The sequence below is a fragment of the Haliotis asinina genome, chromosome 1, assembly GCF_037392515.1.
Source record: "Haliotis asinina isolate JCU_RB_2024 chromosome 1, JCU_Hal_asi_v2, whole genome shotgun sequence".
Classification (NCBI taxonomy): Eukaryota; Metazoa; Mollusca; class Gastropoda; order Lepetellida; family Haliotidae; genus Haliotis; species Haliotis asinina.
In genome coordinates, this window is record NC_090280.1 from 91507523 (window position 1) to 91780679 (window position 273157).

Here is a 273157-nt window from a genome sequence, read left to right on the forward strand (position 1 = left end):
GGTTCTTGTGTCTCATTGTCTGTCCATTGTTGTCTATTACTCTAAATATGGAGTTGTGTTTGTTTAATTGGTTTGTCTAGTGTCGGCTGCAAAATCTAGCGATGGCTACTAAAATATTTGCCTTGCATTCCAGAAAATAAATTTTGACCAATTTTGACGTTCAAATGTAGCACCTGTGAATATTAAGACGGGGAATTTGCTTTACTAAGATTATAATTGATGGAAAACCAGAAAGATGCAAGATTCGAATCGTTTGTTCACACAGGTTGGCTGAAGTGTGCAATCCGATATCCATGTCTCAAACAGTTAAAAATTAACATTGAGGTGTTCGGTAAGAATAAAACGTTGTTCAAGGGTCCCTCGGGGCCCATGGGTTGATGCACCCTCGATGTTTGTTTATGTTCCCCTCCCAAACGGGGTAAACATTCAAATACATTTACAATACCATAATATGTGATGATAATCATGTTATTGCTCCACCCAAGAGAATTTATAGGTCAACTTCCTATGTGAATGCTTCCCGTGATATTGCCGTGATATTGCTGGGATATTGCTAAAAGCGGCGTAAAACCCATCTGACTCACTCACCCACTCATTTATTCTCTCACTAAAGTGATGCTAACACTGATAGCAAATCATATATTACTAATCAAAATAAACGTAATAATCCATGTCTCTTAGATGAAAGCATTTGTGTATATGAATCATCCACCCATATCCATTTGTGTATATGAATCATCCACCCATATCCATTTGTGTATATGAATAATCCACCCATATCCATTTGTGTATATGAATAATCCACCCATATCCATTTGTGTATATGAATCATCCACACATATCCATTTGTGTATATGAATAATCCAGCCATATCCATTTGTGTATATGAATAATCCACCCATATCCATTTGTGTATATGAATAATCCACCCATATCCATTTGTGTATATGAATAATCCACACATATCCATTTGTGTATATGAATAATCCAGCCATATCCATTTGTGTATATGAATAATCCAGCCATATCCATTTGTGTATATGAATAATCCACACATATCCATTTGAGTATATGAATAATCCACCCATATCCATTTGTGTATATGAATAATCCACCCAAATCCATTTGTGTATATGAATAATCCACCCATATCCATTTGTGTATATGAATAATCCAGCCATATCCATTTGTGTATATGAATAATCCAGCCATATCCATTTGTGTATATGAATAATCCACCCATATCCATTTGTGTATATGAATAATCCACCCATATCCATTTGTGTATATGAATAATCCACCCATATCCATTTGTGTATATGAATCATCCACCCATATACATTTGTGTATATGAATCATCCATACATATCCATTTGTGTATATGAATCATCCACCCATATCCGTTTGTGTATATGAATAATCCACCCATATCCATTTGTGTATATGAATCATCCAGCCATATCCATTTGTGTATATGAATCATCCACCCATATCCATTTGTGTATATGAATTATCCACCCATATGGAAGTTGCAAGTAACATTGATGCTACATTATAAGTCATGGGTTGATGTATCTTCGATGTTTATTTATGTTCATTTCAATGTCAGAATCATCCCGAAATCTTTCGACTTTAGGCTGATCAAAGAACTTGTCATTAAGGAGATTGAGTATACTTGCGTGGGTAGATGCGTGTCACTGTTTGTCTCACAATTCCCTGATGTTACAGTATCAGGTAACTTCCTAATAATGTATCTTGGAACTTCTTTAACACCATTGGCGGTTTGCACAACGAACAGGTTAAAAGAACTTCGAGGTTGTGTAACACCGACAACACGATCCTTTAGCTGCCCATCTAAATGACTATTGATTTGGATGGGAGAAGCCATGATCTTGTTTTCGTATGCGAATGTGCTACCTAAATTAATGTTTGCTCATCACAAATCACATATTAAAGTACATGTTGTGTGAAAATTTGCTCGTTTGTAACGCTTTGTAACATTTAATTGGTTCGTTCTCGTGGCAGTGAACATTCATAGTAAAGTTGAAAGTTGTAGTAAAATGTAATGAATGAAAAAAGTAGTTCCACATTCCAATGAAGTCGTGAAGGTCATGGTCGGATAACTGGCCAATGAAATCTATTTTAGGGTTGATTACACGAGTGCAACGTATGCTTTTCATGTACTCGGATATGTTTCACTGTATAGATAATAGATAACAATGAAGATGACAACTATGATATTTTGAAAAATGATATACAGATCATATACAGCTGAAGTTAGACCCATCTCCCTCTCCCCAACACGTCAGATCATATACAGCTGAAGTTAGACCCATCTCCCTCTCCCCAACACGTCAGATCATATACAGCTGAAGTTAGACCCATCTCCCTCTCCCCAACACGTCAGTTCATATACAGCTGAAGTTAGACCCATCTCCCTCTCCCCAACACGTCAGATCATATACAGCTGAAGTTAGACCCATCTCCCTCTCCCCAACACGTCAGATCATATACAGCTGAAGTTAGACCCATCTCCCTCTCCCCAACACGTCAGATCATATACAGCTGAAGTTAGACCCATCTCCCTCTCCCCAACACGTCAGTTCATATACAGCTGAAGTTAGACCCATCTCCCTCTCCCCAACACGTCAGATCATATACAGCTGAAGTTAGACCCATCTCCCTCTCCCCAACACGTCAGATCATATACAGCTGAAGTTAGACCCATCTCCCTCTCCCCAACACGTCAGTTCATATACAGCTGAAGTTAGACCCATCTCCCTCTCCCCAACACGTCAGTTCATATACAGCTGAAGTTAGACCCATCTCCCTCTCCCCAACACGCCAGTTCATATACAGCTGAAGTTAGACCCATCTCCCTCTCCCCAACACGTCAGTTCATATACAGCTGAAGTTAGACCCATCTCCCTCTCCCCAACACGTCAGATCATATACAGCTGAAGTTAGACCCATCTCCCTCTCCCCAACACGTCAGATCATATACAGCTGAAGTTAGACCCATCTCCCTCTCCCCAACACGTCAGTTCATATACAGCTGAAGTTAGACCCATCTCCCTCTCCCCAACACGTCAGTTCATATACAGATGAAGTTAGACCCATCTCCCTCTCCCCAACACGTCAGTTCATATACAGCTGAAGTTAGACCCATCTCCCTCTCCCCAACACGCCAGTTCATATACAGATGAAGTTAGACCCATCTCCCTCTCCCCAACAAGTCAGTTCATATACAGCTGAAGTTAGACCCATCTCCCTCTCCCCAACACGTCAGTTCATATACAGATGAAGTTAGACCCATCTCCCTCTCCCCAACACGTCAGTTCATATACAGCTGAAGTTAGACCCATCTCCCTCTCCCCAACACGTCAGATCATATACAGCTGAAGTTAGACCCATCTCCCTCTCCCCAACACGTCAGTTCATATACAGCTGAAGTTAGACCCATCTCCCTCTCCCCAACACGTCAGATCATATACAGATGAAGTTAGACCCATCTCCCTCTCCCCAACACGTCAGTTCATAAGCAGCTGAAGTTAGACCCATCTCCCTCTCCCCAACACGTCAGTTCATATACAGCTGAAGTTAGACCCATCTCCCTCTCCCCAACACGTCAGTTCATATACAGCTGAAGTTAGACCCATCTCCCTCTCCCCAACACGTCAGTTCATATACAGATGAAGTTAGACCCATCTCCCTCTCCCCAACACGTCAGATCATATACAGATGAAGTTAGACCCATCTCCCTCTCCCCAACACGTCAGTTCATATACAGATGAAGTTAGACCCATCTCCCTCTCCCCACACATCAGTTCATAGACATCTGAAGTTAGACCCATCTCCCTCTCCCCAACACGTCAGTTCATATACAGATGAAGTTAGAGATGACACACACACACCCTAACCAACCCACCCACACCCTGCAACAGCCTCAAACAACCAGTGTAGTAATGAGTCAGCAACTCATGCTTTTTCGTCAGGTTCTGCCAGCAAACTAAAATTTAAAATGGAATATGGACTAAGAAGAAAAATTCGGGATCCTGAATTTACATCTCTTTTAAATAAAGCTGATATAATTGGCCTACAAGAAACAAAAATGGATTCTCTGGATGAACTAGTTATTGAAAATTACAAATTAGTATGTTCATCACAGGCTAGGCTCCTTAGGACCAATCGGAATGTTATTATAACAATAATTCATTCAATCATTTTTGTAAATATACCATTTCATAAAATAAAAAAATACTAAAATGTTAACTATGTATTATTTTGCATGATCATCAAGGTTTTTCAGACTAATATAACTGTATCCGTTCCTTAGCACTGTGGTAAACGTGAAAGTAATTCCTTTTAAAGTTGATTTGAACGTTACAGAATAGTTGCTAAAATCACAATTACTCCCTCACAAAATTATAAAGCTTCACAACGAGTTCACTCTCACTGTGACCAAGTTCCCTAACAGTGAACGGTGTCGAAACGAGATCACAACGATAAGCCTTGATTTGGAAAATAATGAGAAAAACGTAAACGCTTTCAAAAATCAAAACGTTGGTATAATAAAAGAAAGACTGTTTCTAATAAGGTTTAATAACGCCGATGTTCAAAATAATATAAGAAATGTTTGAAACACATAAACAAGAATGAAAATGAATTCCCAAAAAGCATTCCCAAAACAGAATTCTGGAAAACAGTAACAAAGTAACAAATGCAATAATTCTGAAATACTAATCTTTTTCAAAATTTTAAGTATATCAATAATGAGAGGACTACTTTTACGTTTGAAATAAATCAAGAAATAAGAGATTATAATGATCACGTATATAAATGATTATGATATTACCTTGATAGAAATCACACGTGCTATTAAAATGCTATAGTGAAATAATTCTTCTGGAATCGATGGCATTGAAAATGACTTTCTTATGGATCTACTTGGTTCATTGTTGACTATTTCTGTTTAATATTCTTAAAGGAATAATGTCTGATGCATGGTTGACTGATGTATGGTTGACTGGCTATATTAGACCAACGTACAAAGATGATCCCAATGCCTATAGACCAATCATTATTTAAAGCTGCTTTGGAAACCTTTTCACAAGTAAATTCAACAACAGAGCATTTTCTTGGAACCAAACTATATTTAACCCCTGCAAAATCAAATTATATTTTTCTAAAACTTTCGACAATGTATAGAGGATTGAACTTTGACAAAAATCGTTAACAATGGAACTACAGGTAAGGTTTTCACGCTTATACAAAATATGTATGCAAATTATCAAATCTTGTGCATCCTCAAATGATAACTCAGATTCCTTGTTATTTGGGTATCCGCCAAGGTGAAACTCTTTCACCTCTTTTAATGACTAAAACATTAATGATTTAAAACAATGTCTCATAGATGACAGTTGTGAAAGTGTTATGCTTTCGAATGTAAATGTACAGTTATGTTCATAATTTATTGTATTCCTTTATGCAAGCGACACTGTTCTTTTTGTTGATTCCGCACTCGAACATAACAAAGTATTTTCGATTATTTTTGAAACTATTGTAAAACCTAGAAATGGTTTCAACCAATTTTCCTTCACCATACCTGTATAGGTGAACAAGCCTAGTGGCTTATGTGAACGCCACTTCAGTGCATTGTTCCAACAGATGGATACATAACTGATACCATTTAACAACAAGAGTAACATTGAGACAAAATAACAGATATATGATTGAATAATGAATAGCAACGAAATGATCTGCCGCAATACATCAAAGTCTATAAAACTTGTCTTACATTGAATATGTAGTTAGGTAGAGGTGATAATCACTGGAAGCGGTTGCTTTTTGAAAAGAAATGGCGTCATGAGTTCATAATGTCTCTATTTGTTGAGTTATTCAGTGTGCCGTTAACATGTAAAGTAGTTTTAACATGGTATTCTTGACTATATAAATACATCGTTGTTCTTAAATTGTGATGGTTTTGACATGTAAAATGGTAGCAAATAACGTCTTCGTTATAATGAACACATGAACATTTTGATGTTTTCGAAAAATGTCGATTGGGCAAAATGTAGTCCCAAAATTTAAAGCAAAGTGATTCTGAGTTTCTGCTGGGTTGATCGTGGTCTTAAATTAATTCAGAGAAATCGCGTTAACAGCTCCACCGGGCAATAAATTCCACGACACAATCGTTCTCTCAGAATCACTGAGAATGTATTTGCACTCTACAGTTTAAGTGGATGTACTATTTCTCAGATTAAAGTTGCTTTGTTGAAATACTCTACCTGGTACAAGATGATAAGATGATAAGAAGTAAGACCATAATATAGAAAGTTATGAGCTTAGAGCGTTCTCGTCTTTATTTTAGTGTCCTGTAATTGGTTTCCCTGTAATTTCATCGTAATTGGTGCCACGAACAACACGGCATGTATTCCTAATACGTCTAAATGTACATTGTCCAGCACACTCACCTGTTCTATCGCACAGTTATGAGAGCAGTAAGTACAGAGTGGTAAGATAAAGAACTTATAAAAAGTATTTCGCTTTTTTACAGATAAAAGGTATTTCGAACAACTGATCAATGGACTGATTTTCGTAATCATGTCACTTATATGACTTTCCAAGAACAATCGTTATGGAGTGTTTTGCGTAAGTGTATACGCGTATCAACTTATTTTATAGTTTTACCATTCATTATTAATAATAACTCCTAACTTGCCAATTTCTAGCCCAAACTGACTTTACGTCAAATCATTGTTTATAATTGAGTCTGCTGTAATACGATCATCTATTATAACATATATTGATGTATCATCGGCAAAGAGGCGAACGTTGATGTCTACACAGTGTCATTAATATGAATCCTGAACAGAAGCGGTCCTAAAACGATACCTTGAGGAAGGCCAGCTTTCACAGACTTGATACCTGAACTACAGCCATTTGTCATCACTTTCTTTTCTCGAAATAACGTTCAAACCACTCCAAACGTTCCCCACGTATACCACAAGCACGAAGTTTATGAAAAATGCATTTGTAGCAAACTTTATGAAAGGTTTTGCTTATATTGCAACCGGTTCTGATTTCCTTTACTTTGTCTACAACACTTCCATAAACCTGGAAATTAGAAGCGAACTTTGATAAAACTCAAGAATAGTCAAGTCAAATTTCTTTGAACAATCTCCAGCTGAAGCTGCTGATAACTATATATGCTTATCTTAGAGTGGCAATTAGTATAAATGGAAATGTAATTATAAATTTTAAAGATAAACTAATTAAAGATAAACAATATATTGGGCATATGAAAAGTTAAACATAATTAAAAAAAATCATTTGAAATTTCTAAAATTAAGAAATTCCACCCCTACTTTTGAAAAAAATGAAGAACTCTGATGACTTCCTTGAAAAACAGCGCGTATTATATGTTATTTTCATAAACTTTATAACCCATGAATACAGCAGAAATTATCCAAATTGATTAATAACTATGCATATCTAAAAATATACATGAGCATTAATTAAGCACCTCCCATTTTCTTGCTATAAGATTGTGTTTAACACAACACACTGGTTACATTCATGATATGGAAACCACGCACATGGTCAAAATTTAGTCAACTGAACCATCAAACTGTCAATCCATCAAATACCAGCACTGCTGCTACTTTTGGCTGTAATTTATTGACGGTCATATGGGGCACTAAAAACGCTATCAAAACGTTATGTCCAAAACTATGGTCACCCAGACAATGGTCTGTGGTCCAACGTACCCAAAGCTCTCAAAAAAAGCAAAACAAACCCAAAACAAAACAAACAAAACCCCAAAAACGTTCACTGTTCAATTCTACGCCAACAGTAATGGTGACATCAGTATCTGGTGTATCCTCCCCTCGTACGGATAACTGCTGCAACCTCCTCCTCTTGTTGGAAATCAAACACCGAATGAGCATCCCTGGAATTCTCTGCCATTCCTCATGAAGAGCCTGGCTTAATTCCTGCAGATTTTGAACAGGTGGATCCCTAACTTGAACTTGAAGCCACAGATGGTCCCATAAATGCTCCACTGGGTTGAGATCAGGGCTTCTCGCAGGTCAAGGTAATCCGACAACTGCGTTGTTCTGCAAGTATGCGACAACAGTTCTGGAAAGATGGGGCCTAGCACTCTCGTCCATAAACATTGGCGAGGGGGTGGTTATCAAAATGTGGGACAACAACAGCTTCCAGTACTTGCTGTTGGTATCTCTGACCATTGAGTGTCCCTTGAATGGTGATTCGATTCTGCTTACAGTCACAGAGGATACACCCCCAACACCATTACAGAGCCACCGCCAAAGTGTTCAGCTGCATTAATCATCCCCTGTTGATAAGCCTCATTACTCCTTCTCCAAACTCGCCAACGGCCACCAATAAAACGAAGAAAGAAAACGGCTTTCATCGGACCAATGGATCCTGCGTCATGTCCTCAGATTGTGGTTTTGCCGTTGATTACACCACGCCAAACGTTGAACCTTGTGTCTATCAGTGACTAAGGCACGTCTGATTGGACGACGTGCACGGAGTCCAGCGGACCTGAGCCTCCTTCGGACGGTGCTGGTGAGAGACGAACACCCACTCTCCATTGTTCTCTGAGACCTTTGGTATGGGCCATCGGCCTGCCTCTCACTAGGCGAACTAGGGAACGGTCATCACGAGGAGTGGTCTCTCTCGGCCTTTCTGATGGTGGACGATCCTTGACGTAACCAGTGCATTTGTATTTAGATATAACTGATTGACTCTGTTTTAATCCCTTTTTGTTGCAATCGACAATTGTTTTTGGTGGTACTTAATTAATGCTCATGTGTATATATACTAGTATATTATATGTTTAACTTTCCCTAGTACCACCAAGTGTCATTTATGGACTACTGAATAGTGGATGGTACGATCATATCAATTCAGGTAATAGTGTCATTTCAATGGACGATTCAGTGTGATGGGTAGCCTCGTGGGTAAAGCTTTCGCTCGTTACGCTGAAAGTCCAAGTTCGATTCCGCACATGGGTACTTTGTGTGAAGCCCATTTCTGTTGGAACACTGCTAAAAGCAGAATAAACTAAACTCAGTCACTCAAAAGAAGATTGAGAAATCCGAATATTCTCCCTCTGCTGGTACCTTTTTCAGAATCAGAGAGAACCATCAATGACTTTTCCTAATGAAGGCATGCAAGAGACATCGGGTCGTTCCTTTGGTCTGCTTACTTCGGTTCAGGAAATATTTAAGCACCCGCCCTATGGTACGCGTATTTAATACCTTTAAGATAAATTTGTCTAATTCAGACTGGAATTCGAAACTCGCGAAACGGGTCATTGCTTAGTGATGTTAGAGTTGGCGTTTACAGTTATGTGTATAAAGAGATTAATAAAATTGTTGCCAAATTTTATTGCGTTTTTTGTGTCAATGAAATATTTTAGACATGTTTCTCTGTTTGATCTGTTGTTAAACAAAGCCTCAAATAACGATCATTTTTATCAGACACTAACCAATTCCGAGTTAGCTCCCTTTACGGCCGTTACAAGGGCCTTACAGTTACGTACACTTTTTCAAAATACCTGTAACTAAAAGTGTATTAATTATTGTCTCAAATTTAATATTGCCGCTCCTTATATGTCACCCTAACTGTGTTAGTGAGCAATGAGCAAACCTAGATTGCAGACTGCTAGATTGAAGCCATCGGTCAGTACGATGGGTACAAACGATGACTTCATTTTTCAATTAATTCGAAAACTAAACTTCATTTCAGTCTTGTTGATCAATGTACGCCCATATACTACCAAATGCGCTTGCGAGGTGGCGCAGGAGAGATCGCTACCTAGTCAATGAGATATCATGGGGGGTAGTCTGTGAAGAAACACAATAACACTAGCAACCAGTCCACGGAAATTGCTCTGGGTCAGTGCCCTTTTATTAAAACTGGTGTTACCGGGACTACAGATGTGTGTGGCTTCAACTGTTTGGCCTGTATATTCTTTAATATTTTCATATTCCGCGTTGAGTTGCTCATATCTGCATAGTGTGCTTTATGTGCGTGCGTGCGTGCGTGCGTGCGTGCGTGCGTGTGTGAAACCGAGAACCTTATGTGAGTGTGCTGGATTGCGTGAGAGCATGTGTATGAGCTTTGTATGTGAGTGCGAACGTGTCTCTACATCTTCACAGAATATACATATGTCAAATACTTGCTCATGCTTACATACTAGAGTAATATATCCTGAAAACCTCTTATCGGAGGTGCTTTTGTAGCCTAATGATTACAGCGTCTGCTAGTCTCGCCGAAGACACGTGTTCGATTCTACACATGGGTACAATGTGTGAAGCCCATTTCTGGTGTCCCCCGCCGTGATGTTGCTGGAATATTGCTAAAAGCGGCTTAAAACCAAATTCAATCAGTCCTCTCTTGTCATACTATACTGAACAGCAAAAGAACGCAACGTTTTTGTCAAGTTTTAAAATAGAAGACATAGACACGAACGCTCACTTCATTGAGATTTCATTGTTGCGAAATGCTTTTCTTCTTTCTCTTGCTCTTCAGTATGCATACAGGTCCAAGCAGTGCCCTGACAATACCAGTAGGAAATTCACAATCCACAATGAGAAAAGAAACAATCAAAATGGCATGCAATGTACATCGTACTGTTTTATTTGACAGCAGTTCTCAAGGGCCGTGAGAATAATGTGACGAAACACAGTTGACGTAGAGCTGAAACATAAAGTGTTACAGTGAGAGATTAAGTATCTGATTATCATGACACAGCGAAAGATAGGTATAGGTCAGCAAAATGGGACGCAATAAGAACAATTATGTCCCTATTGACAAAAAAACTAATGACCAGGGAGTCGTTGTTCAAAACAACATTAGCGCTAATGCTACATTAAGTCTATGATAAGGCACGGTATGATATGGGAGTTAAGGTCACTTTAGCGCTATGATCACTTTGTACAGCGGCACTAAGGCGTTTAGGTCAAGACTATGACAAAGTTTACGGCCACTTCGAATGACAGTCAGCCACCATTTCAGCAAGTTTTGGCATCTCGGACAAGCCGGACCATCTCTGTTGCCGCATTCGGTGAACAGCAGGATGTCTCCGGCATCGTTTTGATTTTGAAATCAAAACTTGCAACAAACGCCATCATGTTACCGGAAGTACACTTAAACCGTAGTGATTTGCGCCAACTATTGGCGAAGCGGTAAAGGGAGATAACCGAGGAATGTTTTTTTTTCCCATAGGTTGTAACATTAAGAATGTTTTGTTCTAATTCGTGAACTCGACATAACATAAGACATTTACAAATAATCACACAACTCTGTATTTGGGTACGACCCAGCCTCTTAATTACATTCCGTGTGCCAAATACGCGCACGTAAAATCTCCAAATCATCAACCTCATCATTATGTTCATCCTTCATGCAGCGACATATACCATCATCGAAATCCACCTCTGAGAATACAACGACCTTTTAATAAAAGGTTTCACAATATGCGTTAAAATAAAACTTTTCCTTAATAATGCGATAAAACTGGATAAAAAACAACACGGGGATACCTGTCGTTTTTTGACGTGCCAGAATTGGAACATTTTGTGCCCCTTAAAGGATTGAAACAGATCGAAAATGTTCGACCCCACCAGTCGACATGTCAGTGGACGCCAGGCATGAATATTACATACAGACTCCTTCTCTGTAGTACTCTGCTCCTCGGGCTTCTCAGGGCTAGAGTACTGGTGGAATCGACAATGATAAATACACCACTCACCTCAACACCACCGGCTTCACTTTGTATTGTAGGTGAAATATGTGTTTTGTCAAAACTCTGTGACGTCACCTTTGCTTACACGTCGAAAACTGGACACGTTTGCCCTACCAAGTAAGTCTGTAATTTTCTCACTGCTACTAACGTCTGGGGTTGTCGAGTTGAACCCAGGACCTCTGAGTAGGGAGCTTGATGATTGAAAATCAGCTATAGTTGAACAGATTAAGGATTCAGAGGAAAGGTTATCCAGAGATGTGAAATCAATGAAGGAGGACATAAAATCCCTCAAATTGTAAATGACGGATTTGAGAAGTGAAATGAAAACAAACAAAGAAGAACAGGAGAAAATGAGGCTTGATATTGAATCAATTCAGGAGAAAAGTGATAGAATAGAGACTCATATGACAGCCAGACCAGGAAAGACGAAACCGGAGAAACAATATGGTACTATATGGTGTGCCAGAGAGCAGAAATGAAACCTATACTGAGAACAAGAGTAAGGTGTTAGAGATTCTGAATAAAGAAAGAGAGCCGGCAGATCTAAGCCCATTAGTACCGAGAGACATAGAAAGAGCTCACAGGATCACATCAAGTAACATCGGTAACGCCAACAAGACAAGGCCTATTATCATAAGGATAATGCACTGGGAGGACAAGTGGAGATGTTTGAAGTTGAGAGACACTCTCAAGGAACAGGGATACGGTAAACACGATTCCACTCACACGATTCCAAAGACAAGAGCTCTACAGACTCCAGACTCAGAACCAAGACACTAGGTATTATTTTAAATGTAATAAACTTGTGCATGAGCTGAAAGGAGATAGGAGCGAGAGAACACCAGACAGTTCTGAAGACCGAGGACAGGCCCTGATGCCTGGAAGCTCACGCAATCTCCGATCTACCTCCAGAACATCAGACAGGGGACAGCCACGATAGGGTTGTGGCCAGGGCCAATCGTCTGACAATGACGTTCCGAGTGACAATAATAGTAACTATAATCAACCACTTACTAGCTGTGCTGGTGGTGTAACATTCATATTTTGGAACAGCTCATGTATTTCAAACTAACTGACTGACAGTGACTTTATTAACTGTATTACATCCTTTGAAATTTTTGGTGTAACAGAGACATGGAACAATAATCCTGATCTTAGTTATGTATTTACTGATTATGATTCTGTTTGCAAAGTGCTGATAAATTACCATTGTGTGGAAGACTGTCTGATGGTACACTAGTTATGGTACGAAAAACGCTATAACATCACATGAAGTGGTCCAAAGTAACGGTTAATACAATATTTATCTTATTTGATAAATGTTTCTTTGATCTTGATGCTGACTTATTATACAGTTGTACCTCTATACACCCAGAGGGATCTTCCTGGTATAATAGTGAGTGAGTTAATATTTAACGTCACATCGGCAATATCTCAGCCATATCGTGACGAGAACGTTAAATACTGAAATGAAATATATGGATACTATAAAAACCTGTCAACGACGGACAGTAAAACAACTAGAATATCACAACTGGGATTAAAACTAGTGTGGAATGTTAAAACTAATATCACTATTCCGACAATACAACATAAAATCAGGCTATAGATTGCCAACAACTGAAGGTAGATCACCATACCAGGGGCCATGGGGACTTACAGTACCTTTGCTGCCTGCATGGACCCTAGTTGGATTTACATCATCCCCTCAGCTGTCAGCAATTTAGTCACATCTAGCCAAAAATTAAAAATACACATATACTACGATTAAGAACAGTGGAAAGTTTAAATTTACTGTGAATGCTTTTGGACTTACGTACCCTCTCAGGAGGACAATAATTTTACAATACTTCAACCCCCTTCGAGGGTACAGCCACCAACAATTCAAGTTACTAATCCAAACTTCCAGTAATTAAAATACATCTATTTACACAACATAACATTCAAAATTCAACCAAAAAATCAATCTCTTTTAAAAAACCAATAATTAAATATGAATTAACGCTAGTAAAAAGATCCTTCATTGTTTTAACTGTAAAATACTTATCCCTTGTGATGGAGAATTCAACACAGTCAAGCAGGATATGCTTGACCGTGGTTCTCTCATCACAAGGGATGCAAAACGGAGGATCCTCACCTTTCAACAGATATGAGTGGGTATATCTAGTGTGGCCAATACGACATCGTCGTAAAATAATCTCTTCAAATCTGGACTGACAACCCAAGTGGGTATAACCAATGTAAGGTTTTATCTCATGTAATTTATTTATACCCAACTGGGTGTCCCACTTCTTCTGCATCAGATCACGGATATAAGATCTAATGTTAGCTTTATAATCAGTGTATGGAATAAGAAGTGGTGTCACAGATTTGTTGAGTGCCGCCTTGGCAGCAAGATCGGCCATTGCGTTACCAGAAATGCCCACGTGGCTGGGTAACCAACAGAAGACGATGTCGTATTGGCCAGTAGCAAGAGTATTATACAATTCAATAATTTCAATTAAAAGTGGATGTTTACAAGAATTATTTTTAATAGCCTGAAGGCAAGAAAGAGAATCGGAATAGATTATATATTGTTTACGTTTAGGGTGTCTTTGAATATATTTAAGAGCTGTTAATATGGCGTTAGCTTCTGCTGTAAAAATAGAACTATTATCGGGTAATCTTGAAGATATTGTTCTGGATCCAATGACAGTGGCACAAGCCACTGCGCCACCGTCCTTGGATCCATCTGTAAATAAGGGTTTGTAATTGCTATATTTATGTTTTAATTGATGATATTCTTGTTTATATTGTAATTCATTAGTTTCTGATTTTTTAAATGTAGTTAATGTTAGGTCAACTTGTGGCCTAACCAATTGCCAAGGAGGAGAAGAAGGAAGACGGGAAGGTGATATACCTTCCAGCTCAATACCGGCAGAAGAAATAAATGGTTTAATTCTGTGCCCAAGAGGTGGAACAAGAGAACATTTTTTGTTATACAAATCCTCATAAAGGGGAACACACAGTTAAAGGCAGGGTTAGATTCATTAGAATATAATTTAGTAATATATTGTAAAGACAGTTTTATACGACGTTGAGTAAGAGATGGTTCATCGGCCTCAACGTAGAGACTATCAATAGGTGACGTTCTGAAAGACCCAAGACAAAGTCTTAAGCCTTGATGGTGGACGGAGTCAAGAAGTTTAAGATTGCTTTTGCAGGTTCCTCCATATACGATGGAGCCATAATCAAGTTTCGAACGCACGAGTGATCGATATAGATGTAAGAGGGTTGCTTGATCCCCTCCCCACTTTGAGTTGGAAACAACTTTCAACAAGTCAAGAGCCTTCAGGCATTTAGTTTTAAGGGACTTAATATGAGGCAGAAATGTTAAGTGGGAGTCAAAGATTAGGCCCAAGAACTTGGCCTCTTTTACAACTTTGATGGGAGTGCCATCTAGAGATAGTTCAGGGTCTTTATGTGGCTTATATTTTCTGCAAAAATGTATACAATTAGTTTTGGATTTAGAAAATTTAAAGCCGTTTTCAAGACACCATTTATTTATTTTGTTTAAACACAACTGCAGTTGCCGTTCAATAGTATGCATGTTTTTCCCACGACAAGAAATATTGAAATCATCCACAAATAACGATCCATCTATTGAATCGTTTAAAACTTTTGATAAACTATTTATCTTTATGCTAAAAGTGTGACAGACAGAATACTGCCTTGTGGAACACCCTGATCCTGAGTGTAATGATCAGACAGGGTAGAACCCACTCGAACTTGAAACTGTCTATCCTTTAAAAAGTTGGCTATAAATTGAGGTAAACGACCTCGCAAGCCAAAGTCATGTAAATCTCTTAAAATACCATATTTCCAGGTTGTGTCATGTGCTTTTTCTAGATCAAAAAAGATAGACACAGCATGTTGTTTATTAATTAGTGCATTTTTAACAAATGATTCTAAACGCACTAAGTGATCAACAGTACTTCTGTTTTTGCGGAAACCACACTGTATATCAGTTATAAGGTTATTAGTTTCCAAGTACCAAACAAGTCGATTATTTATCAGGCGTTCCATGGTCTTGCAAACACAGCTTGTTAATGAAATCGGACGATAATTGGATGGATCGGTATGATCACGTCCAGGTTTAGGTATTGGTACTACTATGGCGTCACGCCATGAAGGAGGAAAGTTACCCGATGTCCAAATACCATCAAAAATATTTAGGAGAGTTTCCAGACAGGATTCTGGTAAATGTTTCAGGAGTTGATGATGTATGTTATCAGCTCCTGTAGCAGTATCATGAGCTTGATCAAGTGCAGTATGGAGTTCATGAATAGAAAACGTTTCATTATAATCTTCCCCATTATCGGAATTGAAATTAATAGTTTTCTTTTCTTCTTGTTTTTGATATTGCTGGAATTTTGGTAAATAATTTGAAGAGGAAGAATGTTTAGCAAGGGTTTCACCCAGTTTATTAGCAATATCTGATTTATCAGTAAGCAATTGATCTCCATGTTTAAGATGATGGACTGTAGATTTAGTACCTTTACCTTTAATTTTCTGGACCATGTTCCACACCTTGGACATGGGTGTCCGAGAATTTATTTTAGATACATAATTTTGCCACGATTGGCGTTTGTTCTGTTTAAAAGTACGCCGTGCTTTAGCATTTAAAATTTTAAATTTATTTAAATTATGCACCATAGGATGGCGACGGAAATAATGTTCTGCCTTTTTCCTTGCCTTCCTAGCTTGTTTGCACTCATCGTTGAACCATGGTTTTCGAATATGGGGAACTGCAGAGGAATTTGGTATACACTCATCAGCTATAGAGTTCAATTCATCAGAAAAGCATTTAATAGCATCAGGAACGTCAATAAAACGTTCGGGTTTAAGTTTTTCAGCACACAGTGTTTCATATAAAGCCCAGTTAGCCTTTTTAAAATTTCGTCTTGATGATGGAGGAACATCGGATGGAGTTATAGCTTTTAATATAGTAGGAAAATGGTCACTTCCACAGAGGTCATCGTGGACTGACCATTCGAATTCATTTAGTAGTTCAGAATTTGTCAATGACAAGTCGAGAGCAGAATAAGTCCCTGTACCAGGATGTAAATATGTGCTGGAACCATCATTATAAATACATAAATCATTGTCAGAACAAAAGTCCTCCAACAATTTCCCTTTAGTGTTTATATTTACACTACCCCAGAGTGGGTTGTGCCCATTTAAATCTCCCATTATAATACAGGGTTTTGGGAGTTGGTCATAGAGAGCTTGCAGATCAGTTTTGGCAAACGTCGAAGACGGCGAAATATAGAGCGAGCATAGTGTAAACGCTACATGTAAAGTAATTCTCACAGCAGCAGCCTGCATATTAGTATTTAGTGAAACAGGGCTTTGAATAACGTTTTGTCTGACTAGAACGGATGACCCACCAGTGGCTCTATCAGCCGGAGGTGAAAAAGAATGATATGCATTAAAATGACGAAGGTCAAATGTATCTGTTTGTTTTAAATATGTCTCTTGGAGACATATGGCTGAAGGTGTGAAATCTTGGACTAATAGCTGTAATTCATGTAAATTAGTCTTCAGTCCTCTGCAGTTCCACTGTACAATATTATTAGAATAAACTATCTTTTGGGGGGATTTATTGGGGATCTACCCCGCACTCTTTTGGAGGGCGACAAGCTATGTGCCCTAGAATGGACGTTTTCAGAAACGTCCATGTCTTCAAGAGACCCATATTTGTTGAACAATTGAATTCTATTTTGTGACCCTTTAGGAGCTCTGCCACTTTGTTGTTTTGAGGCATCAGACTTAGGCTTAGATTTACTTTTAACAGTTTGCTGACTGTCAGCTGTCGATTTAGACTTCGAGAGTGACTGAGATGATGATGGTTTGTGATCAGAAGACGACTATGAGGTACTAGGAAGTGATTCCTCAGTCTGAGATGATATAGCAGGGTACAAAAGCTGTGGAGAATCGCAATTCACCCATGTCAAGGTAGTTTGGCAGCCTGTGGATGATTTTGTTCTTTTTGAGCTTGACTCAGATGCTGTTTTTGCTACTGTAGCATAACTTTCTGGAAGATCAGATCTCTTTACCAGTTTTTTTGCCTCGGAAAAGGAGATATTTTGAGTAAACTTTATTCTATTTATCTCCATTTGCTCTTTCCAAATTGGACACTGTTTAGAAAATGACGAATGATCGCCTGAGCAGTTGGTGCATTTTTTATAGTCACAATCTTCTGTTGTGTATGTTTTCTCACCACAGTGAGCACACACAACAGACAATGTGCAAGTATTTACACCGTGTCCATATTTCTGACACTTAAAACACCTAAGCGGGTTGGGGATGTAAGTGTCAACACTGATATTACAATATCCTGCTCTTACTGATTTTGGAATACTTGGAGAAGAGAAGTGGAAGAGATATGTGTTAGTAGGTTTTGTTTCTGAGTTTATCCGAGTTGTAAATCTTTTAACAAAAGTCACCCCTTGATCTTTCATTTCTGATACGATGTCAAACTCAGTCATATCTGCAAACAATTGATCTCGGTCTCTAACAATGCCTTTGCTCGTGTTCAGAGTCTTGTGTGGAGTAACTGAAACAAAGAGCTCAGTTGACAACAGGTTGGTTGATTGCTGTTTCCTGCTACATTCTACAAGTAGGGAACCTGAACGCAGTCGTCTGATATTTCGTACCTCACCTGCTATGCCATGTATACCTTTAGATACCGCAAATGGGTTTAATTTGAAAGGTGATTTGTCAAGAGTCTCGATCACTAGAAATCGTGGCCAGTATTCAATGGACGGAATAGACGGTCGTAGTTCATCATCATCATTGTCAAGTTGACGCTTGTTTCTTTTAATGGGGGTTGTGTAAGCCATAGTTACTTTAATATGGTTCATCATCTGAGCTCCCCACCCACCACGGAGTATCACAAGGACAATGCTAAAAACAAGTGGGCCTCCGACTTGCAGCACCAAGGATACTCAGATGATATACTCCAGCAGAAGAATTATAAATAATTGATCTACCAGATTGGCCCATGAGCCACCGCCTTCGGGCATAAGACTCTAGGCAAAATTCATATTATCATATTTCACAATCCAAAACGTTAGAGATCAAAAGTAGTGCCAAGAAAATTCGAACAATTCAAAATAATATTTGTGCAATGACACATACACAGTCCATGCACAGGGCTTGGCATGACCAGCCGATTGGTCGAACCGGGCCCATTCGACCACCCGTCTAGGCGAAGTCAGGGCCAAAGTGGTATATTGAGCAAGAGGAACACGGTTACAGGTCCCTATTGCCCTCAACCACCAGGATCCCCTCCTCCGCCGACACAGGGCCGCAACCCACGGCAAACGGGTTGGTGGACCAAATATCCCCCCGGGTCCACAACGGGGGTGTCGGCGAGCTCTTGGCGTTACCCAGCACCCACCACGAGGAGGTGGCTCGCCACGGGTGCCCCCCTGGTATAATAAACTGAATGCATACTGCAGAAATGGTGTTACAATTTTCCAGGAGAAAGTGGTACAGCTTATATCTGATTTACCAATTTCAATGCCCGAACAGGTACTAATCCCAATTTTTGTTGATGATGATATCATTCTTCACACTGAAGTAAATATCATCCGATGTGTGATTCAGTACTTTATAACTTTGAGCTTGAACGATTCTCCTGTGATCAGATTGTGAACCATTGTGGTAGATGCTTGTGAGGTATATGTACTATACTAAATATTCACATTTTCAATGGTAGATGTGGATCGGATTCTAGTATCGGCCAATATACACTTATTGATACAAACGGTACTAGTGTTATTGACTACGTTTTAGCATCGACTAGAATTTTTGATAGCATACAAAGTTTCAACATACCTCCCCGCGCTGAATCATCTCATTTACCACTGACACTTAAATTACGTGCGCATCGATGCTGTGAACGTAATGAAAGCGATACAAATACCGAAGCATTCAAATTTGTCTGGGAAATAGATAATTTAACAGAATTTAGAAACAATCTGCTCACCGATGAGATACAGGATTTATTTTAAAAATGAACAAAAGTGTAGATTTCATCTGAGTCTAGCAGCTTCGGATATGAAAAAAACCAAAAAACCAAAAAACAAGTTTAACCCTTGCCAAGGGGAGGTAATAATAGTAGAAATAAATGGTGTGATAGTGATTGTGACTATATGAAAAAGAAACGATGCAAATTATTAAACGCTTTTCGAAAACAGAAAACAACTGAATCCCCCGAGAGCTATCACAGAGCTAGAAATATGTACACTGAGACTTGTAAACGGAAGGAGAAAGACTATTTTGATCAGAAAAGGATATACTTAGAACCAAATAAAAACGATTCGAAAATATTCTGGTCAGAATTAAAACAACTTAACCCGAAAAACAACCCCAAAAATACTATAGGAATTGAAGATTGGTATGCATATTTTGAAAGTCTTTTTTCAAAATCGGAAATAAACAACGACATTGTTGAAAACAGTGAGACACCAACACACTTTGTAAATACTGACCTAGATTTTGTCTTTGACACCCATAGATAGATTCTCAAATAATAAGAGAAAGTATACAGAACCCCAAGTGCAAAAAGTGACCAGGGATAGACAATATTCTCCCTGAATTTGTTAAACATTCGTCTGATATATTACTTCCTTACCGTGACATTTTATGTAATGTTATACTAGAAACTGGTTCTTTTCCTCCATCGTGGTCAACTGGTATTATTGTTCCTATACATAAACATGGTGATGTAAACAATCCAAAGGCCTATCGTCGAATTACTCTCCTTAGTATCTTCGGGAAACTTATATATCATATAACATATATCATAAACAAAAGATTAATTAAGTGGGCTGACACTATGGATAAAGTATATGAGGGTCAAGCTGGATTCAGACAGGGCTACACCACAGCTGATAATATATACTTCAATCCATTGTCTAAAAAATTTTGAATTCAAGAGGTGGAAAGTTCTATGACCTATTTGTTGATTTTGCTAAGGTATTTGATTCTAGCTTAGCCAAAAATGAATAAACTTCTATATAGTATATATGAAAATGTCAAAGTGTGTGTAAGAGACAATAACGAAGTCTCAGAAACTTTTACTTGCCATTTAGGTGTCAGACAAGGCTGTATTTTAAGCCCGTTTCTGTTTACATTTTAATCAATGAATTAGTTGTGCAAATATGTGATAACTGTAGAAACAGGATCCAGTTACACCCCGACTTAATCCAATTACTCATCGCTGATGATATTGTCTTATTTTATAGCACCGTAAGTGGCCTACAGAAACAAATTGATCAACTTGAAATCTATTCTGATTAATGGAATTTGGCAGTTAACAGGAGTAAAACGAAGATCACTGTTTTTAACTATGGTGGAAAACTGTCGAAAAGGGAAAAATGGACTTTCAAAGGCGAAAAACTAGAAACTACAAACTTATAGAAATATCTTGGTGTCTATTTTTCTAAGCATCTTTCTTGGACTAACCACACAAAACAGGCATCTGTACAAGCCCTTAACGTTTTGATAGACAGAGAAATCTCAGCATTTTGGGGGAAATATCATACCAAACTTTCAAATATCATACCAAACTTTCAAATATCATACCAAACTTTCTTCAAAATATTTGATACTAACGTATGCCCATTACTACTGTATGGATCAGAAATATGGGGTCTGAAAATTTATGAAGCTGAAGAAAAAGTTCATTTATATGCATGCAAAAAATACCTCGGCGTGAAATCTAACACATGTAGCACTATGGTGTACGGCGAGTGTGGCAGATTTCCGTTATGCATATATTCTTTAACAAAGTTATAACGTACTGGTTACGTTTGTTAAAAATGCCATGTCATAGATTTCCTAAAAAATGTTATAATATGATGATGATGTATGACAAAAATGGGACAAGAAATTGGGTGACTAATGTAAGGGATTTTTTTTTTATTCAAAACGGGATATGGTTATGTTTGGAATTATCAAAACACCCAGTCAGAAAACTATTTCATTACGTAATTGACCCAAAGAATGAAAGACATCTATCAACAAACATGGTTTGAATCAATCTATTTATCCCCGAAATATCTGTATTATAAACATTGGAAGTCTGAACAATGCAAAGAATATTATTTATCAAAAATCACTGTAAAGAAATTCCGTGTGTCTTTATCTCGTTTTCGCTGCTCATCGCACGAGTTGTTTATTGAAACTGGTCATTATATTAATATTCCTCGTAACCATAGAATTTGCAACCTCCGTAAGGATAATGTTGTAGAAGATGAATACCATTTTCTTTTCATATGTGTCGTCTGTGGAAACCTTAGACAGAAATATATAGCATCCTACTATTGCGCTCATCCAAATGAAATAAGAATGACTATGTTATTAACAAGTGAAAACACTATTGAATTACAGAACCTGTCAGTGTATATCTATTTTGCATTTATACACAGAAAATCTACTTTAAACTTGTAATTTGTAAATATTCCACACGTGCTTTTCTGCTCCTCAGTTGTAAATATGTACATGTATACATGTACTATAAGCCTGTGGTCTTTTAAGTACCGAATGAAGTTTTATTGATTGAATAATGCGTCGAGCCTGGGTTTGATTCCCCGTGTGGATGCAATGTGTGAAGCCCATTTCTCGTGTTACGTGCCGAAGACAGACTGATACTGTCGAAGACAGACTAATACTGTCGAAGACAGATTGATACTGCCGAAGACAGATTGATACTGCCGAAGACAGACTGATACTGTCGAAGACAGACTGATACTGCCGAAGACAGATTGAGATTACCGAAGACAGATTGATACTGCTGAAGACAGATTGGTACTGCTGAAGACAGATTGATACTGCCGAAGACAAACTGATACTACTGAAGACAGATTGATACTTCTGAAGACAGATTGATACTGCCGAAGACAGACTGATACTTCTGAAGACAGACTGATACTGTCGAAGACAGACTGATACTGTCGAAGACAAACTGATACTACTGAAGACAGATTGATACTACTGAAGACAGATTGATACTGCCGAAGACAGACTGATACTGTCGAAGACAAACTGATACTACTGAAGACAGATTGATACTACTGAAGACAGATTGATACTGCCGAAGACAGATTGAGACTACCGAAGACAGATTGATACTGCCGAAGACAGACTGATATTACCGAAGATAGACTGATACTACTGAAGACAGACTGATACTACTGAACACAAACTGATACTACTGAAGACAGATTGATACTACTGAAGACAGATTGATACTACTGAAGACAGATTGATACTTCTGAAGACAGATTGGTACTGCTGAAGACAGATTGATACTGCCGAAGACAAACTGATACTACTGAAGACAGATTGATACTTCTGAAGACAGATTGATACTACTGAAGACAGATTGACACTGCCGAAGACAGACTGATATTACCGAAGACAGACTGGTACTACTGAAGACAGATTGATACTGCTGAAGACAGATTGACACTGCCGACGACAGCTTGATACTACCGACGACAGCTTGATACTACCGAAGACAGATTGAGACTGCGGAAGACAGCTTGATACTGCCGAAGACAGACTGATACTGTCGAAGACAGATTGATACTGCCGAAGACAGATTGAGACTACCGAAGACAGCTTGATACTGCCGAAGACAGACTGATATTACCGAAGACAGCTTGATACTACCGAAGACAGATTGAGACTGCGGAAGACAGCTTGATACTACCGAAGACAGATTGACACTGCCGAAGACAGATTGATACTACCGAAGACAGCTTGATACTACCGAAGACAGATTGATACTACCGAAGACAGCTTGATAATACCGAAGACAGACTGATACTGTCGAAGACAGATTGATACTGCCGAAGACAGATTGAGACTACCGAAGACAGCTTGATACTGCCGAAGACAGACTGATATTACCGAAGACAGCTTGATACTACCGAAGACAGATTGAGACTGCGGAAGACAGCTTGATACTACCGAAGACAGATTGACACTGCCGAAGACAGATTGATACTACCGAAGACAGCTTGATACTACCGAAGACAGATTGATACTACCGAAGACAGCTTGATAATACCGAAGACAGATTGAAACTGCCGAAGACAGATTGATACTACCGAAGACAGATTGAAACCGCCGAAGACAGATTGATACTACCGAAGACAGATTGAAACTGCCGAAGACAGATTGATACTACCGAAGACAGATTGATACTACCGAAGACAGATTGAGACTGCGGAAGACAGACTGATGTTACCGGAGACGGACTGAGACTGCGGAAGACAGACTGAGACTGCGGAAGACACCAGAAATGGGCTTAACACATTGTAGCCATGTGGGGAATCGAACACCCGTCTTCGTCGTCATCAAGGTTTTAACTGCAAGCCATTTCCAAAGCCATTCTAGTGTTAAGAAAAGAATGCACTTTTTGGACGGACACCTTCAGTTTCAATAGAATGGAAAGTCTCAAGTCCAGGATTTTGACTGTGTTATCATATTTCACAATTTCAGTAACATGTGTGTGCGCTAACTGGCGAAAACAGAATAGCAGACAGGTGTCTGGGAAAATGTATGACATGATGCATCAATGAAACCGTACTGTCACGTGACTTACGTTCTTCAAGAAAGACTGGAACTCTGCGATCGAGACTCGTCCGTTTCCTTCAAAACACAAAAAACAAGCATTATAGCGAAGGGAGACAACTCGTTCCCTCGCTCGCAACATGCATCCTTTATTCCAGGAGAGTTAAGCCAAGGATTTCCATGTTTGCTGAAAATGTCAGCAAGCGTTTCGCCTCAAAAGGAATATGGGCTTGTATGAATAAAAATTTCCGAACTTAAGTGGATATGACTTATTTTTACCAGACGCTGTAAGACGCTCCATCGTTGTGACTGAGTTTAGTTTTACATCACACTCAGCAATATTCCAGCTAAATGGTGGCGGTCTGTAAGTAATGGAATCTGAACCAGACAATCCAGTGACCTACGGCATGAACATCCATATACTCAAATGGGAATGGATGACACGAAGGCATGGATTACTGGAGATCAAGTTTAACCAGGATGCTGTAACCAAAAGGTGTCGAAAATGGATCACCCACCGTCACTATCAGCTCCTTTAACAAAATTGACGATGTCGATGGCGGTCAGTTTGTGGTCGTCGTTGGAGTCGAAGTGGTGGAAGAGGTAGCCGGCAAAGTCATGTGCGTCATGGTACTGGTGATGCCATTGTTTTACAAACTCATCTTCGCTGACATCGCCGCTGTCTGAAACAACATGGTGACGTTGTACAAAGCGACTTTAGTTCTGTGATCGGAACCCTCATATTTTCCATTCACCTGTGACAGCCATAACGCCAGAGATTGTTTCGTTCAGCAACACCAGGGGCCAGGGCCTAGACTTTCGAAGCGCTAAGATATCATGTCAATGTTCATGTATGGCACAAACGGCGGCCTATAATACTTAACAACGACTTACAACTGTCGTAGTGCTTCGATCGCCTTACGAAAAGGACCTAAACTGTCTTAGAGGTACGATAGTCATAAAAGTCAGACATTAACATTAAACTTACGACTATGTTAGCACAAAGAGAACATCGAAAATCTATGTACTGGGCTTTGGATCGCCATCGCTTTGTGAAATGGGGTCTTGGGCCTAGATTTTTGAAGCTCTCTTAGCGCTAGGTTAGTCTCAAGTTAATGTATCACATTTACAACTATCTTAGCTCTAAGGGAGTTTCGAAATCATAATTCATGTCATACTTGTGAATTGTAAGCGGAGACGGAAAATTTAATGAACAAACTGAAATGTTTCATCTATTATCACCAGCATTTTTACCAGCACTGGCACATATACTCTCTCTTTTCTTCAATCAGTTTCTGAAAGGATTTACTCAACAAAAACCGACGCTTAGTACACTTAAAAAACTACCGATTTCGGTCAACAATTGACAGAGCCGTTTTGTCAAATCTCAGTGTTTACATTTGTATTTCCACCATTAGACAGGAACTTCAATATTGTACATCATTGTACATTTGCTGGCCGTACGTAGATTCGATGCCCCGCGAGGACAGGACTTCGTTAAAATTATCCACTCCAGTACGATGGAATTTATAATGCTACACGTTTAGGGCAGAAGGAGCATGTGGAACTGTTCGCCGATATTTATAAATTTCCATTTCATTTAAAATTTTCAAGCCTGGCCAGTTTGTTCAAATTGAGCCACAACTGGTTCGCTGGTGGAGAAGAAATTCGATGTGACGTCATCCATTGCTCATCAAAGGTGAACTGAAAGTGATTCAGGGAAGCCCTCCTTCCCCTTGGATTACTGAAGATCATTTCTAACCTGCATCTGCACAAGGGCCCAGAGCTGATGATGACCTCCATCAGCCTGACTATGCCAGGATCACACGAACTCTCGCCGCCGCATTATTGATCTTAATTTGTAAATGACAATGACGACAATATCTTACTGTCCTGGTCATACTTCTGGACAAACTCCTGCTCGACCTCCGTCTGCTCCACGATGCCGTCGCCGTCTTTCTCCATGTCGGCGATGATGTTGACGATGACCTGGTCCGCCTGCAGCTGCTGGTGGTTGTTGTGGATGCAGGAGTGGTTGTGGTGCGGGCCGTGGTCGTGGTCATGGTCGTGGCCTTGACCCTGGCTGAGGACAGGGGAGTCCCGTGATGAGACTGAGACATCTCTCAGAATTATACCACTAATATAGTGCGCTGGGAGTGAAGGCTGGTTTTAATCCAGTCCTTGTTTACCTCTTTGGTGAAATAAAGAATCATAAGGTTTGATGCGGACAATCTACAACCCTAATCAGTTCAAATCTATGAAATGAATCCAAGTTTAGCTGATCATGGCCTAGCTAAGGAACGCAACTGCTGAGTGAGAAAAAAACAGGACTTACACGAAGAACGAACAGATGAATGTCTCCATCGGGTTAAGCATCAACAAGAAACAACATAAACATAGTATAGTTGGTATTTGGTTGGTTGTAACAGAAAGTCTGAATATATTATATATACTAGCGGAATAAGGTAACTTTGCATTATTTAATGCAATATTTTAATAAAAAAAATTAATAATTTGACGTGTTTATCTTTGACAGGAAAAGATCGAAATCTGTATGATCTGACAATATGCATCGTGACATTCCCTTGAGGGCATGTGGTGTCAAACAAAAGTCAGTTCACAAATTTAGCATCGTGTGCCCACTATTGGCGTTGATGCACGACGTGTAGACAACACTAAGCGATTGAAGAAAACCTGGGGAGTGATGCTCCAAGTCTGAACCAACACTTGTTCCATTTCAGCTAACGTCAACAGCTTCTGATTCTGAGTTAGACGTAAACGTCTCTCCATTATCTTGCTAAAGCTTGAAGTTACGTCTCTGTCTTGGAATGCACATAGGGCCCAATAATGCCATGTATGTATCGCAGTCAGATTGCCACTGACAACAAGTTGGGTCGGACCATGAGATGTGATTTCAACCCATACCAGAAAGCTTTCGTCACCAAGCTAACGACGCTGCTCAACGCACACGTTAGCACACCCTTTCAGCATCACCTTCTGTACGTCCTTTGTCCTGCCGTCTGAACTGTCAAAAAGAAATAGCGACTCGTCACTGATCAAAACACTTAATCCTGTGTTATGTGCCAAAGATGTTGTCTGGACCAGGCAAGACGTGCCTGTCGGTGATGTTGGAACAAAATTGGACGTCAGGGCCGGATGCTGTGCTCCCTAATCGTTTCTGATTGGACGTAGGCCGGGATGGTCCGAGTAGTCAAACTAGCACTCTGGAATCGATTCCTTAGATGGGTCAGCCGCATGTAGCTGTGTTACTGGCTTGACATTTAGCGTGGAGACAGATCTCTCGTGTTGCCACATTCACAGGCCACTTCATTGTGGGCCGTTCCAGTCAACAACATATCCACGGCGCGGAGACGCGGATTTTCTATAAACCATGGCATGGCATACACGAAGTTCAGGTTGAAATTAATATGTTATCCACAAAATTCAAACGTCAGAGAATAATCAATGGTTCTTCAATTTTCAATATCACGTGTGTAAACTTGAGGTGTCAAAAAGCATGCAAAATGTAAATAAGTTCATTGTGCACAACCTGCACGTGCCCTGCATGGTAAGTGACAAAAATTCCTCGCAAAGTGCTTTGTTACATGTTTATTTAGGATTGTTTTTAAAACTTTTCAAATAACGTTTAGTTTATGCAATTTTGGTATGCGCAGTTACCTTTTCCCGTTAGTATATTTCATGACGTAACTTAAAGTTCTGTATCAAAATCTTCACAATGCTGTCAATTTGGCTAAAAAGACCGATAATCGGAAATATCGTCAATAGGAATCGTTAACGGTTATCGATGTGAAATCTGTTGATTTATTACATGTTTTACTTAAAGACACTTCTCCGACATCTATCGATACCGATCGCTCTTAATGATGTATGAACATCGACAGCCAGTCCTACTCTCAATACAGCAGTGTGTTCATTAAAGTTAAAGTATGGTCGGTTGGGCATAAAAGCTAAACACTGAGGCTAACCTTCCTCGTACCGCAGGTGGAACAAACATATATCGTAATAAGTACTGACAGACAGTGGACACAAATTTAGAATGCTTTGTGTCAGTCGCGACTTGACCCTCGCACAGTGGCTAACCAAGTGGACTGACGATCGCCTTTGAGGTCCTGTCTGGTTGTTTCTAGGGTCACTTGAGTGAGTTAGTTTAGTTTCACGCCGCATTCAGCAATATTCCAGCTATAATATTATGACTTTGAAAATAATCTAAACCAGACAGTCAAGTGATCAAGATCATGAGCATCGATCTGTGTAATTGGGAGCTGATGACATGAACCAGCAGAAACTCGATCCCAACACTTTTACGACAAGCATGGATTGCTGAAGGCCAATATTCTAACCTGGACATTCACGGATGTGTGGACATCTACCAGACAACAAATAACGCGTTGTTGACCTACTCATACACCGTATACTCCTTATCCCAACGTTAAGTATCAAGTATAACAGTGAAATGTTTTTGAAACTGTTCTGTGAATGATCGCAGTAACCGAGGCTACCAGTCAGTTTCTGGATGTAGTCCAGGAGGAGGCAGCTGAAAGATTTGAAGTCGTAGCCTCCCCAGTACTGATTTTGTTTCATACTCTTTTCAGTTAGTATGATGTCTTGAGCTCATGAAAAGGCCTGTAATACTCTCAGATTGTGGTATCAGGGGTTTTTTGCACAGGCCATTTTATGTGATGGAGGTCGTTGAGCATTTTCATGACATTTGGTTTGCTCAAAGTTATTCATATGTTTACTACTATCAATCTGATCACTTTCATTTTGACTTTCGTGGAAAGGGTGTAGAAATTATTTGACATATTTTTGTTTTTGAAAAAAATCAAAATGGTCACCATTTTGGCCACCATCTTGAATTATTGTACGATGCCTTCTCAGCACTCAAATTTTACACACAATAGAACACCGAATGTTTCCATTTACATCCAAAGTTGATACTTTTGATGTTTTTTGACACTTGCCTCTTCTAGAGTGGTGGCTTGGGGACAAAACAAGCAATTCTGTATGGTCATGTCGTGGTAAAATAATGTTTTACAGCTTATTCTTTGAGACAGGGGAATTTAGCGATTCTCAGACTTTTCATGGATATGTGTGGTGGTGATTTATTTATTGAAACTTAACATTATTCTTGTAACTAAAACCAGATGTTTTTGTTACCTGTTTACTTCTAGAGTGACGACATGTTATGTGGAATTGTTTCATATTAACCAGAGTTCAAAATGGCTGCCAAGAAGGCTGCCATTGTAATTGTTTTACTTGTATGTAGAAGAGGACTAAGTTTTGCACTGGTATATTAAACAGACAATTCATTTGGTGTCACATGTTGAACCGTATAACACAGTATATCAAAATATTTCAGTGGCATGGTTAATGAAAGCTTCACATTCCTAAAATATTTGATGAAATAGCATTATCCAAAGTGTTAGAAAACTATGCTTCATGGCCGATAACTGCGTCTACGCTCTTGTTGTAGCTATCTAAAGTGATCTGTCAGATACCTCCTAATCATTTTTGATACATTCAGAAGATTACAATTAACTCTCCTCTTCAGTTTCTTTTATATCACATGAGTTACATCATGTCAGAATTAGAGTCATGTACAAGTCAAAGCTGTTCGGGCACCAATCACCTCCATACAAAAAGACATGTCTGTGTGCACAATAGATCAGCCTGTCTGTATTGACATAGATCTCTCTGCTGGCATACTGACTTTATTGCATTTACTCGATGTCACTTCAACCAATTCATGGGGAGCACAATCTCTCGACATCAGAACATCAGAAAAGGGATGAGCTGACCATCACAAATGCTCCAACCATGGTCAACCGGTGAAGGAATATGATTGGCTGCAGATACTGTTTCCAAACATGCACTTGGTAGTTTACTTACTCAGTGTGATATTTTAGACTCAATATCCCGTGTTAAGACTACGTACTGCGGTCATCGTGCTTTGGGACCCGTGAAGGATCCGCGATGGCTGTTGATCACTGGATGGTCTTGTTCCGAAGCGATCATTTATAGAGCGCCGCCATACAGTTGTAATATTGCTGAGTGGGGCATAAAAACTAACTTCACTCACACACTATCATGCTTTGGTGAATATAACTAGTATGTAGTTTGCACAGGTTATCACAGGTTGTCATGTCTCAACTGTTTGAATGGACTCGATTATTCATACACAGCTGCCACACAGCTAGAATAGGACAGAGGGTGGCGTGACGTAAACAAAAGATAAACAAACAAACACTGAAATCATATACTGTAGCTTGTAGCACCATCACATAACACACTTCTCGTCAGATGTAGTCACCCTTCTCACTCACCCGTAAACTGCCACAGAGCCGATTAAAACTAGGAATGCTATCATGGTGCTGAAAGTCAAATAAAACAGTTTTAATTGTAACAGTAGTGTCTTTAGGTGTGGTAGCAATTTTTTGGACAGAAATAAAACTGCTTTGGAAGAGTTCAGCAGCGCCTTGCAGATAAGATACAAACAGGTCTGTACAGAGCACCTGGACTCCGTTTCACAAAGCTCTTGTAAACCTAAGATCTCGTAAGTTTTCTCGTAACATTCGTACCTCCTATACTGCAACTGTTGATTTGCAATAGTCGTGGAGCTATTAGAGTTTGTGAAACGGGGTCCGGGTCTCGCATGGCTAAACTGTCATAACTTTCCTCGTAGTATTCGTACCGTATTTACTGTAACATAGGAAGTAAGGATGGTACGAGAGTAGTTACGAGATCTTGGGCTTACGAAACTAAGCTGTTAACTTTTACTGTAAGTTTTATGAATGCGTTTAAGACGTTCGAAGGGCTACGACTGTTTCGAGAATAGGGAGTCTGGTGAACCCGGATTCCTAGGTCTGGCTTGAGCATCTTGTGTCGCAGGTGTTTGGTACCACTACCGTGCTAGAGTATGGAGGTTACGAATGTGGTAAGACCGCTTTGTGCAAGTGGGTCCTGATGGTAATAAACTGATAGCAAATCCTGTGCCTAGATTTTCGAAGCTCTCTTCGAGCTAAGATAGTCGTAAGTTAAAAGAGCCATATTAACAATAGGACAACTTCGAAAATTTAGGTCCAGGGCCCTGTTTCACAAAGCTCTCGTAAGCCTAAGATCTCGTAACTTTTCTGGAAGCATCCGTAGCTCCTGTGTTACAGTATAGGAGGCACAATGGCTACGAGAAAACTTACGAGATCGTAGGCTTACGAGAGCTTTGTGAAACGGGGCCCAGGTAGATAGGTAGAACTACGAATTGATACAACTCTGGGTCTTTACCTTGACGAGAATACAGCTGGTATTCCACAACGTTGTCCGGCTGTGAGTGAATTCAATATGCCGATTTCACTGCATATAAGCTGTAAATTGTGTCATATGTTTCAGAGGAGTGTCACTTTATAAAATGTAATGCGTGACGTTGTACATCTGTGCCTTCACAGATTGGTCAGTGTCATGACATATCAGGTTGACGTCAGTCCTTCAGAAGATAGTATATTGGGATGGACTCTGTGTGAGACACTGATGACAAAGGTGAGCAACATTGCAGATTACAGATCAGACGGTTACCCTGTTCTAAAGATGACGCACATGTTTGACCTTTGACCTCCTCACCACCTTATTGTCCGTTTGGCTCACCTACATGGTCTGAATCGCAATCTAGCTCTAAAACTAATAAACGTACTCAATGAAACGATCATAATCAACACATCATAGCAACTATGTGAGTTTTTTGCAGAATTTATGTCCTAAGAATAAAAATGTTGTTTAACAAACTATCATTAAAATACTGACACACTTCACTGTTTGCTACTAGAGAGGAGTGCAGAGAAAGGGACAGCCAGGTGTTCGAGAAACACGTGCACAATTGCCGAGAAAGTCCCCTTCTCTGCACTCCTCCCTCGTAACAGTTACTGAACTGTGTCAATATTTCAGTGATAGATTGCTAAACAACTTGTTTATTTTTATTCTGCAAAAACGTCACAGAGTTGGTATGATGTTTTGATTGAGATCAGCGTTTCACTGGGCATTGTATGTTTATTAGCTGTCGAGTTAAATTGCAATTCATCGGTCCGCTTTTGCGCCAAACGGGCAATAGTGCATTCATTCTATGTTCTGCATCAGTGGGGCATTAGGGTGACCTAGTGATTAAAGCATTCGCTCGTCCTGAGTTCGATTCCCCACATGAGTACAGTGTGTGAAATCCATTTCTGATGTCGTCGTTGTATTGTTGCAGGGGGTCTTTCTAAACGCGGCGTAAAGTCATATTCACTCACTAAGTAATATACAGATAATCTTGTGGAAGTCTAGAGCTATACACTACTTGGAATATCTGTCCATCTTGAATCAGTCTGTTGTCAATGGTTTAACCACCAATTCAACCTTAACCAATATCCCTCGGAGCCGGTTTGTTACTTTCAAGAGGTCTGTATTGCATAACAAATATCAATCACTTTTATTGCACATTAGGTATATATACATATTCTGACCAACAAGTAAAACTGATAGCAAAGAAACCATAAATCATTAAATTGTTAGAAAAAGTATATATACACAGTCTAAATTATGTAAGTTGAATATATAGTTTTACATCCATAGCACACGCATAAATTCTGTGTTTTTTTCTGCAATCAGTGGTTATTTTGGCTGAGTGACTTCGACCTTTGGGACTTGAGTGGAGTTGAATGACTGTGTATTTCCGGTTGAGCGGTTGATGCGTCTCATCACCATATGCTTCAGCTCGTCATGGCTCAGCGGACGGAGTTCAATTTCCTCATTAATCTCATTCAAGTCTTCTTCTTCCCTGAAAATATATTTCGGCTTTGAAAGCAGGAAACCAGTGCAGATCTCGGTTAGAGTTTATTTTCAGCAATCTATGTGTGCCGTTAGTGGCCACTTTGGTTGTTATAACAAAGAGTGGTCAGACTAAAACCTTACATTGTCGTTCAATACATTACTGAGTAAGGACTACTGGTGCTCAGGGCATGAATGGGAGAGAATGTTGGTTTGGGTCACATCAACAAGTCTGCTGTTTCCCCTCAGTTTTCCTCACGCAAAGAAGGGCTAGTCCAAACACAAAAGATCAGAGTGGTTTTCCAAAGGTTCAAAGGTGTGTACCTCCGGTTTCGGTGGACATAACTACCTGCTCAAGACCTGGAGGAGCTACAGTGTCGGTGTTGGTGGGGAAACTGCCTACTTAAGACATGGAGGAACTAGAGTGACAGTGTTGGTGGTGGAACTACCTACCTTGGCCTGGAGGAGCTAGAGTGACGGTGTTGGTGGTGGAACTACCTACCCTGGTCTGGAGGAGCTAGAGTGACGGTGTTGGTGGTGGAACTACCTACCCTGGTCTGGAGGAGCTATAGTGACGGTGTTGGTGGTGGAACTACCTACTCAAGGCCTGGAGGAGCTAGAGTGACGGTGTTGGTGGTGGAACTACCTACCCTGGCCTGGAGGAGCTAGAGTGACGGTGTTGGTGGTGGAACTACCTACCCAAGACCTGGAGCAGCTATAGTGACGGTGACTGAGGTGGGAGGTCTTCATATCTGGCTCCTTTGTCTTTCCCTCTTTTCCTTTCTCCTTTTCCTTCTTGGGAGTTAAATTCTGCAACACGTACATTAAAAAACGTTGACGAGAATTACACACAATGAGTGAACGTTTCCAAATACAGACCAAACATGTTATATACATAAATATATCCCGACCCACATTTTTGTGTGCTACATACTCTTCCACTCCACATCTGTCCAGTCATTCCACCCTTGCCCCTCCAGTCAGTCTCATTTGTGGTGGAGTACAGATGCGGTTAAAGAGCATGCGCGTTACACCGGAAATCCGCGATCGATGATGCCCATGTACAGAACGATGCTCTTCTCCGTGACGCCTGCTTCGCTCCCCAACATCTCATTGATAGGGGTCCTATTGCAGCCCAGACACCGGAACGGGGAGGTAACTCCATTTGTCAGCTCGTCAAGGATCTCCACGATCTTCTTGTCCGCTACATCTGCCTCCTTACCCGACTGGGTGCTCTTGTCCTGTAGGTGTTTGGATCAGTACTGAGCTATTCATACGAAAACCATTGGAAAAGCCCAGCTAAGTGAGGGTCCCTTCTCCTGCGTCAAGTTGACATTTCCGTTATCTGTTCTAACTAATGTATGAATCATCTGCGTGACGTCTATGAACATGAACCAGGGCCCCATTCCTAAAAGCGACAGTAGCGCTACGACAGTCGTAAATCTATGTTAAAGCAAGGGAATTGATATCAACATAGCGCTCTGTGATTGCTCTAAGGAAAGGGTCCCAGTCCTAACCCCATCGGATTAAGCATCAGTTTCATTCCTGAATAAACATCACATCCAGGTGTCTCTCTCTCTTGAAAATGGAAGCCCTTCGCCGTGATTAACTGAAGAAGAATTATTCTGGCCTTGTTCAAGCGATACAGAGAGTAGAACAAGTGGTCAACAGACTGGTACAGTCCAATTTGGGCCCTCCTGGAATGTCCCAAGTTAAAAGGAAATGGGAGGAAGACAACTCTGATGTGAAGAGACCATATCCTCTGTCAGAATGTGACTATTGTGGTCAAGTGTTTAGCAGTAACCATAACTTACAACGACATTTACATGACAAGCAATGTCCTGTAATGGAACAGGATGATTGTGATGATGATGAATCATTAAGCAATGTCGACAACAGGAAAAGTAAGATGGCTGATCTCGAAGAGCAAGTTATCCGTCAAATGTATTTACGGATACGTGAGCTGAATAGAGGTGTACTGGATGAGAAACGCCAGCTGTATAGGAAGAGATGTTTTAGCGAGTACGTAATCCAAACCAGACTGAAAAAATAACCTCGATCGCGTTGTTACTTATCTGTATCATATCCAGTGGGACCCCAAAACACAAGGAACATTAATAGAAATAAAAGATAGCAATAATGTGTATGACGATGTGTTTTCCAAATTGTACAAGTACAAGGGTTGGGTGGAAGGGTTGACTGAGGATGATTATGATACAGACACCCTATGAGAGACAGAGAGCGAAAGTCAGGAGGAGGAAGAACAATGACATGTACAGTAGACTATTGGGCGTGCTCCTATCCCATAGTTTTACTCATTTGAAAACGTTGCTAATAAACCATGAAATCTATATATCTTTTGTGTTTCTTAATGTGTGGTACCCATCTTTAGTCACAAGGTGTGTGGCAAGTGGATGGTCCCCATGGAGTTGTCCATTGAGCATGGGAACATGCAACTGTTTACACCAGTGCGTTGTCCGACACATAAAAACTTTCCAGATGGATGTCTAAGGAAGCGCAGATACACGGCAGCTATAGGACAGAGCAAAGTTAGAACAAAAGGTATACATCACTATATGAGTATATTCAAATTATTCATTGATTTTTTGTTTGAAAATGTCTTATCATGAGGCATTCATTCAACAATCCTCTTTAGCCAGAGCAAATTCATAATTCCATCCTAGTAACACTGTGAAAGGCATCGTACGCATACACTCAATGCTGCCTATCGCCAATGTAACAGTCGACAGAAACGTGATAGTCCCTCCTCGCTAGAGTAATGTGGGTCGCCACATGTTTAAATGAAGCCTACCATATAAATGCAGCCGACCCTAAAGGTTAAAATCGTTGAAACTCGTAATTTATGGTAATTCTATCTAGACTAGCGCAGGGCTGTGCATCAATGGTTTGTGATAAAACTTATTAGAGACTTGGGCCAGTCTACCCAAAATTTGTTGGCGCTAATATGTGGCGGTGACTGAGAGATACACAGATGTGTATTTTCATCTCATGTGCTTTGGTGGTTGATTCATTCCATACAATCACAAACATATGAGGTTTGGGTTTTACATGTCAATATCATCCTTGAATTCGCACCTCGCACATTGGATACACTGGTTTAGTATGAAACAAACATGTTGCCATTCTCAGGCAGGATACCAAAAGGATACGGAAAGTAACCATGGCATAACGGTAAGGCATTTTGATTCGTTTAAACACAGGCGTTTGTAGTATGGCAAATGTGTCCTTAAGCCGGCGAACTATTTACATCTATGCGTATTTGATCTCTGCATATGTATGGATCCAAACAAACCACAGCAGGCAGAAAATATAACATGAGAGAGAACAATTTTAGGAGATATCATATGACACCATGGCTGAGTGAGCTCTCTCGGCTGTAGGCTGAGAAAGCACCATGCCTCAACGTCACGCACTTTGAGATATGCGACAGAAAAGCTGATTGAGTATGGAAACATGTAAACATAGTGTAAAGACAAGTCGAGTGATTATTGTCAGCGGAGTTAAGATGAAAACCAGATGAAACTGGTTCGTAAACCAGTAAGTATTGATACTTGCTGATTGGTCCAAATCAATGGGGTGATGCCATGGCATGATGTGTCATACCGGTTCCCACGGGGTGTGCGAGCCAGATGGTTAATTAGGTCCTTGGAGCACCTGAGTGAGTTCGATACTGTACGGTGATTGGTAAATTATGGCGTGATGTGATGGCGTGATGCGTCATATCGATTCCCACGGGGTGTACGTGGTCATTGACCTCAGTGAAAAGAGGTCACGCAGGTGTTTGGTCATGTGATAAAAAATGTTTTATTTACAGTCCTTTATAACAGGGTCAGATATATCACCGTGACATCAGTAATGGTGACATCAGTATTTGGCGTATCCTCCCCTCGCACGGATATCTGCTGCAACCCTCCTCCTCATGCTGAAAATCAAACGCTGAATGCGCATCACTGGAATCCTCTGCCATTTCTCATGAAGAGCCTGGGTTGATTCCTGCATGTTTTGAACAGGTGGATCCCTTACTTGAACTTGAAGCCACAGATAGTCCCATAAATGCTCCACTGGGTTGAGATCAGGGCTTCTCGCAGGTCAAGGTAATACGACAACTGCGTTGTTCTGCAAGTATGCGACAACAGCTCTGGAATGATGGGGCCTAGCACTCTCGTCCATAAATACTGGCGAGGGGGTGGTTATCAAAATGCGAGACAACAGCAGCTTCCAGTACTTCTTGTTAATATCTCTGACCATTGAGTGTCTCTTGAATGGTGATAAGATTCTGCTTACAGTCACAGAGGATACACCCCCAACACCATTACAGAGCCACCGCCAAAGTGTTCAGCTGCATTCATCATCCGCTGTTGATAAGCCTCATTACTCCTTCTCCAAACTCGCCAACGGCCACCAGTAACACGAAGAAAGAAAACGGCTTTCATCGGACCAATGGATCCTGCGCCATGTCCTCAGATTGTGGTTTTGCCGTTGATTATACCACGCCAAACGTTGAGCCTTGTGTCTATCAAGGAATAAGGCACGTCTGATTGGACGACGTGCACGGAGTCCAGCGGACCTGAGCCTCCTTCGGACGGTACTGGTTGAGAGACGAACACCCACTCTCCATTGTTCTCTGGGATCTTTGGCATTGGTCATGGGCCTGCGTCTCACTAGGCGAACTAGGGCACGGTCATCACGGGGAGTGGTCTTTCTCGGCCTTCCTGATTCTTGACGTAACCAGTGGCCGCATTTTTTCCTTTCCAGGCAACTAATGACAGTGTGATTGACATTCAATGTGGACCCAATGCTGCAACAGAACAAACCAGCTTCATGCATACCATTAGTCTGCCATGTGGTATTTTCTGCAAGCCTACGCCTCGACATGTCCAAAAATGTTCAATTTCAGCACAGTTCACGTATTGATGCGTCGATAAGAAAGCAATGAGGAAACTTCATTTCACCTTTTTATACCCCTCAGTCGCTTGTACCATGACAGAACTTCAGCATGAAAAGCATGCATTTGAGTCAGCACGTGAATTTCATGCTAACTGCATGTGTAAGTAGATATAACTTGTTGACCTCTGTGTTTGTTTTGATCGCTTTTTGTAACAATCACCAATTATTTTCAGTGGTGCTTAATTTTAACATTAAAGGAGACTTACCTGGAAGTTGAAGTTTGATGTAAATTCCACCGACCTATAAAGTACTGAGGAATAACATGAGATGTGCGCATGCGCAAGTAGGAATCAGTCTTTCGCTGAAAATATACTTCTTTGTAACCCAGGGTTGGGATGGGAGGGCATGTTATTCCTCAGTACTTCATAGGTCAGTACTTCATAGGTCGGACCCGTGAAGGTCCCGGGGTAGAATAGGCCTTCAGCAACCCATGCTTGCTATTAAAGGCGACTCAGCTTGTCGTAAGAGGCGACTAACGGGATCGGGTGGTCAGGCTCGCTGACTTGGTTCACACATCGGCGTAAAATTAAAACTCACTCACTCACTCATAGGTCGGTGGAATTTACATCAAACTTCAACTTCCAGGTAAGTCTCGTTTAATGTTAAACTTCCACCTCCCTATTCCGAACTTCCGGAATACCATGAGATTTTTAGAGAAAGAAGCAAATTTTCTTCAACCAATAGCAAGGCATAAGTATATCAAAAATTTCTTTATTATTTAACAGTTTGGCACATGAGTAACCAACACTCATAAGAAATAGTGTATGCTGTTCATCAGTACACAATTTAATACTTAAACTAGGACCAGACAAGCCTGTCTACAACACAACCACATATTCCTCAAATTAACTCAAACTGGTTCCCTGAGCACCTCTCATCACAGCAATCCGTTCCTAATCCTTTCACTAAACATTGACGAGAAATAGGTTTCTTATAGAACTGTCTAAACACGCAGTCCCTGCTCAAACCAGCTGTTCTCAGGATAGTCTGTAAGGGTACTTTGGCACAAGCAGCTGCTGTCGTAGAGGCTGCCCTGACACTATGGGGCTTGAATATGGAAATATCAACCCCAGCCTGAGCCAAAACAGTCTTAATCCATCTACTGAATGTAGCTTTCGATACGTTTGCTAAAGCTCACAAGGCACCCGTGGCGAGTCACCTCCTCGTGGTGGGTGCATGGTAACGCCAAGAGCTCGCCAACACCCCCGTAGTGGACCCGGGTGAAATTTGGTCCACCAACCCGTTTGCCGTGGGTTGCGGCCCTGTGTCGGCGGAGGAGGGGATCCTGGTGGTTGAGGGCAATAGGGGCCTGCAATCGTTCCTGTTGATCAATACACCACTTTGGCCCTGACTTCGCCTAGACGGGTGGTCGAATGGGCCCGGTTCGACCAATCGGCTGGTCACGCCAAGCCCTGTGCGTGGATTATGTAATTGCACAAATTTGATTTTGTATTGTTTCAATTTTGGTCTTGGCTGTTCACTCATATAACACTTGTAGATTTGAAAAGTGATGTTATTAACTTTGCCTAGAGACCTATACCCAGAAGGCGGTGGCTCATGGGCCAATCTGGTAGATCGATTAATTTTCTATTAATCTTCTGCTGGAGTATACCATTTCAGTATCCTTGGTGCTGCCAGTCGGAGGCCCACTGGTGTATAGCATTGTCCATGTGATACTCGGTGGAGGGTGGGGAGCTGGGATGGTGAACTTTCTATTATTAACCATGGCTCAACCCAAAAAACATAAACGGGCACTAGATGAGTGTTTGTCCTCTGATGAGGAAAATATCACAAACAGATATCCAGATACATGGAGTAGAATCTTGGTTGTATCTTCGACGGATGGTGAACCACTCAAGCTAAATCCATTTGCCACATCAAAAGCAATTTATGGACTTGTTGGTGATGTCCAAGCTGTTAGAAAAATTAGATCAGGGCTTCTCCTCATAGAGTGTAAAACAGCAAAACAATCAGCTACCCTCATAGCCACAAAACAGCTTGTAAATACTGAAGTTTCAGTTTCTCCTCACAAGTCTTTGAACAGTAGTAAAGGCATCTTGAAGGGACAGAGACCGCTGGCTTGCCCACGTGAGTGAAAAGGAAATAGTTACTGAACTGCAAAACCAAGGAGTCACTCATGTTAAAAGATTCACGTTTAAGAAAAATGGAGAAACTTTGAATACAAACACATACTTAATTTCTTTTTCTCAACCCCAACACCCAAAGTACATAAAAGCTGGATATTGTAACATCGAAGTGGAACAGTATATTCCAAACCCACTTCGTTGTTACAAATGTCAAAAGTTTGGTCACGGTGCCCAATCCTGCAGAAATCGTGCAACATGCTATAGATGTGGTAAAGATGATCATGAAGGTTCTGACTGTTTGTCTTTCACCAAAATGTGTCAATTGTCTTGGAGATCATATGTCTTCGTCAAAGTCATGCCATGTCTGGATACGTGAACAGGAAATTGTCAAAATCAAAATCCAAAAGAATGTCACATATCATGAGGCAAAGCGTTTAGTTAATGTAGCCTCGACTCAGTCATCAGCTGTACCATATTCTGCAGTTGTTGCTCGACCTAATACTAAGTCTGTTCTGTCAGTTGCATGTCAGACAGATATCACCTGGGTAAAAGCTGACAAACACACTTTAATTGCATCAGATTCTACTGTTGATAAACACCATGCAACATCAGCTTGCCAGACTCAAACAGTATCTCCTGTTGTGAAAAATCCTTGTCAAAAAGTAGATTACAGAAAAAAAATGATCGAGTACAAAAAGGATCACGTCATCCTGTATAAATCTATAACAAGTTTCAACTTTTAGAAGACATGGACGTCTCTCCTCATCCCCGTGCGCGAAATAGAAGCAGTCCGCCTCGGAAGGGGAAAAGTCGGCCCCCAGTACTACCACCTGCTATAAAATGAACAATAACTCCTTAATCCAATGGAATTGCAGAGGACTGGGGGCCAATTTTAATGAAGTACAATTACTAGCACAGGATTTAAAACCATCAGCATTTAGTTTTCAAGAAACGTACTTGAAACAAAATGATAAGTTCGAATTGCGTTAATACCATTCTTATCATTCTTTTCCACCCCGTTGTGACAAAACCACTGGTGGATCTTCCATATTGCTGTGACATGGTATTATTCATAGCCCTGTTCCTCTTAAAACCAATCTTCAGACCATCAGAATGATATGCAAGAGTTGTATGACCAATTACCAAAACCCTGTATCATTATGGGTGACCTCAATGGACATAACCCATTATGGGGAAGTCCTGATACCAACAGTAAAGGGAAAGTTCTTGAAGAGTTTATATCTGATAATAATGTATGTATATTCAATGATGACTCTGACACATATTTACATCCTGCAACGGGAACATATTCTTCCTTAGACCTGTCACTCACTGATTCAAACGTTTATAATGAATTTGAATGGTCAGTCCATAATGATCTTTGTGGTAGTGACCATTTTCCAACAGTACTTACAGCAATTAAGCCTTCCGATGATCCACCTGTAACAAGATGGAATTTTTCAAAGGCCAATTGGCCATTATTTCAGGCCACCTGCCTTAAGGAACTTAAACCAGACCTTTTCATGGATGTACCTGATCCAATTAAAAGGTTCTCGGACAAACTAAAACATATAGCTGATGAAACTATTCCTAAGTCCTCTGTAAATCCGCACATCCGTAAACCATGGTTTAATGATGAATGCAAACAGGCTAGGAAAAAGAGGAAGAAAGCAGAGAAATATTTTTGTCTTCATCCCACTGTTCATAACTTAAATAATGTAAAAATCAGTTACGCTAAAGCTCGACGAACGTTTAAACACATTAAACGTCATACTTGGAAAAATTACGTTTCCAAAATAAATTCCCGTACTCCCGTGTCAAGGATATGGAATATGATCCAAAACATTAAAGCCAAGGGTTCCAAATCCAGTAGTATGCAGCATCTCAAAAATGATAATCACATACTAACTAACTGAAAAATCTGATATTGCAAACAAGTTGGGTGAAACTTTGGCTAAGCATTCGTCCTCCTCAAGTTATCATCCAAAATTCCAGACTTCTCAAGCACACTAAGAGGGGAAAGCAGTGAATTTTAAATCTGATAATACAAGTGTTATTTCACTTTGGTGAAAGCCCGGTCTTGACTGTTTCAACAAGTCACCAAATCCAAATTTTACCACATTACATAGATTCCTACAATCTGTCAAATGCAAAGTCTGTACTCGTTGTCCCGACAACAACATCAACAACACGGCTAACTTAAATGTCAAGTGTTTTAAACCACAGTCTTCCTGGCTTCTCAGATGCTGCAGCACCATAATGTGACATTATATCTGGGTAGAGCAGGTCTCAAGGTAAAAATGCCCTGCATAAACCTTATCACCAAAGGGTGTTGGCCAAATTTCACTCCTACACTGGCAATGGTAGATAAGGCTGATCTAGCAGCATTTATTGCAGAGTAACTGAAACCTTGTTGAAACAACTGCTCAAGGAAATTCAGCCCATCTGTCAAAGGTGGTGAAATGGTACTAATATTCCGCGGACGGCAAAACAACATCCACTTGCTGATATATGACCCATATTGTTTGTGTGTTGCACTTCTCCATGATCGCAGTATAATATTTGCAACCGACTCCTGAATGCCTTTATATTGTAGGTCTTTCCTGATAGCTTGAATGCCGCAAGCCTCATCTTGTTGTGAAAGGGATGTGTCACTTCTAGCTGGTTTACCAGTCGTAGAAGTCGCGATGATTTGGGGAGCAACCTGGGACAATCGCTCAACAATTCCAGTAGCTTGCTAAACCAGAACTGAGTCGGCCATATCGGAGCAATGAGCAGGATGTCGGTTTGGTCCATCTGAATCTTCTGCAGAACTCTGCCGAGTAAACTGAAAGGGCAGAATATGTAATAATATGAATCTCTCCAGTATAGAGAAAATGCATTCACTTCTTCAGCAGTAGGATCAGGGTGCCAAGAGACATATCTCACCTGCTGATTTTTCAGCCTTGAAGCAAACAAGTCTCTGACTGGCTTTCCAAATACATAACAGATTTTGTCAAACACATCACTATTCAATTTCCATTCCTTATCATCTGTAATGTTTCTTGATAACCAGTCTGCTTCTGTGTTCTCTACCCGCGCAGTACATGCGCAGCCGACAACCATACATCTCTATCTTTGCTCCAGAGCCAAATCTCCCTCACAATATCATTGCCGCTAGATTTTGTACCTCTCACGTTGTTAACATATGTCACAGCTGTGGTATTGTCCATTTGTAGACGAACATGTACATTCCTATGATGGAAACACACAGATTTCAGTGATAAAAATGAGGCCAAACGTTCCAAACTATTAATGTGCATGTCTTTTTCTGTTTGTGTCCATGGACCACCTGTTTTATCACCTTCACACACTCCCACAAACCTCTTTTGGAAGCATCTGTGGTGACTGTAACTGTAGGCTGCACCATGTCAATAGGTTGAGGAAATTTCCCTGCATTTGCAGTCCACCACATCAAATCACTCGTGCATGTTCCATCCATAACCACTTTTCCATGATAATTTCCCTTCGCACCTTGAAGACTTCTGTTTTTGAAAATTTCCAACCGCTTATAAAAAAAGTGGTGCAAACTTCATACCACAGCCAATTGCATTCAACTGTCCTATCATGGTCACACTGTCTGCTTTTACCATCTGGTGACAAGCTGCCACAATTTTTTCTGTCCTTTCTTGTGTTAATGTCACAGTCATTGTTTCACTATCAATCACCACCATGTGGTAGACTTGGTGTGTACAATTACAGATTTCTCCGGGTGAACTGTAAATCCTAAGCTATCCAGTTTTGTCACTGTCCGATGTACATTTTCTGCACAATGCTGTTCATCCTCACCCACAAGCAGAGAATAATCTATAAATGATGTATTTGCAAATCCTTCTTGCCTTAAGTATCTTGGTAAAGATTCTAGGGACTAAAAGTCCATTTGGCATACAAGTGAAAAGATATAAGGTCTCATTCCAGTAGAATTTGAGATATTTCCTGTCTGATTCATGGATAGGAATGGAAAAAATAAGCGTCTTTCAGATGAATGGATGCAAAGTAACAGTCCTTTTTTACTAAATATGGGGCAAATTTCAGTGTCTTCATTTTAAAATGATTTGTATCAACAATGTTGTTGAGAGATTTGAGATTTAAAATAATCCGCAAGGGAATTATCCCGTTTCACTCTTGTGAAAATGTTAGAATTGTACTCCCCAACAGAGTGTTCACATTCCTCAATAATGCCTTTCCTAAGCATTCATTCAATTTCCTGATCAACCTGTAACCACTCATAATCCTTGAACAATATAGGTTTGGGCACAAAAAGCTGTCTTGGTATACAAGTGAAATCTATATGAACTCCTGCTACGCATGCAAGTATCCATACATCTGAGGTAATGTATTTCCAATTTTCCACATAATTCTGTGTTTTGCCTGCACAAACATTTTCCGGTGTATTCTCTAAGTTCAAAGTCCTCACCTTAGGTATCTCCCCTCCCGTGGAGGGTGAACCAGCTACTGGCCAACTTTACATTCAGTTCTTTCTTGTGTAATACGACAGACATGAGGCTGTCTGTCAAGCGCACCAGGGGAATCATGGCCTTAGAAATAAGCCCCTGTACTTGCTCAGCTCTAATGTCTCTCGATTTTGTGAAGGACTTGGCCTTGCCCCAAATTTTCTCGTTTACTTTCTGTACCTGCAAAGACTCACAGTTTGTATTTCCCTGCCAAACTTTGGAATCTTAAGCATACCCTCATTCACAGATTTCGCGAGATCAGCACCGATACTCTCTGAAGTATCATCGTCATCGCCGAAGAAATCCTGCATCAGCTTGTAGACTGCACTTACGTCCTCCTCGCAGTCATCCCCAACTGCCGTTGTAGCCTGACTGCATCTCGCCACAACTGCGTCCATTATGTCCTTCTCCTCTGCTACCAACTCTTCTGGCGAAGACACAAGTAGACAATCGCCGTCATTATCATCGCTATCACGTGTGATTGACTTTTTTCCCCCAAACTCTGTTTGAAGTCAATTAGTGCACTGCCGATCTGTTGCATAGTTGCAGACTGCTCCTTTTGGTTCTGCATCATCATCATTAGCATTTGTTCCATAGGCGATAGTACCGCACCCGACTTCACGGCCTCGCCATGTACTGTCGGTAAAAGTGCCGACTCAGCACTTCTTTCGGTGGCAGCATGATTTTCACCAAACGTATCTGATTACCTCTGTCCAGTTTGGGCGATTTCCCCATTCACACTTTCAACCACTGTTCCATGGCAATTTACTTTGTCTTGTGCAAGACAACCTGCCACATCAAACAGGTTTAGGCGTGTCGCTTTAACGACCTTCTCGCCCAGCAGTTCTTTGTCTCCCCTGCGGGGTGACGCCATTGTTTGATCAGGCGAGACTGACCACAGCCCGCGGCTGTAGGGCAAAAGTTAGATGAATAGCACAAGTAATTCAATCCAAGTTTTTATTTGCACTACAACCACTAATTGCACCCCGAACGAACGTTCTTCAGTCTCACTGGAAACGCGTAAATCCAGAAAAAAAACCAATTTAAATCCTTGCTGACAAAACTTCGTGTCCGATTCCTTACAAAGCACAAGCGAACTGATTCCTCCTTGCGCATGCGCACATCTCATGGTATTCCGGAAGTACGGAATAGGGAGGTGGGATTAAAGGGGCACTGATGCGGAGCAATTTCCGTGGACTGGTGTAAACTTTTGTTATTGTTTTTCTCCCGTGAGTACCCGGATGATATTCCAGAATTCGTGACTGGTTCGTGACCTCTGCTGCGCAGTCCGTAAGCGCAATTGATAGTTTAATCATAGACAGATCAACTGAGGTGAAGTCATTTGTACTTCATCACAAATGTATTATGAAAACCAATGAAACACTTTGAAGGTTAATCATCTGCCAGTGGTAGAAATGGTAAAAAACTATTAGGACGGAAAACAACGAAGCCAATGTACGTCTCTATATTTTGTCTCATAACCCTAATTAGTTTATTGTCATATTTGTATGATTCTGAAAATTAATAAAAGAACACACGATTTGCTTATACTCATCGTAAATTTCTAACATAACAGCAACATTTATACATTGTATAGATTGCTAATGTGGATCCTATTTCACACACATGCGCGATCTAGTGTGTGTTTTCTGTCATACAGATTCTGCTGAATGCTACAACAAATAAATTAAAACAAACTGCAAATAATGAATGTAAAACAGACTAATTTTATAGCAACAATGTCAGGCTACTACCTTGTTCAGGAATGTATCCATCAATATCCACATAAAAGAAATCGTATTCCATTCATCTGCAGCTGGTAAATAATCCTGCTCTGTGTCGCGTGTCTTACAACTGTCTCATTTGCGAAAAAGTAACACATCGTTTCACGTCTTTCGTTGGTGAAAACTAGATAAACCTCTCATTGGTCTCCCAAGATAGCACACCTGGCAACTAATTGTATGATGTCCACTATTCCAAGTAATTTAGTTAACCAATATTGAGCAATCAATCAATCAACGCAAGGGTGGTTAATTATTTGAAGGGAGGATGTTGTTTTTGCACTCACACTTTACGACAGGGTGTAGTCATCTACACACATTGCCTTTTGACAAATCCGCTAGAAGATAAAAGTAATTAATCAATCAGTGTGTTATCGGTTAATCCTTTGATCGATGCTTGTTTTTGTAACTCAGCTGATAAACCCTCTTGCATCACTTACATGCACATATTACATAACATACAATACATTTGCCATTACAGACCTTAATTTATAATGTTGAGTATTTACTCCAGACAGGAGAAATGCCAAATGGGAACCTTTGTTGAGTAATCGAAGTGGTGTTGCTACTAATTATACCTGTTATAAATTCATGAATTGACCATCAAGAGAATGATGACAAATAACACGTGTAGGTTTACACCATCAAACGCGAGTTACAGCAAGGAAGATGCAGCCTGAAAACACTTATGGGCCGAAAATGTTTTGAGGATACCAACTGAATTTCGTTACATAAGGAATACACACAGGCATTTGCTGTGTACTTTGGTAAATAGGCGAAATAAGGTTTTTTTTTACGTAAGACAATTTTCAGATTTCTCTACCAAAGGCAAAGTCATCGTTTTTTTGTTTACGAATTCAAATAAATCAACTGTGTGTTTTATTATCATAAATAATAAACTATTGTAGCTACCATAGCTACCAAAATGTACGTAAGCTATTTGCTATCACAGCTCAACCAACACTCAAAACTACCTAAATATAAAGCTTTGCAATCTTCCGTACTGAAACAAATGGCTTGCTACGTGCCTGTAGACATCATATTTTCACGTAACATGATTAAATATCGAGGTTAAAAACACAGAAATAGGATCAAATTGGATCAGTAGGTATACCATCCAAGCATCCGAAAAGAACTACACTGCTGGGATATATGGTTACGATCAGACAAGGAATACCATGGATATTTTTAAAAATATGGCATGTGATGGGCATCCGGCCTCCTGACTGTTTAGGTTAAGAAATTCTGCTAATATGGACAGGAGCCCAGTCCCTTTGCCCGTCACGGTCGAAGGAGTGGGCGCTGACCAATTTGCGGTCTGCTTTCGTAATTAGACCGTTGGCGAGAAGCATTATTCGCTCCGCATCAGTGCCCCTTTAATGCTCATGTGTATATATACTAGTATATATGTTTGACTTTCCCTAGTACCACCAAATGTAATTTATGGACTTCTGAATAAGTGATGGTCCGATGAGTAATCTCATTTGGATCCCTTGGTATTTAATCATATCAGTTCCGGTAATAGTGTCATTTCAATGGACGATTCAGTGTGATGGGTAGCCTCGTGGGTAAAGCGTGCGCTCGTTACGCTGAAAGTCCAAGTTCGATTCCCCACATGGGTACTTTGTGTTAAGCCCGTTTCTGTTGGAACATTGCTAAAAGCAGAATAAACTCACACAAAAGACGATTGTGAAATCCGAAAATTCTCCCTCTGCTAGTACCTTTTTCAGAATCAGAGAGAACCATCATTGACTTTTCCTACTGAAGGCATGCAAGAGACATCAGGCCGTTCCTTTGGTCTGCTTACTTCGGTTCAGGAAATATATTAACACCCGCCCTATGGTACGCGTATTTAATACCTTTAAGATAAATTTGTCTAATTCAGACTGGAATTCGACACTCGCGGAACGGGTCATTGCTTAGTGATGGTGGAGTTGGTGTTTACATTTATGGGTATAAAATGATTACTACAATTGTTGCCACATTTTATTGCGTTTTTTGTGTCAATGAAATATTTTACTGTGTTTGACTTGTTGTTGAACAAAGCCTCAAATAACGATCATTTTTATCAGACACTAACCAATTTCGAGTTAGCTCCCTTTAAGACCGTTCAGGTAAAAAATCTCTCAAAGATTGCATGTTGGTTTGTACAAATAAAGAGACAGACCTTGAGGGTAATGAATTCGTAACACGATGTTCTGAGAGGGTGCACAGGACTGGAAATGCGGAATTTACAAGGGCCTTACAGTTACGTACATTTTCTCAAAATACCTGTAACTAAAAGTGTATTAATTATTGTCTCAAATTTAATATTGCCGCTCCTTCTGTGTCACCCTAACTGTGTTGGTGAGCAATGAGCAAACCTAGATTGCAGACTGCTAGATTGATGCCAAAGGTCAGTACGATGGGTACAAACGATGACTTCATTTTCCAATTAATTCCAAAACTAAACTGCATTTCAGTCTTGTTGTTCAATGTACGCCCTTATACTACCAATTGCGCTTGCGAGGTGGCGCAAGAGAGATCGCTACCTAGTCAGTGAGATATCATGGGGGCTAGTCTCTGGAGAAACACAATAACAAAAGCAACGAGACCACGGAAATGTCTCTGGGTCAGTGCCCTTTGATTAATACTGGTTTTACCTGGAATACAGATGTGTGTGGCTTCAACTGTTTGGCATGTATATTCTTTAATATTTTTATATTCAGCGTTGAGTTGCTCATATCTGCATAATGTGCTTTAAGTGCGTGCGTGCGTGCGTGCGTATGTGCATGGGTGAAACCCAGAACCTTATGTGAGTGTTCTGGAATGCGTGCGAGCATGTGTATGAGCTTTGTATGTGAGTGCGAACGTGTCTCTACATCTTCACAGAATATACATATGTCAAATACTTGCTCATGCTTACATACTAGAGTAATATATCCTGAAAACCTCTTATCGGAGGCGCTTTTGTAGCCTAATGGTTACAGCGTCTGCTAGTCTCGCCGAAGACACGTGCTCGATTCTACACATGGGTACAATGTGTGAAGCCCATTTCTGGTGTCCCCCGCCGTGATGTTGCTGGAATATTGCTAAAAGCGGCTTAAAACCAAATTCAGTCAGTCTTCTCTTGTCATACTATACTGAACAGCAAAGGAACGCAACGTTTTTGTCACGTTTTAAAATAGAAGACATAGACACGAACGGTCACTTTAATGAGATTTCATTGTTGCGAAATGCTTTTCTTCTTTCTCTTGCTCTTCAATATGCATACAGGTCCAAGCAGTGCCCTAACAATACCAGTAGGACCTTCACAATCCACAGTGAGAAAAGAAACAATCAAAATGGCATGTGATGTACATCGTACTGTTTTATTTGATAGCAGTTCTCAAGGGCCGTGAGAATAAGGTGACGAAACACAGTTGACGTAGAGCTGAAACATAAAAAGTGTTACAGTGAGCGATTAAGTATCTGATTATCATGACACAGCGAAAGATAGGTATAGGTCAGCAAAATATAAGAACAATTATGTCCCTATTCGCAAAAACTAATGACCAAGGAGTCGTTGTTCAAAGTCTATGATAAGGCATGGGAGTAGCAGTAAGATCGCTTTGCACTGCGGCACTAAAGCGTTTAGGTCAAGACTATGACAAAGTTTACAGCCACTTGGAATGAGAGTCAGCCACCATTTCAGCAATGACATCTCGGACAAGCCGGACCATCTCTGTTGCCGCATTCGGTGAACAGCAGGATATCGCCGGCATCGTTTTGATTTTGAAATCAAAACTTGCAACAAACGCCATCATGTTACCGGAAGTACACTAAAATCGTAGTGATTTGCGCCACCTATTGGCGAAGACAAGGCCTATTATCGTAAGGATAATGCATTGGAGGACAAGTGGAGATCTTTGAAGTTGGGAGAAACTGTCAAGGAACAGGGATACGGTATAGGAAACGACCTCACACGATTCCAAAGACAAGAGCTCTGTAGACTCGTAATAAACTTGTGCATAAACTGAAAGGAGATAGGAGCGAGAAAACACCAGACAGTTCTGAAGACCGAGGGCAGGCGCTGATCCCTGGAAGCTCACGCAATCTCCGATCTATCTCCAGAACATCAGACAGGGGACAGCCACGATAGGGGTGTGGCCACGGCGAATCGTCTGACAATGACGTTCCGAGTGACAATAATAGTAACTATAATCAACCACTTACTAGCTGTGCTGGTGGTGTAACATTCATACTTTGGAACTCAAGTATTTCAAACAAACTGACTGACAGTGACTTTATTACCTGTATTACATCCTTTCATATTCTTGGTGTAACAGAGACATGGAACAATAATCCTGATGTTAGTTATGTATTTACTGATTATGATTGTGTTTGCAAAGGTGCTGATAAATTAGCATTGTGTGGAAGACTGTCTGATGGTATACTAGTTATGGTACGAAAAACGCTATCACACCACATGAAGTGGTCCAAAGGAAAAGATAACACAATATTTATCTTATTTGATAACTGTTTCTTTGATCTTGATGCTGATGCTGTTGTGAACGTAATGAAACCAATATAAATACCAAAGCATTCAAATTTGTCTGGGAAATAGATAAATTAACGGAATTTAGACACAATCTACTTACTGATGAGATACAGGATTTATTTAAAAAATGAACAAAAGTGTAGATTTCATCTGAGTCTAGCAGCTTCGGATATGAAAAAAAACCCAAGTTAAACCTTTCCCAAGGGAGGTAATAGTAATAGAAATAAATGGTTTGATAGTGAATGTGACTATATGAAAAAGAAACGATGCAAATTATTAAACGCTTTTCGAAAACAGAAAACAACAGAATCCCTCGAGAGCTATCACAGAGCTAGAAATAAGTACACTGAGACCTGTAAACGGAAGAAGAAAGAATATTTTGATCAGAAAAGGATATACTTAGAAACAAATAAAGAGGATTCGAAAATATTCCGGTCAGAATTAAAACAACTTAACCCGAAAAACAACCCCCAAAATACTGTAGGAATTGAAGATTGGTATGCATATTTTGAAAGTCTTTTTTTCAAATCCGGAAATAAACAACGACAATGTTGTAAACAGTGAGACACCAACACACTTTGTAAATACTCACCTAGATTTTGTCTGTGACAGTTTAGATGTCCCCATAGATAGATTCTCAAATAACAAGAGAAAGTATACATAACCCCAAGTGCAAAAAGTCACCAGGGATAGACAATATTCTCCCTGAATTTTTTAAACATTCGTCTGATATATTACTTCCTTACCGTGACATTTTATGTAATGTTATACTAGAAACTGGTTCTTTTCCTCCATCGTGGTCAACTGGTATTATTGTTCCCATACATAAACATAGTGATGTAAACAATCCAAATCTCATCGTGGTATTACTCTCCTTAGCATCTTCGGGAAACTTTTTACATATATCATAAACAAAAGATTGATTAAGTGGGCTGACAAAATGAATAAATTATATGAGGGCCAAGCTGGATTCAGACAGGGCTACATCACAACTGATAATATATACTTCAATCCATTGTCCAAAAATATTTGAATTCAAGAGGTGGAAAGTTCTATTTGTTGATTTTGCTAAGGTATTGATTCTATCAAGAGAATTAAATTATGGGGCCTTTTGCAAACTCATGGACTTGCCAAAAATGAATAAACTTCTATATAGTATATAAGAAAATGTCAAAGAAACTTTTACTTGCTGTTTAGGTGTTAGACAAGGCTGTATTTTAAGCCCGTGTCTGTTTACATTTTTATCAATGAATTAGCTGTGTAAATATGTGATAACTGTAGAAACCCCGACTTAATCCGGTTATTCCTGTTACTCATCGCTGATATTGTCTTATTTTCTAGCACCGTAAAAGGCCTACAGAAACAAATTGATCAAAATGAAATCTATTCTGATTAATGGAATTTGGCAGTTAATAGGAGTATAACAAAGATCATTGTTTTTCACAATGGTGGAAAACTTTCCTAAAGGGAAAAATGGACTTACAAAGGCGAAAAACTAGAAACTACAAACTTAGAAATATCTTGGTGTTTATTTTTCTAACCATCTTTCTCGGACTAACCACACAAAACAGGCATCTGTACAAGCCCTTAAGGTTTTGATAGACATAATTAGAAATATCAACATTTTGGGGGAAATATCATACCAAACATTCCTCAAAAAGTTACTAAGTCCAATGCTACTATATGGATCAGAAATATGGGGTCTGCAAAATTATGAAGCTATAGAAAAAGTTCATTTATATGCATGCAAAAAATACCTCGGCGTGAAATCTAACACATGTAGCACTATGGTGTACGGCGAGTGTGGCAGATTTCCGTTGTGCATATATTCTTTAACAAAGTTATAAAGTACTGGTTACGTTTGTTAAAAATGCCATGTCATAGATTTCCTTAGAAATATTATAATATGATGATGATATATGACAAAGATGGGAAAAGAAATTGGGTGACTAATGTCAGCGAATTTTTATTCAAAACGGGGTATGGTTATGTTTGGAATAATCAAAACGCCCAGCCAGAAAACTATTTCATTACGTCATTGTCCTAAAGAATGAAATACATCTATCAACAAATATGGCTTGAATCAATCTATCTATCCTCGAAATGTCTGTATTATAAACACTGGAAGTCTGAACAATGCAAAGAATATTATTTATCAAAAATCACTGTAAAGAATTCCGTGTGGCTTTATCTCGTTTTCGCTGCTCATTGCTCGAGTTGTTTATTGAAACTGGTCATTATATTAATATTCCTCGTAACCATAGAATTTGCAACCTCTGTAAGGATAATGTTGTAGAGGACGAATACCATTTTCTTTTCATATGTGTCGTCTGTGGAAACCTTAGACAGAAATATATAGCATCCTACTATCGCGCTCATCCAAATGAAATAAAAATGACTATGTTATTAACAAATGAAGACACTATTGACTTACAGTACCTATCAATGTATATCTATTTTGCATTTATACACAGAAAATCTACTTTAAACTTGTAATTTGTACATTCCACACGTGCTTTTCTGGAGCTCAGTTGTAAATGCCGTGTATATATGTATACATGTAATATAGGCCTGTGGTCTTCTAAGTACCGAATAAAGTTTGATTGATTGAATAATGCGTCGAGCGTTCGCTTGTCGCGCCGAAGACCTGAGTTTGATTCCCCGTGTGGATGCAATGTGTGAAGCCCGTTTCTCGTGTTACCTGCCAAAGACTGACTGAGACAGCGGAAGACAGACTGAAACTGTGGAAGACAGACTGATATTACAGAGACTGTGGAAGACACCAGAAATGGGCTTAACACATTGTAGCCATGTGGGGAATCGAACACCCGTCGTCGGCGTCATCAAGGTTTTAACCGCAAGCCATTTCCAAAGCCATTCTAGTGTTAAGAAAAGAATGCACATTGACGAACACCTTCAGTTTCAATAGAATGGAAAGTCTCAAGTCCAGGATTTCGACTGTGTTATCATATTTCACAATTTCAGTGACATGTGTGTGCGCTGACTGGCGAAAACAGAATGGCAGACAGGTGTCTGGGAAAATGTATGACATGATGCATCAATGAAACCATACTGTCACGTGACTTACGTTCGTCAAGAAAGACTGGAACTCTGCGATCGAGACTCGCCCGTTTCCTTCAAAACACACAAAAAACACAAAACAAGTAAACGCTTTATAGCGAAGGGAGACAACATGCATAATTTATTCCAGGAGAGTCGAGACAAGGATTTCCACGTTTGCTGAAAATGTCAGCAAGCTTTTTGCCTCAAAAGGAATATGAGCTTGTATGAATAAAAATTTCCGAACTTAAGTGGATATGAAGCCAAATTTCTTTATAAACTGACATCTGATTGGTTCGATAAATCAAGTCATTAATTTTGCTTTGGCGGTTCAGCTTGCGGAACGTACAACGTGACCCTCCAAGGAGTATCAAATTGGATGAAAAAGACTGACAGCTAGTGTTTTTAATGGAGAAAAATGAAATAAAAAGGAGGCCAGGACTTTCTTCTTTTTCAGGAAAATGTTGTATTATAAACTTGCCTCACATTCTAGACTAGTTACACATTCTGGACCTGGTGCAAATTATGGACTGGCCAAACATTCTAGACTTGCCTCACATTCTGGACTTGCCACATATTCTGGACTTGGCGCACATTCTAGATTTGCCACACACTTTGGACTTGGCGCACATAGTGGACTGGCCACACACTTTGGACTTGCCAGATATTCTGGACTTGCCACACATTTTGGACTTTCCACACATTCTGGACTTGGCGCACATTCTAGAGTTGCCACACATTCTGAACTTGCCGCACATCGTGGTCTGGCCACACATTCTAGCGACACTAGCGACACATTTAGTTACACTGAGTACATTTGTTTCAGATTCTATTCTTCTTGGTTACCATCTGAAGATATTGCACACGTTTGTAGACACCCCAACAGCCATCATTAAATAGCTGAATTATTTTTACCAGACGCTGTAAGTGAGTTTAGTTTAGTATTATTCCAGTTGTATGGTGGCGGTCTGTAAGTAATCGAATCTGAACCAGACAATCCAGTGACCTACGGCATGAACATCCATATACTCAACTGGGAATGGATGACACGTGTCAACCAAGTCGGCGATCCCGTTAATTGTCTCTTACAGCAAGCATGGATTACTGGAGATCAAGTTTAACCCGGATGCTGTAGCCAAAAGGTGTCGAAAATGGACCACCCACCGTCAGTATCAGCTCCTTTAACAAAATTGACGATGTCGATGGCGGTCAGTTTGTGGTCGTCGTTGGAGTCGAAGTGGTGGAAGAGGTAGCCGGCAAAGTCAGGTGCGTCATGGTACTGCTGATGCCATTGTTTTACAAACTCATCTTCGCTGACATCGCCGCTGTCTGAAACAACATGGTGACGTTGTACAAAGCGATTTTAGTACTGTGATCGGAACTCTCATATTTACCATTCACCTGTGACAGCCATAATGCCAGAGATTGTTTCGTTCAGCAACACCAGGGGCCAGGGCCTAGACTTTCGAAGCAGTAAGATATAATTGTCGGAAGTCAATGTTTTTGTATGGCACAAACGGCGGCCTATAATACCCAACAATACTTAACAACGACTTACGACTGTCGTAGTGCTTGGATCGCCTTAAGAAAAAGGACCTAGGCTTTCGAAACTGTCTTAGAGGTAAGATAGTCATAAAAGTCAGACATTAACATTAGACGATCGCCTTACGAAAAGGAACTAGACTGTCTTAGAGGTAAGATGGTCATAAAAGTCAGACATTAACTATCTTAGCACAAAGAGAGCATCGAAAATCTAAGTACTAGGATTTGGATCGCGATCGCATTGTGAAATGGGGTCTTGGATCAAGCTTTTCTAAGCTCTCTCAGCGCTAAGTTAGTTAATGTATGACATTTCCAACTATCTTAGCTCTAAGGGAGCTTCGCAATCATAATTCATGTTCAGACTGATCCACAACTGGTTCGATGGTGGAGAAGGAATTCGATGTGACGTCATCCATTGCTCATCAAAGATGAACTGAAAGGGATTCAGGGAAGCCCTTCTTCCCCTTGGATTACTGAAGATCATTTCTAACCTGGGCCCAGAGTTGATGATGAACTCCACCAGCCTGACTGTGCCAGGATCACACGAACCCTCGCCGCCGCATTATTGATCTTAATTTGTAAATGACAATGACGACAATATCTTACTGTCCTGGTCATACTTCTGGACAAACTCCTTCTCGACCTCCGTCTGCTCCACGATGCCGTCGCCGTCTTTCTCCATGTCGGCGATGATGTTGACGATGACCTGGTCCGCCTGCAGCTGCTGGTGGTTGTTGTGGACGCAGGAGTGGTTGTGTTGAGGGCCGTGGTCGTGGTCGTGACCGTGGCCTTGTCCCTGGCTGAGGACAGGTGAGAATGAGACATCTCTCAGAATTATACCACTAATATAGTGCGCTGGGAGTGAAGGTTGGTTTTAATCCAGTCCTTGTTTACCACTTTGGTGAAATAAAGAATCATAAGGTTTGATGCGGACAATCTACAATCTTAGTCAGGTCAAATCTGTGAAATGAATCCAAGTTTAGCAAATCATGCCTAGCTAAGGAACGCAACTGCTGAGTGAGAAATAAACAGGACTTACGCGAAAAACGAACAGATGAATGTATCCACCGGGTTAAGCATCAACAAGAAACAACATAAACATAGTATAGTTGGTATTTGGTTGGTTTTAACAGGACGACTGATATATACTAGCAGAATAAAGTAACTTTGCATTATTTGATGCAGGTATGGGAGCATTTTAATGCAAAAAATAATAACTTGACGTGTTTAACTTTGACAGGATAAGATCGAAATCTGTATGATCTGACAATATGCATCGTGACATTATCTTGAGAGCATGTGGTGTCAAAAGTCAGTTCACAAAGTCAGCATCGTGTGCCCACTATTGGCGTTGATGCACGACGTGTAGACGACACTAAGCGATTGAAGAAAACCTGGGGAGTGATGCTCCAAGTCTGAACCAACGGTTGTTCCAATTCAGCTACCGTCAACAGCTTCTGATTCTGAGTTTGACGTAAACGTCTCTCCTTTATCTTGCTGAAGCTTGACGTTACGTCTCCGTCTTGGAATGCACATAGGGCCCAATAATGCCACCTGTGTATCGCAGTCAGATTGCCACTGACAACAGGTTGGGTCAGACCGTGAGATGTGATTTCAACCCATACCATAAAGCTTTCGTCACCAAGCTATCGGCGCTGCTCAACACACGCGTGAGCACACCCTTTCAGCATCGCCTTCTGTACGTCCTTTGTCCTGCCGTCTGAACTGTCAAAAAGAAACAGCGACTCGTCAATGATCAAAACACTTAATCCTGTGTTATGTGCCAAAAATGTTGTCTGGACCAGGCAAGAAGTGCCTGTCGGTGATGTTGGAACAAAATTGGACGTCAGGGCCGGATGCTGTGCTCCCTAATCGTTTCTGATTGGACGTAGGCCGGGATGGTGCGAGCAGTCAAACTAGCACTCTGGAATCGATTCCTTAGATGGGTCAGCCGCATGTAGCTGTGTTACTGACTTGACATTTAGCATGGAGACAGATCTGCCGTGTTGCCACATTCTCAGGCCACTAAAATTGTGGGCCGTTCCAGTCAACAACATATCCACGGCGCGGAGACGCAGATTTTCTATAAACCATGGCATGGCATACACGAAGTTCAGGTTGAAATTAATATGTTATCCACAAAATTCAAACGTCAGAGAATAATCAATCGTTCTCTAATTTTCAATATCACGTGTGTAAACTTGAGGTGTCAAAAAGCATGCAAAAAGGGAATAAGTTCATTGTGCACAACCTGCACATGCCTCGCGCGGTAAGTGACATAAAATTCCTCGCAAAGTGCTTTTTTCCATGTTTATTTAGGATTATTTTTAGAACTTTTCAAATAACGTTTAGTTTATGCAATTTTGGTATGCGCAGTTACCTTTTCCCGTTAGTATATTTCATGACGTGACTTAAAGTTCTGTATCAAAATCTTCACAATGCTGTCAGTTAGGGATGCCTAAAAAGACCGATAATCGGAAATATAGTCGATAGGAATCGTTAACGATTATCGATGTGAAATGTGTTGATTTATTACATGTTTTACTTAAAGACACTTCTCCGACATCTATCGATACCGATCGCTCTTAATGATGTATGAACATCGACAGCCAGTCCTACTCTCAATACAGCAGTGTGTTCATTAACGTTAAAGCATGGTCGGTTGGCCATAAAAGCTAAACACTGAGGCTAACCTTTGGTACCGCAGGTGAAACAAACATATATCGTAATACGACGCAGTACTGACAGACAGTGGACACAAATTTAGAATGCTTTGTGTCAGTCGAGACTTGACCCTCGCACAGCGGCTAACCAAGTGGACTGACGATCGCCTTTGAGGTCCTGCGTGGTCGTTTCTAGGGTCACCTGAGTGAGTTAGTTTAGTTTTACGCCGCAGTCAGCAATATTTCAGCTATAATATTATGGCTTTGAAAATAATCTAAACCACACAATCAAGTGATCAAGAACATGAGCATCGATCTGTGCAATTGGGAGCTGATGACATGAACCAGCAGAAACTCGATCCCAACACTTTTACGACAAGCATGGATTGCTGAAGGCCAATATTCTAACCTGGACATTCACGGATGTGTGGACATCTACCAGATAACAAATAACGCGTTGTTGACCTACTCATACACCGTATACTCCTTATCCCAACGTTAAGTATCAAGTATAACAGTGAAATGTTTTTGAAACTGTTCTGTGAATGATCGCAGTAACCGAGGCTACCAGTCAGTTTCTGGATGTAGTGCAAGAGGAGGCAGCTGAAAGATTTGAAGTCGTAGCCTCCCCAGTACTGATTTTGTTTCATACTCTTTTCAGTTAGTATGATGTCCTGGGCTCATGAAAAGGCCTGTAATACTCTCAGATTGTGGTATCAGTTTTTCTTTGCACAGGCCATTTTATGTGATGGAGGTCGTTGAGCATTTTCATGACATTTGGTTTGCTCAAAGTTATTCATATGTTTACTACTATCAATCTGATCACTTTCATTTTGACTTTCGTGTAAAGGATGTAGAAATTATTTGACATACTTTTGTTTTTGAAAAAAATCAAAATGGTCACCATTTTAGCCACCATCTTGAATTATTGTATGATGCCTTCTCACCACTCCAATTTTAAACACAATTGAACACCGAATGTTTCCATTTACATCCAAAGTTGATACTTTTGATGTTTTTTCACACTTGCCTCTTCTAGAGTGGTGGCTTGGGCACAAAACAAGCAATTCCGTATGGTCATGTCGTGGTAAAATAATGTTTTACAGCTTATTCTTTGAGACAGGGGAATTTAGCGATTCTCAGACTTTTCATGGATATGTGTGGTGGTGATTTATTTATTGAAACTTAACATTATTCTTGTAACTAAAACCAGACGTTTTTGTTACCTGTTTACTTCTAGAGTGACGACATGTTATGTGGAATTGTTTCATATTAACCAGAGTTCAAAATGGCTGCCAAGATGGCCGCCATTGTAATTGTTTTACTTATATGTAGAAGAGGACTAAGTTTTGCACTGGTATATTAAACAGACAATTCATTTGGTGTCACATGTTGAACCGTATAACACAGTATATCAAAACATTTCAGTGGCATGGTTAATGAAAGATTCACATTCCTAAAATATTTGATGAAATAGCATTATCCAAAGTGTTAGAAAACTATGCTTCATGGCCGATAACTGCGTCTACGCTCTTGTTGTAGCTATCTAAAGTGATCTGTCAGATACCTCCTAATCATTTTTGATACATTCAGAAGATTACAATTAACTCTCCTCTTCAGTTTCTTTTATATCACATGCGTTACATCATGTCAGAATTAGAGTCATGTACAAGTCAAAGCTGTTCGGGCACCAATCACCTCCATACAAAAAGACATGTCTGTGTGCACAATAGATCAGCCTGTCTGTATTGACATAGATCTCTCTGCTGGCATACTGACTTTTACTCGATGTCACTTCAACCAATCCATGGGGAGCACAATCTCTCGACATCAGAACATCAGAAAAGGGATGACCTGACCATCACAAATGCTCCAACCATGGTCAACCGGTGAAGGTATATGATTGGCTGCAGATACTGTTTCCAAACATGCACTTGGTAGTTTACTTGCTCAATGTGATATTTTAGACTCAATATCCCGTGTTATGACTGAGTACTGCGTTCATCGTGCTTTGGGATCCGCGAAGGATCCGCGATGGCCTTCAGTACATGTCATCTGATCCCATTTGCTTGAATTAGTGCTGTTGATCACTGGATGGTCTTGTTCCGAAGCGATCATTTATAGAGCGCCGCCAAACAGCTGTAATATTGCTGAGTGGGGCATAAAAACTCAATTCACTCACACACTATCATGCTTTGGTGAATATGCATACTATGGAGTTTACATAATAAGGGGCAAAGACAGGACATATTCAAGAGTTGCCACAGATTCCTTATGATACCATTTTCTGATATAAGGACCGATGAAGATCCCGGTTAGAATTGGTCTTTGGCAGCCCATAACTTGTTACAAGAGGATCGGGCCAGGCTCGCCGACTTGGTTGACACAGGTTGTCATGTCTCAACTGTTTGGATGGACTCGATTATTCATACACAGCTGCTACACAGCTAGAATAGGACAGAGGGTGGCATGACACAAACAAACACTGCAATGAGATACTGTAGTTTGTAGCACCATCACATAACATGCTTCTCGTCAGATGTGGTCACCCTTCTCACTCACCCGTAAACTGCCACAGATCCGATTAAAACAAGGAATGCTATCATGGTGCTGAAAGTCAAATAAAACAGTTTTAATTGTAACAATAGCGTCTTTAGGTGTGGTAGCAATTTTTTGGACAGAAATAAAACTGCTTTGGAAGAGTTCAGCAGCGCCCTGCAGATAAGATAGGGGATAGGCCCCGTTTCACAAAGCTCTCGTAAGCCTAAGATCTCGTAAGTTTTCTCGTAACATTCGTACCTACTACACTGTAACTGTTGATTTGCAATAGTCGTGGAGCTATCAGAGCTTTGTGAAACGGGGTCCGGGTCTCGCATGGCTAAACTGTCATAACTTTCCTCGTAGTATTCGTACCGTATTTACTGTAACATAGGAAGTAAGGATGCTACGAGAGTAGTTACGAGATCTTGGGCTTACGAAACTAAGCTGTTAACTTTTACTGTAAGTTTTGTGAATGGGTTTAAGACGTTCGAAGGGCTACGACTGTTTCGAGAATAGGGAGTCTGGTGAACCAGGATTACTAGGTCTGGCTTGAGCATCTTGTGTCGCAGGTGTTTGGTACCACTACCCTGCTAGAGTATGGAGGTTACGAATGTCGCAGTGGTAAGACCGCTTTGTGCAAGTGGGTCCTGATGGTAATAAACTCATAGCAAATCCTGTACCTAGATTTTCGAAGCTGTCTTCGAGCTAAGATAGTCGTAAGTTAAAACAGCCATATTAACAATAGGACAACTTCGAAAGTCTAGGTCCAGGGCCCTGTTTCACAAAGCTCTCGTAAGCCTAAGATCTCGTAACTTTTCTGGTAGCATCCGTAGCTCCTGTGTTACAGTATAGGAGGCACAATGGCTACGAGAAAACTTACGAGATCGTAGGCTTACGAGAGCTTTGTGAAACGGGGCCCAGGTAGATAGGTAGAACCACGAATTGATACAACTCTGGGTCTTTACCTTGACGAGAATACAGCTGGTATTCCACAACGTTGTCCGGCTGTGAGTGAATTCAATATGCCGATTTCACTGCATATAAGCTGTAAATTGTGTCATATGTTTCAGAGGAGTGTCACTTTATAAAATGTAATGCGTGACGTTGTACATCTGTGCCTTCACAGATTGGTCAGTGTCATGACATATCAGGTTGACGTCAGTCCTTCAGAAGATAGTATATTGGGATGGACTCTGTGTGAGACACTGATGACAAAGGTGAGCAATATTGCAGATTACAGATCAGACGGTTATCCTGTTCTAAAGATGACGCACATGTTTGACCTTTGACCTCCTCACCACCTTATTGTCCGTTTGGCTCACCTACATGGTCCGAATCGCAATCTAGCTCTAAAACTAATAAACGTACCCAATGTAACGATGATCACAATCAAAACATCATAGCAACTTTGTGAGGTGACTTTTTGTCCTAAAAATAAAATGTTCTTTAAGAAACTATCATTAAAATACTGACACACCTCACTGTTTGCCACGAGGGAGGAGTGCAGAGAAAGGGACAGCCAGGTGATCGAGAAACACGTGCACAATTGCCGAGAAAGTCCCCTTCTCTGCACTTCTCCTTCGTAACAGTTACTGAACTGGGTCAATATTTCAACGATAGATTGCTAAACAACTTGTTTGTTTTTAGGAAAACATTCTGCAAAAACGTCACAGAGTTGGTATGATGTTTTGATTGTGATCAGCGTTTCACTGAGCATTGTATGTTTATTAGCTGTCGAGTTAAATTGTTATTCATCGGTCCGCTTTTGAGCCAAACGGACAACAGTGCATTCGTTCTATGTTCTGCATCAGTGGGGCGCTAAGGTGACCTAGTGATTAAAGCATTCGCTCGTCCTGAGTTCGATTCCCATCATGAGTACAATGTGTGAAACCCATTTCTGATGTCGTCGTTGTATTGTTGCAGGGGGTCTTTCTAAACGCAGCGTAAAGTCATATTCACTCATTAAGTAATATACAGATACTCTTGTGGAAGTCTAGAGTTATACACTACTTGGAATATCTGTCCATCTTGAATGAGTCTGTTGTCAAAGGTTTAACCACTAATTCAAACTTAACCAATGTCCCTCGGAGCCGGTTTGTTACTTTCAAGAGACCTGTATTGCATAACAAATATCAATAAATTTTATTGCACATTAGATATATATATATATATATATATATATATATATATATATATATACATATTCTGACCAACAAGTAAACCTAATAGCAAAGAAACCATAAATCAGTAAATTGTTAGAAACATTATATATCCACAGTCTAAATTACAATTATCAAATTATATAAGCTGAATATAAAGTTTTACATTCATACCACATGCATAATCTCTCTGGGTTTTTTTGGGGTTTTTTGTGTTTTTTAAATAGCAATCAGTGGTTATTTTGGCTGAGTGACTTCGACCTTTGGGACTCGAGGGGACTTAACCGGAGTGGAGTTGAATGACTGTGTATTTCCGGTTGAGCGGTTGATGCGTCTCATCACCATATGCTTCAGTTCGTCATGGCTCAGCGGACGGAGTTCAATTTCCTCATTAATCTCATTCAAGTCTTCTTCTTCCCTGAAAATACATTTCGGCTTTGAAAGCAGAAAACCGGTGCAGATCTCGGTTAGAATTTACCTTCAAGAACCCATGTGTGCCGTTAGTGGCCACTTTGGTTGTTATAACAAACACCACGCGATTACGTGGTCAGACCAAAACCTCATATTGTCGTTCTATACATTACTGAGTAATGACGATTGGTGCTCACGGCATGAATGGGAGAGAATGTTGGTTTGGGTCACATCAACAAGTTTGCGGTTTTCCCCTCAGTTTTTCTCACATATCAAGCAGTTTGTTAATCTCAGCAAAGAAGGGTTAGTCCAAACACAGAAGATCGGAGATGTTTTCCAAAGGTACAAAAGTATGTACCTATATTCGGTTTCGGTGGACAGAACTACCTACTCAAGACCTGGAGGAACTACAGTGACGGTGTTGGTGGTGGAACTACCTACTCAAGACCTGGAGGAGCTACAGTGACGGTGGTGGTGGTGGAACTACCTACCCAAGACCTGGAGCAGCTATAGTGACGGTGACTGCGGCGGGAGGTCGGCGGAACTTCTTCATATCTGGCTCCTTTGTCTTTCCCTCTTTTCCTTTCTCCTTTTCCTTCTCGGGAGTTAAATTCTGCAACACGTACATTAAAAAACGTTGACGAAAATTGCACCCAATGAGTAAACGTTTCCAAATACAGACCAAACATGTTATATACATAAATATATCCCGACCCACATTTTTGTGTGCTACATACTCTTCCACTCCACATCTGTCCAGTCATTCCACCCTTGCCCCTCCAGTCAGTCTTCATTTGTGGTGGAGTACCCATGCGGTTAAAGAGCATGCGCGTTACACCGGAAATCCACGTTTCTTTCGGATTTCCCTGGAGCACATTTCTGGTTGCCGTGATGTTGCTGGAATATTGCTGAAAGCGGCGTACACAGACCTCCCTGACTCCTCTCATTCCAATAACTGACCCTCATCTCTATGAAGTGCTGCAGGTGTAGAAGCTCCATCGTCCGCTGTTCGATGATGCCCATGTACAGAAGGATGTTCTTCTCCGTGACGCCCGCTTCGCTCCCCAGCATCTCGTTGATCGGGGTCCTATTGCAGCCCAGACAGCGGAACAGGGAGGTAACTCCATCCGTCAGCTCGTCTAGAACCTGTGACATCTCCACGATCTTCTTGTCCGCTACATCTGCCTCCTTCCCCGACTGGGTGCTCTTGTCCTGTAGGTGTTTGGATCAGTACTGAGCTATTTATACGAAAACCATAGGAAAAAAACAGCTAAGTGAGGGTCCCTTCTCCTGCGTCAAGTTGACATTTCCGTTATCTATTCTAACTACTAATGTACGAATCATCTGTGTGACGTCTATGAACATGAACCAGGGCCCCATTCCTCAAAGCGACAGTAGCACTAAGACAGTCGCATGTTAAAGCAAGGGAGTTGTTATCAACATAGCGCTGCGATCGCTCTGAGGAACGGGGCCCAGTCCTCTAAGTTTAACGTAATCTCGACTCCATCTCGCAATATCGTCAGTTTGGAGCGTGCAAAGGGTAAACAACCTTAGGTTTAAATGATATATATATCACTGCTTCGCAACGTAAGTGACATCTTCATACCAGAACTTCAAACAACCATGATTGTCAAGGAAGGATTTTATCAGCAGTGCATCCCTTCATGTATTTGTGGACGCTGAGTTATGTAATTTTCTCTATCTGATATACCGATCTCTGCTTCTGCTTGATCTCGAGCAGTGAGGTGGCTATTCCTTTAATTACCCACAAGAAATAATCGAGTTAAAAACAACAGCGATCCTCTCACCTCCAGCTCCTTCAGCCAGACCTTTCTCTCAGCCTCCATCTGGACATCCTCCTCCTCAAAGCGGACGATCTCCGACTTCATCAACCCTATCTCTTCCTGGAGCTTGTCCACCTCGTCGTTCAGCTCGTTGACGTAGTTGAACAGGGCGAAGTTCTCGTCCTCCCGCCGCAGGAACTCGGTCATGATTTTGAAGATGTCCTCCTCTCCCGTGGCTTCCCTGATCTCAGCGAATGCCTCCTCGTACGACAAGATCTGGTTGTTCTCGATGTCCACATCTCGCTCTCCCTTCACTGCAAGTAACGGAAAGACAACTCAGCCAAACATCTCGTCCACAAATGGGGTGGTGGGGAAGCCAAGTGGTTAAAGCGTTCGCTCGTCACGCCGAAGACCAGGGTTCGATTCCCCACTTGGGTACAGTGTGTGATGCCAATTTCTGGTGTACCCCATCCTGATAGAAAAAGCTGGAAAACTGATAGAAAAAGCGCGTAAGGTTCAATTTCAGTACTCTGTACCAGACTTGTTTGGGTTTTACTTAGCCCGGGTGCAGTCTTAAATTCATATTTTACAAGACGTACGTAACGTCTCAAATTAATTTAAGAATTGTGTTTTTATATCAAGCATACTTGTGATGTTGACAAAGGAAGAGTTTCAAAATTACCGACAAGGGCACTGAACAAGTCAGATAACCCTACTATATTGTATGCATTGGTCTACAGGCTGTATTGTGTACAGTGTCGGCTTTGGTTGAAGCATGTCATCACATCTCAGTTACTGATATCAGTTACCCGTCAAATCAGTCTGTGGGTTGGGTGGTCCAATCTGATTATTTACAATCCGTCGTCATGAAACTGGACTGTGTCGGCGTTCAAAAACAACCCAACAGGCTCACTTGCTAACCGCTTTGCATCAATCTATTGCCGTCACGTGAGCATTTGTCTAACGCTGTGTAGTCTTCGTAATGTACCGTGTGGCAGTGTTGTAACCACATGTCAACAATGCAAACATCAACGGTCTACCGTGCAGAGTGTGCGACCGTCTACTGGTTGTGTTGCAAGCATAAGTCTACAACGTGATCAGCTGGACCTAGATTTTCGAAGCTCGTTTAGCGCTACGATAGTCGTAAGTTAATGTTAATGTATGGCACTTACGACTATCTTCGAGAAAGCTTGGAAAATCTAGTCCCAGTGGTCAAGCCACGACTATCTGCCTTGCTCCACTTACTGCCCTTCTTCTTCTTAGCGTCCTCCTCCTCCTTGTACTCGCCGCGGTCGTTGGACTTGATCATCATGAACTCCTTCAGCTTGTTGTCGTGTTCGATGATACGCTGTAGCTCTCGCATCTCCATCTCGTGCTGCGCTGTGTCCTTCTCGCTCCTCTCCTTCAGCGCCAGCATCTTGTTGTACGCCTCGTCCCTGCCACAGTAAGTGATGATGTGTTTGAGTGAGTGGTGACGCGTTTGAGAGAGAGATGGCGTTTGAGAGAGTGATGATGTGTTTGCGTGAGTGGTGACGTCTTTCAGTGAGTGATGGCGTGTTTGAGAGTGAGTGAGTGGGAAAGTGCTTGAGTGAATGAGCCGTGTTTGAGTGAGTGCTTGAACGAGTGAATGCGTATGCGAGTGTTTGAATGCGGGAGTTTTTTTAAGTGAGTACGTGAGTGAGTATAGTAAGATACCCGGTGCAAAAACACTTTCGAGAATAGACTCAGTTATACTTTGGGGGTTGTTGCTTCCTCTACTCCTTTATGCGAAAAACATGTCGCTGAGACCCATTCCTGGATAGGTTTGCTGTCATGTGCTCAACGATAAACCCATCTTGATGTCCTTACAGGGTAGATGAAGTAGCTTACTGGTTAAAGCGTTTGTTCGTCACGCCGAAGACACGGGTTCGATTCCCCACGTGGGTACATTGGAGCCCATTTTAGGTGTACCCGGTCGTGATGTTGCTGGAATAGTGCCACAAGCGGCGTAAAACTAAACTCACTCACTCACTCACTTCAGGGTTACGTGTTCCAAGGAATCTCCCAGCCATTAGCACTTTGGTAAATTTCGACATTGTTTTGTTGCTTTTGAAACGGCGATCACGGCATTGTCCCTTCTGGGATTCCATACGCACTACACATCACTAGACCCCCTATGCATACCTTTCCTCATACGCCTGGGACGCCTCCTCGATGATGAGTGACATGTCTTTGCGCATGTCCTCCAGGTCAGTGTTGAGCTTCCGGAACAGAGTGTCGAACACAGACTTTTCTTGCCGAAGGTGGTCGATCTCCTCGCGGAGACGTGTGTTCACCGCCAGCTGGTTGTTGAACTTGACCATTGCCTGGAGTAATGTCATTTTGGATTTTGGATCAAATTTTGATTATATCAAGAAGATCTTCGTGCAAAAGACAGAAAACATATTTCCAAGAATTACTAAGCAAACGAAAGCAGTCGTTTCAGAAATGATCAAAAAGCATAATTAGAACCGAAATAAAGATACTGCTAGCTGTACAAACAAAACAAAAACAAAACAAAAAACCCAAACAAACAAACAGCCCCATAAAAACAAAAGCAAAACAAAACAACAACAACAAACAAAAAACAAAAAAAACCCCAGTCTATCGTTACCTGAACGGCCCAAAATGGGTCCGCTTGAGTGCGCAAGACTATTGTTTCAAAATTCTTTTGTATAAAGTGGATGAGTGAATGAGTGTTTTACACCAATGCAGCAATGTTGATGTAATATCATTTCAGAGGACACTAGAGAATGTGGTGTTGCTGTGTTAATGAACATACATACGTATACTGTTATTATAGTTGAGGTATCATTTACAGCGTTTCACTTCATTGAGTTCTTTCATATATGGAGCATATAAACGTGAAAACGCGTTTATCACTCACCGGTTGAAGATATCGCTGTTTGATAATTTTACAAACTTGTCACACATTGTGCAATAGCATCGCGTGATGCCGTAGGTATGTCATCAAAGTGATTTACTGTTATGACGTCATAATGCTGACACCTCTGTCACAATAGTATTAGACCTTGCTTGACTCGCGGAAAGCTGAGTGTCACATCTACTCCTACTTGCTTTCGTTCGTTAGATACCAAACCATTCACTCGTTTCATAAATATGGTAATACACAGGACATAGTTTAATATTCTTTATGCATGCGCATTCCATAAAATATTGAAGACACACATTATGCCAGCATCTCATGGCAAGATCTTTCTACACATCTAATGGTAAAAAACTGTTAAAGAAACATGTATCAAAACGTATCAGAACCAAGTTAATGATTGGCTGCTCTACGTTTATAACCTCAGGTCATCTTAGGAGGTACTACATTCCTGATTGCAGTTCTTTGGTGCGTGCGCGGCTGTCGAATTCACCCACATTTGTGTCGAAACTCTGGCCCCAATTTCTAGAAACAAACTTACGTTTTGCCTCAAAGCTCAAACTGAGGTTGACAATTTGAAACAGCTGAATTTTAAACCAACTGCATGTTTTAAATAAAAAAAGGTTCAAACCACTACTGAAATCTGTCCACAAAACTCAGATTGTGTACTAAGTTTGAGTTTGATACCGATTTCTATTCATTCTGTAAAATGAATGTTCCTGTCTTTTCTCAAATTTGAGCAAAAAGCTGAAGTCAAAAGTTTGTTGCGAGAAAGCGGGGCCTGATGTCCGAGTGTTATAAACACCAACCTTCACAAGTCACCTATCTTGCTTAAATCCTTCGTAAGTTGAAGGTCACACCAAACATGGTCAGAAATCTGTAAGCCAGATGGCTTCACTTATGACACCTTTGGGTTTTTAAAAAATGATATTCCATATGGATATTGTGAATGAGTGAGCTCAGTTTTACGCCGCGTTTAGCAATATTCCAGGGCATCACATATCGTGCCCGTGTGGGGAATCGAACCCGGGTCTACAGCGTGACGTGGGAACATTTTACCCACTCCACCGCCCCTATATAGATATCGATAGATATGTAATTATCGATGGGAATCCCTCCGACTGCACATTGAAGCAGGGCTGGACAGTAACACGCCTACACCCGTTGAAATAAGAACTTGTCCCCTCAGTGAAATTGAAGAATATGATTTTTTTTTATTAAATGTATGTTAGTTTGTACTGAATTAAGAACAGCTTTGGTTTCAGTAATGCAGCACTTGATGACAATAAAGATCTTATTTATCAACTTCTTTTAGCTAGCATGCTTTTATCATACTCTTACCTGGGTGAAGGAAAATCAAGTTCTATGGATAGTCAGCTTCCTTGTTGCAGTGAGTGCGACGTTTAGGCGCAAGTACTAACGGCGTTATCACGTTTCGGCGTAGGTACTAACGGCGTTATCACGTTTCGGCGTAGGTACTAACGCCGTTGTCACGTTTCGGCGTAGGTACTAACGCCGTTGTCACGTTTCGGCGTAGGTACTAACGCCGTTGTCACGTTTTGGCATAGGTACTAACGCCGTTGTCACGTTTTGGCATAGGTACTAACGCCGTTGTCACGTTTCGGCGTAGGTACTAACGCCGTTGTCACGTTTAACGGCATGATAACGGTGTTAGTACCGACGCCGAAACGTCGCACTCATTGTAATAAAGAACTTGACTCTCCATAGACTTCGTTTTTCATTCACCTATACAACTTCTAAATGTCTCTCGCAGAAGTCTTAGCTGGACTCCGTTTTGACAAAACTCTCGTAAGCCCAAGATCTCGTAACTTTTCTCGTAGCATTTGCACCTCCTATGTTACAGCATGCCAGGTACAAATGCTACGGGAAAAGTTACGAGATCTTGGGCTTACGAGAGTTTTGTGAAACGGGCCCCTGGGTGGTAGAGACAATTCTTAGCTGGGCTCCGTTTTGACAAAACTCTCGTAAGCCCAAGATCTCGTAACTTTTCTCGTAGCATTTGCACCTCCTATGTTACAGCATGCCAGGTACAAATGCTACGGGAAAAGTTACGAGATCTTGCGCTAACGAGAGTTTTGTGAAACGGGCCCTTGGGTGGTAGAGACAAGTGAGCGATTTTCTGTCAGATACCAGTTACCTTAAAAGGAGTTGGTTCAAAATACGTCTGATGAGATGTAAGACAAATCTGATACTCATGTAATTATCTCTGTGTGCTAGGGTCCCGTTTCATAAAGAAATACCTGTGCTGTCGTCTAGTACTGCTGCAAGTTTACGTTAAAGTTCAAGAGTTAGACAACCTCAGCGATAAGAGTGCTGTGTATAGCCTTGCCCTGCTCCATAAACGGTCCTTCTACATTAAAGTTCAAGAGTTACCTGCTCCACAAACGGTCCTAGGTTGCTATTCTTCCATATTAAAGTTCAAGAGTTACGGTCAACCTAAGCACAAGAGATCGCTTTGTGAAACTGGCACCCGACCTTGGTGTCTCACTGACCTTGTCGTGTCTATTCTCTATGACCTTTGTCTTCTTCAGCATCATCTTGTACATGATGGGTCCCGATTTGCTGCCGTTGAGACTCCTTTGGTGACAGATGTCTTTCTTCACTCGGACTAGCTGGGAACAAAAAGGTGTAATACCGAAACTGTCCCTCGCTAATGCTCCACTCTACCCTACGAGTTTTGTTCATCTGATTCTCAAGATACTTCTGCTGTGCCTACCTCATCTAACCTCCCTCCCAAAATATGAGTTACTTGCACTCTGTCGTCAGCGCAATTTAGTCAAAGCACGCCATGCCGAAATTTACATCTATTCTGTCAGTAGTTCAACACATGTCCACATCCAGGTTACAAACACTCTGTCCCTCAGTCAACTGAGATAAAGCCACGCCCAAGCCCACGCCAAAATTACAAATATTTTGTCCTTCGGTCAACGAAGACGAGACACGCCCACACCCAGGTTAAAACAAATCTACTCCCAAGTTAAACATATTTTGTCCTGCGGTCAATTAAGACAAAACCCGGCCATACCCAAGTTACAAATACTCTCAGTAAGCTAAGGCAAGACACGCCCACATTCATGATACATCTAGTTTGACTCTAGTTCAACTAAGACAAGTCCCGCCTAAAACCCCTGTTACAAATACTCTGTCCCTCGGTCAGCTAATACAAGACACGCCCATATCCGTGCATCGATGATCATCGAATTACGTACATCGATACTCATTATGTCAGTCACTGGATTACCTGTACAAACAAGGTTATTCACAGACAGCGGGCACATAGCTGGAATACACCAGAGTGTGGCGTTAAACAAGCAAACAAACAAACACCTCTGACTGTAGCTGGGCGATCTTGCTGCGCTCCGTGTCACACTGAGAGTTCAAGGTATCCGCAGCTTCTGTTAGTTCCTGCAGGCGAGCTGTGTTGTCCTCGTCCTTCATCTCGTTCCTGTCGCTCTGAGACAGACGCAGGACCGTGGTCATCTCTCCATTCTCTTGCTGCAGAGCCCGGATGACCGACCTGTGCACACATGCACATTGTTGTCACGTACCCTCGAGAGCTATTACCATACCCTTTTTAACTATTATTTTCAAAGGTTTGAATATGAAAAACACATATGGTTAGCTGTTCATGTATTTCAAGTTTGGGAATTCAGTAGTGTTAAGTCAATATACCATCATCTCTCATTTATTCACCCCCGAGCTCCCTCACAGTGTTTCGTGTGCTCTTAGGTCCTTTATCCAATTACCTCAATTTGAAATTGATCCTGTATCTCACAAACGAACGGATATGTACGCCTATTTTTTTCAAAATGCCATCAAAACTTTCACAAATGAGCAGTATGATGTTCAGTGAACCTTGAACGCGCACCGGAAGGCGCACGGTTTCAGGAGCAGTGAGCAGCGCAAGAATACATGACATCACAAGATGTGATGTCATAGACAATAAAAGATAGCCCAGTTTCACATGACTCCTATCCTGTCAGAAGCCCAGTGTCAATCTCTTCTTGGTTTAGCTGCCCTCGTGCCCAGAAACCTGAGCTTACAACGGTACTGTGCAACAATTACGTTCCTCATTGCTAACCTGCCACCAACCCCTCTGGAAATCTTTTTTATTTCCGGTAGAGCGACCTCCACCTTGAAACACTCTACTCTAAGCCCACCAACCCACCCAGTATTCATAACTCATTGCTTCTCGACCATCCCCGTTCATTGTACACTCTTTTCTCTTGTACAGTACTCCGGTACTCTTTCCTCATGTCCCACAGAACGCCATCCTGCCCGGTAAGTGCCCCCATTCCCCCAGACCACCTTCCGGTGCCCTTTGCTCAAGCCACTTACTTCTGTTTCATGAGGACGTTGCATGTCTCCTCTGTGTATGCGCGCCTGTCCCCTTCCAGTAGTCGTAGTTGTCGTTGCAGCCGGGCCAGTTCCTGTCGCAGTGTCCCTTCCTCTCCGAGGTCCTCTCCTGAGTCGGGGCGCTCCGCTATTCCCCGCGGCATCTTTGAATCTGTTGTGGCCTGTGAAAATAGTTCAGTAAGTATTGTTTTCCGTCGCGATCAGATGTGACACGTCGTTTATTTGATCACGAAACGTGGATTGCGCAAACCAATGGGTAATAGCATCGACATAAATTACAACGGTGTAACATCTTTGTGTTACATTTTCAATCATCTGAAAGACCCGTGAAGGTCCGGGGTAGAATTGGCCTTCAGCAACCCATGCTTGCTATAAAAGGCGACTATGCTTGTCGTAAGAGACGACTAACGTGATAGGATGGCCATGCTCGCTGACTTGGTTGACACATGTCGTCGGTTCCCAATTGCGCAGATATAGGATCATGCTGTTGATCACTGGATTGTCTGGTCCGGGCTCGTTTATTTACAACCGCCGCTATATAGCTGGAACATTGCTGGGTGCGGCCTAAAACTACCCTCATTCACTCCATCAACTGAAAAAGATAAAAAACCACATCCACTATAACGGAATACAGATTAGTTAATGCACCCGAAACCACCGTCCGCACCAGCCCAGTTGCAAAAACGAGAAGGATACAGGCAAGGGCAAGGGTGACAAAGATAATAAAAAGACTCGCAGCTTTTTCCCGTACTTTTTCCCGTTCTACCATGCATGTCTAACGATATAGTAAGTATCACACCCAGTCGGAAACACAGTGGCCCAAGTATACATGTACCTAGACCACAAGGCTCTTAACAACACCCGAAACGTCAAGGTTAGAACTGATCTTCAGCAGCCCGTGCTTGTCGTAGGAGGGGGATCGGGTGGTTAGGCTCGTATCCCAACTGCGTAGATATAGGGGATATTAAACGAACTGTAATACCAATTTTATTAAACGAACTAATGATTTGGAATCAAACGAGCGAAAGTTCAATAAAAAGGGTATTACACGGTTAGAGTGTATTATTCTGTTTATTACGGTAGAAACATAAATTAAAACTTTAACATTAAAAACAATTATCTTAAATTAAATTAAAACAATAACTATTATGACGTCACGCGTCAAGCTGTATTACACTAGTGTAATATATAGAGGATATTAAACGACCTTCCGTGTAATACCATTTTTATTAAACGAGTTAATGATTTGGTATCAAACGAGCGAAAGAATTGGTTGGGATGTTTTCGAAAATACACTTAGTGCGCTTTCCGCCATATTGGATAGTGTTTACAAAATCACGTTTCGACAAGGCCGATATTGAGACGCCTATTATATGAGGTATACTTCATAGTCTGCTGCGACAAATGCATCATTGAATTTTCCACACATCATAGAATCAAATTACAAATGGTCTTTGTCACCAACACCAACAGTCTACATAAAACGAACGAGAACGAACGCGGTGCTCGAAAGACTGTGTTTCAAATGTAAACAAAGAAAAAATCCGATTTTACACTACGTGACATTTTCGGAAATTTTCCAGCATCCAGCAGTGTAATCATTGCTTACAATGGTTAAGTACGCCTAGAATATTAAGTTGAAGAGTATCGCAGCAAGAAATAGCAAGTTAAAAAAATATACAATGCAATAATTTAATGATTCATAAGCAACTGTCAAAGTATCCGTGCAACGTGACGCCATGACTGACGCAAAATCAAGCAGAACGACAACGGTACGTATCGGCATTTCTGGCTTCTCCCGTCATTTACATTGAAAACGATAAAATCATATAACAAAACACAGATACTCAGAATAATTCTGATTAGTTACATCTCAAATTTATGTTCAAAAGATCCCTGAATCAAGGCAAGAGTCCTCGCAAAATCCGATGTACCCTTGTCAGCAAAGCCGCCATTTTGAAAGAAATCGGTCATGGGTAGTGATGTCACACGTCAACATTGTTGCACATATTAGACAATTTCTTTGAGGTGAAGGTCGGTTGAACAAGAGTAAACACAACGTTCATATCATTCCGATTGCACTTTCAGTATTGTGATGTATATTTTGCGTATTTTGACCAGGTGCCTGTTTGTCAAAAACGTTCTGAAACATATTTTGATAGCAACGAGGATATCTAACTCAATATTTATACGAAAACTGCTTAAGAATATATAACACGTCATGTCTTAATTTGGACAAACCTTACGTACACAATCTAATAGTTCTCTCTTTTTACCTTTCATTGCATACCTATGAAGAGAAATAACATAATCATAAATGTTTATATCCCAAATGAACAATCATTTACGCTAAATTGATGCCACGTGTGCACGTGTTGCACACAATAAGATACGTGGTAAAACCGTCTAATTGTTGATATATTCAGGACACTATTTCGTTTTGTCTAAAGTGTGTTGAATTCTGTCATAGTAGCCGAGACCTTTGACGTATTCAATGGAAATTAGGTGAGATATATACAGCAAAGCAGTGTCGTCTTTTTCCGACGTCACAAAATGCACAAAACATGCCATGACGTCAACTAAAATGTTGCATCATTTTCAGTTATGTTATTATATAATGTCATTACATTTGAAGATGTGTCTGTTACTCCGTTAGTAGTGATGTAAAATTAATCAAAATACATCTACACAAACAGTAGAATTTGGAAATCGAAGAACTAAATTATGTATTACCATCCAAATCGATTTCTCATGTAGTACATTGGTATCTTTCCTTACAAACTGTGAAACTACCAAAACGTCTCCGCTCACATTGGGGAACTTTGTATTGGAATAGGTTTGTTCACTGTGTACAAAACATTACGAAAATATACTGTCCGTATTCACAGCAAATTCTCTCTATGTGATCTTAGTTACACTGACCTTATGTAAAGCATAGCGGGGTTATGTCCCTTATGTTTATGCGTGCATCATCTCCCTGTGGACGTCATAGAAGAGAAATTATCCATTTTTGACATTTATTGCGGACCATTTTTAATATTGAGCGTATAACGTTGTGCATTAACACATAAATTCATTTCATATACATTTATGTCGTTCTGACATTAGGCTGTATTTTCTTCGCTCACACTTTTCGTAAAGATGATAAATCTAAAAAATCGTAGCAGAGTGCTTTTATTGATACACGATGAAAACGGAGAAATTTAATGATTTTTAACGCACACAAACGTTTTGGACAACATTTAGCGGTATCTATTTCTCAAATCCTTGAGGTTGTCGTAGTTATATTTATACCAACGGATGGGAAATTAAATATTCTACATTTCTGTTTAATTTTATAGCCGTACACAGATCCATGACCACGCTAGCGCAATTCCCGCACAACGTTCACTTTTCAAACCTTATGAAAATGTGCGCCTGAAAAAGAAAATCGGCATCCACAGGTTAAGGTTACGGCTAAGGTTGGAGCCCAAGTTAAGGTTGCCCTAAGGTTGTTTTGTGCAACAGGCGTATCTTTTTCTTAAGGTGATCGTAACTGTAACCTTAGTGCTTAAGGTTGATCTTAGCTAAGGTTGTTTTGAACAACGGGGCACAGGGCATTATCATTTGCAGAAGCCCGAGGTCTTTCATTAACTGCCCGACGAAGGCGGGCAGTTGAAAAGACCGAGTGACGTCACAATGCCTAATACCCTAAAATCAACTTCCTCTTCTTTAACCCCCTGGATGCCACAGGGACATATATGTCCCTCCTCTTCACTCCTCACTTTGAAGTCCAATAAAATTCTAAATATACCACGCATATATAAATACTTCACAGTTTTGAATTCTGCGGAAAATTCCCAGTTTCTTGATACCATCCACTATTATCTCAGACCAAGCGAAAGTGCTTAAAATCGCCTTTCAAAATAGGCTTCTTCGTAAATGTCGCCATTTTTCAAACTGTACAAAATCGAGATTCACAGCGTTATTTGCAGTATGTTTTGAAATGTGACAATCGGATACTTACTGGGAGTAATGAATTTCAAAAATAGCATATTAATGATCACTGATATCAAGTTTTCATGTAACCCGGAATGATAATTCTGAAACGTCACCGATGTACCCAGAATCGGTTGGGATGTTTTCGAAAATACACTTACACGAACGCCGAAGTGCGCTTTCCGCCATATTGGATAGTGTTTACTAAATCACGTTTCGAGAAGGCCGGTATTGAGAAGCCTATTACATCATGTATACTTCATAGTTAGCTGCGACAAATGCATCATTGAATTCCCCATATATCTTAGAATCAAATTACAAATGGTCTTTGTCACCAATACCAACTGTCTAGACAAAACGAAACGAAATATACTTTGTATGAAAACGAACGCTGTGCTCGAAAGACAGCGCTTGACTGAAATGTAAACAAAGAAAAAATCCAATTTTACACTGCGTAGCATTTTCGGAAATTTCCTAACATCCAGCCCTCTAATCATTGCTTACAATAGCTCAATACGCTTAGTATATTCAGGAGAAGAGTATCGTGGCAAAAAATAGCAAATTGAAAATAGATACAATGAAATAATTTGGTAATTCATAAGAAACTGTCAAACTTTTAGTGCAGCGTGACGCCATGACTGACGCAAAATCACGCAGAACGACAACGGTACTTATCGGCATTTCTGGCTTCTTCCGTCATTTACAATGTAAACGATAAGAACATATCACAATACACAGATAGTCAGAATAATTCTGATTACTTACATCTCACATTTATATACAAAAGATCCCTGAATCAAGAAAAATGTCGTCGCAAAATCCTGTGTACTCTTCTCAGCGAAGCCGCCATTTTGAAAGAAATCGGTCATCGGTAGTGATGTCATACGTCAACATTGTTGCACATATTAGGCAATTTCTTTGAGGTGAAGGTCGGTTGAACAAGAGTAAACACAATGCCCATACCATTCCGATTGCACTTTTAGTATTGTGATGTATATTTTGCGCATCGTTCAGATATTTTTTCATGAAACTGATTTCAGTATCTACGTATATCCATGTTCAACACCATATCATGTGTGGATATAAGGTATCCGTTTTTATTCTTTGAAAGCTTTTGATTGTTTGAATAATATTTACATGGGAAACTGTCTAAGTAAGTGTATTATACCACATTTTAAGCCTCTACACAAGTGTTGGAAGATCACACGTAGCCATTACTGCAACATGTGCTTTAGTTCTCGTGATGTGCAATATTCAGTACGTTGGGACAAATATTGCAGTTTCATATGAACAGGTTAATAAACAACGATTTAATTCCAACTTATAAGTAAAACGGATAATATTAATGAAAATGATTTGTACATTTTATCAAATGTAGGGGCACACATACTACTATTTAAAGGAATTGTCTTGTTCATTGTATTGGTTCGTGTCGTTTTTATAGACAAAACTATTATCAATATTAATTGACCAGGTGCGAGTTTGTCAAGAATGATTCATTATAATTTTGTTTCGATAATAAAGTCAATTCAAATTCGATCTGATGGCAGAATGTCTAACTCAAACAATATTTATACGGAAATTGTTAAAAATATATACATCAGGTCAAGTCTTAATTTGGACAAGCATTACGTCCATTTTCTAATACTTCTTTACTGAAACATCGATCTCTTTGTACCTTTCATTGCATACTTATGAAGGGAATTGATTTCATAATCATGAGAAGAAAAGTCTTTTTCCTAAATGAATACTCAATGAATATTCAGGTGTTGTGAAATTTTCATTTATGCTAAATTGATGCTAGGCAGGTGCGCGTGTTGCTCACAATAAGATATGTAGTAAAACCGTGTAATTGTTGATATATTCAGGACACTATTTCAGTGATAATACCATTCATTTTATATTTTGGCTGAAAAGTGTTGAATTCTGACACAGAAGCCGAAATCTTTTACACATTGAGTGGAAATTAGGTTAGATATATACTAATCAGCAACCAGAGTAGTCTTTTTTCGACGTCACAAAATGCACAAAACATGCTGTGACGTCAACTAAAATGTCGCATTATTTTCAGTTATTTCATTACGTTTGAAAATGTTGCTGTTACTCCGTTAATAATGATGGAAAATTGATAAAAATACATATACACAAACAGGAGAATATGGGAATCTAAGAACTAAAATATGTATCGGATAGGGACATCCAAATCGCTATTGCCTGATTTTTGATGTAGTACACTTGCATCTTTTCTTACAAATTGTGAAACTACCAAAAGGTATCCTCTCACATTGGGGAAATTTGTGTTGGAATAGTTTGGTTCACTGTGAACATCACGAAAATATACTGTCCATATCCACAGCAAATTCTCTCCATGTGATCGGAGTTACATTGACCTAATGTAAACCATAGCTGAGTTATGCCCCCTTATCTTTATACGTGCATGACCTCTCTGTCGACGTTTGACGTCATAGTAGAAAATCGATTTTTGACATTTATTGCGGGTCATTTTTTATTTTGTGAGTATGACGTCATGCATTAGCACATACATCCATTTCATATACACTTATGTCGTTCAGATATCAAGCTGTATTTTCTTCGCTGACACTTCCCGTAAAGATGCCAAATTAAAAAAATCGTAGCAGAGTGCTTTTATTGGTGCATGATAAAAAACTGAGAAATTTACTGTTTTTGAACACACACAAAAGTTTTTGACAACTTTTAGCAGTGTCTATTTCTCAAACCCCTGAGGTAGCCGCAATTATATTTATACCAACGGATAGGAAATCAAATATCCTACATGTCTGTGCAATTTCATAGCCGTACGCAGATCCAGGACCACGCGAGCGCAAATCTCGCACAACGTTCACTTTTCAAACTTTATGAAAATGTGCGCCTGAAAAAAAACTCGGCATCCAGGGGGTTAAATAATCCATACTGAGGATCCCTGAAAATGTCGTCTTCTAGGAGGTAAACAAACGGGGATAACTCTTCACAAACTAATGAAAAAAAATTAACGGAGTTGTCTTTCTTGAATGAAACCAAGCACTTGCTAGTTGGTCAAGCTTGCTTATACTAGAAATCCATTTAAACATATTCCATTCATTCAATGGCGCAAAAGTACCTTTCTAAAATAAACGGGCGATTTTACTGTCTGTTTATAGACATTAGTACAGCGCTTGATTGTATTAATCATGATATTTTACTAGAGAAGTTGAGAAGTGTTGGGCTCCAAGGGAATTTCTTAAGCATTTTGATACCAATGCCAGTGCGTGGAACTGGAAGTGGTCAGTCTCAAAAGAAGTACCGGAAATATATGCTCTGTTCATCGGTTGGCGACTCGTCCCCACAATTACAAAGAAAGATTACTTTCCAGAAGAATTCTGTGACAAAACTGGGATGAAAAGTAATTTCAATAAAACCAAGATAATAGTTTTTAGATACGGCGGTCCTCTTCGAAATTATGACAACATGGCAATTTAAAGGCGAACTAATTGAAACGTTGAACCAGCACAGAGTGAGCCAGTACAGATATTTAGGAATTGTGTTTTCGACGGAGCTGTCTAGATGTAAGGCTCAAACTAGCCTTGCTGCACAAGCAGAAAAGGCTATGTTGGCTATATACCACTACCAAAGGAAGCTCGGTGATATGTTTAAGCTGTATGAGAGTATGCTGATTCCTATATTGTGTTATGGTGCCAAGGTGTGGGGTACATCATTCAGTAAAATCACAGAAACCGTCCACACTTCATTTTGCAAGAGTTGCCTTGGGCTGTCCAAATCAACTCCCACAAATTTGGTTTTCGGAGAGTGTGTGAAAACCCACCTCCAGAGCGCGTATATGACCAGAGTCATTCTTTACTGGTGCCTTGTCGTTCATCTACATCCGTCTAGATTACCAAACCAAGCTTATGCTCTTATGTTTAAATCAGCCCCAGGCACAGGGAGAAAACTACGAACATAAAATCAGTTTTATATAAACTTGTCTTAGGGATAGTCTGGATCCAGCAGGAAATAGGAAAAACTGACATCTTCATGTCAACTTTCAAACAATGGCTAAACGATAGTTTAAGTCTAGACTGACATGTCTCTCTAAATTCAACCAATAAGTGTTCAACCTACAGACATTTCAAATCCGTGCTAAACGTTGAAGCATATCTGACACTTGGTCTTCCCTTTCAACTACGTAGAATATCCGGTGTTCCAACTTTAAAACAGAATTCGAACTAGGCCCCCATAACAATATTCCGAGTGAAGAAAAATTATGCAAGAGATGCAAGAAAATAACATCTATACCATCGGGGTCGAGTTCTGTGTGCTATTAAAGTGCCCACCATACAGTGAATTGAGGAAAACACATCTAAAACCATTCTATGTACAAAATCCAACGATGAACACACTAAAAGCTCTGCTACAATTAGCTGGAAAAAGAAATGTTGCAGAATTTGTGCTATTATCTTTAAAGTTAAAGTTGCACGGCTTATTAAAACAAAATCAGAGTTAAAGCATGCCGTATATCTGGTTCATATGCATAGATGTACTTTGGGAAAGTGGCGTTATACTGAAATAAAATCTGTCTGTCTATATTGTCTGGCCATACTATATTACACTGCAGTATTCTCCACGGGCGAGTAATAAAACCAATTATGATGATCACTGGATTTGTTGGCCGGACTCAAGTATTTACACACCGTATCCACTTCGCTGGAATGTTGCTGGATTTAAATGTTGCCGGGTATAAATGACCACTGCTTAAAAAAAAATTCATAGCGATCTCACAGGGACAATCCAGATCGTTTATCTCAGTAGCAAGTCTAACTACAAAAGTCCCGCATGGCAGGAACACGTTGCCACGGCCCGTCATGACACCAAATGACATCCTGAAGTAAAACCATGGACCTTACAACATGGACGACCTCCGTGAACATCTTCTCCAGATAAAATCAGTTCCTGGAACCTACAAATCCGTTTCACAAATCTGTCGTGAGTGAGTGGTTGAGTTGAGTTTTACGCCGCAGTTAGCAATATTCCAGCTATATGGCCGCGGTCATAAATAAATAATCGATTCTGGACCAGACAATCCAGTGATCAACGGCATGAACGTCGATCTGTGGAATTGGGAACCGACGACATGTGTCAACAAAGTCAGCGAGCCTGGCCACCCAATCCCGTTAGTCGCCTCTTACGACAAGTATGCTCGCCTTTTATAACAAGCATGGGTGGCTTAAGGCATATTCTACCACGGACCTTCATGGGTACAAGTCTCTCGTAGCGCTATGACTTTCCTAAGTCAGTGTTACAATATAGGAGGTATGGATGCAACGAGAAATGTTACGGGATCTTAGGCTTACGAGGGATTTGTGAAACGGGAACATTATCGAACGTCGCGCACTCGTGTTAAACAAGTTGTTAGCCACGTTTGTCTGCATTGTACTTCGCTGATTTGGTCGATGCATGTTGCCGTATTGGTATACAGTTAAGAATGCATCCTCTTGAAGTATTAGTTAACGGTGAATCGCAGATGAATGTTTACAGAAATTCTCCTCCGATCACGAGGTACGAAATGAGACAATTGGAATGATGCAACATTATACGATTCAGAAATATTGTATCTGGACATGTTGCAAGGGCGGAGCAGGCTCGAATATATAACAAGATACCGATAAAACTTGCGAAGCGTTGCGGGTTTTCCAGACAGTACTTCAGTTATTCTTCCATTCCTCTCACAAATATCTTCCTGAATGCTTTTGGTGCCCCGTTACAGTTAAAAGAGTCTTACATAAATATCGCACTGGGGTTAAACTTATATTAAACGTTGTTGACGAGGGAAGATGCATTTGTCACGTGACGCTAACGCTCTTTTAATTGAAAGTAATGTTCCTGAAGATGAGCTTCATATGATATTTAACTGTCAGTTGTCAACTAGAAATGGATTGATTTATTTTAGAAATATTCTACCATACCAAATGTACATATAAATGTGAAGAAGACAATTACTTGACCTAATACGCACATTGCATAACTCCCTGTTAGATGTGACGTGACTTGCTCGTAATTATTGTTGTACTTTGAGTGACATTGACACATAAACTTCTTGATAGTTTAAATTAATGTCAAGTACGCTTGACCCTAGAGTGTCGTGTCATGTCGGTTCACCGTTGAAACAGGGCGACGGTGTAGCCTAGTGGGTTCGTCGCGTTCGTCACACTGGACCCCGGGTTCCATTCCCTACATGGGTACAGTATGTGAAGCCCATTTCTGGTGTCGCCCGCAGTGATGTTACTGGAATGTTGTTATACGCGAGGTAAAACTAAAACTCACCGTTGAAACAATATCATATGTAGCTACTAATGTTTACTCTAAGTACTGAAGTGTAATAATAAGTGCTTCTCACCTAGTTTAGTGTAGGATGTCGTCAATTCATTCAAGTGAGTAGTAAATAAATCTAGATTGAAACACTAATCTAAGTGAATGATATCGATTAATCATGTTTACAGAATCCATGGTATTTGACATTTTCATAATTCTTATATAACTTTACTCACAACCCTCGATAATATATCGTTGTTTTTTGTTAAATTCAAATGCATCCTTCATTGTTGGAGAATGAAAATATGGTCGTTTGAAACTCAAACAGTAAATAATATGCTGGCTACATACCCGTGTGCAGATGACGACTCAGGGTCGGCTGTTACTTGGGAAGCTATGGTAACAAGACGTCACAATGTACGAATGGTTATGACGTCATAAACACCGATCTTCTATGACGTAATTCGCGACAGCAAAAGAGAAGAATAGGAAACGGGAAACTGGAACATGTCAAATGGTCACAAGAAAATATGGCCTCATTGACCGTAGTCAAAATGGCCATGACTCTTAGTCCAAAAATAATGGCCGTACATATTTTATTGTTTTTTGATCATTGTGTTTGAAATGCGTTCTTCACTGATACTTTAAGATTGTTACTTTATATTTAATATATTGATTTTTTTTAGATCCTGTACTTTGAGTTGTCTTTTATGGATTAGTTTGAGCTGTTTAATGACCAAGGGTTCACGCAATCAGTGATAATATTGACTTAATTCTCGAAACAGTAGTTCGTTGTGCACGCCGCCGAGTTTTTCCTTGGAAACATGTGAAAAGTAAATTGCTTGGGCACAAAAAAAGACATTTAGGTGATCTACCCAGTTAACCCAGACGTTGACATATACCCCCGGCCCCGACATATTTGAAAGGACAAATCATCTGACAGTTAATTGATGTTTTATTTGATTAAGTTTGAACCGTTTCCATGGGAGTCCTGAAACATATAAATGCCACATATCTGTAAACAGCAAAAGGCACCACTTCAAGATCTGTCTCATATATCTGCCAAGATCTGTTAAAAGATATGAAATGGTTTCCTAGTTGTACTCTGGAAACCATGCCTATCTCACCATTTTGAGCCTAAGTCAGAATTGTTTCAAGGAAACCGGGAATTAAATATGCCAAACCATTGTAAATGGAAAAAGGCACCACTTTGTGGTCTACCTCAAATATCTGCCAAGTTTTGCTGTAAGATGTTAAATAGTTTTCTAGTTGTGCTCCGGAAACGAAGCCCATCCCTCCATTTCCAGACTAAGTCAGAATCGTTTCCATGGAAACTGGAAAAATGATAAATCATAACAATCTGTAAATAGCAAAAGGCACCACTTTAGGGTCTCCCCTACACATCTGCCAAGGTTTGCAGAAAGATAGGGTAGGGGGTAGGAAATAGGCATTTACGTCTGTGATATCCTGAAATGTTTCAGTATCAGCAATTTCCAGAAGTTCAACCCCCTTAACAGCAGGGTCCAGGGTAGAATATGCCTTCAGCAACCCATGCTTGCCATAACAGGCGACTATGCTTGTCGTAAGAGGCGACTAACGGGATCGGGTGGTCAGGTCACTCACTCACTCCTTAACTGCATGGTCACAACCTTTAAGTATTCTGGTCCTGGCTAAGCAAACCGGCATGTCTCAGGAGGGGCACAGTTGTTATCAATGTTCCCTCTTCACTACAATCTTTAAAACTACACACAAAGAACTTAATTATGCACCCCTGTATTTTTGCAATGATATGTTTTCAACAGGGAGGGAAAACTTCTGCTGGTGACCACAATGGAGAAATACTATGGTGTGTTTCTCACTTGAATCGTTCCAGGACTCAAAAAAAATGGGAAAAATGATTGGAATCCGTGTTATGATAATTACACACTTAAAAAAATAACAGACTGAGTTTTATACAAAAAAAAGACCTGGAATGTTAAATGTTGAATTATTTGGTGAATGTGAACATTCAAAATGTCATTTTACCTGTCGTAAACCACTCAAGGTCAATACTGAGTGTAACCTCCATGTGACTTTATGACAACCGGCACTATTCTCCTCATACTCCATGTCAGCCTCCTGATCCTCTGAAAGGACCATGTAGACCCTTCCTTCTGTAAATCAGGTTCCAATTTGGCCTGGTTTTGTTAAGGAGGATCCTTTTGTTTCACACAACAGCCACTCATATCCCAGAAATGCCCAAAGGGATAATATTAGACCTCATTCCATCCTGAAATATCTCATGGGGTGCTTAGCTAAATTCTTTTTTCACTGATGTACAATTGATGATTGATTACGTTCCTGCATCTAGATTCTTTGATTGTTTAAAAGAACAAATAGTTATGACGTAATAGATGTAGTCTTTTAATTATCTAGAAAAAAAGAACAGGTAACTGTTTGGGCTGTTGTGTGTATTCGCCCATCTAGCTAAAACCAATTTTGCCGACTTAAGAATGGGGATCCCAGCACTATATAGTAAAGTATCATGACACTGTAAGTCAACTGACAAATTATTGTGATGTTATCAAAACACTACCCAATGATCAAAGGGCCTTGAAATAACGTCTAAATGTGTTAATTAAGAAAACACAGAGAGTGTAACTAAACAGCTCACAGTATTACATAAGAAAACATCTCAAAGTATAAGTTGAGAAAAGATGAGAAAAATCTCAAAATAATAAATAAGTAACAATCTTAAAGTATCAATTAAGGAAGCATTTCAAGAATAATACTCATAAATATGAAAAAAAATAATGTATGGCCACTTTGACTAGGGAGTGTGGCCATTTTGACTTGAGTCAATGTGGCTATTTTGACCCGTCTCTCTCTCTCCCCTGCATATTTGTGTGTGTCGGTAAAGCCCTGACAAGTATAATTGGATTTGTGAAAGACAACAACAGGCATGAATACAAGATACAATGTATTTCTTCACTATATACAGGGTTGTGAAACACTCAGTGTAACAATCACAGTACTGCTTGTAGCGTCGCCAGTGGTGACCACAGATGTGTTCAACTTTGGCCATCCAACATCGCGATGATGCCCTGATGACATCACATCACGACATATTACAAAATTATTTTGCTGAATATCCTTGACATTTTCGGAATAATCAGTACAAAAACTCCTCATCTGAGATGATGTCACCTTCCAGAACACTTAAAATTCTAAGTTCATGAAGTATGAAGTCAAACACTACAAAGCTGATTCATTCATTCATTCATTCATTCATTCATTCATTCATTCATTCATTCATTCATTCATTCATTCGTCACTTGTTGCATCAGACACTGGTACACTATTATCTGTGATCAGGTTGTGTGGTCCTACAGGAACAGTGGCCCTGCTGGCTTCACTATTGTGCAGACAGGCTGTGTTGCCTCGGTCTTATTGTTCCTCAATTTTGTTCAATTTCACTTATTCCACATCAGCTGTTCGTCTCCATCTTGAGCTGTGTGATTTTCTTCATGAGGTCAGCAATCTCCTCTCCTCTGTAACAGAAGAACTCGAGTTAGCGAACATTCTCTTAGTTACATCCCAAGGGCAGACACCTTCCAAACCTTCCCACTAGACCACTGGACCAGTGAGTGGACAATAATTGGTAGTCTTGTCTGTACTTTACTGGCCCAAAATAACATAGATTTGCTTAACTATCAATACAAAAATCAATAGCCACCAGGAACACTGCAAACTTATCATTTAGTGGACCTGATGAATTTTTGATACCAAGGGACCAAAGGACCCGTGTAAATTTTGCACAAAACAACCTATGTCAGCAATACGATCTGTTGGATAAATGACATATCACAATGTGCATGTGTAACAAGTGTGTGCAATCCAGTGGTAGTTTTCTGAACGAGGTATGACAGATCAAACTCAACGGCCACATATTTGTAATGTTCAAAGGAAGAGGGGACGCCTGCACTTTACCCAAGGATGAGAAGGAAAATGTAAGAGTGGACACCAACAATTCAGTTGTTCTATGTCTCACATTAACTGTTTCGTCAACTTTGCAAATAGATTTGCCATGTACACTAACAGACAGTATACTAACAGATGCCATAAGTATTTTCAGAAAACAAAATAAAACTGTTTTCTATTTTTCAACTTGTATTCCTAAACAAGACTATGAATATGTGAGGTAAGGGAGGTAACTACTGCTTACTCCTGTTTGAGAATGTGTTGCAGCTGACCAATCTGTGCCTTCTGTATTGCTGGACTTCCTGGGCCTTGTCGATCACCTGCAGCAGTCCGTGCCTGGAAGTCCTGCTTGATCTTCACCTGGAGTCATGCACAGAAGTCATGTCAGCTGGTTTTAACACAAACGCTGGTAAAATCTGCATTATCACCTTATCTGAATTTTCCCTTCTTTGTAAACATTGGAAACTTCAATCATACATTGTATATTTACATACTTATCCTATCTCACATTATGTATCTCTCCTCTTCATCTACTGCTATGCATAGAAACGTGCTATGAGCAAAGTTAGATCAAATCGTACTGGCCTCTAACCACCCGACCTCTGCCCCCACCCTGACATCGGCACCTGTCAATGATCTCTATGCTCATGCTGTATGCTCAGATGATCACATGATGGTCTGTGTCTGTCATTCTCATTTTAGAGCTTTCTGTAATTGTCATGTGTGGCAGGTTGGGTGGGCATCCATTGCGTGAGACAGGATAAGTATATACAATATATAATTAAAATTTCCAAATTTTTAAACGTATCTCTCACGATATACATTATCCCACAGTTGGCAGGATGGCCGCAGATTATCCTGACAACTCTGCAAACATGAGCATAACACAAGGAGGCCAGGAGAAGCACCGGCTCGCAATAAGCTACTCCAAACTTGTGATGGGCCGGTTCAAAGTACCCCTTGACTTATACAGCACAAATTCAAAGGAGTGGTTGCTCCCGAATTATGGTTTTCAGCCACAACTTTTGTCAAACAAAGGGATGTAGTTTGGCAAAGTAGGTCCTGCAGCCCCACGATTTATCAGGTGACCCCAGTGATCTGGCCAGTCCCTGCCCGAGGTGGAGACGAGACTGACAATGGGAGAGGGCAAGAAGCATGTGGCTGTAACAAACACTCGACGCCTGATGCCTCCTCAAGAAAATCTTCATTAGGAGATCGGAACAGAGATCTACGTACAGAGATCTACGTTTTTTTACGATGTTCTGTCCTGGGTCGTTTTGATGAAGATGGACCCTCATCCGATCTCTGACGAACGTCAACTAGCTTCTCAGAAAAGGCATCGTCATCGAGGCCAATACAAAGAGTGCACTGATGTGACCATTCCCAACGGTCCAAACAATCTACCCACATAGCATGCTAAAATACTCATAAAAAGAAACGCATAGGTAGTATTTTTCCGCGTAACTTTTTGAATTTGAATCATTGGTGTCTATGTAATCATTTGTATATCTATGGTGAATGCTGTCTGCAAACATTTCCGAGTTTGAATCCATTGTCATTGAGGACAACTTGCCAAAACACACCAAAATCTGTTTCCTTCAATAAATACAATAAATTGTGAACGGGAAGAAATTCATGCGTTTCCTTTTGTGCACACAGTCCATGCATCATTTTTCAATAAATTTTGGGGGTGGGTTTCAATGCTCTTGCGACAGTTGACAATTTTAAATTTGGTGTTAATGTCATGTGTTGACTTACTGAGGCTCAGTGCAACAATGTGACTGGTCATTTGGAGGCTGGGGAGTCTCAGTCTGCGATTTCAAGGCAATCACAGAGTACCATAGCAAGACTTTGACATCACTACCAGCAGCAAGGGTCAACACATGATCACCCCAGGTCAGGTCGACCCCGTGTGACCACATGCGCTCAGGACAGGTTTATTCAGCTTCGACATTTGTGGAACAGGTTCACCACAGCTTCTGCCACAACATCCTCATCAGACTGTGAGGAACACCTTACGTGAGGCTGGTATTCGTTCCAGAGGACCTTTGCGAGGACATGTCCTTCCACGTTAACATCGGCAACAACGCAGACAGTGGTGTTGCAACATCTCCCATGGCCATTGCAAAGGTAGAGGACTGTTATCTTCAGTGATGAGTAACTTTACATGCTGTGACATCCGGACGGAAGAGCACTTTCACATCGACATCATAACAAATGCTACATTGCAAATTGTGGCCAGGAAGTGGACAGATTTGGTGGTCACAGTGTCATATTGGGCTGCTTGTGGCCTTGAAGGAAGAGTACAAACTCATTCCCAGGCACTTCATCCGGAATCTGCTTCAGTCTATGGGATCCTCCTTGAAACAGCACTCAGATTTGTCAGAGGAAACAAAACACACATCCACATGGTGTAGTGACAAGAAAGAGAATGACAGGCACAGACCCTCACGTGATCATCTGAGCATGAGCATAGAGATGATTGACAGGTGCCAATGTCAGGTCGGGGTTAGAGGTTGGGTGGTTAGAGGCCAGTAAGATTTGATTCAACTTATCTCATAGCATGTTTCCACAAATGGTCGTAGAGGAAGAGCAGAGCTACATAAGGTGAGATAGGATATGTTTAAAAATTATATGTGTCTTCTTACATCAGAAAAAGACTGGCCTAATGCAAATATTTCGAGCACTCACAAATTCTTTTGCACACTTATGTAGATATTTTACAATTGTGCCATTGAGGTACATCATAAAACATGTATACATCAGCACTCTGTAGGGCTTCAATGACAGCACATGGAGCCTTTCAACCAATATAAACAAACTATATCTTCAACCAATGTAAACTAACTACATCTTCAACCAATGTAAACAAACTGTATCTTCAACCGATGTAAACAAACTAGATCTTCAACCAATGTAAACAAACTATATCTTCAACCAATGTAAAGTAACTACATCTTCAACCAATATAAACAAACTAGATCTTCAATCACTGTAAACAAACTACATCTTCAACCAATGTAAACAAACTATATCTTCAACCAATGTAAACAAACTGTATCTTCAACCAAGGTAAACAAACTAGATCTTCAACCAATGTAAACAAACTAGATCTTCAACCAATGTAAACAAACTAGATCTTCAACCAATGTAAACAAACTGTATCTTCAACCAATGTAAACATATCATAGTTATAGGAATGGAAATAATGTGACACATTTTAGGATATTTTCTTACTAAATGTAAATCATTCCCAATTAGATGAGTCAACAAGTAAAAAATGATACAGTTGAAAAACATACAACATACTGAATGGACAGCTGCAGGTAGTACTGCAGAGAACTCTGGGTAGAAAATGAATTCAACACTGCCTGATCTGCTGATCTGATATCATGTGGTATCAGTTTGATATATGGGTGCGAGTCACATTTGTCTTACCTGCTGCAGCTTTTTAGCAAATGTGTCCAAGTTTCCCTTGAGTGTCTTCAGCTCTCTCAACATGTGTTTCTCCGCATCAGATAACATCGGCACCCGAGACTGAATCTTCCTCATGATCTGATCCAATCTAGAAAGGGAATTAAACAACCTGTTTATACAACGGAGAGATCAACGGATTAACAAGCACCTTGCTCCAAGTACAATGGGAGTATTTTCACCTCCAGCATCTTGCTATGTTTGTGGTAGAGTTTACAGATGCACATTAGCACCTTGCTTCATGATGATGCACTTTAAGCAGATTATTTTACAGTGGATACAGGCACAGACATATTTCAAGCACCTTCCTCTTCAGATAATACAGGTACAGACACAATTCATGCACTTTGTTCCATAAATGATACACTCACAGATGTCTATCAGGCATCTCATGCATGACTATGCATCCTAATATGCCTACCTACACTGGACACGCATCCAGTCGACATGTGACTGATGGGCAACCTGCATTAGATACAATGGCTGCCTACAGAAATAATACACTTGCATACTCTGGACAGTGCCTACTTACCTTCTTAGCAATGAATCCTGGCTTTCTTGTGCTGAGTTCAACTTTGAAGCCAGCCCCTCCCCCTTGTCCTGGAGGATGTTACGAGACTGGCTGAGGGAGTTGATGTCACGCTGCTGCTGTTTCTTTTGTTCATGGAGGATTCGCACCCTGCAACAAACATCCATGAGTCCATCACTTCACTCCTTGCTGTAACCGGATCTGGTCTCTTGCCATAGCTCTCTCCCTCCCCCTCCCCACCACCACCCAATCACCTGGTCAGTCCCATCCCCTCACATGGTCTTGATCTCCTGCTTGGTTATATCCTGTTTATGTTTGAACCCTCCTTGAACACATCCCTTGTCTGCCCCTCCCCGATCCCTGGTCTGCCCAACCCCTTCACCTGATCACGATCTCCTGCCTGTCCTCTTTCTGTCTGTATGTTCTCATCCTGAACTTTCCTAGTCTGCTCCACCCTCTCACTTGGTCTGCACCACATCCTCCCCTATTCTAACCTATCCATCCCATCCCCTGGTCTGCCCCGCCACTCTCTCACCTTTTCTGTCCCCATCACTCTTTCCACTCGTTATCCTGGTCAGGTCCTGCGTCTGTATGTCCTCCTCAGCAAAACTTTCTTTGCCTGTCTCATTCCCTCACCTAGAGTGCCCCACCCCCTCACCTTGTGTGCCCCACCCCCTCACCTGGTTTCAATCTCCTGTCTGGCCAGATCCTGTTTCTGTATGTACTCCTCCCTGAACACTTGGGTAGCTCGTGTCAGCAGCTGAAAACACTCCTGCTGGGATAACTCTGACTTGGGGCCAGACCTGGAAAATTACTGTGTCGTTAAGGCTGTGTATTGGTCAAAATAGCAGGGAGGAAATATTATTCAGGGGAGATAACACAGTGAGACAGAAATTATTATTTCAACTATTTTGTATAGCAATTTCCTAAAGTAAATGTGGTATGAATGGAATGAATTTCAGTGTATATTTCAGGTTCAGTTATCCAATTATCACGAAAAGACAGATGTTTTGTTTCCTATTTAAGAAAAGATAGGCATTATTCCAGTTATGTGACCATAAGCCTGAACACCTGATCATGTTGTTGCCTCAGCACTGTTGCTGAAGACCAATTTTAAGTGGAACCCACATCATGACTTACTTCAGGACTGGATGTGAGGAGTTTCTAAGGAGAATCTTGGCGATGTGTTGGTCAAACGGTTCCCGATTAAGCTGTCGGAGAGGGGAGGTAACTGCAGGGCCTGGGGAATCTGACAACAAGGACCTGGGTTCATTGAGACTGCTGCTCTTGGTGCTGAGGATAAAGACACTAGGTGTAAGAATAGCAACATACTGTAACCAAAATGATGGCATTTTAGGTCACATATTGTTATATTTGTACTTTACAGATCTCTTTTGGGTCAATTTATAAACTAGAAAATGTAAGAAATGTGTGCAGATAACAATATACTTTCACATATTTGGCACTGAACTCTGCTGAGATCCTCAAATAAATTGGTCTTTCATCTTTTGGTCACAGAGATGATTACCTCTAGTGTGTTGTATTTTTAGTCATGGTTACTTCCCAGAATCTTCCCCTCTGAGGATATTTCAGCAATACACTTGATTTGAATGCACAGATCAGTGTGTATTAGGGCTGGGACAGGTTTAACTTTTCTACACAAGCACCCCACCCCCAATTACCCTATTCTGTCCTGATACCCGCTATGCTAATTCCTGACATCAAATTTGCAACAAATGTTAAGTCTGAAAAGTGATCAAAGTGTTCTGGTGACCATGAAAATTAGGTCAAGGTCATCAAATGGTGTCTATGTAGGCTGCCATCTTTGAAGACATTAGGCATAACGGTATCTGATAACCTGTCATACTAACATGATGAAATCACTTTTTTCCATTCCAAGTATAGGGGACTTACAATCACAGGTAATTGTATATTCTTTGATGCAACTCTCACCTCAAGGGAAGTGCCACGAACTCATAGTCACTTGTCAAACTCAGCAGTGTTGGAGACAAGGATGGATCAGTGATGATATCGAGGCCAAGTATTGGAGCCGCTGGGCTGAAACACATCCAGGCATGGTTATCACTGAGCTTCTAGGGGTTTAGCAAAGAGTTAAGGATCATAAGGATCATAGTAAACTTAGGATCCTACTGATCTAGAATGGAAGGGCTTAGCATAGATCCATCAGATCTGGAATAGAGGGTAAACCACAGACTTAGGATTCTGATGATGTGGAAGGGTGGGGCATACTACAGACAAGGGATCCTACTGACCAGGACGTGAAAGACTTGGTACAGAGTATGGATCTTACTGACCAGGGCCCCATTTCAAAAAACTCTTGTAAGCCTAAGATCTCGTAACTTTTCTTGTAGCATCCGTAGCTCCTGTGTTACAGTATAGGAGGTACAATGACTACAAGAAAACTTACGAGATCTTAGGATTACGAGAGGTTTGTGAAGGATCTTACTGACCTGGATGGGAGCGGCTTGGTACAGACTAAGGATCTCACTGACCAGGATGGGAGCAACTTGGTACACACTAAGGATCTTACGAACCTGGATGGGAGAGGCAAGGTACACACTAAGGATCTTACTAACCTGGATGGGAGTGGCTTGGTACAGACTAAGGATCTTACTAACCTGGATGGGAGAGGCAAGGTACAGACTAAGGATCTTACTAACCTGGATGGGAGAGGCAAGGTACAGACTAAGGATCTTACTGACCTGGATGGGAGCGGCAAAGTACAGACTAAGGATCTTACTAACCTAGATGGGAGGGGCAAGGTACAGACTAAGGATATTACTAACCTGGATGGGAGAGGCAAGGTACAGACTAAGGATCTTACTAACCTAGATGGGAGTAGCAAGGTACAGACTAAGGATCTTACTAACCTGGATGGGAGTGGCAAGGTACAGACTAAGGATCTTACTAACCTAGATGGGAGAGGCAAGGTACTCACTAAGGATCTTACTAACCTAGATGGGAGAGGCAAGGTACAGACTAAGGATCTTACTAACCTAGATGGGAGTGGCAAGGTACAGACTAAGGATCTTACTAACCTGGATGGGAGTGGCAAGGTACAGACTAAGGATCTTACTAGCCTGGATGGGAGTGGCAAGGTACAGACTAAGGATCTTACTAACCTAGATGGGAGAGGCAAGGTACTCACTAAGGATCTTACTAACCTAGATGGGAGAGGCTTGGTACAGACTAAGGATATTACTAACCTGGATGGGAGTGGCAAGGTACAGACTAAGGATCTTACTAACCTGGATGGGAGTGGCAAGGTACAGACTAAGGATCTTACTAGCCTGGATGGGAGTGGCAAGGTACAGACTAAGGATCTTACTAACCTGGATGGGAGAGGCAAGGTACTCACTAAGGATCTTACTAACCTAGATGGGAGAGGCTTGGTACAGACTAAGGATATTACTAACCTGGATGGGAGAGGCAAGGTACAGACTAAGGATCTTACTAACCTAGATGGGAGCGGCAAAGTACAGACTAAGGATCTTACTAACCTCGATGGGAGTGGCAAGGTACAGACTAAGGATATTACTAACCTAGATGGGAGAGGCAAGGTACAGACTAAGGATCTTACTAACCTAGATGTGAGTGGCAAGGTACAGACTAAGGATCTTACTAACCTCGATGGGAGTGGCAAGGTACAGACTAAGGATCTTACTAACCTGGATGGGAGAGGCAAGGTACTCACTAAGGATCTTACTAACCTAGATGGGAGAGGCAAGGTACAGACTAAGGATCTTACTAACCTAGATGGGAGTGGCAAGGTACAGACTAAGGATCTTACTAACCTGGATGGGAGTGGCAAGGTACAGACTAAGGATCTTACTAACCTAGATGGGAGAGGCAAGGTACTCACTAAGGATATTACTAACCTGGATGGGAGAGGCAAGGTACAGACTAAGAATCTTACTAACCTGGATGGGAGTGGCAAGGTACAGACTAAGGATCTTACTAACCTAGATGGGAGTGGCAACGTACAGACTAAGGATCTTACTAACCTAGATGGGAGAGGCAAGGTACTCACTAAGGATCTTACTAACCTAGATGGGAGAGGCTTGGTACAGACTAAGGATATTACTAACCTGGATGGGAGAGGCAAGGTACAGACTAAGGATCTTACAAACCTGGATGGGAGAGGCTTGGTACAGACTAAGGATCTTACTAACCTGGATGGGAGTGGCTTGGTACAGACCAAGTGTTCTACCACACACTCCTGGTTGTGAGGAAGACTTGATTCATTGTTATCACCTGAAACAGATGAACCAAATTTGAAAAACTGGTCAGCAGTTTGCAGTAACAATCATTAAACTAAAAACAAATACCTCCCCCCCCACCCCCACCCCAAACACACACACACACAACCACCCATACAGCTGGGTTGATCTGCCTTGACAGGTTCTTTCTGTTACACTTTCCTGAATACTTTTCCTGCTGACCTCGTCACATGGTCTGCTCCACGCTCTCACATGGTCTGCACCATCCTCTCACATGGTCTGCCCCACCCTCTCACATGGTTAGATCCACCCTCTTTAATGGTCTGCACCATTCTCTCACATGGTCTGCACAATCCCCTCACATGGTCTGCTCCACCCTCTCACATTGTCTGTACCACCCTCTCTAATGGTCTGTACCACCCTCTCTAATGGTCTGCACCATCCTCCCTCATGGTCTGCCCCACCCTCTCACATGATCTGCACCACTCTCTCAAATGGTCTGCACCACCCCCTCACATGGTCAGCTCCACCCCCTCACATGGTCTGCTGACTCCCTCTCACAGGGTCTGCCCCACCCCCTCATATGGTCTGCTCCATCCATCACATGGTCTGCTGATTCCCTTAATCTCCTGCCTGGTTATGTCCTGTTTCTAAATGTACTCCTTGACCACTTCCCTTGTCTGCCCTTCCCCCTGATCTGCCCCATCCCCTCACCTGGCCTGTTGACCCTCTCACCTGGTCTGCCCCAACCTCTCAGAGTCTGCTGAACCTCTCACCTGGTTATGCCCTGTACTCCCATAACACTTAGCTTGTCTGCTGACTGCCTCCCCAATTCTTGCCAAACCCCCTCACCTGGTCTGCCCCATCCCTTCATCTGGTCAGCTCCATCCCCACACCAGGTCAGCCCCACTCCCTCACCTAGTCTGGTCTTGATCTCAAAGTCACAACCACTACAGCCACTGGGTCACCCAGTATGACAAGCACACTCTCTAGCCCCAAATCCCCTCAGGCATGCAAGGGCAGTTGTGACGCTTAGTGATTAAAGCATTTGCTCATCCCACTGAAGACCAGGTTTGATTCCCCCCATGGTCAAAATGTGTGAAGCCAATTTCTGGTGTCTCCCATCATATTGCTGGAATATTGATACAAGTGGCATCACAGGCCTGTCCCTAACACAACAGACTCACCTGTAAGGAACCTGTGCACACAGCTGAGCCACGGTAAAGCCACACTGTGGACTCCAGCACCATGGCAACAGTGGTAACGGGTTGATGTGCACGGATCTGAAACAGAAAAACGTCAAATATTCGCTATTTTGTTGTTCACCTGACAACAATATACAGAACAAAGAAATCATAACATGAACATTGAGCATTATCAGTTACATAATTTCACATAATGATGCAACAGTACCAAACTAAGTCAAATAAACATAAGAATAAATCCATAATAAATATGATCTATTCTGTACAACTAATTACTTATTCTGTGAGTGTGGAGAATGTATGTATGGACTAAGGCATTACATAAAACTGTCTCAAGAAGGTCATTAAATATAATAATGACAGAATGATACATTGCAATATCCCAATATTCACCAATGCTAACAGGTTTTTCCGACACGTTTATGCGCAACCTGACAAGTGAGCCACGACACACCTAGGCTTCATGGCCTTCCAGATTCAATTCCAACCGCACTGTCAACACCCAGACTTAACACCGCATAAACACAGTTAATTTATTGCACAATACCACTAATACATGCATGATGACCTGACACAAGGTCAAACAATGAAAGGAACTCTTCAGATATGAAGAATGATTTGTCTTGTTTTGTTCTAGCGGTCAAAGGTGAAGATCAGACACTCCACATGAACACGTCAACTCGTCAATTCTGACATGTCGTGGATTTACAACACATAAAACTTGGGAAAGACGAACAATTGGTGACAATAGGAAATAAAAGTATCACCCATAATGCCATTCACAAAAGAATAATTGTTCTTAAGGAAACTTTCCCAATTTAAAAACCCCTAGCATATTAAAACATGAGAACAACTATTTCATGTGAACATGAAGTTTGTTCTTGCACGGTCAGCCGACGCTGACAGGCGGTAGCACCTGAGCTACATCAGTCATATCGGCTGGCAGGACCATACTTGTTTATCCTGAACAGGTGACATCCCATCCAGGTCTGCCATATTCATAAAGCGGCATTTATGTTTAGTAGGAAAACATGCATCCGTTATACCTCTATTTTAAGAGAGACATTTGCATAATATGCAACCCAACACCCATTTATTCTGAATTACAGAAAACTTTTAACTGTACGTAATTGACAGCAGCATCTTCACTTACAGTAGGATCTAACCATCATGAAGACTCTTAGTCTCTTAATATAATATATAATTTTAAAAGAAGCCTACTTATATTGTAAGGAAATCTAGACTTGCTTCATTTTGGGCTTTAGTACTACAGACAGGGCTAGGTGGTAGGGAAAATAACGTGGTTCATTTACTGAGACAGACTGGCCATCATGTATTATCTTTCTTTAGTAACAGAGTTTTGTTTTGACAAACACATTGTCTATTTTAACCCCCATCATGTGTTCAGTCAGAATCTAGTACAGGGCGCTCATTTTCACCCTAATCATCCGATAGTTTTCAGTTAATGTTAATGGATGGCATTTATGACTGTTAGCTCTAGGAGAGCTTCGAAAATTTACGCCCTTTCCCATATTTAGACAGTAAGGTGTGCAAGGGATTTATTCCCCCGACCTAACCACACAGCCACTCCAAATTATATGTTTTCTGGATGCAAATATATTCATTTCAAGTGTTAATGATCAAAAGCTGTAATGAATAAATAATTATTCATCATTGCCCGCTAGTTTAGAAACATTTCATTCATTAAAACTTCATTTTCAAGAAATATTGTGGTTTGATCTGATTGTAGTTTTGTTGCATTCTTGGTTCTAGGAGGATGAGCAGCCAAGTTACCTTCTTTTGGCTGTGGGCCCCACGACGGGTGTTCAAACAAGACAAAAATTAAGTTTTTTGTTTTGTAAATGTTTGATTTAAAATATCTTGATAACAGGGGTTTTCAGCGATGTATGGCAAAAACATAATTTTTATCTTTAATGTTTTTATTTCATTTAATGTTTTTATTTCACTAACCTTGAGTGATAAAGGATATATTCATCTATTTCACATAAGAATATCAGGTGTTTTCTGAAAACATTGTGTTGATGGCATGGTTTGATGTAACTGTTGCCGCTTTTGTTATGGGTTTTGACAATGAGCCATACTTTTAGCTCCGCACTGTGAAGCAGTGATCACATGGCTTTCTATTTAAATATTGAGTGAGTGAGTGAGTTTAGCTCTACGTCGCACTCAGCAATATTCCAGCTATATGGCGGTGGTCTGTAAATAATCGAGTCTTGACCAGACAATCCAGTGATCAACAACATGAGCATCAATCTGCGCAGTTGGGGACTGATTACATGTGTCAACCAAGTGAGTGAGCCTGACCACCCAATCCCGTTAGTCACCTCTTACAACAAGCATAGTCGCCTTTTATGGCAAGCATGGGTTGCTGAAGGCCTGTTTTACCCTGGGACCTTTACAGGTCATTTAAATATTCAGTGCCATCAGTAGGTGACTGAGCATAACGAAGTTTTGCCAAAAATTTAATGTAATATAGACAATTGATTTTGCATCTGAAGTGGTATTAATGATCTCCTGTTAAAAATATTGATGCTTGTTTGCTTTGTATAAAACATAACTTCCGGATTTCTTACAGAAAAGAGTAATAAACATATAGAATTTCATACTAGTCCATTAGGATGTTTTGCATTGAATGCGAAGATGTCATGGAAGGGCAGAGAAACAATGTGTTCGAAAAATGAGTTGTTTTTCGCTCCCATAACATCTCTGAGTTCAGTTCAATACAAAGCATCCAACTGCACAACTATCACGTTCTATATACCATGTTACGTTGCATTAATACGTTACTTTATGAAAGAAAAGATAGACTGACCGTAAGGGTTCAACATGGAATCTTGGGTGCACTACGAAAATTGACGTCATCCGTATCGCAGCCCTGTATTACAAAGGATACTAAACGACCTTTGGTGTAATACCATTTTCATTAAACTACTTAATGATTTGGTATCAAACGAGCAAAAGCGACAGAAACTGACAGAAACTGTGGCGAAATTGCCTAGAATGTGAGGACTCTCAGCTTTCCATGAGTCAAGCAAGGTCTAGTAAATTTGCGACAATCACATTAGCATTGTAACGCCATAACCTTGAACCATTTTCAGGCGAGTAATAATATCCTTTATTATCCATACAGTGAAACATAACCGAGTACATAAAAATCATATGTTGCATACGTGTAATAAACCCTTAAACAAATTTCATTGGTCAGTTATCTGACCATTTCCTCCATGACCCCACTGGAATGTGGAACTACTTTTTTCATTCATAACTTTTTACTACAAATTTACGATGAATGTTCAGTCTTGCTACTACGAGAACAAACCAATGAAATGCTATCAAATACAAAACATTACAAACAAGCAATTTTTCACACACCGGGTTTATTGATATGAGATTTCAAGAAAAGGTAAAAATAAATTTGGCTCAATGAAGCCAATGCACAAAAACATGCAATGCCTTGTCTACTGATGTTGTTCACACTATCTTCGGAGGTCCAATATATGGGGGGACATTCCACATCAAAATTGACAAGTCTTTTATGGCAGTGAGTGAGACCGAGCCGTTACAAACTGTCGCCGTGTTTCTCGCTCTCCTCTCATTGACTCTTCTGATGACGAAAAACTTTCCCATTAACAATGTTTCCAGTTATACAATTCTTACAGTTACTTAAGTCGATTCCAATTCAAAATGTGTTTGTATTTTTTGTCTTCGTGCAAGAGTACCTTGTCAACATGTTGCACTCTTTTCTTAGTAGCATTACACAGGGAGTTTATGCCCATATTGCCCATATTACGTACGCGGCCTTGACCTTTACGTCAAGTGACAACAGCTGATTTCGTTTTACATGGAGTTGTTTAGAAATACAAAGTTAGATACAAATGGATAATAAAGAAATTAACACACTTGTGCGTGTGTCATACTGTTTTTACGGAACTCGTGTCAGAAAAATCCATATTTTCTGACACTCGTTGCTTAAAAACAATATGACACACTCACCCGTGTATTAATCTCTCTTTTTACAAGGGTATATAATAATTATTCACCATGGTCTGCTAGTTTCTATGGTCTGTTGTGATTTTAACTTTGTTGCATTCTTAATTCTGTACAAGACCGAGGGTCCTGTCACTCAATACATACCAAAGCAGAACTCAAGTGTAACATTTCACCCTACAGACTGCCCAACACTCAGTATTTACATGCTGAACTCAACATATTTTTGTACTACATGGTAATATATTTTATGTAAATGCCTACTGCATTTTAATAGGAAATATGTAACAAAATATAGCAATGATTCATCTAGACATTCTTGGAGTACAATGTTACTCAGAAGTCGGGGGTGGGGGGAAGGGGAAGGGAGAAAGAGGGTAAACTATAGAGGACAATATTAGTGATAATGATTTATCTCGATTTCTCTGGTAAAGACATTTGGGGAAAGATGATTCATCTAAGCTGCTCTGGTAAAGATACTTGGCCCAAGAGTAGGGGGCAATATTAGTCACAATGTTCAGGGAACAATGATAAAGGACATTATGTTACCTTCCATATAAATGTCGCTGTTTGATTGACCGAGTGCTCTTCTATTATTTTCAATGTACCCTGTGTACAGGTGAGGTGTATTGCAATACATCCCGCTGCCAATAGCAACTCATTTGGTACTTTGTGGTAGTTACTATTGTATGTCGTATGACATCAAATGATGCATGATGCACGTAAATTACCAATGTTTTGCGAATGGAAATCGATGGATTGAAGAAATCTGTTTTTGTTGTGTCATCCGCAAAATCTAGCAATGGCTACAAAAACATTTGACTGTCTTTCAATAAACGTTCAAATGTTGTCCCTATGAATTTTAAGAAGGGGAATTACATCATGGCGACCATACTAAGACAATATCTACAGAAAGAAACAGCAAGATGCAAGATTTGAATTGTTTGCTTCACACAGGTTGGCTGAAGTGTACGATCTGATACCCATGCTTCAAACAGTTCAAAATTAACACTGAGGTGTTCGGTGAGGTAAATATGTTGTTCACTTGCCCCTTGAGAGTTGACCTGATTACCTGGAAAGTATACTTACTGACAGAAACAGAATCAGAACAACTGATTCGTGAAAGCTGTCTACACTGGCACTCAAAGGGACTGAAGAAATAATCTGGATTAGTCAATGTGTTGGATTGTAGAGCTGATGATAAATGTACAAGTCACTGGAGGGACTGAGATTTACTGCAGGTGTTGCCAACTTGCCAGATTGGACAGATGCTGGTTTTAACAGATTCCACTGTATTGTGTTCACTGCTATCCTGCTGCAGTCGTTTGATGGGTATCTTTGTTGATTGTTATGTGCGTGCTAAACATGTTAATCTGAAAGATTAAATTTTCATTGTGCAACTCTTGCACAGGTTTCCTGGTAAATTAAAATAACTCGCTATCTGGACAATTTTCAGACATAACCAAAAGGTTTGTGTAAATAGGGCGTAACTGTTTATAAATGGATTGTCATGGACCTCAGAGTCAAACAAAGTTGATGCAGCATATCTATATGACTATAAAAATCAACATGCAAAGCATACCAAATTTGGCCAATTTGTTATGATAACAGAATAATGTGTCTGTTCAGACAGAAAATCAGAGAAAAGTTTGGTCATGTGATGTGCAAATTAACTGTGGCATTGACACAAGTATGCTGCAGTTCAGTGCTAAGATAGTTGTAATGAAGTTGTCTCTCATGAGTTAGTGACATGTTTCACAACTGTTTATATGACAATGATGCTAACAGTGTTCTTTTGGAACCTGAAATGAAGGACTTCAAAATTTGGTACTAAGCATGTATTTTTATCAATCCATTCACCACACACATATAGATTATATCCCAGGTTATAAACAATCAATCTGTTGTCTCGCCAGGTTCTTCTTTCACTAAGTAAACCTCTAAAGGCAGTTTCACGGGCATTCTTCATTAAATCCAGTAGATTTTCTACAGACTTGCCAACATACAGGGGAAGTTCTGAGGAATAGCCCTTGACTTTGCATTATTGCTTGTTTTGAAGACTGATATAATTTCATCTTGCGATCACTGAACATGATTGTAAAATATCAATTTATTCAAAACTTCCAATATACTTGTATTGTGCTGATATCTGGTTTCGATCCTGCAACTGTTCACTTACTAGCTTGGCCATTTTATCCACAAGGCTATGAAGAATCACTGTGAAGAATGAGACTGCTTGTCAGTAGCAACTGCATGATCCTTAGAAGATAGGTACTGCAGGCAGCCCACAATGTGGGACAGGGTGAGCGTGTGCAGAGCACATGTACTGCATGTGCAAAGCAAGGTACTGGCTGTCAGTTGCATCACAGTTGATTTCAACAGTAAATACCAAAGATTAAAATTACATCTAAGGTTGGATCAAAACCTCCTCCTTGGCCTTTCCGCCCTCACCAGTTTTCCTGGGCTTACTCTTTCAAACAAAACCTTAGAGTCGGTTTTGATCCTTTACTTAGTCAACATGCAGCTTGGTGAATCCACAATGCAGTTTACAAAGTGACCAGCCTCAACAAATGTTACCTTTAATAATTCGTATTGGACAGGAAAAATCATCTTCTATGGGCCGATCATCGTTGATGTCAGTTGTTGTGAGGGACAGTTCAAGTTCAACGCTCTCGTACACCCACAGGGTCGGTTCCAGCACAGGCTCATAGATGCTGGCATTGGGAGTAGGGCCCAGGCTGGAGTGGCCCTGCAAAATACACAATAGTAGTGATGGGTGATTGTTTGTCTCTCACCAAACTCAGCCCATGTCTGTGAGTTGAGGTAAACCCTGAACTTGTGTATTTTGTGGATCAGACTTTATCCCATTTGGTATTCACGATTATTAGAAAAAAAAAAATTTCACGAATATTGAATAAAACATGTTTTCTACATGAGATGTATGCTGTTGTTTAACTTTTTGCTGTTGCTGTTTGCTGTTGTTTCACTGCATACATTTATCACATATACTGTTCACTTGTTATTGAATTTGTTTCCCAAGTCGTGAGTGAGTTCGTGAGTGAGAGAGATAAATTTTGACTTTCAAAAATCACTCAGGGGATATACATCAGTAATGAATGCAGAGTTTTGGATAAAATCAGCCTTGACACCTTCAAAAGACACATAACTGTTTGACTTACAACAGAGTAGACTTGTGCACACCAACATTATCATGAAAGCTACTTCTTTCTGAAGAACACTCACTGAAATAGAGATGTCATCATCCTCGGTTGCCATGACCACACAGTGGTGCAGTTTTCCTTCACAAGTTGCTATGACAACTACAGGTGGGGAGATGTTGAGACAGCGGATGGTGCATGCGTCCAGGCCATAGTTGTCATCAGCGGGTGGACACATCATCAAAGGCCCTTGTACCGGGAGATGCTCGTTCCTGGAGACAAACACGTGATTCTGCAGTCTGTTACTATAAGGTTACAAGTGTGTCACAGAGCACTCAGAGATCTTAGTTGTGCCCTTTGGAATGTATGTGTGCCAACAAGAGCAATGCTATTCATCAATCTTCACCCCAGGTGAATATCACTACATGGTGAGCTAGTGCACTAGTTATATAGTGAGTGAATAGGGTTTTATGATTCTTTTAGCAATAATCCATTAATATCACCACAGGGGACACCAGAAATGGGCTTCACACACTGTACCCATGTAGGGACTTAAACTCAAGTTCAGTGTGATAGGTGAATGCCTTAACTAGCTGACTACACCAATGCCCCAATATGCAGAATTTGAAATAAGCACTACCCCGGAGGCCCAGTGCCAATTGTTATTGCATCCGGCCATCAGTTTCAAATATCTGTCTTTTTAACAAATGGAATCTGTCCCTTGTTTTTATCCCTCTAATAACGTCAGGAATCATCAATGATTCATCATGTTATGAGAATTTAATTTAACTACCTGGTATTTCAGCACTTTGCGCATAGGTCTTTAACAGGTTTTAAACATCTCTCTGCACCATAGGTTTCCTGAAATAATTTTGAAGACACAGTGTGAAACTGTGTAGTCTATTTTATTATGTTATTTTATTTATGTTTCTATTGGTTTCACTTCAACTAAATGGGCCTTCAGATTTCATTCAGAGTTTGTAGATTTTAAAGACTTGCAGGTGTTCACAGGTCCTGATGGCCAACTTGTAAATAAAAGTATTGCAAACACTCCCAATATGTATGGGAAAATTCAGATTCAGGAATATTTAAAGTCATTTGATGTCTGTACTGGAATATATCACGAACAACTAGGTAGGTAAAGATTTCAAAGGCCCTTGTACGATCCACTTTAAGCATTAGTCTAAATTGTTTTGCTTCAAATGAAGTCTTGGTGGGAAGAAAATAACAGTGCAACAGACTTGTGAAATGATTTACAATAATAAATGTAACAATTATTCATTTATATAGCACCTAGCTGTAATCAGAGGCTGATTATTACCCTGGATAACCCAAGCTGCCTGGGAGGTTCGAGAAGGTGAATAGTCACATGACTCCGGATACCCATTTTCTGCTGGGTGAACAGAGGCAAGTTTCAACAAACTCACTCACCTAAGGTGAGACCATATGAATCACAAGTGCTTCATTGTGGGGCAGGACTGAAGTCCCAAGAAACTCTCAGGAGTTAAGCTGCCAAACACGGTCGCCCATCCAAGGACACTCTGTGCTTGACATTGCTTAACTTGAACCTAAGCTCAACACACAGGACCCCACACCACCACAATGACTTGATCATGTCTAAAACTTGATCTGCAGGGTAAACTTGTTGCAGGGGTGGTTTGTTGTAACAAGGACTGGGTGGTTATGATGTGAACTGGATCATTGATATTTCATGATACATTATAGAGTTGATCACGCTACCAACCAGTGTGATTCTTCGAAGGCATTTAGAAGTTGGCGTAGTAATACAGGACAAATTTTATGGATTTATCAACCAGTGGTTTGACTGGTATGACTTCATTGTTTACAAGGAACTTTGATACGGTTGATACCCAAAACAGTCAGCCACTGTACGCCGTCCAACCCTTTGTTTGAAATCTAAGTGGTCTGCGGCATTACTACTTCAACAGTACATTGTTGTATCATGGAGTAGTCGTCTAGTTAGAGCATTCAATTGTCAAGCTGAAGAGCAGGGTTTGATTCACCACATGGGTACAATGTGAGAAGCCCATTTCTGGTCATATTGCTGGAATACTGTTAAAAGAAGCATAAAAAATAGACTCACACACTCGCTTGTTTCTAAAATTCACATATTTCTTACCTTGTAAACCTTAGACTTGTATACACCACCATGACATCTCCGTTGCCCTTGACAATGTACACAGGCCAGACAGGGAGGGTCTCCTGGAGGGTAGATACCCCCAAGCGTTGTCGCGTTTTCAGTTCTGTTGCTGGCCCAAAGTCGAAGCTGACTGCTGTCTCCCCTAGGGCTGAGCTCAGCCTGATCTTGGTTGGGGAAGGGTTGAAGTCGAATCGGCTGCCACTGTCAAGGTCAAACGTCTTCATGGCCTTCTCGGGATCAGCAAGGTCATATATGCTGTAAACACAAATTGGAACTTCAGAGTTCAAACCGGAAGCATTCTGGGGATGAATATTTAGCACTGTGTTCAAGATTATTTCAGGAATGTAGTACTGTTTCAGGTTGGGTCAGAATTCAAATTTGGGGGTCAAACAATTTACAAAGACAATAGATAAGATTTTCAACTAATAATTACTTTTTTTCAGGTATATTCCTCAAAGTCTGAATTCTAAAAAATTACTTTCGAGTCAGTTTCAAATCAGAAACCAATTTAGTTAAATCTATTACCTCTAGCACTGAATTGTGTGATTTTGATAGTGATTTTGTCACATCAGTAGCGAGGCAGTGTTTGAATTATATATGCAGGTTTTCCATGTCTATGGGAATCTAGCTGTTTTGCTTCTCAAGTCAAATCAAGATGATCAACAGGATAAGCACTGATATACACAGCTGGAATATTGTCATATTAGTATTGGATAGTATAGTGCACATATCCACATAACTAGTACATGCTCAAGTCTGGAGTGTTCCCTGGAACAATGGATGTGTTTTTTCACTCACTCTTGTTAAACAACTCAATTCTACGGGGACTATTCAACTCATGTACCCATCTGCAGTTGGGTGGACTGGGACTCTTAGTCACAGTATTTTATCCAATGATATTGCACGCTGCTACCCCTGCAAACAGACATCTGCTACGGGTGGGTATTACCAAGAATTTTTATTTACTGTGGTGTAAAAGCATATATTGAGATATGTATAGCAATATATTGTAAGAAGGTTTTTCACACACACCCCACAACACCCAACCCTACTTAGAAAAGGGATAATGCTTGATTTATGAAACAAATTCATAAAGCAAAAACACAACAAAATCACTATTTTGGATTTGAGCTTTAATGAAAAAAATATAATCAAAATGAAATAAAAATGTAAATGAAAAAAGGACAAAGAAAATTCAGCATCAACATGTTGGTTACTAGTTTGAACTAGTTTCTCCACTCTCAAAAACACCCTCAGATGTTAGACAACAACTTGGATCTAAGATCTAAGGTAACTTCAGTGTAATGACAGACAATGGCAGTCAGGGTTAACCTTAGTAATGGCTGCTTTGTGAAAGGAGCCCCTGGTCAGAGCATATCAGAGATCACAGGTCAATAATGAGCAAATCATTACAAAATGGTGAAAACATTCAGATCCAAAACACTGCAAAACACTTAAACAAAAAATAAGAACACAACTTCAAAATGCACTTAGCAATTCAGTTAAATGTCGTTTTTTCTTATCCTGCCTCATGCATGTTATGCTTATCTCCTCCGTCTATGCGAAGATAGTGGAACATTTGAAATCCCTTGAAGTTCCCTTCTAACTGAAGCGGATGTATAATACAATCATCCACTGGAAGCCTCCCTTTCCCACCACTACAGCCACACTACCAGCGATGCTTGTCACTCTCTCCATCGCCCAACTAGGCACTTTGGGTTGATTATTCAGAATTTGCATTATGTTTATGTCTCTTCAAAAGACAAGGACAAACAACGTAGGCTCTCGCTGGTAATGTCTAAATCGGTTGACTCAGCATCTTGTAACCGCATGTTGTTAACAACTCACATTCATCATTTTAGTCATCAGCCAGATGTACCCCGGTCGCAGGGTCGAGATACCAGTGAGTCTTTGTATAGATCTCAGAAGAGAACGTTGTCAGAATCAGGATCATCTCAACCTAAGAAGTTGGAGTTGTCTTCAACTACTAGACCTGTGCTGAAACTACACACCGCAACTTCGAAGTCTTTCAGCGATGAGATCGACCCTCCCAATGCACATCACATTTTCTTCCCGAGGTACAGATCATCTGCAAGCATGATCAACGATCAGTGTCTACTAGACCCTCATCAACTACATCGTCTACTACACTGCAGAAAGTCTACTATCTACGCAGACATCTATGATGTCTACATTCAACACGTCAGATGCCTCTGTGAACCAACCGCAGCTGCTTGTACCACAGTCACTGGACACAGTTCACCACACATATGATGAACTTTTGAAGAGGAACGGAAACGCCAGTCAGCAGCTAGAACTACAGTTGTCCTTCGTGATGGTTTATTGGCTGCACTAGGTCTGTTGGATGAAGAAGAGGCAACGTATGCCCGCTCCTGTTCACAGAAACCATTGCCATCAGCTGTATTCACAGGTTGTAGTATGGATGATGTTCCTTCCATTGACTCGCCGTGTGCTCGCACTCAGATCCTGCTACAACCGCAAGTGTTCACTGTCTGCATCAGCTGTTCGTCAGAGACACCGTCATCATTTGTCGTCTTCATCAGATATGGACTCACATAGGAAAGAAAGAAAGCACTCACAGAATGATAGTTGTTCCAGGGATACACATAGACAGGAGGTCCACGATGACACTCGCTATATCGACATCATTCCCCACTCACACATGCACTTATAGAAGGACGGAGATGAATGTTGTCTATCATCATCACCAGGAGAAGCCCTCTTCTCAGACTCAGAGACTACATCGTGGATCACGAACATATGGGACCTTGTCTTGCCAAGGCTCATACCTATCTGAAGAGTAACAACAGTGATATCAACACTTTGATGTTTACGCTGACATGTTGCGCTCACATCTACCATAAGTATCCCCTGGCCAGCATCCATGGTATTCGACCGCAGAATTGAGGACGCTGCTAAATCCGTTATCGGGACTCCAGGGAAGTAATGATGATTAAGTCGATTGACACTTTGACTACTGTCCTCAAGCAGACTTCTCTGCATTACTCCAACAAGTCAAAGTTCTCCAGGGTTCAGAGAGAGAGAGAGAGAGAGACAAGAAGTGCGACGTTTGTGACAAGAGCTCTTTTCATTGCTCAATAGAAGCACTCCCATGAAACAGGACACCCTGCCAGAAGCGCTAAAGGAGGAAAGCGCTGAAGATTAGGTTTGGAATGACTGGAACCTTCCACCCCCTAACCGTTCCCATAGAACTTTCATGATTGGATGGATGTCCACAATGCTACTGGAGGAATTGGGGTCTCCTCCACAACAATTACATCATGAGCATCCTACGAGATGGCGACAAGATCCCACTACAGGCAACAACTAGAGTTGTGACGATTAATCGATACGCAAGTTATCGCGATTCAAGAGCTGCACGATACGATACATCGATACGATTGCCGTGTATCAATTCAACATGATACTTACATACTTAACAGTCTACGAAAACACCGTCGCCCCTTCTATTTAGATTTTCGTGGAAAATATTGCCATGGACATGCTCTGACTGAGAAAATTTTCACAAATTTATTTTGTTATCTGTGCAAAAAAGCCAGTTGTGCCAATGTTGATCCCTGCTGTTCCATTTCTTGGGGAAAACACTACTTTACTGACACATGCTAAACATTTTTAATAAAATGTCTTTCATGATGACATGTTTTATTTTTCTCGGGAGAAGAATACCTTCCCTGAAATGATAACATAACAGCACATTATTTCCAGTACTTTTATTTTTCTGTCTACAAGGACAAAATATCGTGATACGTAGCGTATTGTATGTGTCGGACTACCAGTATCGTGATACGTATCGTATCGTGGCATGGGCGTATCGTCACAACTCTAAAAACAACACCACTCACAAGGGACCCAGCACTCTGTGTACGCAGAGGATCAACAACACAAGCTTGCCAATGCCATATCATCTCTATTAGAGAAGGCGCAGTAGAAAAATACAACTGGATCGACTAACATCAATTTTTTTCTGGTACCCAAAAAAAAACTCCAAGGAAAAGTTTCGACTTATATACAAAATGAAGGAGTTCAACAAGTATTACCTGCTGAAGCTGGAACGTTTCAGAATGACCCATCTACCACAACTGTGGCATTTCATCCGTCCTGTGGATTATCTAGCCAGCATCCTTGTACAAGATGCCTGTCTGCACATTCCGATATATATCTGCACTTCCTATTCAACGGTCAGCACTACCAATGGAGAGTTCTACCATTTGGAATATCTTTGGCAACTGTGGCTATTTACTCGCATCACCAAGTCAATAGTCACTGACCTACATTGGTGGGGACTTTGCAGCACCTTTTACCTGGACAATAGCATTCAAGTGCATCATGGGACAAGTCAATTCAGACTTCAGTCAGACTTCACCATCAGGCTGCTAACTCAACTTGGAAGGCTTGTGAATCTACTGAAATCGGAATTAGAGCTGCAGGAAGATCTTCTAATCCTCAGGATTCCATTCATCACTCTGCTGAACCACACAGTCATCCCAGAGGATTGGTGTGTCAAAATTCAGGCACTGATAGAACAAGCTCTACTCTCTCCATTACCACCATAACAGTGGCAATGTCTACTTGGTCTGCCTCCCTGAGGACATTGTCAGATCCTGTCTAACCAAGAATGTTGTCAAATGTTGACTGTCTACCTACCCAAGAATGTTGTTAAATGTTGACTGTCTGCCTACCCAAGAATGTTGTCAAATGTTGATTATCTACATACCCAAGGACGTTGTCAGATGTTGAATGTCTACTTACACAAGGATGTTGTCAGATGCTGTCTACCTCTACCCACTTGAAGATGTTGTCAGATGTTGACTGTCTACCTACCCTAAGATGTTGTCAGATGTTGACTATCTACACAAGGATGTTGCCAAATGTTGACTATCTACCTGCCCAAGGACGTTGTTAGATGTTGATTGTCTACATACCTGAGGACGTTGTCAGATGTCAGCAGGACAATATGTGAGTCTGAGCTGCTCCCAGGATGCCAAGCTGCCTCACGGAGTCGGACTCCTTGTTGACTTGCGAAGTACCGCTCTGCAATCTGGATCGTTCTGAAAGCAATGGACACCCAAACTGAAGAGAAAATAGTTTCACTTCATTCACCAAAACCTCAAAATAAAACAAAAACAAACAAGTTCAAACTTAGTCCTTCACAAGTTCATGTTGTAATTCCATACAATGTCACAGAACATTTCTATATTTTTCAAGCAAACTCATAAATGTTCACACATGGACCTAGACAATATTTCAACATTGGGAGTACTGGAAATACTTACAGAGTAGATTCAGATTTCTGAATAAAGTTTCATGGAGTACCAGTAACCGTGTGTTTCATTATGCACTACAGAATTGCTACTCTTGTTTAAACGGGTCAATTAGCAATAAAACATTACTTTTTCAGATAAATACATCTGAAATGATTCTAAGACCATACACCATTACTGTGGTGCACATCTGCTATGTTTCCTAAATTATTTCCAACCAAATGGTGTAGGGGTGTCACGATACAGGGGCCTCACCATATGATACTTATCTCGATATGAGGTCTTGATACCATGCGTATCACAATGTGGCATTTTTGACATTTTGTGTGTAACAAGCAGCCATTACTTTAAGGGAAGCTGATGTTGAAACAATAGTTCACTGTAAATCTCATAAGAAATAGTCCATGTCACTTCAGTTATAGGAAAATGATTAATAAAGGACAACTACCCACAAGCCAAATATCACTCACTCACTCAACAAGTCATGTTTGCTGTTTTGTGTAAAAAATTCAAGAGACAAATGTGTTAAGACTCAAAACAGTAATGGGTATGTGTAAAACAAACCAATAAAATAACATGAATTGTGTATGGAATCATGCAAAGCTTGCCAACAATGCACAGGTGCAATGGTGAATCATGACATCCATAATATGGTGCATATTGTTCGTCTGCACCTATATGGCCATTATCTGGAGCCCTGTTCACAGAAGTATAAGCAGAAATATAGCAGTGTTCCAACCCTGAGGCACACTTTGGTAATCCTGAATAAAGGCAAAAAAGTGACCTTTGAGATAAATCAGAACTTAGCAAGTACGTTGGGCTCAGTGCCACTTTGAACAGTACTCAGGTCTTATCACAGCTAGGCAGATTAATGTGGCAGGAAAGATAAAAGCTTGAATCTCGAATGGGTCTCAACCCAATAAAAGTACTAGAATTTGTAGTTTACGGAGAAAGTGTAATCCCAAATATAACATCTCTCACATCTGACCAATTTCCAAATGTCATTGTGTATTAGTGGAAAGTCTGGACTGTTAAAACAACACCTGCATTTCTTACCAGCACTATATGATAAAAATCATACAAATGCTGCACTCTTTGTTTCAGTCATTCCAACATAAGGCAACCGACATGACATACCTGCAGGAGACAATGTCCTTGCCGCCTTCAAACTCCCCATATCTGCCATATCGCCGTGGCAACTCTACAACTTTAATTCCCGACAGACCCCAAACAATGATGTGACTTGCTGACTGGTTGATGATTAGCCCTTCTACATCAAAGCGAGGAGAGTCGGTGCACTGTAAAATCTGAAAGTAGAGAAAACATGATCAACTGATCCATTAAGATTGGTTCAGATTTGAATAATTACAGACCACAGTCACACAGTTAGACAAGTACTGATTGAGGGATTAAACAGCAAAAGGAAATTATTCAAACATTGTCAATACATCATCCAGAGTTAGGATGACATGATACACATAAAGTTCTTTGAAGCAATATATTCTTCAATGACTGCTGCCATATAGCTGGTATATTGCTGAGTGCAGCATAAAACTAAGCTCACACTATATACCAATACCACACATAACAATTTACAACTTTTTTTGGCACAAAGTTCAGCTCATTCTCAACTCTACCATATAGGAATAGTCACATCTTTCACATTTAAGCAAACAGAGACACCTCAAAAGTTAACCTACAGTGATGAAATATACTATTTAGCATATAATGGATAGCAGCATAAATAAGATAAACCAATCTGAGAAACTGGGGGTCAAGATCAAAAGATATTTGGAAAGAATTTCGCTCATATCTATCCTTGTCAATGTCATTTCGTAAGGCCTTTACCTCACCCTAGTCTTTATTTCATGGCCTCTATTCTAACAAGAGTCATCAGAAGAGGACAAATCCCCCCGGCCCCCACATATGTAACAGGACAAATCATCTGAAGGTTACTTGATACTATTTAGGCTAAGGTTGAATCGTTTCCATGGAATGAAAACTATAATTGCCATATATCTGTCAACAGCAAAAGACATCACTTCAAGATCTGTCTCATATATTTACCAAGATCTGTTGAAAGATATAAAATAGTTTTCCACTTGTGCTCCGGAAACAAAACCCATCCCTCCCTTTTGAGACAAATCATATGACAGTTACTTGATGTTTTGATGCATCCATGCATCCATGCATCCATGCATCCATCCAGCCATAACTTCATTCCTCATATTTACAGTGGACCAATGAAGGTCTTTTGGTAGGATAGGCCTTCGGCAACACATGCTTACCATAAAAGGTGACTATGTTTGTCGTAAGAGGCGACTAACGCGATTGGGTGGTCAGGCTTGCTGACTTGGTTGACACATGTCATCAGTTCCCTATTGCGCAGATTGATGCTCATGTTGTTGATCACTGGATTTTCTGGTCCAGACTCGATTATTTACAGATCACCGCCATATAGCTGGAATATTGCTGAGTGCGGCGTAAAACTAAACTCACTTAATCACTCACATATTTACAGTGATATAAGTTGAGGTCTTACCAAATATTTAAATGAGGTCACTGACACCATAAATTTTAGTTTGTGTATTTAATATAGCCTGTCACATTAGTATATGGGTTTAATACAAAATTGGATACAGGATGTGATGCTACCTTATATGATAAAATACATACTACTTCGCAATCATTCTATTCCAGGTGTCTAGGTGTGTATTTGAAGTAAATTTCAGACTTTATCAGGAACCAGCATTCAGTAGCTGTGCTCCTGAAAGTTATGCATATTTTATTCAAATATGCAGTAAAACTGGACATCTATGCTAAATAAATTTCAAACCTGATAATGCTTCAGATTAGTGTCTGAACATGCGTCTGTTGTTTGTTTATGGACAATAGCTGAAAATTATTCACAAGCATACCTTCCTTGCATGACAAATAAAATGGATGTTTTCATTTAACACAATGGTTTCCATAAGTTGCATAAAATCAAAAGCGATAAAAGGATCAAACATGAACCTGACACAACAAATGTAACTTCAATATTTTAGACATGTCAATTATTTTTTAAATAAAGAAGAATGTTTTTATGTGGATAGAAAATTACTTTATTGCAATGGATGTGACATTTCATTGTAGTTGACAAGACCATTATCAAGTGATCATCATCATCATCTTTTCTGAAGTCTACTTATACTATCTCTTTAGTATACACATAAATGTCTTATTGTTTGCATACTGTAATAATAGATAACATTTTCAAATATAATTAATGACTACTCTATAGTTGTCAAACTGAGTTCAATGTTGTGACTGTATGTCACATGGTGGGTACTGCAATGATTATGATTGAGCACTCTTAATTATACTAGGGCATTGTTGAAGTAGGGAAGGTGAGGCAACATTTTCATTACAGTTGACTTGTTCTAGTGTGATGGACAATCCCCAAGGTAAGGAACATTTATTAGAGAAATTACTGGGCATCAAAACAGCTGTTTACAAAATTAATAATATGTTTATTCCCTGAAGACAAAATCAGCAAAGACATCTCTTCCCCTAATAATTTTCAACCAGTCTTTATTCATTGCGCCTTGGTCCTAAAAAAAGGAAAATTGTTATTGTTGTCAGCACAAGGAGACAAGACATATTTTCTTCACAGAAAAGGTCTCTAACTGAAACAACCATCTATTATTGCTAACAGCACGTACGATATTGACCCATTAATGTGTTTAACATTAAAGGAAGAAAACCATTTTCCTATTTTTCTAATCTGCTTTAATGCTGCTTATTGACTAAACCTTCCTTGTTTAATTTCAGAACGAACCTAAACTTGTCAAGCTTGCCATGTATGAAACATACAGAAACAAAGCAATCTATTTATTGCATATAAACGTCCACATTACCCCCCGTTTCTCATCTAACCATGCTAACGGCGAGGTCCACGTCAGTAAGGCATGTAGTATCGTGCCAATCTTATGTCACTGTTGTCTTGTTTCAAAAAGAAACAACGCCGAGTTTACACTCCCAAGAGGATGGTTACAAACAAATTATTATCAAGGATTAATAATCATGTGATTTATCCGTATCCGTAATTAACTGTCACTGACACGAGGATGGGTTAAAGGAAACTCCAAACAGCTTGAATACCTGATATCTATGGGCTTTCTCTTTCGCTTCGGGTAATAGATTTTTGAGGCGGAAATAGACCATATGTGATGAGTAGGCGTCCCAGACGAAAAGATCGCCATCGTAAGTCGTGACTATCAATTCTTTTGAATCGAATGCTATTTTCTTTAGTGAGTCTTTAGCGTTATTTTCTTTCAGTTGTTTACAAAACTGGTGTAAATTCAAAGAAGTGCGCCAGGTGCTGGTGGCTGCCATATTGATTAATACTCTCGGACCACGACAGAGAAGCGTTCGTCACAGTCCTCCCAACCACAGCTGAAATCAACACATATATACTAATATACCGGACCACGAAGGATATATGTATTTGGATAGCATTTGATGGGCACAGTTCGATCTCAGCTTAACCATGTGACTACAAATAAGCCATCGCCAAGGGTTGGAGAGTATATTCGATCTCAGCCAGTCATGTGATCAATCGATTGAGTATAATCCCGTTCAAGATGGCTGCGAATGTGCAGTCGATGTGTCAGTATTGGCGAAACTTTGATTTGCAAGAGTTACAGGTATGTTTTGCAAGACTTTTAGCATGCTTTTGGTGGTATTTATATAGGTAGATCTATCGTCAACTTGGTGATTCCATCCTATCGCTGGCACACGAGTTTCGGGTCTTTAAATGGCGTTGATCCTATTGATAAAATATCGTTAATAATCAATATGGCGATTCTAGATCAGCGCTCTTTGTCTGCGAAGGATGCTGCAGCGGGCGAAATCAAGCGAAAATACATTTTCTGTACCCTTTACTTCATTTACTCGTGGTATCTCACAACTTTTTGGGACTTAGTGCGGGAAGTTTCAAAAGTTTGGAAGTCTGTCTCCACAGACAATATCGGTGATGTGGGATAGCGGCGGCGGAGGGGTGAGGGAGGAGGGAGCCTTCACTGAATAAGGCAAGTGGGCCGCAGAGCAAATTATCCGAATTGGCCTCAGCAGCTGTAACCTAGATGATGTCATCGTATTGCGGTGTAGTGTTTAGCTTCTCGCATACTTTGTATAAGAATTGGTAGACCAAATATCAGCGAAGGGGAAAATAACGTGATGAGGTTTATTAGGTCGCGGACTGGAGGAGGATATCTCCCTGTTTAAAGGCCACCCAATAAAGTTATTTATGGAACATCCTTTTGTATGGCAAGGTGATGATGTGATTTACCAGTCAATGCTTTGAGAGGTTGTGTGTTATTGCTATCCCCTTTGCCTCAATACTTACAGTAGAACAAAAGACAGCTCAGCTGTCGTGTGTGACTCTATTGTTAGGGCATGTTTATAGGAAACTTGTTGGTATTAGGGCTGTACAGTTGTTTAGAGTATATGTATCACTTGTTTGTTATCACGCCTGAACCATTACAATCAGTCATGCTTGAGCAGGTAAACGTGACAGTGGAGGCAAAAGGTGGGCTAGCAGAACAGATTTAATCACATCTTCTCAAATCGGTGGTAAGCAAAGTTTTGTAGAAACGGAGAGGGATGTTGTCAGGCAGGTAATGAATATGTATTTACATGCTATGAATTTTCCTTTGTTGGATTTAATTTATACACATACGTTTACTGTTTTCAGTAATATGTTTTGACATTTTCAAATTTGAATTTTAGGAAATAATTTATTTGATATTTAAAAACATAATTGTTGATTAAATCATCTATTGCAGTTTGAATGTAAGTTTGTCACCAGAGCAGAATAGCGCTTTAAATGTGAGATTATTATTTTTCATGTTGATGCATCTGTTCTTTTACAATCAAACTGGCATGTTAATTCTTTTGTCTGAATATTTTGAGAGCATTTTGTATGTCAGTATTGTTTTTTATCAGCTGTCTGTGGTCAAGATTACAAACAGGGTTCTGGATAGGTCATGTATTATAGAACATGGTGGTACTTAATCAGAAACAACCTGTAAAGTAAGACACCATATATAAACAGTAATGCTTCTGGTAATTTGATTAATGATATGCCAGAAGAACAGTTAAGGCACTCAGGTTTAGCCAGAGGCTAATTGAGTAATGTAATGTAATTATTTAATAACTTATAATAGTGATCACAGATTACCATTGTAACAATTATTAATATCGCTATAGCTAATTTTGTTCTTTAAACCTCTACTTATGTTACTGATACTAATTTGGTATTGGATGATGCATCCACATTTTTCTGCTGCATTTTGCTCTTAATGTATTTCTAATATTGTATAGATGAGTGAAGCAGTGATAGCTATGAAGGTTGAGGGGTTTAGTGTAAAGGATTGAGCCGATGACCTTCAGCCAGGTGCTGTTCTGTGATAGTAACCTAACTGAACAGCTTCCCAGTGATACTGTTGATGATGTAATCTGACCAGTGGCTGCTGAATCAGGGCTGGAGTCACTGGTCTCTCCATCGTGTCTAATATTCATGTTCACTTACATCTTCTACAGATGTTGGGCTACTTTGAACTGTCATTCAACATGATGAAAAAACTCATTTACCTTGTTTGAGGATTAATATTCACGCTAATCAGATATGCACTGAATTAAGAAATATTCCCTCGAGGGACATTCAGTTATGTCATGCTTCAGGCATTTTTCTGCCACTTTCTGACAAACTTATTTCACAAGAAGGAATTGAGATTTTCAATCAAACTTTTCAATTCGTTTTATGCAACTTTGATGGAAAATGGAGAAGGGTAAACTTGAAGTACTGTCATAAGGATTTCTTTTCTGTGTACAGAATAAGTGTTTTAGTGTAAATTTATGGCTACTTTTAATTGGATTAAACTGAAGTATGCGACAAGTCAACTATGAATATTATAGAAGTTTGGGACCCATAATAGTATTAATACATTTTTGGACCAATAGTGAAATAGTCTTAACTGAGATACTGCTATGTTCTTGTTCAGAATTGATATTCTACTTTGTCAGCTCTTCTCAAATGTCACAATTTTTATGATTCATTCATTGTCTCACATATTTCTAATTCTAGTTTTTGTTTATAGTTCTGTTGTATGTCAAAAACTAGTTATGGTGAACATGTGACATTACATTCTATGACGTTTAGTTTTGAATTCTCTGCCTATTCAAAAATGAGGATGTTTAGATTCACTGCAGGTCAATATTAACATTGATTTTGTATCATATTTCCCCAGTGGTGTGTGCAAAAGTAGGCATTTAGCTTCATTTCTTCTTGAAACATTTATACTGTTCGAAGTAACATTTGAATTTTGGGATTGATTTCTGCCCATCTGTAAATATGATTTTGATGGTTCTTTTTGTTATTTGAATTGTATTTAAGTTGAAAGAGGGGAAAATGTTATACCCTCTTTCTTTTGAAAAGGTATTTTAACAAAGTGTTTTCTTCACCATCTGCCTGAGCATATTTTCTTCTCGGGATGACCACTCAGTTGACATACTGAAGAAGAATGTCTGAAGCTTCTCAGTTCAAACCTATCATTATCATATTTTCATGAAAGAAAAGTCAACAAAGAGAAATCAATATTGTGGCTATGATTGTTTTTCAAGTATCATCTGAACCAGGATGAATGTAGTTGATCAGTTGGTATCCAGTATTCAGCTGGTGGCTCCCTTTAGATATGTTGTCCACATTGGTATCACTGAGACATAGAGAAGGCGATGGATGGGGTATGTTGAGAATGTTCCACAACAGCACACTGGACCACAGATTTTGAAAAACGATTTGGTCCAATATCAATCAAAACATAAAGTATTTGTTTTATCTCTTGGGCATCACTTTGTTGTGAAGAATGTAAGCTTAGGTACTTGCAGCTGGTGCTTTGACAATGTAAATTATTGTTATTATTTCTGCTAAATGGCTTAATTATTGAATTTTGCTGTTTCGATGAAGTTGGTAAATATCGCTGAAGCTGTTTCCTTGAAATAGATCAATAATTAATGAAACTGTGTAAAGTGGGTCAATTAAAGCTGTTTCTTGAAGTGATTAAATTAGTGTTGAAGCTGTTTCCGTGAAGTATACGAATTGTTATGTAAGTTGCGATGCAGTAGGTAAATTAGTGTTGAAGCCATTTCTGTGAAGTGGATAAATTATTGTCATATCTGTTTCTGTGACATAAATAGAACATTATTGAAGTTATGATGCACTGGATAAATTAGTCTGAAAAATAATTCCATGATTTATATACACCATTATTGAAGCTGTTTCTGTGAAGCGGGTAAAGAATTATTGAAGCTGTCTCTATGAAGGAGGTTAATTATCATAGGGTCATGTATTTTGGTAGCTGTTTCTCTGGAATGGTGTTATCTCTTTGATGTGGGTTACCTAACTGGAATCAGTATGTCAAAGTTTGTAAACTAACATTATGAACAATATTTTGGCAAGCTAACAGAAATGATTGAAAATTTAATTTGGATACGGCTCAGCCGATTTTGAGATCAGAATGAAGTTTATGAAAATGATTTAATTATTATGACCCAGATCACACTCTAAGCAGCTAGGAATTCTTGTATTCATTGGCACCCATATTCTTGTAATCTTTACTGGTTAGTACAGGTTCAAACTACACAGCTCATTTTCTTGTGCTTCAGTTGCCGTCATATATCGTCTTTCAAATGAAAAGTTAGAATTCAACGAGAGAGAAAAGGCAAAATCAGACCAAGACTAACAGCAATGGCAGTTACAGTTCCCTGTCATTGTTCAAAATTCAGTGATGTTTGAAACATTTTCATAAACACTTCACAACTTTTCTGAAGAAAAGTCTTTTTGTGCACAACTGTAATGTTACGATAAGGTGGATATTTTCTTGAATTTATCACCCCTGTCCTTTAGTCTGTGTTTATGGGGAAGGGGAAGGAGTTAATTAAGTTTTTGATGTTATACATGTGCATTCTTCCCCGACGAAACATTCCAAAACATATATGATGTTTGACATTTTAGTATGCATTAATGTGGAGATTAATTCTTATCACACCAGTCTAGTTACTTCATAGATCTGCTCAGTGTTCAGTTTATTTGAAAGCTGATGACAATTAAACTCTGTGCAGTTGTATATTGGTGTCATTTGAAGTTTTCTGCTTCAACAAACGGTAGGATGGTAAAGTCGAGCATAAGAAGCCATTTCCAGTTATTTAACATTATAGATAAAATACTTTCAAAAGGGTAACCTTGTGTTTCCTGACTCAATATGCCAGGGTATAGAATCTTCTTCAGTTTTAAGACTTTGCCTGTTTTCTGGTCAGTCTTGTTCCATGACTGTGCAATGCATGTCGTTTTTTGAAAACAGAACCAAAGTTTTAGAAAAAGACATGTCTAGCCATCTCAAACCACCATGAAAGCAGCATTGGGGAAATAATAATTCAGATTAGGGAAACAAATTGTGTAATGAAAGATTTCATAGACTGTATGCTGGAAGAAAGTAGTGTGTTTCACAGCAGATGTAAGAGGGGTTGGTGGAAGGTGTATTTAGGTTTAGGTTTGAGCCAAATATAATCAATGTCACTAACAAAACAACCATAGAGGGATGGGCAGGAAAATGTGAAAAAATGGTTGAATTACATCAGTACGAGCTAGTATGAAGTCTATTTTATGGTTATGTGTTGTACATTTGCTTCCAACTCCTCATTGGAAGATTATCTGATCTTTTGGTGGCGACACTCATCTAATTCCTGTCTACCCCTGTAACAGTTAACGTCTCCACAAACCCAGACAACTGAAAAGTCATGACTGACTGACCAGTTCCATCCAGTTCTTATCTCAGAAAAGCAAATGTATGTTTTTGTAACATTATGATGATTATGTGAATAATTTCACGTATTTCATGGATTCTGTTTATGTATGTTTATATTCCCTCTAAAAGAAAGGTGTAATATTGTGAGATGAGTCACAAACCAACCGTGCATCATTTAGTGGTCAAATATGGTGACTTGAAATGTTTGGTAACCACATACTTGAATTTTATGTAATAAGATGATATCGTTATGTTTGGAGTTCAAAATTCTGTGTACTTTACTCCAATAACAGGGCAAGATTGTAATTGCATAGTTAAAATACATTCGCAGGGCCTGAAGAGGACACTAAAAATGCATCAGTATTTCGTGTCAAAGCCATAATGTAAACCACAAATGAGCCTGGAAGTTTATGAATATGTGATTTCTCTTTGTGCATGATGTGATTTGTTAAATAGATTTAATTATTATCATTATATTAATAATATTGATCTTTACGAAAAGATGGATGCAAAGCCCTGGAATTGCTCATAAGTTTTATTATGTTATGAAATGACATTTCCTGAAAACAAGTTTGTTGATAGATTACAATTATTACTGCAGCTTTAACACATCTTTCAAAGGTCAATTTATTTCATGTGTCACTCTTAAAAAACCCTTAATCCTGAATCCTAACAAAGCTATAATACTTTAAGGTACATTGGTACATTTCCAAATATATTGATCCTTCCTAACTTGATGTTTTCTTAAATGTTTATCAAATGTAGACTACATTTTCAATTCTAAACAGCCTGGTTGTACAAAAGTGCAACTTAAAATGCAAGCTTGCAGATTCTTACTTTCAGTAAGGAACAGAGAGTTACATTCATATTTCTTCCATAGATATGAAGTGTTTTATGGCAAGATCATCTACCATCTGTTCTTCTACTTAGTGCTGTTGAATTCTGTTATTATTATTATACAACTGGCACAATTAATTTAAAAGTTCAATGCTTTTGGTGAGTGCATACCTGATCCTTGTCCAGTTATTGGAAGCTATTAATTGAGAACAGGTAATATAGTGCCACTGAAATTTGTGTTCACATTCTATAAAATAAATGAATAAGTCACCAGTAGTTTATAAGAACTTGATTTTCTAACAAAATATTTTGTCTCCAAAACGCTGAAAAGAGGTTGGACCACACCTAGTAGTGGGTTAGTGTGTTTTAGTTGGTTGATATGTACTGGGTGGTGCTTGAGTGTCTATATTCCCCTTTAGCATGTCACTGATTTCCTATCTATTTCTGAGTGGTTTTGATCAAATGAGCAGTTTGTGAAGTTAATAATATCAGTTTATGTTTATAAATTTTGAAATCCATTTTAATACTGATCCACAGGTTTATTAAGTTTATATGTGTTTGAACGTGGCATCAGTTGAGACAAACATTTTGTAGATTTTTGTAAGGAATGAGTTCCTTTAGTCACTTTGTCAGTGTATGTTCTTAGTCGCACAATCGCTAATGCAAAATTACTGATGATACTTCAGTTAATATTCAATCGCTTCATCACAGAAATCATCAGTTGTAGTGGTTTTCATTTCATTTCATGATGGCCATTGTTTCCAAGACCTAAAATAAGTGATGGTATGATTTAAATGTACGATGAGAGACGTTTTCAAATATCCCTTATGTAAGACAAACTTGGAAATCATCAGAAGGATATTTTACTATATTTAACTGAACTAGGTAACATGGGGAAGGGAACAAGCCTGGAAACAATGTCCACTGTCATATGGTTGGTAACATGGGGGGAAGCGAACAGGCCTGGAAACAATGTCCACTGTCATATGTTTTATGGTTGATTGTTTTATCATTCCAATGAAACAATGGAAATAAACATGATATATTACTGGAAAATGATCCGCTAGAGGTTTTTATGAGCAAATGCTTTTTTATGAATTGCTGAGTGTGAGGGAGAGAGAGGTAGAGCACAGCAAACCAATTATCACTGTTTGGGTTTTTTATAGAAGAATGTTACAAAATGTTACTGTTTTCATTCATTTGATGCAGGTCCTTTAAGATATATTTGCAAAATACAGCTGACTACAGATCAGAGGTCATGAATGAGATACATAGATTGAAGTGTTTTTTGTTTATTTATTTTTTGTTTGTAAAATATTTTTGCAATGTCATACCGATGCAGCTCATAATGAGCTGTTGGAGACATGTTCTGTTGAATTTGTTTATAAAGTGTACCTACCATTCACTTTGCTTATTTATATTGTATTTTCTTATCCACTAGCTTACTTAAATTGTATCTTCTAGTCTACTTTTGTCCCTTCGTCCACCCTGTCCTTGTCTACTTTATCTGCTTGTTGAAAGATCTAATTCAAATCACATTTGCTTTAGTCTTGCAAGGTTAGCTTACAGAACAGGTAAAACATTTTTGCCATTTAAAAGGTTTCCATCAGGAGAATATTAATAAATAACAGGTCTAGTGATGTAACATATGTCATATCTGGGATAACACATTCTTAGTAAAGCACAACTTCTAGTACTCATTTTGGTTGAGTCTGGAAGTTGTGGTGGCTGAGCAGGTTAGGCAGTTGACTTTGTGTACTGTCGATTAGGTGCCTGACTCTGGGTGTGCGGGTTCGAATCCCATTTGGGACTCAACCAAAAAAGTACTGGAATTTGTATTTTAGTAAGAAAGTGTAATTTTAAATATGACATATGTTACATTTGACCACTTTCTAGATGGCATTGTGTAATCAGGTCAAGTGATCATCTCCATTCAGCTCCCATTTCAAAAAACACATCATCATGATTGTTGTTATAATATGATAAGCTTCATAAACATAAGATAATGCAACTTCCGTTACTTCCTCAGTCAGGTTGCTGTCTGCTTTTCCACTTCAGTTGTGCTGTGTCAGTCCTTATATTCAGTTTAAACTTCAAGAGAAAATGAGTCTTGTATATATTTCTTTTGTTAGATTTACATGCCATGACAGATAAGCGAAAATACTGATAATGGAGATGTTATTCCACTTCTTTTGAGTTGTAGAAAGTCATACACTTTGTTATTTCTTCATCTGATCTGTTTGAAGATTCCACCGTCTTCACAATTGAAGTTTAGTAAGTTGGGTTGTGGTTATGTCTTAAAACTGATCTAAATATGTTACATATAAACGCCAAACTTTAGCAGTGCTTTTTTTTGTTGGTATGTAAATACTAAAATCAAGAAATGGTTTCTAAACAGCAAGTTCATGGTATTTGTTGACATATAGGTTATTGGTTCAGGTGTGTGAAGGACTTTTAACATGTTTTTTTCATGGTTATTCGAGCATGTCTCTTTACTATTTCTGATCCATCGAAAATATTTTAATATTACACTCACTGATCCGAAAATTCAGTATCTTCTTCAGGCAAGTGAACTTACTAAGTTTAAATAGTTTGCGTATGCTTTCTATATTGAAAGTTTTGAGAAAAATTACTTTCCCTACCAATGAAAGGATTTAAGCCCTTGCCTGTTTGTTTTCTCATTACACAATGTTTGCCGTGTCAGTGTAGTGTTAAGAAGTTGAGACCAAGACTTTACATCTTGACATGATAAGGTTCTTCCAACAAATTGTTTTCACTCCGTCCAAAATCACAGAAACTGAACTATGTAGACATTTTCTCAATAAGCTGTTTGTTTAATCTTTGCTTCATGTTTTTGTTGATATAAGAGAAAAAAAGCGATGATCTGGGTGATTAAGTATTTAATCATTAAACGAGACGGGGGACTTATTTCATATAAGGAGTTTTCTCTACGAAGTGTATTCAAGTTAGCACAAACTCCCACATCGATCTTACTGATCGCACATGGAGGTTTTTCATAGCTGTCTTTCAAGTGCAGCCTGTAGTTGTCTTGATGAAACTTTTCAAATCGATTCGGTCCATCTCTACAGAAATATTTAGTACAAGATTGACCGCCCGGCATTGATTTTGGGTGCACATCTTTTGCTGTTTATGAACGCCTACCAAGATCAGATTAGCTTATTGATCATTCCACTGAGATTGATAGGGAATAAAAGGTAGATGTAAAAGGAAGATTGTGTGTGTATATTTGCCAATACACAGACTCTAATGTAGCGGCCATTGTGCCGACCAAAGGCTCCGGATAGTGATTGATGTAAATACTTGTCTATTGATCTGAGGACAATGCTTCTACATCACAGCATTTCCAATCACATTGTGTGCTGATGTCTTCATAAATGTTTTGTGGAATCTAGAAAGTTAATTTTCTCATTTTCGTGATCGATTGATAGGTTTAGTGAAAGGATTCTTTGTTTAGCTTTAATGGCTGATCGGAAGTGGCAGTGAAGTACAAAATATGACCACGTTTTGCCGCAATCATATGTGCAAGGAAATACAGACAAAATGGCTTCCATAAAATCCATATTTTGTTTTTGTGACAATGGTTGTATTGATTATTTGGCTTTGAAATGTTTCATCCTGCCATTAATCAGAGCCGGTCTTGATGGAGATACAAATTGAGTTACAAGTATTGATCTCTGGACTATTGATCCATCTGCTCGGTGGGCGCCTTAATGGCACCATTACCAAGTCGAAATCCGATGGCATATGGCAAGATCCAGTGTATTGATTGATGGGAACCCCTGTTCATCGACCTGCACCCCACACGCCCTGCCCAAATGGCCACTTTTTTATCTATTGATTCGTCAAAGAAGCCACATGGGCCTCGGTAACATGACAAGAAGTCGAAGGGAGATTACTGGCATAGTTATGGCTGAATACTCAGTTCTTTGAAAATCACAAAAAATCAATAGAAATTCATCAACAAAATTGTACAGTGTCCAGTTCGCAGAGTCCACTCATTGATTTATTGACTTGGATAGTATCGGAGCCATAGCGGCTGCACCAGCTGACTAGCCCGAGCTGGCGAATTTCTGTGATGCTCCAGGGACAAGATAAATTGATGATCGCAACATAGAATCCATAAGCATTAATCTTGAGATAGCTTCTCCTGACCTCCATCATCAAATACGTTTTTAAAGTGGGAAGTGACTCTCGCCTCACCAGAGGTATATTTCTTTGTGCTCCCGTCTCTCGTCACGTGAGTTCTGCACATACACTGTCTTTGTTTGCGCCATTGAGGATGTTCCCCTGTGAGAAATGTATCTCCACTTAACAAGAAATGGACCTCAATTTATCTTTTATGAAATACACTCTTCCAACAGTGCACAACATTTAGGTTTTGTAAGCAAGCAGTTCTGGTTGTGGATCACATCTAGCTGTAATGATTTAATGGCTTGGCATTGTACAGACACAGAAGCTTCAGGCATCTTGTGTCATGTCCTGGAATAAAATATTCAACACTTGCAGAGTTATGGCTAGAACTTTCCCATTACAAAGTCTTCAAGTAAATCATTGGGCTTGGGTCTTGTAGACAGCACACAGGTGTCACCTTTGACATGTGCATATTTCTGCAGTCACATACAAGAAGTAGGTAATTTAGATAATTCCATTTTGACAAAAAACTTTGTGGGATAGGTTGTATGTCCTGTTTAAGAACGAGGGTTTTTTATTATTTTTAAACATGAACTTGGAATGAAACCGGCTTGCATAATTTAAAGAAGTGGACTGTTGGTGAAAGGGATTGCGAATGCCTTACTGTTTCTGAATTCGAAGGAATCAATAAGAGGTGTTTTCTTGATGGGGTTAGAACTCATTCACCAATGACTTGACACGGCCATCAAGGCTATCTGGTGCATAATTAATTTCAAACAACTGGTTAGATATTATAATAATGTTTTGGGGAAAAATAAGTTAGCCATAAGTTGGTCAGTGGTCTCAGATTAATAGATATGTGGCTGTGTCTATCTTTGAATATCTGTAGCCTGCAAGGAGTTGTTTTATGCCACTTTAAGCAATATTGAAGCAATATTATGTTTTGTGCACACTTTGTAAAAATGGGAAAGATCAAACCTAGGTATTTGCCATGAATAATGACAGCTGTGCAGACTAAATTATTCCCCTTTGTCTTAACTAACTGACTGAACTCAGAGGCTGATGGTGTTCAAGACCTGATGCCTTGACTTTGACAGCTTTCAGTGTGCTGTAGAACTGATACATTGATCTTGATTGCTTCCAGTGTGCTGTAGAATTGATACATTGATCTTGATGGCTCCCAGTGTGTTGTAGAATTGATACATTGATCTTGATTGCTTCCAGTGTGCTGTAGAATTGATACATTGATCTTGATTGCTTCCAGTGTGCTGTAGAACTGATACATTGATCTTGATGGCTCCCAGTGTGTTGTAGAACTGATACATTGATCTTGATTGCTTCCAGTGTGTTGTAGAACTGATACATTGATCTTGATTGCTTCCAGTGTGCTGTAGAACTGATACATTGATCTTGATGGCTCCCAGTGTGCTGTAGAACTGATACATTGATCTTGATTGCTTCCAGTGTGTTGTAGAACTGATACATTGATCTTGATTGCTTCCAGTGTGCTGTAGAACTGATACATTGATCTTGATGGCTCCCAGTGTGTTGTAGAACTGATACATTGATCTTGATTGCTTCCAGTGTGCTGTAGAATTGATACATTGATCTTGATTGCTTCCAGTGTGCTGTAGAACTGATACATTGATCTTGATTGCTTTCAGTGTGTTGTAGAACTGATACATTGATCTTGATGGCTTCCAGTGTGTTGTAGAACTGATACATTGATCTTGATTGCTTCCAGTGTGCTGTAGAACTGATACATTGATCTTGATGGCTCCCAGTGTGTTGTAGAACTGATACATTGATCTTGATGGCTTCCAGTGTGCTGTAGAACTGATACATTGATCTTGATGGCTCCCAGTGTGTTGTAGAACTGATACATTGATCTTGATTGCTTTCAGTGTGCTGTAGAACTGATACATTGATCTTGATTGCTTCCAGTGTGCTGTAGAACTGATACATTGATCTTGATGGCTCCCAGTGTGTTGTAGAACTGATACATTGATCTTGATGGCTTCCAGTGTGCTGTAGAACTGATACATTGATCTTGATGGCTCCCAGTGTGTTGTAGAACTGATACATTGATCTTGATTGCTTCCAGTGTGCTGTAGAACTGATACATTGATCTTGATTGCTTCGAGTGTGCTGTAGAATTGATACATTGATCTTGATTGCTTCCAGTGTGCTGTAGAACTGATGCATTGATCTTGATTGCTTTCAGTGTGTTGTAGAACTGATACATTGATCTTGATTGCTTCCAGTGTGTTGTAGAACTGATGCATTGATCTTGATTGCTTCCAGTGTGCTGTAGAACTGATACATTGATCTTGATTGCTTCGAGTGTGCTGTAGAATTGATACATTGATCTTGATTGCTTCCAGTGTGCTGTAGAACGGATACATTGATCTTGATTGCTTTCAGTGTGTTGTAGAACTGATACATTGATCTTGATTGCTTCCAGTGTGCTGTAGAACTGATACATTGATCTTGATGGCTCCCAGTGTGTTGTAGAACTGATACATTGATCTTGATTGCTCCCAGTGTGTTGTAGAACTGATACATTGATCTTGATTGCTTCCAGTGTGCTGTAGAACTGATACATTGATCTTGATTGCTTCCAGTGTGCTGTAGAACTGATACATTGATCTTGATGGCTCCCAGTGTGTTGTAGAACTGATACATTGATCTTGATTGCTCCCAGTGTGTTGTAGAACTGATACATTGATCTTGATGGCTCCCAGTGTGTTGTAGAACTGATACATTGATCTTGATTGCTTCCAGTGTGCTGTAGAACTGATACATTGATCTTGATGGCTCCCAGTGTGTTGTAGAACTGATACATTGATCTTGATTGCTTCCAGTGTGCTGTAGAACTGATACATTGATGTTGATAGCCTCCAGTGTTTTAGAACTGATACACTGATTTTGACAGCTTCCAAGTGTATTGTAGAACTGATACATTGATCTTGATTGCTTCGAGTGTGCTGTAGAATTGATACATTGACCTTGATAGCCTCCAGTGTTTTAGGACTGATACATTTGCTTTGACAGCTTCCTGTGTGTTGAGGAACTGATACATTGACCTTGATAGCTTCCAGTATGTTGACTTGAACCAACTAATTTAACTTTTTATTTGACTGCCTTAGTACCAACATTGTTTCAGTGTTTATCTGACCATCTTAGTTCCAGCATTGTATCTCAGTGTTTATTTGACTGTCTTAGTACCATGTTACCAACATCATGTCTGTGTTTATTTGACTGTCTTAGTACCATTTAACTACCAGCATTGTGTTACAGTGTTTGTTTGACTGTCTTCATACCAGTAATGTGTCAAAGTGTTCATCTGTCTTTGTTGCAACATGGTGTCATAGTCTTTATCTGACCATCTTATTTCCAACATTGTTTCTCAGTGTTTATTTGACTGTCTTAGTACCATACTACCAACATCGTGTCACCATGATTATCTGACTGTTTGCACCAGCACTGTGTTACAGTGTTACAGTCTGACTATCCTAGTACCACTACCAGTATTGTGTCACAATGTTTATATGACTTGTCTTAGTACCAGTATTATGTCTCAGTTCTTATCTGACTGTCTTAGTACCAACATTGTGTCACAGTGTTTATCTGTCAGTTAGCACCAGCATTTTTTACACTTTTTAACTAACTGTATTTGTTACAGTGACAAACTGATGTCATGGTGTTACAGTTACAGTATTGTGTTGCACTGTTTCAATACAATACAGAGTGTGAGTAACACTACTGATGATCAAAGCACAATTTGGAAGTGACACAAGTGGTAATGTTAAAACATCTTAGCAACCGTTTTGATGCCAGTGCAACCGTAGCATTGGGGCTTGTTATTGACTTGGTGGCAGCAGTGACGAATGCAGCAGCAGCAGCAGCAGCAGATCAAGCTGCATTAGTCCTGCATCTGCATATAGTGTGCAGTATGAGAGCAAGTGACTGAGTGGCATTAGGTGAAAGTTGATCTTGTGATTGTATGAGTCAGCTGATCGCCATTTCCCCTCGCTTTATCTTTCCTACTTACAGAACTCTGATACTTTGATATGACGACTGATTCTCCAGCACTTATTATATTTATGGGGTCACAGTTGTGTTATTACAGTCTGTAAAAAGCTGGGATTGATTCAGAGATGTCTAGGGGCACATACAGTTGTTGCGAAGTGCAGAAAAACTTTGTCACCATAAGAGGCAGGCGGCATCGAGTTTCACCATAGAGCACATAAGCTAGTCTATGATCTTACAACTTGTAGAAACTGTATGTTGAAAACCAGGAAAAAATGTTTTGATAAACAGGAGAACAGCTGTAAATGATTGCCGCATGTAAACTTCATTGCCGGGGAATTTTCTCGGAGGCTACTTCCAATAGCTTTGTGGCGCCAAAGAATTGATCCCTGACATTTGCTGATTTTTGGATATATATCAATGGTGCTCCTTGGCTTGCAGGCTGCTGCCACGATGGGGAATGTGGCCCCACAACCATCCGACACAGGCAGTGCGGCTTACAGATTGATAATATCCAGCTAGTTGAAATGATTATTTAATGAGCTCTGTGTTAGAGATATAGGCTCATCTAGAGTTGGTGCCAGCCAGATGAAGGGGGAGGGGCGGTGATTACCGGGGACAGGGGAATGGAAGAAGTGATGAGGGCAGGGGATGGGATAGGGAGAAGGGAGGATGTGACAGGGAGGGGGAAACTTTATAGTTGTGGGCAGGGGAAAAGGATGAGATTGAGGGTTTTGATGATTTGGTATTAAATGTAGGAATTTTGAGCTATGGTAGAAACTGATGAGACTAGAGGGAGGGGTTACTGGGAATTGGAGATAGGACATTGTTACTAGGGTCACTGATCACATAGAAGAATGGTAGAAATGATGTGGGAGAGCAAGGGGCAGGGGTCATTCATTAATTGTCACATGGGATAATTCAGAGTAACTGATTACTGGGGACAAGGGAAGGGGAGATTACTTACAGTTTACTGCGGATAAAGGGAGGGGCAATGTTACTGTTTACAGAGGACAAAGGGAGAGGAAGAGTCAGATTACTGAAGAGGGGCCTTGGCATAGTCACTGATTACTGAGGGCAGATGGAGGGGCTGCTGAGTGTCACTGATCACTGAGGATGAGGTGCAGAGTCACTGATTACTAAGGACAGGGGAATTGGCATAGTCACCAATTATTGAGGACAAAGGGAGGGGCAGAGTTACTTATTACTGAAGACGGGGAGAGGAGCACAGTCACTGATTACGAGGACGTGGAAGGGGCCAAGTTACTGATTACTGAGCACAGGGGGACTGGCTTAGTTATTGACTACGGAAGACAGGGAAGGTGCAGAGTCACTGATTACTTAGGAATCATGAGAATCTGATTCACTTACTGTTGATAGCAAAGGTTGAAATAATGAGGAGAGTGGGTTAAATCAAGGGAGATTTTTTCCATGAAATATGGTATGTATGAGTTAGATGTTGTGCAGATATATGACATCAACCATGAGCTATTCTTATGCTGATTGAATTAGCTTTGGAGTCATCCAGTAATCACACCCAGCAGCACGGCAATGTTTATGGTGTCAATTAACTCCATAGAAATGAGAAGCACATATCAGCACGATGAAGATGTATGATTATGTGGCAAATCTGAAAGTTGTATATTTGTTCTTCAATGATGTAAATGATCTGACAAGTGTGGTCTGATGTAGGGGTCAGTAGGTTGTCCTGGTGATCTCAGTGGGTGAGGACTGGTTCATGGATGAAAGTCCTGTTGTTAAAGTGTATTATCTGCACAGGCAGGACATGATACAGGGGAGAATGTCCTGTTGGTGAGGTGGATGATCACGATAGGCAGGACATGATACAGGGGAGAAGGTCCTGTTGATGAGGTGGATGATCACGATAGGCAGGACCTGATACAGGGGAGAAGGTCCTATTGGTGAGGTGGATGATCTCGAACGCAGGGGCCTGATACAACGGAAAAGGTCCTTTTGATGATATGTATGATCCCAATTGGCAGGACCTGACACAGCGGAAAAGGTTAGGTTTATGAAGTGTATGATCCTGATAGGCAGGACCTGATACAAGAGAGAAGGTCCTGTTGATAAAGAAGATGATCTTGACTGGCAGAGCCTGATACAAAGGACAGAGGATCCTGTGGATGATCTGGATAATTATAACAGGCAGGGTCTGATACAAAGGACAGAAGATCCTGTGGATGATCTGGATAATTATAACAGGCAGGGTCTGATACAAAGGACAGAAGATCCTGTGGATGATCTGGATAATTATAACAGGCAGGGTCTGATACAAAGGACAGGGATGATCCTAAGGTGGAGTCTTATTTGAGGAGTCTGTGTAACATTCTTTTGATAAAAGTTTGGATCAAATCAAGACATTTTAATGTGTCTGCAGTGTTAGTTGAATCAGTTTGAAATGAATGGGAGGCTGTTTATATTTAATTATATTGCAGTCCTCATTGTTGCCAGTAGTCTAAAACCTTGGTCTCAATAAGTCTCTGTTCTGTTAGATCACCTTATAAAACTCATGTGTAGTGACTATAAATCCGCTGAATCTGAGGGCCAAGTTGGGGCTGGTAGCTGAAAACATTTTGCCACAGTCTGTGGTTCAAAAGGTAAAATTGAAATATCACAAAATGTTAGCCACACTCCTTGATCAAGGTGTTCACATCTTAAGTTTGTCATTGTGGGTGGCTGGTTAGCGGAGTTGTTAAAGCATTTGCTTGTCATGCAGAAAGTCCAGGCTCGATTCCCAACATGTGTACAAGGCTTGGTGTCCCCAGACGTTATAACAAGTCAGTCACTAGTTTGTCATTGACAGTAAAACATCAATTAACTGGGAATGGATTTTGAAAAAATATATTTGATATTATTCAGTTTGATGTGAACGAAGTGTTTACTTGAAACGGTTAACATTGTTGTTGAAGATGATTGTACTCTGATGATAGATAATAGTACTGTTCCTGATGTTCTGGTGATTATTGCTACAGATGTTGCTTAAGTTGATGTTCATGTTGATGCCGCTGATGTCAGCAGTTTTTTTTCTAATGGCACCAGACTATTTGGTACAGATGATTTTCTGATTGGGTGAAGTACGAAGCTTGTCAGGTTGAATTGCCTCCACCTCTGTAATTGTAACGCATATGTTAGTAAGAAAGGGAACATTATTAAAGTGAAACAACTCGAAGCCAGTCTGCCTGAGACATCAAAGACCAGGATCCCATTAGCCGAGATGGAAACTAAGTGACACACATGAATGTTAGTGTGCCTGTGATCGGCAGCAGTACGGGGCTGGCTAATCAAGCCGTGGTGATCTATCTGTACCCCAGCAGGGGGGTGAAGGAGGTGGGGGGGAGTTGATGGGGGGCTGGCTGTCATTATAATTGAGCATGAAGACGGAGAGGTAGGCATAGGATGGGGTGATCAGGTTTCAGGTCAGATCACCGCTTCCAGTTCGTTCCCCTATAGAGGAAACTACAGACATGGGCATGAACGAGTCCATGTTTCAATGGCTTTAGCAGATATTGGTATCTATGTTACTGATATCGTGGCATGTTGGGTCCATTATTGAGGGGTATGGAAATCTGAGCAGGAAAGTCACTGCTAAGTTCATGTTTAGATGTATCCATATCAACACAAGTAGTTTTAAGGGGCAAGGGCAATTGGTACCCTTGTATCTCAAACTGTTTTGCTTGGGACAAAAAGTATATGATCAGCCTGAAGTTACTTGAACAAACTCTGGTGTCCATGTATCACCAGCCACAAGGATGATCAGAAGTCTCGATTTGATTGTTCCCAGTGGGTGGATTGTCAGGCCATAATAATAACTTAATTAAATAATAGGGTAATTACCATATCTGATTATGTTTATCATTAAATCCATCCCTAATGATTTGATGATCAGTCCTTAAACATAGATCAAGGATCTATAATAGGTTGATCATCGGTCCTGAGTTGGTTTATTATTAAATCAATCCCATAAGTTGATCACTAGTCTACAAAAGTAGATCATGTATTTGTAATAGGTTGATCATGAGTCCTGAATGGGGTTTTCATCAAATCAATCCATAATAAGTTGACCAACAGTCTTTAAGATCATTGGAGTATGAATAGGTCAATCATTAGTCCTTGGTTGACTGAACATAAATTTTAATTAGGGGAATTATCAAGTCAGTCTATCTTTGGATGGCCTTCAATCCATAATATGTTGATCTTGAATCCAAGGTTATGTTTCATCTGTAAAAAGTAGATGTTCAATCCATTCAGTTACAAGATTGATTTTCATCAATGGAAGGTTGATAATCAGTCTGTAGATAAGTTGATAATTAGACTGCATTAGGTTGATAATCAGTAGGTAGTGGGTTGATAATCACGCAAAAGAATCTTTATGATCAGACTTTTGAAGGTTGATCATCAGTCAATGATTCATAGGTCATAAGTACATAGTAGCTTGATCGTAAGTCTGAAATAAGGTGATCAACAGCACTTGAATGGTTGATCCTCAGTCCTAAGGGTGTGTTTGAGATTTCAACCTGATTATTGCCTGCAGCTAGAATATCAACCTAATTATGTATCAACCTTACGCTTCAATTGTTTGACCACAGTCCCAGCTAGCTAATAGCCCTTGTCTTACAACATCATCCAACATGTGCTCGGCATTCAGGATGTAAGTTTATGAGTAGTGGAGTATTGTGCCCCATCCTCCCATGTGACTGCTTGTCTGGTGATTGTGATGTATCCCTGATCAGTCTCCAAACATAGCCAGGCTGATCGCCTACAGTCCTGCAGCCTCTGCATGCGATCCCAGCACAAACATCTCTGGGAGGGAGGGGGCTACAGCATGCCTGTGCTGTGACTTCGAGTTGAACGAGAGGCCGATCACAGGCACGACAGAGGGGCAACTGGTTATCACATGACCTGATCACATGACCCAATCAGTTCTGAAACCATATGAATTTGATCTACATCCTTGTGTGTGTTTGTGTGTGGAGAGTTGGGGCAGATGAGACGTGGCATAGATTAGGACAGGCTCTTGTGGATGCTGTAGAGTTGGGCAAAGAATGTTCATGAGTTAATAAAAGATAGGAAAAGGGATTCTGGTGTAGTAAGTTTTAGGTTAATACTTTAAAAAAATATAAAAAAAATTGCAAAACTTTGCAAAGTTTTTACATACTGTCATGCTGACATATTTAGGTAGATCAGTATTTTCAGTGTTGCTTCGAAAGATTACTGAAGTTAAATTATTGGAAGGGTTGCAGCGCAGAAGAACAGCCCTTGAACAAATTAAGCTATTCAGTGTCCAGAGACCCAGGGATCTTAGTAACTAAAAGTCTGTTGCCTCTACTGATTGCACAAGTTTTACACATGGTCACATGTTAGCTGCATTCCTGTGATCGATCGTGATCAGTTATTGATTGGTTACACTGTGCCATTTTCATGATTGATTGTGCTTGTCAATAATCAGTTTTAGAGAGAAATGATATTTATATACATTGATTATTACCAAAAATCAATACCGAAATCAATGGGCGATCCACACCAGTGACAGCAACTTGAGTGTGATCGATCAAATAATCAAGTGTTCTCTGAATAAATCAATTGGCAATCAATTTAAAAAAACGAATGGTAAATTATAGAGGAATTTTTTATTGTGACCTCAATAAACATAATAAAGAAAACTGTCAGTCCGAAATGTATACTCAGTTTGCTTATTAACGTGCCCATGAAAACACAAGGCATGTCTCTATTTATTCACAGCCAATGTTTTGGGGGTCTCACATTATTCTAAATTGTTCTATTAAATACATAACATTTTTTGGCACCGACTTTTAGCTGGGATAAATTTTTATGTATACTTGATACTGATTGTAAGATAATTAGAATTGAATGTATCATTGTGTCATGTCTGTCGAGAAGAATAATTTTCCCAGTGAAGTTACCCAACTCCAGTTAAAATTCTGACTTTCTTTGTGCTTTTGTGCTAATTTCAGTCGCGTTTTTGACAATTTGACAATTTAAGGTAATACATCAATAGCCAGAGCTCTTCCATGGGAAAGAACTTAAAAACTCTTCTTTTCGCTGAATGCCAACTTGTATATTTACCCCCTAAAATAGTGAAATGGTACGTCTCAAATAACAAACATGTCAGTATGACCAGAAATAGTTTGCAAGAGTAGGATAAACTTCTTATATAACGTTTCTCACCCTCGATCCACCATGTTTCTACGGATAATCCAGAAAAGTAGTTATTAACTTGACCTTGACACTGCTATTCACTGAACAGAATTTAAATAGGTATGATGTGGGTAAGGTCACAACATTATGGTCACCTGTCTCTGTCACAGACAAGTTTGTGAGTCACATTAGCCATGCAATACCCGTTATTTCTGAGCAGAACAACATGGCCCTCTGCCTGTGTCCTAGACAAGTTTGTGACTCACATTAGTTCCTGAATACAGTTATTCTCCCCAGACATTTACCCAATACCTATTATTGTTGCCTAAGACTTTCCGCCATTGTGGCCACCAAATCAGCATGGTAATATTGGCTGAGCCCTGCATTCTGGAATGCATCAGGCCAAGCCTTGTATGGTTACCAGATCACCTTGTGGTATTTGATAAGCCCAGTTTGTTGTGAAATGCTTTGCACATTTTGACCACCAAATTGACTTTGAAGACTTCGAGGATTTATGGCCACCAAATGAAGATTGTAGTGCTAGTAAAGCCAAGTTTGTTACGTAATGCCCAGGGGAAACATGAATAAATTTTTGTTTATGCTGATTAGGTTGCAAGGAGTATTTGTTGTGGTTTCTTTTAATTTTGTTGTTTATTGTTGCAGAAAGATCTTGACACGACTGCCACAGAACTCGCCAATCGCCAAGATGAAAGTGACATCTCCAGAAAACGTCTGGTGGAACAAAGTAGAGAATTTAAGAAAAACACACCTGAGGTGAGCAGACATTTACATATTCCCATGGCTTGCTTTCGTTGTTTAGAGCTGGATGACAGACAAGTCAATTGCTTGGTCATTCACCGTAATATTTCACATCATCTACTATTAAGTCAGAATCTAAATTTGTTTTTCTGGTGAGAATGAGTGAGTGGGTTCAGTTTAAGAGAGCTTTGTGAAACAGACCCCATCATTCTAACATTCTGGTCATGCCGTCTGGTGGGGTAGCCTTATGGTTAAGGCGTTCATTTGTCATGCGTAAGACCCAGGTTCGATTCACCACATGGGTACAATACGCGAGGCCCATTGCTGGTGTACCCTAATGCGATATTGCTTGAATATGGCTTACAGTGACATAAAGCTCAATTCACTTACTTTGGTCATGTTAGAGTATATTTGTTTGATGTGGGAGGAAAGACTGAAGTTGAAAGATGCTGGTCTTAAATGTTTCACCGTAAGGATCCAGTTTAGAGTAGATCTCCAGCAACTATCTTTGTTGTAGGAAGCAACCAACAAGATTGGATGGTCAGCTTACTGACATGGCTGACAACTGCCATTGCATCCTGATTGCTTTGATTGATGCTCATGATGTTGATCACTGGATTGTCTGATCCTCAACTATTTACTGACTGTTGCCATATGACGTGTCAACATGGTCAGCATGCCTGCCTACCCTATCCTCTTAGTTGCCTCTTATGACAAGCATGGGTTACTGAAGATCAATTCTAACGCAGATCTTCGAGGGTATGCTTTTTGGAAGTGGTGTAATATGATAGTAATGCTTACGTAATATAGTTAGGGTATTTTGAAGTGCCACCAGCAAGGAACTCACCAGTATGTGCCTCTTAACTCTTGTACACCCACACCTGTATCAGGGGAACTGCAAAACCATCCTTTCAAAGTACACGTTTATTTTCATAAACTATGAAATTCAGCAGATGGATATGTACTGTCAGTGTGGTGAAACATTGTGAGATGTTGTACCGAAGGAAAGGTTCCTTAGTGTTATGTTGGGGGATTGGTGGACATTTTTTTAGGGAATGCTTTCTCTGGATCTCTTTTCCTAGAACACTGAAGATTATCTGAGGGGAGATTAACTTGAGTGAATCTTACTTTCTGGTACCAATTTGTGTTCTGTCTTCACGCAACTTGTAACTTTTCATTTGGCGTAAATTAAAAATTCTTTTGGAATAAATTAAAATGAAGAAAGTTTCAGGTATCTGTATGTCTTTTGCCTTTATGCAACTTATAACTTTTCATTTGGCATAAATAAGCTAAAGCATGACAGGTAAATGTTTTGGATATTTGTCTGTGTGTAAATTTTGCATTACTGTTATTGTTATCATTATGATGGCTCGCTAGATCATTTACTTCGCTGTGACTTAACTTGGTGCATGATTTCGAGCAATTCTTATCATCAACTCATGGGAACTGATCATTGAGCATGGGATGGTTCGTAACATGTCACATTATTGAATCTTATCACCGGAACACCATAAGTGCCAAACCCTTCCAGCTGCAAGGTTTACAAACTTCTTATAAGTATATTCATTATCAATAAGTAGATTCCCTGGGCTGACATGTGTAATCTGGGTTCAAATTTTGCATTAGTGTGTTTGTAGTTTCCACAAGTCGTAGGGGTGAGTTTTACCAGCTGATGGCCCATGTAGAACCTCCACTCCCACTCATGAAGGCCAAGTTTTAGTTTATTGAAATTATCTCCACATGTCCAAAATAGGAAAGGTTGCCTTTGATAACAGAGGTCATGCTTGATATTTTTTAAATTACAACCAGAGTTCAAATATATATTTTGGTAATCAGGAGGTGTGCTACAGGTGGGAGATCCCACACTGGTTTCTTTTATTTCACCGATAATGATCCCTTGTTGTTGTACTACGTCTAGTCATTGTCTGGGATTCAGCATTGCTGTTCACATTCACTGATTTAGCCATATTCCCTGAAATGTATTCACGATCGTCAATTAAATAGGGATGGAATGTAGTGGTTAACATAGGTTAGTTATGAAGGTTTTAAAGATTCTCAAACTTATTGCTACCCATGTCTCTAACACACCCTGTCTGTGATTTATCCACTTTGCTGAGGACTAAGAGTGAGGGCAACTCCATTGCCACACCTTTGTCTACCACCATGTTCCTACCTGGTACCTACTATGTTATGCATGTGGCCACCTCTCTATGTATGCCACTGTCTCGTTTTGAACAGATATGCATACTACTCCGTCCATCCTGTATACAAGCCTCCACACTAACCTACCTACCCTGTATACAATTATCCACACTATCCCACCTACCCTGTATACAATGTATAGCCCTACATACCCTCCACACTGTTCTGCTTACCCTGTCCCACCTCCCTGTATACAATGCAGTATCCCACCTTTGTCTAACCCTTTATACCCTCCACATTATTCCACCTACCTTGTATACAATCCCACCTATCCTGTTTACACTCCTGTACACTATCTTATCTACCCTGTGTTCAATTCTCCAGACTATACCACCTACCCTGTATACAATCCCACCTACCCTATATATATACAATCCTTCCCACTATCCCACCAACTCTGTATATAATCCCACCTACCCTGTGTACAATCCTACCAACCTTATATGCAATCCTTCTCACTATCCTGTATACAATCCCACCTACCCTATAGACTATTTTCCACGTTATCCCACCTACCCTCCACACTATCCCACCTACCCTGTATACAATCCTCCACACTATCCCACCAACCCTATATATACCCCTGAATACCCTACTAACTGTCCACCCACCCTATAGCACCCATGTTGTCTACATGCTGCCTGATCCTAGTCCAGTGTTTCTGACTTGATTAGAAAGAAACAATTGCCCTGTGCCTAAATATCCCAGTCAAGTCAGTCACCGTCCACAGGAAATGAAGCTAGTGGGGAGTTTATAGAACTAATTAAAGTAGAGATAACGAACCAAAGGGGGGCAGAGACAGCCACAGGCTCATGGAGCTACGTATATCACTGGGTAATTTGAGAGGGAAGCAGAAAGACTGAAAATCTATTGCTGCAGATGTCTTTTTTCCTGCTTATATAATGCATGGAATCAGGTTTTTTATTGGCTGTCTGAAGGGGAGGTGAAGTTTGGTTGGAGGGGCCAGCATCACTTTCATTAATCTTTGATGTTGCTACTCTATAAACATTCCTTGTTACAGACCGCTCTTGCTGGGATAAACTGTGCCATTGTTTTGCCTCGCTCAATGATGTTAACCAGTTGGGTGATCGCCTGGAAGAAGGATGGGGGAGGGGAGCAGGGGATAGATTCAGGGAAGGGTGATTGAGAGGCTGTGAGGGCAGGGGGGTAGAGAGAGGGGAGGAGATTGTGGGGGTCATTGGGGAGAGGACAATGGGGTACAAAGGTGGAGTAAATTATCAGGTCAAGGGAGAGAAGAGTATGGGGTCAAGAGAAAGATGACTTGGGGAGGGGGTGGGGCCAGGGTAGAGGACAGTTGGGTGCAAGGGTGGGGTAAATTGTGGGTGCATAGGAGAGAGAGCTGTGGGGGTTGTAGGAGACAAGATTATGGGGTGAAAGAGAGAGGATTAGGGAATCAACAGAGAAAGATCCTGGGAGGAGAAGATTGTTATGGACAAGGAGTGGAGAAGGTGGGGTGTAGGGAAAGAGGACAGGTGGATGAGGAAGAGAACTGTGAGGGTGGGGACTGAAGGGGCGACATGGTGAAAAGCTAATGGATTATAAGGTAACAGTGAGCAAGGGAGGAAAGACTACTCCATTGTAGGGTAAAGAGCAAGGTGGTGATATGTTTGTGTATGTGCATGTGTGTTCATTTGAATCAGGAAGACATTGGTGTAACGATTGAGCGTAAAAGCTGGCAGTTCATCATTGAGAGCACTTGCAATGGGTGTTAGGGCTCACCTTTAAGTGTCCTTGCAGCAGATAGGGTACATGTGTTGTCATCATCTATACATACAGCATGTATCTGAGTATAAGTACAGTTGACAAGGATGAAGGGTTATGGCGAAATGATGTTTCAGCACTGCAGTTTTGGTAGCGTAACCTTGACCTAGCATGGCAGCTACTTGTATCCCTAAGCATTCCTGACAGTTACGGGGAAAGGCTCGGTAAAGTGGTAAATAATTCGCAAATGGCATTTAACAGTTTGTAGAGGAGCATCGATGAGTAGAAGCCATTGAGGGTAGAACGTAGAAACAAATATTGATTTCGGAACCACCCACTGGAAGATATTACCAAAAACACTACTTCGTGTCACTGGTTGAGTTGGCGCAGCCAAAGCGACAGGCATCATCTCGTCACATTTAGCTTGTCGTAAGAAGTCATATATTGGTGTAAAAATGGTAATTGCATATAAATTGAATTATATATTGCTGGTTACATTTCTTGTGCCATTCACTGGCATATTGATTTCAGCACCTCATCGTGGTGTGTTTATCTCCTATATTTCAATTGCAGCTACCTCCAACATAAATAAATTAAATGTCTATTTGTCATGGTTGTCACTGAAAGAATGATTAAAATGTGAAATTCGTAGAATTCAATTTTCATGTTGGTATTTTTATGATGTGATATTCAAATTATCTGAGCATTATTATTTAGAAGAGCCTTTCTGTCAGAGAAAACTTTTGAGCATTGTGCAATCAAGAAATCACTTATACACACCACAATGATAGGATATCTCTAGCCTGTAATCTGTCCAAGGAAATGCGTAGCTATTCTAGGTCTGAAGGATTTGAGTTTCATATTTAGTTGGTCAGTCATTGGTATGCACATCAATTGCATCATGGACATGTCCTCAAACCATTCAAAATTAGGATCATGGACCAGTGCTTCAACTCTCATTCAGTCATGGTCTCATAGTAACAACAGTAGCTCATGGTCCTGCAGCTGATTAACTGGTCCATGATCAAATGCATTATGATCAAACAAACTACTGGATCATGATCCAATCAAAACACTTGATCATGATCCAACATAAAAACTAAAACATGATCAAATACAAATGACTGGATCATGATCCAATCAAAACACTTGATCATGATCCAACATAAAAACTAAAACATGATCAAATACAAATGACTGGATCATGATCAAATCAAAACACTTGTTCATGATCCAAAACAAAAACGAGAACTTGGTCAAATACAAACTACTGGATCATGATCAAATCAAAACACTTGATCAAATCAAAACACTTGATCATGATCCAACACAAAAACTAAAACATGATCAAATACAAATGACTGGATCATCATCAAATCAAAACACTTGTTCATGATCCAAGACAAATACGAGAACTTGGTCAAATACAAACTACTGGATCATGATCAAATCAAAACACTTGATAATGTTCAAGTCCAAACAGTGGCTCATGATCAAACACAGACCCCAGACAATTCTCAAATTAAATCAGTGTGACATGTTTCATATCATCATCTGACCAAAGCACTTGGTCCTGATGTTTGTGATAAACGAGAGTGAGGTCTTCAAAGACATTGTGTCATGAAACTACTGCATGGTCTTGAGGGTGTTTGTAGTTATTGTAAAGTCTAATACTGCAATGTTGGAAGCACCTGTTTTGTGTGTTGGTAGTGCTATTGGGACTATTGTTTTTACTGTTATTGTGATTCTATCTTGCAGGACATTCGCAAAATAGTAGCTCCAGTTTTAAGAAGTTTTCAAGGCGAGATTGATGCTCTTTCAAAACGCAGCAAGGCAGCAGAGGCAGCATTCCTCTCCATATACAAGAAATTAATAGATCTGCCAGGTACTGTTCAGATTGTTTCTTGATGTCGTTCACATTTATTCTGTCCCACAAGACCCTGTCACTGTGTTTCTGTATATCAATCTTTCAGTCAGCCATCCGTGTGTCCTTGTATATGAGTCCTACTTATGCTCAGTTCTGCATATTTTTATCTGTCCTATGAGATCACGCTATCTGTTATCGGTCCTACATGTTCTGCAGTGTCCCACGAGACCTTGTCCATGTATTGATGTACATAAGTCCTTTACGTTATGTTCTGTGCGAAGAGTTCTCATCCATGTGTCCTTGTAATCAATCCTTTATGTTCTGTTCTGTCCTATGAGTTCTCGTCCATCTGTCCTTGTCCGTCAGTCCTTTACGATCTGTTCTGTCCTATGAGTTCTCATCCATGTGTCCTTGTACGTCAGTCCTTTACAATCTGTTCTGACCTATGAGTACTCGTCCATGTGTCCCTGTAATCAGTCGTTTGTGTTCTGTTCTGGCCTATGAGTTCTCGTCGATGAGTTCTTGTATGTCAGTCCTTTATGTTCTGTTCTGTCCTATGAATTCTCATCCATGTGTCCCTGTAATCAGTCCTGCATGTTCTGTTCTGTCCAATGAGTTCTCGTCCATGTTTCCTTGTACGTCAGTCCTTTACGTTCTGTTCTGTCCTATTAGTTATCGTCCGTGTGTCCCTGTAATCAGTCCTTTATGTTGTGTTCTGGCCTAGGAGTTCTTTTCCTTGTTTCCTTATGCATCAGTCCTTTACGTTCTGTCCTGTCCTATGAGTTCTCATCCTTGTGTTGCTGTACATGAGTCCGTCCTGATGTGTGTCCCACAAGACCTTGTCCCTGCATCCTATACATCATTCATACACATTCTGCTCTGTTGTACCAAACCCAGTCCATGTGTCCCTGTACATCAGTCCTACATGTTCTGTTAAATGCTGAGTCCCCATCCATGTGTTCCCATGCATAAGGTCTGCTGTTTATTCCTCCAAGTCCGGTTCTGTCCTACCATACCCCGTCAGCTCAACCCTACATGTTCTTCTCTCTCCTACCAGACCCAGTTCCGGTGCTGGACCATGCACTGCAGATCCAGAAGAAGGCACAGCGGGCTCAGGACCTTGAACTGGAGAACAAGCAGTTACGGGAGACACTAGACGAGTACAATCATGAGTTTGCTGAAGTAAAAAACCAAGGTCAGTCAGATTAAATAATACCTATGTTACTTAAAAAATATTCACAGCACCATATTACTGGTCCAAGGATACCACAAGACAGGATGTATTTGCAAGGCTCTGTGGCATCTTGTTTACAGGCTTCAGTGAAGGGACAAAATGAAATATTGTCCACAAACTTCATTGCAATTTCACTTGATGTTTTGGCAGTTGTGTGTCTGTGCTGGACTATATTGAACATAAGTATGTGTTAAAGAATAAAGTTTTCAACGATCCTGGCACAAAGATAGCTTGAGGTGACACAGAAATATTGTTTGACAATATCTAGTGAGACTGCAATGAATCCGATGTCAGGTGAACACAATACATCCGTGAGAATAGGATAAAGAATAGGAACATTTTTCGATAATGTCATAACATGCCACCGGTTGATGTTCCACTCAATATGTATGGTGAAATAACAACAACACAATAATCTGTGATGTTTAAACCATGCTGACAGCTTTAATTTGTAGTGGCAATGACCAGTGACCACGTTGCGGTCAGATGAAGTAATAAGAGTGCTGACTCAGTTTGGATATAAATCATTTTGCAAGCCTTACTTTGATAAGTGACCCACTGCTGCATTTTTCACGCAAAAAACCCCAACACACACAAGCAATATTTTTTGTGTTTTGCAGGCATAGATTCTGATGTACTTAATTCTAAAAAGTACCTTAAAACAGCAACATGTAAGAAAACAATAAATTTTGAAATGATTCAGGATTGTAATAAACATTTCATGTGCAAATTATTTTGACTACATATATAATCATATTTCTGCATACAATTGTACAAAACCCGTCCCGTGAACAAATTCACGTGACAAACACTCTTTATTAACAAGTCATGTATATTTGATTTCAGTGATTCTTATTACAAAATGAATTCATGAAGGAATATGGTTCTATTATTAAGCATGCAAGTGAATCTATTACAGCTTTTGCAGTGTTAGAGTGTAACATGTACAACATGACTATGAAGAAGTATTAAGTACCTGAAGGATTGATATATACTCCAAACACAATTTACTTTTTGTCACTTTCTAGAATCCTGTCCTGTATCCCAACAATCACATTGTTGAATTATACTGACCAAAAGAAGTTAAAGAACACCCAGTTCTTTTGTATTGATACGCCTAACCTGTCCAGATGACCTATAGATATATGCACAGATTTGGTGCTCTTTATCTTCTCTGAGTAGTATGTTTAGCTTTGTATGAATATATCCAAGTAATCATAAGACATGATGGGTGTTGTTATTATTATTTCGCCTGCATCCACCACGTGTCAGTTGGGCTGATGTATTGCTGTGCCCAACCACCAACCAGATATCTGAAAAGATTTAAAACTGTCACTACTAATGGCATCCTTACATTCCTGGTGGAGACACAGTCATTTGTCTCCAGACCTGAATAACAACGACTTTTATGTGAATTGTGCACAGGTGATAGAAGTGGGCAGAGCTGTAGGATGGCTGTAGGAGGGCTGTAAGATCGCTGTCAGATCGCTGTAGTCAGTCTATAAAAGGACCAGACCTATGTATCAGGAACATGGTGTTATTTCTTATCTCATTTTTTGAATTATCTGAAATGTAGTTTTCCCTATACAAGATTTAATTGTATTTATATTCTTCTTCATTATTTGAATCCATACTTAGTGTATGCTATGAAGGATAATGGTCTCTTGAACTTGAGGAGAGATGGTATCCTCATTGTGATATCTTCCTTAAAACTGATCTCATAACTTACAGACTAGACATTTGATTGTAGATTATTGTTTTATTATGACCTCAAGTGAATAATTTTTACATTAGTGTGATGTAGCTATTGGGGATTCTGATCAAATTATGTTAAAATTATGGAGATGATTTCGTCGTGGTGATGATCTCTTGGCGGCATGTGACCTTTTGCCACGCATAGGTCACAATTAGTTGAAGTTGAGCTGAGTTGGCGATTGGTGACCATATTTGACAGGGCTTAGGTCAGTCCATACATTGAATCATATCCCTCTGGCAAGTGACTTTGATAGGAATATACATGCCTCTATTCACCCAATAGGAAATAGGTGGTGACTATCAGCAAACCAGCACCTCACATGCAGGTTGGGTTGTATACTCCCAAGGGAGTTGAGAACAAAAACGTCACTGATCACATGATAAGTAATCAGAAAACCATTAAATAGGCAAATAGAGCAGATATAGATTGGAAATATGCTATAGATAGTAGTAACAGCAATAACATTAATTTAGTGACGGAGAAGATCTTTGGCTATTGTTAAGGTCTCATGTGACTTTTGTTCTTGGAGGTGATACGGTTATTGCTGGTAGCTGGACATGATTTGGAATGATCTTGTCATATAATCCTGAGTAATCCCATCAGTAACCTATGTTTTAATGTATCCTTGAAGGAAGTGATGAGTCATTGGCGACACCCATGAGGCTTTTTGTAAGGCTTATTGTATTGGAGGTGTCAAAGGTAAACAATGTGATGATGTTGAGAGAACTTGGCGGACACGACTGTCTTATTGACATCGTGTAGTTTCCTGCATCTACAGAACAATAACATGCATTTGTTCATTTGAGCAAAAACATTTCCATGAGACCACTTCCCTATTGTACTACAGACTGATGTAGTGATTGGTACATGTGGGTCTCGGGGACTCGGAATTATTAGTTTTAAGGGTCCTTGCAGACAATATGATCAGTGAAGTAACAGTGTAGAGAACTTTGTTGTGATAATTTTGTTTGAGCCTTGAATGAATCATTAATCATGTGGGCTGGGTTGCAAAAATGATGCATGTGACTGCTCTGAATAAAAAAATCCACCAAATGCTAAGCGAAGTCATTGATAAGTTTTATGTAGAGGGAAAAATATATTTATCTGAGACCATTTTTTTCTGTGTCATGTAAAACCCTAGTTACAGTTATATTACTTGTGAGAATAATTGGATTGTTGACTTGGTTGACACTTTTACTTGTAAATTTCTTGGGCTTGGTGAGTGTGGTTTTAGTCTGCTTTTAGCAACATACAAGCAGTATGGACTCCATACATTGAACCTGTGTGGAGAATGAACTTGGGTCTTTAGCATGACAAGCAAATGATTTTTCCTCAAGGCTACCTACCACTCTCTTGGGTTTTGGAAAGATGGTGGGGTATCCTAATGGTTAGAGCGTCTGCTCACCAAGCTGGAGACCAGAGTTCAATTCCCCACATGGGTACAGTATTTAAAGTCCATTTCTGGCGTCCCCCACTATGATATTGCTGGAATATTGCTGAAAGTGTCCAAAAACATACACATTCACTCCCTTGGGTCACTTTGGTCCTCAAGCACTTTCTCTCCTGAGGCATTAGACTTTGATTGTTAGCCTTCCATCACCTCTTAAGCTGCTTAGACATGTATACTTCTAAGGGAGCTGATCGTGAAAGTGCACACTGATCCTTTTGTCATGGCTATAACAATGTAGCTCTCTGTTGAGCTAATGTCAATCAAGGACACAAAGTGGTCCAGAATCTGAACTATTAAACGGAGGAGAACAACCCTTTCACTGACCAATCAGTGATGCTGCACGGGTAATGTTATGCAATGTCATTGTGATGGATTGGTCCAGTCTCCAGGAAGAAATACACAGTAGGGACTGCATTGTCACAGAGGTAAAAATAGATACAACAGCCAGCATTGTTAAATGCCTTCACAAAAAGGTCTTAAATGTGGACAATATTTTTAAAGTATTGACATTAGATGGGATCCTCAAGATTTGAAGATAGGTGGTGTCATTGTGAAGTTGACATGACGGGGTTATTTATGGCTTTTATGTAGATATGTATGTCTTAACCATATTTAACATTGAATAATCAGCTGTAAGAGTTGATTTGAAATGCAGTAGTGCTGTGCAGAGGGTAGTGATGTGTTGAAGGGGAGGGTGCTGATCTGTTGCAGGGATGGGAGTGATGTATTAAGAGAGGGTTGTGATGTGTTGAGGGGGAGGGGAGCGGTGTGTTGAAGGGGGCAGTGCTGTGTTGATGGGGAGGGGAGCGGTGTGTTGAAGGGGGCAGTGCTCTATTGAAGGGGTGGTAGTGATGTATTAAGAGAAGGTTGTGATGTGTTGAAAGGAGGGAAGGGTAGTGATGTGTTTAGAGGTACGGGGTGGGGTAGTGATGTATTGATTGGAAGGGTAGTGATGTGTTAAGAGAGGGTAGTGATGTTTTGAGGGGGTGAGTAGTGGTGTGTCAAGAGAGGGCATTGATGTATTGAGCGGCAGCGATGTATTAAGGGAGGGTGTTGATATGTTGAGGGATAGTGATGTGTTAAGAGAGGGTTGTGATGTGTTTAGGGGTAGTGATGTGTTAAGAGCATGTAGTGATGTGTGTTGAGATGGTAGTAATGTGTTGAAATGGTAGTGATGTCTTGACAGGGGCCAGTATCGTGTTGAGAAGGACACTGATGTGTTAAGAGAAAGTGATGTTCAGAAAGGGGGTTATCAATGTGTCCTCCTCCTCCCCCTCCCCCACCCCTCAGGCTCATGTTCGCCTCCCCAAGCTATTGTGTTGTGGTGAAACAGCATCATGTCTGAGCGTATCAGGTTAGAGACTTGATTGTGAATTGATAATGTTTGGGATTTAATCGTCCTGAAAAGAAGCTATGTCTGTAGTGGTATTCCGCTGGTAGTTTGATTTCATTGTCCGTGTGTGGGTAGTCAGGCGTGAAATATTTAACCACAGTATGCAGGTCACTGTGGGATGGGGAGACGGCCAGAAAGAAGAAGCGCACTCAATTGAAAACTTTTAATTTGCTTTCTCAATGGGTGATGCAGACAGAGCGATATTTGTGATTTTGATGTAGTTGATTGTTACGAAGTGATGGTTGACACGATCTTGCCTGTGTTCTGTCGTGTGCTAGCCAGGTCAGACAAGGTAAACGAACTTTGGAAGATCAGTAGTGATCATTTCAACACTAAATGATACCCTATAAAGTAGGGGAACTTGAGACATCCACGAGTAACCTGACACTCCAGATTTCCTATAAAAAAATCGCAGTGTTAATATCGTTTTAAGGAAAAGGTTTTGCTTGAGGGGTTTTGCTTAGATAATGTTGGTGTTCAATGTAACATTGCATTGACTGTGACTGGAGACCTGTCTCAGGTAGGCTGAGCTTATGATGCAGGTGTTGTCTCGGTCGCTGCAGAGACTTTGTCACCCCTCCTGCCTCTCCCTCACCTTACGCAGGTAAGATGGTGCTCACCTCACTCACTCACTGTATATAACAGCAGGCTGCAAGTACAGGCCTAGAGGGTTACTGTTGTCTTTATGTTGGTTTGTTGTTGCCAGTCAGATAAAGTATTCTGAAGGTCACACCAGCTACTCTTTACAGTTATCATACAGGCATCTTGTTTGTAGTGATTGATTAGCTTCAATGTAAGGGTGGTTGAGCTATCCTAAAGGAGATATCCTAACTGTTGCTGAAAGTGTATTGTATGCAGATACTCCTTGTGCTCAGATAGTGTTATGCATCAGAGTGAACATATTCAACCTTGACTTAACCTGTTGAGCAGACAGGGAAGCTTCAGATTCTGCTGTATCAGTAGTCCCTGCACGTTCTACAAAGGCAAAGGCGATTCATTTTATCTATCTGACTTGTAATTTATTGAAAAGTTGGCAGCTTCAGCAGGATGTGGGTCACAGTGGCTGGAGTAAGACAATCAACCTTGTCATCCTTGTCAGTCCCAGATGCCTCTGGACTGGTGACAGAACAAATGGACTGATATAGTCCATTCTGTTCATTCTGATTGGTCTTGTGCTTAGCCAGGAACATATGTTCCCTCTCGCTTAGCCTGGAATAATGTTCCCTCCTTTTCAACCCAAGGACAAATGTTCCCTCCCTGTGCTCAGCCCAATTGTTATCCCCCCTCAACTCAAGGACAACTGTTCTTTCTGCTCCACACTGGAACAAAGGTTCTCTCTGCTCAACCCAGGGACAAGTGTTCTCTCCTTCTCAACCTAGGGTCAAAGGTTCTCTCTGCTCAACCCAGGGACAAGTGTTCTCTCCTTCTCAACCTAGGGTCAAAGGTTCTCGCTGCTAATCCCAAGGACAAGTGTTCTTGCCACTCAATTCCAAGACAAAATGTTCCCTACAACTAAACCAATGGGGAAAATGTTTGTGTATGAGCATCATGCTGATGTGTGTCCCACACAGGCACAATGCCACAACTCTGTTAAGTGTGACACACACTGTCAAGAGTCAAGACACACTTCATTTAAGCATTCTGTTAATTTCTACTGTTGATAAGTCACTACTATACCTAGGTATACCCCCAGCCCTTAGGTGATAACATTGCAGAAATACCCAATGGTCATACCATCAAACAATCTTTCACTGCACAGAAGTTAAGAAGGCAAACAGGTAGTATGGGAAGATATTGCTGTCTTAGTACTTAGGTGTGTTTGATGTCATCCAAGTAGACATATATAGACATGGCTATTACAGCAAGGTGCAGGCTGACGAATCAATGGTGGCTGCCATTGTGTATAGGTTCTGATTATAGCTGTATTGATCCTCTAATTGTTCTGATGGGAAATATCAGACAAGAAAATCTACTAATTGTATGATGTTTCAGTTTGATGTGAAATCAATGGACAAAGGAGCAGATGTGATATGATGTAGACAAAGGGTTGTTGTGTCTTCATCATGCATGGCATGTATCACCTGGTCGTACACTTGCTTGTTGGGTGTTAGACCTAACTGTTCACTTGCCTGTTGGGTGTTAGACCTAACTGTTCACTTGCCTGTTGGGTGTTAGACCTAACTGTTCACTTGCTTGTTGGGTGTTAGACCTAACTGTTCACTTGCCTGTTGGGTGTTAGACCTAACTGTTCACTTGCCTGTTGGGTGTTAGACCTAACTGTTCACTTGCTTGTTGGGTGTTAGACCTAACTGTTCACTTGCCTGTTGGGTGTTAGACCTAACTGTTCACTTGCTTGTTGGGTGTTAGACCTAACTGTTCACTTGCCTGTTGGGTGTTAGACCTAACTGTTCACTTGCCTGTTGGGTGTTAGACCTAACTGTTCACTTGCCTGTTGGGTGTTAGACCTAACTGTTCACTTGCCTGTTGGGTGTTAGACCTAACTGTTCACTTGACTGTTGGGTGTTAGACCTAATTGTTCACTTGCCTGTTGGGTGTTAGACCTAATTGTTCACTTCTCTGTTGGGTGTTAGACCTAATTGTTCACTTGCCTGTTGGGTGTTAGACCTAATTGTTCACTTGCTTGTTGGGTGTTAGACCTAACTGTTCACTTGCCTGTTGGGTGTTAGACCTAATTGTTCACTTGCTTGTTGGGTGTTAGACCTAACTGTTCACTTGCCTGTTGGGTGTTAGACCTAATTGTTCACTTGCTTGTTGGGTGTTAGACCTAACTGTTCACTTGCCTGTTGGGTGTTAGACCTAACTGTTCACTTGCCTGTTGGGTGTTAGACCTAACTGTTCACTTGCCTGTTGGGTGTTAGACCTAACTGTTCACTTGACTGTTGGGTGTTAGACCTAATTGTTCACTTCTCTGTTGGGTGTTAGACCTAATTGTTCACTTGACTGTTGGGTGTTAGACCTAATTGTTCACTTGACTGTTGGGTGTTAGACCTAACTGTTCACTTGCCTGTTGGGTGTTAGACCTAACTGTTCACTTGCCTGTTGGGTGTTAGACCTAACTGTTCACTTGCCTGTTGGGTGTTAGACCTAATTGTTCACTTGCCTGTTGGGTGTTAGACCTAATTGTTCACTTGCCTGTTGGGTGTTAGACCTAATTGTTCACTTGCCTGTTGGGTGTTAGACCTAATTGTTCACTTGCCTGTTGGGTGTTAGACCTAATTGTTCACTTGCCTGTTGGGTGTTAGACCTAATTGTTCACTTGCCTGTTGGGTGTTAGACCTAATTGTTCACTTGCCTGTTGGGTGTTAGACCTAATTGTTCACTTCTCTGTTGGGTGTTAGACCTAATTGTTCACTTGCCTGTTGGGTGTTAGACCTAATTGTTCACTTCTCTGTTGGGTGTTAGACCTAATTGTTCACTTGCCTGTTGGGTGTTAGACCTAATTGTTCACTTGCCTGTTGGGTGTTAGACCTAATTGTTCTCTTGACTGTTGGGTGTTAGACCTAATTGTTCACTTGACTGTTGGGTGTTAGACCTAATTGTTCACTTGCCTGTTGGGTGTTAGACCTAACTGTTCACTTGCCTGTTGGGTGTTAGACCTAATTGTTCACTTGCCTGTTGGGTGTTAGACCTAATTGTTCACTTGACTGTTGGGTGTTAGACCTAATTGTTCACTTGACTGTTGGGTGTTAGACCTAATTGTTCACTTGACTGTTGGGTGTTAGACCTAATTGTTCACTTGCCTGTTGGGTGTTAGACCTAATTGTTCACTTGCCTGTTGGGTGTTAGACCTATTTGTTCACTTGACTGTTGGGTGTTAGACCTAATTGTTCACTTCTCTGTTGGGTGTTAGACCTATTTGTTCACTTCTCTGTTGGGTGTTAGACCTATTTGTTCACTTGGCTGCTTGCTCTTTGGTGACTGACCTAATTGTTGGTTGTTTTAGACATAATTGTGCTCTTGTCTCATTCTGTAATTGCCAGTTGGCTGTTAGACCTCATTGTGCACTTGCCTTGTGGCTGTTAGACCTGATTGTGCACTTGCGCGTTTGCAGTCAGACCTGATTCTTCACTTGCCTTTTGGGTGTTAGACATGATTGCGTACTTGCCTGTTGGGTGTTAGACATAATTGTGCACTTGCCTGTTGAGTTGTTACACCTGATTGTGCACTTGCCTGGTGGCTTTTAGACCTGATTGTGCATTTGTCTGGTGGCTTTTAGACCTGATTGTGAACTTGCAAAAGTCATGCATTAGTGTTCCTTGTGACTAAACGTAAGGGAATATTCTTATGTAATTTTTGCATAGTAACATAAACGTGGCATTGTGCCATTACTTATTTATATATTGATCTATTGGTGTGTAATTTCATAGGTCATAAAATGTGGATGCTTGTTCAAGTCCTTGTCACAACGATCAGACAGTGTGCAGCTTTTGTGATCTGTCTAATTTATTGATATGTATACTTCATGTGAATGTGCTTTTATACAGCAGGGTTTAAGATTATCCCTGCCCTGGCTGGAGCATATTACCCCCATCTTAGAGGAGATTACCCTACCCTAGTGGAGATTGAAGAGTAGTCCCATCTTGATAGAGACTACCCCTAAAGTTTGATAGAGATTACCTTTGCCCTAGTGGAGATTGAAGAGTACTCCCATCTTGATAGAGACTACCCCTAACGTTTGATAGAGATTACCTTTGCCCTAGTGGAAATTGAAGAGTACTCCCATCTTGATAGAGACTACCCTAACGTTTGATAGAGATTGCCTTTGCCCTAGTGGAGATTGCTTCTACCTAAGTGGAAGTTGCACTATCCTGGTTGAAATCTACCTTTGGTGGTGGAGACAATGTCTACCCTGGTGGAGATTGCTTCTACCCAAGCGGAAGTTGCACTATCCTGGTTGAAATCTACCTTTGGTGGTGGAGACAACATCTACCCTGGTGGAGATTGCTTCTACCCAAGTGGAAGTTGCACTATCCTGGTTGAAATCTACCTTTGGTGGTGGAGACAACATCTACCCTGGTGGAGATTGCTTCTACCCAAGTGGAAGTTGCACTATCCTGGTTGAAATCTACCTTTGGTGGTGGAGACAACATCTACCCTGGTGGAGATTGCTTCTACCCAAGTGGAAGTTGCACTATCCTGGTTGAAATCTACCTTTGGTGGTGGAGACAACATCTACCCTGGTGGAGATTGCTTCTACCCAGGTGGAAGTTGCACTATCCTGGTTGAAATCTACCTTTGGTGTTGGAGACAACATCTACCCTGGTGGAGATTGCTTCTACCCAAGTGGAAGTTGCACTATCCTGGTTGAAATCTACCTTTGGTGGTGGAGACATCTACCCTGGTGGAGATTGCTTCTACCCAAGTGGAAGTTGCACTATCCTGGTTGAAATCTACCTTTGGTGGTGGAGACAACATCTACCCTGGTGGAGATTGCTTCTACCCAAGTGGAAGTTGCACTATCCTGGTTGAAATCTACCTTTGGTGGTGGAGACATCATCTACCCTGGTGGAGATTACCCAACCTTAGTGTGAGATTACACCTCCCCCAGAGTATTACCCCCAAACTTGTGGAGATTAGCCCTACCCTAGTGATAGAAATTACTCCTTCCCGGAGATTACTCTGCCCTGATGGAGATTACCCCCAAACTATGGCATATGTTCACTAAAAGTTCGCGTAAATTTTATTTCAGACAATAATTAGGTAGCTCTCTTGACAAATTCCCAGCAAGCCCCTGGTTATGGGGCCTTGTCATAAAACTGAATAATGGAAAAAAGCCTACCTTGTAAGAAGGTTCAGGTATGCCTGTGGTCTCTATCACTATCACAACAGTTGGCAATAAGAGAAAATCCTTCAGTATGTACTAGTTGCATGAATATGTGCGCTTTATAAATATCCTATAATAAATATTAGCTAAATCATTCAATTAAGTCACTCTCTATAAAGATTTAAGTTTAGAATTGGTCCTCAACCCATTGTCATTTGAGGCAACTAGTAGGTTTGGATGGCCAGGTTCAGTTGATGCAAGTGCTCATGATGTCAGTCACTGGTTTGTCTGACCCAGACCAGCATCACTTCAGACATCTGTACATATTGTGATGTATTTCCAATACTGTGCCACAGTGGTTTTGACAAAAGTGGCAAATGTGAGCTCTTGTGCCTCACTCTACACACACTTCACACACACAATACCCCCCACCCACACAGTCCTCCTATCTTGTTACTGAAGCTCTATTGGTGGTGTCAAGAAAACCAAGTTCATGCTTATTAAGATAATGATAATGTCAGTGATTTCAGTCAACACAATGGTTACAGACTATGAGAGCTTTGTTAGTTGTAAGGAGAGCCATATATAGTATATGTTTCATCAAAAGGTTTGGTGAACTGATATAGGTATTACTGAGTGTTAGGAGAAATGCGTGAGGTGTTTTACCATTGTTCTGCATTGAGGTTCAGAATGAAGGTCACGCTGACCTTGCATTGATGTTAAAAGTCATACATTCAGATATCCGTAGAGTGTCAGTCATAGTTTTATTATTATCTTGTTGGGTTTGACCCAAAGTAAAATTATGACAGGCTGTTTTCTCCTGAATTAAGTTTTACACTTGCAAGAATTGAAATTTGGTCTTGAAGCAGATGTCTACTTTTCTTTGTGACTAGAGTGATAAAATGATCTGTGGCCATGTGTAACTGACTATAACCTCCCCAATAGATGCAACTGCTGATCTGTCTACCTGTGCTCAGACCAGACCCTCTCCATTACGTATAGCTGCAGTATTAATAGATCTCTACCTGTGCCATTACTAAGCCGTCATCAGTAGATTCAGCTGCAAATGGGTCTACCTGTGTGGTGATTAGACCTAGAGCTGCAAATATATCCACCTGTACTGTGACCATACCCTCCCCTATTTAGTCTGCTGCTGATACTTCTACCTGAGCCATTACTAGACCCTCCCCTATAGATACAAGTGCAGAGGTGTCTACAATTTTTTCAGCTGTAGATATGCCAACCTGTGCCATGACTAGACCCTTCATAGTAAAATCAGCTATAGACATGTCTACTTGTGCCATTACAAGACCCTTCCCAATAGATTCAGCAACCTACGTGTCTACACTTTAGTCAGCTGCTGGTGTGTCCACCTGTGGCATTACAAGACACTCCCCAATAGATTTGCCTGAAGACATGACTACCTGAACGTTTGGCTGTGCACCTAACTTACGTGGAGAAGAAGCAAGCCCAGGCTTACATTATGACCAGCACAGTATTTGTCAGCATCATCACTGCGACACCACTTTCTAACTTTATCAGCAATTCATTGTTTAATTGCCGGGTTGTCATCGCATCTTGATCGCTCATTTTTACGCTGATTAGCTGCTAAAGTATGCGTGAGGCAACATAGCCATTGAACCAGGAACAGAGCTCAGTGTATTAGCTTTTCTTTCTGCAGTGGAGCCGGATCACATTATCACCCACCAAGCCAGACTCCAGTTGCTATTACAGGAGACCCAAGTTTAAATTTGTTGATCACTGTAGCTATTTATCAATGGTAACATTTGATCGTGGTTAGAGTGGCGTCTGGAGATGCGAGCATGTTGGAGTGTCCTCCCATCTCTCCATCCCAACGCTGTCAACCAAGCTCGGGACATCAGCAGGCTTTGACCTCTCTTCGGGGAAACCAACACACCCAAAAGCAAATATTTTCCCTTTGATTGCTGTGGGCAATTTGGCTTTCAGGTGATTTTGAATTGTCAAACATTGCAGATATCAGCGCCTGTTCGGAATTATCACATAAAGGTTAGAGTGGAGGGTCTAGACTGGGGAGGGAGGATGTCGTGGAATAACTTGAGAGAGAAGAAATTGTTGATGCTGCTAGAGGCATGTTCATTAATCACCTCCACTGTTACACCAAGTTTCTCATGTTGTAGTTAAATCATTGGACCCATTACACCAAAGGACTTTGGTCCATGCTTTCCTAAACCTTAACTGTTGAACTTTTGATAGGGATGATAAAATGTGTTATTCTAGTAAAAATGTACTTGACCTGTTGTAAGTTTTGTATGTTATCAAAGGAAGATAAAACCAACCCCAGTGGAGATGTATCAAGACAGTATTGATATATGTGACAAAATTGATCAGGTGTTGCTCATACAGCATTGCATTGTGCATTCCACATGGTACTGTAGTACCTGGAGGGATACTGATGGGGGAATAGATGGGTGGCAAGGTGATAAGATGGGGATGGGGTGGATGTGGATGACTAAATTAGGGTGAAGGGGATGAATGATGGGTTGTTGGGTGGATGAGGGGTAGGGTGAATGGATACAGGGTTGTGGGGTGAATCGATAGATTGGGGTGGATGCATAATGGTGTTGTGGGGGTAGCAGGGTGAATGAATTGGGGTGTGGGATGAATGGATGAGTTGGGGGAGAGGGGGTTGGGTGTGTGATTGGAACTGAGGTGGGATACATGATAACAGAGAGGGTGAATGGATGGTGGTGGTGGTGGGGGTGAATAAATTAGGATGAAGGGGGTGAGTGATTGGTTGTTGGATAGATGAGGGTTAGGGTGAATGGACACAGGGTTCTGGAGTGAATAGATGGGGGGGAGCGAGGGAGGGGTTATGCATGATGGTAGAGCAGGAGGGAGGGGGTGTGAATGAATTGGGGTGGGACAGTGGAGGGGATGGATGGAACTGAGGTAGGATGAATAAGAGAGTATGTGAATGTATCGGGTGGCGTTTGGAGAGAGACTGATAGGATCATTGGGAGAGGTGGCATGAATGATTAGGGAGTTGTAGGGTTAGGGTTGGGGGAATGTTGATGTAATTTTGATAAGACTATTTTTCATTTGAAAGAATCATCAGGCTGGGTCCAGACGCAGTTTTATTATTGCCTCCATGAATCTTCAAGCATCAAGGGAACAGCTGGTTTGGGAGGCTTTTAGTGTGGATATTTCACAGCAGAAAATCGATCCATTAATATATTGAAATTCAGGGAGAATAAAAAAGTAAGATTATCGGAAAAGATTGTAGTGCATGGCTAACCAGTAAAGTAAAATTCTGTTGAAATCATTTGAATAAAAAATCGATCACAGTAGTATTTTTTGTTTTTGTTTGCATTCATTTTCAAGAGATTACATGTACTTTCTAATGTAAGCTGGATTCATCAGCATGTTGTCATAAGAAGGGTTGCTATACGTACCCGTACATACCCAGTTATGGACTGGTGGTTGGATGGATACATAGTGAAGGAAGATTGGATCCTGTAGGAATTGATACTTGGTAGTGGGATAATAACCCCAATGCTGGCTGTTTATTGTTTAACACTGTTTATACCACCAGTGTGGTGAGTGCATTATGGTAAACTGTATTAATAGAACTGAAGACAAAATACTGAGGTTCTACTAATATTGAGGTATACAGTTTCACCCCGTGTAATAGGAGGTGGTCAAATGGATGCCCAGTAATGCAAAGTCAGATCCACATTGGTAAGTTGATGGATACCCGATAGGAGGTCAAGTACCTTTGTGTATATCTGGATGTGACACATTATCACGTCATGATGTTACAGTTATGGAATGCGCTGGAGATGTGATACACTTGAAACATAATGAGGTCTCTTGATCAGAAGCCTGTATAGGGCCAGACCATTGTTCTGAAGCACAAAAGCTCAGTGTCTGAGATGAAACAGCATCTGCAGAAAGAACTGTTTCTTTGATCCATCTGGAGCAACATGTTGGATTTTGATAAGGGTTTGATTATAGGAGCTGGGTATATTGACCATGAGGTGTGTTTGTTCCTCATCATCACAATCTATAGCGTGTATGGCACATCTGCTGGTGTCGATATTCAATATGTTTGTTATACAATATACGATACAAGGCCAGCTGGCAGGCTGGGCTTAGACTCTGGAGCATCATGGCCGACGATTGAAAAATAATCAATGACATGTTACAGTGTTGTACATAACTGGTGACTGTACAGTTCCGCATGTGTGTTGAGTGCTGGGTAATCTGACAGCAAGTAGTGGAACGCAAGACACCAAAACATATTGAGTGAGTCATGCTTATTTGCAAATAATTTCACAACAAATAATAGTTTTGTATATCTGGTTCTTGACATTCCTTCCCCAGTGCTGATTTGGGATGGAGATTGTAGCTGTGACCCAGGGGATAAAGACCAAGTGGGGTTGGGCTGATTGACCCAGGGGATAGAGACTAGAGGGCTAGGCTGACTGGCACTGGGGATAGGGCCGGTAGCTCTTACCCTGGGGATAGAGGCCAGGGGCTGGGCTGCCTGGCACTAGGAATTTCCTGGGGTGGGTGCTGACCTATTTTGGCAGTGGGGATATACCAGGGGAGCTGGGCTATAGGGATATACCTGGTGAGCTGGGCTGTTTGACACTGGGGATATACCTGGGGGCCTGGGCTGTCTGGCACTGGTTACTGGTGTTGTAGGTCTCCTCTGGGGATAAAAACTGATGAGCTGGGGGTACAGTCTATAGATAGTGAACACCAAGACTAGGGCAAAGGTTAGAGACTGTAGAGCTGGGGGTACAATCTAGAGCGGGAACACAAAGACTGTAAGGCAAGGGATAGAGACTGTACAGTGGGAGCTTGAGATTAGATGGAGGGAATAGAGACTGTCAGGCTTGGGCTGCCTGATCCTGGGATAGGATTGTTGGACTGAGGTAGAATTTATAGAACTTGGGAGAGATACTCCAGGGGTGGGGTAGGGATGCCTGACACTTGATGCACTGAATGAATGCTGTTACCACTTGGCAACCCATTCAACCAAACCATTCTGTAAATACTGAAGCCATCAGTAATGACAATGAATGTGGCATTTCAATAAAGGGACCCCATAACTGAGTGCCCCTGGCTTATTAATATATGGAATACGGTAGGTCTGCTTTGAGTTCAACAATCACTGATGTCCTACTTCATTTACAGTGACAAAATAAAACAGTAGTGGATATCTATTGATAGCCATTCAGCTGAAGGAGCGTTACTGTTGGCCGCATCCAAATAGACACAAAGATTTATTTGTACGATGCTTTGAACATTTAATAGTGTTGATGAATAGCTCCCCTGTTAGGAGTGCGGGGATCGTAATGTTGGCTACTTCACTGCAGATGAAGAAAACAGCAGCCACCTCACATCACTGCTGTTCAGTGGTGCGTGCCGTGTCGTATGCAAGCTCCCTGATTACGGGTATGACACCCGCTCGAGCGTGGTGCATAGAGCGAGCGCTGACAATAAGGTGAGCAAGCGGCACATAGGTAATTGCCGGCATGCCTGAGCTGATCAGTCGCTGCAACAGGCTTTGTCTGTGCCGCTGTAGACTTAAACACAGTTTGCTTATTGTCAGAATAAATTGAATCTTTCATGTCCTGTTTGAATAATCCACGAGAAATGATCATCTATAGCTGGGAAATGATGTACTGTTGAGACAGAGGGAGGCTCTACAGGGGTGGGTATCTGTCTGGGCTGAACATCTTCAGGATTAGTATTCTCTATCTTTCATCATTGCATTATGTGCAAGTATGCTTGTCAGTCTTGACTTGTTGAAGAAAGTTATTTCATATAAGACTTTGCCTGACATCTGATTAGCAGTGAAATATTGTTTAGCATGCAGAAGGGCAAGTGTTCTTATGGGTTTTTAGTAGTTAGTATTAGAGGTGTTGATCCTGTTTGAGAAAAGTACTTTTTTGAAAACTGGTTTGTTTAAGGGTGTGTAGGTAGTAGCGTGTGTGGTAACTCCAAGCTGCTGTGTTTAAATGTATGCACTTTTTGGAAACTGTTTTGTTTACAGTTGTGTAGGTAGTAGCATGTGGTGTAAAACTCCGAGTTGCTGGGTTGAATGTATGTCATGTACTCTGCCTAGCCCGCTTACTGATCATATTGATATAGGTAGATCAGTGTACCTGAGATGAAGTGGAGAGCCGTATATGGTGTGTTTGACAGTGGATGTGGGTGCGGGTAGCGACAGTGCTGACACAGAGCGGGGGTAGGGGAGTGGGGGGTCGCGATGTGCTGGTATTGATACGCTTGCTGTTGGGGATGTTCCTGTATTCTAAACAGGCTGCTGAACCAATTATAATCACTGGGACAAACACACAGTGAAAGGCTGAAATCTTCTCCATGCTTAGCCAGGTCCATTCAGTGTACAAGGTGTTTGAACAATCCTGAGAATGTGATCAGCTCGGTGAAGTAGACATAGTCTACTGTGAGGGTCTGCACGGGTGGGTGGTCACCAAACAGTGGCATAGTCTAATGTAAGGGCCCTCACTGATGGGTGATCTTCAAAACTGTTGCCTCATCTTCTGTGAGGGTCTACAATGGTGGTACTTACCAAACCAGTGGCATGGTGTGCTATGAGGGTCTGTACAGGTGGATCGTCCCCCCAAACTACTGCATGTTCTACTTTAAGGGGTCTGCATGGGTGGATGGTCACCAACACTGCATATTCTACTGTGAGGGTCTGTACAGGTGGATGGTCACCACTATAACAGTTTCATGAAATACATTTAGAGTTTGCACAGATGGGTGGTCACCACCACTGTTACATACTCTACTGAGAGGGTTGGCATGGGTGGATGGTTACGCAAACTGTTGCATATTTTATTGTGAGGGTCTGTACTGGTGGGTGGCAGGTCCAATGGATGCAACTCGTCACAGTGGAGTGCCTTTCATGACGTAGCCATCTTAGGTTTCTGTTCACCCTCCATCATTTAAGACTGTTCCCCCACAACAAGCTAACATGATATGATATAATTGTTGCTTATAGCTGCTTTACTCCCAACTCACTTACTCACTCACTCTGTTGCAGAAGTGACAATCAAGCAGCTGAAGGAACGTTTGAAGGATCATGAAGAGAGACTGGAGTCCACAGCTGAAGTAAGTAACTCGAGTGTTAGTAATTGAACTGTTGCCTTGTCACATTGATGACTCAGGTTTGATTCCCCATATGGGCACAATGTGCAAAGCCCATTTCTGGTGTCCCACTGCCATGATTTGCTGGAATACTGTGAAAAGCATAAACTTAAACTCCCTCACTCACTTTGAAAGAGTTGTCTGTACTCTTGAGACACAACCAACTGTCCCACCATGGTATAGAAACTGGCAAGTTGTAGATTACAATATCGATGTCATCAGGCATAAAGGTTGCTGAATATTAACAAAATAGAAAAGGATTTTATTTATAACTGGGTTATTTTTTTTAACAGTCAAGTATTGTGGACAGGCAGAAACATTCACTGAATTTGCCAAGATATAAATTTGAATATTCAATATGTCAATTTATGCTGTTATTAAGATCCCTTTTGGTGGCAGGTCTGGTTGTGGCTTTGGCTGGGTTACATTCTCCATATTTGTAACAAGGATGAGTTAGTTATAGCCCATGTCTGGTGTACATGCACAGGGTTGAAATGCTGAACTATTGATACACTGTACCTATTCCAACAGTTGGCAATAGCACTATGCATTGGCAGCCATTATCATCAAACACCATTATCAGGCTGAAATGCTATCTTCGGCAAGTCCTTATCAAGTCCATATGTTAAAAGGTAAATGTTTCCTACATCACATGATTCAAGCAACATGAAAGCAAATCTCAAGGACCCATATGAATCCCCTTATCACTTGTATGCATGAGTGGATCAGAAATCAAAGCATTGAAATACAGTCATTCATTTTTATGCATCGATAATAATAATTCAGTGTTGCTTATCTTCTGATATGTATTCACTGATTCAGTATTAAGCATGTAAGGTGTAAACCAAAGATTCAGTTTCATAAATAGATAGACAATATATCAGTATGACAAAGATTCTGTTCCATTCATGGATAAACAATAAATCAGTATGACAAGGACTCCATACCATGCATGGATAGACAATAAATCAGTATGACAAGGATTCCGTACCATGCATGGATAGACAGTAAATCAGTATGACAAGGATTCAGTACCATGCATGGATAGACAATAAATCAGTATGACAAGGATTCTGTACCATGCATGGATGGACAAAGATTCAGTATGACAAAGATTCAGTACCATGCATGGATAGACAATAAATCAGTATGACAAGGATTCAGTACCATGCATGGATAGACAATAAATCAGTATGACAAGGATTCAGAACCATGCATGGATAGACAATAAATCAGTATGACAAAGATTCAGTACCATGCATGTAAAGACAATAAATCAGTGTGACAAGGACTCTGTACCATGCATGTAAAGACAATAAATCAGTATGACAAGGATTAAGAACCAGGTATGGATTGACAATAAATCAGTATGATGAGGATTCTGAACCAGGTATGGACAGACAATAAATCAACATTGACAAGAATTCAGTTCTATGCTTGGATTAATAAGTACCATGCAGAGAAAAATGGCAAATGAGAATGACAATGATTATTAATTCTATGTAATGAAATTCTAATGTGTGACCATCCCATAGATGGCATGTTACGTCACCGTCACATTTGCTGGATATTGCCTGCATAATCAAAACTAGTAACAGTACAAGATGGAACAAGTTCTTGTAAACATTGTTGAAGATGATGGTGACTGTGTTGTAAAGGCTGCAGCAGTGAGCAGGTGTCTCCAGCTCTCAGCATTGTCTCCCCAGAAGTGTGCTTAGCTGACTTCTTCCAAACTTTAGACTCTACACGTCACAGCAGTACTTTCAAATCAATTTGAGTGATTTTTGCAAAGCATCCCTCTGATTCCAATTAATTCTGTCTGTCCTCCCGGGAAGTGTCCCCTATGTAAGAGTTATCAAAATGATGACCCAAATGGACCTAGACACATTTATGATGTTAAAATCAGTCAAAGAATCATTTTTGACAATTACAAGCAAAGTTACGGAACCATTCTCCGATGATTTGGGCTCATCTCTTCCTTTCACGGCAACAATAACTCGACAGTAAGAATGAGAGAGCACAATACCCAGGAGGAAGCATCTCAAAATGAATGATCTGGAATGTTTTCCTGAGCTCGGACATGAAGTTGTGGATGAGCATGATCAGTGGAAGTATTGCTCCACGCTCTGCTGAGTCGATAGAAATGGAGACGTGAAAGAGCTCTGTGACTGCGATTGGCTCTGTTGGGCTATCATTTGATTAAAACCCATAGCCACATCTCCCCTCTACTGATTCACTTGTTGGCTCCAATGGCCGAGAATCAATTTACATGATTGCGATGAGCCGGTGTGGTGAGCTAGGATTGGACAGCAGACTGACCACGCCTCATTGACTCTGCCACCAAGTGACCAGATAGAGGGATGCAGTGATCGGCTGGTGATCAGCTCTCATCGGAACATCCTACCCCTGAGACAGCCACTGTTTTCACATATGCAGCAGAACCACTGAACAATCATTATTTAAACTTTTTAGAACTTTTGGTTGTTTTATGGAATGTTCATATAAGTTCAACCTGTTTGCTGTTCACTTCAGAACTTTTAGTTAAACTAACTTTTGTTTAACTGATTGTTGATCATGTCTACCTCCAACAATGCCAAGGGAATGGTTCGTTGATTAATTTTGTTTATACGGCAAACAGTTGATTCAGTTGTAATGAAATGCTGAATCTGTACCTTTAGCAAATCTGGATTCAGTTTATATGGCAAATGTTTTGCAGTGATGCCAACCCATCCGATTTAATTGTATTAGCTGCTTAAGAAGCAACACAAAATACATGTCTACAATGGCATTAAAAAATATGTACATTAAAGTAAATTATCAAATAGGATATGTACCATACACAAAAAATTTCAACCACATTTTATTCAGTCTGTAGCTATATGTGGAGATGTTCTTGTGATATATGTGAGTACAATGTTAGTAACATGGTTTTAGACTATGTATCTAAGTTTTTTACTTAATATGAAAACTCTTTGGAAAAGTTAATACTAGTTTTGGCAAAAAAAAATACTGATTTTTATCATCTGTTTTTGGCCAATATACTTACTACTTGGCCTAAATTAGGGTTGGCATGTGGTATTATTTTTATTCAGTAGGTATACTGAAATATTTATTCTGTATATAAAGCAAAATAGTGAATCAGATATATGGCAAACAATTTATTCAGTATGTAGAACAAAATATGATTCATTATATATGGCAAAATATAGTTCAGTGTATGCAGGCAGTATTAATTCATTATATAGCAAATATTAATTTAGTGTGGAAAGCAAAATATTGATTCACTGAGTAATGCAAAATATTATTCAGTATCTTCAACAAAATATAAATTTGGTGTTTCATGCAAAATAGTATATTCAGCAAAATATTAAGTTTACTCAGCAATAATTATCAAACAAACAAACAATATATCAAAATATTGCAAAATATTGATGTCATAGTTGTTCTTTTTGTAGAACAAGCTGCCAAAATCATTTGAATTTTCAAAATTTAAAACCTCATAGAATTTCAAGAGTACATGTATGTTGCTGGGATGAGCATGAAGTTAGACAAACACCTGTCTGGCCAAATAGTTTGATATTGAAATATTTTGTGTTGTTAATATTCATCACACGTCTCTGAAATGTAAGAGACACAAACTTAATTTATGATAATGATCATCCAACTTGAATTTGAATCAAATGGTGGTGAAATACATCAGTGATGTAAACTAGTTGCTGTCCTGATGGGTAGAGATTGAGGCTAGTTTGACAGTGTAACCTCCCATTGACCACAAGACAATCTCTTAAACTGTCACATGATGGAGGCAAATGTCTTCATATTGAAAACAATTATGAGAAGTTGCAAGACAAGGGTACTGTAGCCTAGCTGTGGCGAGCGTCACGGCTGAGCGAACACGAGGACAAGCGTGTCTGTTGAGGCCGTCTGATTCCATCAAAGTGTGATTTGTGCTGTGCCTCTTCTCCGATCACATGAGCACAAGCATGGTGAACATGGGCCTCCTCTTCATCCTACCCCATCCAGCAGGTCCATGGACTGCTCAGGCCGACACCCATACGGGGCACTTAGATCAATCATGTACGATCCATGTGACAGAATGGGATCACTAGCGATGACCTGTGCTCACTGCATACACAGATATACATCCACATATCCCATCCTAGATTTCATTGTTATTTATTACCTATCAGCGTACCTGACTTGTACAGATTGCGGGGCCTGACGACAGTTTTCCTTCTTGCTGATTGGGACAGCTCCACATCATATTGCTCTTGCTGATGTAGACAAGTTTTCTAAAATGGATCCGTTCCTTCAACTTTCAGAACAGGGCCAAAGAAAAGGAACGGGAACTTCAAAGAATTTTTGCAGAAAAAGAACGCCAACTACAAGAAACTCAGTTGTCTGTGGCCAAGAAACTCGGAGAGGCGGAGCAAAAGATCTCAAACTTACATTCAGGTAGGTTTCTTATTAGCGTATGCGATGGTAATTGTAGATGTATTCTTGTGTCGTGGGTTGTCTTTAAGTGACCGCATTCATGTGTGTGCTTACGTTGATGTGTGACTCTGTCTGTCTGCCGCCTTGTTTATTTGTTAATGTATGTGGATTTGTGGTACTGTCTGTGTTTATGTGTGTATGTATGTATGTGGATTTGTGGTAGTGTCTGTGTGTATTTGTTTATGCATGTGTATGTGTGATATTGGTTTAGATCAAGGATGTGTGATAGTGTCTGTATTTGTTTTATTAGCATAAAGATGTGTGATAGTGTTTGTGTTATATTGTTTAGCTGAAGGATGTGTGATAGTGTCTGTGTCTTTAGCTCAAGAATGTGTGATAGTGTGCATATTTATTTGTTTAGCTCAAGGATGTGTGATAGTGTGTGTATTTATTTGTTTAGCTCAAGGATGTGATTGTGTCTGTATTTATTTGTTTAGCTTAAGGATGTATGATAGTGTGTCATGTGTATTTGTGTATGCATATACATCTGTGATAATGTCTGTGTTAAGGTGTTTGGCTTAAGGATGTGTGACAGTGTCTGTGTTTCTTTGTTTAGTTCAGGGATGTGTGATAGTGTCTGTGTTTATCTGTGCTTATATCTTAAGGATGTATAACAGTGTTTATTTGTTGAACTTAAGTTTGTGTTACAGTGTATGTGTTTATCTGTTTAGCTTCTGTGTGTGTGTGTCCGCGCAGATAGTGCATGTGTGTGAGTTTATGTACTAATGGGTGTGAATATGTGATTGAAGTTAAGTTAATATATATGGTACTTACGTCTACAATGATGTGGATGTGTTAGTGTATTTGTGTATTAATGTGAGTGTCTGCCATATTTTAAGGGTATCAAAGCTGATAATTAAATTTGTATAAATTTTGAATTTGGAAATCAGAGAATGTCGGATAATATGATCATATATTCATATACCATAGATGTGTCTGCCTTGTGTTGGAATCACCATTGTCTGATAATGTATTTGTGTGTGACAGCGATTGTCCGCCATGTTTTAGGGATGACAGTGTGTGTCTACTGGTAAGGGTGTCATCATCTGTTGGTATGACATTGTTATAGTCCACTCTGACACAACCCGAGATAAGCTGGGAAAACGACACAGGTTGTCTGACCATGACATAACAGTGATTAAGTCTACTCTGCATGCACAGATGGCCCCTGTCTTAAGCGAATTTCAGCAGGAATTCCATAATTGTAATTCAGAATTTCCAAAATTAAAATGAAGCCATCAGTAGTGACTTGTATCTCAATGAAAAAAGCTATGAGGAAGAAGTTTTGTTCCTATATTATGACTCTAAAGGTTGTTACAAATGCTTCTGAATTTAAGACAATATTTCCTTTTTAGAGCAATAAAATGGTTTTACTAATTTACCTGCTGTAGGCAGTTATGTTTAATCCCTGCTTTACCTATGCTTTACCTGTGCATTACCTGCCTGCCTTTGTTTGACTTGATGAACTGCATCATACGGCCCACTTTGTTGAAGGAGCACATCGATAAATGGCACATCATAGGGTTAGTTAATATTCACCCATCATTTAGGGTGGAAAGGTTATGAAACCATGCATATTCCCGACACGTTATGTATGTATAAGTCACAGTCAGGTTTGATTTCTGCGCTCAGTTCATTTGATGAATGTCATTCGTCATTAAGTGTCAGCTTGTGTATCATTATGCATGCAATCCATTGTCTCCATTGTTTATTGTGAACAGTTTGGGAAGAGCATGGAGAGGGGAATACAGATTCCGAGTCTACTCACAAAGTCACTCTTTCCAGAAAATTGGTCCTGATGTTACCTAATTGCCTTGGTTTGAAAATCGGTGGTGACATGACCTGATGGCAGAAGGTAGAATTGCTTGTGACATGACCTCATTTGATAGCTGTTTGTGAAATCAGTTTCAATATGATCTGATGGCAGAAGGTAGACCCAGGTGTGACATGACCTGATGAATGAATTTAGAATTAGTGGTGACATGACCTGATGAATGAATTTAGAATTAGTGGTGACATGACCTGATGACTGAATTTAGAATTAGTGGTGACATGACATGATGGCTGAAGGTAGAATTAGTGGTGACATGACATGATGGCTGAAGGTAGAATTAGTGGTGATATGACATGATGGCTGAAGGTAGAATTAGTGGTGACATGACATGATGACTGAAGGTAGAATTAGTGGTGACATGACATGATGGCTGAAGGTAGAATTGGTTGTCACATGACCTGATGACTGAAGGTAGAATTAGTGGTGACATGACATGATGGCTGAAGGTAGAATTAGTGGTGACATGACATGATGGCTGAAGGTAGAATTAGTGGTGACATGACATGATGACTGAAGGTAGAATTAGTGGTGACATGACATGATGGCTGAAGGTAGAATTGGTTGTCACATGTCCTGATGACTGAAGGTAGAATTAGTGGTGACATGACATGATGGCTGAAGGTAGAATTGGTTGTCACATGACCTGATGACTGAAGGTAGAATTAGTGGTGACATGACATGATGGCTGAAGGTAGAATTAGTGGTGATATGACATGATGGCTGAAGGTAGAATTAGTGGTGACATGACATGATGACTGAAGGTAGAATTAGTGGTGACATGACATGATGGCTGAAGGTAGAATTGGTTGTCACATGTCCTGATGACTGAAGGTAGAATTAGTGGTGACATGACATGATGGCTGAAGGTAGAATTGGTTGTCACATGACCTGATGACTGGTGGTAGAATTGGTTGTCACATGACCTGATGACTGGTGGTAGAACTTGCTGTGACATGACCTGATGATTGAAGGTAGAATCAATAGTGACATGACCTGATGACTGATGAAACATTCACCCAACTCACTCACTCACTCACTCACTCACTCACTCACTCACTCACTCACTCACTCACTCACTCACTCACTCACTCACTCACTCACTCACTCACTCACTCATCACCATGAAACAAGTATTATGAAATACAAAGCTGTGAAGTGATGTAAAATACTATTTTATCACATTTATTCACCTGGCATATTCCCCTAGTTTGAGACAGTGTATGACAACAAGCATTATGAGCCAGTAAACTGGACACTTTAATGAATGGTGTACAGGGGTGAGGGAACAAGTACATTAATTCTAATCTGATGTGAACTATTGGTAATAATTGTGTCGAAATTTGCGAACTGGTAATAATTTGTATTCATGGTTGAACATCATCCTGTAAGCTTCCCTGGAATAGTAATAAGCATTGATCTCATACATCAGGCGGACTGCCAGGAACTGCATCATCCACTGGGCCAACAGTACAGTCTACGACTAAATGACAGCACACAGCTCTGTGTATCTCCCATACAGGAGTCTGGGTCAGTTTTAATATCACCCTATAAGGCCTGGAGAAGCTCTGTTGGATTGGGTTTTGGGTGATGGATCAGTGTGATGGGTGTCTCTGTGAAAGTTTTTAGGTAGAGGTGAAACAGTGCACTCCCACCACAATATGATACATATTGCGGTACAAGCCCTTCAGTTCTGTCCGTTTCGGTTCAGTATATGAGATAGGATCATTATGCAGAAAATTGAAAAAATCCAAACTAAACCATATATTGTTTACTTACACTGAAAATCGTAATCATAACTTTTGATATTTTGCATGAACATAATATAAATTATCTTTAATAACTGGATAAAAAATGGCAAGTGAACCTCACGAAGATGTCAAGAATTACTGTAGGTTTGGCAAATCATGGGGTTTTTTTTCAAGTCTGGTCTGGTCATGATTTCACTTGTCAAACTTGCCATTTGGTATCTAACAACATCTCAAGCTCTAATCTTTATATATACTACAAACAATAAGTATGGGAACACCCTATCATTTGATGGACACACATATACTGAAATGTGGTGAGGTCATTTATACTCTTAGGTAAATGCAACTTTTTGTGTGCACAGGGGGCACTTTGAACGACATATTTGAACTTGCAGTGATGTAACGGATTCAATGTTCGTTCAGTTTGTGTGAAACAAAACTGTCAAAAACTGCGAAAAACAAGGGTGCTAAAACACACCCAGTACCATGATTGAGTCAAACATCCAAACACAACACACAAGTGAACGTTGAAGACACTTTTCCCATTGTTTTTTTTTTTTAATGTATCAGATCTTTTTTTTTTTGCATTTATTCTAAAGTATAACATATTTTACCTCCACTAATGTAACAACTCATTAACAACATGATAGGACAAATGTTTTTATTTGAAATAACCAATATAGGAACCCAGGTACTGATATCTTTCTGACTTCTGGATCTAAATAGACAACATTAAAGACAGTTCCAAACTTACTTCTGAGAAAATGGCAGCCATCTAGGAATGCATAGATTTTGACCATTATGATTCGATTTCTAGACATTTTAGAAAAGCCATGAAAAGGTTTTTAAGATGACAGTATGAAAACAGAAAATACCAAATTTCGGGATTCCATTACGGTATACTGAACCAAAGGGAAATTACCGTGGTTCTGTCAATACCACAGCATTCTGTTTCACCCCAGATCACTTTGTAGTGAGCAAGTGAGTTGATATTTAGCGTTGCATCGGCAATATCTCAGCCATATCGTGACGAAAAAACAATTTATATGATGTTTTGTGTCACTGATACAATGTGGGTGTTTGTATGCCTGGGAGTTTTGTGCCTAGAGAATGGCACCCTCCATCCAGACAGTGTCAGACCCTGTCAGAAGAAACAGTGCCAGGCTGGCAGCAGTTACGAGAAATATGGCAGCCTTTATCAGGAGCATGAGTACCTTTGTGAAGAGCTTATCCAGAGCATGTCAGAGGTCTGTGTCAGTATCTAGTAAGAGTGTGGCAGTCTCTATCAGAAGTCAGACACTCTCTATCTTACATATGACAGTCTCTACCCTCTGTGTATGACAGTCTCGGCTGGGAGTAAGACAGTATCTACGGAGTGTGTCAGTCTGTCTAGAGAGAGATAGTCTCTGTTAGGAGAATACAGCCTATGTTAAATGTACAGGAGTAATGTATCAGGAGTATGGCAGTCTCAGCAGGGAGTAGGACAGTCTCTGCTGGAGTATGACACTCTCCGTTGGGCATATGACGTTCTCTATGCCAGTAGGGAAATGGCATATTAATCCAAAGTATGACAGTCACTGTTGTGAGTATGACAATCTCTGCTGGATGTATGACAGCTCATGCTGGGAGTATGATGTCTCTCCTGGGAGTATAATAGTCTCAGCAGGGCGTATGACATTCTCTACAAGGAATGACATTCTCTCCTAGTATTAGGAATATTCTGTCTCAGTCCCATGTATCATAAGCAGTGTAAATGAGTATTATGGCGGCCTCCATGAAGAGTACAGGAATCTTTCAGGAAACCACCATCCCCACATTTGTGGTAGACTCCAGGCCCTATCAAAAGTGTGGTCGCTCAGTAAGGAGTAAGAAGTCCCTGTTAGGACTATGACAAGCTTGGTTCCCAGGTCCCCAGTATAGCGGAATGGAGCCTGAGGTCAATATGATGTGTGTTCATATGATACCTGTATTGATGGGCTGATTTTCCTATCCAGCTGTTGCCATCAGTTGATTCCAAATGTGGTCGAATTCTCATCAATAATATTAATAACTCTCCAACAATGGTGTGTGCAGCCCAGTGTAGGTAATATTCATTTACATATAGATACATTGAGTTTGACTTTTCCCATGCTGTGTGATTAGTGTTCATAAGAATTTGAGTGTAAGTGATATTTTACGAACAGATGTTGAGTTGCTGGCATTTTGTGCTTTGTTGCTATGATGATTGTGTTTATGCTAGTTCAGACTGACATCGTATATTCAGACTCACCTTTCTAATTCCTTGTCATTATCGAATTCAAGTTTAGGACACTTGTGATGATGTAGTCAATATGACAGTTTAATAAAATGAAGAAACTGGTGTTCTTTGATTAAAGCACTGTAGTAGATGAGTAATATCGTATTGGGTACAGGTAGGTTGACATTGTGGGAGATCAATTCTGGAATTGTAACAATGTGGCGGAAATGTAATTTGTTAGGTGTAACATTGTAATCATTAAAACAGTAATTGATAGAATGTCATATAGCAGAGAATCAGTGATTCATTAATTTTAATATTTTTTAAGAAAAGTAACTATTCATGTATACAATTAAAACAATAGGTCATTAAGTTTTACTTTGTTGTAGCCAAATGTTAATTCATTTCGTGTAACAGTATATCAATAAAAGAATAATTCACGGAATGTAATGTAGCATAGAAGAAATGATTTACTTGGATTTTGACAGCAACAATGCAGGAAGTTCAACAATGTGTTCTAACAGTTCCAGTATTGAGCCACTCCCAGTGTTAATGACTTCATATTTCTAAGAATCATCACTTGTATATTAGTTCATTATTTGTGTTTGGAATTAAAGTTGAATGCTCCTACAGTGAGGAACAGAGTAATCTTGTCTATGGCTGCCGTGCCAGTTGTGTTGTCTTGTTTTGTCTCTGTATTGAATAAAGACAACAGTAATATTTGCAAGCATGTAAGACATTTAACTGGAAACTAGGCAATCATGCTGGTCAGCCGAGCAGTAGCTTGTATGATAATTGAAAGTTTATGACCTTTAGATTCACACATACATCATAGGGTGGGAAATCAATTGTCATAGAAAACAGTCGTCCTGTGTTCGTGCTGTCAGACTTTGACTGACGGAGTAAGTGAATAAAGATGTGCTGTCAAGCGAGGTTTCGTGTAGAATGCTCAATTTATGACAGGTGCTACTAAAACTGAGGTGAATCAATCACCGTGACCATCAATGTCCGCTGCTGTCACAACAGGGAGGCCCTCCTCTGTTCCTGTCCACAGATGAGATAGTACCTATCAGTATTTTTCATCATCATCATCATCATCATCATCATCATCATCATCATCATTGCTTCTGTTTTGCACAATTGATATCTTTGTGGAAGTTTCTCATATTACCTGCATCATTATCATCCTTATTTTCCATTTGGATGATTGAAATCTGACTTGGTCCTTGTTGAACTTGTCTTACTTTAGCACGAAGATATTAATTTAAGTTGCTCTTGAGTCTGTTCAGAGCCTGCGGAGTCCCCATTGTAAGCGCAGTACAACACATGCAATGGAGGTATTTTTCATCGTTGGTGTTAATTATCACTTCTGTCAGCTCTACATGTCCATAATGAGCTTACAATGCTTTTGACTAAGTTTACAGACTGTTATCCGGTCAGCCGGGACTCTGTCATGTCAGCTGATTGTTTGATTGGTCAATTATATGATTACACTTTCCTGTAGAACACCCATGTTTAAATAGCCGCTGTTGCTGTTATTGACTCATTAGGTTCCCTCATCATTCACAGCCTGGTGATCTGCACAGTCGGACTAGGCGGGTACTGACTGGGGCTGTCAATGGGTTCATTTGTCGCACACTTGAAATCAAATTCTGTTCCATGTTAAATGATGAAGTCCTTTCAGATGGGGTCATCTAAGAAGTTGTGTTTGGTTTTATATTGATTGTTTGTTTGTTGTTTGATGCGGACTAGCAATATTCAAGGCATATGCCATTGGTTAGTAATATTTGAGTAGAGACCAACCAGTGATGACACTTTGAGTGTATATCTAATGAATTGGGACTTGAAAAAGAATAATCATGTTTCATTGCAGTGACATCCCACCATCAGGGTTATGAGACACTAGATTTGTTTAAAATTGTTCTTAGGTTAAAATAAAATACTGATTAGAAATCTTGACACCCACCAATGAAGTCAGTGAGTTGGACCACTCCCATGAAGATCGACTAGCACCGGTTACTCATAATAATTTTTAATGTAATCTTAAATGAGTTGTGCCAATAGCTTGTTTACTTAGGTGTGACATGGACTCTTACTGTTGTACCATACTGTTATAGTCAGTTAAAGCAAGGTCATTGATGAAACTGGGGCTGATGGGTAACCAAGTGAATAAAGCATTCATTTGTCATGACGAAAACATATGTTTTATTCCTCATGTAGGAACAATATAGGAACATTTCTGGTGTTCCCTGCTGTGATATTGCTGGGATATTGCTAACAGCTGTGTAAAACTCACTCACTCATTGATGAAATTTGGCCACCTGAAACTCAATCCTGTCATCTGGTCAGTGCATGTTCTGAATGAATTCTCAGGATCTGTGGAGTGTATCTACCAGTGTTGTGAATCAACTTTTAATTGTGCACTTGATTACCTAAAAGAAAATATTGTCATGCTCTTAAAAACCATAGACATGGTTTATGGGTGCTTTGTATTGAATTCAACTGTATGTGTTTTCAAGGCTGCATGCTCGTACTTTAATATTGATTCTAAAAACATGTGATCGATAATATTTTGTCATGTAAATTACTGATTAGTAAAACCAATCATTCCCATCTGTCCAATACAAATGCTATGCTACACATATGAAACCACACAGCCCTCTTTAGCTAGTAGTCAAAAACCAAATCTATTAAACATCCCCTTTGTCGATATTGACAGATCACGACCACAAACTTTGGGCATATGATGGTGACAGATCATGATCGCCAATTTAAGCTGGTTAGAATTATTACCTTATCTATGCATCAGACGGAAATTACTGAAGTACATAGTCCAGCTTTGTAGAGCCATATGACATTTAAGTATCATGTTTGTTAGCAGTTTTAGTGCACATACAAATTAAAGGGACCTTGTATGGTGGAGCTCTTTGCCAACAGTGTATAGTGATTTGGATGCTCAGTTGTGCCTACATTGGCCTGACAATCTCGGTATTGATTGACTCCCAGTCAGTCGGCTGCAGATCGATCATGTTCCTGATCACTAGAGCTATCTATCGACTCTGGGTTTTGTCTATCAGTGTACATAAGCTGATCATCACAGTGGTTGATCACTGGTGGAACCTACCTGTTCCTCATCAGCGTCATGTCCTGAAAGGAGGAGAAGGATGAGGAGAGGACTACTTACACCAGATGAGCTGCACTCCACATTGCCAGAATCTCCTCAACTGTCCGTCTTCCAACCAGGGCAGTGAGGGAGAAAGTTAAGTAAGCTAATTGACGGGACCATATTTTCCAGCTCTGCTTTTGAACAATGAATGTGCAGGATCTCCAGCAAGTGGCTGGCTTTTAGTATCAGTGTACATATCACTGTCTGTCACTTGATCCCGTGTCCATGATGTGTTCTTATGGCAGTGTCTGTTGTTCTATTTGTAACAGTTATGTCTGACTTTGACTTTGTTGTTTTGTCCATGTTGTTGCCTGTGACTAATTGTTCTTGTTGTTTTGGTATCTGTTACTACAGCAGTTAAGTCTGTGATATTGTGACATTTGTCTGACTGATACTGGTGTCTGTGTGTAACTCACACTATGGGGCGTTTATTACATCCAGTTGACTCTTTGTTGTGTGTTGCTTTCTGGGGACAAGCAGTAGCCTGATGGTTAAAGCGCCTGCTCGTCACGTTGAAGGTCTGGGTTCAATTCCCTGCTTAAGCTCTATACTTAAGCTGACACAGTGCTATCTGTGTGTCAGACCCTGGTGTCTGTCTGTGTGGAATCTGTATCTGATTGAATGTGTCATATCTATGTCTGCCTGACCCTCTGGTATCTGTGTCTGTCTGACACTCTGGTATCTCTGTCCGTCTGACACTAACCTATCTGTTTTTGATTGACTTTGTTGTGTTGTTTTCTGCGCCTAACTGACACTCTGGAACAAGTGTCTTGAGTGACACAGTTTTGATGCCTGTTTCTAATGGAAAATGTGTTTTTATATCCTCATGCTGCTAGTGATATCTTGGAGTGATGATATGATTTTACCCACTGATCGGATAATTTAGACTGAGTACTTCTCATTTTGGTTCCAGCATTTTTACCACAGGCATAATGATGCATTGGCACACATCTGTTGGTGCTTTGAACAGCATGGGACATTGGTCCTGTTTTGTTCCAAGTCTTTAATATGATGACAAGTTATGCTGTGATAGCATGTTTGCAATGCATTGAACATTTCATCTCGCGCACAAGATTAGTAGGAGCCCTTCACATTTTCAATATGATGGATCGGTGAGATTGGCGATGGATGGAAGGCCTTCAGATTCATTTGTTTTTCATGATAGCAGTTGGTTTGATAACATATTAAGCTTCACATGTTTGCTGAATGAAGTAACATGGTTTTTTAAAGATTTTCTTTCATCATCGTAATCACTTCCAACAAGAAAGGTGAATTTTCCTGATTTCTTTTGTTGGTGTTGGTGACAGCAAATATGAAATGAAAACAGTTTCTTAAAGTACAGCCATTTTGAATCTCACTGTGTAGATGTGTACTGTTTGTATAGTCCTGTTCCATGGCCTATATGGCTGATCCTGGGTAGGCTTTTGAACAAATGATGTCGGAAAGTACAGTTATTAAGAGTGGTCAAGTGTAGATGGTTTTCCTATTCCCTTTTGTTAAGATTATCATTTCTCCTAAACACTAACACATTGTGCTTTCTTGAGCAGGGAAAAATTAGTATTTTGAGCTTGTTGAAAATGCCTCTCTTTTGTAGCAATAATCCTTTTGGATTTGAGCTGTGAAGATAGTTCCTCTGCAGAACACATTGTCAGAATGTATTCTGTGTAATTATACATTCTGTAAACTACTGCTCTGAAACAAGTTCAGTCATTCAGAGTGGCCTGCCTTGGTCTTTCTGTAAAATACCGCTTGAAAGCAAGGACATTCTGAAAGTACACCCAGTAAGGTTAACTTGCTGTTTTCAAGGTACAATGTAGAACTCCTGAAAACTTGAGGTTTCTGAAAATGCATCCAGTTAGGTAAATGGTGTTTCTGTAGAGGTCAGTTTTTGTGAAACTACCTAGTGTCCAGCACTGTCCAGGACGAGGGGATTATCCAGGTCTATAGGTGATGCAAGCTGTCACTGCCTGAAGGGGTAGGGAAACGGTTGACTGTCTTGTCACCTGAGCTCCTGGATCAAGCACCTTGCTAGTGACACAACCTCCAGTTATTGCATTAACTTCATCATTGTCTTTGTTCTAATCCCCAGTCACCCTTCAATTGACATCCAGGCAAATCTGTCCGGATTCCCTGTGGGGGACAACTCGATGAGGTTGCGGTGTTTTTATGAGTGTTGTAAAGCCGTGAGGTGGCAGCATTGAGATGCTGATGTGGAGCGGCATGCCTGCCCCTCCTCCATGGGTCCCTGCGACCATTAGTGCAGGACTACTCCAATAAATGTCAACCCACTGAACAACACCACCTCATGTTCTTGTAATTAAATTGACATAATTTCTTTATGTTTTTGATTTCAGCTCTTGAAAGCGTGCAAACTGAACTCTTTGAGGTCAAGGCCAAATATGATGAGGCAACATCTGCAAAGTAAGTAAACTTCAATTGTTATTATTGGTATCATCAGCATCTATGCAGCACTGGGATGAGCAGAACATTTCAATATATTCATTAATTTCAATCAACAGTTTCTTTGCAAACTAATAGATATCTGTTGCACACTTACGCTTTACACTGAATACACGCTACACCCTACGGTGCAATTTAGTGAAAACATACGAGTCATGAAGATGGGCTGGCCTCCTTATAGTGAAGATAAAAACTTTATGGTGAAGATGAGTAGACTGCCTCACTGTGAAGAACGGCAAACAACTAAACTGTGATGATGGGCAAACAGCCAAATTGTGATGATGGGCAAACAACTAAACTATGATGATGGACAAACAGCCAAATTGTGATGATGGGCAAACAACTAAACTGTGAAGAAGGGCAAACAACTAAACCGTGATGAAGGGCAAACAGCTAAACAACTAAACCGTGATGATGGGCAAACAGCTAAACTGAAGAAGGGCAAACAACTAAACTGTGATGATGGTCAAACAACTAAACTGTGATGATGGGCAAACAACTAAACCGTGATGATGGGCAAACATCTAAACTGTGATGAAGGGCATACAACTGACCTGTGAAGATGGGCAAACACGCTGTGAAGATGGGCAAACACGCTGTGAAGTTGAGCAAACCTTATCGTGAAGACAGACAAACTGTGAAATGTTAAAGATAAGGTACTCTGAAGATTGCCAGAACACCTTATTTAGAGGCAGCCAGAACACATAATGAAGAGAGAGACACCAGTGCATAAAGTCTCATTCTGAGATCAGACTGGACACCATACATGATTTTCATGGAAACCTTTGCTAAGAACAGTAAACTAACTGTGAGAATACCCTTACTGAAAGAATGCTGTGAACACTTTACTTAATTTGTGGACCTGTCCACCAGACAACTGCAGTTATTGCTTTGTTGTATTGGTAATGTCCAAAGGTTAGAATTTGGAAACTTACGTTCCTTGGTCATTCTGTTTTATAAACCTTAAGTGATTGGCTGTGTGGTGTGATGGTGTTGAACTCACTGCCAAGTGTCCAACACTTGGTTAAATGTGTCTTCAGCAACCCATGCTTGTTGTGAAAGATGACAAACAGGATCATGTATTCAGGCTCTCTAATGCTCATGATTCCAGTCACTGGATTTTTTGGTCCAGACTCAATTATTTACTCCCACATATTACAGCTGAAATATTGTAGAGTGTTTTGTGAGACAAAAACAAAAACACCCAACCCATGGTCTTAAACCAAGAGTGAAGCATCTGTGAAGTGATTCTTGCAATAATCAAAACCAATCTATATTATAGCAAAGTAGATGACATCAGCATTAAAACTATTTTTGCCTAGAAGAGAGAAATATATTGTGTAATAAAAGATGTCCTAGACTACATGTTAGTCTATTGAACCAGTGCTGGGATGTTTGCTGGGACCAGCCAGCCAGCTCTCAACAGCATTTGAACATATTACCGGTACATATATATATATGCATTACATTAATGTTCTCTCTTAACCAGCCTGGCCATAATGCAGTCAAACATGGTCCACTTGTGGCTGTATAGAGAGGATGTGGCTGTATAGTGAAATCTTAATGGATTTGTGGAATATCAATAGCACAGCTATCAATTATAGGCCATCGATTGCTCCGTGATGAACACTTCCAATCAATAATTGAATTTGTAACTATAGAGTTGCCATGGCAACGGAGCTGACTCCCCTAGAGACAAAGAGAGGGAATTCACATACAAGACAGCCACACAACTAATTGACACAAATTGCTCTTTTCTCCATTTTGCTTTTCCTTTATTTTGTTCTTCATCTGTGACTAATTTGCAATAGTTGCTCCACATAGTCTGTGAGCCTACGTGTTCAAAGATGCCACTTAGCTTTTTCACTGAATTAATTGAATTTTTCATCGGATTTAGATTTTTGAGATTTTGAAAATGATACGCACTGTCATTGATGAAATGCGAAATATCTTCCATTAAAGATCAGTAAAGCTGGAAATTTGAAAACGATGAAAGCCTATGATCAGATTTAAAAGGTGAAAAAGTATAAGATTGAAGATAGTGTCAGTTGAGCAGTCAATTTGCTTTAATTATAATCAGTAATAATGGGAAAGTGTGAGGGCCTCCTGTGTTTGTAATGATGTGAAGTCCCTTAACACTTGAAACAGTGACTGAGAGCACTGAATGTCTATCTCCTGGAGGGCAACTCAAGTTGCCTCCACCTCTTCACAATGGACAACACTGGGGCACACTTTCATGTGTCTTGGAATAACTGCTCATGCTTTCAGAGATCACACTCTTCTCCCAAAACATTCCTTTATTGTGAGGTTCAACCAGCTGGCTGGCTTGGTGTCGGCTCATACCCTCACAAGTTGAATTGGTGCTCAAGGACTTTGAGTGTCAGACTGGTGATCAGTTGCATGAAATGGTTCAGAATGTTTTGTTGTTGTTTTTTTTTTCAAAAGTCAGAGCTAGAAATTGAACATCACATAAAATGTAGGCCTTGTATGTTTGGGTGGTGGAATAGCTGGTTAGTTAAAGTGTTTGCGTCATGCCCAGCACATGGCTTCAAATCCTGAAAGAGAAGAAGCCATTTGGAACTTTACATTTTTTCTGAAATTTTTACAGTTGGGTTAAATGAAAAAATATGACATTCTATCACTGATGTTTTGTAGGAAATGGTGATCTTTCAGTGTATTTTAATTTGAAACTTTTTACCTTTTCATTGAATACTGGCAGTACCAATTGTGAAGCTGAATTTCTGTTTTGGTGTGTTTCTTTTATCACACAGATTGAATTTAAGACCAGAATGTTGGTAAATCAATGAAAAGAAAAACTGTGTGCAGGCATCCCCCCACAAGATGCTCGTCCAGTCAAGTGACATTTCTTTCACAAAAGTCTGGTCCTGTCAAAGACCTGGATTAAATTCCCCACATGGGTACAAGGTGTGAAGTCAATTCCATTTGTTCTCCAGCATCATATTGCTGGAATTGTGCTGATAGTGGCCGCAAACACACTCTACACTCATTCACTCGCAAGTCAGGCAATCCCGATCATGAACCTTAACTACAACAAATATCATCATCATTATTATCATTAAATGAAGATGTTCAGAGAATAAATCAAATATTAATTACTATTACCACCACCGCCACCACCACCATCATCATCATCATCATCATCATCATCATCATCATCATCACCATCATCACCACCACCACCACCACCAAATGAGCATGTTCTGAGGATAAGTCAAGTATTGATTACCAGTAGTACAATTCGACTGCTGTGTAAGAGAAAAGATTAAGGATCAACAACAGAAGGCTGTTCCTACTTAACTAACAATGTCAGTCTTAGTTCAAGCCATATGGAATATTACCTATTATTGATCTGAGAATGTTGAATGGTATGTAGGATATTGTATGTTCTGCAATCTGTGTCGTCCTGAACATCCACATCTCACATGTTCCCAATGAAATATCTATCAATGCTGGGCCTTGGAAGCCCTGCTTTGTGTGATGTTTCACTTTCTTTTGCAAACATCAATTTGTTTCTGAACATACATCAGTGTTCTCGATAGTGCCGGTTCCCTGATCCATTAGCCAAATAAAAGCATCAATACACGATCGCAGGGAAACATCGGTAAACAAGGTTCTCCGTCTCCTTTTGTGCGACTGTCTTTTGACAAGGTGTCATTCTCTGAATCACTGGTCTGTGTGGCCTTGCGAAGCACTTACCCCGGAGCTGAGATTGTGGCCCCAGAAAGAATGTATCGACCAGTTCGATCGGCAATATATCTTTTTCATGCTAGGTACACCCCATAATAGGGGCAAACTGAAACAAAATCCTGTTGTGTTTTTCTTGCCAGGCTATCGATTGAGCCAGTCCTTGAAGAAATTCGGTATTGATTGTAGAATCTCAGTTTACAGTCAATAATGTTTTGTGTAGAGATATGCGGTGAGTTGTATCTGCTTGAACAATACTGTCCATCCTCTGTCATGATACACTTCAAATCTAGTATTGATCGTTCTGATGGGGGTGGGGGAAGACAGGAGGAATGGGAGATGTCTGGAAGCTGTGTGGAAATACCTTTCTGTTCTGTACCTGCCGGGGATGCGACTAATATGGCGACCACCATGGTGTCGCTTAGTCTGGTCAAGGAATCATGTGAGCTCCGAAGTCCCAGGTTATGCATACAATTATCCAGTGTTTGTACAGTAAGACCAGTCGTTAAATCCTGTCCTTGGAGTACAAAGTGGAAACAAATACACAAACATACAGTTATCAATCATTTCAAAACATCATATATTGTGTTTGAAAATAAGAAACGAAGTGAAGGGCCCTTTTTATGACCATCATTTTAAGAATCATATTATATGGATTCCTAAGTTTACAAATGTGGTTGAGTGTCTACCAGAGTAAATCCTGGACCTCGAACACTGATGTATGCAAGAGAGAAATAGGAGTGGGATTTTATTGTTGATACAGGGGTTCTTTAATTCAGCACATGTACCTTTGTTTGCATGATTTTCTGATGTCCCTTACTGTGATATTGTTAAAAACAGGTTCAAACCTGGACCAGAAACTAGCTCACATGGCCACTGAATTCTTGAGAAGAAATTATATCAGTTTTATTTTTTTAACCATTTCTGTGGATGAATTGGAATATTGTTAAGAGGCGATGTGAACCCAAACTCGCTCATGTGATTGAAAAAAGGTTATTTTAGTAATTGTTTTCTCAAACTTTAGTTAGATAAAACCATGGAAGTGGAATATTGTTAAAAGCAGCGTAAAACCAAACTCACTCACTCATATTTTTGAAAAGGATTTGTTTTGGTAGTTTTTTATCAAACTTTAATCAGATATTTTACAAAATCATAGACAACAGAAAACTGAGTTGACTAAGATAGATTGTTACAGCTGCAGTGTGTGACTGTTGCTTTGTTAGTTCTGTCAAAAATGGAGGCATTGTAAAGGTATATCTGTTGATACTACAACAAGGGTGTGAAGTCATTGCATCATTTTGATCATTTTTGTATTTTAAGTGAGTGAGTGAGTTTAGTTTTATGCCACACTCAACAATATTCCAGCTGTATGGCAGCGGTCTTTGTATTTTAAAGGGTGGTGAGACAGCCTAGTGGTTAAAGCGTTTGCTCATCACAGCAAATACCTGGGTTTGATTCCCCACATGGGTTCAACATGTGAAGCCCATTTCTGGTGTCCCCCTTCGTGATATTGCAGGACTGTTGCTAAAAGCCTAAAAAACTACACACTCACTCACTCACTAACTCAGTTTTAAAAAAAGTTTTTTTTTGTACTTTTCTTTTCATAATACCTCAGTAAGATATATGTAAAGCCACTTTGCAGACATAGAAAACTGACTGAACTGAGACAGATTGCTACTGATTGTGACCATTGTTGTGTTGTTATTCTATTGAAAATGAAAGCGTTGTAAGAGTGTATCTGTTGTGGTGGCCTGGCCGTTCAGTCAGATTGTGACTATTGCTTTGTTTGTGTTGTAATTCTATTGAAGATGAAAGCGTTGTAAGAGTGTATCTGTTGTGGTGGCCAGGCCGTTCAGTCAGATTGTGACCATTGCTTTGTTTGTGTTGTTATTCTGTTGAAAATGAAAGCGTTGTAAGAGTGTATCTATTGTGGTGGCCTGGCCGTTCAGTCAGATTGTGACCATTGCTTTGTTTGTGTTGTAATTCTATTGAAGATGAAAGCGTTGTAAGAGTGTATCTATTGTGGTGGCCAGGCCGTTCAGTCAGATTGTGACCATTGCTTTGTGTTGTAATTCTATTGAAGATGAAAGCGTTGTAAGAGTGTATCTATTGAGGTGGCTAGGCCGTTCAGTCAGATTGTGACCATTGCTTTGTTTGTGTTGCAATTCTGTTGAAGATGTTTGTGCTGTAATTCTATTGAAGATAGAAGCATTGCAAGAGTGTATCTGTTGTGGTGGCCAGGCCGTTCAGTCAGATTGTGACCATTGCTTTGTTTGTGTTTTAATTCTGTTGAAGATGAAAGCGTTGTAAGAGTGTATCTATTGTGGTGGCTAGGCCGTTCAGTCAGATACTTCCCCTTGACAGCTTTTCATCGGTTGCTACCAGGGCTGAGGTAGCCATCCATCAAGATGCTGTTTGATAAGGACCTGAATTAATCAAGATGTTGGTACATGAAGCTATCAATTAATCACCGTGTTGGGGGAGGTATAGGTGTGTTATGTAAGAGGGCTTTCCTACAGTGGAATGCTGCAAGCATCCTGTCATTAGTTGTCTATATACATCCCGTTAATAATCCGCAGTGGAGGGGGGGAGAGAACAAGACGATCTGAAGACATATGTGTGTGCATCACACTGATGGATTTGTCTCCCCTGTGTCCACCCCTCCTTCAACCCCCTCCATGACCATCCCTGAACCATGATGACTCTCCCCCCACCAGTGGCCCATCCCCCCAGTCCTGCGACCTTCCCCCACCCCTCACATGACCACATTCTTCTGCATAGAGAACAGACTTATTATCTACGAATTGTAGAGTGAGGATTTATTGTCTTCCTGCATGAGTTTGGCAGCCATAAACACAGTGTTGCTCTAGATGACTTGGAAGGAGCTTTAATGGGTGAAGACAAAGACATTCGACTGACCCTGGAAGGGGTGATGATAGAAAGCGAAATTATGGGGGTGTTAGGTAATTTTTGAGAATCTTCATGCTTGGAGAGAGGAAAATTCCCATCAATTGTCAAACAAATTGCCACACCCACTGCATGGAATGTAGTTTTCAATAACAACAACTTCTGTCTTCCCATGACTTCACATGGTCCTATTTACGTAACCACAACCTCATTTTTACCACCACATTACATGTTCATATTTCCCTAACAACAACCTCAATTTATTACTACATCATATGGTCCACTACCTCAGTGTTTCCACTTCTACATGGTCCTACTTCCCTAACAACAACATCGGTTTTACTACATCACATGGTCATATTTCCCTATCAACATCCACAGTTTTATCACCACATCACATGGTTCTACTTCCCTAACAACCTCAGTGCTTCTACTGCTACATGGTTCTACTTCCTTAACAACAACCTCAGTTTTTCCACAGCCTCACAAGGTTCTTCCTATGTAACTAAAACCTCAGTTTTCCCTCTACTACATGGTCCTACTTCCCCCGAAGTCCCTCATGTGCACTCATCCCATCTCCCCACCTCTGTCTTCATCGCCTCAGGCACAAGGGCCAGCGACCATGTTTTGAGCATACCATATCAGTTGTAAACACATCAGGTAAAATTTAGTATGGACACATCCACACAAATAAACAAATGATGTCTCTGCACCCAACAATGAGCCGTCCATCTCTGTCACTTCACAGAATATATATCTTAGACTTGAATAACTGCACTGACCTACAGTGTCTTGCGTCTACTGTGTCACGCAGACAGCAAGGACTCAACCATGTGCTCGATATTGAAGCAGGCTTGCTTCATCATTGAAATCAAGTACATAAAGAGTGTGTGGATTTTTCTGCAACATGTTACCCAATGTTTATAACAGCTATTTAAATATTGAATTCCACTAGTGTCTAATTTCTACAAGCTTACAGCAGACTAAATGTGCTACTGTTTGTACGGACAGCAGCCTATAGTCAGCTGCAGATGCAGTCAGCAGTTGTTATAATACATAGATACATTGGTCTTTGATTCTGTCATTTACGAATTAATGCTTCATCACCAGTTGGTGATTTACTGTCAGCTGGTACTGATTACTCGATACAAAAAAAAAAAATGATTCTTTGCTATACAAGTACAGTCAAATCCGGATGAGTCGATTTGCTGGGGACCTAGTAATAAATTCGACTTATCTATGTATTCGAGACATAGGTATGTCTATGATGGTAGAAAAAATGGTCAGGACTGACAGGTACTTCAAGTTATGCAGAATATTCGAGATGCCAGTGATCCTGTCTTGTACAAGTTAATGCCTCTTCTTCTAGTACAAGTTTCTGCTTCATCCTACAGTCAGTGATTCTGTCTTCTGACTTAGTTTCTTCTCCAGTCAGTGATTCTGTCTTCTGACTTAGTTCCTTCTCCAGTCAGTGATTCTGTCTTCTGACTTAGTTTCTTCTCCAGTCAGTGATTCTGTCTTCTGACTTAGTTTCTTCTCCAGTCAGTGATTCTGTCTTCTGACTTAGTTTCTTCTCCAGTCAGTGATTCTGTCTTCTGACTTAGTTCCTTCTCCAGTCAGTGATTCTGTCTTCTGACTTAGTTTCTTCTCCAGTCAGTGATTCTGTCTTCTGACTTAGTTCCTTCTCCAGTCAGTGATTCTGTCTTCTGACTTAGTTCCTTCTCCAGTCAGTGATACAACCAGCAGCTTCATCTGTTCATCTACAAGTGTCTTCTACAAGTTAATGCTTCATCTGTTCGTCAGTGTTTCAGCCTTCTACAAGTTAATGCTTCATCTGTTCGTCAGTGTTTCGGTCTTCTACAAGTTAATGCTTCATCTGTTCGTCAGTGTTTCTGTCTTCTACAAATTAATGCTTCATCTGTTCGTCAGTGTTTCAGCCTTCTACAAGTTAATGCTTCATCTGTTCGTCAGTGTTTCAGCCTTCTACAAGTTAATGCTTCATCTGTTCGTCAGTGTTTCGGTCTTCTACAAGTTAATGCTTCATCTGTTCGTCAGTGTTTCGGTCTTCTACAAGTTAATGCTTCATCTGTTCGTCAGTGTTTCTGTCTTCTACAAATTAATGCTTCATCTGTTCGTCAGTGTTTCAGCCTTCTACAAGTTAATGCTTCATCTGTTCGTCAGTGTTTCAGCCTTCTACAAGTTAATGCTTCATCTGTTCGTCAGTGTTTCGGTCTTCTACAAGTTAATGCTTCATCTGTTCGTCAGTGTTTCGGTCTTCTACAAGTTAATGCTTCATCTGTTCGTCAGTGTTTCTGTCTTCTACAAATTAATGCTTCATCTGTTCGTCAGTGTTTCAGCCTTCTACAAGTTAATGCTTCATCTGTTCGTCAGTGTTTCGGTCTTCTACAAGTTAATGCTTCATCTGTTTGTCATTGTTTCTGTCTTCTACCAGTTAGGTTGCCTAAGAAATATTAAATGTTACTTGGGCACATTTTTTTCAAAAGTGACAAGGGAGGTAGGATTTTATTTTTCTTTTGATAGAAAAAAAGTGATGAAGGAAGAATACGTATTTATTTTTCTCCCATAAGTGCAGCTTGGGAAGTTTAGAAAGTGTTAATGAGCTGTAGATTCAGTGACACTTGTTTTTACAGACTTTCATTGTTGTAGTGGCCAAATGGATAATCAGGATGTGGCCAAGTCAAGATTATTTTTTTAAATGGCAGTAGAAAATCGTTATGCGCACAAATAAAAATGACGAATTGTCGCTGAGAAACATGTTACATTTTTTCTTTAGCCCTAATGCATCATCTGTTTGTCGGTGCTTCTGTTTTCTGCAAATGTCTTCTACAAGATAGTGCTTCATCTGTTCGTCCATGTTTCTGTATTTTACAAGTTAATGCTTCATCTGTTCATTATTGCATCTGTCTTCTACAATTTAATGCTTTACCTCCAAGTCAGTGTTTTAATTAGTGTGTTAGTCAATACTTCATGCACCAGTTAGTGATTCTAATTTCAAGTCAATGTTTCATCCATTGGGCAGAGACTTGGACCACTTAATACTTCACCTACCTAGTCAGTGATTCTGTGACATAATGCTTCATCTGCTAAGTTAATGCTTCTATCATGTACAAGCTATTGCTTCCTGTCTTCCAATTTTATCATCGGGACGTAAGTCCTAAGTAAGTGTTTGGTCTGTGACACTGACAGGATCATGTACCGCTATTCCTGTGTGCAGGAATGCCTTATCTCCATTGCTCTCCTATATTCACAAACAGTAAATAGTTTCAGTGACTGGCCTCTCTTCTTGATTAGCGTGTTTTCTCATATTAAATACGATTGTGCCCGCGGCAATAGTTGTTGCGATCCTCGACGATGTCAGCAAGGCAGGCTAATTACCACGTAATATATTAGCATTGAGATCTCAGTCACCTTCAGCAGTTTGACACGCGTCACGAGAGGTCAACTGCCAACCCAGTGATTAATAGTGTGGAATGGATAATGACATCAAAATGACACAAGGTGATTATTAATAGATTCAGAATGAGACAATGAACAGAGTGTTAGTCCTGCTACGCCCAAATCACAGCCACTTTTTGTGGGTCTTTATTCGTTTGAATTATGAAGATAGTGTATTATGTTGACAGCAAGCGAAGCCCTCCCATTGGATGAAAGTTACGAGCCCTGCTACCAGCAACATGCTTAACTTGTTGAACCAATAGCCCAGCCATGCCTGTCAGAGTCAGGGAGCACCTTCAGAAATATCAGCATTTACTAAATGGTGTATTGAAGTTCCATTACTTAACTAAACATCTAGTTCACAACTGCAGACTAGTGTCTCTGTGGTAAAATGATGTGAGGTGTTATCATTATCATGTTATCTGTTCCTAGGAAGTTCTTCATGAATCAAACATGTCATCTACTTAAGTATACTTGGCCAGGTTTACAGATAGATAGGTGAATAGAGTAGGCATGGCTAGGGCCCATGTTGGAGAAGACTAGGAGGTCATGTTGGACTGTGAATATGATAATGGGTGATGTTGGAGAATTAATATCATGAACAATGGGAGAGGTCATGTTGGAGAAAACATTTTGTGAAAAGTGGGAGAATAGGTATTGTGAAATGTGGGAGGGGTCATGTTGGAGAATAGGCATTGTGAAATGTGGGAGGGATCCTGTTGGAGAATAGGTATTGTGAAATGTGGGAGTGGTCATGTTGATGAATAAATACTTTGAACAGTGGGAGAGGTCATGTTGGAGACTTAAGAACATGAACAGAGGGAGGGGTCTCATTGGAGACTTAATAGTGTAAACAGTGGGATTGGTACCTCAACTAGTTGGAGGGGTCACGTTGGTGAATAAATACCATGAACAATGGGATGGGTCATGTTCATGAATAAATACCATGAACAGTGGAAGGGGTTAAGTTGGAAACAATGCCATGAACAGAGGGAGGGATCATGTAGGAGAATTAATACCAGGAACAGTGGGAGGGATCATGTTGGAGACTTCATACCATGAAGAGTAGGAGGGGGTCATGTTGGTGAATAAATACCATGAACAGTGGAAGGGGTCAAGTTGGAAACAATACCATGAACAGAGGGAGGGATCATGTAGGAGAATTAATACAATGAAGAGTGGGAGGGATCATGTTGGAGACGTCATACCATGAAGAGTAGGAGGGGGTCATGTTGGTGTATAAATACCATGAACAGTGGAAGGGGTCAAGTTGGAAACAATACCATGAACAGAGGGAGGTATCATGTTGGAGACTTCATACCATGAAGAGTAGGAGGGATCATGTTGGAGAATTAATACAATGAAGAGTGGGAGGGGTCATGTGAAGACAATACCATGAAGAGTGGGAGGGGTTATGTGAAGACAATACCATGAACAGTAGGAGGGATCATGTTGGAGAATTAATACAATGAAGAGTGGGAGGGGTCATGTTGGAGACTTAATATTTCAACTAGTGGGAAGGGTAATGTTGAAGACAATACCATGAAGAGTGGGAGGGGGTCATGTTGGAGGCTTGATACCATGAAGAGTGGGAGGAGTCATGTTGAAGAATTAATACTTCAACTAGTGGGAGGGGTCATGTTGAAGACAATACCATGAAGAGTGGGAGGGGTCATGTTGGTGAATAAATACCATGAACAGTGGAAGGGGTCATGTTGGAAACAATACCGTGAACAGAGGGACGGATCATGGAGAATTAATACCATGAACAGTGGGAGGGGTCATGTTGGAGAATTAATATTTCAACTAGTGGGAGGGGTATTGTTGAAGACAATACCATGAAGAGTGGGAGGGGTCATGTTGGAGACTTAATACCATGAACAGTGGGAGGAGTCATGCTGGAGAATTAATACTTCAACTAGTGGGAGGGGTCATGTTTAAGACAATACCATGAAGAGTGGGAGGGGCCATGTTGGAGACTTAATACCATGAACAGTGGGAGGGGGTCATGATGGAGGCTTGATACCATGAACAGTGGTAGGGGTCATGTTGGAGAATCAATATTTCAACTAGTGCGAGGGGTCATGTTGAAGACAATACCATGAACAGTGGGAGGGGGTCATGTTGGAGACTTGATACCATGAACAGTGGGAGGGGGTCATGTTGGAGAATTAATATTTCAACTAGTGCGAGGGGTCATGTTGGAGACTTAATACCATGAACAGTGGGAGGGGGTCATGTTGGAGGCTTGATACCATGAACAGTGCGAGGGGTCATGTTGGAGACTTAATACCATGAACAGTGGAAGGGGGTCATGTTGGAGGCTTGATACCATGAACTGTGGGAGGGGTCATGTTGGAGGCTTGATACCATGAACTGTGGGAGGGGGTCATGTTGGAGGCTTGATACCATGAACAGTGGAAGGGGGTCATGTTGGAGGCTTGATACCATGAACAGTGGGAGGGGGTCATGTTGGAGGCTTGATACCATGAACTGTGGGAGGGGTCATGTTGGAGGATAACAGTGCAGACACAGGGAGGGGTTATAGAAAGTAAATACTGTGAACCTCATTCAGTGTGCTTCTTACCTCATACTTGATCCAGGCTCATGATCCACCACAACATTTTGACAGTGTTTGAGTGTCTGTCCAGAGGAGATCAGGTACACAGACTCAGACTCACTTCACGGAGGCTTCACAGGCTGTCGTCATAAGCACTTAACTTTTTATCTCAACTACAGCAGTCTCCAGGGACTGGTGGCCATTATGGAAGTTTCAACTCCTAAAACAAAATAAAAGAATGCTACGTGGTTCAACAACAGTCATCAGTTTTTTATCTTGAAAGTCCTTCGGTTTAAAAACCACATGGCAAACACAATGGAGGTTATGTGTTGTTGTGTGAATTGAAGACACACACATTGTTTGCTGAGGGCAGTGTGATGGAAAAATGTCAGCTTTTGACAAGAAACAATTTCTCGCCGATCAAAGCTATTTTCCTTGCAACACTTTTTGATTATTGATTTTTAGTGATAGCATATCGTGAATAATTTGTCAAGTTGAATTAAAGATTAAAATCATCACAGCACCCACTAGCGATGTTTAACAAGCCTGTAATAAATTGTAACTTGTTGGGGAAATCTGTTGTGCAAACATGTACAATGGTTTTATCTTATTAGCAGACATTATCGACGCTTGATTGATGCATATGGCTGTCAGGGCTGCAGGCTGTAGGCTCTTGCTCACAGCTCGGGAGCAGCACACTCTTTGTCAACACATGACTATTGAACTGTGTAACTTACAGTAATCATACTGGCAACCTTTAAACAATTGCCTGAGATTTCCTGTTTTAAGCAGTGTATCTTACATTGACAAGACAGTTACAGTGTGTGTCATATTTGGCTGACACTAGTAGCTCGTCTCAATGCATTGTATCTTTGTGCCTTTGAAATGGGTGACACCAGTAACTTATCTCAATGCATAGTGTCAGTGTGCCTTTGTGATAGAGTGAGATTAGTAACTTATCTCAATGCATAGTATCTTTGTGCCTTTGAAATGGGTGACACCAGTAACTTATCTCAATGCATAGTGTCAGTGTGCCTTCGTGATAGAGTGAAACTAGTAACTTATCTCAATGCATAGTATCTTTGTGTCTTTGAAATGGGTGAGACTAGTAACTCATCTCAATGCATAGTATCTTTGTGCCTTTGAAATGGTAGACATGAGTAACACACCTCAATGCATAGTGTCAGGTTGCCTTTGTGAAAGAGTGAGACTAGTAACTTATCTCAATGCATAGTATCTATGTGCCTTTGCGATAGGGTGAGACTAGTATCTCGACTTTAATGCATAGTATATATTTGTGCCCTTGTGATAGGATGAGACTAGTATCTCGACATAGTACATTGTATCTATATGCCTTTGTGATAGGGTGAGACTAGTGTCTTGACTTAGTGCATTGTATCTATGTACCTTTATAAACGGGCTGACTCTAAAAAGCATCTCAGTGGATAGTCTTAGTGTGACTATGCTGTTTGGGTGACAATATATTTGGATGTATTTCACCTCACTTCTTTGGTTTCAATTTAGGTATTTCTCAAGTATCATTTCCCAAAGGTTTGATTACCTTTGTTATTTCTTTGTCAGTGTTGATGTATTTGAGGAACTTTGGGAGCATATCTTAATTGAAAGCTTAGGTAAAGATCAATAATACTGAAGATCAGGTAGATGCTGCAATTCAGGTTCCATTCTTTACAGTATATTGATTCCTAACTCTATTGATCTTGAAATAATTGATGTGAGTATCAATATTTGTTGTAGATTAATTGACAATATCCATTATTCAGGAAACGTTAAACAGTTAGGATCTGATGTATCCATGGCTGACCAGCCTGCATCAAGCTGTATTTAGACATTACCAGATACCTTCTGTTGCTAGGCAACCAGTTAACAAGGTATGAAGTGATTGACGCCATCTGATCAGGTATCGATCCTTGGGATCGATAAATCAATGATTTCAAGGCGTGAGCCGAGCTGTGATTGGTGGACTGGAATGTTATAGCTGGAAATCGACACAATCTCCCATCTCTTAATCTCAGGATTTGGATGAATTTACACAAAATTGACAAAGGGATGATTTCACTGCTATCTATCACAGGATTGGATTTGACAAAGAAATTATGCTTGTTTGTGGTATTTGAAATACTCAACTTGTAGATAATGGTAATTGATTGTGTGATTAAAATTAATTTGAGACAGAGGGATAAATACCATGTTTTATTGATTCTGTACTTGTTAGTGATTATGGAGGAGCAATCAGACTGTTTTGTGTCTCTAGTGAAGGAGAGTTCTTAGTTCTCTTTGTTACACAGTTTACCTTTATTCTGTTGTGCAATCTTTCAGGTCTGATGAGATGGACATGGTAATGGCAGATCTGGAACGAGCCAATGAGGTAAGTCCATGTGAATTAAGTAAATGAGTCGTTTCTGAAACATAATATTTCTTTTGATTAATAAACTTTTTTGTTTCGGTATTTTGGAGTTGTCTTTTAATGATGATGCTCATTATTATTTTATATTGTTGTAGCGTGCTGCGGCAGCAGAACGTCACGTGGAGACATTGAAGACACATCTTGCATCTGCCAATCAAAACCTAGCTCAGGCAGAGCACATGCAGACGGCACCTGATATGGAACAGGCCATCGACATCCTGAAAAGATCCAACTTGGAGGTGGAGCTTGCTGCCAAGGAAAAGGAGGTGTGTACATTGAAATCTGACCTGTGAGATTCCATCTCATATCTGACTGTTGTGGGACCCCAAATGATATCTGACTTTTGTGGGACCCCAGCTGATATTTGACTGTAGTGGAACTCTAGCTGATATTTGAATTGCATAACAAACACAGATATCTGACTGTGGTGCTACCTTAGCTGGGACCACAACTGAAATCTGACGTGTGCAACATAGACATCTGATAGTTATGCTACTACAACTGAAACCTTACTTGCATGATGAACACAGATATGTGACTGGGATTCCAACTGATATCTTTTGGTCGTGGAACTCCAAATGATATCTTACTGTTCTGCTACCCAAACTGATACCTGACTATTGTGGGAGCCCAGCTGATACCTGACGACTGCACACTTCAAACTGACATCCAGCTGGTACCCCAAAAACCTCTAGTAGGTTGAAATGTCACATCCAGCTGGAATGTTTTGTGTAGAATCCTAAAGGTACTCCTGACTTGACTGCAAGATGCATCCCGAAACAAAGAGTACTTTGGCGACAGACCAGAGCCATAACTTATCACAAGGTTGCTGCTTGACATTAATTTTTCAACTTTTCTGCTACTTAGTCCAACTTTCACTCAAAATATTTTTGCAGATAAGCATATTGATGTTTCCTCAATGGAATATATCTAGTGTCCAGTTTGATCCTGTGCATTATTTTTTGTCGGTGTGGGATGAAAGTTTGTCAAAAAGTGCCCTGCCAAAACTTAAGCTCAACATATGGATGTATTGAAGCCCTACTTTCTTCACCCTGCCATTCGTCTTACTGACAGTTGGAGATTTAAGATGAACATGAAAAAGACATGAAATAATGGCAGGCTTTGATTGTACCAATGCAGAATGATGTATTGCTTCTCATAGTATCTGGCTTCAAAATTGTCTATTAGAAATCATTAAAACCGATCAAATTGACCTGAAAAACTTTGGTGACATCAATGAGGTTGGGCCAAAAAAACGTATCATTAACTCAGGAGCTTGATTGATTGGAAGATTGATTGACAGGAGGCTATTGATCACAGTCTGTTACCATGGCAACTGTTCCTGGGGTGTTTTGAGATAAAGATTTGAAGTCAATAACGTGACTGTTGGATTGATCTTCGATTGGGTGATTGATTATGCACCATTGATCATGATGATTGATTTGAGTAATCAGTCAAGTTTGTCAGAGCAAGCTGTGACAATAGAGTTTCATGACATGCTCTGGAGATGGGTCTTTGTCTTCAGTTTGAGATTGGCTGTTTACACTGTGCAGTGCAGTAGATGACTGCTGGTGGAGTCAGCAGAGGTGTCTTATGAGGAAGGATGTCATGCTTGATGGCAGGATCCTTGATTAAGTTTTAATGGTTGATGAAAACTAATGTATGGACTCACTTGGGCTGGCCTACAAAATGACCTTTAATGAAGCAAATTAGGAAGATATTTGGGGTGGGAGTTGGTTGGTGGAGCACTGAGATGGACCTGTAGAACAGGAGAGGGTTAGTATGTCCAGCGTGGGCGTCTTCATGTTGTGCTCAGGTGGGTATGTTTGTGACAGCATGGAAACCCGTGGACTATGTGGTGCTGTCAGTTGTCTTGTGTAGTGCAGTCATGGGAAGCTTCACACCATGTGGTGTTGTCAGATAGATACAGTATTGACAGCATAGGAATAGGAATACATGGGCCCAAAAATAGTTATGGCTGTAATCCTGTGGCTATACAGACAATTACTTACTCTTCTGTGTTCATGTATATTTACAGATTGCCCAGCTGGTGGAGGATGTGCAGAGACTTCAGGCATCGCTAACGAAGCTGCGCGAGTCAGCAGCCAGCCAGGTGTCACGGCTAGAGGAGGAACTCACCGCCAAAAACAAGGCATTCCGCCTGCTGGAGGAGAGAATCAAGTCTCAGGATGACTATGAAGAGATCAAGCGGGAGCTGAAGTGAGTCCCCACTAAAAATGGGATGGGTAACTTGGGTACTTGAGTGTGGTGAATCCTTAGTGGCACTTGGGTACCTATTGTACTACCCAGACCCATTCATGTGACACAGTAAAATACGCTCATAACATATGGTCGTAACAATGCAGTAAAATAAAATCTTGGTGATGCAGTAAAATATGGTCATAATGATACAGTAAATAAGGTCATAGCGATACACTAAATATGGTCATAGCAACACACTGAAATACAGTCATAATGATGTGTAAAATATGCTCATAACGATACAGTAAAATATGGTCATAGCAGTACAGTAAAATAGGGTAATAACGATAAAGTAAAATATGGTCGTACAATACAGTAAAATACTGTCATAAGGAGAGAGTGGGATCAAAGATGTAAATTGTTATACCCAGTGTACTTTATTCACATTTTGACTAAAATATACAGTCACAGACTTAATGGCAATAACAATGGTTTCACCACTCACTAATGTTTGCATTCTGTTTCCTCTGTTACAATATGGAAGATAAAAAAGTAAATTAAAAGCTTCAGTCAACTTCTCTGTTGCATCACTAGATTATTCTATACACGTATCTAAATAGTGTTTGCCAGGGCTCTAGTACATCGTATCGTTTTATACTGAGTTCTTGAGAAGTTTAGTGGGTACCACAGGGACTGGGAAAGAGAACTTTGACAATGGGCCATTTTCAGGATTATTAGCCATTTCCTGAATTTTGAATGGACCCTTGTATCAATAGTAAACTTCCAAATTTTAATGGGCCATTTATCATTCTAATGTACAAAATGGCCCCTGCCTTTCCCAATCCGTGGGTACCTAGGGAGGGGAGAATAATATTGGATCAGTGTTGTAAAATTTGAGCCCTGGATGCATGTTGAAGTTGCTGCATCAAAGTCTGCTGGATTTTGTTCCCTTCCCACTTTTTATCATGTTATTGGTTTAATATTGCTATTGGGAGTGTAAGTCACACTTGCTAACCCCTTTATTCTTGCAGTGTCATGAAGTCGGTTGAGTTTGCAAGTGTGGAAGAAGAGGAAGGGGAGACAACTCAGACATCCAAGTCACTTGAGATGCTTCTGCTGGAAAAGAACAAGACTCTTCAGTCAGAGAACACCCAACTGAAGGTGGCCAACGCAGACATCAAAGGTAGGACAGCACTTTCTCTACAACCATCTTCATGTTGCCTTGTCAGATGGAGACTTATCATCTTCTTCTAAAAGATCCGGCAGACAGTTTGAGTGTTAATCAAGGCAGCATGAGGAAGGGTGGCGGTAAGGAACTGGATTGATCTTTTTGTAAAGAGCATTCCTGAGTCTTGCCAGCCTTATGTTCAGTATAGAAGTGATGCCCTGTGCTCCTTGGCCAGTTGGTAGTGGTTTTGTGCTTTTACTTTCTTTGTACTTTTTGTTGGCGTATTGTCAAGCTGTTATTATTTATGATGACCACAGTTGTAGACTGTTTTAGCATCTGTGTGATTGTATTGGTTATAATTCAGGCATTGCGATGGAAGTTGGTGAACATCGTTGCTGTCAGATTGACAGCCACACAAAAGGCTCACATATTAGAGAGTTACATCACATTATATTATACACTATTATACGAGTAGTTTCATGCCAGGTCACTTAAATAAAAAAGCGATACAAGTAGACACACACATCACCACCAGACAGTAGATGGGTGATATGACTAATTTCACACCATATCTCTAAATAGTTTATGGTAATATAGTGTAGTAGAAAATAAATCTCTTCACTCAACAGAATATGGGTAATATGAGTACAGCCACTCACCTGATCACTCCAGAGTAGATAGGTGATATGGATCTATAGTCACTGTGCACCCACTGTACAGTAGATAAGTAATTCATGTTGGTTACTCTACATACAATTGTGTGATAAGGAACTGTACTGTACAGGGTCTTTAGAGAGACAAATTGATTTGACTTTTGAGTCATTTGAATATGATAACAAGACACAGTTTGGTTTGTTGATGTGCACTTTCCCCTTCTTCTTACACTAATTCGTACACGCTTATCAAGGCAAACATTCCACACTGTACAACTTTTGTACATACAATTTTTGGCATCCTCCAGATGCTCTTCCTGTCATTAGGACAGATGTTGTCCTGCTTTATGAGGATCCATTTTATTCCTCAGTACATCACTAGTTGATAGTGCTAGATCTCAATGCCATGCTTTCTTGCTACCATTCTAAATTGAAATTCCATGACTCTGCTCTCTCACCATCTGAATACACTGCTGCCGTCACTTGTACCCAAGATTGCCTCCCTTTGACGGAAGGCCACCTTTCATTCCGGGAACAAACTGCCAACCTGCGTGGGGCCCTCTCCCTGGTAGACCATTGTTACCGGCGTCCTCGTGTGCGTCGCTGTAAGAAAGGTGTATGTGCTCATGTCTCAGACATCCAAAGTCTCCCTACTTTTGGCCACTATTGTCCCATGACAAAGAGTAAGCATACCGCACATAACATAAGGAAATTTGGTAGGACCAGCTGCTATATAAATGCTAATGGATTTAATTACCGATGACTGAAGATTGGCGGATGACGTGTGATCTACTGCATGCTCAGTGAACTTCTATCCTGACTGGCCGACTTGTACGTCCTAACTTCTGACCAGTATATTGAAGTCATGCGCATTCTACACCTTTCTTGCAGGGCCGCCTGACACACCCACTCCTCCTTCTCCAGCTGAAGATGTGCCCGACGGGGCCACCATCGTTCCCGAGGATTCCGCGGAAAAGTGTGTGGCACCTCTGAGACAAACGCCGTCATCACAAACCCCATCATTGGCCGACTCAGCTGCCGAGTCGCCCGTGTCAAATGGAGTCGCGGAAACTCCTCCTTCCACCACATCTCACTCTCTTGCCAGCCCTGACGCCCACCTCTTCCACCCCCCACCCTCACCATACTTTGCATATCCTAACAATCATATGAATACAGGCTTTCTATCCCCAAGTGTTGTCAAGACTGAAGGCAACACTCAACAAGGGGGCTTGGACACTACTTATGTTGCCAAAAATGTGCGCGAGCTCCTAAGCATACACAATATAGGGCAGAGACTGTTTGCCAAACATGTGCTGGGCCTGTCCCAAGGAACTGTCAGTGAACTTTTATCAAAGCCAAAATCATGGGATAAGCTAACCGAGAAGGGTCGTGAATCGTACAGGAAGATGCACGGATGGGCGATAGACGAACGCAACATTTTGGCTCTCAAGGCCATCTCGCCCAAGAAAGGTAAGGCATGTGAGTATTGCTTTTTACTACTTTGGTTTCAACAGTTATCTTTAGTTGCATACATGTTCCATGTTGAGTTTCTTTAGTTTGATTCTTGTTGTTTTGTGCCAAGTTGTGTTGTGACGGTGTTCTGGTATCTAGGTCTCATTGTTCCCATGTTAGATTTGCCCTTAATTGTAGTGTTGGAAATGTAATGTTCAAGTTAGCCAGGAATATCTACATAGAATTTGAATTGACTTCCATTGATGAATATTATCCATATATTCAGGTTTCAGATAGTATCTATCACTGTAGCTGATATTAAATTCTGATGGTGATCTTGGTCAGAATAGATTTCCAAGTGTTCATACCCTGTGGCCAATCTGGGATAGATCTGTGCTCTTGCTCAGTGAATCACTGGATTGACTGGTCCAGATACTGAGAGCTGTCATATAGCTTAAATATTGCTTAATGTGGTTTTAGAGAAGAAAACAAGCCCCGTACTGGGCTTGGACTTTATATGAAGATGGCATTTGCCTGTCATGATATCAGTCATTGCTTGTTTCTGCCTGTGTCATGATGCCATTCATTGCTTGTTTCTTTGGTATGGGACACTGGAAACACAGTAAGTGAGCGAGTGAGTGACAGTAGCTTTATGCTGCTCCTAACAATGTTCCAGCAATATCACAGTAGGGGACGCAGAAAATGAGCTTCACATATTGTACCCATGTGGGTTATTGAACCTGGGTCGTATGCCATAACGAGCCAACGATTTTGCCATTAGGATATCCCACTGCCCAACTGGAAGCAATATCATCAAAGGTGCCGCAGTTCACTGAGCAAATTTGTTTCTCTTGTGTACACCAGGTTTAAATCTTGGTTTGCCCAGTTTTGGTTTCAAGGTGCAAGAGTGTGATACCTGTGTATCCTGGTTTCACCTGGTTATCTGTCTGCGATGCCATCACTTGTGGCTTTCTTCCAACAGTAAGCTGACATTGAAACCAGCCCACTCACTGTTATGATGTGAGTGAGTGAGTGAGTCAGACAGTCATGTGTTACTCTGCTTGTAGTAGTATTCCAGCAATGTCACCACAGAGGACACCAGATAGAGGTTTCACCCATTGTACCCATGTGGGAAATTGAACCTGTTTTATTTTTTTTGTGAGAGTTGAATTCTCTAACCACACAGCTACCCCATCACCTCTGTTAAGTATGTACAAAGTGCCATGATTTTCTGGAAACTGAACAGCTATCACTCTTGAATCCAGTCATTCCCCATATCACATAGGTCCTTGATATTGTCCTTGACTGAGTCTAGTTGTAGTGTACTGTTGGTAGATGTTGCATGACAAACTGGCCTTCACAAAAGCCCTCTGTTTGTGTTCATTTTTACAAGTTTCATGTCTCTTTTATAATTCATGTCACCAGCGTAACAAAAAAAGTATATTTCTTATCTGTGGTTAGTTTTGTTACCGGTATGCATCAAGATCTTTTTCAGTCACTCAAACTTTGTGTCAGAGATAGTCTTGTTGGTTTAGAACATCTTGACTAATTGCTGATGAGATTTAGTACCCTTCATATCACTTCTGAGATGTTGTCGGTTAAACTATAAAGTATAAGTCAGGTGTATGTGATGTTTGATGAATACCTATGAGGCCCTGTTATAAGATGGTTTACAATTCTTTTTCATGTCAAGTTCAGTGGAATTATATTTTATGAATTTAAACATTCAGTTTATGTTATGCTGAGTATAGAGTAAGTTTTGACCAAGCATGATACCAGAAATTAACTTTTATTTCAAAATTAATTAGTTAACAATTTTTATGTGGTTTCTTCACTATAGGTTTTGATTAGATTACATGTTAGGTTGGTTTTTTTCCATTTCATCAATTTGACCTTAAGAATGGTCAAAAGTCAAATAATTCATATATTTATGTATTTCTAATGTTAGCAGGTCTTAAAAACAAGTGAACAATATCACCATGACTGGTTTACATGTATATTTATGGAACAATGGGGTTTGGCAATTGTTTTGGGTGCTTTTATCTTGTCACAGTAAATCTGCATCAAATTAATATTTCAGTTTTGTGAACCATATTGCTAGTTGACAGTAGAAAATAAAACATTTAATTTTCAAAAATTGAGAAAGGAACTAGGGGAAGTGCAGTGTTTAGGGAAAGATTGCATATGGTAATCTTGAAATGTTTGTTTCTGGTGAGATGATATTGATTGTGTACATATGTGATGCATGTCAATGTGATGGACACATGTAACAATTCTGGTCCTGTTGCAGGTTCACAACCTCTAGTGTCAACTGTCCCCAAAGAAGACAATGCGACAGAAGATCGCATCAACCAGATCCTTAATGAGGCACAGGCTGCCATGCACATGAAGCAAAGCCTTGAGCAGGTAATGACAACAGGGTTACAGACAGGTTCACAAAAGATAAACTATAGTAGATTGACTAACACACAGACTCGGGCACCCCAGACACAGACAGACACATGCAGACACTCACAGAGTAAGATATGATGGATGGATTCACTAGACAGATGGGTCAGACACCCCAGACACACAGGGGCACAACTGGACAAATGTACTTAGGTGGACATGGCTTTGGTGAGTGAGTTGCATCCTGGCGATTGGGTGCATTATCTAATCCCAGAGGGGACTCAGCCAAACAAGTACTTGAACCTCTATTTTATTGAGTGTAATCCCAAATATATCATGTGATTCATTTGACCACTTTCTAAATGACGTTGTGTAGAGACAGAAATAGATCGCCGACCCCAGTAATGATAACATAAATGTGAAGCTTGTGTTTCCTATTGTTTACTCTATCCAATTTGTCTGTTTCAGCAACAAGTTGCCAACGCGGTTGTGACAAGCATCTACCAGCGTGAACTGTCAAAGATGGTAGGGTCGGAACGGCGATACCCAAGCGCCCCACCCACTCCAGTCTCCTCCTCCAAATCTCATAGAGATAGTGAAAGCACACGGCGGAGTTTGGATGGAGGTCGCACATCACGGAACTCTACCAGTTCCATCGAGAGTGAGACATCTGCCCAGGAAATGGTTGCAAGGATATACAGGCAAGAGCTGGAGAAGCTAGCTCGGGCTGCAGAAAGTGCGGGAAACATTGCTGCCAGTTCTATGTACCAGCAGGAGTTGGCTCGGATTGCCCACCAGGCTCAAATCACCAACTTGCACAGTCCCATGAGTGCACATGACCAGCCAAGCTCTGCAGATGGACAGAACGGTTTCAGTGTTAAAGCGGAACCACCTGACAGTACATCAGATGACACGACATCTCACATCAACAACTGTGGACCAATCGATCTCAGCAAACCGCATAACTCACCTCCTTCATCTACATCCTCCTCTTCGGATACGCCTCACTCCGACTCACGCCATGCAGGAAGTGCCTTCTTTCTTGTCCGCCCACGCATGAATGGGCATGACAGTTACGAAAATCCCCACTTTGCCCAGTACGGACCCCATGCTGAGAGCCTATCGCCGCTCCAACGCATGCAGAATATAGCGAACTCACTCAGCTCACGCCCAAATCTCAATGTGCCAACATCGAAGCCTCTCCGAGCTGTACTGCCACCCATAACACAAGAACAGTTTGACAAATATTCTAATGTGAACACTGATGAGTTGGTGAAAAAAGTGAAAGAGACACTTAGTCAGTACTCCATAAGCCAAAGATTGTTTGGTGAGAATGTGCTGGGACTCTCACAAGGTAGTGTTAGTGACTTGCTTGCCCGCCCCAAACCGTGGCACATGCTGACACAGAAGGGGAGGGAACCCTTCATCCGCATGCAGATCTTCCTGGAGGATGCCGAGGCCATCCCAAAACTGGTGGCGTCGCAGTACCGTATCCCCCCGGACAAGCTAATGCGTTCCCAGGGTCAGAATGTGCAGGAGTCAGGGGTGCCCATGCCTATGCCTGTCTCCATGGCAGGTACGTGTCTGTCTGTCTGTCTGTACACCATTAGCTAGAGCCTGGATTTGTAGTCAGTTGTAGATAGAACTTCACAAGCATAAGAGTAGTTTGCATGATGAGTTATGGTGATATGTTTTCTATTCTTCATGCAATACGATGAGCAGATGAGACAAATATATAGCTGTCATTTTAGCAGTGGACATTTTATCTGTGTGAAACAGTTGATCTAGAAGATAATGGTAGGTATTGGTAAGCTGTACTCACCTCCCTGTTAGGAGAGTGGATCTGACAGGGGAGGTAACTGTGTGACTGCACGTGTTGAGTTGTAGCAAATCCTGATTAGCGACCTTCCTGATCCTCAGACTCTAGTTAGTCTGATCCTTCTGCAGCTCCTGCTCTAGCCTGACTCATTGATCCTGATAACAAAGAGCCCTCACTATAAGGTGTTTGAAACGAGAAGGTCCCTTGTCAGCAGTGATCAATATTTGGATCAACCTGATTGTTTTTATGATATGATTAAACACAGTAAAATTTCTTTGTTATTATGACTTTATTATTTCATTGGTTATATTTGGGTATACATTTTGAACCAATGTTTGAAAGAACTGCTATTTGTGAATAAGCTACTAAAACAAAGCAAGTTTCTTTTTTTCTGTTGTTTTTAATGTATAATGATATAGAAGTAAATTCTGATGACGTTTTTAGGAATGTATGTGGTAAATTTTGAATGTAATATTTCAACAAACATTAACTTTACAATAGCATTTTTAGTCTTTTGCCACTCACCTGTTAAAATTCATTAGCACAGAGGATGTGTACCATCACGTGACTTCACATGATGAGGCAGAGCAAGAGCAGCACAAGGAACAGATCTGATAATTTATGAATCTCTCTTCGCTTGTAACATAGTTTTCGTTTCTCCTCTTATTTTTGTTCTTTAGATATTTTGCATTATGTTCACTTGAGAATTCTTCATTCACTGTCTGTCATCGTATCCATTTTTCCATCATTCATCTGTCATCCATTGTCCATCACCTGCCCACGTGTAATCTCTGCTTGTCTAACTCGCTGACACCTGCTTCTATCACAGTGATCCCAGGGCAGTGCTTCAGTTTGTAGGTTTAACTTAGTTACCACATCCTAACTTTAAGGGGTGGTGGGGTAATCTTCGAGTTGAAATGTTTGCTCTTCTAACTGAAAAACTGGGTTCGAGTCCCATCAGGGATATGATGTCTTGAATATTGCTGAAAACCATCAGTAAGAACGAATAGGGAGCCAAGGGTCCTGAAACCTTATTCTGCGAGACCCCAAACAATGTTCAGCTCCATTACAGAGACTTTTGGTCTGTTCTCACAGACGATTTTGAAGTATACTGAAACAAAAGGAATGTTTCAACACTTGATATTATACTGTTGGCTAAACCTAATGACTGATTTCACTTTTAAGCATTAAGAAAAGAGGGTGAAGGCTGCTATTCTTTCTTTGTAGCTTTGGAGACACTCTAACAGGCTGTCACAAAAACTAGAGAGATTCAATAATTCGATAAGTATCAAGTTGTAATATTTATTACCTGATCATATTCATGTAGGTCTGGTAGAGAACCAAATTAATCTTTTGTTATACCTGGTTTTCTTCTTAGATGGAAAATGTATTATAATGACATTTATTGAAAGCCAATTATCAGTGCTGTTCACAAAATGTAGTAGGCAGTGTGATATTATATTGTCTTCCTTCAATCTGCAGTACACAAGTAGCTGATAATACAAAACTATTGTTGCAGTAACCTGATAGCTGCACATGCAGATCTTAGTTGGATAATGTTAAGGGTATCCATCTGTGAGGGGTTCCGCTCTTCAAGCTTCCAGTATATCCATGTTTTAGAATAGGCCCCTTCATTACAGTATCAGCATGTCTCATCCTTCAGTTTCCTGTACTAATACCTGCTCTAATCTCCAGCCTCTCCTGCTTCTTACTGGGCCCACAACTACTCCTTGTTCCCATCTCTTAGACCCTCACCTGTCACCCCTTATCACTTCCTTCACCATCAGCATCACCTACCCCTTCACTGATGGGATCAGTGACTACTACCACCAGCATCATCACCACACCACACCAGTTCTTCCTACTTCTCCACCACCTCCAGGACTACCACACTTGTCCCTAACAGTTGTCATGTCATTGGTGACAGTCACCGACACCACCCAACTATAACTGTCCTTCAGTTGTGTCATGTGGTACTATGGAGCCATCGTCTCAAAATCACCATCACATTATCTCCTTGTACTGTTGCACTACCTCCAGGACCACCACACTTGTCCCTAACAGTTATATCATCTTGATTGTCTTTGGTGTCAACCACCAGCACCACCAATTACATCTGTCCTTCAATTGTCCTTCAGTTGTATGTCATGTAATGCTACACTGCTGCTGCCACCACCATTACATTATCTCCATGTACTCCTCCACCACCTACACCTGTACCCAACAGTTATGTCAACTCCCTTCACATTCACCACCTTCCCACTACATTAACTGCTTGTTCTAAGCCACCACCTACAGGACTTCCTGTCGCTTACATGATCTTGCAGATAAAACATCTGGGTGGAAGGTCAGTGGTTCCATCCGATGACCCCTTCATACCATGAAACATTAGATAGTAGTAGTTTATCTTGTGTTAAGGGAATATGACGAGCGTGGTTTGGGAATCACATGATGTATCTGATTAGGGACTGTTAACCTCTGGCATGGTATCAGTGAGAAGGCCTTAAAAAACGTCTGGCACAGTACAAGAAGCTTAATGTGCACATATGCATCTTCAGCACAAAGTTCAACCTCCATTTCACATCTCTCACATCACAATTCCCAAAGGATCTAAGACTTTGCATTTCACCCCAAACTCCCTCCACTTCCACACCCTGGTATTTGGTCATCTGCCTTTCATTACTGTCTGATACTGTCCTGGTACCTAACTCAACTGCTGTTGTATTCCCTAACATCACACCATCCACAGTCACCCTGCTTTTCTGATCTCTGTACCCCCAATGTCCCTCCATTACTTCCATCACTCTAATGGCTCAGTCACACATCACTCACTAACATGTCACCTCAACACTCACTCAAGATATCACTCACTGATCACTCTGTCTCTCACCGCTTCTCCATATCTGCCATTGGTCACCCATTACTCACTCTTTCCTTTCTGTCACATTTACTCTCCACTATATCCACTAGTCATAAATCTGGCTGATCACTTATAATCCATCATTCTCCACTTTCTCTCCACCATCAGTCAGTCATAATCCGTCTTCACTATTGCTTATTCTCACCACTATCTCCTCCCAGGCATTCATCTAGCACATCGCTTTCTCTCAGTGCCTGAGTTACACTATATCTTGGCCATCTATACTCCACCAACACTTCAGTCATCACTCATCACTTTCTGTCAGCACATACATTCATGCATCTCACATATCACTCATCACTTACTCCCTCCACCTTTGCTTCACCATCACTCCTGCCATACTTCAGTCATCACTCATCACTTTCTCTCTGCACCTACATTCATATATCTCTCACCACCTTTGCTCCACCATCACTCCTGCCATACTTCAGTCATCACTCATCACTTTTTCTCAGCACCTGTGTTCATGCATCTGCTGTCACTCATCACTCTCTCTCCCATACATCTCACCCATCTCTCACTGACTCATCCTGTCACCTGCTGTGCTCCCTCCAGACTGTCTCTAGTTTGCTGTTACCGTTTTGTTTTCCGTAGAGCCTCCACCTCCTCTGCCCACCACCTGTCCTCCTACTGAGAAGACTTCCTCTCGTCCCCCCAACCACCGTAGCTCTGCACCACCTAGCCATGCGCCCTCTCTCGCCACGGCAGCTGCTGTTGCTGCGGCAGCAGCGGCAGGTGACGTCGTCTTCTCTCCTCACGATCCACCTCCACGTAACTGGGGCAGTTTGGCTTTCCCTTCCTCCACTCTGGAGGTGATCGCCATGACGTCTGAGATCGATACGCTGGGGCTCACCAGTCGAGTTAAGGATGTACTACAGTTCCACAACTTAGGACAAAAGCTTTTCGGCGAGGCTGTACTTGGCCTGTCTCAGGGCTCAGTTAGTGAGCTTCTGTCAAAACCTAAACCATGGCACATGCTCAGTATCAAGGGGAGAGAACCCTTTATCAAAATGCATCTATGGCTACGGGACCCGCAGAGTGTAGAGCGACTAAAACATTACCAAAGTCAGATGAAAGGTAGGTCTGCCCCATATATAGAGGCGCCTCCATAAACAAACTAACAAATTCCTTAAACCAGTGTAAGTCAAACAAGCACTTGCTTATCCTAAGGCCGATTTAACATTACAGCTAAATATGTGGCCCAGCCTTTGAATAGTAACTCGTACCACAGTAGAATCACAACCATGAGATACTGTTGCGAGTGCTTGCTGCAAAAACTTCGATGATGATGTTCCGAGACACAGAAACTCAAACCTCTGTATTAATGAAGGTGAACTACAGAATGTACTAATCCTTATATACTGGAAAGGAAACAATTTACTACCAGTTCAAGTACAACAAACATATGCAAAGTACATAATTGAAGAGAGGAAGCCATGTGGATGTGCATAGAGGGAAAGATGGTCATTTTTCGACTGACTTTTTGAGGTCCCCTATTTCTAGAAAGTCAAGTTTGTCCACTCTGTTCTGTCCTCACCCATCCTCCTTCTGTCACCTCTACCAGTCTTTTGTTTTAAATATAGGAAGAGCAAGTTGCCCCACTAACACACCTTCTCCAGAACAGCCTGTTTATTGTGTAGCAGATGATTCTGTTCTCTTACAGCTGTCCCCATGCACCACAGTCTTCAGCATTAGGGTCTTACTGTAGAACTGTAGCACTGTAGAACTGTAGATCTTGGCCATGCTGACTGGGATTTAGGTCATTCCGAAGAACATTAGGGTCATACTGAATAACCTTCAAGTCATTCTAAATAGCTTCAGGTCCTGTGTAAAGTCCTTTAGGTCCTACTCGTCATTGTAGAATAGCCTTTAGACCGTTCATAAGAGTGTGTAGGTCATGGTAAATATCATTTAGGTCATTAGAATAGCCTTTTGGTCATGGTTAATATCCTTTAAATACTGCTGTAGAGCTTGAGACCATACTGGAGATCATTTAGCTCATGAGCATAGCCTTTAGATCATGGTGAAAAGGTTTCAGTTCCATCTGAATGGATTTAGGTCTTTGATGATTAGCCTTTAGACCATACAGAAGAGCATTTAGGTCATAAGGAATAGGCTTTTTTGGCCTTTGGGCCGTTGGCCATACTGAATTAGCCTCAGGTCAGTTTTGGTTCTTGTCCATGTAGTTACAGAATAGCTGTGAGTGTCAGAAGACTGCTGTTTAAGATAGATATACTTTGAGTAACCTTACAAGATGTGACAGCCTCTAGGACCGCACTTGACTACAGAGTGATTCCTGTCACAGAACCTCCATTTGGTCCACACATGACATGTGTTGGACAGAAAACAGGACAGGAGTCTTTCAACACTCTCCATCTACCCTGTTAAAGAACCTTCATTTGGGCCACTGTCAACCCTTATTTTAGTTAGAGATATGTGGACTTACCTGTCATCTCTCCCACCCACCAGTCGCTGCCATCACAGAGCCTTCAGTGGTTCCTGTGTGAAATACATTGAGATACAGAGAGAAACTTGGTTGACCATCTCTCCACCCTCTCCATCCCTGCCATCAGTAGTCCTCCTCTCTGGCCTCTATTGTAGCAGTAGCCACACACCACCTAGAGTAGCTTGTAGCTGCCTGCTTCTAGTAGTCCTAGTTAGAGGAATAGTAGAGCAAGTCACGTGGAAATGGATTGAAGTATCTTTACAAGTTTGTGAACCCTCTAAGCTGCACTTTTGATTTTACTTTGTTAATTGTGATTAGTTTATTTAACACATGTGTATACCTCTTGTTCCTTCTGTTGTAACAGTACTTGCTTCTTATCTCTTCAGCTCACCGACGCAGGAAGAGCAGCATGGATGAACGGTGCTTTGACTCACCCACACAGCCAAAACGACCTCGAGTCTTCTTCACAGAAGAACAGAAGGATTCACTTCGCCAGGCCTATGCACAGGACCCGTACCCTAACCAGAGCACCATTGAAGCATTAGCTAATGATCTAGGTGTTGGTGTGAAGACAGTAATAAACTGGTTCCACAATCACCGGATGCGGGCGAAACAGCAGCACCACGCTGGAGGGGGAGGAGGCACTCCCACGCAGAGTGACGTCAACAGCATCAAGGCAGAGCCTCAGGATGAAAGCTCCAATCAAAGTGACATGTCTAGTGCATCAGGGGACACAAACCAGTACCAAAGTTATCAAAACAACGAAACGAGTCAGTGGATGTTTCCACGCTTTGAACCGGTGGCTAATCCGGGAAGTCAGAGGTCACCAGAGAGCAGGAACAACAACTCAGTGAACAATGAACAAGAAATGGCAGATGATAAGAATGATTCCGAGGAGTCAAGGGTCGACAGTGTGAGTGAAAGTCAGGTGTTGCCGGATACGGACGACAAGAACCTCCCTCCCCCACCAACACCAGCTTCGGGTGTAAATAAACGAAAACGGTCAAACCCACAGAGAGTGTATGAAGGAACACAGTTGGAACGAATTAAAGCAGCAACCATTAAAAAAGCGGCCAACTTGGAAAAGTTTGAAGGGGATGATGAGGCGGAGGAGAAGGAAAACAAGGATGTTGAGGAGAACAGCAACGACAGTAATAGTAACAGTGTGACGGACCTGACGTTGAAGCGGGGCGAACATGTCGACAAAATTGAGAAATTGCAACGTGCTATTGAGACAGTCGAGGAGAACTGGGAAGAAATAGACCGTGATGCAAGTATCGAAAAACTACAGAAAAACATCGAATCTAGTGAAGATGAACATTGGGAGTTCTGATTGTGTTTTGCATCAAGGCCTGTGTGTGAGGGGTTCCATGGCTGATGGGCAGTTTGCCCTGGCCTGTGTGCACATGCTCACACCAAACCAGACAAACCCACACACATGCCCTTTCGTTCACTAATTATGACATCTTCTATAATCATGGCATGGCTACCATTCTAGACTGCCAAGGGTAAAACGACAACAATCTATTTTTGTACTCATCGTAAAACTCAAATATATTATCTTTTCTACCTTCTGATGTAAATGATGGTGTTGTGCAACACTTGTACAGTCTATATCCATTTATATACTAATTATTTGTGCCAAGTCGGTGGGTTGTTGACATCATGACATGATGTTGTACCTCATGGTGTTGACTCTGCTTGTTACCTGGCCTGGTCAGACTGTGGTCAGTGCTGCCTTCTCGTTAGCAGGTACAGGAGTTCTAACTCTCATATCAACACCTGTACGTATATCTTATCAGCTTTCTTTTATATTCAGCAGCAGCAGCCACTGACTACTGTTTGATCAGGAGGAGGGCAAAGTCAAACATTGTTAAAGTGTCTGTGGACTGAGATGCAGGCTGAGACAGGCTGGGACGGGACACATGGACATGTCAAGCCCCCGACCCTTCTGGTCCTGACCACCCTGCTGGTGACTGCCTCACATTCTCGTGTCTCAGAGCCCTGCTCACTCTCTCACTCACCCGCCCACCCACCTCGACACTCTCCTATTAGCTCAGTAACTCACCAAGAAACTTTATCGGTAACTGATTCACTGGGTCTTTAGGTGATGCAAGTGGACAAAGTAAAACAATCTGAAATCTGTTTCTTGCTATTTTCGCTGTTAAACAAGGATCAGGGATTCAAAGAATGCAAATTCCTGCCTCCTATACGCAAACAAAATGACAGTGGACGCAACAAAATGGACTCTCGTGTCCACATGGATGCAGAAAAAGTCCAAATACTTTTTTTAATTTATTGATCAAGTTGCTGCTAGGCAGGCTATGATAGCATTTCATATCATTTGCATTACTGTGATGATCATGATACGCAATGCAATAACAGAAACTGAATTGCAACAATATTATAAAATAGTCGAGGACCCCTGAAAATTAAGAGTATGAGTCCCAGGGACCCTCAAATACAGGACTCATGATAAATCCCTGGTGGATGCTTAATATTTTTTTATCATGTCAGTTTTGATAATTTTATTGCTGAAATTATGACAGTTTTCATTATGAGGAGTTTGTCCAGAGACTATTGGCATTTTGATGGAATATTGAGTATTTCTATATTTCCTGCTTTTAAAAAAAGTGTTTTTAGCAGCTTCCATTTTGTTGATGCCTTTTAGCTCTGATCTATTGAAAGGAAAATCTGCAGTACTGACTATATGGTGGAGTGCTAGGTGGACCCAAAGTGTGGGTAGTGTGGTGGTGGGCGTGTCACTCAGTGTTGCCCTGGACTAAAGGGGTTGTGGGGTAGGCATGAAACTGGCAGGGATGACCTTGACTTGCAATGTAATGGGAAGTTCCGTCACTACCTTCAGAGCTTTCTGATGTTAAACAATTGCCAAAAATAACCATCTGATCATTAATGTCATTATCGATTGATTATTTTCATCTGTTTAACACAGTTTTATATTCTGATTTGTTTTGTCTGTAATGGAGTTTCTTTCATTGAACTGGGTCAGATTGTGTCCATTACATGCAAGTCAACACCCTTTGGGCACGCAGTGCCACTCTTGTCACCAGCTTCAGTTGTCTCCCTTTGTTCATACAGGACTGTCATATCATGTACTAATATTGTGGTGCTAAGCTTCAGTCTGAATGGATTGAGGTCCGTGGAAATGTAGAGATATTTTAGTCTTATGTTTCCAATGTTAAATCATATGTCAGAATAACCCTGATTGTCATGCTTGCTAGATGCACAGCTCAAATACATCACTGCTTTGCAGCAGGAGCTGCCATGTTAATGAGTCTTTTTAGTGCTCTCCTTTCCTTCTCATTACAAGGGAGATAACTCTTTTGCCAAGGGGGGACAACTCCTTTCTTTCATCATGGTCTTAAAGTGTGACAGTTCACCTCTCAGGTGTGTTGGCAACAAAGGGGGACAATCTGGCTGGAATTTGTGTTGTGTATTCACTTCAAGTGATTCCTCTTTCTTTACAGTTTGGATATTGTGGGAATGAACTTTGCTCACTGACTTCAGATCACTGTACCTATCTATGCACTATGTCCTACTACAACAGCTATTTCCGCAATCTTCCACTTCAATATATGCACACCAAAGATCTAGTCTTATTGAGGAGTTGTACCCTTACACTTACTTTTACATTGTATATTGTTGTATGTGTCGAATGCTATGTTACATTTGCTATTTGTATATTACATGTATTACTGCCAAAGTAGATAGCCTCTTCGTAGTAACACCTAGGAATCTAGTTATACACATGGCTCAATCAGCAGACTCAAGTCAGTTTCATCTTAATGGCTTTTTACTTCTGATATTTTGATTTTGACTGTGAGTAGTATTTGTGTTACCATGGTTACGTGCAAGTTATGTGTGCAATATCACAGCCAGTGTCTACAAAGTCTACCTATGCAGGGAGAAGCTGAAAGAATTGTTCAACTGATTTATTCAATGAGATATTAAATCAAAATAATTGCCTTTTTGTGAGCCAAACGTAGTGATTTATATTCTCCAAAGGAGAAATATTTGTGCAATATTTAGATTGAATCTGATGCCTGGATGGCCTTTTTCCTCGTCTGACTGTTTTTGTTGAATGTTAAAGACGTCTCGAGATCGAAGTATCAGCTGTGTGTAGTGTTAAGCCCCTGTTACCATATTGCAACGGTCAGACTGCCATTAGGAGAGCAACTGTCAAATCATGAAATGATTAATGAAGACATTGTGGATATGTAACGTAGAAAAGAGTGTAGAATGTTCTGGGAGAGGTGTGCGCTGTCACACAGGGTAACATAGAGCTAACAAGCTGCCGTAGAAGAATCTCGCAATGCCCTTAAATGATCTCAATACTGAGTTTTGCAATTATAACGCTCATGTAGTCTAGTTCACTTACTGGACCACATCTGCAATTCATTCATCTATTAGTCCCACTTTAGGGTTATTAATTGGTTCGAAAGTACACATAGCGAAACATTCATTGAATATTTGTGTGCACTTATTGAAACATGTCGGAGGCGACAATCCTGTGGACAGTAGGAAGATTAGTGAAGAATCTGTAAACTCTAGACACCTGTAAATCTGTGATTTCTGATAATTACAATGGCGGCACCAGCATGTTCCGTGGTGGCGTTCCTGTGCGGCAGCGCCTCATGGGCGGACCACGGAGCTTCTGGAGCAGCTTCGTCAACTGTTGTGTGGTGTTTGTGGTTGTGTGAGACACAGCTGTAACCTCGGGATGGTTGTGGTTCTACCGTGCCTATGCTGCGTAGGCCTTCCACTTCTTGCTGTCTGGTGTAGGCTTGACTCTAATGTCTGTAGCAGGAAGAGATACCTAGATACATGTGACTTGCTCCAGGTGCCCATGCTGGTGTTATGTCGATAGCCATACTTATAGACGTTTATGAGATAGATGTCAGTACTAGCCTTATCGAAGAATCCATACAAGCGTGCATGTAGATATATATAACTAACCTCAGATGTCAATACTAGCATTATCAAAGTGTTCGTACAAGTGTATATCTAGACTTATATGACTAGTCTCACATGTCAAACTGGCCTTATCGATGTCTCCATACTGGCTTATGTGTAGATGTATATTACTGGTCTCAGATCTCAATGCTAGCCTTATCGAAGTGTTCGTGCTAGCTTATGTGTAGATGTATATGACTATTCTACATAAATCTGACTAGCATTGCCTATTTGTACATAAATGCCCTACATTTAAGTGTACATAACTAGCAATGCCTAGTTGTATATATATATATTCTTCATTAAGGTGTACATGACTAGCATTGCCTAGTACTACATGGATATCCTTTGTTCAGGTGTACATGACTTGCCTTGGCCAGCAGTACGTAGATATCCAGCATTTTGGTGTACATGACCAGCCTTGCCTAGTAGAACAGAAATAGCCCTTATTTATACATACATGACTAGTCCTGACATAATGACAGTCATATTCTAGATTAGACGATAATTTTCAAAGGTTTCAATCCAAGAAAAGAGCTGTAGGACTGTGAATTAAGGGACCACGATAGCCAGCACAGATACAAGAAGTGGTGGGCCTAGCCTTTGAATTGCTCTGTAGTGTCCAGTAGAATATTTTCTCGTATCACTTGTTAGTTTTGTCCAATTCAACTTACATCTATCCTGTCATTTTCACTATTTCAGCTGTTTCATGATTGACATTGTTGCATTTTGAACTTCTCAGTATGCCATTTCATTGAGATAGTGCTATCTATTCGTAATGTTTACAATTACCAAAGCTTTAATTTACATATTGTTAATTTAGCATTTTGTATTTAGTGTTCAGGTGTCCTGTGTCCACAACCCATATGTTGACTTCAAGTCATGTCAGAAGAATGAACTTGAGAATAAGTCAACTATGCTATGGGTTGTAGGCCATTTGGAAAAGGACTTGTGTTTTCATACAAAATATTAACAGAAACCCCTTTAAAATGTACTGAATAATTTTCATGTGGTACATCTCAAATAGCCTGACAGTAGTCACAGTTATCTCCCTTACTTACAGGAAGAGTTTTTGTGTGTAGGCATTTATACGACTGGATCGTACAGCTGTTCACCATTGCTATGGAAACAGTTGTTTTGTTGACACTAACTTGTTGCCAAATGTTATGTTTGTATGACTGTCATGTTTCATTTTGAATACCAAAATATCTACGCTGGAACAGTTTAAGGGACATGTTTTCTGTTCAGGAGTTTAGCATTTATTTGTGTTTTGTTAAGACAGGGCCCCCTCCCGCTTTCTCCGATCACGTGATTTAGTTGTCATGCACTCATATCGTTGACCCCTACAAAGATTACAAACTTAAACAACACTGAGATGTATAAGAAAGATATATTAAATGGTCATCCCTTGATAGGCTATGAAAAGGTAGGCAGATAAATTGTTGATTTGTTCTCTCTTAATACAGATGGTAGAAAGGGTAAACAGTAACATACAAGTGAATCAAAAATATGTATTTCAGTTTCAATCACTTGTGCCTGCAGACTTGGATTTAACCCTGAGGATTGGTCTGAATTGGTGCTGATCAAATATTGCTGAAAGTTCAGAAAGTGGTTGAAAAGTGATTCCTCATGAGATTTAAATTTCAAAATCTTGAAAACTTTATGATTTTTAATTTTAATTGTTTGGGCATGATTTTAAAATTTAGATAAAAACGGCAAAACCCTTTCATGTCTCTATAAAATCTGTGTTGAAAGCAGGTCAAGACCAAGGGTGGGAGGGTTGTATTTATCCAGTGGTTGATGTCTGGAGTTTCTTTACTGTAGTAGAGGACCATTATCTGGCGGGCATCTCTGAGCTGAGTCGATGTGTGTTTAGGGTGATGTACTCCTTATATAAAGATGAAGGACTGACCCAACTCCATCACAGCCCAGTGGGTACGACCACTGCAAGTCAAGACATGTTCGCTTAATCATTAGATAGAATCTTAGTTGGTTAGAAAACTTCAACATATCTAAATGTTCGGCACTTTGATTGTATATTTTTATACTGGATAATTAATAGATTGATTGATATTACTGCCTAGCACATTAAGTTGAGGAATGTTGCAATAAATATTGGCTTGAAGCTGGGCCAGCGGTGTTGCAATCGGTACTGCGCTCACATTTATGTTGCTTTAATTAACTCATTCACTAGCCTGTATATCATTCATTGTGCAATAACCACTGTACATACACCTGGTTTCCACCTTCTACAGATAGATCGGCCATGTTGACTACAGCTTATACCAGTACAGTACTGGCAGTACAATGTAGCAATCATTTACGTTGATGTCAGTACAGTATGGGGTCCTTGTACAGTGATGTCTGTGCAAGCTGAGATCATTGTATAGTGATGTCAGTACAATATGGGATCATTGTACAGTGATGTTGATGCAAGCTGAGATCATTGTATAGTGATGTTAGTACAATATGGGATCATTGTACAGTGATGTTGATGCAAGCTGAGATCATTGTATAGTGATGTCAGTACAATATGGGGTCCTTGTACAGTGATGTTGATGCAAGCTGAGATCATTGTATAGTGATGTTAGTACAATATGGGATCATTGTACAGTGATGTTGATGCAAGCTGAGATCATTGTATAGTGATGTTAGTACAATATGGGGTCATTGTACAGTGATGTTGATGCAAGCTGAGATCATTGTATAGTGATGTTAGTACAATATGGGATCATTGTACAGTGATGTTGATGCAAGCTGGGGTCACTGTACAGTGATGTCAGTACAATATGGGATCATTGTACAGAGATGTTGGTACATTACGGGATCATTGTTTAGTGATGTCAGTACATGCTGGGGTCACTGTACATTGATGTTGGTAGAATATGGGATCATTGTACAGTGTCAGTACAACCCGTGATCATTGTACAGTGATGTCAGTACAATATGGTGTCATTGTACAGTCCTTGGTGCAATGTGGGATCATTGTACAGTGATGTCAGTGCAGTACGGGATCATTGTACAATGTCGGTACAATATGAGATCATTGTACAGTGATGTCAGTACATTATAGGCTCATTGTACAGTTGGTACGATATGGGATCATTGTACAGTGCTGAGTAGGAACAAGTTACAGTTCAGACTGGTGCTACTGGAAGGACGTGATGAGGTGTGTTGTGAGGAGATGGGGTGTTAGGAACAGGGGGATCCTAGTTAAAGGAGGGTAGATGTCTTCTGGGATTACATACAAGTCATGCTTATTAATAGGTCTCTGTTTAGACTGGGTGGGAGGTAGGTGTGGGTGGATTGTAAGGGTAGCTAGTGGGCAGAGTGCTGGGCAGACTTTCTTCCAGTAGATAGGGCTAAAGTTCTTCCAGTGGGAAGGATACAGCTTTCATCTAGTGGGGAGGGTGGAGCTATTGTCTAGTGAGGAGGGCTACATGGAATATTTGTCATCAGCAGGCTGCTGTGATTAATGGGCAGCATGTTTGCATGTTGAGTACTCTTCTGGTGGTCAGGGTGCAGATTTCTTCTGGGTTAGTGACAATCTTGTAAGCGAGGTGCAGCTTTTTCCCGGGGTAGTGATGATCTAGGTTCATTCAGTAGGCAGGGGTTTTGATGACTTATGATGGCTTTGAGAGTGTTGGGAAGTAGAGGAATGGAATCGTGGTGCTACAGTATAGCTGGAATGGCCGTACAGTGATTTGTATTGAACCTGGTTTAGGTTCGTAGGTGTGTACATCACTCTTAGAATTGCCACCATAACTGTTGTCCTTAGTTTATTGTGCATGCAGATCCAGGTTTCTTCTTTTATGTGTTGTTTTTCTCAACATCCCTACCTGTCTGAACTTTTGTTTGAATTTCTTCAAGCTAATTTGTTGCAAATAGTCATGGTTTTAGCGTTATTAGATTCTCCATGGAGACATGTAGAAGTGACTTGTTCCTGCTTGGCTCTGTACTGGCAACACAGGTGGCACTCTCACTGATATTAGGACAAACCATGGCAGGGGGCGGTGCAACTTAGCTGGGTGGAGTATGAGAAGGTACAGTTTGGGTGTCAGGTGCAACTTGGAAGGGGAAGTGCAACTTGAAGTGGGGGAGGTACGAGCTGGGTGTGGACGGGCAAAGGGGAGCTGTTCATGAGTGGATTTGGAAAGGTGGTGTGATTTCGAAATTTGACATTGCAATGACAGAAGGGTAGGGGAACGCAATGTACAGTAGCTGTAGACGAGAGGGGACAAGTGCAGCCAGCTAGTTGTGTATGTTATTTTATTATTGTGCAATTGACAATATAATCAAAATGTATAAGACAATCCATTATCTGTCAAAGTGTATGTTAAGTATGTTGCTTTGAGTTGTACCGGAATGTAGGCCTGCTATGGTGAGTATTTGCTTGCGCTTGTAGACTGCCAATAGTATTGTACATAGAAACGGAGAGTTATATTCAGATATAGAGTTTATCATATCTTTGTATGTATCAGTGTACTCAATTATGCAGAGCTTGAGTTGTAGTTGTAGACGGTTCCGGACTGCCAACCCCTCTCATAGTACAGCGGGGAGCCGTAGCATTATCTCATTGGATAGTGACGTGCCACGTCAGGGTGGGATAGGGTGGAAGAAGGAATGATCACACCATGTTCCTCCCTCATAACAAATATACATCATGAAATCATAAACAGACACATTTTAGATTTGATGCTTTTATATTTTATTTGTTAGCATTTATCAGTTGAGTTATCTCAGTGCAAAAATTATCCTTTTTAAGTGTTGGTTTATAAACTGGCGCAACATTGTTCTTGCATTTCCCATTATTACCGTAATCTAGTTGAGATATATTTTATGCAATCATGTTCAAAATAATGTATTTTTAGTTGTAACAGACATTTTGCAGGTACTCCCTACATATCTAAAGTTAGAATGTAAGTTGGAGGTGGCCAGCGTCAGCGCCTCATTCTGTTTGCCATAGCAACAGCAGACTCGCTGGCCATATTGCACTTCTTCACAGATCACATGACAACACACCTCATTCAACATATTGTCATCATTGTGCATATTTCTCAATAAAATCCTTCAAATGCAAAATACCAAATGCAATGTATATCATTTGTACCAAAGATGTTTTTTTCCTTCTTTTTGCTATAAGAAAGTGTATTAGCACTGAGTAGCTTGCCAAATGAGGGCTGCCTCTGAAGATGAAGAGGGCGCAGTGTTATGTCTGGACTTGTGATGTTGGTTTTATGGTTCACAGATTTGTTTTAACTAAGGAGATGTAGTCTGTCAAAATAGCAGATTTATGTACTGCTGTAATCTTGGTAGTTTTTGCTGCTCAAACAAACAAATGGACTCACTGGTTCTTTCACATTATTTAAGTTAATCAGCAATGGCAGGGCTTTCTTTAATATTTGTTTATTGGCATATGAAATGTTTATGAATCGTTGAATTATCAGGAAAAATATAATCGAACACATTTTCATGATAAATGTTTCGGCAAAGAAATGTGCTTTCGTCTGAGAAGGCAATAGGCCCTTTGTAGGATGTTTGCATTCCTTAAAATGGAATTTGTGTGAATGTTTGAACTTAAAATTTTAAAATTTTCTATTCAGTTGAAAATATATCTGTTCAGTAAGTAAAAATTATGTGCGAAACTTATTTTTATTACAATTTTGTTTCTCTGGTTTGTCAAACCCATTTCTGGTGTACCAAGATATTGTTGAAATATTGTCAAAAGCAGCGTTAACCATGCTTACTGTGGTTAGTCAAATCTGTAAACCAATAAAATGCAAAAAGTGCTGCCTTTTAACACCCAGGTTTAGGCTTTAGTGTTAAAGTCCAGTAGTAGATATATCTCGTATATCTCAGTGTGGTGTTTGCTATTGAACAGTACACTGTATTCATGAATGCACCACCTTCTGTACCATCTTTATGATAATCTTTTTACTATGTATTTGTTATTTGTACAATGTATTTTTTAAGATATTTCCTATTATCAACTTATGCAGAACTGGGTATTATAACACCCCCTTTCAGCCCATGGTTGATTTTCTCGCCCGTGTTTGGTTTCGCTATTTAGTACCGAAAGCTTGTCGTTATAAACATCTACAACTAATCACAGGCAGGAGAAGGGTCTGATATCAAATGTTATCCCATACACTGACTATGTAACTGTATATCCCGATAGTAATTAACTTGATAATATGCTCCACAGCTATCCAAGGATTAGGGCAACGTTGTTATACATTGTTGCATGTAGCACAACGTTGTTATTCGTTGTTACATAGGTTGATCACCTCACTTGAAAAGAGTTGAGTTTGCCTGTGCAGTTCTGGTGTTAATCCTCTACTGCACAATGTTACATGTTAAATATTATCTAGTCTTCAATTCTTCAAGTGCATTTATATACTTTTCCTAGGTGCTTCAAAATATGTTAATAAACATATATGCAAGACTATTCAAAGTGTTTGTTTTTATGTATCATTGGTGTATCATTTTTATGTGTTCATTACCTTGATAATTGTAATTGTAAAGATCTTCACTGAAATGTCGCTCTGTGCAACAAACAAGATGTCATCTATGCATTATTATAGGTGGACATCTACAATGCTGATCAAATAATTAGATTATCATGATTATGAGTACTTTGTGACATGTTCCTTCCGACATGCCACTTACTCCTGTCTGATAATGGGGAAATGGCAGAGTCCAAATATTCTTATTGTATAGACCATGCATACACAGTCAATGGCCATACCCTTTTTCTTTCAGTCAAATTTATTAAGAGTAAAGTGGGTATTACAGTTTATAACAAGTATCTTAGCATGGGAAAAATATGAACAAGATATTTTCTCATGCCAAGTTTCATACCTTTCTTTCCTGTACAAGGAAAGATGGCTAATATGTACTGCCCATGAAACGTATAGACCCACTTAAAACACTCACTATACATACAACTAGGGGCGACCAACTGCAAACCTTATGCAGATTATTTTGCATGAGGATCATACATCAAAATGCTGAAACGCATGGAAATATTGTACATGTGAACAACTACATTTTGGTGTGGAGTTTTCATAAGGCAGCACCATTTTTCATCATTTATTGAAGACATGATGATAATCTTGTCAACCTTTTTACTTTGTTTGATCACACGTCAGTTCATGTATCACAAACAGTACTTTTAATCAGCATGGATTATTTTGTAAAATCTTGTTTCAAACAGTTAAGTGAAGTAAGTGGTGACATTTACACTAGTGAGCCCACAACTTCATGGCTAGTATACAAGCATTCTTGTGATGACAAAGTTATTTACAAGGGAAAGTGTATAATACCAATACTACTTTCTAGCAACCAATGGGACAAGTCCACATAACAGGAGTTGCCTATGAAAAATGAAAAGGTCATTATGTCCTTTGGACAAGATACATGGGGAAAATGTGTATTCCAAAATATTGTTTTCTTTCGTCAGTACAGTGGAGAATTGTGCTATGCAAATACCATATTATCATGAAATACAGGGGGAAAGTGTACTATACAAATACCATACTCTTATCAAATACAAGAGGAAAGTGTGCTGTGCAGATACCCCATATTCTCATGAAATACAAGGAGAAAGTGTGCTATACACATACAATATTCTCATGATGTAATAGGGGAAAGTGTGCAATGCAAATACCATATTCTCAGGAAATACAAGGGGAAAGTGTGCTATAGACATGCAATATTCTCATGATGTACTAGGGGAAAGTGTGCAATACAAATTTTATTTTGTCATGAAATACAAGGGGAAAGTGTGCTATACACATATAATATTCTCATGATGTACTAGGGGAAAGTGTGCAATACAAATACCATATTCTCATGAAATACAAGGGGAAAGTTTGCTATAGACATGCAATATTCTCATGATGTACTAGGGGAAAGTGTGCAATACAAATTTTATTTTGTCATGAAATACAAGGGGAAAGTGTGCTATATACATACAATATTCTCATGATGTACTAGGGGAAAGAGTGGAATACAAATACCATATTCTCATGAAATACAAGGGGAAAGTGTGCTATAGACATGCAATATTCTCATGATGTATGAGGGGAAAGTGTGCTAAATGCATTCAATATTCTCATGATGAAAGGAGAAAGTAATACAAGTTCCATATTCTTATGAAATACAAGTTTAAAGTGTGCATTACTAATACCATATTCACCATCAAATACAAACTCAGTACAGATATTTAAATGTGAAATATCACACCTGACAAGAAGTCATTGAAATGATCATGTTTTACAAGTGGAACTGAACAGATAGCATACCACATTATCCTCATTACAAGGGGGAACTTCACAATTATGATATCACTTCTAGCCCACACCAACTGGCCAAGGATTTCAACAAGGTGTCCATTCATCCAACCAAAGATTGATCTAGTGTGTGCTACCAGTAGTTTACCTACTGAAGTCACTCATGTAAAAGTTTCATACAATGTCACCTTTGTTTCATTAGTTATTTAGTTGTTGTCCTTGACTCCAGCTCTTGTGGATTTCTTAGAAATAGGGATTCTTGTCTAGTGATTGTCTTTACAGATCTTTTCAAAGTTATTATTTAGAAACTTTGGGGTAAGTTTTCTCTTACAAGTTTTCTTGATGTTGTGAAATGAATAAATGTGAAACATAGCCAAATGATTCATTGAAACAATTTACAGAGTTGCTTCATCACACGCGGGACAAATCTAATTGTTGCATAAATTATAATTAACAGACACAGCACGAAGAATATCATTAGATCTAAATGTTTCAAGTATTTTCCACTAGCAGCATTTGGAGTCAGGGATCTTTAGACTTGTTAGAAATGTGTGTGTTAAATGCATCCATTGCAGAGATATGATTGGCATCTCCTAGGGCAGTGAAGTAGTTTCGTGTTTAAAGTATTCGCTTGTCACACTGAACAACTGGCTTTGATTCCCCATGTGGGTACAATGTGCAAAGCCCAATTCTGGTATCCATGCTGTGATATTGCTGGAATATTGCTGAAAGCAGCATGAAACTAAACTCACTCACTCACTCACTCACTCACTCACTCACTCACTCACTCACTCACTCACTCACTCACTCACTCACTCACTCACTCACTCACTCACTCACTCACTCACTCACTCACTCTTCTGCTGCCACAGATCAGCTCAGCAAGCTCCAGGTGGTCTACATGGAGGCGGCCGGGACAGTCCAGGAACAGAAGTCTCTCATCACCCAGTTGGAGGAGGACCTCCGCAGCGTCAACGCCCTGTCCTCCATGTTCCGTGGAGATGCCGAGGTAATATACGAGGTTTGGCTGAAAAGTTCTAAGCCTCACTGTAAAAAAAGTTACAAAGTCCACGTTTGTTCTTTATTTTTCTACATAGTCCTCTTCCAAGTTCACACACTTTTGCCAGCGATGCTGCAAGGCCCGAATCCCGGTCAGGAAGAAATCTTCTTCAGCTACCCTAAAAAAATCAGTCACAGCGGAAATGACGTCATCATTACTTGCAAAATGGCAACCGGCGAGTTCCTTTTTCATTTTGGGGAACAGGTGGAAGTCAGAAGGAGCCAAATCGGGTGAATAAGGAGGATGGTCAATGAGTTCAATGCCACAATCGCGGATTGTTGACATGGCCACCACCGATTTGTGAACAGGCGCATTGTCTTGGTGGAAAAGGACACCTTTAGCGATCATCCCTCGTCGTTTGGCTTTGATTGCTTCTCGCAACTGGTTCAGTAGATCAGCATAGTATCTGCCATTGATAGTTTGACCTTTTTCAAGATAATCAATGAGCAGAATACCCCTGGAATCCCAAAAGACTGATGCCATCACCTTTCCAGCTGAAGGAACAGACTTGGGTTTCTTCGGAGCTGGTGAATCAGGATGCTTCCACTGTTTTGACTGTAGTTTTGTTTCTGGTTGAAAGTGATGTATCCAGGTCTCATCCATGGTTACAAATCGTGCCACAAAATCATCAGGATCTGCTTCAAAACGACGCAAATTGTCAAGGGACGTCTGGAACCTGACACGTTTCTGTTCTGCTGTCAAGAGCTTTGGCACCCATCTTGCAGAAACTTTAGTCATTCCTAATTCGTTGGTGATAATATGCTCAACCCTCTCATGAGAGATGCCCACTACACTAGCAATATGTCGAGTAGTCAATCGTCGATCATCCATCAACATATCGAGCACTCGCATGATGTTTTCTGGAGTGGTTGCTGTTGAAGGCCTCCCTGAGCGTGGGTCATCATCAAGGCTTTGTCTGCCACGCTTAAATTCTGCAGCCCACTTCTTTACTGTGGAAAATGAAGGAGCATCATCCCCTAGAGTGGAGACCATGTCAGCATGTATCTGTGTTGGGGACATCCCTTTCTTTTGCAAGTACTTGATGACTGCCCTGTATTCAGTTTTGTCCATTTCTGATGATTTCAGAGGGTAGGTTTACCAAAAAAGCTGTAGTTGAGATAAAACTATTAGTACGTTTGTAGTTCTTGTGTCTATGATTCACTAAATGATTGTCCTCATTGGTGGCAAACACCTGTCTCTACCTGGTGGGGAAAAACCACTCAGACTGAGAACTTTTCAGCCAACCCTCGTACTAACCATCCAGAGAAATTACTTGTCCTCCTTCCTCTCATTAAATCCCTCATCCTCATCTTCCATGGAGATCCCAGGGTAGTATCCCCTCAGATAACACATAGTATGTTCTGCAGAGATGTCAAGGTGACATCCTTGTAATGTCCTCAATGTTTGTCTTCCTGTCGTCACTGTTTTGCGGCCTCAGGGATGTTGTGGTAAATCTGGATTATTTTAATGCGCACTGCATGGATGTCCCATAGTGCATCAGGGATCATGAGATTCATGTATGAACTCCAGGAACTATGATGGAGAGTAGGAGTGAGTCCTCTGTGGCGAGTACTTTACGCTGTCCCATGTTGGACTAAGATGGCCCACACTGAGTCAGAGTCCCTTATACTTCACATTGTCTGCTTACAGGGAGAACCAGGACCGTCCCAACACACTGACCCAGGGACTGAGGTCATGGCCGAGGTCATGAAAGATGTCATCCCACCAGGTACACATCAGCAAATCACTTAACTTTAGCTTAAACATATGTTTATGTTAACTGTTAAACACATGTTTATGTTAACTGTTAAACATGTTTATGCTAACTGGTAAACATGAGTTTGTTGACTGTTAAATGTATGTTTATGTTAAGTGTTAAACATTTAGTAATGTTAACTGTTAAACATGTGTTCATGTTAACTGTTAAACATGTTTATGTTAACTGTTAGACATGTGTTTATGCTATGTGTTATACATGTGTTTATGTTAATTGTTAAACAGGTTTATGTTAATTGTTAAACATGTGTTTATGCTAACTGTTAATCATGAGTTTATATTAAGTGTTAATCATTTGGTTATGTTAACTGTTAAACATGTGTTTATGTTAACTGTTAAACATGTTTATGTTATATGTTAAACATTTGTTTATGTTATCTGTTAAACATTTGTTTATGTTAGCTGTTAAACATGTTTATGTTGTCTGTTAAACATGTGTTTTACTAACTGATCAGTCAAACCCAATGATCACCACAGTGTTCCAATCGACCTAGGGCTTCTTCCACGAAGCAACCTCTTCTAAATTTAACCTTAACTTCTATTCTTTAACACTGCACTAAGGCTACTGTTGTGATTTACAATGACCTCAGTGCATTGTGAAGTGAGGCCCTAATGTATAGCAAAGCATTTTCCTATATGAGTATCAAACGTCATTTTGTAGTTAAACATGTCAGGGGGGATTCTTCTAGGCCTTCTTGATGGTTTATTTCTTTGATCTCTTTTGACTTATCCTGGTGACTGGTCCAGACAGATTAACCCTGGCATGAAGTGAAGGGTCTCTGTTTCCACACAATGACCTCACCAAGAGTTATTATTTACGTAGATGGTAATATCAATGTTTGATGTCTTAGGAACAACAGCAGATGGCTCCCAGTCTGCCGCAGGCTCCCTGCTGCCGATCGTCCAGAGTCAGCGAGAGCGGTACCGGATCCGGGCCCAGGAACTGGAAGCCGTGAGTTAACAAGACACCTGTGTCTGTCTCATATTTTTGATGGTTCAGCTCAGTAACAAGTAATGAAAGCGCCATGGCTTTTGTTGGTGTTGTTGGATCATGGTTCCATCTGAAGCAAGCCATGTATGCACTTTATTGTTCAGGGGAGGAGGGGTAGTTTTTTGGTTAAAGTTCTTGCTGGCCATGAGGAAGACCTGCTCGATTCCCTCACATGGGTACAAAGTATGAGGCCCATTTCTGGTGTTCCTTGCCGTGAATTTTGCTGGAATATTGCTGACAGTGGTCTTAAACAATACTGACTCACTTACTTTATTTGGCCAATGTCCTTTGGACCATGAAAAAGTACTTCTGTTAAGGTCTCCCACAAGAAAGCTCATGCAAGCTGCCAAAACATAAACTCTAGATTAAAATCAAGGTTGTGTAATCTTGTAATAAACAGTAAGTATAGCATGGCATATGATCTGGGTGATATTGCCCTGAAGGTTGCCACAAGAGTTGTCTGTCATCAGAGTTGTTGTGGATGTTACCTTGAGCTTGATGTCATCCTTCCTTCTGTCCACAGCAAACCCTGAGCCAGCAGCAGCAGGTCAGTTTGCTCCAGAATGAGATTGACAAACTGCGATCGGACAACGTCAAGCTGTATGAGAAGATCCGCTTCCTGCAGAGCTACCCAACCAGTGTGAGTACCACTATTTCAGAACAGCTCACCATTCATGAAAACCTTGAGTCTGTCATCGCTAACCTTCATTGCAGTCTTCTCGGTTTATCAGTTGAGTATCTGTGTAAAGAGAAAACATTTCAGAAGTTTTGACCAGATCTGATGCACTATTCAGTGTTTGATTAGGAATATTACTAATGTTTCACGTTGCCCCAAACTGTTTTGGGGAGACATTGTTGTGTCAGAAAGGCATCTGTGTCCTTCTTTCCCAATCTTAAGTTTAGTGAGGTTGCAGCTGGTCTTGTGGTTGATCACTTGTGTTTTGTGTCTACAGTCAGCATCTGAGCGAGATGACACAACAGAGAACAGGTACTCCTTGCAGTACGAGAACAGACTGGACCCCTTCTCAACCTTCAGCAAGAAGGTGAGTAACTCCATAATGACTCCCTACAGACTGGACCCTTTGTCCACCTTCAACAAGAAGTTTAGGGGCACCCAATATAGAGGTTGGACCTCTTCTTGACCTTCTGTGAAAATGTAAGAATTGGAAACCTTCCTCATCCAGCAGGATGGTGAGCAGCTCCACAGTGCACAGACTGGACCCCTTCTCTTTGCAAGAAGTGACCCAATTAATTGAATTGTGTTATGTTTCAGGAACGACAAAGACGCTACATGAATCTCAAGCCATACGACAAGATCACACTCAGCATGGTGCGTATTCAACATCTTCAACAACTTCAGAAACTGATTGCAACAGTTTGATTTTAATTAAACAAATGCCTTAGGAACTGAAAATAAATTCTGTACTTTTTTAGAAAACATCCTGGACCTGTGACATCTGTTATTTTTTGGACTACATTTTCTCCAACCACATTGATCTGAATACTATTCAAAGTGGCAGAATATCTGACATACTAGTACTCACTCATGCTTTGCTTGAGAGGCATTCTCACTCATTCATCCACTGGATCAGATCAGGATTATATAGATGCATACCTTGAAAAACTAAATTTATGAATTTGATTCCAGGGACGCTTCATCATGGGGAACAAAGTGGCTCGCACCTTTGCGTTTTTCTACACGCTGATGCTGCACTGCCTTGTCTTCCTGGTATGTATGATCTTTTCCTTTTATCCTCCCTCCAAATACCAACACTCTGTCTCTCTTACTTCATGAGAGTCTCTCATCCTATGAATCACCACAATACTGCCTTTAGTGCAGTGGGTTGGCCTAGTGTGACCTGTCATGCTGAAGACCTGGGTTCTTTTTCCCACATGGATACAATGTGTGTAGCCCAATTTTGGTATCCCCCACTGTGAGATTGTTGAATACTGCTAAAACTGGCGTAAAACTAAACTCACCCATTCGATATTTTATGTCTGTTTCTATTCCAAACCATCTCTTGAGATATTTTTAAGACATTTTGTTCCACCTGTCACTGCAGAGCTAAAAATAACAGTTACCAGGCAGCTGTTGGGACCCTCACACTTTAGAAACTGCTGGCCTGCACTAAACTTTCCACACCCTCTTTTAAGACAACCGCAGCTTTTGTGACAAATAACATGATATAATATAGTTGATGCCTTTACCGCAGACCATAATGAGCCAAATACATGTGAATCACTGCAACACAAAATCATCCAGCCATGATGAGCCTCTGAGTAGGTGCATATGTGAAGCAACTCCAGTTCTGATTGTTACCACCCAACCTTTTGAAACAATGTCTCAAGGAGCCAAATAAATTCTAAACTTGTTCAGACACAAAATCCACCCGCCCAAGCCTATGGGTACATGTTATTTAAAAAACACGGCTCCAAATCTACTTTTTGCAATCCCTATGTTTTGGTGACCTTGAGACCAAGTCTCTCCTGTTCCAGGCCCTCTACAAGGTCGCTCACACTGAGTCCTGCAAGCGGGATCTGGCAGTGGACTGCCATGACAAGTAAGTCAACCAACTTGATTCCACATTGTGTCTGAGTAGTTACCTTCAGTTATCAATAAATTCCCATCAGATAGTTCAATCGCAAATGCAATTTCAGTAAAATTGTTTGATATGAATGCATAGGTACAGTGAGACCCCGGATATCTGGACAGATTCATTTTTGTTTAAATCGCCTAGATAACTGAATATCCATTTATCTGGATTTCTAACATCCAGGCTTTGCTGTTGAAGCAGTATCCCTTCCAAAACAGCATGGTGGTTTTGATTTGCCAATTACAATTCTCTCAGTGTCAGATAGGGCTACTTATCAGCACAAAACCCTGCTGACTGGTCATTAAACTGGATTAGTAGACCTTGTCTCATGTCAAAACACATGGACACTCTCACTTCACTTCACACTGTCAGCTTCATGAGGATAAGTGACTCAATTTTGTGTTAAGTGGGTCGTTTGTAAAATTTACTGTCCGGAAATGAAAACCAAGTATCCTCAATAGACACTCACTTTCATAGCATAAGAGATAGGTCTTTTAGGAAAATGGACCGGAAGGCAAGGTTTCTGGATATTTGGGGTCCGGGTATCTGTGGTCTTACTGTATATAGATATTTTGGATGCATTTTAGGGGTTATAGTGAAAACGGACCCCAGGAAAAACGCCCTAAACAGAAATTGAGAAAATGGCCACCGCTCACGAGAAAACGGCCACCGGTGTTAGAGAAAACAGCCATTATAACAGAAAAATACATGTAGTTAATTTTACCTCTCTCTCCTTCAATATTATAATAATATTAACACTGTCTTACATTTGTCTGCATATTTTCTTCTTTCTTCATCCCTTCTTCAATATTATAATAATATAACGATATAAACCCCATACATTCTCTTCCTTCATTCAATATTATAATCACTTTATCACTTTCTCTCTGATTGCAGTTTGTCCTTCTCACATTCTGTGATTTCATAGTTTATAAATCAATGACGTTTTCTCTCGGCTTAGGGGCCATTTTCTCGTGAGCGGGGGCAGTTTTCTTGATTTTTCCGGGGTCTGTTTTCTCCGTATCCCCATTTTAGAATGTTTGCAACTTTATTCATTGTCTTTTATTGCATCATACCTAGTTCAGCATACAACAGAACTTGACTCTGTATTTTCTGTATATACTGAGCTGTGTTTTGTGTCTGTCAGGTTTGCGGAGCACATGCTGAAGGTTCACGGAGACAAGGAGTTTCACATTGGTCATGATCACTGAATAGAGTAACCATCACAACACATAGTAGACAGCAGGAGACTCAGAAAACAGAGAGTTAGGAGTTGAAACATTCAAATGTCCAAACTCATGTCAAAGGTCTTCAGTGGGCCGCAAAAGTTTCTAGACATTCATACATATGTTCACAAACCATTAGATTCTATCTGATAATTTTAAACTAAAAAACATGATAGAGAAATTATCTACTTGAATTCTACCCTTTTACCACATAAACTACTCATATAAATTCAAGCTGTCATGGTGGATGGGTCAGCACACCCTTGAGTTTTGGTGTTCTATATATATATATTGAAAATGGTGGGACAAAGAAACATCAAAAACACTAACCCTGGACACAGGTATGTTTCAGCTCCTAAGTAACAAATAGAATTTTCACATTTCAAGATACACAAATCTGTCCTATCTAGATACTGCATAAATCCTGCCAAAGGTCAAAGAGAGCTTGGCATGGTTTGATCTCTGTTGTTTATGTTCAAATGTTATGTTTACATCTTAAATGTCTTTGAAGATTCCAGAAATCTGAGTGATAAACAAGAGAATAATACTGATAATCTGCATGAAATCTTTTATACACCCAAGGAAAGTAGACATGTTTAATTAATACTTTAATAAGTTTTGGCATTTTTGGATGTATAAACGTAAAACTGATGTACATGCTGTGTAAATCCACACTGCAGAGTGTACTCATCACAATTTATGTGTAGAACTCCAGGAAAGCACAAATATATCGAAATTATACATCAACAGTAGCACGTTCATAGACTACTGTTTCATATTGACACTGAAAAAAAGGACATGGAACATAAATGCTAAAAGGAATACTTTTTGTTTTAGTTCAAATGCAGTCAAACTGATTTGTTAGCCAATTATACAATCATGTCATAGAATCCCATCTATTCATTGCATGAATCTTTAGACACCTTTTACAATCTATAAACATATTAGCAACTATTCCGTAAATTCAGTCTTTAATTGAAATTTGTAGATTTGTCCATTTAAAGTCTTTAAAAACTGAAGTAATGTATCCAGTCACTGTATAGGTGAATCTCACAGTTTCACACCTAGTTTATTTATAAAGATATTTACTGGTATATTTTTGTATAAACTGTATAAAACTGATATCTTTGAGTTGCCTCAACTCTGCTTCAACTTTAGGATAGTTAGACTTGTTCAAACACTTTATTAGAATTTAGATAATGTCAGAATGAGACCTTTAGTCTCCCATGTTCAGGGCAACGTCTTCATTCTGGATGTAAAGCTGATGTCAAGTGGATCCTACTTGTGCTTGATGTAAGCATCTGGAAGATGCTATTTTGTATTTTTCATGTATTTGATATATGGGACCATGGTTACTGTGTCATAGTTCATGGGTGGTATTGGGGGTTAGAGGAATGAAGGTTCAGAAGTAGAGTTAAGATGGTTGTTGGTGTGGTTGTGTTAAACTTGCTGGTCATTACATTGATAAGTGTGCCAAGGCTGTCTGGGCAGAAGATGCAAAGTACTCAATGTACCATAACATGCAAGAATGACCTCCCTTCAGCAGAAGGGCAGTGTCATGACCTTGAGTGACCTCTCTGCAGTGGGAGGGCCATGTAATGACCTTGAGTGACCTCCATGAATTGGAAGGATCATGTGATGACCCGGGAAAGGCAACAACTCTACATCGGGGTGATCTGTAAGCGGTGTTGGTTGTTTGTGTATCACAATGTATCTGTGCAACACATCTGTATCACATAAAGACACTTGCATGCATGTTTTGCTTTCTTATTGTATCATGAGATCATTTACCCAAGGGAATAATGACAGACATAAACTGCACTGACGCTCCAAACAGGAGAAATAAGCATGATTTTAACAGGTTTCAACTCTATATGTTGTGTATCATATTTTTTCGTTGGACTCAGCACTGATCCTGATGGAAATCCATCCTGTTTGTCTACTCTGTTTTTAAGTTCCTGTCACCCTGAGCACAGAAATGTGTATATTTGAATATTTGACAACCAAAGAAGATAGAAATGTTATGCAAGATTCTGTAAGCCATTGTTACATTATAAAGTATATATTAATGTTCAGAATTTTCAACTTTATGTACATAATTGTTTCAATAGAATTTGGATCTGAATGTGAAACATAATCTTTGACAATTTGGAATTTGGGGGGGGTCAGGGTCAAATTCATCCAAAACACATTAGGCAAATTTCACTTACTTCTCAAACTCTAAGTCTGCTTTGATGACAGAACAACTACAATTAGTGTATGGAAATCAGATCCAGATTCTATTCAGGGGCCATACCAGCAGCCCACAATGTGGACAGTGACAGGATATTGAGCACTGGTTTAGCACCTATGACAAGCACCTGTTAGACATCAAAGGTATGAGGTGGACAGAACAAGCACCTGTGTGTGAGGGAAGATGATGATGGGGAAGAGGCCTGTGCAAGGGGAAGGGTTTATACTGCAGGTTGCAGGAACACTACTGGATGCATTTTAATATTTGGAATAAACATTTTAATGGACAATGATGTCATGTTTGTTTATTATGCCACAGTCAACTTAACAACAGAAGGCAAATACAAACTCATTGGGTCAAGGAAAATCAGCCATTTTAGAATGTTAGTTGTTTAACGTAGCACTGCAATATCCCATCTGTATGGCAGTGTTTTAGATGGTGTGGGTGAGGTTGAACACTGATGATGGCAAGTCAGCTAAATGAGAAAGGAAATCCAGAGTGTATTCAGGTCTTAGATATGATTAGTGGTTTTCTCCAAAGTGAAACATATCAAGGAACAGGCTCAGAGCAAATCGGGGATTAGAACCAACAGAAAGTGTCCAATGTTCCAGGATTGGCTAATGAATGTCATGATATACCAGTTCTTGGTACCAAGTGAATCTCAAGATGTTTGGTTGATGCTTAATTCAGCACACAGCAATATAACACTATATGGCAGTGTTCTGTAAATAATCGAGACTGGACCAGACAATCCAGTGATCAACTTCATGAGTTTATGACGTGTCAACGAAGTCAGCAAGCCAGACCACCTGGTCCCAATATTTGCCTCATACTACAAGCATGGGTTGCTGAAGACCCATTCTAACCCTGTACAGGCCCACTGGTGTGATTGAGGTATAAACAGTTCATAAGAAGGAACTTGCTTTATTTTGTATTCAGTGCTGATTCCCACTGAATGGAGGCCAAGCTGCAATTCAGAAAGTTATCATCCATTAACTTTGTCACCTTCAAATAGACTTAACCCAATGTACTGATAATGTACACTAATTTGCACTAAACAATAAAAAACAAGCAAAACAACTTAAAAATTTATTAAAATTTAGTATATAAACATATATAAAAAACTGAATTCTAAATGCCCTCATATATATAGAAAATATGTCTGTCAGTAGCACTTCTTGGTTCCCAAAGAGGTCAAGTAGAGGTTCTTCTTATAGTGCCATGGTGATGAGAGTATCCCTCATCATCGGTGCCACAGGACTACATCAGCATTACCATAGACCATCACTATGGCAACAACACTATCACTGTTATAGCCCCACCTGGGCACTCGGCCAGCGATCACTTTCCCAAACATGATCATGCAGCATTGTAGTTTCAATCTACTGAGCCAGACACTCTGTTTCCCAAACACAATCACTTTGCACTGTAAGTGGCCGATGTTCACTTCTCAAACACTGTCACACTCAGCTGACACATTCATGTTGAACTGCATACTGCAGACGATCACTGTCCCAAACACAATCATGCAGCATTGTAGTTTCAATCCACTTGTTTCCCAAACACGATCACTTTGCACTATAAGTGGCTGATGTTCACTTCCCAAACACTGTCACATGGCACTGTAGGTGGACTGCACTTGTCCGACACTGAATATCCCAAACACGATCACACTGCACAGTTATTTCCAACCACTCGGCAGATATTCACACATGCAGCACCATAGCTGCATTTCAGCGTCATGTGTGGGCATGAGGCGGTAATTCAAGGATCTGTTGTAGAGGTAAGGAACAAGATGTTAACACTGTATGAACTACACCTGTCCATAAAATTGTTCACTGTCAGGGTAATGTTCTGGATGATTTTTTCTTGGTAATACAAATCAAAATAGGCCACCATTTACCAGTAATGATAAATTTGTTGAATGCTTTCAATCAAATTTGTTATTTCTGTATATTAGTTACTTCTCTGATATCTATCAATAATTGATGTTCGATATCCATTAAATTCATGGAGGCAGTTGCCAGTGTGGAAGAAAACCACGAGATCCCAGCTCTGCTAAGAAGTAACCCTGTACTGCAAATGACAAAATCAGTTGTGAGTGTGTGAAAGGATACTTGGTTGTTCTGTTCCATGGTCTGGATGACCTTGAGGAGAGGGTCAAACTGACACAGAGTCCCGATGTCTCCGATGAGGATCAGTTTGTGTTTAGCTCGGGTCACTGCCACGTTCAGACGTCGAATGTCTTGCAGCAACTCTCCCGACTGAAAGTAATTGTACGAGTCACAATAACATCAGGGAGGTCACAGAGGCTGGTAGACTGTGTCCTGATTCACTTGATTTTCAAGAATTCTTTTGATGTCATATTGCAAATGCTCAGAAGCCTATTCTAGATTAGGATTTAAACTAGTTCTGAAAATGTTCCACAAGGTTGCTTCAGGGGAAAATGCGACCCACACTGCACAGATAGAGCATAGAACAAATGAGTTTGGTTTAGCTCAGTTGTGATCAGTAATGCAGTTCAGTTATTTTCGAGGATACAAGTCTCTGACATTTTTAAGCACAGGTATACAGCTAACGACCCTAAGAACAAAGACCCAACCAGAACCAAACACTGATCTTCTGACATGGAACACTGTTCAGCAATCTGCGCAATCCAGGTAATGAGCTCATGCAATTATTCACTATTTGTTTGCTGTTGAATGCAAAACTCAGTAATATTCCAGGTGATTGGAGGAGGGTCTTAAAAAATTGGGTCTGGACAAGACAATTCAGTGATCAACATCATGAGCATCGATGGACACAACAGGGATACAATGACATGCGTCAACCAAGTCAGTGAGCCTGGCCACCCGATCCCATCAGCCGCCTCTTACACAAGCAGTTAGTTAGTGAAGACCAGTTCTAACTTGGATCTTCACGATCGATTATTCACTGTATCGGCCTAGGCAACAGTGACTCCTCTATACACCCACCTTGTTGCTCGGTGAGCGGCTGCTCCGGACGAAGGACATGATGATGATGCTCTTGTCTCGGCCCTGGTACTGGTCGACGGTGTTGGCCTCTACAGCCACTAGGTGGCGCTCGTGAAGTAACTGCTGCAGGAGCTTCACCTGGTGGCGGTACGGTGCAATGACTCCAATGTCCTCCATGGTCAGGCCACACTGGTAACATAAGACAGGTGCTAATGAGGAAATATTGAGTAATGGGTGTCATGTTTCCCAATGCAGGGCTCGATTCCAGATATGTTAACCTACTTACACTAGGTGCAACTTAAGAGTTGCACCAGCCAAATTCTGAGGTTTTGGTGCACACAAACATTTTTATGATGTAGTACCCATGAAACCATAGCAACACTGAGCAGATCCCTGTCACAGTCGGGACAGTCCATGAATAGCAATGTTTCCGTGCTATACCAATGTTTTTTTTAAAAAAAGAGCTAATTATGAAATATATGTACTTATGATGTTGACTACAATGATTTATTTCTCCAAAACTGACTTGCACCTTGTGCAAGTTAGACTCATAAATAGGTTGCACTTTGTAATATTGAGCTGCACATGTGCAAGCGACAAAAGAACTAAATCAAGCCCTGCAATGCAATGTGTAGATAAATAGTAAATAGATGATAGATGCATGCAGGATAAATAAGGCTTTTGAGGAGAACTTTGCTTGGTGGCTGATAAATGTTAGTTCCAGTTACTGGATGTGTTAAACACTAATCCGTCTACTGACTACTTATGATATGATATGATGATGAATATGATGGAAGAAGAAGAAGATAAGACAAATCAGTAGAAGACAAATCTGTGAATTTGACAATCTTCACAGATTATTCCTGCAGTATCAAGACAACCAGTAGTTACTGAATCTGGTAAAAGACAGAAGATCTAGATCCTATTTAACATTATTTAACATTATTTATGGACTATAACTGCTACTCACCTTGACCAATGTTGACACAACAATGAGGACAAGCTCGGCCTCAACCGTGTTCTTCAACATTCCCTTACCGTCTGATGACTCTGGGGCTGGCACCTGCAAAAGTCTTGGACATTAGAATACTTCTTTATACCCTTGCCATAGAAACACAGTACAAAGCCTGTCAGCGCAGTGGAAATATCATGTAAACCACAACTTCAAACTGAGCTGATTCGTTTGATTTATGATATCTGTCTAACCATTGCCACATCCTTAAACAAGGGTAGAAGATTCCTGTCTTCCTAGTTATCCATGCTAATTGAATGAGAGAGCATCTTGTATAAATACTTTGCTTGAAAAACATGCAGAGAACCAAACCTACATCTTCAGCGTGACATGTGAATGCTTTAAGCATCAGGCCACCCTAGTGAAAACAAACAAACAACCCCAACATAATGGACACTATTTTGCTTATGCCATCAATTCAGTTACTGGCCATCTCTGTAAAATGACCTTCACCTTGTTAGTGTCCAAGAAGATGGCTGCCTGCTGCAGATCAGACGTTAGGACCTGATTGAGCCAAGGTCGTGTGTGGACAGCGGGGTCAGGTAGCACCAGGCAGGACTCGGCCACGTCATTGCTCCCACACTGCAGCAGTCCCCCATACATCAGCTCATTGCTCAGATGCATGATGGTCTTGTTCATACGGTACTGAAGGTTCAGGTCAAAGGTTGCACCAGCGTCGTCAAGACGAGCAAACAGACTTTCCCCCATACCTAGTTCCCTGCAGTCAATGGCAGAGAATCATGATGACATGATGACATGATGACATGATGTTCTGGCATATAGAACTTGACAAGAGCAGCACCTGCCAGTTCAGGGCAATCCTACAATATACATCTAAAAACAGTATGAAATAATCCAAAACCCAGCCAGCTTGCAACTTTATTATGTTATTAACCCAATATGAATATAACTAGACCAGGCAATCCAAGGAAAATTACTCAGATGTATGGACCATGTTATCTAAAACTTTTACCAGATCACTGGGCTGGCTTGCTGTAAATTTAGACCGGTTCATCAGAAATCTATCCCGTCTTGGGTGGGCCTTATTTCATACTCTGCTAGACAACGACACTACTTGCTAAGAGCAGGGCAAACCCTCCCTACCCAAAACAAAGGCAACCCTTACATGCATTGCAGACCTCTTCATGGCAACTTTCAAACAGATCTACTGAAACATTCTTACTTCATTTCAGTCGAAAATTGTGTACACACACCCACATTGACTCTCTCTCTCTCTCTCTCTAATGGTTACATAATCATATATACTACATGATTAATGGAGAAATACAACATAAAATATTAATCAGCACAATAATCCATTAACACCAAATCCAAGGTCTCTTCAGAGCTCTATTCACATTCTATGGCTTCCTCATGGCACATTCAGTTGTAAGGTCCGTCATGGATTTAATGCCAAGTACAGCTGTGCCACTTTCAGCAATATTCCTGCAATACCATGACACCAGAAATGTGCTGCACACATTGTACCCATCAGGGAATCAAACATGGATCTTTGGCATGACAAGCAAACATCTGAACCACTGGACTACTGCAGCCTCCTTACACTGTAACAGTAAGCTGCAACTCACCTTGCCTCCCTGCTTTGTACGACTGGTGGCAACTGTTTGGGATCTCCGACCAACACAAATCTGTCTGCAGCAAACAGAGGCCCAAGACATGCTGGCTGCAGCACCTGTGACGCCTCGTCTACAATACACACATCAAACCTGCGCTGTGAGAAGATCGGGTGGTTCATACCCAGGCAGCTTGTGGCAACTATGTTCTGAAACAAATAGACAAATGTCTCAGTAGAGAACAGCCATAATCAGAATCATTAGAGGAATCCATTATGTAATTATTACATCTATAACTTTCTTGTGGAGAATCTGGTACACTGAAATTACATGGCATCCATCAGAAGCTAGACATCTTTTTCTTGCATCCCCTCCATATATTTGTGTGTACTGGATGCACATATCTGTATAAATAGACTAAATAGACTCTTCTTCATTATTTGATGTTAAGGAGTTCATATGTAGTGATATGTAAGAGGTGAAGAGTCATACATCAGCAAAGAAAATAATCACAAAGCAAGACCAATTTAATTTTTTGCTTTACGCCTCCGTTGGTCATATTTTTGTAAGAATAAGAAAAAAATATATATATATATATATTAATTTTTGCAGCTCAAAAAATAAAATCCTAACGTTAATGTGATACAAGTAAAATGCTTCTGAAATCAGAATGAAACCTAAACTCACTCAACTCATTTTTAGTTGATACTCCTGTCCACTTGCCTACTCACAGCCACAGTAAATGATAGTACACTAATGTTTGCAAATTCAAGAATGTTAAGGGCTCTAGGGCTTGTATCAAGGGTCTTCATATCAACAGAAGAAATGCCGAGCATTAAAAACAAATTTACAGAGACTTCCACTGACTAATTACTAACAGAATGTGAGCTCAATGCATTCCTCACTGGTTATACTATTAGAGATATTCATATTATAGTTACAAACTGTCCAACATTCAAAAACCCACTGACCTGTGATTCATAGAAAGTTCGCAGCTCATGGACGGTGGTTATCTTGGACGTGAGGACTTCAGCAGAGTTGTCATGGAGATCAGGGTGGATTCTGCCAAGACGACCCAACCGTAGAAAGTTTACATTCAGCTGGAAAAGATTACCATATTTGTCATATTTTACATCTCCAAAGTAATTTCTCAACCAGTCTACAAGTACTGATCACAAACACCTGAGAAAAGATCTACATAACAGTCCACATTTTCCTTTGCAAACATTTACATACATGATGCAATGTCTAAATGTTTAGTAATTATCACCGAAAACGTGTCAGTCTTATCAACATTTGTTCACTACAACTAATCCTTGAAGACCGATTATACTTACTAGTGCCTTAACAGGCTTACGAATTTGTGAAGGCCATTTATGATGGCGGCTATGGTACAGCAACTAAACAGATAACGTAAATACCTTTTGGAGTTTGAGCAAGATGTTGTCAACAGCGGAGTGGGTGTAGCTGGTCAGGAGGACAGAGAGGCCAAGGCAGTTGAGGATGCGGACGAGGGCCACGATGGTGGATGTTTTACCTTCACAAGACATTTACGACACTTCAGGACCACAATATGTATGGTAACCATGGTGACAGGCTGATAAACTTGCATGAATGTTTAGGCTGCACTGAACTAAATAATATCTATGTAAATGATAAAACACCAGGTAGGCAGTGTCAGTAACAGTTATAAACTAATTCTTATTTTTAGTGATCTGCAGGCTGCCCAAATGAGAGTTGGGAGTCCATAGCCAAATTGTTACAAGTCTTTGTTTAAGACTAGCAGACATACAAATGCTGAGACATCTGACAGCCGAGACCAATCTTAGCATCAATCTATGTTGCAGACACATTATTTACTGATGAGAGAAGTTGATTTGGTGTACTCTGAAGATGCATGAAAACCTTATCAGTTTAGATTTACACAGAGCAATATGATTTTGGGCGGGTCACAAACTTTCAGTCAAGATTTGAGAGATTTTACTTGAGAAACTAGAATAAATTCTGGACAGTATATTGTTTGGTATTGATCCAGATTATAGAGAGTCTGGTTTGGAGAGGTTCGACTAAACATGTCAAGGTGTATCTCACCTGTACCAGGGTACCCCTTGATCAGCACATAGTCCTTGCACATCAGGATCTGGTAGGCAAACAGTCAATGTGTTCTGATCCATAATTTGAAGGCTCTTTTAGCAGTCTATCATTCAATCAAGACTCAAAACAAGCAAATTATGGCGAATATGTTCAGCATACTTACTCAACTGGAGATATCAATAGACTGGATAATCAAGATAGCTGTTTAATGCTGAAATGTGCAACATTCCTTGGTGCATTTACCAAGTCAGCGACCCTGTCCAACTGATCTCATTTGAAGCTTTGCACTACACTCATGGCTGAAGATCAATTCTAAACTGGATCTCATCCTTTTGGTTAAGATAAAAGTGACAAATATGCACAAATGAAGATGCCAAGACACCAACCTTGAGGATTACAGCCTTCTGTGGCTTGTTGAGTGCCTTGAAGATGGGCTTCACTGTAACACACGGTAAAAAAGTGCAAGTGAGCTGTGTTTCATGCCTCATTGCACAGTACACTGCCTATATAACACTGGACCACTGAGTATAGATATGACCCCATCAATACACATTTGCTGTTTCAAGACCAAGATCAGAATCAGGGTACAGTACAACCAAGACAGACAAATCTGCAAGCCCAATGAGGGTTAAAAGCTCACCTTCCCAACTTCTGAAATTCAATTTTTAACTAACTGTCTCCTTTGCTCTGAATGTAGCAATACCCGAATCCTTCTTACTCAGAAAGGCTCACTGTGGAACACAGACGAAAACCTACAGAACATATTCCTAGATAATAACATCTTGGGTCTTTGGAACCAACCTTTCTCGATGGTGCCCTTGGACATTGTCAGCTGAAACTCGGGCTTCTTCTTGTCTATAATGAGCCCCCTCAGTCTCTCCCTGATAATTGAAATGATCAGAGGTAAAGTAAACTTTCTTCTAGGAGCTTCTGGTGGTTTCTACACAAAGTACAATTCTAAAGGGAAGTGTTGCATTTGACCAATGTACATATACCAGAACACTGTTACGGATTGTAAGCCCTTACCTGGAATGTTGGTTTGCGAGCAGGCGAGACAGGTTGGTGAAGAGGTAGCCAAGGGTGTTGAAGTTATCACATCGGTCAAGGCGGTAGGTGAGATTCTGCAGGGCTGGGTCCTCATGGAAGATGCCCCTAGATGATACCATCAACCAATCACTAATGGAGCTAAATCTCTGTCAAGGTTGATATAGATGCTATTCTGGTAATTGACATCACAAGGCATAGCACAGCCATCAGTCTAAGATTTTTATTACTTGTTGTATGCGATCTGTAAATAATCAGGTTTGGACTGGACAATCTAGTGATTATCATTGTGAACACTGATATACACAAATGGGAGGGATGATATCTGTCAACCAAGTCAGTGAGCCTGACCACCCGAAGCTGTTAGTCGCCTCTTATGCCAAGACCAGTTCTGACCCAAAGTCTGGGAATATGATGATAAGATTCTAAAACTGAACAAAGTATTGTGAGAAGTATGCCTAACAATCACTAGTCTCAACTAGATGATGTGAATTTCCCGTGGTCTGAGTATTGAGATGAGAGTTACTTCCTTTTGTTCAGGTGAAGGAAAGAAATGGCAGAATGGCATTTTGGGTAAAACTTTATTCATTTCTGTTGCACTGACTAATAATTTCATGTGTTGAATTAATGAACTACCTGTCTACAACAATGTCCACTTCAGCTTCACTGATGCTGTATATGAAACCAGATGAGAGGACAAGCAGACGTCCATCATCGGAACTGATGGCCACAGAGTCGTTCTTGGAGAAGCCGAGGGTATGGAGAGGTGCTGGAAACTGCCTGCAGGAGAATACAGATATGTATGCCACTTGCTGGGAAGTGCCTACAGCAGATCACAGTTATGTGAGAAAGGTAGAGAAATCCCTGCAGCAGACACTGGGTGATACAGGAAAGGTGTCTGGATATAGTTAGGGTGTCTGTCTACTGGAGAAGACTAGAGTGTCTGCCTACCTAAGATGATTGGGATGTCTTTTGAAAGTAACAATACAGCTCTCTCCCTCGGCAAATCGCTGACTTTCTGCAACATGGGCCATCTTGGTGTGTTTTATCTTCATTCCTGACAAGCAGTCCCCCTTCTTCTCTCTGTCCACACAAAACGTCACTATTTCAGTTGGATCAGCAATATTGTAAACACATCACTCTGTGCTCATTGATCAGCTATATTACCATAATTTCACCACACAATAACCCAGCAATTCCACACTAGAAACTGTAAAATGCAGACATAACTATGACAATACAGTGGATCTGTCCAATCCGGTAGGTTGTCAACACCAGCATAAAACATCAGTCCTGTCCTTGGCTTGTACATTTATCATCAGCTCTACAATCTGGCATGTCGTGTAAACCTGATTAAGTCTTCAGTCCCAGTGAGTGTCAGTTTAGACAGCTTCCACTGAACGCGCAGTAAATCCCAACAATATTACATTTATATGCCTGCTACACTCCATGTTACACACAACTCTTTATTATTGGGAACGCTCAGCAACAACACTTGTGAAAAACAGGCACACTGAACAACACCTCTTATTAAAGACACCACTCAGTGACAACACCTCCATCATATTGACAATTTTCAGCACTCATCTCACCTGTGGTGACTGCTCCTGCACCAAATGTCGGTGACGTTGCTGCCCCTGGCAGCCTGACTCTCCAGCTCCAGACACACACACCAGTGGAGATAGTAGTCCACATGACACTGCAGCAGGTGCCCCAGTGTCTCCGGCACCAGCTTCTCCATTGCATGACCGGCGCCATGGTTCACACCCTCCACATGTCTGCAACATGGAGTGAGTGAATCCTGCAATATCATGACGGGGGACACCAGAAATGGGATTGAAAATAGACCTAAGCAGATCCTGACAAGACTAAGAGAGATAACTCTGTACATCACACAAGAGTGAGCTTATAGTCTGAGGTATTTGCTCATTGTGCACAGGAAATCAGTGACAGTGAGATACCACATACTGATTCATGCTTTATTTGTTGTTCAATGTCACATTAAGCAATATTCCAGCTACATGATTGCTGTCGATAAATCAAGTCTGGATAAAACAATCTAATGGACAACATCATGAGAATCAATCTTTGCAACTGGGATAAAATGATTTGTGTCAGTCAAATCTGAACATCCGATCCTGTTGGCACCAACAAGCATAGGTTGTCAAGGGTGGTTCATGTTTCTAAATCTATATTGGTGTTCGAAAATGAAATATTTTCAGTTTCTGGTTACATCCACCCCGGTCAGTTCCATGCATTTACCCATTCTCACAAGGCTCTGACAAGGGAAGTGATATATAAAGCACCAACCGCTGGTACACTGCACAATTCAGCAGTTGTGGACATTTGCTGCAGGACCGGTGGTTGTTGATGGGCTTTGGTAGATGTCCGTACTGGTACGTCACATGACCATTCTCCACTGACTTCTTTACTTGTTGTTTAACATAGTACGCCAGCTCATTTCGCAGCTGTATCAGACCTGAAGAAAAAAAAGGAGAAAGTGACACTGATCTTGTTTTTAAGATATTTACACAACAAACTTAGTTTAAATGTTTTTGAGTGGTGTGGCGTACCCTAGTGGTTAAGGTATTATCCACATGGGCATGGTGTGTGAAACCCGTTTCTGGTGACCTCCACCATGATATTGCTAGAATTTTGCTAAAAGCAGCATAAAACTCAACTCACCCACTCTTCGTATTTTTATTCAATGCTAAGCAGAATTCAAGCTACATCAGACTGATCTGTAAATAACCAGGTGTGAAAAAGAAAAACTAGAGACTGATGTCCTGAACATCAGTCTAAGCAAATAGGATGACCTGCATCAGCTACTGTGCTAACTTCCTACCATGAGCATGGGTTGATCAGGTCTAATCTCCATAGAGTTATTTCAAGGATAGGAATGACGTCACTGACCAATGGTGAGTAGATGATGGACATAACAGACAGAACGTCTGGGCAATGGCACTTTATGAAACATGGACTGATCTAATTTAGTTGTGGTATCTGTGTTACACACCTCTCTTGTTATCTCCCTTGACAGCCACTTTGGTCATGACAGGCTCCTTGAGGTACAGCAACAATCCCTCTTCAGGATCCTCACGACGGTCGGACATCATCATAGAGTACAGCGTCACCTAGAATTCACAGCATCAGCACTAACACAAAATCACCTACAACACATATTACCTCCACATCCTAAATCTGATTGATTCACATGATCTTGATAAATCATTCTGGACATAAACTGGGTTTCTCTCATGAGTTAATCTCAACATACATAGACACAAACTATGTCAGGCCTGAGAAGAGTTACCTGCCCCTTGTGTTCGATGGAGAAGGTGGGTCGCCCTGTCTTCAGCTCCAGAGGAAGAACTTTCTTCTTCTGTTGTGCCGCTTTGGGGAACTGCAGGAAGATTGTCATGGGAACATGATGAAACTCAGTAAGTGAGTGAGGGAGCTGGACCAGTATTACAGGTAAAGCTTGACAGGAAAGCTTGAAGTGAAGCAGGTCTTAGATGCTTACCACTTTGGGTGAAGACTATGTCCATGATGGTGACAAAGTTTCTATGGTTAATCTAAACTGTGTCAATGTCGTGCATTATCTTGAAACATATTAACAAGGCCCCTTGTATGGTGCTGAGCTCCATGCAGTGCAGTCCTGCTTAAAGAGCACACAACATAAAGGCCATATTAGTTGTGTACCTCTCACAATGTTCTAACATATATGTCCCTCCTCTTCAACCCTCACTTGGAAGTCCAATAACATTCTAAATATACCACGCACATATATATACTTCACAGTTTTGAATTCTGCGGAAAATTCTGTTTCTTGATAACATCCAGTATCATCTCAGACCAAGCTTAAAAGCTTAAAATTACCTTTCAAAATAGGCGTCATCGTATATGTCGCCATTTTTCACACTATACAAAATTGCGATTCATAGCGTTATTTGCTGTATGTTTTGAAATGTGAAAATCGGATAAATACTATGAGTACTGAATTTCAAAGATAGCATATTAATGATTACTGATATCAAGTTTTCATGTAACCAGTAATGATCATCCTGAAACGTCACCGATGAACCCAGAATCAGTTGGGATGTTTTCAGAAATACACTTATAGGAAAGCTGAAGTGCGCTTTCCGCCATGTTGGACAGTGTTTACAAAATCACGTTTTGAGGAGGCCGGTATTGAGATGCCTTTTACATGACGTATACTGCATTTTCAGCTGCAACAAATGCATCATTGAATTCCCTATACATCTTAGAATCAAATTACAAATGGTCTTTGTCAACTGTCTAGATAAAACTAAACAAAAGATACTGGGTATGAGAACATGTGCTTGTTTGCAAAAGATACTGGGGTAAACAAAAATTGTTTAAATACATATAAACCAAATATTGCTGAGTGCAGCGTAAAACTAAACTCACTCTCACAAAAATCAGGTCATGTCTTAATTTAGACAAACCTTACGTCCATATTCGAATAGTTCCATACAAAAAAAGCCATCTCTTTGTACCTTTCACTGAATTCTTATGAAGTGAAATAATTACATAATCATAAGAAGAAATATATTATCCCTAATGAATATTCAGGTGTTGCGAAATTTTCATTTCCGCTAAGCTGATGCCACACAGGTGCCTGTGTTGCTCACAATAAGATACATAGTAAAACAAATTCTCTTCATGTGATCTGAGTTACACTGACCTAATGTTAAGCGTACCAGAGTTATGCCCCCTTATCTTTATACCTCCATGACTTCTCTGTCGACGTTTGATGTCATAGAAGAAATTCGATTTTTGACATATTTCAGGTCATTTTTGATTTTGTGAGTATGACAATACGCATTAGCACATACATCTATTTCATATACACTTATGTTGCTCAGATATCAAGCTGTATTTTCTTTAGCTCACACTTTCTGTAAAGATGACAAATTAAAAAAATCATAGCAGAGTGCTTTTATTGGTGCGCGTTAAAAAACGGAGACATCTGCTGTTTTTAAGGCACACCAAAGTTTTGGACATTTATGAGTGTCTGCTTCTCAAACCCCTGAGGTAATCGCAGTAATATTTATACCAACAGATAGGAAATTTAATATTTTACATTTCTGCGTATTTTTATAGCCGTAAGCATATCCAGGACCACACGAGTGCAATTCTTGCATAACGTTCACTTTTCAAACCAAACCATTTCAAACCATTTATGAAAATGCCTGATAAAAATTCGGCATCCAGGGGGTTAACAATGACTAAAGTTTGCAGCAATATTCCAGCTATATAGCAGCAGTCTGTAAATAATTGAGCCTGGACCAGACAATCCAGCGATCAACAGCACGAGCATCATTCTGATCAATTGGGAACTGATGAGATGTCAACCAAGTCAGCGAGTCTGACCACCTGATCCTGTTAGTCGCCTCTTATGACAAGCATAGTCGCTTCTTACCGCAAGCATGGGTTGCTGAAGGCCTATTCTACCCCGGACCTTCATGGGTCAAAGTTGGGTGAAGAAATTGTGTAAATGTGTATAACGTACATATAATGCACAATAAAGAATTGTATATATGTAAAAAGCCAGAAAACAAATACATACAGAAAAAACCAGACTTTTATCCCCAACAAACCCTATACCAACCTCAACTTGTACTGTCATATCAATCTTTCCCTTGACGCCAAATCTGAAAGATGCACAAGGATTTATCTCTGTTAAAAGGTTGAGATTAACAAATGATAGATAAAACTGACTGAACCAAGTCAAATATTTTCTGCCTGTCAATAAAATATGGGAAACGATTGTTAAAACCATGTGAATTAATACATCATTCAGTAATGAAGTAACTATGAAGGAAAGTAAATGTGAGGCCTGAGTGGCCGTGGTGACAGTCAAATTCAGTGACTGGATGAATGAGTGAGAGTTAAACTGCTTTTGGCAGTTTTCCAGCAGTATCTGGTACACCAGGGATGGGCTTCACACATTGTATCCATGTGGGGAATCGAACCCAGGTCTTTGGCATGACAAGCAAATACTTTATCCACTAGACTACCCCAATGCCCCTTTAAATTCAATGAATACATATGGACTAATATGAAGTTATTTACAAAACAGCTGAGTTCTTTGATGGTCATTTTAGAAGACTTGAGGGCATTGCTCTAACAAAGACATACAATGCATAAATAGTTATCATGTTGAATGAATAGTATGTTTTGGGCAGTGTGTTTATATTGCAGATATGTGGCTATTTCAAAATGTAATTCATTTTGACATTTGACCAAACTGGACTAAACTGTGGTCAGCATTAGTCTGTAAGCTACTGGACTACTTACCGAGGTGACCAGATGTTCTCTTCAATGTCATGGACCTTCACCACCTTCACATCTGAACTGAAAACAGAGCAATATCAAATAACATCCTCATCACTGTCTCAGCTATATCCCAGCATGGATAATGGGTGGGTATGACAGGGGGCAGGGCATGACAGGGATAGGGTATGATAGAAGATGGGCAGGGGGTATGAGAGGTGGTGGGGCATGATGGGTTGCGGCATGAGGTATGAGAGGGCGTGAGGTATAACAGGCGTGGGGGTATGAGAGAAGACAGGGCATGGGGTATGAGAGGACGTGAGGTATAACGGGTGGTGTATGAGAAGAGGCAGGGCATGAGATACAACAGGAGGTAGGGCATAGGGTATGAGAGGATGTGAGGTATGACTAGGGTGGGGTGTTTGAGAAGGGGCATGACAGCAGGTGTGCCATGGGGCATGACAAGAGGTGAGGTATAACAGGGGAGGGTGTGAGGGGAAGCAGAGCATGCCATGGGGTGTGGCATGGGGTATGATAGGAGGTGGGGTATGAGATGGGCAGGGCCTGGGATATGAGTGGAGGTGATGTATGACTGGGGATGGGGCATGATTGGGCCAGGTATGACAGGAATGGGTTATGTGAGGAGGTGAGGTATGACAGGGGGTTGGGCATGATGGGGCCAGGTATGACAGGAGGCGGACATGGGGTATGAGAGGAGGCAGGGTAAGCCAGGGAGGGAGGTGTGATGGGAGCACAGTATGACAGGAGGCTGGGTATGACGGGCCAAGGTATGACAGGGAGCATGGTACGATAGAGGGCAGGGTATGACGAGGATGGTGTATGTGCAACAGTGACACCTACCTGTTTGATGCCAGGGTCTGGGGTGTGAGAACTGAATATTTTTCCACCCAGGTCTTGAGAGTTGGAATGTACTTGTTTATTTCTTCCAGCACCACAGATTCGTTGGTCACGTGACAGTACCTGGAGTGAAAGACCTCATCAGCTGACAGCACTTAAATTTACTATTTATAATTATACTTACCATCAAAAGTTTTGACTCACTTTATTCTCTCACCATATGGTTGCATCGAAGATGGGAACCAACTGCAAACTTTATGCAGATGAACTGCATGAAGATCATGCACCAAATTGCTGAAAAGCATGTGCAAATATTGTCCATTTGAACAGATGCATTTTGGTGTAAAGTTTTGTTAAAAATTCACCAATTTTCACTGATTTGTATCATTTATTAAACTCATGACGATAATCTTTTCACCTTTATGAAGCAGTTTTACAATACATCAGTTCACGTTTAAACAGTACCGGTACCTTTAAATAACATGTAATATTTTGCTACATTTTGTTTAGAACAGACGACAGAAGTAAGTGGCTATATTTACTCTAGTGAGTCTAAACTTTTGAAGGAGAGTATTGATTGAAAAAAGGTACAAAAGAAACTGTACTGACAAGTACATATCAGTCTGAAGATGATGAGAGCAGCTGAAAGTTTGCTGGTCCTGTGTTGTGTGCAGGCCTCACAGGGTGGGATGGCTCCAGTGGTCTGCCCACATTGTCCAAGACAAGTAGAAATTCTAGCAGGACTTGTTGATTTCTCCCTGAATCTAATTACCTTAAACTTATCACAATTCCAAGATGATCTGTAGACTATTTGGTTTTGACTCATCGCATCTAATCCTGACATAAAATAGGTAAAGACTGTCTATGGTCACAAAGTAAGTTACAAGGGTAGCCATTCTTGGGAGTGTGCATTATGTGGGCTTCCACAGTATGTGATTAAAACAAGCTATGCCTTAATGACATGTAAACCTAGAATATAAAAACCTGTCAACAACTGACAGTAAACACAACAAGAATAACACAGATATAAAACTGTAGACATACGAGCGTAACACTATAAAAACAGGCTATAGATCACTAGTCACTGAAGGTGGCTGAGTCATACACGGTACCACGGGGACTTACAATACAAATGCTACCTGCATCAACCCAAATGGGATTTACACATTTCATCTGTTGGCAATTGTGCTGTTTATATATTTACAAAACATATTTATTGCAATTTATTTTAAAGAAAATCCTATTTCTTAGAAATAGTTAATAATTATATGAGTACAGCCCCATACTGAAGCACACATTGCACAAGTAGTGTCACTCAATGGGGTGTGGCGTGTGAGCTGTTTAAGGTACCCGGCAATTGATCAAGTGAGTTTGAGTTGCTGTGATCTCTGACAGAGTGTAAAAACCTTCCATACACTTTGTGTGCTGACTCCTTTCATTATTGCTACAAACCCTAGTGTACAGTACACAATCCCGTGCACTTAACCCCCTACCAAACCATGAATCTGTTGGTAAATGACTCGATGGTAGCCACAAGAATACATGCAAACACCTAGTTGCGGGTACAGCAACATGCAGTGAACTTGGACAAAGTACTGTGACTATGTGTTCCAGTCCACATTAGGATATTAACTTGGTGGGACTAGTGGCTGCAAAAGTTGTATGCTCCCCAGGGAGTTGACATTGACAATATGATGTACAGTTAAGACTCATATCAGAGATTGAGGGAAAAAACAAAGCACTTTGAGCATGCATGAAGATGGGATGGCCTGTAGCACTATGTGAATGCCCATATAATAAATAATAAAATAACCTAATGCAAGTGTCTTTTGTCAAATGCCTCTGTTCAGGGAATAGGTTCCTGCTAGCAATAGCAGTTATATGAGTGTCAACATTCAAACACCTCACATGCAGCTAGGGTTGTAAAATCCACAGGGAGTTCAGAATAAAAATGAGTACACATAGAGTAATGAGCATTCAACTGACAAATGAAATTAGGTTCAGGATAGTACCTTAGTATTAATATTTTGACCAGGAACTTACATTTCATGAAGGAACTTGTTCAGCTTCATGACAGACTTTGCCACTTCCAGCATGTGCTTTGTTGTCGTCAGACCCTGCTTCACAACCTGTACAGTGAATGATAGTAATGATACGCTGTGGTTGGAAACACGTCATATCCTCAAATCACTGGTTCAATACAATTTGTATCCTCATACTACTGGTGTAATACAATCCGTACCCTCATACCTACTGGTGCATATTCCCATACTACTAATGCAATACAAGTCCTATCCTCATACTACTGGTACAATACAATATATATTTTCATACTACTAGTGCAATACAATTTGTATCCTCATACTACTAGTGTAATACAATCCGTACCCTCATACCTACTGGTGCATATCCCCATACTACGTCTACTAGTGCAATACAATTTGTATCCTCATACTACTGTTGTAATACAAGTAAAATCCTTAAATTACTGGTGTAATATAATTTGTATTTTAATACTACTGACGCACATCCTCACACTTGTGCAATACAATTTGTATCCTCAAACTACTGTTGTAATACAAGTAAAATCCTTAAATTCCTGGTGTAATATAATTTGTATTTTAATACTACTGACGCACATCCTCACACTTGTGCAATACAATTTGTATCCTCAAACTACTGACGCACATCCTCACACTTGTGCAACACAATTTGTATCCTCATACTACTGGTGCATATCCTCATACTCATGGCGCAATACAGGTCATATCCTCATACTACTAGTGCAATACAAGTCATATCTTTATACTACTGGTGTAATATAATTTGTATCCTCATACTACTAGTGCAATACAAGTTGTGTCCTCATACTACTGGTGCAATACCAGTTGTATCCTCATATCCGCAATTCAAGTGATATCCTCATCTCAACTACTGATGCAATACAATTTTTATCCTCATACTACTTGTGCAATACAGTCTGTATCCCCATACTACTGGTCCAATATCCTCCAACTAATGTGTGACCAACTACCAGCTTGGTGCCACCCCTTCCTCAAAAGCCTGGCACCTCTTTATTCACATCAATATCACATCAGAGTGAATTGCATGTCATATATAAGAAATATGGGGTAGCTGATAGGGTGAAACTCATCGTGCCAAAGACCCTTTAGTAATTCCCCACATGGGATGAATATGTGATGCCTATTACTGGTACAGTTTTTCAAGCCTGAAAGACTGAAGTTTGCTTTCGATTAACTGTTAAGGCATTTTCTTATAATTTCATTATTAGACTTCACATTTTATGGCCCTTCAAAGAATATTTAAACGACTACCCTACTGAAGGGCCTTTCAAGGTTGGTCTGTCATACTGAAGGCGTTCAAGGCAGTACCATGATTGTACGAAGACATGTCAAAGCTGCAAATCATACTGAAGACCATCCATTATCTTGAATTCAGGAGTACATACTAAAGGCTTTTCCTTAAATAATCTGTTTCTCTATATACTTTAGATATAGAAATATATATACTTATACATACATATATAGTTTACTTACACAACTTGGACCTACCTGCTGAAACAAGCAGTGGATGATGCTGCCAAACAACATGTGAATACTCTTGTCATCACTTCCCTGAAACACAAAGAACATGTGAATACTCTGGTCATCACTTTCCTGAAACACAAAGAATATATGAATACTCTTGTCGTCACTCCCCTGAAATACAAACCACATGTGAATACTTCTGTCATCACTTCCCTGAAACACAAACATAACGTGCCACAGAGCAAGTGACTTCAAGAAAGTGACTTGTCCTGACTAATTTTCCACTTGCCCTGATTTTGACACAGTGCGTGATGTTAATGTTCACTGGACTATTTATCGAAGAGTGATAATTTCACTCTCTACTAGCAATACTTTATTATTAGTGCTCCCTTTAATAGCTTTGTTATGAACAGATAAAAATTAAATCCAAGATTATTTGCAGTTTGAATCCATGAGTGAAAATTAGTAGTACACGGACAAGTAACATAGCATTATTGGATTGCCCCAAATGAAAACTAACTTGTCCCGGGTATCGGGTGATGGGATTTTTTAAGTCCTGAAATAACATGTGAATACTTTTGTCATCACTTCCCTGAAAGAAAGACAGCCCATCACTGCCCTAGAAACAAACAACAGCACATGAATATTGCTGAAACCTAAACCTGACTGATTATTCTCTTCAGCACCTCCCAGAGTGCTGCACGTGAACACATCTGTCATCATCTCCCAGAAACTCAGGACAGTTCTCATGATACTTCCTAGTATGCAGTTATCAATGGCAACACATCATCTTGCCTTCCAGTATATCTACCGAGCATCCATTGTGATGACCTGATACTTACATCACTCACTTCACAGCCACACATTCCAAAACACAAAATTCTCCTACATTGTAAACCAAAAGTCACTGTGTTCTGTAATCTGATTGTTTGAAAAACATGATCAAATGGTATTAGATTCCCGGAAACTGCAAGACTATTCACTGCGTATTTACACGTAAACAATTGTTTTGTTGTGTCATCAACAGTGGTGACGTCATTCAAATCATATTGTGACGTAAAGTCAGAATGACGTCACAAATGAGCAACTCCAGATGCTACCATGGGAACCAGCTGAAACGGCCAGCTGATGACACTTTACTGCTGTACTCATACTCGATGTAAACGAGTGCAGACAGTAAAACCCCTTTGGTTTACTTTTGTGTTTACAATGTCGATAAACATCATAAACATCATAAACGCCGTCGGTTCCAAATGCATTCCCGTGCTTCAAATACTCAATAACACCCGGAAATTGGCCAACACATGATGTTTATCTCCTAAAAAAACTCACCTTGAACTTTTCATTCAACACCGACCTGCAACAGATAGATAAGCCATGTAAATAACGGATGCCATGACCCTTGCTCATCATGAAACTTGGCAGTTCAACTGAAATGGTCAAACATGAATCAAACTGGTATTCTGTATACACTGGAATATGAACTAGATTCTCCACTAGTTGGGATTCCTGGTACTGCTTGCCTCTCTCTTCAGATATGGATTTTACCGAAGTGATATCTCTTGTGGAGGCCAGTTTCATCTGACACATGACTTCATCACCATTTTGCTTCTTGTTTGCTCTTCTCAGTAATATTTTAGCTACAATGACTTTGGGTGAAACATGGTATTTTGCCTTCGGTTTGGTATACCATAATGCAATAAAATGCTTTGGTGTTCATATCATCATTTTATCAACCTGTTTAAACCTTTTCTAACCATGCTAACATGTCTAGAACTTGAATCATTTGGTCAAAATCTATGTATTTCTTTGTCATATGTCATTTTTCTGTGTTATGATCACATCTCATAAACTAAACTGAACAGAACCGAGGACGTTGTACTGCAATATGGACCATATCATGATAAAAGTGCACCATTTCACTGTGAGTGAGTTTAGTCTTGCAAAACTTTTAGCAATATTCCGGCAATATCATATAAGGGAACCCCAAAGTGGGCTTCACACGTTGTACCCATGAGGGGAATTGAATCAAGGTCTTCTGTATTTCAAGTGGATGCTTTCACCACAAGGCTATTCCACAAGTAAAAACAAGACAGGACCTCCTACCTCCGCATGCAGAAGACTCCCGAGACGACCGATGTCCCTGACAGAAGTAGGTCGGGACACACAACGATGAGCCCAGCTTGGTCAGTGACATGATACACACCATCGGTGCAGTCGGCGAAGACGTGCACAATGTCTCCCTCAGAAACATGACTGTCCATCCTGCAACAGAGTTCAATGTACAATATGGCCCTTTGACATCATGTTTGCATATTTAATCCAAAGAAAGAATCTCAACACTCTTTTCTTGCGTTCCTTCTTTCAGGCAGGTCTGTATGTTACTATATTCAAGTGGCTGCATCCTGTTGAACGTATTTATTCAACAGCTCCAAGTTAACATATTTCAGTAAATGTTAGGCAGCATGTTGAAACAAAGTAGAAGTTGTTCTCACCAGAAGCCCTGCAGAACGCACGTCCGCTTCTCCTCTCCATCAATGCTGTAGTTGCTGTCTCCAGCGTCGTCTTCAGCCCTCGTCAGATTCAGCAGAACCTCATCCCTGACACAGCATCAGTAGAAACACCACTATGACATCAGTATTTTGGCACTTAAACCCCTATCAGTCGTTATTATATATGATCAGTATTAAGGGCAGTGACAAAAAAAGAGCAAAAGCAAACTTTGGCAGGACAAGTGAATGTTTTAACCACTAAGTTACCCCATCCCTACTTTACTCGGGAACCTCTGACTGACCTTCCGTGAGTGACACTCGACACCTTGTAGCGGTTAAACCTGTCTGCAGCACAGCCAGGATCTGCCAACCCCTGTTGCCTAGCAACAGAATCAGTGCAATGTATTACTATTAGTCCCAGACAGACAGCAGTAGAAACTATTCACATTATGAGTCAAAATTATCAAAATTCGCATTTACAAAATTCTGCAGTAAAAACAAAACCATACCTCCCTAAAAGTTAATACAAAGTCAAATTTTTCACTAAAAGTCTGTTGCATGCATAGTGTCACTGATATCTATTATGGTGCTATCCATGGTGAAACAATCCTCATGATCACAATAAATATAAAAATAAACAGAAACAACTGGGCTAAGTCTCTACAGAAAACCTCAACTGCTGAACACTCACTGATTGACATCTTTGAATGGTGTCAGATGTGACAGTTCTTCACACAAATCTTGACTTGAGGTTGGTGATGGAGTTCCAACTTCCATGACCTCTGACTCTTGTGATGAGAGTTCATTGTTGTGGATGACCTTGGAGGGATGAGAAAGAAGAATATTCCTCCCAGGAGCTTTGTATGTATCTTCCATGTTGTCTTTCTTCTTTCTCCTGGGCATGATAATACTTGGAGATTCAGAATTTGAACTTACCTCCCCTTTGTCACCTTCGAATGAGTTGTCAAGAGTACGAAACAGCTCCAATTCTTCTTCAGTTATAGCTCCTATGTCTACACTTTTTTGTGACATCTTCTCTTGCTTATTTCTTGACACTTTAGCAACAGGAACATGTTTCTCTCTGACAAGACCCGCCTGAGACTCTGACTTTGCTCCAAGTTCTCCCAGAATCTCCCCAAGTAGCTCATCATCACCCATGGCATCAGAGGTGCCAGGCTTAGAGGAAGGGGTGGCACCAAGCTGATAGTTGGTCAACTTGTGACTCACACTACCCACAGCCTTACCTGCACTCATGTGGGACAGGATCCTCTCCACCCTTGTCTTCCTCTCAGGGACAGACTGGGACAATGTCTTACTCTTAACCTTGTTGTCTGATGTCTGTGTAACTTTGATGTCCGATGATTCGTTTACAAAATTTTCTTTGTCAGGTATGACAACGGAATCAGCATACAAAGTCCGTTTTGAGGAGGGTGATGTGCCAGATTTAGCTAACCGTTTCACACGATCACTTTCATACGTTTTAGTTGGGGTCTGGGCCTCAGGGCTGTCGTCTGCTGGGGTATCTAAATTGTCATTCTCCCTCACTAACCCTCTCTCTGGTGCCCCATCACCTGAAACATCAGCTGGACTGTTGAAAGACACGGAAACCATCCCAGTTAACTTTGATTTACGCTTTTTCACCACTTTTGGTGGTGGAGGTCTTGTGATGGGGTTGCTGTTGACACTGAGGAAGCTTCGGCTGATGAAGATCTTTTTCTTCATCTTCCTCGTTTTATCCTCCTCGGGTGTGTCAGGTATTACAATTTCAGGGCTCTCAGTAACCATGGCAATGGAGTCACATGATTTGTCAGGTGACTGAAACTGAGTTTCGGGTATACTTGTTGGTTCCATCTCACACTTTGTGCCATTTTCATCTCTCTCCCTGGTAAACACAGCTTCTGGATGACTTTGGGATGGGAGTGATGATTTCTGTTGAGTAATGGGGGACATCAGAGTCCCTTGAGGTACTGAAGTGGAGGGTTTCCTTATAGACAATTTTGACCCCACAGTAGAGAACAGTTTTCTCTGGCCACCTCCAGGGGCAGGGTTCTTCTGAAGAAAAGCATAAATTGCATATTCGTAACTTGACTGATACACAAAAAAAACAAACAAAAAAAAATCCAATAAACTGATTACCAAGACAACATTCCTGACTGAGTATGAGAAGAGTGTGGTGAGTGAGTGAATGCGAAAAAGAGAGAGAGAAGTGAGAGGAATGTAAATTTTTGTTTCCTGTTCCATGCTACACTTAGCTTTAATAGCAATGCGAGTTTGAATGAGGATAATAATTATCGAATGTTGACCAGATTCTAGTGGTTAGCATGATGAGAATATATCTATGCAACTAGGATATGATGACATTGACATTTAACCAAGTTAGAGAGTCTGACAACCCAGTCCTGTTAGTAGCCTCTTACAACAAGCATGGGTCGCTGAGGATAAGTTCTAACACGAATCTTCACAGGTAGTTGGAATGAACATGCTTACATAGTAATGTGTGAATAAATGAATGTTTCAGTCAGCAGATATTACTGCACAATCCCTTGACAAATATCAATGACACATTAACTGCTGATTTGACATTGCATCAACAGCCAAGATAATATTTGTTATCCAATTGTGATGGTTGTTATCATATTCACAATATAATGGATTCACTTCAGCCCAGGTAGATGCCCACACTGAATCTGAAATATATAATAGACCTTAAGGCAATTACTGACCTGCAGATAACCCATAAATATAACATAGATACCTCAAAAAATGACGATATTGACCTCTGCTTCTCTCCCTGAAACAGAAAATGTCTTTAAATCTGTTCAGCAAAGAAACACATAAAAAAAGAAAAACAAAAAATACTCATAAGGTCACCTTTTGTTGTTTGAAAATAACAAACACACAACCATCAATGAATTTGATCTTCTTAAATATACATACATTGATGAAGTGACAAAACACTTTGGATCACCTGCAAACTCAATGCCAGTATCATCAACCTACAGTATTTTCTATCTATTTATTGTTTGCTAGCTGCTAATGCCACACTATGCCAATTCCAGCTGTATGATGTCAACCTTCAAAATAATCACGTCTGGACCAGACAATCCATTGTCTGATATCATGAACAACAATCCATGCAAATGAGACACAATCATGATACAAGATACAGCATGCCTAACCACATATGTTCATTACGTGCCACTCATGGGTAGCCAATAACAATGCAATTGCTGCATACTAGCTGCAAGTGCAATCTTGATATGTTAATATCAAATTTGAAAAACTGGTTTATTGAAATTACCGGATTTCTTTTAGAACTAGCTCAGGCAAGTGGCAAACATTATAGCATGACAGTGGTGGGCTAAACTCTTGAGGATAAAAGAAATTCTGACTCTAACTTCCACAAAAAATCTTACATCTTGCTTGTCTGCAGGTGCTTGTTTCTTCTTGTCAGCTTTCACCATGATGACCTTTGAGAGCTGTGAAGTCTACTGTAAAGCATGTACCAATATCACCACTATCTCACTGTCCATGACCTGGGACAACTATCTGAAAAATAAATAAGTTCAGTTATTTCAAACATATTTATCTAGGATTTCAAAATCAAGCCTTACATCGTCAAAAACAAGACAATTCCTGACAAAGTACTGGAGTTCCTTCTTTAAAGAAAGTCTGGGGAAAACATAACAAATCAAAACCTGTGAGAAGGATGAAGTAACATCGGCATCCGAGTGTATTCTACTGAGCACAACTTACTGATCGTTCCACTAATCGTCTTAGTATGTCGACTCTGACATTCCTTAATTGGAGAGAGTTCTATATACTGAGCTATAGAGGGGGTACGGGCGGAACTCTTTCCCTAACACTCTAGCAGACCCAATGACATCAATTGTCTTCTCGTGCTGCGACTTACAGTTGTCAAATTCCCCGCCATTTATTGTGATACTTATCAGCAGAGATAGGAAACGAATTGTGATTTCTGAAGTGCAACCCTTTCCCGGTAAAGTCTGCAAATTTTATTGATTGCTATAACAACGTTTCTGTGTAAGGCATCTGTGTCAAAGTTGATGGAATGTCTTGATTATTTTACTTTCGCATTCATTCTCTATTCGTTTTTAGTAGAAAACTTCCTCCAATCAGTTCTGTATCTCCAAAGCAAAAGAGTGTATTGTTTACTTCCGGTCACATTATCAACCTTTGACCTCGCCGGCGGGGTCTCAGGAGAGTGTTCGACTTCGAACTTTGAGTAACATGGACCTTTAGTTGTTGTGATTTATTGCAGAAAGTGACACCAACAGAGAGCTATGGCAGTGTCATAGCAGGATGTGACGACCATGTCTCATTATTCATTTTAGTTTCAGTCTCAGTGTGAAATCACAGTCTGCATCATCTATCTCAAAACAGGGATAGGGGAGGGGAACGACCTGTCAGAAAATGTCCATCACTATGCGCTGTCAAGTTTGCAGCACACGGCACTTCTGATGTCGCCTTGGAAGAATATTTCTTTTTAAAAATCACATACCGATCTTTTGACTATAACACTTTCTAAATTAGTAGCAATCAAGGCGTGTTTTTATAATTCACTTGGAGCCAGTAATAATTAAACCAACGAAAATCACCATCAGCTGACTGCAGAAGGATAACTGAAGCCTACCAAGAATGTGGTATGCAGTCCTTGGAGCTCTGGGTATTTTCTATTACATTTGGAGAACTGTGAGATCTTCACCAGATTACCAAAACAAGGACACATCTATAGATGCTTTCATTGACACTGGTATGGCTTCTTGCATATTTCATTTGATCTGATATATGGCACAAGCTTTTTCTGAAAATCTGTCCTTTATTTACAAGTAATCTGCCATATGTTAGACAGACGTATAATTCAACATGGACATTAGCCATCCTTTGTCCAACTGTATGACATTCTGTATGTAACTGAATCTGGAACCGACAGTCTAGTGATTGATATCATGAACACTAAATCTAGGCAAGGGCGTGGGTTTGCTAAAGATCAATTCTTACATGGCTGTTCACAGTGATGTAATGATTGAGATAGGATATACAAAACTGAGCAATGCTCACCTATTAATGTCCAAGGTAAACATGCTAATGGGTTGAAATTAAAGTGAGTTTTGTACGACTTTCAGTGATGTTCAAGCTATACTGGATATTCCCAGGTCAAACAGTTCAGTGAGTGAGTGAGTTTAGTTTTACACTGCACTCAGCAGTCTTCCAGCAATATGGCAGCGGTCTGTAGATTATCAGTCTGGACCATACAATCCAATGATCAACAGCATGAGTGTTGATCTGCAAATTGGTAACCCACAACGTTTCAACCAAGTCAGTGAGCCTGACCACCCAATCCTGTTAGTTGCTTCTTATGACAAGCATTGTCGCTTTTTGTGGCAAGCATGTGTTGCTAAAGACCTTTTCTTCAGACTTAGACCAGATCTTCATGGGTTGGTAATTCCAGTAGGTACATAATACAAATACAGTTGTTTCTATTGTACCATGAAAAGTTAAACATTTCAGGTTCAGTATTTCATGATTGTTGTTTGGCATCTTTCAATTTTTACATATATTTTGTGGTTTACTTTGATGCTTACGTTTTCATGTCATTCAATTTCTCTGTTGTATGGCACTTTATATTGTCAGATGTCAGTGAACCTGATGATACGAGGAAGAAATGCTCCAGAGAGAATCAGTACTACAGGAAGTATGATGTAATTGGCAGGCAGATCTTGGTGCTGTATGGAACAGAGTATGGATTCAGTGAAGAACTGGCCCAAACCTTGTTCAACATGTAAGTTCCGTATGATTTGTTTTATGCTTGTATGTATATGCAGCTACTGTAAGTCTTAAAATTAATGCACATCTAGACAAAAGTGTGATTCAATATTGATGGGACTTTCCTCCAGCCTCAGTGTGATCATTTTAACATGGTGATAGAATAGCATCTGAGTAATTTAAAGGATTTGAACACATAGCTGTGAAGATGCAGAGTAATACTGGTCTTCTGTAAGTTGGGATCAGATACTCAGGCTGGATGACTTGGTTGGCACATGTCAAACATCCCCAGTTGCTCAGATCAGTGCTCAAGATGTTGAACACTGGACTATCTTGTCCAGACTCGATTATTTACCATTGTTTACAGACTGCTGTCATATAGCTGGAATATTGCTGGGTCCTGTGTTAAACAACAAAACTACTAACACGCAAAACTTGCGCTTAAACGTTACAGTATCCATGTTTATAGTTTATGATGTTGTGTTTCACCAATGGCCTTGTGTAGCCAGATTATGTGAAGTGGAACTGTCAAGCCAGAATGAGTATCCATGGCAACCGAGGCTGGTTAATGTTCGAGACTATTCCTATGTTGACCTGAACACTGAACAGTTGTGCCTGATCATCATCTCAACCAGTGGAGATGGTGAGTGAGAGGAACCTACTGTCCTCACAACTCTGAATACATGTATGAGACTGGAACTCCAGAATTATAGACAGACAGTTATTATGTTGTGGTTTAATGGTGTTTGAGTGAAAATTTCACTGATACTATCCACCTATGTACTACGTATTCCTTGTATCCATTGTTGCTATTGTGCACCTGCAGGTGTCCTCTCTGCTGTAGTTTTTTTATGTATTCCTTGTATCCAATGTTGATATTGTGCACCTGCAGGTACCCTCTCTGCTGTAGTCTTTTTATGTATTCCTTGTATCCAGTGTTGATATTGTGCACCTGAAGATGCCCTCTCTGCTGTAGTTTTTTATGTATTCCTTGTATCCAGTGTTGATATTTTGCATGTGCAGGTGCCCTCTCAGCTGTAGTTTTATGTATTCCTTGTATCCAATGTTGATATTGTGCACCTGATTATTTACAGACTGCTGCCATACAGGTGGAATATTCCTGAGTACAGTGTAAAACTAAATTCACTCACTCACTCCCACACTCACTCACTCACTCAGTACTCTGCAGATGCCCACAAAACATGGGAACAGTGTATTCTAGTACCATTTTGTGCACCTACAGGTGTACCTCCGTCAGAAGCCCGTCCGTTTTATGACAGCTTGCTGGCCAGGACTGAGCCACTTACACATCTCAACTTCTCCGTACTGGCTCTGGGTGATTCCAACTACCCTCACTATTGTCACACTGGGAGAACAGTTGGTGCCAAGTAAGTCTAAATCATGGCAGTGTTTGAAAGTAATGAAAATAGCCAGGCTTCCAAACAGACTTTATAAGCATCAAACTCTGACTTTAGTTACTCATTTTAAAACCTGCGGCTTATTATGACAAAGAGAGAGAACCAAAAATATACTGTTGAACTAAATGACACACATATATTTGAAACTATGGGTGTGTCATGAAACCTTTTTTGGGCCTTTGGAAGACATTGTAACAAACACTGCATCAAAGACACTTTTACATGGTCCAATCCATTCCTGAACAACTTCAGATGAATATGTGGAGCTATGGTATTTAACATGTTAAATTTTGTCTCTCATATTATGTACTAGAGTTGTACTTATGCAGTAAATTTGTATGATTTGGGTTTTTGTGAGAAAATGAGTGAGAGAGTTTTAGGTATATTACTGCAATATCACGGCAGGGAAAAACAGAAATGGGCTTTGCAGAATCATTGTACCCATTTGGGGAATCAAACCTGGGCTTTCTCCAAGACGAGTGAACACTTCTACCACTAGGCTATCGCACTGCCCCTAGTGGCTTTAGACAGTGAGGGGTTATGTTGAGGTGGAACATGTTGTGAGACACAGCTTCTCAACATGTAATATATTTTACTGAAGAAGCTGAACAGTGTGTTTCTTCAACCCCTTATTTTACTAACATAATCCCACTTGTCATGCTGTTAGGGTTAATAATTTGCCATGACCAAAGGTATCAGAAATCCCATCAGAACCAGCAAAATATAACACTGAGAAGTCAGAATTTTTCAATGATTTTGTATTGAGCAAAACCAAAGGCAAGATACAAAAGATTCATAATAGAGGTTTCATATACAATACAACTAAGTCAAATCTAAAGTAATGGGTCACAAATATAATGTCAACTCACCAAAGTCTTGGTGTAAGAGTGAGAAACAGTTTTACTGAATGTAACACAGCTGTCAATTAGTGGTTATGTAGGTCAAGCGTTGACGGAGGCAGGCAGATATATGTACTCAAGTTAATTTGTGTGTGTCTGGCGTCAACACGATAACCAGACCTTATATGCAAAGTCACTGATTTCTGAATGTTCAAGCGAAGCATGGAACCTTCGCCATGTTTCGTGATCGACAAGTCAAACAATCCAAAGGGAGGTAACTTTAAAGTGCTACCTTAAAAGCCTGCCACTAAAATACTAAAAGCACTGAACATTTATGATACGAAACGTGACCAACAACAACCATCACTGAAAAATTTCAAACACCATGACCCAATAATAACTGTTACTTCATCAATAATAAAATTTACAGAAAAAACACTCTTGTAACATTGCATACAATATAATTTTGATTTAAAAATTTAAGTCTAAATTATTTTTTCAAGGAATCATTGTTAAAAAACACAGTACCAACCTCTGTTTAGTCACACAGCTGTTTTCAGACTTCTAGATCTTGGTGCCATGGCATTTGTAAAGTGCCAGGATGTAGACCAAGAGGAGTGGTCAGTGATTGACCAGTGGATGAGTGATGTTTTGGCAGCCTTGGCCAGTGCGACAGTGACCCCAAGCCTAGACTACCTTGACATTGGGCCATCAGGCGTGGACACAGGCTTCAGCAGACACAAGCCTTACATGGCCAAACTTGTGGTAGGTATGGTATGCATAGAGTGGACAAACTACAGTTAACATAGGATAAAGACACAAGATAAACAGATGGTAGTTTGCATAGGATAACAGGGGCAGATGCAGATACAAAGGGGTGATGACGGTTGTACAGTCCATTTTCACCTTTTTTTAAACAAGATTTTCAATATGTTATTTTAATAACTTTCTGAACAAAAGTGTGTGCATGTGGGGTGGGGTGGGGATGTCTGATGTATGTACACTTGTGCACCCCTCTCCTCTATGAATAAGCACAGGCTACAGAAGACACAGGATAAACATTATGATGAACATACTGTAAACAGACTAAGCAGACACAGGATAAACAAGTGTGACAAAGCATAAATGTAGGCTGCAATAGACACCGCAGAAATAGACTTTAAAGGACACAAACACTGAATATCAACAGACAGTGGAAAAACAGGCTAATAGATACAGGATATAGTAGGTCCAGGATAAACACAGAAATAAATACAGAATGATGCACATACAGGCTGTAACAGGAACAGAATTGTCACAGGCACTGAAGACAAAAGATAAACATATACTGTAGTGGGCAAAGCGTAAACAAAGGACTTATCTACAAAAAATAAATTGGACACCGGCCGGTAAGCAAAGGCAAAAGACTGTTGATTGTTGTAAGTACTGGATGATTTGGTTTGGTTGTTATTTAATTTCGCACTTAGCAATATTCCAGTGAAATGGCAACAGTCTGTAAGTAATTGACATTCCAGTGATCAACATCATGAACATCGACCTATGGAATTGGGTGTACAATGACTTGTCCACCAAGTCAGTGAACCTGACCACCAGTTGCTGTTAGTCAACTTTCACAACAAGCATGGGCTGTTTAAGTCCAATTCTGATGCGGATGTTCATGGGTCAAGTTTTGGATGAATGCAGACAGTAGTCACAGAATGACAACAGGCAGTATCAACAAACAATAAACACATGCTGTGGCATATACCAGATAAACACACTAGCCGGAGTAGACAAAGTTAGTTGTTTGCCCTAAGCTATGTTCCATACATATGACAATGGTTTGTAATATTAAACTGTTGGAGGTACAGTCTTGTGACTGATATTATGAACACACCTACGTTGCCACTTACAGCAAGCATAGGTTTTCCCAATTCCCATCAGTTTTGCACATGATAGATGAGCTCTTGATGTTTTCCCTAATAACACTTTTACACAGAAGTTATGTGGAATATTAGAATATTAAACAGTGGGCCATACACTGATGCAGTCTAGTGATTGATATTATGAACACACTTGTGTTGCTGCCTACAACAAGCAACACTTTTACGGATATCATCAAAGCCTTGAGGTTTCTCTGTTTATTGTGGTTCAATGTAAGGTCTTAGTCTTGAGCAACAGTTATTTTTTGTGTCCAGGCTAAGCGGCAGCTGACGACTGTGTCTGGCCCAGAGGACAAACAGACCGTCCACCTGGAGTTCCATGTGGGGGATAATCTTCTCTGGACAGCAGGTAATACAGGGGTTAATGATTTGGAGGTGACTCGTCAGTGTTGTTAATATCATGGAGTTCAGGTAAATACAAACGAGGGACTGGACATCAGTCAAATATCTCAACAACTATGTCAAGTAAATATGGAGAGTGATATATGAGCAGCAGGTAAATACACATTTTACTGACTGACTGTTGTGTAACACCGCACTCATCAATATGCCATCTATATGGCAGTGGTCCGTAAACCATGGAGTCTGGACGAGACAATCCAGTGATCAACAGCGTGACCATTGATCAATTGGGAGACAATGACATGTGGTCAGCAAAGTCAGTCAGGCTAACCATGAGATCCTGTAAGTCGCCTCTTACGACAAGCATTGGCTGCTGAAGACCAATTCTATCCCATAAACGATTTCCTTTTTCAAACTGTTGTGATGAACACTCTTCTTGTATCCTACCTCGTTCATCCAGTCAGTCCTTACTTTGCAGGAGATGCTGTAGGGATCTACCCACAAAATGATCCAGCACATGTGGCGGCCATCTTGTCAGCCCTGGGGGTGCCTCCTGAGATGGAAGTAGACACTCCACACTGGGCGTATGAACCAGCACCAGGTACACTAACAGTGCATCGAAAATCTACGCCCTGGTCGATAGTGTGGTCATGTAGACTCTTGTTTGTGCTGTCATGCTCTGGTATGCCCAGACAGTATTTGACCATACAGACCCACTGCCATGGCAACACTGGAATACGGCTGAATGCAATGTGACTGATCTATTGTATCTCTGCCTCCTTCCCCCCTACCCTAACTCATGACAGACAGAACCTTCGGTGTCCTTATCTTCATTAATTATTCAACCACATCTTTACTATCCATGCAGACAAGGTGAGCGTGAAGGAAGCACTCCTGCGGTATTATGACATCAAGCACATCCCACCAAAACTGCTCCAGGTGATACACAGTAAAGGCGGCAACCATACAGACAGCCTTCGCAAGCTTCTGGACAAAGGGGTAAGAACCGGGGTATACAACAAGGAACAGAAGAAATGTTTTTCTGCTATCTTACAAATGTCATGGAAATTTAGGAATTTGATTTACATTGTCTGGATTTCAGACAAAATGGTAAGTATGGAGTTTAATTAGAGGGGTATTGTGACAAAAAAGGGAGGAAATTGTCTCAGTAATTTGCAGATATATTGAAGGAAATTGTTTGGGGTGTATTGGCGATAAAGACGTACGGGAGGTAACTCTCTCTTACTTGTGAAGCACATTTATGCATAAGCCTTACATTCAAGGGGTGTGTGCACGGAAGAATAGTCACCCATGCATTTTGGCATACTGTAACAAAACCTGAATAAATGCATCAACCCATATATGACCTGTGATACGATGGATACAACAATTTTGTAACTTCTTAACTATACTGTAACTAGAAAGCATTTTAGAAGTCGGTGGTGGAAAACCAAGTTCTGTGGATAGTCAACTTCTTTATTGCAATAATGGTGTTAGTACCTAAACAGAAACGTCGCACTTATTGCAGTAAAGACTTTGATTATCCATAGAACTCGGTTGTCCTTAACAGTTTTGAAGTATGTAGAGAGTTGGGTAAGCAGAGTGTGGTTCATTACAGGAGACATTTTGCAAGGACTCTTGTGAAAGCAGACACTATATAGTCTATTATTTATTATTAAAAGTGCACTTTTGATCTCAAAAGAATCAACCAATCAAGTCCCATTTGAAAACACATTTGTTTAGTGCTGCCTTCCGTACCCGAACAATGACTTTTTCAGAAATATCTCCAGCTCTTTCTAGTGGCACATACCAGAAACCAGCATTATATAAAAATTGTTATTGCAAACAAATGTTCCAAAACTGTTTGTGTTCGAATATGAGAAAACATGATCAAGTGCTTGGTGATTTTGTCATGGCGATCAGTCTTTGACTATTTCAATCAATTGGACTACCACTATGTCCTAGCGTTGTTTGATCATTTAGTTTGTCAGTTGTGTAGCTACAAGTGTTTGGTACAGTCAGGTTGTGATAAATCAGATTTCATGTACATCCAGTTGGCCAAGATGAACACTGCATTACACTGTTACCTGGACGAGAGAGAAGTGAGGGACATTGTTTCTGAGTTTGCGTCTGTTGGACTCACACTACAAGACGTTCTCACCTGCCTACGTCCTTTGCAGCCAAGATACTACTCTATATCATCTTCCCCACTTGTAGTGAGTATGAACGTAGATCTCATAAGCTGAGGGCCTAATGTGACATTTAAAATCAGCATCAGCATCGTTTGAAATAGTGTCAACAATCCATATTGACCTACACAAGTAAATTCTGTTATTATACTATCCTTACTTCCCCTCAAAAGTTTAGACTCACTTAAAACACTCACTATATGTCATGTATATGTATATGTATCAAATATCGATTTCTCCGCTAACTTGGGGGAAACAACTGCAAACCTTATGCATGTGAACTGCACGAGGATCATGCATCAAACTGCTGTAGAAGCATGTGCAAATATTCTACATGTGAACAGTTGTGATTCAGTGTAAAGTTTTGTTAAGAATTCGCCAATTTTCACTGATATTCTTCATTTATTGAAGTCATGACATTAATGTTCAACAATTCAACTTTGTTTTACGGTGTATCCGTTCACGTGCAAACGGTACCTTTAAACTGAACAGAATATTTTGTAAAATTTAGTTTAGAACAGTTGCCTTAAGTGCTATATTTACATTAGTAAGTGTAAACTTTTGATATGAAGTATGGTAATTGTACATGTTTTCAGCACATCTGGGCTTATATTCGTAATCATATTTTTAAAACTTTTCTCAATGTTCAGAATAATTGTCAAGAAATCAATGTCCCTCCATAACATACATCTCCTGTTTACCTTAGTCAAGACCAGTGAAGGCCCGGGGTAGAATAGGCCTTCAGCAACAGATGCTTGCTGTGAAAAGGCAACTCAGCTTGTCGTAAGAGGCGACCAACGGGATTGGGCAGTCAGACTCACTGACTTGGTTGACATGTCATTGGTTTCCAGTTGCGCAGATCGATGCTCATGCTGTTGCTCACTGGATTGTCTGGTCCAGACTCAATTATTTACAGACAGCTGCCTCATAGTTATAGCTGGAATATTGCTGAGTATGGTGTAAACCTAAACTCATGCACCTATTCAATGCACCCTCTTTGTATGGGATACCAATGTGTAGACCACATCCTTGTATGGTGAGTTAACATTGATATCATCTTCCCCACCTGTCTTGGGTACAACTGTTTATCCCCCACTGATGTATGTTGGGTAAGTGTCTACTATCTTTTTCTGTACACAGGACAGTACAACTCTGTGTGTTACGGCTGCAGTTGTGCGATATGAAACTCTGGGGGTTTCAAGGTCGGGAGTAACGACCTGTGACCTTCAAGATCGAGTATCCGTTGGAGACACGTGTCCAGCGTTCATCAGCCCAAATGATGACTTCCGTCTGCCTCAAGATGTTGCTGCTCCCATCATCCTTATTGGTCCAGGCACTGGGCTAGCTCCCTTCCGAGCCTTCATACAGGACCGAGGTCAGTACACTTAAAGGGGCACTGATGCGGAGCGAATAGTGTTTCTCGCCAACGGTCTAATTACGGAACCAAGCTGCAAATTGGTCAGCGCCCGCTCCTTCAACCGTGACGGACAAAGGAACTGGGCTCCTGTCCATATTAGCAGAATTTCTTCACCCAAAAGAGTCAGGATGCCCATCATATGCCATTATTTAAAAATATCCATGGTATTCCTTGTCTGATCGTAACAAAATATCCCAGCAGTGTAGTTTTTTTTCAGATGCTTTGATGGTATAGTTACTCGATTTGATCCTATTTCTGTCTTTAACCTCAATATTTAATCATGTTACATGAAAATATGATGTCTACAGGCACGTAGCAAGCCATTTGTTTCAGTACGGAAGATTGCAAAGCTTTATATTTAGGTAATTTTGAGTGTTGGTTCAGCTGTGATAGCAACTATCATACGTAAATTTTGGTAGCTATGGTAGCTACAATGGTTTATTATTTATGATAATAAAAACACATAGTTGATTTATTTGAATTTGTAAACAATAAACGATGACTTTGCCTTTGGTAGAGAAATCTGAAAATTTTCTTACGTAAATAAAAAAAACCTGATTTCACCTATTTACCCAAGTACACAGCAAATGCCTGTATGTATTACTTATGTAACGAAATTCCGTTGGTATCCTCAAAACACTTTTGGCCCATAAGTGTTTTCAGGCTGCATGCGACACAGAGATTACATCTTCCTTGCTGTAACTCGCGTTTGATGGTGTAAACCTACACATGTTATTTGTCATCATTCTCTGGATGGTCAATTAATGAATTCATAACAGGTATAATAAGTAGTAACACCACTCAGGTTACTCAACAAAGGTTCCCATTTGGCATTTCTCCTGTCTGGAGTAAATACTCAACATTATAAATTAAGGTCTGTAACGGCAAATTTATTGTATGTTATGTAATATGTGCATGTAAGTGATGCAAGAGGGTTTATCAGCTGAGTTACAAAAACAAACATCGATCAAAAGATTAACCGATAACACACTGATTGATTAATTACTTTTGTCAAAAGGCAGTGTGTGTAGATGACTACACCCTGTCGTAAAGTGCGATTGTAAAAACAACATTCTCCCTTCAAAGAATTAACCACCCTTGCGTTGATTGAGTGATTGCTCTTTATTGGTTAACTAAATTACTTAGAATAGTGGACATCATACAATTAGTTGCCAGGTGTGCTATCTTGGGTGACCAGTGAGAGGTTTATCAGGTTTTCACCAACGAATGACGTGAAACGATGTGTTGCTTTAGACAGTTGTGTAAGACACGCGACACAGAGCAGGATTATTTACCAACTGCAGATGAATGGAATACGATTTCTTTTACGTGGATATTGATGGATACGTTCCTGAACAAGGTAGTAGCCTGACATTGTTGCTATAAAATTAGTCTGTTTTACATTCATTATTTGCATTTTGTTTTAATTTATTTGTTGTAGCATTCAGCAGAATCTGTATGACAGAAAACACACACTAGATCGCGTATGTGTGTGAAATAGGATCCACATTGGCAATCTACACAATGTATAAATGTTGCTGTTATGTTAGAAATTTACTATGAGTATAAGCAGATCGTGTGTTCTTTTATTAATTTTCAGAATCATACAAATATGACAATAAACTAATTAGGGTTTAATATAGAGATGTACATTGGCTTCGTTATTTTTCCGTCCTAAAAGTTTTTTTTACCATTTTACCACTGGCAGATGATTAACCTTCAAAGTGTTTCATTTGTTTTCATCATACATTTGTAATGAAGTAAAAATGACTTCACCTAGGTTGATCTGTCTATAATTAAACTATCAATTGCGCTTACGGAATGCGCAGCAGAGGTCACGAACCAGTCATGAATTCTGGGATATCATCCGGGTACTCACAATAACAAAAGTTTACACCAGTCCACGGAAATTGCTCCGCATCAGTGCCCCTTTAAACCTTCTCCTTGATAGAATTAGGCCAAGCATCCTAAACGTGTCACACACAACTTACCAGAACTGATGCCTAGGCTGCATGACCAAACTGGTTCAGTTTCATGACATTATGCTCATGATATTAATCACTGCTTCATTTGGCCTAGTTTCTTGTAACATACAAGGTATCGGATCAGATTGTTTGGCTCTATGACTGAATTGATTGTGAGATTATTCTTTAAGAGGGTGCAGTGATGTTAATCACACTTTTTACCTGGCCAAGATGTTATCATTTACAGGTCCAGATCTATTGCTGCGAACACTGGTAGGAATGCTAATAATAAACTATGATTCAGGAAACTAGACTCGTAGGTTCATTTAGGTTTGTTATGACCACCATTTACGGGATATTCAGGGTTTGTGCTTGTAATACAGGTTTAATTATCGCCAAAATAGTCATTTAAGTAGAACTATAAATTGTTTTATGTCACCCTTTTGATAGAAATACAGTGTACTCTTATTTTGCAATGCCATTGAAATAGAAAAGTATTCATTGATAATCTATTTATGTTTTGCTTTGTTCCTTTCCTTTGTTTTTAGAATGTGAACAAGCCCATGGCAAGATTTTCCTTTACTTTGGCTGTCGTTGTAGAGACAAAGACTTCTTGTACCGATATGAACTTGGTAAGTGAGAATTAACGTGATGTCTCTTTTTATACTGTTAATACCAAATAAATGGACAGATTTGAAAACTAGCAGCTACCGTTGTTATAACTCATTTATATTTCCTGTGTTGTCTGTCGGAGAGACTTTATCCAGTATGACCTGTAAAAGGGACTCTCATATATGTTGTCTATAATCCTTATATCACATATATCCTATATCATCTGTCAGAGGGGCTGTAATTGTTCAAATATATGTTATATGATCCTTATATCACATGTATACTATACCATCTATCAAAGCAGTTGCTATTGTTCACATGTATTGTACATAATCCTCATATCACTTATATACTATATGATCAGTCAAATTCAACATATGTGCATATTTGGGATTTCACTTTCTTAGTAAAGTACAAATTCTTGTACTTTTTTGGTTGAGTCCCATCTGGGATTCGAACACGCACCCTCAGAGTCTGGCACCTAATCGCCAGCACACAAAGTCAGCTGCCTAGCCACCGCGACTTCCACAAAAAGTACTAGAATTTGTGCTTTACTAAGAAAGTGAAATCCCAAATATGACATATGTTGCATTTGACCACTTTCTCAATGGCATCGTGTAATCATCAGTCAAATTGGCTGTTACAGATCTCACCATATATAATATTTTATCCCTATATCACAAATGTCCTATATTGTCTGTGCCATATCTCCTTTCATTCTACATATTCCTGTACCACATATATAATGTATATCATCTGTCAGAGAGACTGTTATCCTATTCACAGTCTATCTCAGAGTATCCCGTATAATCCTGTATTATGTATGTGTTATATCTTATCCACCAGAGAGGCTGTTATTTCTGACATATATCCTACATAGTCCATATGTCACAAATAGCTTATATATCATCTGTCAGAGAAGCTGTCAGCAGCAGGAGTTATCCGACTGAGAACAGCATTTTCTCGGGAGGGACGAAGCAAGGTGTATGTCCAGCATCTCCTGCAGGAGGACGCCCCACTCATCTGGAGCCTCGTCAGCCAGGTCAGTCAGCAGCTCACAGGGCTTAATAACTTTGGTGACTCGATATGTGTAACTACATGGTATTATAGCAATTGCTACATGACATTTGGGAGGTGAGAGTCTGCCAGTCTGCCCAGCTACTGTTTGGGGATCATCTCTCCATGAACATCAAGTATGCTCACTTTATCGCTTCAGCCAGTTCAGGTTGAATCCTGGTCAGACTGTCATGTGTGTCACTTGCAACCAATGTCTGGTCAGCCTGGGGAATTGTGCCCCTCAACCACAATGTCATGCTTAAGTGGCCAAGTGACTGTGAAGAACACAGACAACTGACCTGCAACCGACTATCTGCTGCTGACCATGGTGATAATGGTCAACTAGCTTTTGTTTTGTTTTTACTCATAGCAAGGTCATTACATGTCCAGTAGTAGCAGTAGTAGTAGTAGCAGTTGCAGTAGTAGCAGCAGCAGCAGAAGCAGTAGTAGTAGAAGTAGTAGATATATTCAATTACATAACTCAGGGAATATATAAAAATCCCTGATAAAACTGGACTAGTTACATTTACAAGACTAGTTTTGCAAAAATTTAGCAGTACTTCCCACTGAAATCTAAGCTTCAGTTCCTGGCTTTGGTACAATATGTATATTGAGCTTTTGCTTTCCCTTTTAGATATTTCTGGTATATTACTGATGTAGGTACAAACAACATTCACTCAAAAGTCAAAAAGTGACCACAGACGTACACCAGTGTTTTATCATTCCAGGAAGGTGCCTACATTTACGTTTGTGGGGATGCAAGGAACATGGCTCGAGATGTACATTCAGCTTTCATCAGTGTTGTACAAGGTCAAGGTTGCATGTCAGAGGTCAAGGCCATCCAGTATCTTGCTGACCTTGAGAGATGTGAGAGATACCAGAAAGATGTGTGGATCACGTGACATTTGTGTGAACCTGTTTCTCTAAATTTTGTGCCAAATATTGAGTCTTGCCATGTATGTTCATATGATCATTTTAAGTATTGGTTCTTATTTCTGTGAAGTGGAAAGTCAACCATTTCACAGGATGTGGCCAATATTACATGTCTTTCTTTGAAACCAAGTACATGAAACCCGTATGAGATGAGCATGTAATATAACATATACAAGTACATTTATTACCTCTTTGAGAGTGTTGACAGTGTTATTGTATGACACTAACCGCATTACTTGGGCTTCTCAGAGGCTTTTAAAAGCCTGAACTTGGTCATTTTACATCTAGGTGCTTTGTATTTTTTGTTTTAGCCTTGAAAAGGCCCTTATTGCTAGTGATTTGTGCCTACATTTAGCAAAACGTGTCAAGTTATGATTTTACAGGACACTAATACATTATGAAAATACCTTGCAATGACTTCCTTAGCTGATTTGCTTAGCGAAGCAAAAGCTTTCTCAGGGCAGCAATGTAGCCAAGAGTTATTCCCTGATAGTCCATCCTACATGTGACCACCCTTGTGTGTATTCAACTACTTGTGTGTTATATGTGTTACTATGGCTCCTTAATCTTAAATTAGATTTTAAGTAAAGTATAAAAGTGTTGACTTTTATCATGATTATTGTGCTTGGCTTGGATATATTCTCAGTTATAACACACACATTCAAATGAAAACACTCAGTGAATATGTTATTACAGTCATAGCAAATGAGCAACTAAATTCATGAACAGACATCATTTCATTCACCAAACACGTGTGTTAAGAACATTAGTGTATGCTGTATTACAAGTCAGAGTAGGGACCAAATGTGTTTGTATTAGAAAATTTTGGATTAGACAGATGTTAGATTACACAGTGTCTCCTGTATAACTAAGTAGCAAGTGATTCCATGATGTTTGATTGTCCAACCTAGATATTTATTCTTGACTTAAATGCACCCATGAATAAAAACAGTCTAATTGAAGGGGCAGGAGGCAGGGTTTGGGTTGCATTCTTATATTGATTAATCTGTTTGTTCAACAATCACCAGTGTTCCAGCTATATACCAGTGGTCTGTAAATAATGGTGCCAGACAAACCAGTGATTAACATCATGAGCATCAAACAACACAGTACAGATATGATGAACCTCACCCTGTCTATCAATTATGACATGCAATGAAACGATTTTCTTATATCAAATTTATATGTTGCCATCGGAGAAATTCGAGTCGTGATGTGATGAAAAAACCCACCTTACTCTTATCTCTGCACAATCGGTCTGTCTGACCTTTCATCTATATCTATTAAAAGATGTTTCAGACACAAAGTGACTCTTTGTCTTAAACTAAACTATATACTTACTACGTCATCGAAAATATTTATATTTCATTTCATTAACATAGTTAGATAATAAATGAAAAATATTTTATATATTTTCATTTATTGTTTGCCCACCCACTGTTGCTGATTGTGGCTGTAGATACGAAACACACAAGAACATATGGATGTAGTAATGTTAGGTGTGGTAATGGAGGTGACAAGTGCTATGTCTTTATTAAGTTGAGGTCTCACAGGTGAGTCCATACTTCTGTTGTTATAATGGATATGTTTGCTTTGATTTATATGAAAATCTGTCCAGAAAGATTTGTTGTTTGTGTTGTTATGATTAAAGTTATTTTTCTACTTTTTGAATGTTATGTTTTGTTTTTATTATGGTTTATTATCAGGGAAAATGATTGGGGACTTACAGACTGGCTCCTTGACATGACAGTGGACAGGATAGTTTCCATTTGGATGGAAATGACTCTCCATAGACATGTGACCCTGCAGTTTCAAGAAATGAACAGCAGTACTGTCAAAGGCAGCTATTGCTTTGATCATTATACGAGTATATTGAGCACACACACATTTATCATTTGTAGACATTTTTCACCTCAAACCTAGGATATCTGGCACATTGAATCACAGTGTGTCATGGTCTGCACCTTATTTCCTAAGGCATCTAAAATTTACATCACAGGGCTTGTGAGGGCACAGGTGGTACAGGTGTGTACCCCAGACACATTTCTGTATACAGTAATGTACACTATATGAAAGATAAATATACTTCCTATCAAAACTTTAGAATCCCTATGAGCATTCACTATAGATGTTATGTATATATGCCAGGAGAAAAATTGAGATCTGGTAGAATTTAAGATTATGCCAGTAGAGATTGTGATCGTAGTCACTACGAGTAGAGATTGTGATATAGAATAACCTATGCAGTTGCAATCTCTATCGAAAGAAGCTTAAATCTGAACCTACTAGTAGAGATTGTAAGTTTACACTTATGCAAGCAAGTTGATATTTAGAAAAGCAAAATTTTATATATATCTGGACTGTCATTTCCCCCATTATGTTG

General features: G+C 40.2%; 8 protein-coding genes across 11 annotated transcripts; 3 read left to right on the forward strand and 5 right to left on the reverse strand.

Moving 5' to 3' along the window:
- Positions 1-10509: 10509 nt before the first annotated feature.
- On the reverse strand, positions 10510-31846 carry LOC137255302 (uncharacterized). Its single transcript, XM_067792757.1, has 6 exons — positions 31712-31846; positions 30757-30804; positions 26302-26495; positions 24931-25095; positions 24444-24490; positions 10510-10731 (listed from the first exon to the last, which is right to left on the reverse strand). Exons 2-6 carry the CDS (start codon positions 30798-30800, stop codon positions 10687-10689), a joined length of 495 nt encoding a protein of 164 aa, XP_067648858.1. The 5' UTR covers positions 30801-30804; positions 31712-31846; the 3' UTR covers positions 10510-10686.
- Positions 31847-49876: 18030 nt separating this feature from the next.
- On the reverse strand, positions 49877-62006 carry LOC137255343 (uncharacterized). Its single transcript, XM_067792792.1, has 6 exons — positions 61843-62006; positions 60899-60946; positions 56280-56473; positions 55296-55460; positions 54160-54206; positions 49877-49964 (listed from the first exon to the last, which is right to left on the reverse strand). The coding sequence occupies exons 2-6, from the start codon at positions 60940-60942 to the stop codon at positions 49920-49922; spliced, it is 495 nt and encodes a 164-aa protein (XP_067648893.1). The 5' UTR covers positions 60943-60946; positions 61843-62006; the 3' UTR covers positions 49877-49919.
- Positions 62007-63057: 1051 nt separating this feature from the next.
- LOC137284270 (coiled-coil domain-containing protein 63-like) lies at positions 63058-83208 on the reverse strand. The gene is made up of 10 exons (XM_067816024.1): positions 83146-83208; positions 72496-72674; positions 71485-71674; positions 70650-70769; positions 67395-67576; positions 66477-66667; positions 65256-65545; positions 64408-64659; positions 63939-64060; positions 63058-63454 (listed from the first exon to the last, which is right to left on the reverse strand). The coding sequence occupies exons 2-10, from the start codon at positions 72654-72656 to the stop codon at positions 63274-63276; spliced, it is 1689 nt and encodes a 562-aa protein (XP_067672125.1). The 5' UTR covers positions 72657-72674; positions 83146-83208; the 3' UTR covers positions 63058-63273.
- A 2532-nt stretch (positions 83209-85740) lies between these two features.
- On the reverse strand, positions 85741-115244 carry LOC137255291 (nucleoporin 88-like). Its single transcript, XM_067792747.1, has 15 exons — positions 114977-115244; positions 111971-112140; positions 110495-110620; positions 105510-105785; positions 103455-103641; positions 102789-102960; positions 96186-96281; positions 94951-95032; positions 92711-92815; positions 91898-92050; positions 91438-91560; positions 90761-90907; positions 90193-90319; positions 86999-87114; positions 85741-86324 (listed from the first exon to the last, which is right to left on the reverse strand). The coding sequence occupies exons 1-15, from the start codon at positions 115208-115210 to the stop codon at positions 86261-86263; spliced, it is 2178 nt and encodes a 725-aa protein (XP_067648848.1). The 5' UTR covers positions 115211-115244; the 3' UTR covers positions 85741-86260.
- A 124-nt stretch (positions 115245-115368) lies between these two features.
- LOC137255270 (homeobox protein cut-like 1) lies at positions 115369-208677 on the forward strand. Of its 3 annotated transcripts, none has more exons than XM_067792723.1 (16): positions 115369-115521; positions 136540-136650; positions 142318-142444; positions 143484-143621; positions 161108-161175; positions 165534-165666; positions 177044-177110; positions 192115-192163; positions 192298-192468; positions 194241-194422; positions 195436-195587; positions 197117-197704; positions 199968-200083; positions 200534-201641; positions 205399-205881; positions 207637-208677. In XM_067792723.1, exons 1-16 carry the CDS (start codon positions 115459-115461, stop codon positions 208581-208583), a joined length of 4503 nt encoding a protein of 1500 aa, XP_067648824.1. In that variant the 5' UTR covers positions 115369-115458; the 3' UTR covers positions 208584-208677. The 3 variants fall into 3 exon arrangements, with proteins under 3 accessions (XP_067648824.1, XP_067648831.1, XP_067648839.1); XM_067792730.1 differs by having other exon boundaries at positions 197117-197695; XM_067792738.1 differs by lacking the exon at positions 205399-205881.
- Positions 208678-221419: 12742 nt separating this feature from the next.
- On the forward strand, positions 221420-228150 carry LOC137277097 (protein CASP-like). The gene is made up of 9 exons (XM_067808763.1): positions 221420-221527; positions 223229-223307; positions 224206-224306; positions 224869-224985; positions 225299-225388; positions 225619-225675; positions 225994-226074; positions 226842-226906; positions 228087-228150. The coding sequence occupies exons 1-9, from the start codon at positions 221420-221422 to the stop codon at positions 228148-228150; spliced, it is 762 nt and encodes a 253-aa protein (XP_067664864.1).
- Positions 228151-231472: 3322 nt separating this feature from the next.
- On the reverse strand, positions 231473-256255 carry LOC137284280 (DNA replication ATP-dependent helicase/nuclease DNA2-like). Of its 2 annotated transcripts, none has more exons than XM_067816035.1 (31): positions 256209-256255; positions 255712-255844; positions 255051-255086; positions 252987-254347; positions 252598-252675; positions 252299-252403; positions 251910-252068; positions 251136-251160; positions 249828-249890; positions 248299-248384; positions 246259-246378; positions 245422-245478; positions 244733-244775; positions 242411-242500; positions 242114-242231; positions 241408-241576; positions 240690-240875; positions 240049-240180; positions 239734-239877; positions 239080-239205; positions 238855-238934; positions 238440-238492; positions 238051-238099; positions 237381-237496; positions 236931-237059; positions 235975-236168; positions 234839-235103; positions 234344-234436; positions 233374-233562; positions 232516-232662; positions 231473-232170 (listed from the first exon to the last, which is right to left on the reverse strand). In XM_067816035.1, exons 2-31 carry the CDS (start codon positions 255757-255759, stop codon positions 232138-232140), a joined length of 4494 nt encoding a protein of 1497 aa, XP_067672136.1. In that variant the 5' UTR covers positions 255760-255844; positions 256209-256255; the 3' UTR covers positions 231473-232137. The 2 variants fall into 2 exon arrangements, with proteins under 2 accessions (XP_067672136.1, XP_067672144.1); XM_067816043.1 differs by having other exon boundaries at positions 256052-256243.
- A 197-nt stretch (positions 256256-256452) lies between these two features.
- On the forward strand, positions 256453-272439 carry LOC137284296 (NADPH oxidoreductase A-like). Its single transcript, XM_067816055.1, has 13 exons — positions 256453-257069; positions 257951-258098; positions 258592-258725; positions 259326-259470; positions 260900-261104; positions 262517-262610; positions 263082-263204; positions 263472-263602; positions 264658-264819; positions 265933-266167; positions 268722-268805; positions 269703-269827; positions 270570-272439. The coding sequence occupies exons 1-13, from the start codon at positions 256955-256957 to the stop codon at positions 270741-270743; spliced, it is 1875 nt and encodes a 624-aa protein (XP_067672156.1). The 5' UTR covers positions 256453-256954; the 3' UTR covers positions 270744-272439.
- Positions 272440-273157: the final 718 nt, after the last annotated feature.

Bases quoted from the DNA above. Each gene is read 5' to 3' on its own strand.
- LOC137255302 (XM_067792757.1), bottom strand. From the start codon at position 30,800: ATGATAGCATTCCTAGTTTTAATCGGCTCTGTGGCAGTTTACGG. The intron at 25,096-26,301 runs GTAAGATATTGT...ATGTTGTTTCAG, and splicing joins CCAGAAGTATGACCAGGACA to ACAGCGGCGATGTCAGCGAA. The intron at 10,732-24,443 runs GTAAGTCACGTG...TTTATGTTTCAG, and splicing joins TCCAGTCTTTCTTGAAGAAC to CTCTACGTCAACTGTGTTTC.
- LOC137255343 (XM_067792792.1), bottom strand. From the start codon at position 60,942: ATGATAGCATTCCTTGTTTTAATCGGATCTGTGGCAGTTTACGG. The intron at 55,461-56,279 runs GTAAGATATTGT...ATGTTGTTTCAG, and splicing joins CCAGAAGTATGACCAGGACA to ACAGCGGCGATGTCAGCGAA. The intron at 54,207-55,295 runs GTGGGTGGTCCA...TGTGTTTTGAAG, and splicing joins TAAAGGAGCTGATACTGACG to GAAACGGGCGAGTCTCGATC.
- LOC137284270 (XM_067816024.1), bottom strand. From the start codon at position 72,656: ATGCCGCGGGGAATAGCGGAGCGCCCCGACTCAGGAGAGGACCTCGGA. The intron at 67,577-70,649 runs GTCAGTGAGACA...ACATTACTCCAG, and splicing joins TAGAGAATAGACACGACAAG to GCAATGGTCAAGTTCAACAA. The intron at 64,061-64,407 runs GTCAGTTATTGG...TACGTGTTGCAG, and splicing joins AGCACTTCATAGAGATGAGG to AATTTAACTCCCGAGAAGGA.
- LOC137255291 (XM_067792747.1), bottom strand. From the start codon at position 115,210: ATGGCAGCCACCAGCACCTGGCGCACTTCTTTGAATTTACACCAGTTT. The intron at 96,282-102,788 runs GTAACATTTGTT...TTTCTGTTTCAG, and splicing joins TCCAATACGAATTATTAAAG to ATCCGTGCACATCAACCCGT. The intron at 95,033-96,185 runs GTGAGTCTGTTG...CATCTGTTTCAG, and splicing joins TGTGCACAGGTTCCTTACAG to GTGATAACAATGAATCAAGT.
- LOC137255270 (XM_067792723.1), top strand. From the start codon at position 115,459: ATGGCTGCGAATGTGCAGTCGATGTGTCAGTATTGGCGAAACTTTGAT. The intron at 177,111-192,114 runs GTAAGTAAACTT...GCAATCTTTCAG, and splicing joins GATGAGGCAACATCTGCAAA to GTCTGATGAGATGGACATGG. The intron at 194,423-195,435 runs GTGAGTCCCCAC...TTATTCTTGCAG, and splicing joins GAGATCAAGCGGGAGCTGAA to TGTCATGAAGTCGGTTGAGT.
- LOC137277097 (XM_067808763.1), top strand. From the start codon at position 221,420: ATGGAGGCGGCCGGGACAGTCCAGGAACAGAAGTCTCTCATCACCCAG. The intron at 224,986-225,298 runs GTGAGTACCACT...TTGTGTCTACAG, and splicing joins TGCAGAGCTACCCAACCAGT to TCAGCATCTGAGCGAGATGA. The intron at 225,389-225,618 runs GTGAGTAACTCC...GTTATGTTTCAG, and splicing joins TCTCAACCTTCAGCAAGAAG to GAACGACAAAGACGCTACAT.
- LOC137284280 (XM_067816035.1), bottom strand. From the start codon at position 255,759: ATGGTGAAAGCTGACAAGAAGAAACAAGCACCTGCAGACAAGCAAGAT. The intron at 241,577-242,113 runs GTGTGTAACACA...TTTTTTCTTCAG, and splicing joins CAAGGGAGATAACAAGAGAG to GTCTGATACAGCTGCGAAAT. The intron at 238,493-238,854 runs GTTGGTTCCAAA...CGTGTGTTACAG, and splicing joins CAAGGGCACCATCGAGAAAG to TGAAGCCCATCTTCAAGGCA.
- LOC137284296 (XM_067816055.1), top strand. From the start codon at position 256,955: ATGTGGTATGCAGTCCTTGGAGCTCTGGGTATTTTCTATTACATTTGG. The intron at 261,105-262,516 runs GTAGGTATGGTA...TTTTGTGTCCAG, and splicing joins CTTACATGGCCAAACTTGTG to GCTAAGCGGCAGCTGACGAC. The intron at 263,205-263,471 runs GTACACTAACAG...CTATCCATGCAG, and splicing joins GGCGTATGAACCAGCACCAG to ACAAGGTGAGCGTGAAGGAA.